The following is a 288358-nucleotide window of genomic DNA, read 5'->3' on the forward strand; positions in this document are numbered from 1 at the left end:
ATTTCACACTTACATAAGTATACAGACCCTTTACACACTACTTTTTTGAAGCACCTTTGGCAGCAATTACAGCCATGAGTCGTCTTGGGTATGAGGCTACAAGCTTGGCACACCTGTATTTGGGGAGTTTCTCCAATTCTTTTCTGCAGATCCTCTCAAGCTCTGTCAGGTTGTATGAGGAGCGTCGCTGTACAGCTATTTTCAGGTCTCTCCAGAGATGTTCAATCAGGTTCAAGTCCGGGCTCTGGCTGGGCCACTCAAGGACATTCAGAGACTTGTCCCAAAGCCACACACCTGCATTGTGTTGGCTGTGTGCTTAGGGTCGTTTTCCTATTGTTGTGAGAAGGTATGGGTGGTATAAAGAACAGAGCCCTATTTGGTAAAAGACCAAGTCCATATTATGGCAAGACCAGCTCAAATAAGCAAAGAGAAATGACAGTCCATCATCACTTTAAGACATGAAGGTCAGTCAATCCGGAAACATTTCAACAACTTTGAAAGTGTCTTCAAGTGCAGTCGCAAAAACCATCAAGAGCTATGATGAAACAGGCTCTCATGATGACCACCACAGGAAAGGAAGACCCAGAGTTACCTCTGCTGCAGAGGATAAGTTCATTAGAGTTACTTTAGAAATCAGCAATTACAGATGAAGTTGGAGTTTACATACACTTAGGTTGGAGTCATTAAAACTTGTTTTTCAAATTTCTTGTTAACAAACTATAGTTTTGGCAAGTCGTTTAGGACATCTACTTTGTGCATGACAAGTAATTTTTCCAACAATTGTTTACAGAGAGATTATTTCACTTATAATTCACTGTATCACAATTCCAGTGGGTCAGAAGTTTACATACACTAAGTTGACTGTGCCTTTAAACAGCTTGGAAAATTCCAGAAAATTATGTCATGGCTTTAGAAGCTTCTGATAAATGATGTAAATTAGCCTGAGTCAATTGGAGGTGTACCTGTGGATGTATTTCTAGGCCTACCTTCAAACTCAGTGCCTCTGCTTGACATCATGGGAAAATCAAAAGAAATCAGCCAAGACATCAGGAAAGAAATTGGAGACCTCCACAAGTCTCGTTCATCCTTGGGAGCAATTTCCAAACGCCTGAAGGTACCACGTTTATTTGTACAAACAATAGTTTGCAAGTATAAACACCATGGGACCACGCAGCCGTCATACCGCTCAGGAAGGAGACGCGTTCTGTCTCCTAGAGATGAAAGTATTTTGGTGTGAAAAGTGCAAATCAATCACAGAACAACAGCAAAGGACCTTGTGAAGATGCTGGAGGAAACAGGTACAAAAGTATCTAAATCCACAGTTAAACAAGTCCTATATCGACATAACCTGAAAGGCCACTCAGCAAGGAAGAAGCCACCGCTCCAAGACCGCCATAAAAAAGCCAGACTACGGTTTGCAACTGCACATGGGGACAAAGATTGTACTTTTTGGAGAAATGTTCTCTCGTCTGATGAAACAAAAATAGAACTGTTTGGCCATAATGACCATCGTTATGTTTGGAGGAAAAAGGGGGAGGCTTGCAAGCCGAAGAATACCATCCCAACCACGAAGCACGGGGACGGCAGCATCATGTTGTGGGGGTGCTTTGCTTCAGGAGGGACTGGAGCACTTCACAAAATAGATGGCGTCACGAGGAAAGAAAATTATGTGGATATATTGAAGCTACATTCCTCAAGACATCAGTCAGGAAGTTAAAGCTTGGTCACAAATGGGTATTCTAAATGGATAATGACTCCAAGCATACTTCCAAAGTTGTTGCAAAATGGCTTAAGGACAACAAAGTCAAGGTATTGGAGTGGCCATCACAAAGCCCTGACTCAATCCTATAGAAAATTTGTGGGCAGAACTGAAAAAGCGTGTGCGAGCAAGGAGGCCTACAAACCTGATTCAGTTACACCAGCTCTGTCAGGAGGAATGGGCCAAAATTCACCCAACTTATTGTGGGAAGATTGTGGAAGGCTACCCAAAATGTTTGACCCAAGTTAAACTATTTAATGGCATTGCTACCAAATACTAATTGAGTGTATGTAAACTTCTGACCCACTGGGAATGTGATGAAAGAAATAAAAGCTGAAATAAATGATTCTCTCTGCTATTATACTGACATTTCACATTCTTCAAATAAAGTGGTGATCCTAACTGACTTAAGACAGGGACTTTTTACTAGGATTAAATGTCAGGAATTGTGAAAAACTGAGTTTAAATGTATTTGGCTAAGGTGTATGTACACGTCTGACTTCACCTGTAACTGCACCTCACAGTGTTCAAGAAACAGACACATTCTCAACATCAACTGTTCAGAGGAGACTGCATGAATCAGGCCTTCATGGTCGAATTGCTGCAAAGAAACCACTACTAAAAGTACCCCAATAAAAAGAAGAGACTATTTGCTAAGAGAGTTTATCTATATTTTTCATAGCTGTCTTTTTACCACCACAAACTGATGCTGGCACTGTCCGCATTCAGCGAGCTGTATAGGCAAACAAGAAAATGCACATCCAGGGGTGGCACTCCTAGTGGCCAGTGATTTTAATGCAAGGAAACGGAAATCCGTCATTTTTACCAGCATGTCACCTGTGCAACTAGAGGGGAAAAAACTCAAGTTCCCCTTTATTCCACACACAGAAATGCATACAAAACTCTCCCTCACCCTCCATTTGGCAAATCTGACCATGACTATCCTACTGATTCCTGCTTACAAGCAAAAACTCAAACAGGAAGTACCAGTGATGCTCTCAATACGGAAGTGGTCTGATGAAGTGAATGCTAAGCTACAGGACTGTTTCGCTAGCACTGACTGTAATACTGTATATTCAGGGATTCATTCATCAGTCAAAATGTCAATACAGGACTAAGGTTGAATCCTACTACACTGGCTCTGATGCTTGTCGGATGTAGCTGGGCAGGAAAAATATCACAGATAACAAAGGGAAACCCAGACCCACCATGAGCTAAATTCTTTATATGCTTGCTTTGAGGCAAGCAGCACTGAACCATGCATGAGAATACCAACTGTTTTGAACGACTGTGTGATCTCGCTCTCCGTAGCTGATGTGAGTACGAAGTATGTGCCAAATAAAATGTGATATTGCAGAATGCATTGCATTACATGTCAAAGAAAATGAATTGAAGATGCAAGATAGGCCCTACAATTTTAAGAGGATGTGTGTAAAAATACACATAGCCTAATGCCACAATGTAAAATGGTGGAAAGGTATGCAAGCCCTTAATGGTTAACTTGGAATTAATCCATATTCAGAAGCCTACAATTCACATTAGAATTGTATGTAATAGTTACATATTTTTTGAAAATTATAAATATTTCTTCAAGTGTGCAATAATTGACATGGTTCTTCTGATATTTGTTTGAACACTTTTTAGGATCCTGTTGAATAAAGTGCACCTACATGAGGCATTTATTTTTCGAAGAGATCTTTTTGCTTATAGAGACAACCAGACTAATTGCTTTCGCTTCAACAAGTGTGAAGGGCCAAGCAATGTTATTTCATGCTATCAGAACCATCTGCTATTCCACGTGCACGGCGGACTGGCAGTGTGTGGCAATGTGTCTGAAGGCAGGCTGCTTTGTTGCCACGCGCCACACTGGTTATCACGTGGATCTGCTGATGGCCTCTCGGGGCCCCGCTGTGCGCTGAGGGCACATCCACCACACGGCTACTTTTTATACCTAATGTGCACCCGCCTGCTCCACACTCCTGTGACAGCTGTCTATTAAACAAGCTTATTTCATGGTAGCCTATACTGCCTTGGCTTGAAGAGGCCTAAATTGCTCACCAAACAAATTGATTTATCTGAAATAAAATGATATGCAACTTTGTATCCTTTATGGAAATCTAAGGGTTTAAATAATTCAATATTACCAACAACATGCACGTCACACCACAACACATAGAGACCTTGACAAAATATTTAACTATTTGGAATGCAGAAAACTAATATGGAAAGCCCCAAAGGATCTGAATAATTTAGACTGAATGAACCAATTATACACGGACATAACCAAATAAAGCTAATTTAATTATATTTCCCCTCTATCGGGATTTGATAGGGAAAAAACAACATAGTGACATTCATAGAGAAATAGCGCAACAGGTCAGAAGGACAAAATGCTGGTCAACCAAATCAGTAGATAAAGAGCAAGTACACCCCCTATCAACTAAGAATGCATTTTGTTACCAAAGATATTACCTTTAGTGATTCAAAGGTTTAGGATCATGAAAACAGGGTGGGTTGACAGAGTGCGTGTGTGTGTATGTGTTCCAGGGGGTATAGAGGTAAAAAAAAAAATGTGTCATGCCCATCAATTTGTTCAATGTTTTATAAGTTTATTTTCACAATGATTTCAAAGGAACTGCATTTGGCTATCCTCAACATTAGGGGCATGGATCTCTGGGGCATGACCAGAAATAAGTCCACACTTTAAATGTAATATTTTTACCCAATCTGAGGTGGGCAATTATAATGCACATGTTTTGGATTTGTGTATCAGTGAAATCTCTTTAGATTCATATTGTTTATATTTTAAATGTTGTTGCTGGTAAAACCCTACCTGTTTGCCTATCCCTCCTCCTATTGGGCTTTAGTCCTATAATTTCTTTAGCCTACCAAGAAAGGCAAATTGATATTGTAATTAGATTAATGTGAATTGGTAGCTTTTGAGATTGGAAAATAAACTTACATTTTCTCCAGACCTATGTACAAAATTTTATGCTACACATGCAACACAGCATTCCTAACCTAGCCCACAATGTCTGCTGTGTGGGTCGGTCGAGCAGTCAACAAGTCGAGCAGTCATTTGAAAGAACATTTCAGTGAGAAACTCAAAGGCGAAATCCATTAACGCCAAGAAAATGGTATTCATTGCCCTTGTCGATCAATCGTTCTCTGTTGTGGGTGATGTTGGCTTTCGCCGACTGGTACACACTACCAAGTACGCTATTTTTCAGATGTTACCCTGCCGGTGCCACTGCTATTAGCTCCACGACTGACATTTGGAAAAGCGATATCAGCCCCATGGCATGCGGAGTCTGACAGCACAGTGGGTCATTGAAGATTTCGTACTGAGGAAAGTCGTATTGCATGCTCATGAATGTGCTGGTTGTCATACAGCTGCTGCCATTTATTTTTTGAAAACTCTGTTTATTCAGTTAACCACACAAGACAACACACAACAATATAAATAATATACTCAACAAGAAAAAATACAAATAAAAAAAGAATAGCTTTAAAGATACCGTACTTTGGACAAGTTAAACACACCGGGCAGAAGGCTACCAAGGTTAAAGGGCAATCTGTAGTACAGGGACAGAGCAGACACCTCACCATTGTTCCTGTAAACAGACAAGGGATAGGGGTGGAAAAATGCAACCACTCACAGACAGTCATGGCCTCAGACCGACCATCCACTGGACCAAAAATAAAGTTTACAATGCTTTTTTTATTTTTTATTAAGCGTGAACAAAATTAGTTTTAGTCTCTGACATTTTAGTCTCTGATAAGGCACGTGGCAATGAGGTATCAGGGTTGGAGATAAATAAAAGGAGATAGTCAGCATATAGCGAGACTTTCTGCTCTAAGCCCGTCCTGATAATACCTTGAATGGCATCATTAGAGTGTAGTGCGATGGCGAAAGGCTCGATTGCCAAAGCAAACAACAAGGGGGAGGGTGGTCAACCCTGTCTGGATCCGCGGTGGAAGGGAAAATAGTCAGAGGACAAGTTGTTAGTCCATACTGAAGCCATGGGAGAAAAATAAATAATCTTTATCCACGCAATGAACTTGTGGCCAAAGCCAAATCTATAAAGTGCTGTTAGGTAGTCCCACTCAACCTGGTCAAAATCTTTTTCCGCATCGAGCGAGACCACCACCTCCAGGTCCCTCGACACTGGGAAATACAGTATATTCATAAGGAGTCTAATATTGAAAAACAAATATCTATTTCTCACAAAGCCAGTCAGGTCAGAGTGTATTACTTGGTGTAGCGAGCCTTCCATACGGATGGCTAGAAGCTTGGCTAGGATTTTGTAATCACAGTTTAAAAGCAAGATTGGGCAATAGGATCCACATTCCAGGGGGTCTTTGTTTTTCTTTAATAGTAATGAAATTGAAGCCTGATAAAGACTAGGGGATAGCATTGAGGTATTAAGGCACTCTGTAAATAATCCAGACTGGAATGGGCAAAGCAGACCAGAAAACATCCTGTAAAACTTTGTCGTAAAACCGTCCGGACCTGGTGATTTACCACTTTTCATTGCGGACACTGCTGTTGCAATCTCCTCAGGTGTAAATTCTTCTTCTTAACAGTCATGGGAATCTGTATCAATTGAATGCATATTCAGACCATTAAATAATGAATCAATCAGCAAAGGGTCTTGAGGAGATTCAGAGGTGTATAGTGCAGAGTAAAATTGTTTGAATTGATCATTGATCTCTTCATGTATAACTGTGGTGGCACCAGACAGGGTCCTTATTTGTGGGATTAAACGTGAGGCCTCAGATTTACGGATCTGATGTGCAAGGAGTTTACTGGCCTTGTCACCTTGTTCATACACTCTGTATCGAGTTCGCAAGAGTAAGTGTTCAGCTTTTCTGGTAGAAAGCTCATCAAATTCAGATTGGAGTAGTTGGAGTATCTTTATGTAGTTCAAATTCAGATTGGAGTATCTTAATGTAGATCAGAGGAAGGATCTGTAGCATATTTCTCATCCAATGTAGCTATGGCTTCGCTCAGGTCTCAAAGTCACTGAGAGCGAGCTTTGTTTTAGTTTGCTGTATAAGACATTATTTGGCCACGTAGGTATGCTTTGAGAGACTCCCATTTGAGAGACTCCCATATGGTAGAGCAGGACATACCTGACATTGAATTAGTTTCTAGGAATAAGGTGATTTCAGAAGAAATTAAATTGCCAAACTTCTTATCCGAGAGTAAAATGGGGTTAAGACGCCATTGATAACACCTAGGAGGTCGCTGGGGAAACTCTAGTTCAAGCACTAATGGTGAATGGTCAGAAATAACAATACTCTCACAAGTAGACCGTCAAAGGTTAGGCAGAAGTTTTAAATGGGCTGAGAAACAGGCCGAGAATCGCAGTCCATACTTCACACCTGGTTGGTTTCGTAGTAGTCATTTGGCCTGCCCGAAAGCTGCACGCTGCCTGGAAACAGTGGGGGAGTAGTCCTGGTAGATAGAGAAGCTCTGTCCTTGAAAGCTCAGAGTGGTATTGCGGGCTAGTCGGAGAATCTCCATCTTCTCATAGAAAAAGTGCACTCGAAGAATGATGTCACGGGGCCTCTCATCATCCCGGGGCTTGACCGGTGGGTACGATCAATCAGGGGCTTCTCATCCATGGCAAGAACATCCTTCAGCAGCCCAGCAACGGAATGCGTGGTGCGAGGCATTTCCACTAACTCTGGGACCAATACCAGTCTCAGGTTATAGTGGTGAGAGAATCCCGCTAAACTCACAACTCTCCTGCACCTTTTTCAGATCCGCAGCCAGGCGTTTTACGTCAGCCTCCAGGGAGGTAGTTCGGTCGGAGACATTGGTAGCAGAGGTCTCCAGTGCTGCAATCGTTGTAGTGTGCAACTCTGTTGTTGTTTTGAGTGGTGTGATTGCTGGCGCCATCTCGTTCCGCAGGATGGTTAGATCTGCTTTTAAAGTATCATAAACATCCTGTATTTCGGGCCTCAATCATAGCAACTACCTCCGTTTTCATTTCAACTATCTCAGAGCGTAGTAGTTTGATGGCCTCGAGAATGTTCATTTTATCGCCACCAGGTCAAGCCATTCCCCCTGGTAAAGTGTAAGTCCCCGGGCCCTCAGACTCAGGAGAGGGCGGTGATAAGAGTGGGTCTTGTAGGCCAGGTTCTCTCAAAGTCACGTCGACATGCTGACATTCGAAAGCAAAGTAGTCTTGGTTTTTACGGAAAGGGATCCCCAAATTAATATTGGAAAATAAATACGGTTCTGCTGCAAAATTCACATAAACTTTGAGAATATTGCGGGAGGAAACGGAAAACACGTCAGTCGCACATTGTAATCCTCCAGCGATGCAGGTGGATGGCACAATGGCTTCTGGCTCGGTACCCGTGTTGTCAGTGGTGAACTGGCAAGAGAGGGCATCAGGCTTGGTATTCTTCGAAACGGGGTGATAAGTGAGTGTAAAATTGAATCTACCAGAGAACAAGACCCACCTGGCTTGCCGAGAGTTCAGACGTTTGGCGGTTTGGATGTAGGACAGGTTTTTATGGTCTGTCCACACGATGAAGGGGCTTACAAAGCCCTCCAGCCAGTGACGCCATTCCTTCAGAGCCAGCTTAACTTCCAGGAGTCCCTGATTTCCAATGTCAAAATTCCTCTCTGCAGGTGAGAGCTTATGGGAAAGGAATACACATGGGTGGACCTTCTGATCAGAGGGGGAACGTTGAGACAGAACGGCACCTACCCTGGTGTCAGAGGCATCCACCTCCACGATGAACTGGAGTTCTGGGTTGGGCTGTGTAAGGACCGGAGCAGAGGTGAAGCTTCGCTTGAGTTCCAGGAATGCTGCCTCTGCCTCAGGAGTCCAGTGGAACGGAGTGGAGGTGGAGGTGAGAGTGGAGGTGTAAAAATGTGCAAATCCCATTTAACGCTGTAGCTGCTACAAGTTGGAGGGCGTAGTTCACTCTGACTGCCATGACCTTGGCATTGTCCATATGTAACTGTCCCTGTGCAATAATATAACCCAGGAAAGACACTGTGGCAGCATGGAATTCACATTTTTCAGCTTTAACGAAAAGCTTATTCTCCAAAAGACGTTGAAGAACGTGTTGCTGGTGAGCCTCAGGATCCTTGGAAAAAAATCAGGATGTCATCTAAATAGATAAAAACGAAGTGTCCAATTACATCATTGACTAGGTTCTGGAAAACAGCAGGGGCGTTTGTAAGTCCAAAAGGCATGACCAAATATTAAAAGTGACCAAGTGGTGTGTTGAGCGCAGTCTTCCACTCGCCCCCCCTCCCCCCTCTTATGCGGACAAGGTGGTAGGCATTCCGGAGGTCGAGTTTGGTAAACACCGTGGGGGGGAAATAGCAGAGCTGATGTGTGGCAAGGAGTACTTGTTCTTAACAGTGATATTATTCTGCCCACAGAAGTCTATGCACAGCCTCAGTGACACATCCTTCTCCTTCACAAAGAAAAACCCAGCACCCACCTGGGAGGAAGATGGCTTGATAAGTCCTGCAGCCAGAGAATCCTGGATGCACCTCTCCATAGACTCTTGCTCGGGACGTCTGGGGAAGATGGGCAGGCGATTTGGCTCAACAGTATATCCCCCACTACTGCCGAGCCCCCTCTTTTGCTGGACACAGGGAACAAGTGGAGACAAAGTGACCAACGTGGCCACATTATAGGCAGCTCCTAGAGCTAATTTGTCGTTGCCTCTCCTCTGGAGAGAGAAGGGCCCGGCCGAGCTGCGTGGGTTCAGGATCTGGACGAGCCTGGGGATGGGATGCAGTCAGAGGACAAGGTAATAAAGCAGATTTTTTATTTGATTTATTTCACCTTTATTTAACCAGGTAGGACAGTTGAGAACAAGTTCTCATTTGCAACTGCGACCTGGCCAAGATAAAGCAAACCAGTGCGACAAAAACAACAGAGTTACACATTAAAAAACATACGATCAATAACACAATGGGAAAATCTGTATGTGTAAATGTAGAAGAGTAGGGAGGTAGGCAATAAATAGGCCATTGAGGCTAAATAATTACAATTTAGCATTAACACTGGAGTGATAGAAGTGCAGATGATGATGTGCAAGTAGAGATACAGGGGTGAGAAAGAGCAAGAGGGTAAGTAATAATATGGGGATGAGGTAGTTGGGTGTGCTATTTACAGAATGGCTGTGTATAGGTACAGTGATCAGTAAGCTGCTCTGACAGCTAATGCTTAAAGTTAGAGAGGGAGATATAAGACTACAGCTTCTGTGATTTTTGCAATTTGTTCCAGTCATTGGCAGCAGAGAACTGGAAGAAAAGGCGGCCAAAGGAAGTGTTGGCTTTGGGGATGACCAGTGAAATATACCTGCTGGAGTGCGTGCTAAGGGTAGGTGTTGCTATGGTGACCAGTAAGCTGAGATAAGGCAGGCTTTACCAAGCAGAGACTTATAGATGACCTGGAGCCAGTGGGTTTGGCGACGAATATGTAGTGAGGGCCAGCCAACGAGAGCGTACAGGTCGCAGTGGTGGGTAGTATATGGGGCTTTGGTGACAAAACGGATGGCACTTTGATAGACTACATCCAGTTTAGTGAGTAGGGTGTTGGAGGCTATTTTGTAAATGACATCGCCGAAGTCAAGGATGGGTAGGATAGTCAGTTTTATGAGGGTATGTTTGGCAGCACGAGTGCAGGAGGCTTTGTTGCGAAATAGGAAGCCGATTCTAGGTTTAATTTTGGATTGGAGATGCTTGATGTGAGTCTGGAAGGAGAGGTTACAGTCTAGGCAGACACCTAGGTACTTGTATTTGTCCACATATTCTAGGTCAGAACCGTCCAGAGTAGTGATGCTAGTCGGACGGGTGGGTGCGGGCAGCAATTGGTTGAAGAGCATGCATTTAGTTTTACTAGCATTTAAAAGCAGTTGGAGGACACGGAAGGAGTGTTGTATGGCGTTGAAGCTCGTTTGGAGGTTTGTTAGCACAGTGTCCAAAAGCCAGATGTATACAGAATGGTGTCGTCTGCGTAGAGGTGGATCAGAGAATCACGAGCAGCAAGAGCGTCATCATTGATATATACAGAGAAAAGAGTCTGCCCAAGAATTGAACCCTGTGCCATAGAGACTGCCAGAGGTGCGGACAACAGGCCCTCTGATTTGACACACTGAACTCTATCTGAGAAGTAGTTGGTGAACCAGGCGAGGCAGTCATTTGACAAACCAAGGCTATTGAGCCAGCCGATAAGAATGCGGTGATTGACAGAGTCGAAAGCCAGTGCTGTCTTTTATTGATGGCGGTTATGATACTGTTTAGGACCTTGAGCATTGCTGAGGTGCACCCATGACCAGCTCGGAAACCAGATTGCATAGGGGAGAATGTGTGGTGGGATTCGAAATGGTCGGTGATCTGTTTGTTAACTTGGCTTTCGAAGATTTTAGAAAGGCAGGGTAGGATAGATATAGGTCTGTAACAGTTTGGGTCTAGAGTGTCTCCTTATTGAAGAGGGGGATGACCGCGGCAGATTTCCAATCTTCTTCAACCTCTTATGTATCATAAGAGGTTGAATAGGCTAGGAATAGGGGTTGCAACAATTTCGGCGGATCATTTTAGAAAGAGAGGGTTCCAGATTGTCTAGCCCGGCTGATTTGTAGGGGTCCAGATTTTACAGCTCTTTCAGAACATCAGCTATCTGGACTTGGGTGAAGGGGAAGCAGGGGGGGGGGGCTTGGGCAAGTTGCTGCGGGGGGTGCTGAGATGCTGGCTGTGGTATGGGTAGCCAGGTGAAAAACATGGCCAGCCGTAGAGAAATGCTTATTGAAATTCTCGATTATCGTGGATTTATCGGTGGTGACAGTGTTTCCTATCCTCAGTGCAGTGGGCAGCTGGGGGGAGGTGCTCTTGTTCTCCATGGACTTTACAGTGTCCTAAAACGTTTTGGAATTAGTGCTAAATAACTCCGCAGGATGTTTTTGTGCTGATCAAGGGCAATCAAGTCTGGGGTGAACCAAGGGCTATATCTGTTCTTAGTTCTACATTTTTTGAATGGGGATCCTGGTTGAAGACAGCAGAGGTGTATTTAGAGGGCAAGTTGGTCAGGATGATATCTAAGAGGGTGCCCATGATTACGGATATAGGGTTGTACCTGGTAGGTTCCTTTGTGTGAGATTGAGGGCATCTAGCTTAGATTGTAGGATGGCCAGGGTGTTAAGCATGTCCCAGTTTAGGTCACCTAACAGTACAAACTCTGAAGATAAATGGGGGGCGATCAATTCACATATGGTATCCAGGACACAGCTGGGGACTGAGGGGGGTCTATAGCAAGATGTTATGAAACCCTACCTACCCTCTCCCTCCAATGCTCATGGAGACGGTTGTCGATGCGGATAGCGAGAGAGATGAGTTCATCAAGTCCATCAGGCTCATCCCTGGACACCAACTCGTCCTTGAGGGTCTCAGTGAGCGAGTTCCGAAATGCTCCCTGAAGGGCCTCCTCATTCCAGCCGCAACGGTGCGAAACTCACATTCCATCTCAGCAACACTATGGGGGCCTTGACTGAGGGACAGTAGTCGTTTAGCGGCATACTTACCGCAGACCGGGTGGTCGAAGACATTCTTCATCTCTTCCATGAATCTGGAGTAGGAGAAGCAGATGGGGGACTGTCTCTCCCACACCGCCGTGGCCCAGGAAAGCGCTGCTCCATGGAGGCAGTCGATCAGAAAGGAAATCTTGGCCCGTTCGCTAACAAAAGAGTATAGTGAATATTGTATCAAAAAGGCTCTGCAAGCTCCGAGGTTGACATTGTAACGCTCGGGAGTTGGAACAAATGGCTCGCGGAGTGGAGGAGAAGGACTTGGAACTGGTTGTGAGCTCTGGGCGAAGGGTCGGCCCTGTAGGTCAGACAGGCTCTGTGAAAACTCCTTGATGTACTCCAGAAGGGTCTTCAGGGCCTAGTCATATTGCTCGAGCAGGGCGCCTTGGCCGGCGAGCGTTTGGTGGAGAGTAGCAGAGTCTGATGGGTTCATCTCTTTGGCCAGATCGTACTGTTATGCGGAGTGGAACAGGGGAACCCAAAGAGCAGACTCAGATGAGGAGACTGGGATGAAGTAATCAAGGTATTTATTGACACACAGGGGGAGATGGAGTGCAGGTCAGGGGAAGCTCGGGCGGGTTGCTAGAAATCAGGTGCGGAGGCTGAGGCTGGAGCAAGAGAGGTTAAGACAGGGTAAGCAGGTCCGGAGGGGAACCAAGGGAGTAGTAGAGTGGGGAATCCAAGACAGAGTAGCAGGATGATGAGATGTGGGACTGGAGACAGGGACCAGAGTCAGAGCGGGCAGAACTGTAGCAGAGAGGAAAACAGCGTCAGGCAAGGAAAACAGGCACAACAGGATCTGAACAGTAACGAACGGCTAGAAACGTAGACTGACTGAGCAGAGATTACGATCTGGCAGTGTGAAGTGGCAGGGCTGAGTTTTTGTAGAGGTCTTGATTATGGAACAGGTTGCAGCAGGTGGGGATCTGCTCTGACTCCAGCACACCTGTCTCCACCCACACAATCACAATCACACACACACACACACACACACACACACACACACACACACACACAGGGTACTGGGGGAGTGGCGGTAGGTCAAGGATACACAGGAGGAGCAGTGGAGGGCATTGCAGGAGCAGATGTGACAGACACAGACTGTGAACAAGCAATTCGGTGGCATTCTCTCTTTAATTTGTCGCCACCATGCTCGATGCTATATACCAGGACCGCTACTTCGATGCAGACAAGAAACAGGGTTTACGTGAAATGTTACATACACAGCTGGACAAGATGGAAACGGACACAGTGACAGTGTGCACAAAGGAAGAGCGGCCACGGACAGACAGAGCTGAAACTTCACTGCTTGACATGTATGATGAAATCCTGGTTGAGGATGAAATGAACAACGAAGCAGCACAGCAAGGAAATGTAGAAATAGGTTTTGATTATGTTTTACTGGTAATGGGGACGATACATAAATGCCAACAAAATAACATTTTGGTCAGTGTGGTGTGTGTAATCTTTATTTAACTAGGCAAGTCAGATAAAGAACAAATGATTTGCAATGACGGCCAACCCCGGCCAAACCCGGGCGGCGCTGGGCCAATTGTGTGCTGCCCTATGGGACTCCCAATCACGGTCCGATGTGATACAGCCTGGCTTAAAAGGCCGCAATTTTTTTTTTATATCGGTTATCGGTATCAGTTTTTTTGACAAGTTAAATATTGGATATTGGTATCGGCCAAAAATGTAATATCGGTGCATCACTATGTCAGTTAAAAACAAATTCTTATTTACAATGACGGCCTACCCCAGCCAATCCTGACGACGCTGTGCCAATCTTCATCAATTCTGCTATAATTTGCAAATAAATTCATTAAAAATCCTACAATGTGATTTTCTGGATTTGTTTTCTCATTTTGTCTGTCATAGTTGAAGTGTACCTATGATGAATTACAGGCCTCTCTCATCTTTTTAAGTGGGAGAACTTGCACAATTGGTGGCTGACTAAATACTTTTTTGCCCCACTGTACATACTGTTCCCCAACCAGAAGCCATGGATTACAGGCAACATCCACACTGAGCTACAGGTTAGAGCTGCTGCTTTCAAGAAGCAGGACACTAATCCGGATGCTTATAAGAAATCCCCTACAACCTCTTACGAGTATCATGGATTACAAAGGGAAATCCAGCCACATGCTGCCCAGTGGAGCGAGCCTACCAGACAAGTAAATGCCTTCTATGCTCGCTGCGAGACAAGCAACACTGAACCATGCATGAGAGCACCAGCTGTTCCGTATGACTGTGTGATCTCGCTCTCCATAGCTGAGGTGATTAAGAACTTTAAACAGGTTAACATTCACAAAGCCGCAGGGCCAGACGGAATACCAGGACACATACTCAGAGCGTTGGCTGACCAGCTGTCAAGCAAGTGTCTTCACTGACATTTTCAAGTAGACCACCATAGTCCCTATGCCCAAGAACGCCAAAGTAACCTACCTAAATGGCTATCGCCCCGTAACACCTTTATCTATAGCCATGAACTGTTTTAAAAGGCTGGTCATGGTTCACATCAACTCCATCATCCCAGACACCATGTACCCACTCCAATTCGCATACCGCCTCAACAGATCCACAGTTAACGTAATCTTTATTGTACTCCACACTGCCCTCCTGAACAAAAGGAATACCAGTGACTACAGCTCAGCATTCAACACCATATTCCCCTCCAAACTCATCACCAAGCTCAGGACCCTGGGACTGAATACCTCCCTCAGCAACTGGATCCTGGACTTCTTGACGGGCCCCCCCCAGGCAGTACTGGTAGGCAACAACACATCTGCCACGCTGACCATCAACACGGGGGCCTGTCAGCGGTGTGTGCTTAGTCCCCTCCTGCACTCCCTGTTCACCCACAACTGCGGCACTGCACACAACTCAAACACCATTATCAAGTTTGCTGAAGACACAATGGTGGTAGGACTAATCACCAACGATGATGAGGCAGCCTATAGGGAGGAGGTCAGGGACTTGGCAGGGTGGTGCCAGGACAACAACCCCTGCATCAATGTCAGCAAGACAAAGGAGCTGATTGTGGGCTGAGCTCCCTGCCATCTGTTGTTTACGAGGCATGTGACAAATAATGTTTTATTTGATCAGTTTCAATGTGTCATAAACCTAGCATGAAAGTTTAGCTGTGTGGGCTAATATAGTTGTCATGTTTGCCTTGGGGTAAGTCTACTCTAAACGGTGCCTGAGGAAGGCCTGGAGTATCAAGGACCCCACACACTGCAGCCACGAGCGATTCACTCCCTTACCGTAGGGCAGACGGTATCGGAGCATGAGGTCTGATACCAACAGGCTCAGAGACAATTTCTATCTACAAGCCATCAGACTGCTGAACACTTGAAATGGACTGACCACCTGCTCTGATTCTCTGCACTTTATTACACGACACACACACAGACAGACACACACAACAACTTCCGCTGCTAGACTCTTATGACTGCTAAATACCGCACAATTGAAACACTTGCTACCCAATCCCCCTTTCCCAAAACATGTATAAATATATTAATGTAGAAGTGTTTAGAAACACATTCTATTCTTATTTACAATAAAAGTGACTCCAAAATTACACAATACAGTCATTTTGTAAAAAAGTAAGTACACCCCCTGGAAAAGTAAGTACACCCCTGGAAAGGGGTCTTTTATTTTTTACTGATTTAGACACATGGATATTTGAGCTAAATTCCCACCACATTCATTGATAAAGGTAACCCAATTTAACAAATCACAAAAAAAACATACTTTGAAAATGTTATGCAATTAAAATGAACAAAAATGCCCTTTCTATCTGGAAAAAGCCCATCACATACAATTGCTAAAATTAGAATCAAGTGCACAAAAACAGGTGCAAATGATGAGAAAATCATTAGAGAGAAACTCAGAGAGTGTCCAGCCTTCCATGAAGATTAGAAACTGGTTTGGTCCTAACCATATGGGTGTGTGGTAACACATCATGCCAAGATCAAAAGACCTACCTGAGGCCCTCAGAATAAATATTATTGATGCCCATGAGTCTGGGAGGGGTTACAAATCCATTTCCAAGCAATTTGAAGTACATCATTCCACTGTCTGACGGCTCATCTACAAATGACCATTGGCAATCTACCTAGGACAGGTCATCCCATCAAATTCAGCCCAAGAGCTGACCAAAATATGCTCATAGAATTCTCTAAGAACCCCAGGGTAACATCAAGGGATCAAGCCTCTCTTGCCACAATCAATGTATAAGTGCATGAGTTAACTGTCAGAAAGAGACTGCACAAACGTGGCCTATTTGGGAGGTCAGGAAGGAAGAAGCCTTTGCTCTCAAAAAGTAATTTCAAGACACAACTGACGTTTGCCAGACAACACCTGGGTGAAGACCAAAACTACTGGAACAATGTGCTCTGGACAGATGAGTCAAAGGTGGAGTTGTTTGGCCACATTGCCAGATGCCATGTTTGGTGAAAATGGAACACTGCCTTTGAACAGAAGACCCTCATACCAACTGTAAAGCATGGAGGCGGTGGCATTATGGTTTGGGGCTGCTTTGCTGCCTCAGGGCCTGGCCAACTTGCCATCATTGACCATGAAATCTATATTGTACCAGATAATTATTGAGGAGAATGTGAGGTCATATGTCAAAATGCTACCGAACATGGATCTTGCAACAGGACAATGATCCAAAACACACAAGCAAAGCTACAACAGAATGGCTCAAAAATAAGAAATAGAGGGTTATGGAATAGCCGAGTAAAGCCCAGATCTCAATCCTGTCGAAATGCTGTGGGGGTCTTGAAGAGGGCTGTGCATGCAAGAAAGCCCTCAAACATGAACCAGTTGAAGCAGTACTGTAAAGAAGGGGGGGATTCCTCCCAGTCGATGTAAGAGTCTGATAGACAGTTACAAGAAATGGCTACATTAAGTTATTTAATCTAAAGGGGGTAATACAAGCTATTGACGCTAGAGATGTACTTATTTTTTCTGCACTATGAAATTGCATTTCTGTTGATTTTTGATTAATAAATGATTGCAAAGTATGATCTTTCAGTGTCATTTGTTAAATTAGGTTTCCTTTATCTGTCAATAGTGTTGAAGTGAAGATTACATATCCATCTGTCAACAACAACAAAAAGGCCACTTTCCAGGGTTTTTTCCACGACTGTACATTATTTACCATTCATTTCTATTGGGCATAAAACGCACAGAATAACCTGAAACACAACCAAAACAACAGAAAATGTGTAGAGTCACAAGCTTGATGTAATCATTGCGTGCTATGAATATGGGACCAAATAATTCACATTTTACTACATTTACTATTTGTCCCAATACTTTTGGTCTCTTAAAATGGGAGGATTATGTACAAAAAGTGCTGTAATTTCTAAATGGTTCACCCTATACGGATAAAAATGCCCTCTAATTAAACTTGATAGTCTGAACTTTAACCTAACCTTGTATCATTTCAAATCCAAAGTGCTTGAGTACAGAGCCAAAACAACAACACATTTGGAACTGTCCCAGTGCTTTTGAAGCTCACTGTAAATGCGTATTCATCTCTGTTTCAGCACCAACTGGTAGATTTAAAAATACTCTTGAGTTTGTAGATTATTTAGGTCGATTTAATTATTAGGTCATGCAATTAAAATTTGGAATAACGTCACAGATATTTATAGCCTACTTCACTGTGGAAAAGGGGTGGCAATAAATAAATACAGATTTTCAGTTTGCTTCCATGACTGGTTTCACATTAGTCTCCAGGGATCGTAAGGAAAAAATCACCTAAAACAATTGCTATGTGTATTTACAATACTATTCTTCAAATGGATTATACATTTACCTAGCTCTTATCAATACCTATTATCAATGTATAAATTACAGTGCATGGAGAATGCTCTTATGTCTATCAGAAAAATAGAAAATATATGCTTTTTCAACTTGGAACTGGCAGGTTCGCTCAACATTATTCATGATTCCCTCATGGGTAAAGGTGGTGGAATTAAGTAAATATCAGAATACACCTCCACCCTGAATGAATAGCGGCGGGTGAATAGCATGCTATTCTCGTGCTTAAATTCAAGGTCAGAATAGGAATAAAAAGGTCGGAATTCCTCCCTTAGGGCTCAATTCTGATTTAGGCCTTTCTTACACAGTAGTTGGTATTCAGATTCAGATTTACCTTTAAAAAGGTAGGTTGCAGGTGTGGTCCCTTGTGCGCACTGAATAAATGTAATTCAACAGCTGAAAACTGTTGCTGGAGAATGTATTTTCTTGTGGAGTTGTCATTCAAATGGGTTTTCAGTGCATTCATCTTAAACCATCCCTTTAGTGTACTTTCAATTAGAATTTTGTCAAAAGACTAGAATACATAAAGAGTACAGGTTCAGAAAATAGGGATCAATGAAAGAAAACCATCTAAATATATCCATATTCTTCTCTGTTTCAGCACCAACTGGTAGATTTAAAAATACTCTGATCTTGTAGATTATTAAGCCACATTTTAAGGTTATGAAAGTACATATTTATTTTTATTTAACCTTTATTTAACTAGGCAAGTCAGTTAAGAACAAATGCTTATTTAAAATGATGGCCTACATGTATAAATCATTAAAAAAAAGTTTGGAGAGCCTTTACGCATTAAATATATTGATTCATCAAAAATAGAGTAGTTTGAGTCATTCAGAAAGTTGCCACATTCAGTTCTTTAACCAATGGTAATGTTGGAAGATTAGTGTACATAGAATTATAATAGGGAGAATAGTATACAATAGTAGGCTTATACCTTTGTCCATTTCAACCACGGCCAAGTATTGCGCCATGAGTCAGGTTTGTTATTGTTTGGTTTGCGCTCTGCTCCATAACGATTTAATTAGCCTAAACCCTTTTTTTAAAATATATATACTGAACAAAAATAAATGCGACATGCAACAATTTCATTTTTTTTTTACTGAGTTACAGTTCATATAAGGAAATCAGTCAATTAAAATAAATATATTAGGCCCTAATCTATGGATTTCACATGACTGGGTATAGGCCCTCCCACTTGGGAGCCAGGCCCAACCACTGGGGAGCCAAGTCCAGCCAATCAGAATTTGTTTTTCCCCTCACAAAAGGGCTTTATTACAGACAAACACTCCTCAGTTCCATCAGCTTTCCAGGTGGCTGGTCTCAGATGTTCCCACAGGTGAAGAAGCCGGATGTCAAGGTCCTTGGCTGGCATGGTTACACATGGTCTGCGGTTGTGAGGCTGGTTTGATGTACTGACAAATTCCCTAAAACAACGTTGGAGGTGGCTTATGGTAGAGCAATTAACATTAAATGCTCTGGCAACAGCTCTGTTGGACATTCCTGCAGTCAACATGCCAATTGCACGCTCCCTCATAACTTGAGACATCTGTGGCATTGTGTTATGTGACAAAACTGCACATTTCAAAGTGGCCTTTAATTGTCCCCAGCACATGGAACACCTGTGTAATGATCATGATGTTTAAGACATTTGAGACTACCCATTCCTGCAAGTTAAAAGGCTGTACAATTTAAATTCCACATAATGGCACAGGATTTCATAAACTTTACTGTGGGATGGTTTTCTATGTTAATATGCTTCAGTTTGCTGCCATATGACTGGTTTCACATGTCTCCAGCGATTATGAAGGTAAAATATATCTAAAACAAGTGTCATTTATATTTACAAATCCCTTATCCAAGCAGACTACTCCTTCATCTAGCGGTTATCAATAGTTATTTCAAGTTGTAAATTACAGTGCATGGGGAATGGTGTTATTTCTATCTGGAAAAAAATTCAATAGATGCTTTTTTCACTTGGAACTGCTTATTCATGGTTTTCTCATGTGTGTAAAGACGGTAGCATTATTATGGCATTAAGTCAAGGTCAGAATATGGCATTTGTACCCACCTCTTCCCCACCTTAATTTATTCAATCTCCACCCAAAACGAATAGCAGGTGAATAGCACACTGTTATCATGCTTAAGTTCAAGGTCAGAATATACATTGAGAGCAAAGTGCATAAAAAGGGAATTATGTTACATTTATGCGCGCTTAACTTGGGTTGGAATCGGGGCCTTAGAGAATAGCAACTGGTAATGCTTTGGGGATGTTTGTCTGAATGGGGTAAGAGGACACCCACCTGACAACAGGTGCTGTGGTAACAGAACACTTACCTAATGACTGGTCCAGGTGCCATGGCGATGGCACGTACCTGACTGACCACAATAACTATGTTACCTTATAATGGGGACACCCATTAATACCCCTTTGAACTCTCTAGGTTATGTTCCATCCTGAGAAAAAGGAGATCCTCATGTTTCAAGCCTATTTTCCCTCATCTGTAACAATTTATTGCTTTTTTTATATATATATTTTTTCAATTGTTATAATGGGACTGTGTGAGAGCCTCGAGAGGAGATTACACACTGTCTTGTGGCATTCCCCTGCTTCCTGTATGTCAGACGACTCATTCAGCTCCAGCTGCAGTGGGCAGCATCCTGCATGAATGGCACTACTCTAGTCATAAGTGGAAAACCAGTCACGTGCATCACATGATACACATTTAACAGCATACATTATTCTGGCCCGTAGCCGTGGGTGACGCCTCATTAACTTCTAAATCTAATTATACAAGCTTCATCCTAATATATCTTTCATCTATTAAAAGCTGATGTGCTATAGTATGTAATTGAAAATGCTTATTGTAGTGGGGTTTTCCCATACATGTCATCTGACCAAGGCAAACTCTGGGACCTAGTTATAGGATATAGGGCCCAGAGTTTTCCCTGGTTAGATCAAGTGTTCAGGAAAAACTCCTGACCTATAAAGTAAAAAAAAAGTAAATGGACCATATTGATCCTTGGGGGACACCAATCATTAGATTCTGATATACTGATTCTGTGTATACCATATCACAAGTATTCTCTCTGTGGTGTTACAACCCATACAGATGGAAAAATCACCCCTGAACGTCTAACACATCTTTAATGAATAGACTTTTAAAGAATGGAATGTAAATTTCAGACAACATGTTTTATATAGTAGGTTTGAAAGAAACTTTGTTCAAACAGCACTCCAAATCTTTTATATTAGTACTCTGTGGATTTCTTTACATAAACACTGCAATCAAACCAGGACACCTCTCTTCACGGAAGGCCATTCACCAAACAAAGTGACAAGTAAACTTAATTAATTCATGTGCTACAAGCAATAATAACATAATAATCAGTGCTGAAAGATTAGATAGCAGAAATGGATGTAAATATAAGATTGTCAGAATGTAATTCAGAGCCAACATATCAAAACAAGGTTCTCACTTAGGTGTTTAGTGTGCTCCCAATGTATGACATAAGCAATACCAATGTGTTGACACCTTTAGTATGACTCCTTGTCTTTTCTCCTTCTACACCCTCCCTTATAATGCTCACAACAACCATCTACAGGGGACATACGCAGTACAAACAGGCAAATATGCTACAGGAACCTTGGGATATCATATGACATCACAAATATGACCTCAAACAGTAACCTTAGGTCCTCATCCTAAAAGCTTCCTGGGGATGATCAGATACCTTCAAATTAGAATATAAGAAAATAAACATATACAATGTCTTCGGAAAGTATTCAGACCCCTTGACTTTTTCCACATTGTTACATTACAGCCTTATACTAAAATGAATTCAATACAAAAATCCTCAAATCTATACACAATACGCCATAATGACAAAGTAAAAACGTATTTTATTTCGAATTTTAGCAAATGTATCAAACATAAAAAACAGAAATACCTTAATTAGATAAGTAATCAGCCTCTATGCTATGCTACTCGAAATTGAGCTCAGGTGCACCCTGTTTCCAATGATCATCCTTGAGATGTTTCTACAACTTGGAGTCCACCTGTGGTGGATTGATTGGACATGATTTGAAATGCACACACCTGTCTATATAAGGTCCCACAGTTGACAGTGCATGTCAGAGCAAAAACCAAGTCATGAGGTCGAAGGAACTATCCATAGAGCTCCGAGACAGGATTGTGTCGAGGCACAGATCTGGGGAAGGGTACGAAAAGATTTCTGCAGCATTGAAGGTCCCGAAGAATACAGTGGCCTCCATCATTCTTCAATGGAAGAAGGTTGGAACCACGAAGACTCTTCCTAGAGCTGTCCACCAGGCCAAACTGAGCAATTGGGGAGAAGCGCCTTGGTCAGATAGGTGACCAAGAACCCGATGGTCACTCTGACAGAGCTTTAGAGTTCCTCTGTGGAGATGGGAGAAACTTCCAGAAGGACAACCATCTATCTCTGCAGCAACTCACCAATCAGGTTTTATGGTAGAGTGGCCAGACGGAAGCCACTCCTCAGTAAAAGGCATATGACAGCCCGCTTGGAGTTTGCCGAAAGGCACCGAAAGACTCTCAGACCATGAGAAACAAGATTCTCTGGTCTGATGAAATCGAAATTGAACTATTTGGCTTGAATGCAAAGTGTCTGGAAGAAACCTGGCACCATCCCTACGGTGAAGCATGGTGGTGGCAGCATCATGCTGTGGGGATGTTTTTCAGCTGCAGGGACTGGGAGACTAGTCAGGATTGAAGCAAAGATTAATGGAGCAAAGTACAGAGAGAGATCCTTGATGAAAACCTGCTCCAGAGCGCTCAGGACCTCAGACTGGGGTTAAGGTTCACCTTCCAACAGGACAATGACCATAAGCACACAGCCAAGATAACGCAGGGGTGGCTTCAGAACAAGTCTCTGTGTGTCCTTGACTGGCGCAGCAAGAGCCCGGACTTGAACCCCATCGAACATCTGTGGAGAGACCCGAAAATAGCTGTGCAGCAATGCTACCCATCCAACCTGCCAGAGTTTGAGAGGATCTGCAGAGAAGAATGGAAGAAACTTTAGCCTAAACCCTTTTCCGAATGCACTGTATAGTACGGATAATATGCACACAAACTCATGTGTTTGAAAACCAACACTGCTGGCTTTAGCATGATACCCATGCTGTGCATATGGACTTTTGGGTTGAGTTTTCTTTTCACAAAAATACTGTATATATTGTCTCATTTGTAGATTATTGGTCAAAAAAATCTTGGAAGAAGTCTTAAAAGGTGGTCACAATTCTATTTGGCCATTGAAATACAGCGACTTAAGTTTTCAGACATCGACTTCTTCCCCATTTTGTTGTGTTACAGACGGAATTTAAAACGGATTAAATTGAGATGTTTTTGTCACTGGCCTACACACAATACCCCATAATATCAAAGGGGAATTATGTTTTCAATTATTTTTACAAATAGCTGAAATGTCTCGAGGCAAGCCTAAACTTCAGGAGTAAAAATGTGTTTAACAAGTTGCATGGACTCACTGAGTGCAATAATAGTGTTTAACATGATTTTTGAATGACTACCTCATCTCTGTACCCCACACATATAATTATGGTGAAGGTCCCTCTTTCAAGCAGTGAATTTCAAACACAGATTCAACCAATTTAGGCCAATGGTGACTTTAAAACAGTTACAGAGTTTAATGGCTGTGATAGGAGAAAACTGAGGATGGATCAACAAAGTGTAGTTACTCTACAATACCAACCTAATTGACACAGTGAAAATAAGGACACTTGTACAGAATATAAATATTCAAAAACATGCATCCTGTTTACAACAAGGCACTAAAGTAATACTGCAAAAAAACTGACAAAGCAATTCACTTTTTGTCCTGAATAAAGTTATGTTTGGGGAGAATCCAATACAACACATTTCTGAGTACCACTCCATATTTTCAAGCATAGTTGTGGCTGCATCACGTTATGGGTATGCTTGTAATCATTAAGGATTGGGGAGTTTTTCAGGATAAAAAAATGAATGGAATGGAGCTAAGCAAAGGCAAAATCCTAAAGGAAAACCTGGTTCAGTCTGCTTTCTACCAGACAAATCTACACTGGAGTTGCTTACCAAAAAGGCAAGACCTGAGCATGGTTGTCTAGCAATTATCAACAACCAATTTGATAGAGCTTGATATTTATTTTACAAGAATAACAGGCAAATGTTGCACAATCCAGGTGTGGATAGCTCTTAAGAGACTTACCCATAAAGACTTACTGCTGTAAGTGCTGCCAAAGGTGCTTCCACAAAGTATTGACTCAGGACTGTGAATACTTATGAGATATTTCTGTATTTCATTTTCAATAAATTTGCTAAAATGACAAAAATAATGTTCACTTTGTCATAATGGGATATTGTGTGCAGATGGGTAAGAAAAACAAAAACAATCCATTTAGAATTTAGTATTCATACCCCTTGACTTATTCCAAAATGTGGAATAAGTCAAGGGGTATGAATACTTTCTGAAGGTACTGTATATAAATAAAATAACAAAGCCATCTAAAAAAACCTCATACCATCTCCAACAGACATAATGTAAAGATTAAACATCTTTGTGGTTGCATATCGTAAAGTATTGGTATTGCACCTCGTACAAAAATAAGATATTAAATACTGTTTGCCAGGTTACAAATATATAAAAAAGAGGAAAGCGTCCTTCAACACGAGAGTGTTGTGTCTCAAGAGTCTTGTGTTGCAATTGGCTGAGCCTTCAAGTTCACCAAATACATCAAGACCAATGGGGGAGTAGAACCTTTGTCACCCATTCAAAGTGGTAAGGAAGATGGACAAGGCATTAAGGGTAGTAAGACAACCTAAGGCATTTTCACTTGAGTAATTTTTACAACCTAAACTTACATGACTGGTTCCTTCTTCTCAAGTCCAGGGGCACTTTTTGCACACTCTTTACATTCCTCACCCACCCACTCAAACTCATGTGCACAGTACATAGACACACTCACGTACACTACATGCATATGCCCCATCTCCTAATGTGCACTAGTTTCATAAACACTAAGTGTTCATTAAGGCATTCTACACACAAATTCCTTCATACTGTACATACTCACTCTCTAAAGCCCATGAGTCAGGCACACTACTACTGTACAAACACACTTTGGCATACTCCTGTACACTACATTGACTGTCAGAAGAAGGCACTGTAACGTCAGGATCTCCTTCATGTGAGTGGTCCTGGGTTAGGGTCCTGGGTAAGGGTCCTGGGTGGAGGAGGTGGTACCCACCCCACGGTTCTCCTCAGGCTGGCTGCTGGGGATTGACGTTCATGTGAGGGGGGTGGCCCAGGAGTCCAATCCTCTGCTTTTGTTTCCTCTGCTCTGTCATCTACCGAAAGGGGGAAGAGTGTTGATCTCAACCTCAAATAAACACAGTACTCACCCAATAACAAACACATGGAGAAGCGCACAAAAATCTGCACCCTTACTGATAAATGCACTGAGAGACACACCCACAGAAAGTTTCCTGTGGCAAGCTTTGACATAGACCATTGTTGATCCTTTGAACTCATGAACTGCCAGCCCCTTCCTCCACACACAGCCCAGCTGCCGCATATTTCTCAACAAATCTGTGAACCCACCCTGGGCCCACCCCACCCATCACAGCCAACCCCGCAAACATTTCTCCACAACCACTCAACAGCCCAGAGCAGTGAGGGAATCTGACATACCTTCTGCTCAATTCAAAATGACCCCTAGCTCCTACTCATAGGCACTTATTGTAAACATAAAAGGATTGGATCAGTTTAAAGGGTACGAAGAAAGAGTTTTTCTCTCCAAAATAACAAGAGTGTGGTCAAAGTCTTAGTAGCTTAGTTTTAGTCACGGTCTGGTTATCTACACCTCCAAAAAATATATATTTGTATTTTTTTTTTAAACATTTAGTCTAGAAAAAAATATATATCTTCGGGACAACCCACAATGAACAATTGTCAAAGTCGTATGGAGAACTTACAGAGTTCGTATGCTAACTCGAGCTGGCTAATGTTAGCCACTAGCCATGCTAGCATGTAATTACATTCCAGAACGAGTGTTGGCGGTGATGAGCTACAATCCATCAATCACCTCAGTTTCAGCACCGGCTGGCTCTTGTTGCCTTCTTGCATCGGGCTCAGTAAGCAAGAAAAATCGCTCCATCTTGCCTTCTAATAGGCTAGGTGGAATTTCTCCCATATTGCTTTTCACCAATCCAATCATCTCAGAACTACATGAGCACCTTGCCAATTAGCTGTTGGGAGCCAAGGTGTGATTTGACAGACATCTGTCTGTGTGTCTGTGCAGATGAGACTCACCTGCTCCTTGAGCTCCGTGAGCTGTCCAGACAGATTGCATACCAGCCTCATGGCTGACTCCAGCTTCTCTTGCAGATTTCTGATCTCGTTCTGTTCGCCTTCCGCGTCACTGCTCACCAGCGACATCGCACGCATCCGTGGGAACCAGTCCAGATTGTGCTCCTGTAAAATAAGATAAAATAAATGTATCTTAATTGACTTGCGTAGGTAAACAAAGGAAGAATAGATAGAAACATACAGACATCCAATGGCTTTGAGGAGGGGGTGATGGATATCAAAGAAAATGATCAGCAAAAAAGGAAGACTCAAAACACTGAAAGTGATTTATGCCCCTAAGTGTGTCTATTTGCATTGAAACATAAGAAAAAGGCCAGGGATTGTTAGCGTTGCAATCCTCCCTTGTATTTGTGTTACTAGGATACTGTAAGACTATTTCGAAGATAAATACACAACACAGAGGACGAGAGGTCAATAGAGGACTAAAAGTTAAACGATCAATGGAAAGTGTTTTTTCTGTAATAGGGGATTAATGATCAATGAGACATGGGAGGAATTTCAGTCTGGGACTCATAGCAACAAAGCAAGTTCTCATTGTTCCAAATTGTTTATACATTGAACCTGAAATAGGATACTTGTTATTTAGCTATTGGCCCAGTTTTATTGCAAGGAATTCCAATTGGTCAACCACAGGCTAGGGCTGGGTTATAAAACTATATCCTGTCCCTTTGTTCTGTGGAGAGAATCACTAAGGAGAGATTCACTGAGGACAGGGGAGAATGAACATCTACCGCTCAGCATAACATCTATGATTTGTCCTCTTTGAATAAACCTATTTTTCTCCCCCTGATTATTCTTTGGGGTCTGTGTTATTGAAGAGTAACATCAACTGCTAACACCACCAAACTGCACAGACCAGTATGATGACATGATTGCTACCAAAATAACAAGGCCGAACAGCAAAAATTAATACTCTTTAAGAGATGACTCTCCTGGCATCTCAGGTTTATCATTGTTGAATACAAAAATGAAACCCATTCCCTTTTCTAGTGCTATCATTGTGCCTCGTATCACAGCTTAATCTGTTTTAGGGTTAGACAACAGTTCATGTATAAGTCTTACCCCTCTGCCTTTCTGTTTGTCTCATCCAGTGAGATCACTGGGTGTGTGTGTCATCCAGTGCGTTTGTCATTCAGTTGGTCAGTGACATTCAGTGTGTACATGCTATCTCTGTCAGTTGAGGGTGGAAGGGCAAATAGCTACATTGGAGGTGTATGTGCCCGCGAGTGTCACATTCTCCTCTCTGACTCAATACACACAACGTACACACAGTTAGTAAAGGTCAGCAGCTAGTTAAGGGATTTACCAGAACACACAAACAGCAACTCTATGGCCCTACATGCACCCTACAAACATCAGTCTCCCCCCAGGACAGGATGTAGTGTACCCTATGCACTCATGTCAGTGGGTAATGGGGACGGCCTGGGCTTATGCTGTGTCACATTACATATTAGACATTGTGGTCTGACATGGGAAATGTTACCAGCTCAGGCCTGGTGTGTGTGTCACCTTGATCATCTCAGCGACGTAGCTCTCGGGGCCAGTGTACTCAGTGGAATCCTTCACTTTGACCAGCACTATGAAGAACAGGTAGTGCCACATGTTGTGCTCCTCCTTGATGTGCTCCTCAAACGTCACCGTCTTGTTGTCAAACTTGTCTCTCTCCAGACCTGTGAGGAAACACACACATGCACACACACACACTAGAGATCGTAAATCAAGCCGCTGTCGACCTAAGAAATGAGGAAAATGCGACTTCCTGACAGCAGAGGAGCACTTTTGACCCTGTGATATGGCGTGATGTTTAATGAAGCAGATTCCTGTAAAAAGTCCATCTTTCAGTCTAATGACTAAACAACATTAGTCTACATGGATAAACTGGCCAACTTCCTGGAATCTCCAAAATATGAGAATTGCCATGTGAATTTGGGAAATGTGGAGAAAGTGTGGGGATTTGGGATTTTATCTATCTAGGCAAGCGGTGTCAAATACATTTTGGCCCGCAGGTCGCGTTTGGTCTTCACTGAGGTGAAATATATTTCCCTGTAGGGATGGGCATTTGACATTTTTACTGTTCCAGTACTCGCATGATTTCTCCCCTGAAGTACAGATAAAAAAATCTATATATATTTTTTAGAACACTAAAAAAATGTGTGTGCATTTATCTATATGCCAACAGTGAGAAACAAGGCCCAATTTATCATAACCATTACAGATAACGAATCCTAATTGACCCATATATACTCAGCTAATAAAAAGAAAAAAAGCTCCATTTAAGACTAATTTATTAAAACTGTTTTATCAACTGGTTATGTTATACCGTGGAACACAATCTTCAAAAAGGTAGTAACCTTGCTTGTTGAAGTTTATGGCTGTGCAATGGGATAGGCTTTTTTGTTAATTTAACAGACAAGATGCTATTATTTCCTGAACCCTTATCACAGTCAAGACCAGTGGTATTCATGAATGCCAAGGGAAGCCAGGTATCCCCAAAAAATGTACCAAGAAAAAAACGAAATCATTTATCTTTCCTCTCTCTGTGTTTCATAATTTTCTTTATATTCGCAAGAGGCTGAATTTATTGCACCGGAGAAAGCATCCAAGCGAGAGAAACATCGCCCCGCTGTCTCTGTAGGTGTAAGGCCATTTATCTGATGCTGTCTGGTCCAAAAGAGTATAACATTGTTTCTGCCCCTAGCATTGAATGCAACGGAAGTCAGCGAGCATTTGGCCTTCCTTGATAAAAAAAATAAAAAAATAATAGCCAATCAGCATTGAGCTAAACTGAGTGAACTCAACTGTGAATGCCCCCCCCCCCAAAAAAAAAGAGTCAAGGGAAGCCAGTTTGGATTTGGCTCCATTCCGATCACATAGCATCGAGAGCATACCTCATTGACAGAAACTCGTTGAGCATCTTGTTGTGTTGTTGTCCTCCGGGGGCTAGCTAGCTAGCTATCTATCTAAAATTAGTAATTTCCTAAACTAGCCATGAATAGAGATTTGGACTTGTGGTTTTACTTAATTCTCCGTACTGGCCAATTATAACGGCGATTCTGATCCAACCATAAATTCATACAGTTTGCCCCTGGCCTGAGAAGATGGAAGTTCAATATGTAGCTAGATGTAGAAGGTAGAAGGCTAATGTTAACTAGCTATCGTTGCCCATGAAAGGAAGTTAGGTTAGCAAGCATGCATTTTAGCCAGGTAGAGTAGGACGACAAAAAATAAAAGCTTTTACTTGTATGACAGTCATATACCATTTCATCAACGTGAAAGAGAGGAGTATGGCATTGGCGTTTCTCTACAAGTAGGGTGAGTGAACGCACAGCTACTGGTCAAGACACCTATTTTATAGTAAAATAATGATGTAACATAACAGAATAAAAGAGAATAGTGTAAAGTGATGCGCATCTCGCATATGGAAGAGTTATTCTAAAAGTGTGATCATTTGAAACAGGGCTCAGTTTGGGTTACAAACCAGAATCTTTCTTTTTTATATACAGACGTTCGATTTAGTTTATTCTGCCTGTTCTTTGGAATGTTCTATATGGATTAACAATTCCACATTGAACACTGCATGGGGATGAATTACGGCCACAACATCTGCTTTGTGAGTAGGCCCAGACTTAATGATTCTGATGAAAATACGCTCCGTCTTTAGCAAACTAATGTTTTTGCATATTTTCAGTGTGGAACCTGTCTATGTTTAGCGGGGTTATTAGCCTAGACTAACCAATTCTAAATGACACTAGCAGTTCACAAAGTAGGATCGCCACTAGTTACCACAGCCACAAAGTATTAAACCCCACCTATTTCTACAAATTCTCTTATCTGATTTTAAACCGAATCCGTAACCCTAACCACAGTGCTAACCTTATTCCTAACCTTGAATTAAGAATTTATGATAAAACTGTCGTCATTTGGCAAGGAATTTAGCTTGTGTATCCCATCAGTTAGATATGTTGGATTAATGGATTAAATAAAACATTTCCTCATCAATCTACACATTAAACCCTATAATGACAAAGCAAAAACAGGTTCAGTAGTTGTTGCAAATATATTAAAAATAAAAAACAGAAATACCTTATTTACATAAGTATCCAGACAATCGATATTGAGTTCAGGTGTATCCTCTTTCCATTGATCATCCTTGAGATGTTTCTACAATTGGATTGGAGTCCACCTGTGGTAAATTCAATTGATTGGACATGATTTGGAAAGGCACACACCTTTCTAGATAAGGGCCCACAGTTGACAGTGTATGTCAGAGCAAAAACCAAGCCATGAGGTTAAAGGAATTGTCCGTAGAGCTCCGAGACAGAATTGTGTCGAGGCACAGATCTGGGGAAGGGTACCAAAAAATGTTTGCAGCATTGAAGGTCCCCAAGAACACAGTGACCTCCATCAATTCGTAAATTGAATAAGTATTCATTGCGAAAGGTGCTTCAACAAAGTACTGAGTAAAGGGTCTGAATACTTATGTAAATGTGATTTAAAAAAAAAAAAATTAAATAAATGTGCAAAAATGTCTAAAACCTGTTTTTGCCTTGTTATCAAATGTTATTGGTCATATACACGTGGTTAGCAGATGTTAATGCAAAATGCTTGTTGTAGCGAAATGCTTGTGCTTCTAGTTCCGACAGTGGCGTAATCTATATAGTGTATATAAACTACATCCGGCGCCGACAGAGCCTCGCTTCACGTTCTTAGGAAACTATGCAGTATTTTGTTTTTTATGTATTATTTCTTACACTGTTACCCCAGGAAATCTTAAGTCTCATTACATAGAGCCGGGAGGAACTATTGGATATAAGAGCAACGTCAACTTACCAACATTACGACCAGGAATACGACTTTCCCGAAGCGGATCCTCTGTTTGGTCCACCACCCAGGACAATGAATCGGATCCCAGCAGGTGACCCAAAACAACGGCGACACAGAAGGGCCTGACGGAGCGGTCTTCTGGTCAGGCTCCGTAGACGGGCACACCGCACACCGCTCCCGAGTATACTACTCGCCAACGTCTCTTGACAACAAGGTAGACAAAATCCGAGCAAGCGTTTTGTCTTCCAGAGAGACAGAGATTGTAACATTCTCTGTTTCACAGAAACATGACTCACTCGGGATACGCTATCAGAGTCAGTACAGCCACCTGGTTTCTTCACGTATTGCGCCGACAGAAACAAACATCTCTCTGGTAAGAAGAGGGGCGGGGGTGTATGCCTTATGATTAACGAGTCATGGTGTGATCATAACAACATACAGGAACTCAAGTCCTTTTGTTCACCTGAAATAGAATTCCTTACAATCAAATGCCGACTGCATTATCTACCAAGAGAATTTTCTTCGATTATAATCAAAGTCGTGTACATCCCCCCCCAAGCAGTCACCTCGACGGCCCTGAAAGAACTTCAATGGACTCTATGTAAACTGGAAAACACATTCTGAGGCTGCATTTATTGTAGCTTGGAAATTTAAAAAGGCTAATCTGAAAACAAGGCTCCCTAAATCTTATCAGCATATCGAATGCACGACCAGGGCTGGGAAAACCCTGGATCTTTGTTACTCTAACTTCCGCGACGCTTACAAAGCCTTCCCTCGCCCTCCTTTCGGCAAATCTGACCACGTCTCCAATTTGTTGCTCCCAGCCTATAGACAGAAACTAAAACAGGAAACGCCCATGCTCAGGTCTGTTCAACGCTGATTCCACGCTTCAAGATTGCTTCGATCACGTGGACTGGGATATGTTCCGGATAGCGTCGAACAAAAACATTGATGTATACGCTGATTCGGTGAGCGAGTTTATTAGCAAGTGCATCGGTGATGTTGTATCAACAGTGACTATTAAAACCTTCCCCAACCAGAAACCGTGGATTGATGTCAGAGCATTCGCGCAAAACTGAAAGCGCGATCCACTGCTTTTAATCAGGGCAAGGCAACCAGAAACATGACCGAATACAAACAGTGTAGCTATTCCATTCGCAAGGCAATCAAACAAGCTACGCGTCAGTATAGAGACAAAGTACAGTCGCAATTCAACGGCTCAGACATGAGAGGAATGTGGCAGGGTCTATAGTCAATCACGGACTACAAAAAGAAAACCAGCCCCGTCGCAGACCCCGATGTCTTGCTCCCAGACAAACTAAACAACTTCTTTGCTCGCTTTTAGGACAATACAGTGCCACTGACACAGCCCGCTACCAAAACCTGCAGTCTCCTTCACCGCAGTCAACGTGAGTAAAACATTTAAACGTGTTAACCCTTGCAGGGCTGCAGGCCCAGAAGGCATCCCTAGCTGCGCCCTCAGAGCATATTGAATCAATTGGACATATTGAATCAATCCCTATCCCAGTCTACTGTTCCCACATGCTTCAAGAGGGCCACCATTGTTCCTGTCCCCAAGAAAGCTAAGGTAACTGAGCTAAACGACTATCGCCCTGTAGAACTTACTGCCGTCATCATGAAGTGCTTTGAGAGACTAGTCAAGGATCATATCACCTCCACTCTACCTGACACCCTTGACCCACTCCAATTTGCTTACCGCCGCAATAGGTCCACAGACAACGCAATCGCAATCACACTGCACTAACCCATCTGGACAAGAAGAATACCTATGAAAGAATCCTGTTCATCGACTACAGCTCAGCATTTAACACCATAGTGCCCTCCAAACCTGTCATTAAGCTTGAGACCCTGGGCCTGATCCTGAACACTGGGGCCCCACAAGGGTGCGTTCTCAGCCCTGTACTCCCTGTTCACCCATGACTGCGTGGCCATGCACGCCTCCAACTCAATCATCAAGTTTGCAGACGACACTACAGTGGTAGGCTTGATTACCAACAATGACGAGACGGCCTACAGGGAGGAGTTGAGGGCCCTCGGAGTGTGGTGTCAGGAAAGCAACATCACACTCAATGTCAACAAAACAAAGAAGATGATCGTGGACTTCAGGAAACAGCAGAGGGAGCACCCCCTATCCACATCGATAGGACAGTAGTGGAGAAGGTGGAAAGTTCCTGGGCGTACACATCACAAACAAACTGAAATGGTCCACCCACACAGACAGCGTGGTGAAGAAGGCGCAACAGTGCCTCTTCAACATCAGGAGGCTGAAGAAATTTGGCTTGTCACAGATGCACAATCGAGAGCATCCTGTCGGGCTGTATCGGGCTGTATCACCGCCTGGTACAGCAACTGCTCCGCCCACAACCACAAGGCTCTCCAGAGGGTAGTGAGGTCTGCACAACGCATCACCGGGGGCAAACTACCTGCCCTGACACCTACACCACCCGATGTCACAGGAAGGCCAAAACGATCACCAAGGACAACAACCACCCGAGCCACTGTCTTCACCCCGCTATCATCCAGAAGGCGAGGTCAGTACAGGTGCATCGAAGCTGGGACCGAGAGACTGAAAAACAGCTTCTATCTCCAGGCCATCAGACTGTTGAACAGCCATCACTAACATTGAGTGGCTGCTGCCAACATACTGACTCAAATCTCAAGCCACATGAATAATAAAAAATTGGATATAATAAATGTATCACTAGTCACTTTAAATAATGTTTACATACCCTACATTACTAATCTCATATGTATATACTGTACTCTATACCATCTACTGCATCCTGCCTATGCCGTTCGGCCATCGCTCATCCATATATTTATATGTACATATTCTTATTCATTCCTTCACACTTGTGTGTATAGGGTAGTTGTTGTGGAATTGTTAGATTACTTGTTAGATATTACTGCATGGTCGGAACTAGAAGCACAAGCATTTCGCTACACTCGCATTAACATCTGCTAACCATGTGTATGTGACCAATACAATTTGATTTGATTTAAAAAGTAATCTAACAATTCCACAACTACCTTATACACACTCACATCAACACCATTATCCCAGAAACAGGCAGGTTGAGAGCTTCAAGTTCCTTGGTGTCCACATCCCCAATAAACTAACATGGTCCAAGCACACCAAGACAGTCGTGAAGAGGGCACGACAAAACCTATTCCCCCTCAGGAGACTGAAAAGATTTGGCATAGGTCCTCAGATCCTCAAAAGGTTCTATAGCTGCAACATTGAGAGCATCACTGACTGGTATGGCCTCCAACCACAAGGCACTACAGAGGGTAGTGTGAACGGCCCAGTACATCACTGGGGCCAAGCTTCCTTCCATCCAGGCGGAGTCAGTGGAAGGCTATAAAAATGGTCAAAGACTCCAGCCACCCTAGTCATAGACTGTTCTCTCTACTACCGCACGGCAAGCGGTACCTGAGTGCCAAGTCTAGGTCCAAGAGGATTCTAAACAGCTTCTACCCCCAAGCCATAAGACTCCGGAACACCTAATCAAATGGCTACCCGGACTATTTGCATTTCACCCCCCCCCCTCCTCTTTTACACCGCTGGTACTCTGTTATCATCTATGCACAGTCACTTTAATAACTCTACCTACATGTACATATTACCTCAACTTACCGGGTGCCCCCGCACATTGTACCTGTGCCCCCTCTGTATATAGTCTCACTATTGTTATTTTGCTGCTGCTCCTTTAATTACTTTTTACTTTATTTCTTTTGTCATTTTTTAAAAACTGCATTGTTGGTTAGGGGCTCGTAAGTAAGCATTTCACTGTAAGGTCTACACGTGTTGTTTCAGTGCATGTGACTAATACCATTTGATTTGAAATGTAAAGGGATGGAATAAGAATATTTACATATAAATATATGGATGAGCGATGGCAAGATGCAATAGGCAAGATGCAATAGATGGTATAAAACACAGTATATACATATGAGATGAGTAATGTAAGATATGTAAACATTATTAAAGTGCCATTATTTAAAGTGACTAATGATCAATTTATTGAAGTAGCTAATGATTTGAGTCTGTATGTAGGCAGCAGCCTCTGTGTTAGTGATGGCTGTTTAACAGTCTGATGGCCTTGAGACAGAAGCTGTTTTTCAGTCTCTCGGTCCCAGCTTTAATGCACCTGTACTTGACCTCGCCTTCTGGATGGTAGCGGGGTTAACAGGCCGTGGCTCGGTTGGTTGTTGTCCTTGAGGATTTTTTTGGCCTTCTTGTGACATCGGCTGCTGTAGGTGTTCTGGAGAGCAGGTAGTTTGCTCCCGGTGATGCGTTGTGCAGACCGCACTACCCCCTGGAGAACCTTGCAGTGCAGTTGCCGCATCAGGTGGTGATACAGTCTGACAGGATGCTCTCAATTGTGCATCTGTAAAATTATAAGGGTTTTGGTGACAAGCCAAATTTCTTCAGCCTCCACTACTGTGGGTGGACCATTTCAGGTTGTCCGTGATGTGTACGCCCAGGAACTTTAAACTTTCCACCTTCTCCACTGCTGTCCCGTCGATGTGGATAGGGGGGTGCTCCCTCTGCTGTTCCCTGAAGTCCACGATCATCTCCCTCTCAAGTGAGAGGTTGTTTTCCTGACACCACACTTCGAGGGCCCTCACCTCCTCCCTGTAGGCTCGTTGTTGTTGGTAATCAAGCCCACTACGGTTGCATCGTCTGCAAACTTGATGATTGAGTTGGAGGCGTGCATGGCCACCAGTCATGAGTGAACAGGGAGTACAGGAGGGGGCTGAACACACAACCTTGTGGGGCACCAGTGTTGAGGACCAGGCAAGTGGAGATGCTGTTTCCTACCTTCACCACCTGGGAGCGGCCCATCAGAAAGTCCAGGATCCAGTTGCACAGGGTGAGGGTGAGACCCAGGCCTTAAGCTTAAAGATGCGCTTGGAGGGTACTATGGTGTTGAATGCTGAGCTGTAGTCAATGAAAAGCATTCTAACATAGGTATTCCTCTTGTCCAGATGGGATAGGGCAGTGTGCAGTGTGATGGCATTTGCATCGTCTGTGGACCTGTTGGAGCAGTAATCAAACTGAAGTGGGTCTAGGGTGGCAGGTAAGGTGGAGGTGATATGGTCCTTGACTAGTCTGTCAAAGCACTTCATGATGACAGAAGTGAGTGCTACAGGGCAATAGTAATTTAGTTCAGTTATCTTTACCTTCTTTGGTACAGGAACAATGGTGGCCGTCTTGAAGCATGTGGGGACAGCAGACTGGGATAGGGAGTGATTGAATATGTCTGTAAACACACCAGCCAGCTGGTCTGCGCATGCTCTGAGGACGCGGCTAGGGATGCCGTCTGGGCCAGCAGCCTTGCAAGGGTTAACAAGTTTATTTTTGTAGTCCGTAATTGCCTGTAGACCCTGCCACATACGTCTCGTGTCTGAGCCGTTGAAAAGTCGACTTCACTTTGTCCCTATACCGACATTTTACTTATTTGATTGCCTTGCAGAGAGAATATCTACACTGTTTATTTTTGGCCATATTCCCCTGACATCTTTCCATGGTTGAATGCGGTGGTTCGCGCTTTCAGTTTTGTGCGAATGCCGCCATCTATCCACGGTTTCTGGTTAGGGTAGGTTTTCATAGTCAGTCACAGTGGGTACAACATCTCCAAGGCACTTCCTTATAAACTCACTCATCGAATCAGCGTATAAATGTGGGAAGGTGAACGGAAAGGCTCTGGAGCAACGAACCGCCCTTGCTGTCTCTGCCTGGCCGGTTCCTCTCTTTCCACTGGGATTCTCTGCCTCTAACCCTATTACAGGGGCTGAGTCACTGGCTTTACTAGGGATCTTTCATACCGTCCCTGGGAGGGGTGCGTCACTTGAGTGGGTTGAGTCACTGATGTGATCTTCCTGTCTGGGTTGGCGCCCCCCCTTGGGTTGTGCCGTGGCGGAGATCTTTGTGGGCTATACTCGGCCTTGTCTCAGGATGGTAAGTTGGTGGTTGAAGATATCCCTCTAGTGGTGTGGGGGCTGTGCTTTGGCAAAGTGGGTGGGGTTATATCCTTCCTGTTTGGCCCTGTCCGGGGGTGTCCTCGGATGGGGCCACAGTGTTTCCTGACCCCTCCTGTCTCAGCCTCCAGTATTTATGCTGCAGTAGTTTGTGTCGGGGGGCTAGGGTCAGTTTGTTATATCTGGAGTACTTCTCCTGTCCTATCCGTTGTCCTGTGTGAATTTAAGTATGCCCTCTCTAATTCTCTCTCTTTCTTTCTCTCTCTCGGAGGACCCTAGGACCATGCCTCAGGACTACCTGATGACTCCTTGCTGTCCCCAGTCCACCTGGCCGTGCTGCTGCTCCAGTTTCAACTGTTCTGCCTGTAATTATTATTATTTGACCATGCTGGTCATTTATGAACATTTGAACATCTTGGCCATGTTCTGTTATAAGCTCCACCCGGCACAGCCAGAAGAGGACTGGCCACCCCACATAGCCTGGTTCCTCTCTAGGTTTCTTCCTAGGTTTTGGCCTTTCTAGGGAGTTTTTCCTAGCCACCGTGCTTCTACACCTGCATTGCTTGCTGTTTGGGGTTTTAGGCTGGGTTTCTGTACAGCACTTTGAGATATCAGCTGATGTACGAAGGGCTATATAAATAAATTTGATTTGATTTTGATAAATCAATGTTATTTTCTGAGCCTTCCCGGAACATTTCCCAGTCCACGTGATCAAAACAATCCTGAAGCGTGGATTCCGATTGGTCAGACCAGCATTGAATGGTTTTTAGTTATGGGTACATCCTGTTTGAGTTTCTGCCTATGGGACGGTAGGAGCAAGATAGAGTTGTGGTCGGATTTGCCGAAGGGAGGGCCTTGTATGCATCGCGGAAGCTAGAGTAGCAGTGGTCCAGTGTATAGCCCGCGTGGGTGCTACAGTCAATGTGCTGGTAGAATATAGGTGGCCTTGTTCTGAAATTAACTTTGTTAAAAATCCCCAGCTACACAATGAATGCAGCCTCGGGATATATGGTTTCCAGTTTACATAGAGTCCAGTGAAGTTCCTTGAGGGCCATCAAGGTATGTGCATGGGGGGATATACAGACGTGGCCAAAATTTGGCCCAAAAAATTACACAAATATTAATTTCCAAAGTCTGCTGCCTCAGTTTGTATGATGGCAATTTGCATATACTCCAGAATGTTATGAAGAGTGATCAGATGAATTGCAATTAATTGCAAAATACCGCTTTGTCATGCAAATGAACTGAATCCCCCAAAAACATTTCTACTGCATTTCAGCCCTGACACAAAAGGACCAGCTGACATCATGTCAGTGATTCTCTCGTTAACACAGGTGTGAGTGTTGACGAGGACAAGGCTGGAGATCACTCTGTCATGCTGATTGAGTTCGAATAACAGACAAAGCTTCAAAAGGAGTGTAGTGCTTGGAATCATTGTTCTTCCTCTGTCAAACATGGTTACCTGCAAGGAAACACATGCCGTCATCATTGCTTTGCACAAAAAGGACTCCACAGGCAAGGATATTGCTGCCAGTAAGATTGCACCTAAATCAACCATTTATCGGATCATCAAGAACTTCAAAGAGCGCAGTTCAATTGTTGTGAAGAAGGCTTCATGGCGCCCAAGAAAGTCCAGCAAGCACCAGGACCGTCTCCGGGATCGGGGCACCACCAGTACAGAGCTTGCTCAGGAATGGCAGCAGGCAGGTGTGAGAGAATCTGCACGCACAGTGAGGCAAAGACTTTTGGAGGATGGCCTGGTGTCAAGAAGGGCAGCAAAGATGCCACATCTCTCCAGGAAAAAACATCAGGGACAAACTGATATTCTGCAAAAGGTACAGGGATTGGACTGCGGTAAAGTCATTTTCTCTGATGAATCCTCTTTCCGATTGTTTGGGGCATCCAAAAAAAAGCTTGTCCGGACAAGGTGAGCGCTACCATCAGTCCTGTGTCATGCCAACAGTAAAGCATCCTGAGACCATTCATGTGTGGGGTTGCTTCTCAGCCAAGGGAGTGGGCTCACTCACAATTTTGCCAAAACACAGCCATGAATAAAGAATGGTACCAACACATCTCCCGAGAGCAACTTCTCCCACCCATCCAGGAACAGTTTGGTGACGAACAATGCCTTTTCCAGCATGATGGAGCACCTTGCCATAAGGCAAAAGTGATAACTAAGTGGCTTGGGGAACAACACATCAATATTTTGGGTCCATGGCCAGGAAACTCCCCAGACCTTAATCCCATTGAGAACTTGTGGTCAACCCTCAAGAGGCGGGTGGACAAACAAAAACCCACAAATTCTGACAAACTCCAAGCATTGATTATGCAAGAATGGACTGCATCAGTCAGGATCTGTCTCAGAAGTTAATTGACAGCATGCCAGGGTAGATTGCAGAGGTCTTGGAAAAGAAGGGTCAACACTGCTTTTCGACTCTTTGCATCAACTTCATGTAATTGTCAATAAAAGCCTTTGACACTTGTAATTATACTTCAGTATTCCATTGTAACATTTGACAAAAATATCTAAAATACACTGAAGCAGCAAACTTTGTGGAAATTAAAACTTTTGGCCACAACTGTACACGGCTGTGACTATAATCAAAGAGGATTCTCTTGGGAGATAATGTGGTCAGCTTTAGATTGTATATAATTCTAGGTCAGGTGAACAAAATGACTTGAGTTCCTCCTTTATGTTGTTATGATTACGCAATGAGCTGTTAATCATGAAGCATACACCCCTGCCCGCCTTCTTACCAGAGAGATGTTTGTTTCTGTCGGCATGATGCATGAATCAACCAGGTGACTGTACCGACTCCGACAACATATCCAGAGTGAGCCATGTTTCGGTGAAACAGAGAATGTTACAATCTCTGATGTCTCTCTGGAAGGCAACCCTTGCCCTAATTTCGTTCACCTTGTTGTCTAGAGACTGGACATTGACGAGTAATATGCTCGGAAGCGGTGGGTGGTGTGCACGCCTTCGAAGTCTGACCAGGAGGCCGCTGTCTACCTCTCCTACGGCGACGTTGTTGTGTCGGCCTCTGGGATTAGATCCAATATCCTGGGTGGTGGTCCGAAAAAAGGATCTGCTTCGGGAAAGTCGTATTCCTGGTCGTAATGTTGATAAGTTGACGTCACACTCATATCCAGTAGTTCTTCCTGGGTGTATGTAATAACACTTAACATATTCTGGGCTAACTATGTAAGAAATAATACATAAAAAAACGAACAGGAACTGATAAAAAAAACATTAAGTGTTGTATGTAGGCATTGTGTCTAGATTGATGAGGAAAAACAAATGTTATACATTTTAGAATAAGGCTGTAACATAACTAAATGAGGAAAAAGTCTAGGGGTCTGAATACTTTCTGATTGCACTGGAAGAGGCACAAAGGCAATACTTTAACTGTAGGAGGGGCTGAGAGGAGACAAAGTCAGTGGCTTGAAGAACCATCTCTTTCTCTGTGATGGGAGACAATCCCTCTAATCTCGCTCCCATCTCCTCTTTGCTTCAGTTCCCACATGAAACCATGACGACGGGGCCGTGCCCCCCCCCGATCAGGCTTTATGTAACGTGTGTGAGTCATAGACCACCTCCACAGACATACAGCCTAACCCGACAACAGACCAGGGCCTTGTTCAAAAAAGTATAATGGTAGGAGTGATAATCTAGGACCCCCCCACCCCACCTCTTATTCAATATGATTTAAAAGGGAAAACTGATCCTACTATGTGAGTACAGGTCCTGGACTAATACTAATATATCTGCTGCCCACTGGGGCCCACAACCTGACTGGCTGAGAGAGAAGAAAGGAGTGCTGGGCAGGCAGGAAGCCTCCATGACTCAGTCTTCTAGAGAAAAGGGGAGGAAAGAGAGATACTGTACAGGGAGAAAAGAGGGAAGGACAGCAGTAAACTAACATACATTGAAGAAGGTCAAGCTAAGGACTTGTGCTTACTCATGAGGGTGTGTGTGCACTACCTGCATACTCCTGTCATACTCAGGACTTGCGCTTACTCATGAGGTGACACCCATCCAGATGAAATACCATGTAACCATATCTTGTAAAATACAACAAACCTACATTGATATGCCAGTTTTCTACTAAGCAACTGAAAACAAACGATTCAGAATACATGGCTACCCCAGTTGTGACTAGTAGTTCTGTTCTTTTCAGGCTAGAGACAGGGCAGCTATGTCTTCTCACCGCATATGAAGCAGGTGGTCTTCAGGACCTCTTCCTTCTTCTGTTTCTCACTCCTCAGGTCTGCAAAGGTGTCGATAATGACTCCGAAGATAAGGTTGAGGACGATGATGATGACCATGAAGAAGAAGAGCAAGTCGTAGATCACCCTGGCCGCAAACAGAGGCTCCTACAAAGAGAGAAAGGGGGATTGGAGGGAGAGGAGTGGTTATAACACATTATAAAGCATTATAAACTCCAGGTAACAACATATACAGTACTGTACCACACTATAGCTATTATTGTTGGTACTTTGAGTAGAAATTGACAAAGTGTGGGGTGTACAGACTAAACCAGAGATGACCAACAGATTTTTGGTCCAACCCACCACTAACAGCTCAACCTATAAACTTATTTAACCAATCAAATAAATGAAATCAATGTAAAGCAGTATTAGTTGATTTAGTGGACTGGACACACTGTGACCCTTCAGGATGGAGTTGCCCACCTGTGGATTAAACACATAACATTTAAAACAATAACATACAGCACATGTAACACAAAGAAATAACACACAGAACATATAACACACACTGACAATAAGGTCAGAAAAAAGCCAAATGTTAGACAGTGAAAGTGGGGCCCAGTATCATACTGGGCTGACATATGATGACGTGACCTGGGTCAGAGAGATAGCGTGGCCTGTTTATTTGGGTACACAACTGAAAATGTTTTGCAATGAAAGGTGGAAATGACTGTCTCTTATTGGACAGGTCCAGGTAGTCCCTCCCTGTTCCTTCCATTTGGTGACTATATTGAACACGGCCCTGGTTTTTACATAAAGGCAGAACAGGGGCCATTGGTTATGAGCAGGGACTTAGCCTAATCGGCCCTGAATCATGTGTGTTGATTTGAAACATAAGAACACAGGTGCAAGCGGCCAGATGTCACACAGTTACGACCACAAGAAACAGTTACGCAAACAGGCTGAAATGTCAGGCACCGTATACAGGCTCTTCTCTCGTCAAGCACCTCTTTTTAACCTTAACAAGCATTTTACAGCTTTGTGGGCAAAGATTAAAAAGCTTTGCACTGAAAATATTTAGCTCTCTGTCCTTGTACTCTTAGATTTAAGTGCTGCATTCGACACGGTTGACCATGATGTCCTTCTGGACAGACTGGAGAAGTGGGTTGGTCTCTCCGGTCCAGTTCTAAATTGGTTTAGGACCTATTTAACCGGTCAAGAGTGTCATAAACTGAACAGTACCGGACCCAAAATCAAACCTTTGAGAAAATACATATCACGTGGCATTCCACAAATTTTTGATTTTGGGTCCGGAACTGTTCAGTTTATATACAGTATGCTACCCCTTGGGAGGGTTATCAGAACGCACAGCATTGATTTTCACTGCTACAAACACGATACGCAACTTTACATTTTTGTGTCACCAGAGGATTTTAGCTCCACGGATAAATTATTAGACTGCATTAGTGATTTAAATACTTGGATGGCTCACAACTTCCTCCAGCTAAATCAAGAGTATTTATTGTTGGGGCCAAAGCAGAGAGAATCTAGCCGCACATTTTAATTCACAAGCAATACAGCAGGTAAAAAACCTAGGTGTTATTTTAGATTATGAACAACATTTTGAATCACACAATGTGACCAAAACTGCTTTTTTGACCACATTTGGAACATTGCCAAGGTGCGACCGTTTCTCTCTCAGGCTGATACAGAGAGATTCATCTATGCTTGTATTACAAGCAGGCTTGACTACTGTAATGCTCTCCTGTCTGGTCTACACAAGAAAGCCATTGGTCAACTGCAAAACATACAGAATGCTGCAGCACGGGTACTGACCAAGACCAGAGAGCACACATTACACCGGTGTTAATGTCTCTGCATTGGCTGCCTGTGAGTTTTAGAATTCATTCTAAGATGATTCTATTGGTTTTTAAATCAATCCACGATTGTGCACCCCAATACATGTCAGACATGCTTTTAAGTTATGTATCCAGTAGATCCCTCAGGTCCTCTAGCACTGACCTTTTAACTATCTAAGACCAAGAGGTATGGAGAGAGAGGCAGCCTTTAGTTATTATGCCCCCTGCCAGAGAACCTGAGGGGGGCGAACACTGTGGACATATTTAAAATAGATTATTTTTAGCTTTGCTTTTCCTTTTTAGTTCTTTAGTTTGTGTCATTCTTTAGTTTTTTTTATGTTATGTTTGTTGTGTAGTACATTTTTCTATTTTTATAGTTTTTTATTTGTTTTTTCCATGTAAAGCACATTGAGTTGCATTCCATGCCTGAAATGTGCTGTATAAATAAAGATTGATATTTAAAAGTTTCTAGTTAAAGTTATTATTTTTTTTAAGTAAAAAAAATAATTAACTGCCATTATTATCAAATGTAGGCTACAGGTCAAATGACCTTCTTAGGAGGTACACAGTTTGTGTACCAGTTCAAGACATGAGTAGACATTTCTCTATGAGGCTCTATGAGTTCGGAGGAAACCTACACTACATGACCAAAAGTATGTGGACACGTGCTCGTCGAACATCTCATTCCAAAATCATGGGCATTAATATGAAGTTGGTGCCGGCTTTGCTGCTATAACAGCCTCAACTCTTCTGGGAAGGATTTTCACTAAATGATGGAGCATTGGTGTGGAGACTTGCTTCCAGTCAGCCACAAGAGCTTTAGTGAGGTCAGGCAGTGATGTTTGACGATTAGGCCTGGCTCGGAGTCGGCGTTCCAATTTATCTCAAAAGTGTTCGATGGAGTTGAGGTCAGTCAAGTTCTTCCACACTGATCTCGACAAACCATTTCTGTATGGACCTCGCTTTGTGCATGGGGGCATTGTTATGCTGAAACAAGAAAATGGCCTTCCTCAAACTGTTGCCACAAAGTTGGAAGCACAGAATCGTCTAGAATGTCATTGTATGCTGTAGCGTTAAGATTTACTTTAATTATTTTATTTTTTGACCTTTATTTAACTAGGCAAGTCAGTTAAGAACAAATTCTTATTATCAATGATGGTCTAGGAACTGTGGGTTAACTGTCTTGTTCAGGGGCAGAACCACAGATTTTTACTTTGTCAGCTCTGGGATTCGATCTTGGAACCTTTCCAAGTCCAACGCTCTAACCACTAGGCTACCTGCCGCCTCACTGGAACTAAGGGGCCTAGCCCGGACCATGAAAAACAGCCCCAGACTGTTATTCCTCATCCACCAAACTTTAGTTGGCACTTTGCATTAGAACAGGTAGCTTTCTCCTGGAATCCGCTAAACCCAGATTCGCCCGTCGAACTGCCAGATGGTGAAGCGTGATTCATCACTCCAGAGAACACGTTTACACTGCTCCAGAGTCCAATTGCGACGAGCTTAACGCCACTCCAGCCAACGCTTGGCATTGGGCATGGTCATCTTAGTCTTGTGTGCGTCTGCTCAGCCATAGAAACCCGCATCCAATGAACAGTTATTGTGCTGACGTTGCTTCCAGAGGCAGTTTGGAACTCGGTAGTGAGTGTTGAAACCGAGGACAGACACGCTTCATCACTCGGCGCTCCCGTTCTGTGAGCTTGTGTGGCCTACCACTTAGCGGCTGAGCCGTTGTCACTCCTAGATCTTTACACTTCACAATAACAGCACTTACAGTTGACCGGGGCAGCTCTAGCAGGGCAAACATTTGAGGAACTGACTTGTTGGAAAGGTGGCATCCTATGACGGTGCCACATTGAAAGTCACTGAGCTCTTCAGTAAGGCCATTCTACTGCCAATGTTTGTCCATGGAGATTGCATGGCTGTGTGCTCGATTTATCCACCTGTCAACAACAGGTGTAGAGGACAAATCCACTAATTTGAAGGGGTGTCCACATACTCATATATATATATATATATATATATATATATATATATATACACAGTGCCTTGCGAAAGTATTCGCCCCCCTTGAACTTTGCAACCTTTTGCCACATTTCAGGCTTCAAACATATGAAACTGTATTTTTTTGTGAAGAATCAACAACAAGTGGGACACAATCATGAAGTGGAACGACATTTATTGGATATTTCAAACTTTTTTAACAAATCAAAAACTGAAAAATTGGGCGTGCAAAATTATTCAGCCCCTTTACTTTCAGTGCAGCAAACTCTCTCCAGAAGTTCAGTGAGGATCTCTGAATGATCCAATGTTGACCTAAATGACTAATGATGATAAATACAATCCATCTGTGTGTAATCAAGTCTCCGTATAAATGCACCTGCACTGTGATAGTCTCAGAGGTCCGTTAAAAGCTCAGAGAGCATCATGAAGAACAAGGAACACACCGGGCAGGTCCGAGATACTGTTGTGAAGAAGTTTAAAGCCGGATTTGGATACAAAAATATTTCCCAAGCTTTAAACATCCCAAGGAGCACTGTGCAAGCGATAATATTGAAATGGAAGGAGTATCAGACCACTGCAAATCTACCAAGACCTGGCCGTCCCTCTAAACTTTCAGCTCATACAAGGAGAAGACTGATCAGAGATGCAGCCAAGAGGCCCATGATCACTCTGGATGAACTGCAGAGATCTACAGCTGAGGTGGGAGACTCTGTCCATAGGACAACAATCAGTCGTATATTGCACACATCTGGCCTTTATGGAAGAGTGGCAAGAAGAAAGCCATTTCTTAAAGATATCCATAAAAAGTGTCGGTTAAAGTTTGCCACAAGCCACCTGGGAGACACACCAAACATGTGGAAGAAGGTGCTCTGGTCAGATGAAACCAAAATTGAACTTTTTGGCAACAATGCAAAACGTTATGTTTGGCGTAAAAGCAACACAGCTGAACACACCATCCCCACTGTCAAACATGGTGGTGGCAGCATCATGGTTTGGGCCTGCTTTTCTTCAGCAGGGACAGGGAAGATGGTTAAAATTGATGGGAAGATGGATGGAGCCAAATACAGGACCATTCTGGAAGAAAATCTGATGGAGTCTGCAAAAGACCTGAGACTGGGACGGAGATTTGTCTTCCAACAAGACAATGATCCAAAACATAAAGCAAAATCTACAATGGAATGGTTCAAAAATAAACATATCCAGGTGTTAGAATGGCCAAGTCAAAGTCCAGACCTGAATCCAATCGAGAATCTGTGGAAAGAAATGAAAACTGCTGTTCACAAATGCTCTCCATCCAACCTCACTGAGCTCGAGCTGTTTTGCAAGGAGGAATGGGAAAAAATGTCAGTCTCTCGATGTGCAAAACTGATAGAGACATACCCCAAGTGACTTGCAGCTGTAAACGCAGCAAAAGGTGGCGCTACAAAGTATTAACTTAAGGGGGCTGAATAATTTTGCACGCCCAATTTTTCAGTTTTTGATTTGTTAAAAAAGTTTGAAATATCCAATAAATTTCGTTCCACTTCATGATTGTGTCCCACTTGTTGTTGATTCTTCACAAAAAAATACTGTTTTATATCTTTATGTTTGAAGCCTGAAATGTGGCAAAAGGTCGCAAAGTTCAAGGGGGCCGAATACTTTCGCAAGGCAATGTATATAGTGTATTTCCAGACCGTACCAAGTTCCACACAGGGAGGAGGCCAAACAGCAGGAATGGTTCTGAGGAAAATATCTATTGCTATCAACAAAATCTCAACTCTACAGATGATACTGAACTCTATATTAGAACTGGGTCTGGATCGGTATTCAGAAAATCTCAAAGTATGTGTTGGTCTCGGATCAGGTCCTTCTTCTTCATGATTTAAAAAGCTGAACTGTCGCTAGATCAGCAGTCTTACGCTGAGACACTTTGTGTTCTCTCCAGAGTGTGCTGGGTGGGGGTCTGGTCTGTGTGCTTACCTCTTTGGAGGGCTTTCTCAGGACGTCTCCCACCCCCCCTCCACTCCTCAGGCCGTGGCTCAGCACAGTGACGATACACATGAGCAGAGAGTCACATGTACGCTCCTTGCCATCCTCCATGTCATCCAACAAGTCTGAGGGAGAGGGACAGGTAGGAGGGTTAAGCACACACACATTTTAAATAATTCATTTGAATCCACAAATCACATTACACAAAGGATACAAACGTTTCAAAGGTCTTGGTTACACTTAAGGAAACAAAACGCCACTTCTCCACACAGAGAGGCTGCTGATAAAGGCAGAAACAGAGCAGTACCTCACCGGTTGCTTTGCTTTAGTCTTAGACAAGCCAGCAATCTGAAGGCCACATACAGTAAGCCTATGTACGTGGACAAGAATGCCAAATATCAGTGCCAACAACTTGCACATATATCCAAGGCTCTCCAAAACATGATACGAGGGGCTGGTATTTAAGAAACTTGTCAGTAAAGCCTGCTTCCTATAACAATCAAATGAGAAACCCACTTCCAAAATGAAAACCTCCCCCACACCGACAATATCTGGCAGATTCGGTACACAGGAAAACACATCAACTTCCTTTTACACAGGAGTGTTTACGGATGTGTGCTTTCCCACCTCACTGGCTATCAGGTGAATGAGGCGGTCATGTCTAGTATGTAAATGTGCAACAGTCCCTATTACATTTGACGCAGTGTGTAACATTCAAAACAGGTCATGGTTTGCCGGGCAGGTACCAGTCCTAGATTATATTTTGTTGGAAGAACCGGCAACCGAGCCTTAACAATAAAGGTGAGAATGTCCTTGCCAATGGCAGCATTGTGACACATGGAATGATAGACAGAATGGTCAGCATGTTTCCCCTGCAGCCTCAGGCCAGTCCAGTGCTGCAGTAGATCTGCCTGGATACCCATCCACATCGCTCCGGCCAACTGACGTTTCTTCTTCATGATGAGTCTGGATTTGCACCCCTCCCCTATGATTTCTAGAATGAACACATTCTGACTGTTCTGATTGGTCCCAGAAACCAATGGGTTGGGCCAGAGCCGGCCTACATGATGACGCTATCAACGTTGATTGGATCGTCTCTAACGAATCTAACCTATCGCTAATGAATTTGTTTTGTACAACGCCTTTCATTTTGAAGTCACACTAAGGACTTCTAGGATGGCAGTTTCAGACTGAATGTATGTAGCGAGAACAGCGGAATTAAATTCAAGGTGAGCATCGGACAAGCTGTAGCTGCCTTTGTCTGATACCGAGGAGGGTTGTCCTCGATGCAGGATATTATGTTTCATCATGGGTTACAAGCCTCCATGACAACACAGGAGTCCGCCACAACTGCATCAGAGCCAATCATTGCTTTAGTTTGTCTCTCACACACACACACACACACACACACACACACACACACACACACGATAATGATCACATGCTGTAATCTGATAAAAGGCCTTTGAGAAATGATTTTGGTTGACAGAAACTTTTGCAGTAGGCCATATATTATTATATAGTTTGCTGGAGTATTGTACTGTACCATCCACTTGAAGCTCTGTGGTGCAGTTGTTCTCTCCACTCTCAGACTGACACATCCCATCAGACACCAGCTTATTGGGCATACTGACCCCGTTCTCTACAAGGGACATCAGGTTAGTTAGCAACATGTGCTAATGACAACCGGAAGAACAACACCTCCACATAACAATATTGTATTGTGTTTCCTGTACTATATATTATAGCAGGCCGGGGTGTGAGGGATGTTGGTTATTGTGTGACTGTGTAACTCAGTAAGCCGTGAAAAAAAGATCATTAACATCTAGCCTGGCCCAAGTGCTGTTTTACCAACTCTGTTGGAGTTGAGGAATTAGCAAGTTGGCAAAAACAGATCTGGGACCAGCCTAATAAACATCACTGGTCTCCATAGAATTAACGGGCATCCCAATTCTCATCAATTACGCCATATTGAGTTCCCTCACAGCAGTAAAGCAGGAAGTAATATTTCTATGGTCTCCTACTCACCCAGAGTGGTGTTGGGGATGCGGTCCACCTCCAGGATGAAGTCATCCTTGAAGAAGATGTACCCCACGATGGAGAACAGGTAGACCAGGATGAGGGCCAGCACTGCTGTCAGCACGATGGAGCGACCGTTACGGGTCACACTCTTTATCACGTTCAGTAGAGTCTCCTCCCTGTACACCAGGTCAAAGAGCTGCACGAGAGACAACACAGAGTTATAGCTAGACCTAATATAGAAACAGAATGGAAGACAGAAAATGATTTTCTTGGATTTTCTTGTTTTTTCTGTTTGGAATGATTACTTTTTTCTGACCTTTGTAGAGGTATTATTGTCTAGTTTGGAAATACAAGGTTTGTGTGTGTGTGTGGGGGGATTGATATATTTGTCCAAAAAGAGAATGTGTGTGTGTGTGTCTGCCTGTGTCTGTGTGTATGTTTGTGTGTGTCTGCCTGTGTCTCTGTGTGTGTGTCTGTGCATGTCTGCCTGTGTCTCTGTGTGTGTGTCTGTGCATGTCTGTGTGTGTGTCTGTCTGTGTGTGTCTGCCTGCGTGCGTCTGCGTGCGTCTGCGTGTGTTTCTGCGTGCGTCTGTGCGCCTCCGTCTGCCTGTCTGTGCGCCTCCGTCTGCCTGTCTGTGCGCCTCCGTCTGTCTGTCTGTGCGCCTCCGTCTGCCCGTCTGTGCGCCTCCGTCTGCCCGTCTGTGCGCCTCCGTCTGCCCGTGTGTGCGCCTCCGTCTGTCTGTGTGTGCGCCTCCGTCTGTCTGTGTGTGCGCCTCCGTCTGTCTGTGTGTGCGCCGCCGTCTGTCTGTGTGTGCGCCTCCGTCTGTCTGTGTGTGCGCCTCCGTCTGTCTGTGTGTGCGCCTCCGTCTGTCTGTCTGTGCGCCGCCGTCTGTCTGTGCGCCGCCGTCTGTCTGTCTGTGTGTGCGCCGCCGTCTGTCTGTGTGTGCGCCTCCGTCTGTCTGCGTGTGCGCCTCCGTCTGTCTGTGTGTGCGCCTCCGTCTGTCTGTGTGTGCGCCTCCGTCTGTCTGTCTGTGCGCCGCCGTCTGTCTGTGCGCCGCCGTCTGTCTGTGCGCCGCCGTCTGTCTGTGTGTCACCGTCTGTCTGTGCGCCGCCGTCTGTCTGTGCGCCGCCGTCTGTCTGTGCGTCGCCGTCTGTCTGTGCGCCGCCATCTGTCTGTGCGCCGCCGTCTGTCTGTGCGTCGCCGTCTGTCTGTGCGTCGCCGTCTGTCTGTGCGCCGCCGTCTGTTTGTGCGCCGCCATCTGTCTGTGCGCCTCCGTCTGTCTGTGCGCCGCCGTCTGTCTGTGCGTCGCCGTCTGTCTGTGCGCCGCCATCTGTCTGTGCGCCGCCGTCTGTCTGTGCGTCGCCGTCTGTCTGTGCGCCGCCGTCTGTTTGTGCGCCGCCGTCTGTCTGTGTCTGTCTGTCTGCGTCTGTCTGTCTTAAATATGCCCTGTTTGTGCTCGGAGCCACACCAAAGGCTTTTGAACCAGAGTTTGGCCATTGAGGTTTCTACCAACATTAGCTTATACTGCTAGACAGCTTCCTATTAAGTATGACTGTGTGTTCACCAGCAGCAATATATATTAACATACAGAATATATATGTAAATATACCAGTAGGCTGTAGAAGAAGACATGAACGAAGACCCCCAGGCTACAGATGATGAGGTACATGAGGTGGTAGAGGAACTCAACGTCCAGGATCATGGCCTTGTAGCCCCGTGTGAACGTCCCTTTGTTCCCCACAAAACTCATCAAGAAGATGATCTTATTACAGACCTGCAGGGACAGAAGACATTCATATTTATTACCATTATTATTTGATCTAACCTTTATTTAACCAGGAAGTTCCATTGAGGTCAGAAGACCTCTTTCACAAGGGAGACCTGACCAATAAAGGATTGTGAGGTAATGCTTAACTTAAAGTATCCAGCCATAATGCTGTATAACTTGTTAAAGACAGAAAAACGCTAATTTGTGCTTATAACAAGGCCTATAATATGTTGTCTTTCTATGCATAAAATGTGAACATTTTCATAGGACATTCACTACATGACATTCCATGATGACAATCAGACACAACGTGATCCTACAGGACAGGCATTTCTTGGACTAGCAGTGGATTGTTCTTGGCAGTATATTAGGAGTTGTAGTAGTTCTGCGGTTCAGTAGATGGATGTGGGATCGCTATCTATCCCCCAGCCACAGGGAGGGAGGGGAGACCGAAGGAGGAGAGGAATGCAGAAGGGGCCAGTTGAGGACATAGGGGGAAAGGGCAGCGGGCCGTGTATAAGGGGCAGTTCCAGGGAATTTTGGGCAGCTGCAAGGGTGGTGTCAGCCTCTAGCGTCTAGTGACGCATTTCACAGCCGACCGACCACACACTCAGGCCGTGCCAGGCCAGCCAGGGAGTCAGGCCAGGGGGTTACGCCATAGGCAGAGCGGGCACTGGAGTGGGTATGGGCTGGGGCGTGAGGGAGGTCTACATGGGGACAGGGTGTGTGGGTAGTGGGTACGTAAAGGGGTGGGCATGTGCAGATGAATGTGATGTGAGGAGGGCATGAGGAGAGAGGGGGGCTACTGAGAGCTAGCAAGGCCATCTGGATTGACATTGGAGAACATGGAAATTAAGATTTAGTGTCGGATAACAATATAGTCAAACACACACGTTTCCCAAAGAAGACATACGTTAAAGGCTCCAAGCAAGAAGAGGGTGGGCTCCAGGCCCACAGAGAAGATGAGACGGAGGATGGTGGCAATGATGAGGGTGCGAACCCCAAGGTGCTGGGGCATGGCCACCACGATAGCCAACGATGCCAACATACCCAACCAGAGCAGGGCAGACAGCTGGGGCTCCAGGGTACCTAGGGAGAATACACACAATGTCAGCCTACACACCCCTCCATGTAAGCCTGCAGAGCCTACACACCCCACCATGTCAACCTACACACCCCTCCATGTCAGCCTGCACAGCCTACACACCCCACCATGTCAGCCTGCACAGCCTACACACCCCGCCATGTCAGCCTACAAACCCCAGCATGTCAGCCTACACACCCCACCATGTCAGCCTACACACCCCACCATGTCAGCCTACACACCCCATCATGTCTGCCTACACACCCCACCATGTCAGCCTACACACCCCACCATGTCAGCCTACACTCCCCACCATGTCAGCCTACACACCCCACCATGTCAGCCTACACACCCCACCATGTCAGCCTGCACAGCCTACACACCCCACCATGTCAGCCTGCACAGCCTACACACCCCACCATGTCAGCCTACACAGCCCACCATGTCAGCCTACACAACCCACCATGTCAGCCTACACACCCCACCATGTCAGCCTACACATCCCACCATGTCAGCCTACACACCCCACCATGTCAGCCTACACACCCCTCCATGTCAGCCTACACACCCCTCCATGTCAGCCTACACACCCCTCCATGTCAGCCTACACAACCCTCCATGTCAGCCTACACACCCCACCATGTCAGCCTACACACCCCACCATGTCAGCCTACACACCCCACCATGTCAGCCTACACACCCCACCATGTCAGCCTACAAACCCCACCATGTCAGCCTACAAACCCCACCATGTCAGCCTACACACCCCACCATGTCAGCCTGCACACCCCACCATGTCAGCCTACACACCCCTCCATGTCAGCCTACACACCCCATCATGTCAGCCTACACACCCCATCATGTCAGCCTACACACCCCACCATGTCAGCCTACACACCCCTCCATGTCAGCCTACACACCCCTCCATGTCAGCCTACACACCATACCATGTCACCTGCACAGCCTACACAGCCCACCATGTCAGCCTACACACCCCACCATGTCAGTCTACACACCCCACCATGTCAGCCTACACACCCCACCATGTCAGCCTACACACCCCACCATGTCAGCCTACACACCCCTCCATGTCAGCCCACACACCCCATCATGTCAGCCTACACACCCCACCATGTCAGCCTACACACCCCACCATATGTCAGCCTGCACACACCACCATGTCAGCCTACACACCCCACCATGTCAGCCTACACACCCCACCATATGTCAGCCTGCACACCCCACCATATGTCAGCCTGCACACCCCACCATGTCAGTCTACACACCCCACTTCCACATAAGAATAATGCAATAAATGACAACTTGCTTCTGTAACAGACATCAGTCACTAAACCAGGGGCTTACTGCATGCAGGCATGTGCTAGGGGGGGGGGGGGGGGGGGGGGGGGCAGGAAGAAATGGGAGGCGGGGGGTAGAACTAGGGAAGAAACAAAGAGAGAGAAAGCGAGAGAGAGAGAGGACAGTAATCCCCCCTTATTTCTGGTCCCTGTAGAGGTCACATGACAGGTGACACTTGCATAACTACTGCCGTCTTTAAAAATACTCTGCTGAAAGATTCATGAGGAATGGCCTGACTGTCTGGGGTCTGCATGCACTGCTGGTGGTGTGTGTGTTTTGGGGGGCGGACAGAGAAATACCGGCATGATGTGAAAGTTTGTGTGTGCATGTACTGAATGTGTGATAAGAGATATAGTGTCTGCAGGCGAATGTACTGTATGTGTTGTGTCAGGCTAGGTGTGTGGGGTCCTGAGTGACATAAGCTCCTACTTGTCAACAGGCAGGCAGCGGCACACACTGATCTAGTTTGAGCACTCTTATCTAATTTCTATCCCTCATTCCAGAGCGGGCGGGGGGGGTGGGGGGTGGAGGCCCTGAGTAATAAAGCAATAAACAGAATTGCTGAACCAGGCCAAAGGTATGTGGGGCCTCACGTGATCATCTCACTCCCCCTTCACACAGCTCTAATGTCCTGTTGGGCGGGAAACACACACACACACTGGGCTGAACTGTACAGTGCTATATTACTGGTGTAGTCTACAGAAGAGGCCTCATCCACTGCTCCACTCAGTTACAGTAGTTAGTGTGACTGTGTATAATAGCATTCATGTACATTGAAATGGGGTTGATGAGGATTACTTTTCCACATGATAACGTCTCTAGTTTTTGAGAGAGAGAGAGAGAGAGAGAGAGAAAGAAAGAAAACCAGAGACAGAGGAGAGATTTTTAGCCTATGATCCTGATCCCAGTCAGGTGACCTGAGATCAGAGGTCAATAGGTCAGAGGAAGAAGTGAAAGACAGAGCTCACTGGGTCAGTAGGAGTTTGGGAAGGGAAGGCCAAGCAAAGGATTTTGTTTCACTTCCCAGAGCCCAAAATGTCTCAAAGGGAATATTTGACCTTCTAAAACACAGAGATGGGTATGCCCGGTACCTATACTTACTGCTGCACTGTTTGGAAATATCTACACTTGTGAAGAGGTAATGAAGTTAGCATATGGCAAAATTGTATATGTATAGCGTCAATCCCTCACATTGAAATATTCATTGCTAATAATATTATTGTCCTGTGTTTACACAGATACAATTTCCCCCCATACGAAATGATACAATACATTTAACTTGAGTGTGAGTACCATTTGTGTTGCATAATTAAGGAAATACTGTGTTACCTAAATAAGCCTCTATAAACAGAACTGTGTAGAACACAGTGTAATATAAACACATCAGTCCATCGTCAATTATTTTAACAAAATGCTCCACAGTTATTGTGCACTCATAATGTTCCATAATGCAAAAGTAGAGGAACACCTATAAAACGCACAAAAGAGAGAAAAATATTGCAGCCATCCAGTTGCACTGAGATACATGTACAAGTCTTTGTGATACAGTGCAACTGGCCCGGATCACATCACGGAGACTTGAGCCGTCCTCTGTTCTTCCTGTTTTCAGCCCTCGGTGTTGTGTGTGCGACTCACGCAACCATCCTCTGACCCGATGCTCTACACCAGCACTTCAAAGGGATATACAAACATGCTTGATGGCTCTGAAGGGAACAGAGCCGGGCCGGTGTGCCCACATAAACATACCATTTCATCAACACACATGAAAGAATCCAGAATGGAAACAGCGAAAACCTGAAATCTCTTAAAACTCCTTCATATACAGGGAAGAGTCTGAGCATTGATATGACGTCCCTAGTGACCAGATACATGTAGACAACGGTTTTCTGAAACAAACACTACCTGCATAGACATAATGAATGAATAGCACAATCAGATTGAAAAGGACATAGCTACAGCTTGAACCCAAGTTCTAACTTTCAAAATGAATGAAATACCCTGATGTCCAGGGTTAGTTTTGACTGTGGCTTGACAATCAAGGGGTCAAAGATTTGGGAGGGGTCAAGGCTTTGGGAGGGGTTAAAGGTGAAAGCTTGAAGGTTGCTGGCCCGTGACTGACCTTCACGCAACCCTTCCAGGGGATAGAAGAAGGCCACCATCAGGTTCATGAGGACGGCCAGGTTGAAGGAGATGTTACTCCAGAATGACATGTTTCTGGAACACCAGTACAACACAGGCTGGGCTAGAGGAGAGAGAGGGAAGGGGTAGGGAGAGGGGAGAGAGAGAGGGAAGGGGTAGGGAGAGAGGGGAGAGCGAGAGAGAGAGAGAGAGAGAGAGAGAGAGAGAGGGAAGGGGTAGGGAGAGAGGGGGGAGAGAGAGAGAGAGAGAGAGGGAAGGAAGGGGTATGGAGAGCGGAGAGAGAGAGAGGGAGGGAAGGGGTAGGGAGAGGGGGGGAGTGAGGGAAGGGGTAGCGAGAGGGGGAGAGAGAGAGGGAGGGAGGGAAGGGGTAGGGAGAGGGGGAAGAGAGAGAGAGAGGGAAGGAAGGGGTAGGGAGAGGGGGGAGAGAGGGGGGAGGGAGGGAAGGGGTAGCGAGAGGGGGAGAGAGAGAGAGGGAGAGGGAAGGAAGGGGTATGGAGAGGGGAGAGAGAGAGAGAGAGGGAAGGGGTAGGGAGAGAGAGGGAGGGAAGGGAGAGGGGAGAGAGAGAGGGAGGGAAGGGGTAGGGAGAGGGGGGAGTGAGGGAAGGGGTAATGAGAGGGGGAGAGAGAGAGGGAGGGAGGGAAGGGGTAGGGAGAGCGGGAAGAGAGAGAGAGAGGGAAGGGGTAGGGAGAGGGGGGAGAGAGGGGGGAGGGAGGGAAGGGGTAGCGAGAGAGGGAGAGAGAGAGAGAGAGAGAGAGAGAGAGAGAGGGAGGGAGGGGGGGAGAGAGAGAGAGAGGGATGGAAGGGGTAGGGAGAGGGGGGAGAGAGAGAGGGAAGGGGTAGGGAGAGGGGGGAGAGAGAGGGAAGGGGTAGGGAGAGGGGGGAGAGAGAGAGGGAGGGAAGGGGTAGGGGGAGAGAGAGAGAGAGAGGGAAACGGTAGGGAGAGGAGGGAGAGAGAGAGAGAGAGGGGGGAAGGGGTAGGGAGAGGGGGGAGAGAGAGAGGGGGGAGGGGTAGGGAGAGGGGGGAGAGAGAGAGAGAGGGGGAAGGGGTAGAGAGAGGGGGGAGAGAGAGAGAGAGGGGGAAGGGGTAGGGAGAGGGGGGAGAGAGAGAGGGGGGGTAGGGAGAGGGGGGGTAGGGAGAGGGGGGAAAGAGAGAGGGAAGGGGTAGGTGGGAGAGAGAGAGGGAAGGGGTAGGGGGGAGAGAGAGAGGGAAGGGGTAGGGGGGAAAGAGAGAGAGGGGGGAAGGGGTAGGGAGAGGGGGTAGGGGGGAAAGAGAGAGAGGGGGGAAGGGGTAGGGAGAGAGGGTAGAGAGAGAGAGAGAGGGGGGAGGGGTAGGGAGAGGGGGAGAGAGAGAGAGAGGTGGAAGGGGTAGGGAGAGGGGGAAGGGGTAGGGAGAGGAGGGAGAGAGAGAGAGAGGGGGGAAGGGGTAGGGAGAGGGGGGAGAGAGAGAGAGGGGGGAGGGGTAGGGAGAGGGGGGAGAGAGAGAGAGGGGGAAGGGGTAGGGAGAGGGGGGAGAGAGAGAGAGGGGGAAGGGGTAGGGGGGAGAGAGAGAGGGAAGGGGTAGGGGGGAGAGAGAGAGGGAAGGGGTAGGGGGGAGAGAGAGAGGGAAGGGGTAGGGGGGAGAGAGAGAGGGACGGGGTAGGGAGAGGGGGGAGAGAGAGAGAGGGAAGGGGTAGGGAGAGGGGGGAGAGAGAGAGAGAGGGAAGGGGTAAGGAGAGGGGGGAGAGAGAGAGGGAAGGGGTAGGGAGAGGGGGGAGAGAGAGAGGGAGGGAGGAAAGGGAGAGGGGGAGAGAGGGGGGAGGGAGGGAAGGGGTAGCGAGAGGGGGAGAGAGAGAGAGAGAGAGAGAGAGAGAGAGAGAGAGAGGGAGGGAGGGGGAGAGAGAGAGAGAGAGAGGGATGGAAGGGGTAGGGAGAGGGGGGAGAGAGAGAGGGAAGGGGTAGGGAGAGGGGGGAGAGAGGGGGAAGGGGTAGGGAGAGGGGGGAGAGAGAGAGGGAGGGAAGGGGTAGGGGGGAGAGAGAGAGGGAGGGAAGGGGTAGGGGGGAGAGAGAGAGAGAGGGAAGGGGTAGGGAGAGAGAGAGAGAGAGAGGGGGAAGGGGTAGGGAGAGGGGGGAGAGAGAGAGAGAGGGGGAGGGGTAGGGAGAGGGGGGAGAGAGAGAGAGAGAGGGAAGGGGTAGGGAGAGGGGGGAGAGAGAGAAGGGGTAGGGAGAGGGGGGAGAGAGAGAGAGAGGGAGGGAGGGAAGGGGTAGGGAGAGGGGGGAGAGAGAGAGGGAGGGAGGGAAGGGTTAGGGAGAGGGGGGAGAGAGAGAGGGAGGGAGGGAAGGGGGGAGAGAGAGAGAGGGAAGAGGTAGGGAGAGGGGGGAGAGAGAGAGAGAGGGAGGGAGGGAAGGGTTAGGGAGAGGGGGGAGAGAGAGAGGGAGGGGTAGGGAGAGGGGGGAGAGAGGGAAGGGGTAGGGAGAGGGGGAGAGAGGGAAGGGGTTAGGGCGAGGGGAGAGAGAGGGAAGGGGTAGGGAGAGGGGAGAGAGGGGGAAGGGGTAGGGAGAGGGGAGAGAGAGGGAAGGGGTAGGGAGAGGGGAGAGAGAAAGAGAACAAACATTTTAAAAGAGAATGGGAAATAAACTTGACATTACACATTTTACCAATAACAGCAAATCTATTGGACATTTCCTTATTTGGTATGATACTTCACAGCAGGCTCAGTATATCCTGCAGTACTCATAGCTGGAGGGCAGTGGTGTGTGAAGCTGTGTGATACAGAGTATCAGTACCTCGTACTGAAAGTGTGCAATAATAGAAAGGCTCTGTATTAAAGCACATAACTTTATTCTATTATAAAAATATTTCAATGGACGAATATTACACTTTTAACAGGTAACATTTATAGAATTGAGTGAAGAAAAAGTAGTCTATGTGTTGTTATTAGAAGTTTAAGCTGGGAGGAAAGAACCACAAAGGCAGCGGGAGTTGAATGTCTCTGCTGTTCATGTTGGTTAAGGACTAGACACCCATGAGGAAAGCGACCTTTAGACAACTCACTGTAACCTTTCCTCTATTGAAGCTGGCTGTCTTCTCCCCTCCCCACAGCTGACAGCCAATCTGGCATGCTGGCACTGTTTATATACGCTATTCTGTGTCGCTTTTTAGATTGGTTTAATTGGAAAGGGACTTTTCTCTTTATCTCTGTCTGACAGTGACAGAGAAGTGTGTGGGCATGTGTCTCTGTGGATGCACAATGGGTGTGTGCGTGTGTGTGTAGTGTGTGTGTGAGACTGTAAATGTCTTGTCTCTGTGCGCTGTGCTCTCAGTTGTGATTCATACTGTTTCACGGCTCAGATGTAGTGGAAAGCCCCTACAGCCCACTGACAGACTGACAATGGAAAGAAGAGGTGTAATAACGAAACACTAACCTCTGCCAAAACACACAGAGTTAGGATGATACTGGCTCTATTAACACTAGCCCTGCGACAGCAACATTAAAACCCTTTCTCAGCTCCTCTGGGTCAAGTCATTAGATCACAAGGAAGTTTTGGCATAACACACACCTTTTATATTTGTTATTTACACTGCATCAAGTTAATGCAGTAACATTTCAGAGGAAGTAGATGAATATCAATTTGTAAAACCCTCCTGAGAGGCCATTTTGAAGAGCTACTGTAGCTACCTCGTAGTTTCTTCTGCCAGTTCATCTCATTGAAGAGGTTCTCAGCGCTGAGGAAGAAGTCGTTGATCTTGCTGCCCTGCTCGTCCCTCTCTGTGGTGTAATACACCCTCAGTTTGGACTCACAGGTCAGGAACTCACAGATGTTGGGCACAGGAAACACTATCTCCTCCATGGTGCGGTCATGACGCACGATCTGAGAGGAGGACACACACAGGAACACACTCAGTCACTTTCAGCTCCATAGGTATAGAGTGTACCAGCCACTTAGGCCCCAGGTTGGGGAGCACGAAGGTGCCTGGACAGTGTCATTTAGCCCCAGGCTTGGAGCATTCCATTATGCCTCAGATTTAGAAGAACTGAAATCGCTCTATGGCAGTGTTTAAGCTTTTATAATAACATTTATAAATGTTATAAAACATTTAGGTTTTTATAATAACACACACATATAACAACACACATCGACCTATCTACAGTTGAAGTCTGAACACTTAGGTTGGAGTCATTAAAACTAATTTTTTAACCAATACACACATTTCTTGTTAACAAACTATAGTTTTGGTAAGTCGGTTAGTATATCTACTTTGTGCATGACACAAGTCATTTTTCCAACAATTGTTTACAGAGAGATTATTTCACTTATAATTCACTGTATCACAATTCCAGTGGATCAGAAGTTCACATACACTAAGTTGACTGTGCCTTTAAAACTTCTTAAGGCTAGGGGGCACCATTTTCACATCCGGATGAAAGGTGTTTGAATGATGTATGTAACAGAACTTATTTGCCAGGCGAAACCCCGAGGACAAACTATCCAGGAAACATTTTTTTGAGGTCACTCTCTTTTCAATGGGAATCTAGAATTCTATCGCAGTTGCTTGCAGTTCCTATCGCTTCCACTAGATGTCAACAGTATTTAGAAATTGGTTGATGTTTTTCCTTTGAGAAATGAAGAAATAGCCCTGTTCAGAACGAGTGTCGAGTGAAGTGTACTTTTGTGGTTGGGGCGCGTGACCTGAAAGCTCACTCCACTTTGTTTTCCTCCGGTATTGAACACAGTTTATTCCGTCTTAAATTTGATAGATTATTTATGTTTAAAAATACCTAAAGTTGTATTAGGAAAGTTGTTTGAAATGTTTGGATCAAGTTTACAGGCAACTAATTAGATCATGTGTAGTCATGTTGCGCGAGTTGGAACCGGTGTATTTTCTGAATCATACGCACCAAATAAATTGACATTTTGGATATATAACGACAGAATTTATCGAACAAAAGGACCATTTGTGATGTTTAATGGACATATTGGAGTGCCAACAGAAAAAGATCTTCAAAGGTAAGGCATGCATTATATGTTTTTTCCGACTTTTGTGTTGTGCCTGGCGGGTTGAATTATGATTTTCATGTGTATGTTTGATGGGGTGCTGTCCTCAGATAATAACATGATTTGCTTTCGCCGTAAAGCCTTTTTGAAATCTGACACTGTCGCTGGATTAACAAGAAGTTCATCTTTAAACCCATGTATCACACTTGTATGATTATGAATTATAATGAGTATTTCTGTTTTTGAATTTGGCGCGCTGCTATTTCACTGGGTGTTGTCAAATCAATCCCATTTACGGGATTGGTGAGTGAAAGGACCACTAAGAAGTTAAACAGCTTGGAAAATTCCAGAAAATTATGTCATGGCTTTGAAGCTTCTGACAGGCTAATTGATATCATTGAGTCAGTTGGAGGTGTACCTGTGGATTATTTCAAGGCCCACCTTCAAACTCAGTGCCTCTTTGCTTGACATCATCGGAAAATCAAAAGAAATCAGCCAAGACCTCAGAAAAAAAATTGTAGACCTCCACAAGTCTGGTTCATCCTTTAGAGCAATTTCCAAACGCCTGAAGGTACCACGTTCATCTGTACAAACAACAGTACGCAAGTATAAACACCATGGGACCACGCAGCCGTCATACCACTCTGGAAGGAGACGCGTTCTGTCTCCTAGAGATGAACGTACTTTGGTGTGAAAAGTGCAAATCAATTCCAGAACAATAGCAAAGGACCTTGTGAAGATGCTGGAGCAAACGGGTACATATTTATTTATATCCACAGTAAAATGAGTCCTATCTTAACATAACCTGAAAGACCGCTCAGCAAGGAAGAATCCACTGCTCCAAAACCACCATAAAAAGCCGGACTACGGTTTGCAACTGCACATGGGGAAGATCATACTTTTTGGAGAAATGTTATCTGGTCTGATGAAACGAAAATAGAACTGTTTGATCATAATGACCATCGTTATGTTTGGAGGAAAAATGGGGAGGCTTGCAAGCCGAAGAACACCATCCCAACCGTGAAGCACGGGGTGGCAGCCTCATGTTGTGGGTGTGCTTTGCTGCAGGAGAGACTGGTGCACTTCACAAAATAGATGGCATCATGAGGAAGAAAATTACGTGGATATATTGAAGCAACATCTCAAGACAGCAGTCAGGAAGTTAAAGCTTGGTCGCAAATGGGTCTTCCAAATGGACAATTACCCCAAGCATACTTCCAAAGTTGTGGCAAAATGGCTTAAGGACAACAAAGTCTAGGTATTGGAGTGGCCATCACAAAGCCCTGATCTCAATCCCATAGAACATTTGTGGGCAGAACTGAAAAAACATGTGTGAGCAAGGAGGCCTACAAACCTGACTCAGTTACACCTGCTCTGTCAGGAGGAATGGGCCAAAATTCACCAAACTTGTTGTGGAAGACTACCTGAAACATTTGACCCAAGTTAAACAATTTAAAGGCAATGCTACCAAATACTAATTGAGTGTATGGAAACTTCTGACCCACTGGGAATGTGAAGAAAGAAATAAAAGCTGACATATCACATTCTTAAAATAAAGTGGCAATCCTAACTGACCTAAAACAGGGATTTTTACTAGGATTAAATGTCAGGAATTGTGAAAAACTGAGTTTAAATGTATTTGGCTAAGGTGTATGTAAACTTCCGACTCCAAACGGTATATACATACAGTGGGGAGAACAAGTCTTTGATACACTGCCGATTTTGCAGGTTTTCCTACTTACAAAGCATGTAGAGGTCTGTAATTTTTATCATAGGTACACTTCAACAGTGAGAGACGGAATCTAAAACAAAAATCCAGAAAATCACATTGTCTGATTTTTAAGTAATTAATTTGCATTTTATTGCATGACATAAGTATTTGATCACCTACCAACCAGTAAGAATTCCGGCTCTCCCAGACCTGTTAGTTTTTCTTTAAGAAGCCCACCTGTTCTCCACTCGTGTATTAACTGCACCTGTTTGAACTCGTTACCTGTATAAAAGACTCCTGTCCACACACTCAATCAAACAGACTCCAACCTCTCCACAATGGCCAAGACCAGAGAGCTGTTTAAGGACACCAGGGATAAAATTGTAGACCTGCACAAGGCTGGGATGGGCTACAGGACAATAGGCAAGCAGCTTGGTGAGAAGACAACAATTGTTGGCGCAATTATTAGAAAATGGAAGAAGTTCAAGATAACGGTCAATCACCCTCGGTCTGGGGCTCCATGCAAGATCTCACCTCGTGGGGCATCAATGATCATGAGGAAGGGGTCAGCCCAGAACTACACGGCAGGACCTGGTCAATGACCTGAAGAGAGCTGGGACCACAGTCTCAAAGAAAAACATTAGTAACACACTACACCGTCATGGATTAAAATCCTGCAGCGCATGCAAGGTCCCCCTGCTCAAACCAGCGCATGTCCAGGCCCATCTGAAGTTTGCCAATGACCATCTAGATGATCCAGAGAAGGAATGGGAGAAGGTAATGTGGTCTGATGAGACAAAAATAGAGCTTTTTGGTCTAAACTCCACTCGCCGTGTTTGGAGGAAGAAGAAGGATGAGTACAACCCCAAGACACCATCCCAACCGTGAAGAATGGAGGTGGAAACATCATTCTTTGGGGATGCTTTTCTGCAAAGGGGACAGGACGACTGCACCGTATTGAGGGGAGGATGGATGGGGCCGCGAGATCTTGGCCAACAACCTCCTTCCCTCAGTAAGCGCATTGAAGATGGGTCGTGGCTGGGTCTTCCAGCATGACAACGACCCGAAACACACAGCCAGGGCAACTAAGGAGTGGCTCCATAAGAAGCATCTCAAGGTCCTGGAGTGGCCTAGCCAGTCTCCAGACCTGAACCCAATAGAAAATCTTTGGAGGGAACTGAAAGTCTGTATTGCCCAGTGACAGCCCCGTAACCTGAAGGATCTGGAGAAGGTCTGTATGGAGGAGTGAGCCAAAATCCCTGCTGCAGTGTGTGCAAACCTGGTCAAGAACTACAGGAAACTTATGATCTCTGTAATTGCAAACAACGGTATTAAGTTCTGCTTTTCTGATAATATTAAGTTCTGCTTTTCTGATGTATCAAATACTTATGTCATGCAATAAAATGCTAATTAATTACTTAAAAATCATACAATGTGATTTTCTGGATTTTTGTTTTAGATTCTGTCTCTCACAGTTGAAGTGTACCTATGATAAAAATTACAGACCTCTACATGCTTTGTAAGTAGGAAAACCTGCAAAATCGACAGTGTATCAAATACTTGTTCTCCCCACTATACATATTAACAAACACACATACACACATTTTTGATGCACAAAACAATTTAGGCAACAGGGATCTTGATTCAAGAGGGGATTGAATGTCTCTGCTGTAACTAAAAAGCTTGATCTTGACATCTATTCTCTTAGCTAACAAGTTAGCAAACCAAATGCATAGCTTGAGCCCTGAGAAGGATATAATTTATGACACATCTTAGATTTCTTATAGTTATACTTAACTGGGCGTGCGTGGCGTTACACGCACTCCCTTGAGGCTGGTATTGAAAATCGGAAACGGTAAGGAAAATCATACTGATGATATTTCAAAATACCCCGGGATACAGTATATTGCCCAAGACTAATGTGCACCCCTTTTGGTCCCCAGGACCAGGATTGGGAAACACTGCTCTACTGACAATTAAAGATATCCAGTTAGTAAACTGTGTGAGTGTATGTGTGTGATGTCACTGACCTCTATCTGAGCAGTGTGTTTGGCGTAGAACTCCAGAGCCTCGTCTCCCTCTCCGTTGGTCCCGCCTGGCTTCAGCATCACCTGCAGCTCCTTGTTGTGGCGCGCCAACTACAGGGTTCAAAGGTCAAATAAGGGGTGAAAAATCGCTTGTGAGGAGTATGGCAGGTAAGACAGGAGACTGCATCTGACTCTGCTGAGAGTACGTGTATACCTCAAATGGTTGTATCCAGTGGTTGGTTATCCAAAAAAAACATGTGTATCTAAATGTGTCATTGGGGTCAACTAGGCCCTGAACACTACCTGGTGGGCCAAGATGTAGATGTTGTGGCCTACGTTCCTGGGGGATGCAGCATCATGCTCCTCTTCCTCCCCACTATCGTCCTCCTCTTCGGGATCCTCAAACTCCACCTCTCCCTGCAGGTAGGCCTTCTTGATCACCTCCACCTGAGGATCACACCACCCACAGAACCATTACCTGCTTTATACCTGACCAGAAACACTGACTTTCTCAGGAGGATAGAACTACACTACACAAAAATATCAATGCAACTTGTAAGATTTTACTGTGTTACAGTTCATATAAGGAAATCCGTGAATTAAAATATATTCATTAGGCTCTAATCCATGGATTTCACATGACTGGGAATACAGATATGCATCTGTCACAGATACCTAAAAAAAAAAAGCATAGGGGCGTGGATCAGAAAACCAGTCAGTATCTGGTGTGACCTCCATTTGCCTCATGCAGCGTGACATCTCCTTTTGCATAGAGTTGATCAGGCTTTTGATTGTGGCCTGTGGAATGTTGTCCCAATCCACTTCAATGGCTGTTCGAAGTTGCTGGATATTGGTGATATTGTCATACAAGTCGATCCAGAGCATCCCAAACATGCTCAATGGGTGACATGTCTGGTGAGTATGCAGGCCATGGAAGAACTGGGACATTTTCAGCTTCCAGGAATTGTGTACAGATCATTGCAACATGGGGCCGTGCATTATCACGCTGAAACGGATGAATGGCAAAACAATGGGCCCTTGGGATCCAGACACGGTATCTCTGTGCATTGCCATCGATAAAATGCAATTGTGTTCGTTGTCCGTAGCTTTTGCCTGCCAATACCATTACCCCACCGCCCTTATTGGGCACTCTGTACACACCGTTGTCATCAGCAAACCGCTTGCCCACACGACACCATACACGCTGTCTACCATCTGCCTGGTACAGTTGAAACTGGGATTCAACTGTGAAGAGCACACATCTCCAACATCCCAGTGGCCATCGAAGGTGAGCAATTGCCCACTGAAGTGGGTAACGACACCAAACTGCAGTCAGGTCAAGTCCATGGTGAGGACGACGAGCACACAGATGAGACGGTTTCTGACAGTTTGTTCAGAACTTCCTCGTTGTGTAAACCCACAGTTTAATCTGCTGTCCGGGTGGCTGGTCTCAGACAATCCCGGAGGTGAAGTAGCCGGATGTCCTGGGCTGGCGGGGTTACACGTGGTCTGCGGTTGTGAGGACGGTTGGACGTACCGTCAAAATCTCTAAAATGACAGAGGTGGCTTATGGTAACATTAAATTATCTGGCAACAGCTCTGGTGGGCATTCCTGCAGTCAGCATTCCATTTGCACGCTCCCTCAAAACTTGAGACATCTGTGGCATTGTGTTTAGAGACAAAACTGCACATTGCAAAGAGACCTTTAATTGTCCCCACCACAAAGTGAACCTGTGTAATGGCCATGCTGTTTAATCTTGATATGCCACACCTGTCAGGTGGATGGATAATCTTGGAAAAGGAGAAATGCTCACTAAGAGGGATGTAAACAAATTTGTGCGTTTGAAAAATGGGATTTTCTATTATTATTTTACCCCCCTTTTCTCTCCAATTTCAATCTTGTCTCATCGCTGTAACTCCCCAATGGGCTCAGGAGGCAAAGGTCAAGTTATGCGTCCCCGCTTGCTTAACCCGGAAGCCAGCTGCACCAATGTGTCTGAGGAAACACAGTTCAACTGACAACCGAATTCAGTTTGCATGCGTCCAGCCTGCCACAAGGAGTCTCTAGAGCGTGATGTAGTAAAGTAAAGCCCCCCTGGCCAAAACCCCCTAACCCAGATGACGCAGGGTCAATTGTGCACCAGGGTCTGTAGTGACGCCTCAAGCACTGCGGTGCAGTGCCTTAGACCACTGCTCCACTCGGGAGGCCCTATGTATAGGATTTTATATTGCAGCTCATGAAACATGGAACCAACACTTTACATGTTGTGTTTATATTTTTGTTCAGTGGGGGGGATGAATGATTACTTTTTCAGATGAATGGGGATGTCTGGGAATAAAAGGGGATTTGTGGGGACTAATGGGGACTAGTATGGACACGTTGAGTTTTGTAGGGACACGAGGCTCACCAGCTCCTTCGGCCTCATGTTGTACAGGATTCTCTCAGCGTTCTCACTGTCATGGCGACTCTCCATGATAGCCAGCAACAGCTTGGAGGCATTGTTCTGAGAGAAAGGGAGAAATACGTTTCCATGATATTAAACCATTATGCCCTTGTAATGAGATATGTCTAAAGTTAAAGATCAAATCCTTTGAGATGTTTCTGTTCCTCCTTCCAAATAAAACAGACAGAATCCAAAAAGGCTTAGGGGGGAAATGCACTCTGCAGATATTTGCTTTGGCACCTAAGGTGCTAGTTTAGGAGAGATTAATGAGTTGTCCAGATTTCAAAAGCAGCAGCACACTGTTTTTAAGTTCCACCCGGGGTTTAGTAGTTATTAGAGTACAGGGTAAAGTTGCTTTACTACTAGTACAGTAGGCCTAGTGTGGAGACCCAGGCTGCTTCCGAAATGGCACCCTATTCCCTATATTGTACACTAATCTGGTCAAAAGTACAGCTCTACATAGAGAATAAGATTCCATTTCAGACGCAGACCTAATAAGAAGGAGGCCTCACCTTGAGTTCCAGCACCAGGTCCATCCTCTTCTTCCCCAGCGGGTTGATGTCATTCAGGATCAGAGCGATGATGATGTCAATGCCGTTGGACTCATGGGTGGCTATGCAGTTCTGCAAGGAAACAAGAACTTGGGTCAATTTTCTAAAGACACTGAGGAGGACAACACTAGATCAAGAACTACGCATGTCAGGACCCTCTCAATCCACCCAATGACAGTAGAAGTAGTATGGATGGAAATGGACCCAGGACAGGAGTCCATAACTGGTTCCTATGGTATGCACATGTGCTTGTAGCTAGTTCTTATGGCAGGGTTCTCCAACTGGCGGCCCGTGGGCCGAAGGTGGTTTTATTTCACCCCCAAGTTTTCTGAGCAAAATATTTTTTATTGTTGGACAGAAAAAAAACTAAGAACACCAGGAAATCAACTCCAAGTGATTTTATTTGGGGAAATCTGTTCCCAAGAATTTCCAAGCATAATAGACAAGTGATCATATACAAATGTAAGCAACGTTTGAACTTATGATGTTTAGTCAAATATTATATATTTTTGCGCTTCTTGCGGTCAATTTACAGTCTACAAATCATTTGAAATTATGTTCCGTCCCCCGAACCATCCACTCAAGAAAAAGATCGGCCCGCGGCTGAATCTAGTTGATGATCCCTGTCTTATGGGATGGACCCACACTATCTGCTTGTAGTTCTAATGAGAACATGACAAAGGCCCATAGCTAATTAGTTCAAATGACAAGGGCAGTTAGCTAGTAGTAGTTCTAAAGGCAAAGACACATCTCAGTACCTGGTTCTCATGGCAGGGTCCCTGGCAGTACTCTGTCAGGCTCTCTACTGTCTGGTTGATGAGAGCCACGTTCTTCTCATTGATGTAGAGTCCTAGTAGCCCCAGGCCTCCTGTGGTGCTGCCACAGATACAGTCCAGGAACTGCAGCGTCTCACACACCAGGTTATAGTTGTTCTTGTTGTTCTGACACCGAAGGAAGTTCTGGAGAGGAACGAGGCAAGTGTGAGGGAATGGAAAGGGCAGGAAACAAGAGAATGCAAAGTCAATATATTTTATACACACTATGTTTTACTTCACAGGAAAACAATCCCACTTGACATTGTGTATTGAATTTTTCATTTTTATTTATTTAACCTTTATGTAACTAGGCAAGTCAGTTAAGAACAAATTCTCATTTACAATGACGGCCTACCCCGGCCAAACCCGGACGACGCTGGGTCCAATTTTACGCCGCCCTATGGGACTCCAAATCACGGCCCAATCCAAAAGTGATGCAGCCTGGATTCAAACCAGGGACTGCAGTGATGCCTCTTGCACTGAGATGCAGTGCCTTAGACCGCTGCGCCACTCAGGAGCCGAAAGGCAAATATTGAAAGGGAAATATGCATTGAAAGTGTGACTCTGAACAGAAAAGGGTTTCAGGTAACATGAAAATGAGGACAGGGTGACCCTGACTCCTTAGAGTCCACAGAGAACATCTGTGCATGAGTCACTGGGTAATCAGGACCATTGTGTTGAGTTAACTGTTAGATCAGAGACGTGATAGCCAGGCCTTCACTGAATATAACCATCTATCTCATTACTCCTGATGATCCTCCCACCACCTTTGGCCCATGGGAGACGACGCATATCAGTTCAGACAGTGAATACACAGCAGCAGCCCACACAGACTTAGAGGTCGACCGATTATGATTTTTCAACGCTGATACAAATACCGATTATTGGAGGACCAAAAAAAGACGATACCGATTAAATCGGTTGATTTTTATATATATACCCGTATTTGTATTAATGACAATTACAACAATACTGAATAAACACTTATTTTAACTTAATATAATACATAAATAAAATCAATTTAGTCTCAAATAAATAATGAAACATGTTCAATTCTGTTTAAATAATGTAAAAACAAAGTGTTGGAGAATAAAGTAAAAGTGCAATATGTGCCATGTAAAAAAGCAAACGTTTAAGTTTCTTGCTCAGAACATGAGAAATAATATGAAAGCTGGTGGTACCTTTTAACATGAGTCTTCAATATTCCTAGTTAAGAAGTTTTAGGATGGAGTAATTATAGGACGATTTCTCTCTATACCATTTGTATTTAATTTTCCTTTGACTATTGGATGTTCTTATAGGCACTATAGTATTACCAGCCTAATCCCGGGAGTTGATAGGCTTGAAGTCAGAAACAGCGCTGTGCTTCAAGCATTGCGAAGAGCTGCTGGCAAACGCAGGAAAGTGCTGTTTGAATGAATGCTTACGAGCCTGCTGCTGCCTACCACTGCTCAGTCAGACTGCTCTATCAAATATCAAATCATAGACTTAATTATAATAAACACACAGAAATACGAGCCTTAGGTCATTAATATGGTCAAATCCGGAAACTATAATTTCGAAAACAAAATGTTTATTCTTTCAGTAAAATATCGAACCGTTCCGTATTTTATCGACGGGTGGCATCCCTAAGTCTAAATATTTCTGTTACATTGCACAACCTTCAATGTTATGTCATAATTATGTGAAATTCTGGCAAATTAATTATGGTCTTTGTTAGGAAGAAATGGTCTTCACACAGTTCGCAACAAGCCAGGCGGCCCAAACGGTTGCATATCCCCTGCTTGCACAGAACGCAAGAGCAGTGACACAATTTCCCTAGTTAATATTGCCTGCTAACATGAATTTATTTTAACTAAATATGCAGGTTTAAAAAAATATACTTGTGTACTGATTTTAAGAAAAGCATTGATGTTTATGGTTAGGTACATCGCAATTGCGCTTGTTAAATCATCACCTGTTTGGCGAAGAAGGCTGTGATTCAATGATAAATTAACAGGCACCGCATTGATTATATGCAACGCAGGACAAGCTAGTTAAACTAGTAATATCATCAAACATGTGTAGTTAACTTCTCTAGGGTAGGCGGCAGCATTTGACATTTTGGATGAAAAGCCTGCCCAAATTAAACTTTCTTCTACTCAGGCCCAGAAGATAGGATATGCATATAATAATTTGATAATAATTAGATTTGGATAGAAAACACTCTAAAGTTTCCAAAATTGTTTAAATAATGTCTGTGAGTATAACAGAACTGATTTGGCAGGCAAAAACCTGAAAAAATTCAATCAGGAAGTAGGATTATTTTGGTTGGTAGTTTTCTATTCAATGCCATTACAGTATCCATTGACTTAGGACTCAAATTGCAGTTCCTATGCCTTCCACTAGATGTCAACAGTCTTTAGAAATTGTTTCAGGCTTGTATTCTGAAAAATTAGGGAGTAAGAGCAGTCTGAATGAGTGGACCCTGCCGTGTCACAGAGCTTTTTCATGCGCACGACCAGAGAGATTGCCTTTCTTGTTTACCTTTTATATTGACGACGTTATTGTCCAATTGAAATATTATCGATGATTTAGGCTAAAAACAACCTGATGATTGAATATAAAAATTGTTTGACATGTTTCTATGAACTTTATGGATACAATTTGGATTTTTTGTCTGCCTGTTGTGACTGCGTTTGAGCCTGTGGATTACTGAAGAAAACGTGCGAAAAAAACAGAGGTTTTCGGATTTAAAGAGAGACTTTATTGAATAAAAGGAACATTTATTGAATAAATGAATGTCTTCTGAGTGCAAACATATGAAGATCATCAAAGGTAAGTGATTCATTTTATCTCTTTCTGACTTGTGTAAATATTCTACTTGGCTGGTTACTGTTTGTAATGATTTGTCTGCAGGGCTATGTTCTCAAATAATTGTAAGGTATGCTTTCGCCGTAAAGCATTTTTAAAATCATACACCGTGGTTGGATTCACAAGAAGTTCATCTTTAAACCTATGTTTAATAATTGTATCTTTTCTGAATTTTTATAATGAGTATTTCTGTATTTGAATTTGGCGCTCTGCAATCTCACTGGATGTTGGCCAGGTGGGCTAGCATCCCACATACCCTAGAGAGGTTAACTAGTGATTATGTTAAGATTCATTGTTTTTTATAAGATAAGTTTAATGCTAGCTAGCAACTTACTGCTCCTTGCTGCACTCGCGTAACAGGTGGTCAGCCTGCCACGCAGTCTCCTCGTGGAGTGCAATGTAATCGGCCATAATCGGCTTCCAAAAATGCTGATTACCGATTTTAATGAAAACTTGAAATTGGCCCTAATTAACACAGACCACACACAGGAGCAGGAGACCAGCAAATAACCTGAAGACTGAGCTGTAGTGATTTTCAACAGGGCCAATTACCTGCTCAATGGAGGATACATCCAGCTATTGACTAACCAGCCTACGTAGTAGGAAATTCTAAGCAAACAAAGTAATGATTAACACAAAACTATCCATAAAAAAAGGTAAGTAAAGTAGGAACCGGCAAGATGCATGCCCTCCTCAGCATCTCCATCTTACCTCACGTAAGGTATAAATAAGACTAAAGAGGCAGTATCTGAGGGCTGGCTTCCCCTGGTGTTGGGCTGGCTGACTGACCTGCAGGTCTCGGTTGTGGTTCTCACAGAGCAGCTGGAGGAAGCGCAGGATAGGCTGCATGATGACAATGATAAAGCTCATCTCTCCATCGTCCTGGCCCTTGTCCCCGGTGCTGGGTGTGCCATCAGCCGTAGAGAAGTGGTCATCGGGGTCGGCCTCACGGCGGTATGAGTTGAAGGCTTTTTTAGTGGCCGACGAGGCCTCCAGCAGCTGCTCTCTCGCCTCATCTGTCACCAGTACCGCTGAGTCTTTGGCTGCAGAGACACAGGGAGGGGAGGGGAGGTCAACAGAACCAGCCCACAAAGTCTATAAATCAATTTTTTTATTGCTAACGTGTTCAGAGAGAAATTGACCTTAGATAAGTGTCTATGTGTAACTTCCTACTCCAATACAAAACCCATTAACAGCTGATATGAGACAGCCATTTTGATTTTGGTTGACCTCTGACCTTTCTTGCGGACGGGCACATCCTTGTCGGGGGCGTCGTCGTCTCTCTTCCTGTTGCCGAGGTCACTGGTGTTGACCGTCACCGTGGCTTTAATCTCCAGCTGGGCAAGCTTCATCCGGTCATAGAACACACGGAAAAACTTCTCGGACTTCTTGTCCTCCGTCAGACGGCAGATGAAGGAACGCTAGCACAAAAGGAAAACAAAAAGGTATAGGGAAGTAACGTTAATTACAATTAAAGATTAGGAATGTTATTTCACGCCACATGCTTGTGTATTCTTGTGTGTAGCCTACTTTACCAAATTAATTACAACAGACATGGTTGAAGTCTCAGTTGGTTATGTGGAGGAAAGTGCTCACAACACCACAGTTGTGGGTTTCATTCCCGGATAGTAGAAATAAATGTGATAACTGTAAGACAGCTTTGGATAAAAGCATCTGCTAAATGACCATTGGTCAAAACACAGAGGTTCAGGTAATTGATCGAATGGATCAAAATAAGACAGGCCTGCTCTGTTGTGTTTACAGTAGCACTAAGTACATATCATCAACACATACACACTCTGCAGCACATACTCCAGAAAAGGGAAATTTAAGTCATGTACATAGGTACTTTAACACTGAATACTACCATTGAGATGGTAATGGACCTAAAACCACCTACGTAGTCACCTGTTTTTTTTCTCCACACGCCATTTAAAGTCATGAGAAGACTGGTCGAAAACGCATCGTTTTTTAATATTCTACTGTGCAAACAGTCAATGACAACACACGGGATTCAAGACCGGAATTCTTTATTTCTCTCTCTTTATTGCTGTGTGCCCCATGCATGCAGAAAATCATTAGACCACAACCATAGTCAGCCTCAGCCTGTTATTTGGTCAGTCTACTGGGAGGGAGAGGAGACTCCAAACCAATGGCAGAACAGGCCAGGTCACACTGCTTAGGGTGAAAAACGACACGAGTGGGTGAAGCCTGCCCTACTTACACAGATAGAGAGAGGGGGGAGAGGGTGGAGGGAGAGAGGAAGGGAAGGAGGGAGGGAGACAGAAACACAGGGAGAGGAAAAAGGGTGCAAGGAAGAAAATAAGAAAAAAGGTGACACTTTACTTGATACCCAGCGACATGTTACAACAGTCATACATGTCATAATAAGGCATAACAGCTGAGATAACCCATTATAATATGGTCCTAACACTGTCATGACATATTTAGACCTGTTGTGACAAATATTGTGTTACATTATTGCTGGTTATGACACCTACAGTGGGGCAAAAAAGTATTTAGTCAGCCACCAATTGTGCAAGTTCTCCCACTTAAAAAGATGAGAGAGGCCTGTAATTGTCATCATAGGTACACTTCAACTATGACAGACAAAATGAGAAGAAAAAAAATCCAGAAAATCACATTGTAGGATTTTTAATGAATTTATTTGCAAATTATGGTGGAAAATAAGTATTTGGTCAATAACAAAAGTCTATCTCAATACTTTGTTATATACCCTTTGTTGGCAATGACAGAGGTCAAACGTTTTCTGTAAGTCTTCACAAAGTTTTCACACACTGTTGCTGGTATTTTGGCCCATTCCTCCATGCAGATCTCCTCTAGAGCAGTGATGTTTTGGGGCTGTTGCTGGGCAACACAGACTTTCAACTCCCTCCAAAGATTTTCTATGGGGTTGCGATCTGGAGACTGGCTAGGCCACTCCAGGACCTTGAAATGCTTCTTACGAAGCCACTCCTTCGTTGCCCGGGTGGTGTGTTTGGGATCATTGTCATGCTGAAAGACCCAGACACGTTTCATCTTCAATGCCCTTGCTGATGGAAGGAGGTTTTCATTCAAAATCTCACGATACATGGCCCCATTCATTCTTCACTTTACACGGATCCGTCGTCCTGGTCCCTTTGCAGAAAAACAGCCCCAAAGCATGATGTTTCCACCCCCATGCTTCACAGTAGATATGGTGTTCTTTGGATGCAACTCAGCATTCTTTGTCCTCCAAACACGACGAGTTGAGTTTTTACCAAAAAGTTATATTTTGGTTTCATCTGACCATATGACATTCTCCGAATCTTCTTCTGGATTATCCAAATGCTCTCTAGCAAACTTCAGACGGGCCTGGACATGTACTGGCTTAAGCAGGAGGACACGTCTGGCACTGCAGGATTTGAGTCCCTGGCGGCGTAGTGTGTTACTGATGGTAGGCTTTGTTACTTTGGTCCCAGCTCTCTGCAGGTCATTCACTAGGTCCCCCCGTGTGGTTCTGGGATTTTTGCTCACTGTTCTTGTGATCATTTTGACCCCACGGGGGGAGATCTTGCGTGGAGCCCCAGATCGAGGGAGATTATCAGTGGTCTTGTATGTCTTCCATTTCCTAATAATTGCTCCCACAGTTGATTTCTTCAAACCAAGGTGCTTACCTATTGCAGATTCAGTCTTCCCAGCCTAGTGCAGGTCTACAATTTTGTTTCTGGTGTCCTTTGACAGCTCTTTGGTCTTGGCCATAGTGGAGTTTGAGGTGTGACTGAGGTTGTGGACAGGTGTCTTTTATACTGATAACAAGTTCAAACAGGTGCCATTAATACAGGTAACGAGTGAAGGACAGAGGAGCTTCTTAAAGAAGAAGTTACAGGTCTGTGAGAGCCAGAAATCTTGCTTGTTTGTAGGTGACCAAATACTTATTTTCCACCACAATTTGCAAATAAATTCATAAAAAAATCCTACAATGTGATTTTCTGGAATCTTTCTGGAATTATCCTAATTTTGTCTGTCATAGTTGAAGTGTACCTATGATGGAAATTACAGGCCTCTCTCATCTTTTTAAGTGGGAGAACTTGCACAATTGGTGGCTGACTAAATACTTTTTTTGCCCCACTGTACATAAGTGTCAAACCCAAAGAACCTACCACATTCCATGATACCATAGCCTACATGTCAACAGTGTGTTTATGATTAAAAAACAACAACAATTGGATAATGTTCAATTGTCATTGTAATTGCACACACATTGATGTCAGACATGCACCTACCCCAATGCTCTGTTGCTGATGACTGGGGTGAATGTAGGAGCAGATTTCAAGAGCAGGACAAGACACCCTCTTTTTGACAGATGACTGATCTGAGGGCATGAATGTGATAGACCTATCTAGCTTATATGATTACGATGGTGATAATGATTCTTGACAGTGTCATAGTGTTATTTCAAATGATGATGATGAAATGATGAAAATAAAATATTACTAAAGATTTCATTACTACATCAAAGGATTTAAGAAGCAAACTTTGAAACGAAAGGAAACTTCTAGGCAGGGAATAAAATAGTTTGAATAATAATGTGGGTTTTGACACTTATGTAGGCGTCATAACCAGACATAAAATAACGCAATATATGTGTCGCAATAGGTGTAAATATTTGGGTCAGTGTTATAACCATATTATGACAGGTTATGTCAGCTGTTATGACATTGTCATAACGTGTTATGACACAGTGTCAAAAGTAAAGTGTTACAAGAAAAAACATGAGAAATGGAAAAAGGAGTAAAAAAGGTAGGGAGAGATGGAGAGAGAAAGTGAGGGGGAGAAAATGTTATCAGCTGGTATCTAGGCCAGTTCTGAAAGCTTGTTGCATAACTAGACTTATTTCCAGGTTAGGTGTAAACTTTGATAAACTGGGGTAGTGTGTGTGTGCTTAAGGGCCAGTTTAAACCTCTTAAGGATCTCTACAGATCATTGTCCCACCCTCGGGGCGGGTGAGCTAATTTGCGCTAATGCGATTAGCATGAGGTTGTAAGTAACAAGAACATTTCCCAGAACATAGGCATATCTGATATGGGCAGAAAGATTACATTCTTGTTAATCTAACTGCACTGTCCAATTTACAGTAGCTATTACAGTGAAAGAATACCATGCTATTGTTTGAGGAGAGTGCACAGTTATGAACTTGAAAAGTTATTAATAACTAATTAGGCACATTTGGGCAGTGTTGATACAGCATTTTTAACAGAAATGCAATGGTTCATTGGATCAGTCTCAAACTTTGCACATACACTGCTGCCATCTAGTGGCCCAAATCTAAATTGCGCCTGGGCTGGAATAATACATTATGGACATTCTCTAGCATTTACAAAAATACAAAAAACATTTGGTTGTTTCTTTGTATTATCTTTTACCAGATCTAATGTGTTATATTTTCATACATTAATTTCACATTTCCACAAACTTCAAAGTGTTTATTTTCAAATGGTATAATGAATATGCATATCATTGCTTCTGGTCCTGAGCTACAGGCAGTTAGATTTTGGCATGTCATTTTAGGCAAAAATTGAAAAAAAGGGGCAGATCCTTACAGTGTGTGTGTGTGTGTGTGTGTGTGTGTGTGTGTGTGTGTGTGTGTGTGTGCATGGAGAAGCAGGATTGTAAAACAAATAGTTTTAAATCAGTTTGAATAAAGTATAAAAGAAAATGGACAAACTCCATTTTACAATGTTATTTGAAAAAAGAGATGTGGTATAGAAGGCTTGTTGGCAGGAGGACATTCACTACTTTACCAGTACAATGTTAGAAATGTGAAATGAATGAAACATGCCAATCCTCCTCGGTAAACAGCCCTGGGTCTGCTGACAACACAATTGTGGAGTACTATGTAGTCTGCAGTAATCATTTTCAAATCTGTGGCAAAAAATGTTAGTTAAATACATTGTCATAATGTAGATGATAATGAAGATGCAATAGGAATATCACGTTGGCAGTGTTTTCACATATTATTTGTAGCTCACAATGAATCAATGTGATTGAAAATATAGCATTTTCAGAGTTTCCAAGCCAACATTAAATAGTACATTGCTGACTTGCTAGCAAAACAACATCAAATCAAATTTATTTATATAGCCCTTCGTATATCAGCTGATGTCTCAAAGTGCTGTACTGAAACCCAGCCTAAAACCCCAAACAGCAAGCAAGCAGGTGTTGAAGAACGTTGGCTAAGAAAAACTCCCTAGAAAGGCCAAAACCTAGGAAGAAACCTAGAGAGGAACCAGGCTATGAAGGGTGGCCAGTCCTCTTCTGGCTGTGCCGGGTGGAGATTATAACAGAACATGGCCAAGATGTTCAAATGTTCATAAATGACCAGCATGGTCAAATAATAGGTCTGGGACAGGTAGCACGTCCTATAGCACTTTCAGAAAGTATAAACACCCCACACATACAGATAATTGTACCTCAGTCGATTAGTGAATTTCAAGCACAGATTCAACCACAGACCAGGGAGTTTTTCAATGCCACGCAAAAAAACTAAACAAATAGACACTGAATATCACTTTGAGCAGGGTGAAGTTATTAATTACGCTCTGGATGGTGTATTAATACGCCCAGTCACTACAAAGATACAGGCGTCTTTCCTAACTCAGTTGCTGGAGTGGAAGGAAACCGCTCAGGGATTTCACCATGAAGCAAATGGTGACTTTAAAACAGTTACAGAGTTGAATGGCTGAGATTGGAGAAAACTGAGGACGAATCAATAACATTGTAGTTACTCCACAATACTAACCTAAATGACAGAGTGAAAAGAAGGAAGACTGTGTAGAATAAAAATATTGAGTGGCCTAGTTACAGTTTTGACTTAAATCGGCTTAAAATCTAATGTCAAGACTTGAAAATGGCTGTCTAGCAATGATCAACAACCAACTTGACAGAGCTTGAAGAGTTTAAAAAGAATAATGGAACAAATATTGTACTAAAATCGTACCCAAAAAGACTATGCATCTAATCTGTATCTAATCGCTGCCAAAGGTGATTGAATACTTATCTAATCAAGATTAGTGTTACATTTGAAATTCATCTTTAAAAAATTATTATTTTTCTTCCACTTTGAGATTAGAGTATTTTGTGTAGACCCCCCCCCCATTTTTTTTTTATATGTATAATCCATTTTAATCATAATTTGTAACAAAATGTGGAAAAAGTCAAGGGATGCAAATACTTTCTGAAGGCACTGTATAGCTTCACTTATTGTGAAAGTGATAACTCACTAGATTCTCACCAGCATCTTTCCTTAGTATCAAAATATCACGCAGTTTGAACAAAGCAGTATTATGTTGTGTCATGATTAGAGACCTGCCCATCTTGTGATGAGTGACTTCTCCTTCTACCACCATCTATCTATTCCAGATAAACAATGTTATCGTTGTGAATTTATGACCCTGGGCAACAGACTCCAAAGCCCCCAGCCTCACTCACCCCAACCCCCACCACTGTGCACTAGACCACTCGCAAATGTGGTGTGGAATGGGTTAGTATTCGTGCTATCCAGCAAGACCCAGTGCAATAGATAACTTGATGAGAGTGGATAGTGCAGAGAGGTAGTGATTAACTGAACCTCACAACCTGGAAACCAACACAACACAGGGAGGGTGGGAGGGAGGGATGGGAGGGATGGGGGGCTGAAGTGTTCATGTCCGTCTTTCTCTCCCTCTCCCTCCATATCTCCTTCTCTCAGTAATAACGCATCTTCTCATCTCTCTTTCTTCCCCTCTCTCCCCATCTCCCTCTTTGCTCACATCACTCTTGTCCTCTGTTATTTGACAGCACGGGCGTGGGTGGGACCTTGGAGCCTGGGTGAAGGAGGAAGGGGCGGGAGAGGCTGCACCGCAGGGCTCTGACCGGAGACAACAGCTCGTCACAGCCCCCCCCTCCTCCCTCTACCCCTGGAGTGCTGAAGGAATTACCTAACACACAGACAAGGAACATACAGCCACACAAACAGGCATGCTTTGCGTGGCTACATCAAAACAGACCAGCTTTGGCAGACAGTGTGACATTTTCCATGTTACGGGCACACAGACACTTCTCTCACAAACTCTCAGAAATGTAATTGGTCACATACACATATTTAGCAGATGTTATTGCGGATGTAGCGAAATGGTTCCTAGCTCCAACAGTGCAGTAGTATCCTCTGTTCCTCTGGTGATGTAGAGGTTAATCCAGGTCCTGCAGTGCCTAGCTCCACTCCCACTCCCCAGGTGCTCTCATTTGTTGACTTCTGTAACCCTCGATACCATATGTGAATTGACTGCCCCCCATCTATCTTCTGAGCTCGTGCTTCTAGGTGACCTAAACTGGGACATGCTTAACACCCCGGCCATCCTACAATCCAAGCTTGATGCCCTCAATCTCACACAAATGATTAATGAACCTACCAGGTACAACACCACATCTGTAAACACGGGCACCCTCATAAATGTCATCCTAACTAACTCAACCTCCAAATACACCTCTGCTGTTTTCAATCAAGATCTCAGCGATCACTGCCTCATTGCCTGCATCCGTAATGTGTCTGCGACCAAACGACCACTCCTCATCACTGTCAAACGCTCCCTGAAACACTTCTGCGAGCAGGCCTTTCTAATTGACCTGGCCAGGGTATCCTGGAATGACATTGGCCTCATCCCATCAGTAGATGATGCCTGGCTATTCTTTAAAAGTGCCTTCCTCAACATCTTAAATAAGCGTGCCCTATTCAAAAAATGTAGAACTAGGAATATATATAGTCCTTGGTTCACTCCAGACCTGTCTGCCCTTGACCAGCACAAAAACATCCTGTGGAGTTCTGCATTAGCATCGAATAGCCCCCGTGATATGCAACTTTTCAGGGAAGTTAGGAACAAATATACACAGGCAGTTAGGAAAGCTAAGGCTAGCATTTTCAAACAGAAATTTGCATCCTGTAGTACTAACTCAAAAAAGTTCTGGGACACTGTAAAGTCCATGGAGAATAAGAACACCTCCTTCCAGCTGCCCGCTGCTCTGAGGCTAGGAAACACTGTCACCACCAATAAACCCACTATAATTGAGAATTTCAATAAGCATCTCTCAAAACTGGCCATGCTTTCCACCTGGCTATCCCTACCCCGGTCAACTGCCCGGCACCCAACAACCTGCCAAAGCCCCCACCATTTCTCCTTTACCCAAGTCCAGATAGCTGATGTTCTGAAAGAGCTGCAAAATCTGGACCCCTACAAATCAGCCGGGCTAGACAATCTGGACCCTCTCTTTCTAAAATGATCTGCCAAAATTGTTGCAACCCCTATTACTAGACTGTTCAACCTCTCTTTCGTATCGTCTGAGACTCCCAAAGATTGGAAAGCTGCCGCGGTCATCCCCCTCTTCAAAGGGGGTGACACTCTAGACCCAAACTGCTACAGACCTATATTTATCCTACCCTGTCTTTCTAAGGTCTTCGAAAGCCAAGTTAACAAACAAGTGTCAAATCGGAGGGCCTGTTGTCCGGACCTCTGGCAGTCTCTATGGGGGTGCCACAGGGTTCAATCCTCGGGTCGACTCTCTTCTCTGTATACATCAATGATGTTGCTCTTGCTGTTGGTGAATCTCTGGTACACCTCTACGCAGACGACACCATTCTGTATACTTCTGGCCCCTCTTTGGACACTGTGTTAACTAACCTCCAGGCGAGCTTCAATAACATACAACTCTCCTTCCGTGGCCTACAACTGCTCTTAAAATGCAGGAAAAACTAAATGCATGCTATTCAACCGATCACTGCTCGCACCTGCTCGCCTGTCCAGCATCACTACTCTGGACGGCTCTGGCTTAGAATATGTGGACAACTACAAATACCTAGGTGTCTGGTTAGACTGTAAACTCTCCTTCCAGACTCACATTAAGCATCTCCAATCCAAAATTAAATCTAGAATTGGCTTCCTATATCGCAACAAAGCCTCCTTCAAACAAAGCCTCCTGCCAAACATACCCTCGTAAAACTGACTATCCTACACATCTTCGACTTCGGTGATGTCATCTATAAAGTAGCCTCCAACACTCTACTCAACAAACTGGATGCAGTCTATCACAGTGCCATCTGTTTTGTCACCAAAGCCCCATACACTACCCACCATTGCGACCTGTACGCTCTCGTTGGTTGGCCCTCGCTTCATACTCGTCCCCAAACTCACTGGCTACAGGTTATCTACAAGTCTCTGCTAGGTAAAGCCCCGCCTTATCTCAGCTCACTGGTCACCATAGCAGCACCCACTCGTAGCACACGCTCCAGCAGGTATATCTCACTGGTCACCCTCAAAGCAATTCCTCCTTTGTTCGTCTTTCCTTCCAGTTCTCTGCTGCCAATGACTGGAACGAACTGCAAAAATCTCTGAAGTTGGAGACTCATATCTCCCTAGATTTAAGCACCAGCTGTCAGAGCAGCTCACAGATAACTGCACCTGTACATAGCCCATCTGTAAACAGCCCATCTATCTACCGACCTCATCCCCATACAGTATTTATTTATTTATCTTGCTCCTTTGCACCCCAGTATTTCTACTTGCACATCTACCATTCCAGTCTTTAATTGCAATATTGTAATTACTTTGCCACCATGGCCTATTTATTGCCTTAACTCCCTTATCTTACCTCATTTGCACTCACTGTATATAGACTTTTTGTTTTATTTTCTTCTACTGTATCATTGACTATGTTTTGTTTATTCCATGTGTAAGTCTGTGTTGTTGTATGTGTCGAATTGCTATGCTTTATCTTGGCCAGGTCGCAGTTGCAAATGAGAACTTGTTCTCAACTAGCCTACCTGGTTAAATAAAGGTGACATTTTTAAAAAAAAAATCTAACAATTCACAAAAATACACACAAATCAAAAAGTAAAATAATGGAATTAAGAACATTATTAATTACAACATTATTTAAAACATTATTAAAGTGACTAGTGTCCCATTATTAAAGTGGCCAGTAATCCCAAGTCTATGTATATAGGGCAGTAGCCTCTAATGTGCAGGGTTGCGTAGCCTGGTGGAAGCCGGCTACCGATGGCTATTTAACAGTCTGATGGCCTTGAGCTAGAAGCTGTTTTTCAGTCTCTCGGACCCAGCTTTGATGCATCTGCCTGACAATGGCCTTCTGGATGATAGCAGGGTGAACAGGACGTGGCTCGGTGGTTGATGTCCTTGATGATATTTTTGGCCTTCCTGTTACATCGGGTGCCATTTCAGAGCGTCAGTGATGTGTACGTCGAGGAACTTTCCACGTCCACTGCGCTGCCGTGCTCCTTCTGCTGTTTCCTGAAGTCCATGATCAGCTCCTTAGTTTTGTTGACGTTGAGTGTGAGGTTATTTTCCTGACACCACACTCCGAGGGCCCTCACCTCCTCCCTGTAGGCCGTCTCGTCGTTGTTGGTAATCAAGCCTACCACTGTTGTGTCGTCCGCAAACTTGATGATTGAGTTGGAGGCGTGCGTGGCCACGCAGTCGTGGGTGAACAGGGAGTACAGGAGAGGGCCTAGGACACACCCCTGTGGGGCCCCAGTGTTGAGGATCAGCGGGGTGGAGATGTTGTTACCTACCCTCACCACCTGGGCTCGGCCGTCAGGAAGTCCAGTACCCAGTTTCACAGGGCGGGTGGCCCTCTTGAAGCATGTGGGAACAGCAGACTGGGATAAGGATTGATTGAATATGTCCGTAAACACACCAGCCAGCTGGTCTGCGCATGCTCTGAGGGCGCGGCTGGGGATGCCGTCTGGGCCTGCAGCCTTGCGAGGGTTAACACGTTTAAATGTTTTACTCACCTCAGCTGCAGTGAAGGAGAGTCCGCATGTTTTGGTTGCGGGCCATGTCAGTGGCACTGTATTGTCCTCAAAGCGGGCAAAAAAGTCATTTCGTCTGCCTGGGAGCAAGACATCCTGGTCCGTGACTGGGCTGTTTTTCTTTTTGTAATCCGTGATTGACTGTAGACCCTGCCACATAGCTCTTGTGTCTGAGCCGTTGAATTGCGATTCTACTTTGTCTCTATACTGATGCTTAGCTTGTTTGATTGCCTTGCGGAGGGAATAGCTACACTGTTTGTATTCGGTCATGTTTCCGGTCACCTTGCCCTGATTAAAAGCAGTGGTTTGCGCTTTCAGTTTCACGCGAATGCTGCCATCAATCCACGGTTTCTGGTTTGGGAATGTTTTAATCGTTGCTATGGGAACGACATCTTCAACGCACGTTGTAATGAACTCGCTCACCGAATCAGCGTATTCGTCAATGTTGTTGTTTGACGCAATACGAAACATATCCCAGTCCACGTGATGGAAGCAGTCTTGGAGCGTGGAATCAGATTGGTCGGACCAGCGTTGAACAGACCTCAGCGCGGGAGCTTCTTGTTTTAGCTTCTGTCTGAAGGCAGGGAGCAACAAAATGGAGTCGTGGTCAGCTTTTCCGAAAGGAGGGCGGGGGAGGGCCTTATATGCGTCGCGGGAGTTAGAATAGCAATGATCCAAGGTTTTACCAGCCCAGGTTGCGCAATCGATATGCTGATACAATTTAGGGAGTCTTGTTTTCAGATTAGCATTGTTAAAATCCCCAGCTACAATGAATGCAGCCTCAGGATATGTGGATTCCAGTTTGCAAAGAGTCAAATTAAGTTCGTTCAGAGCCATCGATGTGTCTGCTTGGGGGGGGAATATATACGGCTGTGATTATAATCGAAGAAAATTCCCTTGGTAGATAATGCGGTCGACATTTGATTGTGAGGAATTCTAAATCAGGTGAACAGAAGGACTTGAGTTCCTGTATGTTGTTGTGACCACACCACATCTCGTTAACCATAAGGCATACACCCCCGCCCTTCTTCTTACCAGAAAGATGTTTGTTTCTGTCGGCGCGATGAGCGGAGAAACCAGCTGGCTGCACCGACTCCGATAGCGTCTCTCGAGTGAGCCATGTTTCCGTGAAGCAAAGAACGTTACAGTCTCTGATGTCCCTCTGGAATGCTACCCTTGCTCGGATTTCATCAATCTTGTTGTCAAGAGACTGAACATTGGCGAGAAGTATGCTAGGGAGTGGTGCGCGATGTGCCCGTCTCCGGAGTCTGACCAGAAGACCGATTCGTTTCCCTCTTTTACGAAGTCGTTGTTTTGGGTCGCAGGCTGGGATCCATTCCGTTGTCCTGGGTGAAAGGCAGAACACAGGATCCGCTTTGCGAAAGTCATATTCTTGGTCATACTGATGGTGAGTTGACGTTGCTCTTATATTCAGTAGTTCTTCCCGACTGTATGTAATGAAACCTAAGATGACCTGGGGTACTAATGTAAGAAATAACACATGAAAAAAACAAAACACTGCATAGTTTCCTAAGAACGCGAAGCGAGGCGGCCATCTCTCTCGGCGCCGGAGAGCGTGATTCAGAAATTAGGGAGAGATTATTCGAGAAAAATTGATAAACTTCTTCAATGCTAGTAACTGATACTATAATTATCACATTTCACATTGGATTTATTAACTACAAAAAGGTGAGATGTGTTTTTAATTCTGGTGCCGCACTGCACACACAAGCTTGTTAGCTAGCTAGCTCTGGTCCATCTATCGAGAGTTGAAAGTTCCTCCATAGAAGCCGCTCCTCCGTAGGTATAATTCTCTGGGCCTAATTCAGATAATGCACGTCATAACAAGGTGCCAAACGTTCCTCCACCCTCTCTCACTTTCTCCCCACCTGCCAAATTTCAGTCGCCTCTCGTGCCATACACTTGTCTGTCCATCGCACAAGTGAACAAGTATAGCCTAGGCAGCCGATAGCACCCATAAACTATTGGTTCCCTAGGCTAAAACAACTATAGTCTAGGCAGCCGATAGCACCCATAAACTATTGGTTCCCTAGGCTAAAACAACTATAGCCTAGGCAGCCGATAGCACCCATAAACTATTGGTTCCCTAGGCTAAAACAACTATAGCCTAGGCAGCCGATAGCACCCATAAACTATTGGTTCCCTAGGCTAAAACAACTATAGCCTAGGCAGCCGATAGCACCCATAAACTATTGGTTCCCTAGGCTAAAACAACTATAGTCTAGGCAGCCGATAGCACCCATAAACTATTGGTTGCCTAGGCTAATACAACTATAGCCTAGGCAGCCGATAGCACCCATAAACTATTGGTTCCCTAGGCTAAAACAACTATAGTCTAGGCAGCCGATAGCACCCATAAACTATTGGTTCCCTAGGCTAAAACAACTATAGCCTAGGCAGCCGATAGCACCCATAAACTATTGGTTCCCTAGGCTAAAACAACTATAGCCTAGGCAGCCGATAGCACCCATAAACTATTGGTTCCCTAGGCTAAAACAACTATAGCCTAGGCAGCCGATAGCACCCATAAACTATTGGTTCCCTAGGCTAAAACAACTATAGTCTAGGCAGCCGATAGCACCCATAAACTATTGGTTCCCTAGGCTAAAACAACTATAGCCTAGGCAGCCGATAGCACCCATAAACTATTGGTTCCCTAGGCTAAAACAACTATAGCCTAGGCAGCCGATAGCACCCATAAACTATTGGTTCCCTAGGCTAAAACAACTATAGCCTAGGCAGCCGATAGCACCCATAAACTATTGGTTCCCTAGGCTAAAACAACTATAGCCTAGGCAGCCGATAGCACCCATAAACTATTGGTTCCCTAGGCTAAAACAACTATAGCCTAGGCAGCCGATAGCACCCATAAACTATTGGTTCCCTAGGCTAAAACAACTATAGCCTAGGCAGCCGATAGCACCCATAAACTATTGGTTCCCTAGGCTAAAACAACTATAGCCTAGGCAGCCGATAGCACCCATAAACTATTGGTTCCCTAGGCTAAAACAACTATAGCCTAGGCAGCCGATAGCACCCATAAACTATTGGTTGCCTAGGCTAAAACAACTATAGTCTAGGCAGCCGATAGCACCCATAAACTATTGGTTGCCTAGGCTAAAACAACTATAGCTTGCTCGCTCCATAGAAAGCTGTTCTATCAGAAAATAACGATATAAGGTGTTCCTTTTTGTCCCGAACTTGTTCAGAACTTTATTGTGCAGGACGGAACAGTGGAACGGAACTAAAAAAATTATGTCACTGTTCAGAAATGAAAAAAATTACAATATAATTTAGGTTCCAACCCGATTTTCAGATTTTGTTATTGATAAATGCTGTGAAAGTACAGAAAATATCAAATGCAAATAAAATCAAAAGTGTAATGTTTGGATTCAGTCTTGTGACAGGTGAACTGTTGTATCCTCACCTTTGGTCTGATAATTTCCTCATATTCTCCAAAGTGTTCTCTTTCAATTGCTACCATGGTCATACATATTCCTTTTATGTTTCTTCTGTTAGAAACACTTCAATTGGGCCCTATCCATATAGGTTAATTTCCACAAGTGTAAGGGGTAAAAAAAAGAAGCCATCTGTGTTTAGATGGGATTTAGAAAACGAGTGCTGGAACAGAGACAACACTCGACAGATTGATGATGAGTATGTTAAGTAAGACATGGTGGTGAGGAGTAGAGAATAGAGAGAAGCAAGGGATGGGGAGTTTCAGGAGTCCCCTGGAGTGTTGGGTAAACAGAGAGCCTGTCTGTAACCATGGAGATGAACCCTGAGCAGAATAAGAGTTGGGAGCGAGGCAGGGCGAGGAGAGGTGGGGGAGGGTGGCTCTGAAAAACAAGGTCACAGCGCTTTCCCTTCACTCCTTAGTTCTGCCACTTGGCATCAACAAAGGGATGTTATATAACAGCTATTTATATCCTCACTCCCTCTTTCTCTCCCTCTCTCTCTTTCTCCCTCACACACATCAGGCAGCACCACACAGACTACCTGGAATTGCAGCTCTCCTACTCTCCTCTTTCCACTGAATTCTATTTTTTTCCCGCTGACACCTTTGTCCTCTCTTACCCTGAACTAGCCTCTTGTTTCAATCTTCCTCCTATCCTTCAGCCAGAACTCTTGTCTCTTCCTCTTCCCTGTTCCTTCATCTCCTACTCTTCTTCCTATTCTCTCTGCCCTGACATGGGAAGGCATAACTTGTGGTTTTACGGCAGGTGCCGACTACTGCTGAAATGTTACAAGTCACCACTTGTGTGTGTGTGCCACAACCCAATTACCACTCACACAACCATTATCTCACTCTCTTCTCTCTTCCAGCAGTAGCTGTCACAGGAAGAAGTGTGGCATGCAGGAACAATCTAACATTTCCTGCAACAAAGTGACTGACGTTGATTGTTAAAAGAAAATAAATTACGTTTGCCGGAGTGAAGATTGAGATTATGACATACGTCACATGATCTAAAGTCTTGCTTGATTATGTATGTCCAGATATTGATTAAAACCCGTTGATTATGTATGTCCAGATATTGATTAAAACCCGTTGATTATGTATGTCCAGATATTGATTAAAACCCGTTGATTATGTATGTCCAGATATTGATTAAAACCCGTTGATTATGTATGTCCAGATATTGATTAAAACCCGTTGATTATGTATGTCCAGATATTGATTAAAACCCATTGATTATGAGATCACATTTATTGATGTGTGGATATTTATCATGTGAATGTATTACTTGAATGTGTTTGTATGCCATTTTTCATACCTTTATTTACCTTTATTTGATTGTCAATTAGGTAATTGGTATGTTTTGTGATGCATTCTGGGTAATGGGTGTTGCTACAAGAAGCATTTAATTGCTTTGTTTGCGAGACAGACAGGTAACAGGTCGGCATGTTGCCGGGTTCACAGGCATGATTGAAGCCTGGGTTTTCGTTTGTTAGAACTCTGTTATTCATGTCAGTTTACCTTTCTATTCCTCGTCCTGTTTATTTGATTGTGTAAATAATTGTACAGGTCGCCGGATCTTTATCCTCATATTGACAAGAAAAATCACATCTTCCTTGTATGCCTCTTCACTGTTAAAATCCTACCGCACGGTCAACCTCACAGCCGGGACCAAAGTCAATTTCTCAGTCATTAATGGCCTGCCCAGTGGCTGACAGAGTGAGAGAAAGGTGGGAGTGATTGAGCGGGTGAGTGAGTACATGGTCAGGTTTATTTCTGTGTGATATGTAGGTCAGGATGTAATGGTTAACAATGTTACGTGAGTGAACACAATCCCAGGCTTCTACCCTGAACAGGTGTCTAGGCTAGAGACACATCAACACAGATTAAAGAACTCAAGAGTAGATCCCTTGTTCAAAAGGGACAGAATAGACTGATCTCTATCTATCCATCCTCTGTTTATCATCTGTGAAAAAGGCAGAGGCTAGAAAAGTGGTCTGAATCTGAGCGAATAGTACAAAAACATTAGTGGACATTTAGACAAATAGCAAATTAATGTTAAAAGTCTAAAAGGTTATCGAGTTAAATATGTCTGAGAAATCATTAGTAATGCTAACCCTATTTCTTCAAAAGTTGAAACTTTTGTCCAGCTAATCAGTCTAAAAAAGGTCAACCTGGAGGTTTCTAAGAAACACGTTTTCTAGTGTGACCTCAGGTTTCTCACTCTACAGGACAGTCCAGACACCACTGCGTGGAGGTTACAGCGAGTGAGCATATGCAGAAGTATCCGGGTCAGAAAGCAAATATCTAGCCTACCAAACTGGTTTGCATTCATGAACTGCTACAGTATGTTATGTCAAAGTACTTTAGAGAACATGTATACCCTCGTTAGCATTAATACTTCAGTATTTACCCCTCTAAATTTCCACTCAATGTTTCAGTACAAAACAACTGTTAGAAGAGAAGCTCCAGTCCTCCCTACTGCCCTACTTCAGAGACCCAAAATGACCCAGTTTGGGCTGAGAGAGCTGGAATGTTTTGAAGCCTGAGACATTGTTCATTCACACAGGCCTTATGTAACATTGGTCACCTGATAATCTCTGCAACAGGCAGGGAGGGAGACAGGCTGCAGCCGTGGGAAGCCAGGACATTATCTCTGCTAGAGTGGCTTCCTCACCCCTAATCTGATTACGCAAGCACAGGCAATCAGACTGACGAAGGAGCAGACAGTCAGAGGAGCAGGCAGACAGAGACAAGATAAATGCAGCGGGCTTGTTCACACATGCACACACACTTGAATCTGCTCTTTGTAATTTCTCTTCTGTATGCAGAGAGGTAGGTAGGCAACGCGTTGCCAAAACAACCATTAGTGAGGTTGGCTGCATAAATAGATGGATGCAGAAAAGCGTGGAGGGGTGCAGGGTGGTAGTGATTGATCTATGAAATGATGATTCCACCCACAACAAGATATGCCTTCCTCTCTATGAGCCCATTATGAAGGGAAGGGTTATTCCACAAGGGGCTCAGCGGTACAGGGGCTGATCTACAGTGTACAAACAAATATACCTCCACAGTCTACAATATACACTACCGGTGAAAAGTTTTAGAACGCCTACTCATTCAAGGGCTTTTCTTCATTTTTACTACATTGTAGAATAATAGTGAAGACATCTAAACTATGAAATTATGTAGTAACCAAAAAAGTGTTATATAAAATGTATTTTGATTTGTTTTTGAGAATCAATTTCTGAGGCTGGTAACTCTAATGAACTTATCCTCTATAGCAGAGGTAACTTTGGGTCTTCCTTTCCTGTGGCGGTCCTTATGAGAGCCAGTTTCATGATAGTGCTTGATGGTTTTTGCGACTGCACTTGAAGAAACTTTCAAAGTTCTTGAAATTTTCCAGATGGACTGTCCTTTCTATCTATTTATTTGAGCTTTTATTTCCAATACTATGGACTTGGTCTTTTACCAACTAGGCCTATTTTCTATATACCACCCCTACCTTGTTACAACACAACTGACTGGCTCAAATGCATTAAGGAGGAAAGAAATTCCACAAATTAACTTTTAACAAGGCACACCTGTTCATTGAAATGCATTCCAGGTGACTACCTTATGAAGCTGGTTGAGAGAACGCCTAGTCTGTGCAAAGCTGTCATGAAGGCAAAGGGTGGCTACAGTGAAGAATCTAAAATATAAACTATATTTTGATTTGTTTCACACTTTTTTTTGCTTACTACATGATTCAATGTGTTATTTCACAGTTTTGATGTCTTCACTATTATTCTACAATGTATAAAATAGTAAAAATAAAGAAAAACCCTTGAACATGTAGATGTTCTAAAACGTCTGACCAGTAGTGTACCTTCACAGTCTGTTCAACATCAGGGGGAAATTATAGTACATTCAAACACAAACTCAGCAAAAAAAGAAATTTCATTTTTTCAGGATCCTGTCTTTCAAAGATAATTAGTAAACATCCAAATAACTTCACAGATTTTCATTGTAAAGGGTTTAAACACCGTTTCCCACAACAATTAATGAACATGCACCTGTGGAACGGTCGTTAAAACTTCTTCAGGCTAGGGTCCTTTCTTCTCAATTTCCGCCTGACTGACATGCCTGTAGCTCAGGCCCTGAACCCCGGATATGCTTATAATTGGTACCATTGGAAAGAAGACACTTTGGCGTTTGTAGAAATGTTAAAATGATGTAGGAGACTATAACCCAATAGATATGCTAGGAAAATATCCAAACAAAAACCAACCGGAATTGTTTTCATTGTTGTTGAGAGCCCATGCTCCTACAATGGAAAGTATAGGGAAATAATTAAATCTAGCTCCCAGTATGCAATTCATATGGCTTCCACTGGATGTCAGCACTCAATGTTCAAGGTTTCAGGCTTGTTTCTTCCAAAACGAGTAAGAATAATGAGTTTTAGTACAGGGACACAGTCTTGGAAATGCGTGTGCGTGCACCATGAAGACAACGCGCACCTGCTAATATTGGTTTCCTATTGAACATACTTCTTTCTGTATGAAATATTATAGTTTGATTACATTTTAGGGTATCTGAGGATTAAATAGAAATGTATTTTGACTTGTTGAAACAAAGTGTAGGGGTAGATTTTCAGATTCCTATCTTGGCATGTTGAACGAGTGGATTACTCAAATCGATGGTGCCAACTAAACTGACTTTTCGGGATATAAAGAATGATTTTATCTAACAAAAAAAACGACACTACATGTTAAAGTTGATTTCCTGCAAGACAGAAATGTTAGTGTTCAGCCATGGCCAGCGAAGAGCCCGGATCTCAATCCCATTGAGCACGTCTGGGACCTGTTGGATCAGAGAGTGAGGGCCAGGGCCATTCCCCCCAGAAATGTCTGGGAACTTGCAGGTGCCTTGGTGGAAGAGTGGGGTAACATCTCACAGCAAGAACTGGCAAATCTGGTGCAGTCCATGAGGAGGAGATGCACTGCTGTACTTAATGCAGATGGTGGCCACACCAGATACTGACTGTTACTTTTTATTTTGATCCCCCCCTATTCCATTTCTGTTAGTCACATGTCTGTGGAACTTGTTCAGTTTATGTCTCAGTTGGTGAATATTGTTATGATCATACAAATATTTACACATGTTAAGTTTGCTGAAAATAAATGCAGTTGACAGTGAGAGGACGTTTCTTTTTTTGCTGAGTTTAGTTACATATACAGTACAAACATATGCGTCTCTAAAATGTCTCCCTTGTAAATAATCCAGAGCAGCGGTCATGTGCCTCAGTTTCAGTTCAATCATTCCCCATGGCCTCATAGGATTGTTTGACGTTGCCAGTAAACTCTACAGTGGCTCAGTTCTATCAGGAAAAGTATAGAAGTGTTGTGTGGCATGGTGAGCCATCCTCTAAGGGAGCAGGGAGGGAGGGAGGGGTGTGGACTAACGTAAAATGGCTGCCTTATACAGGATCAGAGCATGCCAGTACATGATAGACCAATGCAGTGGAAGGTCTACAATAGGCCTGGTACTGTTCCTATCCAAGGACTTACAGTGCCTCAAGAAAGTATTCATACCCCTTGACATTTTGTTGTGTTACAAAGCGGGATAAAATGGATTTGTCATTTTTTTGTTAAGGATCAACACAATATATTCTATAATGTCAAAGGGGAAGAACAATTCAAACATTTGTAAAAAATGTATAAAAAAGAAACAGTATTCAACCCTCTGAGTCAATACATGTTAGAATCACATTTGGCAGCGATTACAGCTGGAAGTATTTCTGGGTGAGTCTAACAGCTTTCCACACCTAGATTGTGCAACATTTACCAATTAAAAAAAATAATTATTCAAGCTCTGTCAAATTAGTTGTTGATCATTGCTAGGCAACCATTTGCAGGTCTTGCCAAGTCAAGGGGTGTGAATACTTTCTGAAGGTACTGTATCTTTCTCTTTACTTTTTTCTCATCTGTGAAGTGTGTTTGGACCAATGATGCATCTTTATGCTAGTGAAATGCACTTTAAAAAATGTTTGTTTGGATTTATCATTCAGGTATGTATTGGGCTTCAGAATCTCCTGACACACCCACATCCTTTTGATTGACAAGTGGCTCTGAGACTCACTTGGATGGTGGTGTTCCCGCCCTCCAGCAGGGCGATGGCCAATAGGATGCTTTCCTGGAAGACGCGGTCACTGGTGGTGTTCATGATGAGGTCTATGACGAGGTCGGAGGCTCCCTCCTTGTCCAGGTGACACTGTACCTCTGACAGGCTCATCTCGCCTCGACTCAGGGCCCCCATACCACCGAGACCTGGAGGGAGGGACAGGGGTCAGTGGTGAAGGGTCAGTAGTGGGATTCTCCCTGTTCTCCTGACTCATAGTGATAAGGAGAGGTTTCAAATCTTTATATCTAAAATCTTACTTCCAAACTACTCAATCACATGGAACCTCTGGCGAAATAGGAAAGTGCCATCTTCCAGGCAGTTGTCTACATGTGTATTTCATTGTCGAACCATTACATATTAATTTACAATGTACTTGCATATAGAATTAGAAAGTGAATGCACGTTTGCCACATTTCAAATATATACTTTTATTTGATAAGAAAACATCAAGAGGGGCTTTCCTGTGAGAATGTAAAATAGGGCCTATTCTGCTTATTTCACACGTTAAAACAAGTATTATTGATAACGCCCTTGGCAGCCTTTACCAGCGGCAGGCACGCAGGCAGGCACGCACATACACACACACGTACACACAGTGCTAAGAAGTCCGGACTCTCGTTTCTGCAACAGGTGCAACCAGGAGGCCGTTTTCACAGGAAGTAGTAGTCTGTCGCCTACCAACAGCCAAAACTGGATCAAATAAGGGAGGGGTGGGTTGACTTGCTATGGTCTGGAGGGTTGCCAGGCAGTGTCTTGGTTCACATGGGAGACATGGTGAACCAGGAACTAGGCTTATTTCTCAACCCATTCCCATAAGAGGCACAGGGGGTCTAACAGTACTAGTACTTTGTTTGACATGAACATGGCTGGGCAATTAGATATGCTATAACTGGGTAATATGATGTCACGCTATATCAATAAACAGTACAGCTGACACCATGTTAAATGTAATAATACTACATCTACATTCACAGCTATATAGAAATACATGACAACACTTAATCTCCATCCTGGTGACTGACTCATAGGCCTATATGTTGACAACACTACATAGAAAACTCAATATTTTGACTTGAAATAGTGAGGTCAGATCATAACGCAGTGCTTATTATGAGGAGATTACAGTGTTGTGCTTGGTGTGCTCACAGTCACAGGGCCGGACGAGACCTAGACCTCTGTGTGTGTGTGTGTAGATAGGCCTATTGGTTATATAATAGAGAGATAATGAGAAGACCTGTTTGGGAAACAATATCAATATCCCTATCCACCACCATCCATCACACACAGACTTTCACCTCTCAAAGTTGCATTATCACATGATGGTATGTGGGTGTGTGGGAATGTTTATGTGTGTGTGTCAATATAGAGGAGTCTTTTCTTTGGCAGGTGGCAGAAGTCCAGAGTTCAGAATGAGGTCAGAAGAATATGCAACGTTGTCATGTTTGGTTCCTGTGTGCACTAGAAAGAAACTCATGCTTTTTTGACAGTTTAGTTTCACTCATTTTGTTCATCTGTATCTGGCAAATTACTTCTACAACAGTTTGTGACAACTTACATAAAAGGTACAAAACAAACAGATTCGATTGTACGCGGGATCAGAATTACCTGAGTTAACCTTTTCATCCAAAACCATGGACAGACAGGGAGAGAGATGGAGAAGAGAACAGACAGAGACAAGAGGAGACAGACAGACACAGAGAAGATGACAGAGAGACAAAGAGAGCAGACAAAACAAAGGAGATGACAGATCAATAAATACTATATATAGATACCATACCAAGCGACAGAGAGGTGCTCTCACCTGATTGGCTCTTGCCGGGTCCTACTGGAACCAGGGTTGCGTTGCTGAAGGCCGTTAGGCTGTCCCTCCGCCCAGCACTCCTACTATGGAAGTTACCATAGTAACGGTTGACCAGAATCTGCCTCAGCGCCTCACCCTTCAGAGAGAGGGAAATGGTGGAGTATTAGTGTGATGATGTAAGAGACTTGAGAGGGAGTGTATCATACAGTGTACATTATGTGCACCATATCTCCATCATCATGTCAATGAGGCCCACTTGAACTGATTAAAGGAGTTTGAAGAGAGAAGGGATGTGAGGTAGACTGCCAGGGCCAATCCAAATAAACATTGTGTGCATGAACTGCACTTAAGTAGTATAGTTTCGCAAAGATGAAGACTAGAGTTGAGTTCCGATGCCTAGTTTGGTTTGGTTGGCGTAGGGTTCTGAAAACACCAGGGTTATGGGTTTGATACCTGCATGGGCCACCTATGTTTCTGTGGATAAAGCATCTGTTAAATGTCTATAGTGTTATTACTCTCCCGACATTCTCATTCACGTATTGAATAAACAACCAATAACACAGGTAAAGATCAGTCATCAAGCTTGTTATATCTGGTAGAAGTACGACGGGAATTTGGGTCCTAGCTGTTTTCAGACAGGCCAGCAGGGGGGCCATCCCTCCCACACCATCGCCATGACTAATCCAGAAACCTGTCGGCATCAGCACCATAGAGAATAGAACCTTACTGTCACTTGCAGGAGGCAGACGAATGGGCATTGTGTGAAATGAGCTACACAATCATACGCTGAGAGCCAATCATCCAATCACATTCCACAAACATGAGCTCACATCCTTTACCTCCACTCCTAGGTTCCTTGGAGACAAGTGTGTGGAGGTGGGAAGGTAACATATGTTGTTTAGGTTGGTTTGGCTGTGCTAGGTAGCATTACCCAGTCAGTATTGTAGACTGTTATGATAAAGTCACTGAAATACAAGCTGATCTATTCGACACATTAAGTCAACAATGATTATACTGTATGATGTGCACCAAGTCAGCTAACCACAACTGTAGGGAAAGGGCTGCAGTGGGGTTAGTAAAAACAATCTGTAGAGTTCAGTGACAGGTTGAGGGTTCAGGCTAGGGTGAAAGCCTAACAATCTCAGGGGTCAGTCTTCATCATAGAATGAGTGTTGGGGTTTCTGTTAGGGTTAGGTTCAGAATTACCTGTCCTCCTCTGAAACTATGTTTAGGCTTATGGTTATGTTCATGTTAGGGTCCTCCAGTTGTTTAGGTTTTAGTTGGGGTTCAGGATTTATGGTTTATGGTTTATGGTTGTGTTCATGTTACGGTCAGGGTTAGTACCTACCCTCCTCTGGTCGTCCAGTATTTTCTGTGGCTGGTTGAGATCCAGCTGCTGGTGCAGTGAGGTGGGTTAGTACAGCACAGCGGGCCAACAGAAACAAATGCAGGGTTAGTCCTCATGCAGCATTTGTATGGCCAACATACAGAGACACATAGTTAACAACTTATTAATAATTTCATTCATTATGGACGTTAAGGTGTAGGGTTGTGCTGTGCCATGCCATTAACAGTGGGTTAGAGCAGGGTGGTGTGAAAGTTAGTGAGGGGTCAAAGCAAAGGGAGGGGTCAGCAGCGGTGAGGATGACTATTAATCAGGAAGTGAAAAGTGAAGGAGAAAATCAACAGTTCACTATACTTAACAACTTACCCAATTTCAATCTGCAAAGTATGCCATAGTACTACTGTCCAATATAGATATGCACAAATAAAAGTGATCTATGGTTCTCATCGCTCTTAAATGGACCCTTGCCCTTTTGGAGAGATGAGCAAACAAACACTGGGCTACACTTGAGGTTTTGCTTTGATAGGATCCCAGGTCACTTCTGCTATGTGCTTCACATAGGGTTGCAAAGAGTTGGAAACTTTCTTGTAAATTTCCAGAATTTTCCCAGAAATTTTCCATGGGAAGTTAAGCCCTGGAATTTGGGGAATTTTGATTAAATTCATCAAAAAGTTAGCTTATAACTGTGAACCTTTTTTTGTGGGATCCACAAGGCAATTCTAGGTCTTGTGGCATATTTTGGTTAAACTATCCCCAATTCAATGGAATTGCAACCCTCTGCATGCACAGTGCATTCTTCCATCACATGTTCAGCTGATTCTCAAGATCTTGCACACTAATGAGATGCTATTGAGCCCACACTACTACACTGTCTGAGCCAAGGACTACATGCTTTCTGGTAAGTTTTGATTACAATACTGGGTGGGGTGAAAATATTTTATATGACATACATGATTTTTTGTTAAATAATAAATAGTAGCCTACAGCAAAGTGTGTTTAAATCCTTTCTACCTTTAAAACAATTTCTGCAAGTTAGTTATTGCTACCATGTGGGTTTTAGCTTGCTTGAGCCTGCTAACTGAGGAGTGTTAATTCACCTGTTTCCATACATGTTTCATTTAAAAAAAAAATTATCTTACAAATGAGTTATCTTACAAAGGAACTGCTTAACTATTTAGCTGTACATGGAATTGTATTCGGGGTTTTTTCTAATTTTTTTCTAATCTTTACAGGAAAATGCCACGGGCACTATCTGATGTGTGGAGACATTTCACTGTAGCTAATGTAAAAGGAAAAGCGGTGTACATTTGCAAATACTGTGCCAAATCATATGTGAAGAATGCAGAATAATCTGGCCAAGTGCATGAAGTTCCCTCACCGCCCACAACAAGCAACCTTTGACAAAAGTCCCTCTACTTCTTTTCGAGGTGAAAATGATGAATCAGACACCTTATCGATAGCAACAACTTATGGTCCTCCTGGAATCAGAAGTTTTTTTGACTCAATGGAGGAACGTAGTCAGAGAAATGCGCCCAGCATACACCCCTTCAACCAGACATCCTTTATCTACTTATTTGCTGGGTGCAGAGTTCAACAGAGTTCAAGTGAAGGTCAAGCAAATCATAGAGAAAGCAGACTATATTGCAATCATCTCTGAAGGGTGGTTGAATGTTCGTGGGCAATAATTAACTACATCACCTCCACCCCTCAACCAGTATTCTACAAGGGACAACAGACACACCGGTCTCTACATTGCAGATGAGATGAAGGCAGTCATCAATGACCTTGGACCACAGAAGGTACTTGCACTGGTGACAGACAATGCTGCGAACATGAAGGCTGCTTGGTCTCAAGTGGAGGAGTCCTACCCTCACATCACACCCATTGGCTGTGCTGCTCATGCATTGAATCTGCACCTTGAGGACATCATGGCACTGAAAACAATAGATACACTACAAAAGAGCCAAGGAAATGGTTAGGTATGTGACGGGTCATCAAGTAGCAGCTCTTGGCAGTCTGGCGATGTACACTTCCAAGCAAGGGCTTTGGGATGGAGATGCAATATGGCAGTCATGCCAAATATCTCATCAGCCATCTGGTGGAAGGGACTTTGTGGATCTGAGGCTCTTTCCCCTGTTGCTTCCATCATCCTCCAAATCCCACCAACATCCCACCACCCACCTCAGAGTGCAACTGGTCCTTGTTTGGGAACACACACACCAAAGCATGCAACAGGCTGACCAATACAAGTGTTAAAAAATTGGTGGCCATCCGGGCAAATCTGAGGCTTTTTGAGCCTGACAATGAGCCTTCCTCAACAAGGTTGGAAAGTGACAGTGCCAATGAGTTCTCAGAGTCTGATGATCAAGAGGTGGACATTGAGGAGGTCCAGGGAGAAGACATGGAAGCCTGAGTGGAAGACAACCAAAGCTTTAGTTTCTAGACTATAATTTTACAGATGTATTTTGAGAAAGGTTTTGGGATCATTGGGGATCATTCAATGTTGCCTTTCTTTTGTTGTTCAGTGAAATCATCCCATGTGAAGAGTCAACTCATTTAATTAAAATTCAATTCGTAACTAAATCGTGTTTTTTTCTTCTATTGGAAGGATTTAATAATTTGCAATTATGCCTACTTATGATAAGGTAAAAGGTTTATGTTTCAGTCTCCATATGACATGGTAAATATATCCAATGTAACAAACATCTAGATTTAATTGTCATTAATATTAATTTGCATTATATCCATTAATTCCCATATATTCCCGTTAATTCCCACGGATAACATAATGTTGCTCAGGAGGGAACCAGGACACTGAACTAGTGACACACGGGAGCTTAGAGAGCCCATATGTCACCAAAACAACACAGAGAATAAAACAACAAAACACAACACTGGGCCACTGCCAGCACAACCATGGGTCCCCCTGAAACATAATCAGACAGCTCTGCCAGCACAACCATGGGTCCCCCTGAAACAAGGTCAGACAGCTCTGCCAGCACAACCATGGGTCCCCCTGAAACATAATCAGACAGCTCTGCCAGCACAACCATGGGTCCCCCTGAAACAAGGTCAGACAGCTCTGCCAGCACAACCATGGGTCCCCCTGAAACAAGGTCAGACAGCTCTGCCAGCACAACCATGGGTCCCCCTGAAACAAGGTCAGACAGCTCTGCCAGCACAACCATGGGTCCCCCTGAAACAAGGTCAGACAGGACAACACAGGGGCTCTGCCATAACCAGAGGGCTGTAGGTGTAGGAGGGGTTGTTCTATCCTTGGGGGTAATGAAAATCCCCCAAAGTCTCCACAAGGATAGTAAATCAAGAAAAAAGTATCCCTCGTGGGGACATTTCTCACATCCCCATGAGGAAAAAGGCTATTTTAAGCGTAGGGGTTAGGTTTATGGTTACAATTCGGGTTAGGGTTTCTGTTAGTGTCCCAGTAGAGAAGCAGAGGCAGGGTTGTCCTACTGCAGCTCAGTCAGACAGTCAGAAGTGGCTACACCATCCTCCCCCACCGTGACCACATCAAAGCCAGACAGCCACCGACACGCAGATCTGCTCCCTCTCCACACCGCCCACGGGCCGACCACAGTGACCGCACAGCAACTCCTCATGCTCACCACATCCTCTTCAAAAACCGTTCCACCGAGTTGGAATCTCCCCGCGGCAAGCCTCTGCTGTCGGTCTCTGAAATCTCCAGCTTCCCCATTAGAGGAAACACACACGTACAGTTTTACGTGTACACACACACACGCGCGCAAGCTTATGAACGGTGGGGGGGGGGGGGGGGGGGGGTGTACACGTCCATGTGTTTGTGCTTTAGCAGGCGGAGGGAGACGGAGTCATGTTTAGTTTCGTTGTGACCGAAATGGATCCTGGGGTTTACCACTTGGCTGCTCACTGTGTCCAAACACCATAAGGACATCAAGGGAACCTAATTAAAATAGTATGTTGCTCTGTCATTTTCACTGCAACTGACCTGCTTTCCTCAAACATGTACCACCCAAGATCTAGAGCCAAGGTGAGTTCCAGCCTAGTGAGTGTCAACTTTTGGTAACAATTGGCTGGTCTGGAACTACCTTCGTACTTGGTTAACCATATGGGGACCTATTTAGTAAGGTAAAATAATAATTCAGAACGTGGCAGATGGATATGTGATGTATAGAGCTGATACAATTCTCTATTCTACATGAGTATCAGATCTGCTGTACAACATTTGTATCGGACTGCCCTGTGATGTTAGACTCTTCAGGTCTCTCTAACTGATTTGCCTTCCTCTTTAAATCCTGGGCCCAGGTGTTAAGGGAAGACTTTAAAACCTGGCAATCTGCAGTGGAGCCAACTCCACTACCTTACATAACAAGCTGAGTGAGGCAACCCAGGCCCCAGCTCAGGCGGAGGACGATGTGAATGTGCGTGTACTCTGCAGTCACGACCTCACCTATCAGTTGCCAAGCTAAGGTTGGTCCATACGGTACATTATGAAATACCTCATTCAACCGTCAATCACTGAAGTGTACACGCGTGGTTTCCTATCCTGGTTCAGGGGAACCCAGTCAACCCACAGGGTTCTAGCCTAACACTGACAAACATTCGTCTTCACCTAACCAACATCAATCAATATTGAAGCCCTTGATGTGTTGAATCGAGATACAGGTAACTGCCAAAATAAAGGAAACCCCAACATAAAGTGTCTTAATAGGGCGTTGGGCACCATGAGACGCCAGCAGAGCTTCAATGCACCTTGACATAGATTCTACAAGTGTCTGGAACTCTATTGGAGGGATACAACACCATTCTTCCACAAGAAATCCCATAAATTGGTGTTTTTTTGATGGTGGTAGAAAACACTGTCTCAGGCACCGCTCCAGAATCTCCCATTAGCATTCCATTGGGTTGAGATCTGGTAACAGACACACAGACACCCTTTTAACCCTCTTTCAAATTCACTGAGATCTCTTCTTCTAGCCATGGTAGCCAAAATAATGGGCAACTGGGCATCTTTAGACATGACAATAAGCATGATAGGATGGTAATTGCTCAGGTACTCAGGAAACACACCTGTGTGGAAGCACCTGCTTCAATATACTTTTATCCCTCATTTACTCAAGTGTTTTCATTATTTTATCAGTTGTCTGTAGTTAGTGCTGGGCTGAAACAAAACTGATCACCCCTGTTAGTTGGAACAGAATTGAGGAGTACTACAAACATATTTGAGCGCAGCGCATAAAGTAACAAACAGTACATGTTTCACATTCTCCTGCTCTGCCTCAGTGGTGCCGAGGAGATCCACTTTCACAGGAGTAGAGGGTGAAAGGAGAGGAGCCACAAGCACTTTTTTCTATTGTAATTGACTGTACGCTTGTTTATTCCATGTGTAACTCTGTGTCGTTTGTGTCGCACTGCTTTGCTTTATCTTGGCCAGGTCGCAGTTGTAAATGAGAACTTGTTCTCAGCTAGCTTACCTGGTTAAATAAAGGTGAAATAAAATACATTTTAAAGAATCCCAGCCGGTGTGAGGATCACCTCCAACACACTACAACGCCACAGAAAAAAACTCTAACTCCACGTAGGCTACAGACACAGTGTGAGTGTGCAGGACTTTATGTTTGAGAGAGGAAAGGAGAAAAGAGGAAAGGAGAAAAGAGGAAAGGAGAAAAGGGGAAAGAGAAAATGGAAAGAGAGAAAGGTGGGATGTTGTGAATGACATTTGAAAGAAGCTAAGAGATGGAAGGGGAAAAGGAAGGAGAGAGAGGAGGAATCAGGGAGAAAGAGGGAGAAACGTTGGCTAGAGAAGGTAGAGTGTGCGAGGTTGTCTGGCTTGCTTTCCTCAATACTGCCTTGTTATTACATCAGAGCTGGCGGCAAGAAGGGAGGGAGGGGCACTTAACAGGTGTGGATAGGGAAGGCTGTAGATAGCTGTACTGTATACACCCCACCCCGACCCTGTACCCCCCATACCCTCTGACCTTGTAACCGCTTAGCTTCCGACCCTGCACCTCCTATAGCCTCCGACCCTGTACGCCCTATAGCCCCCGACCCTGTACGCCCTATAGCCTCCGACCCTGTACGCCCTATAGCCCCCGACCCTGTACGCCCTATAGCCCCCGACCCTGTACTCCCTATAGCCCCCGACCCTGTACCCCCCTATACCCTCTGACCTTGTAACCGCTTAGCCTCCGACCCTGCACCTCCTATAGCCTCCGACCCTGTACGCCCTATAGCCCCCGACCCTGTACGCCCTATAGCCTCCGACCCTGTACGCCCTATAGCCCCCGACCCTGTACGCCCTATAGCCCCCGACCCTGTACCCCCTATAGCCCCGACCCTGTACCCCCTATAGCCCCGACCCTGTACGCCCTATAGCCCCCGACCCTGTACCCCCTATAGCCCCGACCCTGTACCCCCTATAGCCCCCGACCCTGTACGCCCTATATCCCCGACCCTGTACGCCCTATATCCCCGACCCTGTACGCCCTATATCCCTGACCATGTACGCCCTATATCCCCGACCATGTACGCCCTATATCCCCGACCCTGTACCACAGACCCTGTACGCCCTATAGCTCAGAACCTGTACGCCCTATATCCCCGACCATGTACGCCCTATATCCCCGACCATGTACGCCCTATATCCCCGACCCTGTACGCCCTATATCCCCGACCATGTACGCCCTATATCCCCGACCCTGTACGCCCTATATACACCAACCCTGTACGCCCTATATCCCCGACCCTGTACCCCTGACCCTGTACGCCCTATAGCCCAGAACCTGTACACCCTATAGCCCCCGACCCTGTACGCCCTATATATCCGACCATGTACGCCCTATATCCCCGACCCTGTACGCCCTATATCCCCGACCCTGTACGCCCTATATCCCGACCCTGTATCCCCGACCCTGTACGCCCTATAGCTCAGAACCTGTGCACCCTATAGCCCCAGGCCCTGTACCATCCGACCCTGTACCCCCTATAGCCCCCTCCTGCAAAGGCAAAGCCAGTGTCTCTGGGACAACAGCTCCTCCGCACTTTTATTGGCTATTACTTCTGAAGGTCACACATCAGTGGAGGGGAGAGAGGTAGAGAGAGAGAGATGCAGGCTGGGTTCCAGGGAGAGAGAGGCAGGGAGAGAGATGCAGGCTGGGTTCCAGGGAGAGGGAGAGAGCGGCAGGGCGAGAGGTTTAGAGAGGCAGGGAGAGATATAGAGAGAGATGCAGGCTGGGTTCCAGGTAGAGGGAGAGAGAGGCAGGCTGAGTTCCAGGAAAAATAAAAAAAGCCAGCCCGGTCGTTATGTAACCATCGCCCCAGAGCTGGCAGCGGCCCAGGAATCGTGCAACTTGCAGGCAGGGAAAACTAGGACACAGCCGCACACCTTCCTAGTCCTAGATATACCGTCACAGTGCCCCCTACTGACATCCTGCAGAAAGCCCAGACCTCACGTAGAATGAGGAAGACACTGAAAAGGTAGATAATGGAGATTAAGGAAAACTTAAAATCAGGAAATTGCGAAAAGAAGAGAAGGTAAATAAATGGCACACACATGAGAAGCCAACATTACTGGTCCAAAATTCCTGTTATAGGTCAAACAGACAGTATCAGAAGTTATACTAAACTCTCCTCTTATGACAGCAGGTAGCCTAGCGGTTAGAGCGTTGGGCCAGTACCTGAAAGGTTGCTGGTTCAAATACCCGAGTAGTCAAGGTGAAAGATCTGTTGATTTGTGTCCTTGAACAAGGCACTTAACTCTAATTTGCTCCAGGAGAGCCGTACTACTATGCTGATCCTGTAAAACAACATTTCCCTGCAGTTCTTCCCTAGGAAATACTCCTGGTCCTGCTGCAGTATCATTGACTAAAGCTCCTCCTGAAAGCTCCCTTCATCCTTCTGGGGAAATAGGGAGGGACGTTCCTAAATGAACCATGTACACACATTCCACAGCCCTTTTGAAGGCCCTATAAAAAAATACATTAAAACAACTCAACCTACTGTGGTGAGTTAGAATAGTAGAACACACAAGGTGCACCAACAGTTTTTCTATTATATCAGCCCATGTCAGCAAAACATTTACCTAAAATTAGTATTCATGGTTGAATTAAAAGGGCGGGGGGGGGGGGAATTAAAAGGGCCCCTCCGTTGGTTTTGTTAGTCAGTCTCACTCAGATATCACATTAAAAACTGCAAACATTTCTCTCTACCCTATGGCAAAATGTGTAGAATTGCAGGAAATTAGTATAAATGCATAAAATGTATTATAATATTGCAAAATATTCTCTCTGCCCCATGGAAAAATGTGTAGAATTGCCGCAAACTTGCTTTAAAACTGCAACGTGTTCTCTAAAATGTGTATAATTGCACAAATTGCATGTGGGTACACAAACTTGTGAACAACTGAGGACCCTCATGATAAGTTCAGATTTCTTGTGGCCTCCACCGCCATCAAAGGGGCCTTAGAGAGACTGGGTATGTCCAAACACACTGACAGCCTGCCCTACCAGCATGGGACACTGGAACAGCATAACACTATTGGGTAATGCACACACACACACTTAGCTTTACTTACTGAATGGGAGGGTGAGAGGGAAAGCAAACCAGAACTACCACTACAAGCCCAGACGTACTACCTACAGACACGTATCACCACCACATACAGACACAACCACAGACCACAGGAACATTGACAGAACAAGTGAAAGAGGGAGCAAGAAGTAGAAGAAAAAGAGGAACAACCTCTGGCATATCCATCTCATCATTAAAGGATCTGAGCTGAAAGAGAAGAGAGGAGGGTTAGATTGGTTAGCATAGGGAGGATAAGCGGACATATGGAATTGTTTCAAGATGGTCATACTATGGATGATTTTTTGGACCTCTTTAGGTATAAAATAAATGTTTTGATAAAATATTGATTTTGATTTTGTCCGTTACTACTAAAGCCCATAGCGTGTAGCATTGAATAACAGTCATAAAAGGCAAAAAGGAGAGTCAAAAAATGTATCACAAAAAACGTTTTAAAGTGTCCTAAATCTAGGAATTATACTCAGGAAAAAAATAAATAAATAAATAAATTATATATACATATATATATATATATATATATATATATATATATATATATATATATATATATATATATATATATATATATATATATATATATATATATATATATAGACAGTACCAGTCAAAAGTTTGGACACACCTACTCATTCAAGGGTTTATCTTTATTTTCACTATTTTCTACATTGTAGAATAATAGTGAAGACATCACAACTATGAAATAATACACATGGAATCATGTAGTAACCAAAAAAGTGTTTAACAAATCAAAATATATTTTAGATTCTTCAAAGTAGCCACCCTTTGCCTTGATGACAGCTCTGCACACTCTTGGCATTCCCTCAACCAGCTTCATCTGGAATGCTTTTCCAACAGTTCCTACATATGCTGAGCACTTGTTGGCAGCTTTGTCTTCACTCTGTGGTCCAACTCATCCCAAACCATCTCAATTGGGTTGAGGTCGGGTGATTGTGGAGGCCAGGTCATCTGACGCAGCACTCCATCACTCTCCTTGGTCAAATAGCCTTTACACAGTCTGGAGGTGTGTTGGGTCATTGTCCTGTTGAAAAACAAATGATAGTGGGACTAAGCGCAAACCAGATGGGATATCACTGCAGAATGCTGTGGTAGCCATGCTGGTTAAGTGTGCCTTGAATTCTAAATAAATCACTGACATTATCACCAGCAAGGCACCCCCACACCATCACACCTCCTCCTCCATGCTTCACGGTGGGAACCACACATGTGGAGATAATACGTTCACCTAATCTGCGTCTCACAGATTTCAACCGGTCTAATGTCCATTGCTCGTATTTCTTGGCCCAAGCAAGTCTCCTCTTCTTATTGGTGTCCTTTAGTAGTGGTTTATTTGTAGCAATTCGAACATGAAGGCCTTATTCACGCAATCTCCTGTGAACAGTTGATGTTGAGATGTGTCTGTTACTTTTTATTTGGGCTGCAATCGGAGGTGCAGTTAACTCTAATGAACTTATTCTCTGCAGCAGAGGTAACTCTGGGTCTTCCTTTCTTGTGGCGGTCCTCATGAGAGCCAGTTTCATCATAGCGCTTGATGATTTTTGCAACTGCACTTGAAGAAACTTTCAAAGTTCTTGAAATTTTCCGGATTGACTAACCTTCATGTCTTAAAGTAATGATTCTCTGTTTATTTGAGCTGTTCTTGACATAATATGGACTTGGTCTTTAACCAAATAGGGCCATCTTCTGTATAACACCCCTACTTTGTTACAACACAACTGATTGGCTCAAACGCATTAACCTTTTTGGGATAGGGGGCAGCATTTTCACTTTTGGATGAATAGCGTGCCCAGAGTGAACTGCCTCCTAGTCTGTTCCAGATGCTAATATATGCATATTATTTATAGTATTGAATAGAAAACACTGAAGTTTATACATCTATTTGAATGATGTCTGTGAGATTAACAGAACTCATATGGCAGGCAAAAACCTGAGAAAAAATCCAACTAGGAAGTAGGAAATCTGAGGTTTGTAGTTTTTCAACTCAGCCCCCATTGAAGATACAGGGTGATATTAGTTATGTTTCATTTTCCAAGGCTTCCACTAGATGTCAACAGTATTTAGAACCTGTTTTGAGGATTCTACTCTAAAGGAGGGGCTCATAATGGCTCTTTGAGTGAGTGGTCTGGCAGAGTGCCACAGCCTCGGTCTGGCGCACTCACGTGAAAGGTAGCTACGCTCCACTTCATTTGTACAGACAAAGGAATTGTCCGGTTGGAACATTAATGAAGTTTTATGTTAAAAACATCCTAAAGACTTACTCCATACTTAGTTTGGCATGTTTCTACGGGCTGTAACGGAACTTTTTGAACTTTTCGTCCAAAGTTCGGCGCGACCTGAACGCGCTTATGGATTTGTTTACCAAACGCCCTAACAAAAGAAGATAGTTGGACATAACTGATGGACATTATCGAACAAATCAAACATTTATGGTGGAACTGGGATTCCTGGGAGTGCATTCTGATGAAGATCATCAAAGGTAAATTAATTTTTTAAATGCTATTTCTGAGTAATGTTGACTACCCAATATGGTGGGTATCTTTTTGGCTGCTTTGTTGTCTAAAGGCTGTACTCAGATTATTGCATGGTTTGCTTTCTTCATAAAGTTTTTTAAAAATCTGACACAGCGGTTGCATTAAGGAGAAGTTTATCTAAAGTTCCATGTATAACAGGTGTATCTTTCCGCTAGTGGGAACCCCAGTCCTAGAAAGGTTAAGGAAAGAAATTTCACTATTTAACTTTTAACAAGCCACACCTGTTAATTGAAATGCATTCCAGGTGGCTACCTCATGAAGCTGGTTGAGAGAATGCCAAGAGTGTGCAAAGCTGTCATCAAGGCAAAGGGTGGCTACAGTGAAGAATCTGAAATATAAAATATATTTTGATTTGCTTAACACTTTTTGGGTTACTACATGATTCTATATGTGTTATTTCATAGTGTTGATGTCTTCACTATTATTCTACAACGTAAAAAACAGTAAAGATAAAACCCTTGAATGATTAGGTGTCCAAACTTTTGACTGGTTCAGTATATATTTTTTTTATACATATTTAACCCCTTTTTTGGGGTAGGCACAAAACTACCTTCATTACTTCAATTTATTTTTATACCAGTACCGGGTACCTTCAGACGAATCCCGTGACACTTGTGGGGGTCGTATAGCAAAATGGAGAACACCATCATGAGAAACTCCCGTTTCCACAGCGGGGTCCCATTAGTTTGTAGCCCAAACGGTTCGGACACAACTAAACAGAAATTGGCACATCGACTGTGCTGACTTCAGACGAGTCTCCTGACACTTGTATGGGTCAAAGAGAAAAACGGACAACACCATCGTGTTCAGTCAAACCGTTCGGACGCTACAGACCGAAAACCTATTTTCGGGATGTCTAATGGTCTGACAAACACCGCTCTAGCTCTGCCACCTTTCACTGCAGATGCGGAAGTGCCACACCGGCGGATGTTATTTTAAAATTATTTTGTTATGCAACTTAGACTTACACATCGGTGTGTCTAACGACTCTAGGGAGATTGAAAGGGATGTACAAATAGCTAGCGAGCTAGTTATTTTCATGAACTGAAATTTGATTTCAATAGGAACACAAGTGGCTGCCTAGCTATTATTGAAAATAACTGCAGTTTCTGCTGGTCATTGTTTTCAAGCTTTTTCAGGCATTGGTGCTAACTAGGTAATCCAGCTTAAGTTAGCTAGCTACCCCAGAAGTTGCTAATAACATCTGCATCTAACATTTTTGATCCTGCTCATTTGATCCTCACACAGACGTTTTCCATTCGGTCAAAGAAATAATGCCTTAATACCAAAGCAGTATTGTAAACACATTTTTTACAGCAGCTTTGACAGTGCTACTGATCATAGTGGTGGCGCTTGGCTTGCACAGCCTACAGTGCCTTGCGAAAGTATTCGGCCCCCTTGAACTTTGCGACCTTTTGCCACATTTCAGGCTTCAAACATAAAGATATAAAACTGTATTTTTTTGTGAAGAATCAACAACAAGTGGGACACAATCATGAAGTGGAACGATATTTATTGGATATTTCAAACTTTTTTAACAAATCAAAAACTGAAAAATTGGGCGTGCAAAATTATTCAGCCCCTTTGAGTTAATACTTTGTAGCGCCACCTTTTGCTGCGATTACAGCTGTAAGTCGCTTGGAGTATGTCTCTATCAGTTTTGCACATCGAGAGACTGAATTTTTTTCCCATTCCTCCTTGCAAAACAGCTCGAGCTCAGTGAGGTTGGATGGAGAGCATTTGTGAACAGCAGTTTTCAGTTCTTTCCACAGATTCTCGATTGGATTCAGGTCTGGACTTTGACTTGGCCATTCTTACACCTGGATATGTTTATTTTTGAACCATTCCATTGTAGATTTTGCTTTATGTTTTGGATCATTGTCTTGTTGGAAGACAAATCTCCGTCCCAGTCTCAGGTCTTTTGCAGACTCCATCAGGTTTTCTTCCAGAATGGTCCTGTATTTGGCTCCATCCATCTTCCCATCAATTTTAACCATCTTCCCTGTCCCTGCTGAAGAAAAGCAGGCCCAAACCATGATGCTGCCAACACCATGTTTGACAGTGGGGATGGTGTGTTCAGCTGTGTTGCTTTTACGCCAAACATAACGTTTTGCATTGTTGCCAAAAAGTTCAATTTTGGTTTAATCTGACCAGAGCACCTTCTTCCACGTTTGGTGTGTCTCCCAGGTGTCTCCCAATGTTTCAGTTTTTGATTTGTTAAAAAAGTTTGAAATATCCAATAAATGTCGTTCCACTTCATGATTGTGTCCCACTTGTTGTTGATTCTTCACAAAAAAATACAGTTTTATATCTTTATGTTTGAAGCCTGAAATGTGGCAAAAGGTCGCAAAGTTCAAGGGGGGCGAATACTTTCGCAAGGCACTATATATCAATTAGTGATAGCATTCTAGCCAACAGCCACTGCTGCATCCAAAATATTTATTTTACATAACGCAATATAATCTTAGCGACTATTCAAGCAAGAATCAAAACAAACATAATTGTAAGCGTATGAGAAACCAAAAAAGTTATTTTGTTTAGAAGTAATACAAATTTCAATCTAGGCTGTTGATTGGGCGTATGCATGAGGTCAGTCTAGCTTGGCCAAGCTGTGTGTGTGTGTATTCATTACATCGACACATATAATTCCATATCACATCAGAATAAATATAACACACCCAGACATCGGTTGATGAGTATTACAATGTAAGCAATCCTAAAAAGAGGTTAGACACTAGACAGAACTGTTCATCGATCCAACTGTGATTGAAAGAAAGAGATGTTCTTAGATGTTCAGGGCTGCAGCTGGATGTAAGGTGTGATGTGGCTCGTGGTTTACCTTCTCTCCGTATCCTCGGTCTTTGGTCATCATCTCTCGGAGGGTCTGCAGGACTTTGATACACAGCCTTTCCTCATTCTCCTCCAGCAGCTGCTTGGTGTGTTTGATCAGCCTGGGGAGAGACAGGGTCAAAGGTCACCATGGGGTCACTAATCATGGGGGCATCATGGGGTTGAGGTCACAAGAGGATTGACTGGATGGGTGGGTTTGGGGGACACCATGCTGGAGTGGTGGTGTTGTACAGACATTCACATTCATATTTTTGTTATTTAGCAGACACTCCTAACCAGAGTGACTTAACAGTCATTCAAATAAGTTTAGTATGAAAATTGACAGCTTAATTAAAAACTACCTGCGAAACTCCCGTCTCAACGTCAACAGTGAAGTGGTCGACTCGGGGATGCTGGCCTTCTAGGCAGAGTTGCAAAGAAAAAGCCATATCTCAGACTGGCCAATAAAAATAAAAGATTATAAGATGGGCAAAAGAACACAGACACTGGACAGAGGAGTCCCGGAGTCACCTCTTCACTGTTGATGTTGAGACTGGTGTTTTGCGGGTACTATTTAATGAATCTGCCAGTTGAGGACTTGAGTCATCTGTTTCTCTAGACAACTAATGTACTTGTCCTCTTGCTCAGTTGTGCACCGGGGCCTCTCACTCATTTTTCTATTCTGGTTAGGGCCAGTTTGTGCTGTTCTGTGAAGGGAGTAGTACACAGCATTGTATGAGATCTTCAGTTTCTTAGCAATTTCTGACATGGAATAGCCTTCATTTCCCAGAACAATAATAGACTAATGAGTTTCAGAAGAAAGGTCGTTGTTTCTGGCCATTTTGAGCCTGTAATCGAACCCACAAATGCTGATGCTCCAGATCCTTAACTAGTCTAAAGAAGGCCACTTTTATTGCTTCTTTAATCAGAACAACAGTTTTCAGCTGTGCTAACAATTGCAAAAGCGTTTTCTAATGATCAATTAGCCTTTTAAAATTATCCATTTGGATTAGCTAACACAACGTGCCATTGGAACACATTGCTGATAATGGGCCTCTGTACGCCTATGTCGATATTTCATGAAAATAAATCTGCCGTTTCCAGCAACAATAGGCATTTTCAACATTAACAATGTCTACACTGTACTTCTGATCAATTTGATGTTACTTTAAATGAACAAAAAACTATGATTTTCTTTCAAAAACAAGGACATTTCTAAGTGACCCCAAACTTTTGAATGGTACTGTATATTCGAGGGTTTTTCATTATTGTACTGTTTTCTAAATTGTAGAATAATAGTGAAGACATCAAAACTGTGAAATAACACATATGGAATCATGTAGTAACCAACAAAGTGTTAAATCAAAATATATTTTATATATTGAGTTCTTCAAAGTAGCCACCCTTTGCCTTGATGACAGCTTTGCAAACTCTTGGCATTCTCTCAACCAGCTCCATGAGGTAGTCACCTGGAATGCATTTCAATTAACAGGTGTGCCTTGTTAAAAATGTATTTGTGGAATTTCTTAGAACAGCTCAAATAAGCAAAGAGAAATGAGAGTCCATCATTACTTTACTTCAATGCGGAAAAGTTCAAAAACTTTGAATGTTTCTTCAAGTGCAGTCGCAAAAACCATCAAGCGATATGATGAAACTGGCTCTCATGAGGACCGCCACAGGAAAGGAAGAACCAGAGTTACCTCTGCTACAGAGGATAAGTTCATTAGAGTTACCAGCCTCAGAAATTGCAGCCCAAATAAATGCTTCAGAGTTCAAGTAAAAGACACATCAACATCAACTGTTCAGAGGAGACTGTGTGAATCAGGCCTTCATTGTCCAATTGCTGCAAAGAAACCACTATTAAAGGACACCAATAATAAGAAGAGACTTGCTTGGGCCAAGAAACATGAGCAATGGACATTAGACTGGTGGAATCTGTCCTTTGGTCTGATGAGTCCAATTTGGAGATGTTTGTTCCAACCGCCGTCTCTTTGTGAAACGCAGAGTAGGTGAATGGATGATCTCCGCAGGTGTGGTTCTCACCGTGAAGCATGAAGTGTCATTTACTGATGACACTGTCTGTGATTTATTTAGAATTCAAGGCACACTTAACTAGCATGGCTGCCACAGCAAACCATCTGGTTTGCACTTTGTGTAACTACCATTTGTTTTTCAACGGGACAATGACCCAACACAGCACCAGGATGTATAAGGGCTATCTGATCAAGAACAATGTTACCATGCATGAAAAATGTGTGTAGAATGTACATGTAAAAATATAAAACTTATTTTTGTCCGCCCAAGAGTTGAATGGGCCAAAAACAAATTTAAAATAAAAAGTTGTATAGGAAAAAACAATCACATATCACAGTCATTGCAAGTAGAAGCTTATTAATTTGGTTAATATTCACTTTTGATTGGACCTTTCTATTCAGGTGATGTCAGGTGAAAAAAATTATTCAGGCAGACACATGATAACAGGTTCACTCTTCCCACGACCAATAATCTTATCCACAAATGTTCTCTTTGTGAAGGCCTTAGCCTCACACAACTGTGTCACCAAATATAGGCAATACCTGATCGTACGTAATGACTGAGGTACTGTATAAAAATGACCCCCAGACAGTGTTATCAGAATGAGGGCTTCTATAGTTCTACTGGTGTTGCTGCTGACAGTGATTAAACAATAATGACCAAACGGAATGAATGCAATCTCTCTTCTTCGATGATGCATTCGCAGACAGACCATAGGTGGTGTGACACTACATTGATCTACCCCAAAGTCATCACAAACGTCAGCAAGGCTTAGAACCAAGTTACAGGTACAATGTACTATGCATGTATTTCAACCATTGGATGACAAATAAATGTAAAAAAAATTACACGTAACATACTGTATGTTTTTTCCTGATAGAGGTCTCTTTACAGCACTAGTGAGAGGCGTCTACTACTTCAGATACATGGTCTGTGGTCAACTGAATTCCACAGGTTTGGGTGTAGGCTTGTTTAAGAATGGCCAGTGAGCTGTATTTAGTCGTGGCCAAAAGTTTTGAGAATGACACAAATATTAATTTCCAAAAAGTTTGCTGCTTCAGTGTCTTTGGATATTTTTGTCAGATGTTACTATGGAATACTGAAGTATAATTCCAAGCATTTCATAAGTGTCAAAGGCTTTTATTGATAATTACATGAAGTTGATGCAAAGAGTCAATATTTGCAGTGTTGACCCTTCTTTTTCAATACCTCTGCAATCCGCCCTGGCATGCTGTCAATTAACTTCTGGGCCCCATCCTGACTGATGGCAGTGGAGTTGGAGTTGGAGTTTGTTAGAATTTGTGGGGTTTTGTTTGTCTACCCACCTCTTGAGGGTTGACCACAAATTCTCAATGGGATTAAGGTCTGGGGAGTTTCCTGGCCATGGACCCAAAATATCGATGTTTTGTTCCCCGAGCCACTTAGTTATCACTTTTGCCTTATGGCAAGGTGCTCCATCATGCTGGAAAAGGCATTGTTCGTCACCATACTGTTCCTGGATGGGTGGGAGAAGTTGCTCTCGGGAAAGATGTGTTGGTACCATTCTTTATTCATGGCTGTGTTCTTAGGCAAAATTGGGAGTGAGCCCACTCCCTTGGCTGAGAAGCGACCTCACACATGAATGGTCTCAGGATGCTTTACTGTTGGCATGACACAGGACTGATGGTAGCGCTCACCTCGTCTTCTCCGGACAAGCTTTTTTCTGGATGCCCCAAACAATCGGAAAGGGGATTCATCAGAGAAAATGACTTTACCCCAGTCCTCAGCAGTCCAATCCCTGTACCTTTTGCAGAATATCAGTCTGTCCCTGATGTTTTTCCTGGAGAGAAGTAGCTTCTTTGCTGCGCTTCTTGACACCAGGCCACTCTCCAAAAGTCTTCACCTCACTGTGCGTGCAGATGCACTCACACCTGCCTGCTGCCATTCCTGAGAAAGCTCTGTACTGGTGGTGCCCCGATCCCGCAGCTGAATCAACTTTAGGAGACGGTCCTGGCGCTTGCTGGACTTTCTTGGGCGCCCTGAAGCCTTCTTCACAACAATTGAACCGCTCTCCTTGAAGTTCTTGATGATCCGATAAATGGTTGATTTAGGTGCAATCTTACTGGCAGCAATATCCTTGCCTGTGAAGCCCTTTTTTTGCAAAGCAATGATGACGGCACGTGTTTCCTTGCAGGTAACCATGGTTGACAGAGGAAGAACAATGATTCCAAGCACCACACTCCTTTTGAAGCTTCCAGTCTGTTATTCGAACTCAATCAGCATGACAGAGTGATCTCCAGCCTCGTCCTCGTCAACACTAACACCTGTGTTAACGAGAGAATCATTGACATGATGTCAGCTGGTCCTTTCGTGGCAGGGCTGAAATGCAGTGGAAATGTTTTTGGGGGATTCAGTTCATTTGCATGGCAAAGAGGGACTTTGCAATTAATTGCAATTCATCTGATCACTCTTCATAACATTCTGGAGTATATGCAAATTGCCATCATACAAACTGAGGCAGCACACTGTGAAAGTTAATATTTGTGTCATTCAAAACTTTTGGCAATGACTGCACACTGCTGAAGTTAATACTGATGGAGAGTCAGAATGTAATGCAGCAATCCTCCTGGAGTTAGAGTAAGGAGATATAGGTATACATCCCGCTTCCATCAATCTACCAGATCTATCTATTCATATGGTCATAACACCTTCAATGGCTTCCTGCTCTTCACCATGCAAGTTATGTTATCATGTTGAACAGAGCTGAAGGAAGTGCTTGGATGAATTCCTCCAACCAATAAATACATTCATCAAGAATTGGCAATGTGCCAATTTGGTTTTCAATATTATTATTATTTTTTTTAACCATATGTCCATATAATATCCCAGACACTGTACACTTTGTATAGGGTTGGGGTGGGATTGTTAGCGTAAACACACGTACTTGCAGATGAATCCGCCACTCTCACACTTCCTGCGGGAGTCTGTGTTCTCCGGAAAGAGCAGCTCTGGCCGATGCAGCACATCCACTAGAACAGACAGCTCAGCCTGGACCAACGGACGCAGACGGTCCTCTAGAGCTGACACTATGTCCTACGGAGGGGGAGTGAGGAACGGAGGGAGATAGGGAGGGGGAGGGTTAAGACAGAGACACGTTTAAAAGGACAGACGGACTCACAAACACAGTGTACCCACCTGCAGTCTCTCAATGATGTTCCTGTAGTCTCGTGAAGCGGTCAGTACAGAGTCTCTGCGGGCAGCATTGCGGGCAGACATTCTCCAGGACATTGCTGTCTTCTGGACGATGTTGTTGGACTTCACAAACAGGTTGTTCACCTGGCTGTCCAGATCCACTGGGATGGCGATGGCTCGCCCTTTAGCTGTCACACACCAAGAAAGACAAATAATGTGTGTGTAGAGGTCTTACAGGCAGTATGATACAACACTCATCTTTAGAGTACATCCCAATCATAATACCACTGCCTCATCAGGGGATTTGACTAACAAAAGAACAACAAATTACTAACATCAAGTTGGATTTCTTTGAAAACATACATAAAGTGTTATATATATATATATATATATATATATATATATATACACATGTTAAATCTATACATACTGTACACCAGAGTAGTTCATAGAACTACTTATTATTTTGAGTTGTCTTTGTTAGTTGATGATAAAATCAGTGTTGGGGGTTAGTGTTAGGAATGTGTTGTCCTCCTTACCCACGTCAGACAGCACCTTGATACAGCTCTCCACTGATCCCTTCTGAACTGGGACCAGCCAGTTACAGTGATACACTCTGAACACTGCCTGTAACTGCTGAACAAACACAGGCTGTCTGGTCTGAGGACAGGGAGAAGGTAGAGGGAGAATAATAATAATATTAAGTTATAACACAGATCAACTACACTGAACAAAAATATAAAACGCAAGTGTAAAGTGTTGGTCCCATGTATCATGAGCTGAAGTAAAACATCACTGAAATTTTCGATAAGCAAAAAAAGCTTACTTTTCTCAAGTTTTATGCACAAATTTGTTTACATCCCTGTTAATGAGCATTTCTCCTTAGCCAAGATAATCCATCCACCTGACAGGGGTGGCATATCAAGAAGATGATTAAACAGCATGATCATTACACATGTGCTGGAGACAATAAAAGGCCACTAAAATGTGCAGTTTTGTCACACAAATCCATGCCACAGATGTCTCAAGTTGAGGGAGCGTGCAATTGGCATGCTGACTGCAGGAATGTCCACCAGAGCTGTTGCCAGAGAACTGAATGTAAATTCTTCTACCATAAGCCGCCTCTAAAGTCGTTTTAGAGAATTTGTCAGTACTTCCAACCGGTCTCACAACCGCAGACCATCTGTGACCACGCCCAGGACCTCCACATCCGGGCTTCTTCACCTGCGGGATCGTCTAAGACCAGCCACCCGTATAGCTGATGAACCTGTGGGTTTGCACAACCAAAGAATTTCTGCAAACTGTTAGAAACCATCCCAGGGAAGGTCATCTGCTTGCTCGTCGTCCTCACCAGGGTCTGACGTTGTAACTGACTGCAGTGGGAAAATGCTCACCTTCGATGGCCACTGGCACACTGGAGAAGTGTGCTCTTCATGGATGAATACCGGATTCAAATGTACCGGGCAGATGGCAGACAGCGTGTATGGTGACGTGTGGGCGATATGCTGATGTCAACGTTGTGAACAGAGTGCCCCATCGTGGTGGTAGAGTTATGGTATGGGCAAGCATATGCTACAGACAATTAACAAAATAGAATTTTAATCAATGGCAATTTGAATGCACAGAGATACCATGATCCTGAGGCCCATTGCTGTGCCATTAATTTGCCGCCATCACCTCATGTTTTAGCATGATAATGCATACCATCATGTCGCAAGATCTATACACAATTCCTGGAAGCTGAAAATGTCCCAGTTCTTCCATGGCCTGCATACTCAGACAGATCACCCATTGAGCATGTTCAGGATGCTCAGGATCAATGTGTACGACAGGGTGTTCCAGTTCCCGCCAATATCCAGCAACTTCGCACAGCCATTGAAGTGGAGTGGGACAATATTCCACAGGCCACAATCAAAAGCCTGATCAACTCTATGCAAAAGGTGATGTCACGCTGCATGAGGCAAATGGAGGTCACACCAGATACTGTACTGGTTTTCTGATCCACGCTCCTACCTTTACATTTTTTAAATGTTTTAATCTGTGACCAACAGATGCATATCTGTATTCCCAGTAATGTGAAATCCATAGATTTGGGCCAAATTGATTTATTTCAATTGACTTATTTCCTTATATCAACAGTAACTCAGTAAAATATTTGAAATTGTTACATGTTGCATTTACATTTTTGTTCAGTGTAGATAATACTATAAGGTCTATAGAACTATGCTATTGTATACCTAACAGGAATGTTTCCAACTCACACTTAATATCAAGTCTCCACCATTACAAATCAAATGTACACCTAACTAGAGGTCGACCGATTAATCGGAATGGCCGATTAATTAGGGCCGATTTCAAGTTTTCATAACAATCGGAAATCTGTATTTTTGGGTGACGATTTGCTGATTTTAAATTTGTATTAATTTTTAAATTATTTTTTCACACATTTATTTAATCTTTATTTAACTAAGTCAGTTAAGTACACATTCTTATTTTCAATGACGGCCTAGGAACGGTGGGTTAACTGACTCTTTCAGGGGCAAAGACAGATTTTCACCTTGTCAGCTCGGGGGATCCAATCTTGCAATCTTACAGTTAAATAGTTCAACGCAATAACGACCTGCCTCTCTCTTGTTGCACTCCACTCCACAAGGAGACTGCCTGTTACGCAAATGCAGTAAGCCAAGGTAAGTTGCTATCTAGCATTAAACTTATCTTATAAAAAACAATCAATCATAATCACTAGTTAACTACACATGGTTGATGATATTACTAGATATTATCTAGCGTGTCCTGTGTTGCATATAATCTGACTGAGCATACAAGTATCTAAGTATCTGACTGAGCGGTGGTAGGCAGAAGCAGGCGAGTAAACATTCATTCAAACAGCACTTTAGTGCGTTTTGCCGGGAGGTCTTCGTTGTGCGTCAAGCATTGCGCTATTTATGACTTCAAACCTATCAACTCCCGAAATGAGGCTGGTGTGACCGAAGTGAAATGGCTGGCTAGTTAGCGCGCGCTAATAGCGTTTCAAACTTCACTCACTCTGAGCCTTGGGGTGGTTGTTTCCCTTGCTCTGCATGGGTAACACTGCTTCGATGTGGTGGCTGTTGTCGTTGTGTTGCTGGTTCGAGCCCAGGGAGGAGTGAGGAGAGGGACGGAAGCTATACTGTTACACGGGCAATACTAAAGTGCCTATAAGAACATCCAATATTCAAAGGTTAATGAAATACAAATGGTAATACAAATGGTATAATAGTCCTATAATAACTACAACCTAAAACTTCTTACCTGGGAATATTGAAGACTCATGTTAAAAGGAACCACCAGCTTTCATATGTTCTCATGTTCTGAGCAAGGAACTGAAACGTTAGCTTTCTTACATAGCACATATTGCACTTTTACGTTCTTCTCCAACACTTTGTTTTTGCATTATTTAAACCAAATTGAACATGTTTCATTATCTACTTGAGGCTAAATAGATTTTATTGATGTATTATATTAAGTTAAAATAAGTGTTAAATCAGTATTGTTGTAATTGTCATTATTACAAATACATATTTATTTATTTTTAATATCGGCCGATTAATCGGTATCGGCTTTTTTTGGTCCTCCAATAATCGGTATCGGTGTTGAAAAATCATAATCGGTCGACCTCTACACCTAACCCTCTGAAACAACATGATGGCACAATGGGAAATCTGCCTCAGATTCTGCTGCATAATCACAACCTGTTACCTTACACCACAAACCCCTCCCCCTTCTGACTGTGTTAGGGTAGAGGAGGGAGGGGTGATAACACCTGTAACCAGGCCAGCAGGGTGGAGGTGAAGAATCAAACTGCTGGGTTTAGCGGCAGTTAGCTTTCCCATGTGAAACACCAAGCACCAACATCACACCGTCATATTGGCCCAGCCCACCCAAACCCCTGTGTGACACCACAGTGACAACACCCTGTCAGACCAACTGAACATGACTAAACAAAAATAGTTTGTATTCAGACAAAAATTGGAGAGGAAACATTGCATTTGTGCTAAGGTTGTCTAACCCTACCAACACCAGCTGAGGTAATGGGATGGAAAAGCACATGCACACTCACGCACGAAACATTAGCACCCAGATGTGTGTGGTCCCCATTCCAATAAATGTAAATAAAATACCTCTATCCTTTTCCCCAAAAGTGAGGCCTGCAGCAGAGGATGAAAGCAGTCAGAAAATAAAATAATTGTCAGTGACAATATTCAGGATAAGCCACTTGATAACCTGGTATCTCACCTCTCTTACAGTCTCTACGCCAGGGATTATCAAGTAGATTAAGACGCGGGATGATTTTTTTCTTGAACGGATGGTCAAGGGGCCGGAACATAATCACATAAATATTTTGTTGACTGCAAATTGACCGTAAAAACCCCAAACAGATATAATATTAGACTAAAACATAATCACATGACATTTGTATATGATCACATTGTGCGTGGGAATACTTTGGAACAGATGATCAAAATCACTTGCAGCTGATTTTGCTGGTGTCTTTACAGTATTCTGTCCAACAATAATACATTTAATTAAATAATTGTTCAGAAAACTTGGGGGGCCAAATAAAATCACCCGTGGGCCAAATTTGGCCAGGAGGCAACCAGTTGGGGAACCTTGCTCTACACACTGGTGCAGATGCCCATTATAATCAACTCATACCCTACGGGGTCCGGAGCCTGCTGCTACATGACAATTAATTGCACCCACCTGGTGTCACAGGTCTAAATCAGTGCATGATTGGAAGGGAACAATGGAAAAAAATGCAATGGAACTGCCTTCATGGCCCAGAGTTCAGTTTGAGGGGTCTAGAAGGTCTAATGTCTTCTATTCTAGGAATTGAAGAGCGAGCCGTTTACCAAGAAGTACAAGAATGGACATTGAACACAATGATCAACAATTACTGCATGTTGTCTACCAAGGATATGACTGTACAACAGGAAAACGGCATGATAATCATTACAGACGGTCACAGCAAGAGGCTACAGCTCTCTAAGGCTAGGATGATGACTAACTCCATGTTCCAGGATGAAAGACAGAAATGGCAAATGAGGTTGAAGGAACTGAGGGAAGGAGGCGTGAACTGGCGTTCTCTGACAGTACGTCACTCTATGTTCAGAGAAGGGGTGCATTTTAAAACCGTATTGCTCGGAGACACACACACACACACACACACACACACACACACACACACACACACACACCTTGTGAGTGTTCTGTGATTCACCATCTACATTTTCAGAAATTGGTAGGAATCACTTAAGAGCCTATAGCTTAAACATTTGAATTCAATCACTTTTTGACAGCATCCCTTTTTTGATTTACACAAAACTTTCTATACATGTTTGCCCACAGAAAATGTTTATTTTTAGACCTGAATTCAGGATGCATCCGGCCGTGATTGGGAGTCCCCTGCATCACATCCAGCCGTGATAGTAGTCCGGGTTTGGCCGGGGTAGGCCGTCATTGTAAATAAGAATTTGTTCTTAACTGACTTGCCTAGTGATATATATATATATATATATATATATATATATATATATATATATATATATATATATATATATATATATATATATATAAAAAGCTGATATAATATATATATATATATATATATATATATATATTATATATTATATCTCTATCTATCTATCTATATCTATATCTATCTATATCTCTCTATCTCTATCTATATACACAAAAAAATATATATTCAAAAAATATTAATATATATAAAAATAAAAGTGATCAAAGTTGACCCATTATGCATACCACGAGACATTCATGTCTTCATCACTGGAAAAGATACACCATTGAGTGTGATATCATTTAAAAGCTTACAGTGTTGTACTTGAAAATAATATTTTGTAATATGTATTTATTTTTAAACCTTTAATGTCAATTATCTAAAAATGCATAAACTCAGATGTCATTTTTTTTAAAATCATATTTGCATATATTGAAGCTTAGACCCTATTTCACTACATCTGAGGTTTTTGTGTTGTGCCCGCCAACACTTGAGATACAACATGCTCTTAAATACAGGGTGGGTGTCATTTCTATCATAGAAATAGAATTCATAGAATGGACCTATCCCTTCATACTCCTGCAATTTAGCTGGTACACCATTGATATGTACAGTAAATTCAGAAAGTATTCAGACCCACTGACTTATTTCTCATCAATATATACACAATAGCCCATAATCACAAATTGAAAACAAGTTTTTAGACATTTTTGCAAATGTATTAAAAATAAAAAACAGAAATACATTTACATACGTATTCAGACCCTTTGCTATGAGACTTGGAATTGAACTCCGGTGTATCTGGTTTCCATTGATCATTCTTGAGATGTTTCTACAACTTGATTGGAGTCCACCTGTGGTAAATTCAATTGACTGGACTAGATTTGGAAAGGAACACACCTGTCTATATAAGGTCCCACAGTTGACAGTGCGTGTCAGAGCAAAAACCAAGCCATGAGGTCAAAAGAACTGTCCGTAGAGCTACAAAACAGGATTGTGTAGAGGCACAGATCTGGGGAAGGGTACCAAAGCATTTCTGCAATATTGAAGGTCCCCTAGAACACAGTGGCCTCTATCATTCTTAAATGGAAGTCTGGAACCACCAAGACTCTTCCAAGAGCTGGCCGCCCGACCAAACTAAGTAATCGGGGGAGAAGGGCATTGTTCAGGGAGGTGACCAAGAACCTGATGGTCACGCTGACAGAGCTCCAGAGTTCCTCTGTGGAGATGGGAGAACCTTCTAGAAGGACAACCATCTCTGCAGCACTCTACCAATCAGGCCTTTATGGTAGAGTGGCCAGAGAGAAGACACTACTCTGTAAAAGGTACATGACATCCCACTTGGAGTTTGCCAAAAGTCACCTAAAGGTCTCTGGGACCATAAGAAATAACATTCTTATGGTCTAATGAAACCAAGACTGAACTCTTTGGCCTGAATGCCAAGCGTCACGTCTGGAGAAAACCTGGCACCATCCCTATGGCGAGGCATGGTGGTGGCAGTATCATGCTGCAGGGATGTTTTTCAGCAGCAGGGACTGGGAGACTGGTCAGGATCGAGGGAAAGATGAACGTAGCAAAGTACAGAGATCCTTGATGAAAACCTGCTCAGGACCTCAGACTGGGGCAAAGGTTCACCTTCCAACAGGATAACTACCCTAAGGACACAGCGAAGACAACGCAGGAGTGGCTTAGGGACAAGTCTCTGAATGTTCTTGAGTGGCCCAGCCAGAGCCCAGACATGAACCCGACCGAACATCTCTGGAGAGATCTGAGAATAGCTGTGAAGCGATGCTCCCCATCCAACCTGACATAGCTTGAGAGGATCTGCAGAGAAGAATGAGAGAAACTCCCAAAATACAGGTGTGCCAAGCTTGTAGAGTCATACCCAAGAAGACTCGAGGCTGTAATCACTGCTAAATGTGCTTCAACAAAGTACTGAGTAAAGGGTCTGAATACTTATGTAAATGTGATATTTAAGTAATTTGTTTTGCTAAAATTAATATTTTAATTATTTTTTTTACACTAAATTTAATTTACAGTTTTACCTCCATAAAGATGACCACCGGTCCATCCACCATCAAATGTCAACTTGAATGGTCATGTCTATTCTATGATCTATATTTCAATAGGTTTTCTATAGAGGATTAACAGTATAATTTAAAACCGATAATCTCATTCAATCAAATCAAATCTAATTTGTCACATGTGTAGTAGACCTTAGAGTGAAATGCTTACTTACAAGCCCTTAACTAACAATATTTTAAGAAGTTACGAAAAAAACAGGCCAAGATCCCCGTAATTTGCAAGAAGAAAAGAGGCAGGAAAAGGGGCCGCAGATCGGGCTGCCTTCTGAGAATCCGTAGGCGAGCGAGTAAACTCCAACCGCCATCCGTTCTTCTTGCTAACGTGCAATCATTGGAAAATAAAATTGATAACCTAAAATTAAGATTATCCTACCAACGGGACATAAAAAATCGCAATATCTTATGTTTCACCGAAACGTGGCTGGTGGCGGGATTTTCCATGCACCGGCAGAACAGAGAAGCTATATCTGGTAAGACGAGGGGTGGGGGTGTGTGTCTATTTGTCAATAACAGCTGGTGCGCAATGTCTAATATTAAAGAAATCTCGAGGTATTGCTCACCTGAAGTAGAGTACCTTATGATAAGCTGTAGACCACACTATCTACCAAGAGATCATCGACATTATTCGTAGCCGTCTATTTACCTCCACAGAACGAAGCTGTCAATAAGACCGCTCTCAACCAAAAGCCATAAGCAAAGAAACAAATGCTCACCCAGAAGCGTCGCTCTTAGTGGCCAGGGACTTTAATGCAGGCAAACTTAAATCAATTTTACCAAATTTTTACCAGCATGTCACGTGCAACAAGAGGAAAGAAAAATTCTAGACCACCTTAAGTCCACACAAAGAGATGCATACAAAGCTCTCCCCCGCCCTCCATTTGGCAAATCTGACCATAATTCATCCCTCCTGATTCCTGCTTACAAGCAAATAACGCTCTCGGTAGCCGATGTGAACAAAACCTTTAAACAGGTCAACATTCACAAAGCCACTGGGCCAGACAGATTACCAGGACGTGTATTTAAAGCATGGGTGGACCCAACTGTCAAGTGTCTCAATGACATTTTCAACCTCTCCCTGACCGTGTCTGTAATATCTACGTTTCAAGCAGACCACCATAGTCCCTGTGACCAAGGAAGCGAAGGTAACCTGCCTAAATGATTACCGCCCCGTAGCACTCACGTCGGTAGCCATGAAGTGTTTTGAAAGGCAGGTCATGGCTCACATCAACAGCCTCCCCCCGGACACCTTAGACCCATTCTAATTCGCATAACGCCCCAACAGATCCACAGATGACTCAATCGCACTCCTCACTGCACTTTCCCACCTGGACAAAAGGAACACCTATGTGAAAATGCTGTTCATTGACTAGAGCTCAGTGTTCAACACCATAGTGCCCACGGAGCTCATCACTAAGCTAAGGACTTGGGGACTAAACACCTCCCTCTGGAACTGGATCCAGGACTTCCTGACGGGCCGCCCCCAGGTGGTAAGAGTAGGCAACAACACGTCTGCCATGCTGATCCTTAACACTGGGGGCCCTCAGTGGTGTGTACTTAGTCCCCTCCTATACTCCTTGTTTACCCACGACTGCATGGCCAAACATGATTCCAACACTATCATTAAGTTTGCTGACGACACAACAGTGGTAGGACTGATCACCGACAATGATGAGAGGTCAGGAAACTGGCAGTGTGGTGCCAGGACAACAACCTCTCCCTCAATGTGAGCAAGACAAAGGAGCGGATCGTGGACTACAGGAAAGGGAGGGCTGAACAGGCCTCCATTAACATCGACAGGGCTCTGTGTGTGGAGTAAAGGTGGTCTAGAGTTTTTTCCCCCCCTCGGGTTGCACATTTAGCATGCTGGTAAAGATTAGGTAGTATGGATATGAGTTTCCCTGCATTAAAGTCCCCACCCAATAGGAGAGCCACCTCTGGATGAACGTTTTCCTGTTTGCTTATGGCCGTATACAGCTCATTGAGTGCGGTCTTAGTGCCAGCATCAGTCTGTGGTGGTATATAGACGGCTACAAAAAATATAGATGTAAACTCTCTTGGTAAATAGTGTGGTCTACAGCTTATCATGAGATGCTCTACTTCAGGGCGAGCAAAACAGACTTCCTTAGATTTCGTGCACCAGCTGTTGTTTACAAATATACATAGACCGCCGACCCTTGTCTTACCAGAAGCTGCTGTTCTATCCTGCCGAAAAAGCTTAAAACCCGCCAGGTGTATTTTAATCATGTTCAGCCATGACTCGGTGAAACATAAGATATTACAGTTTTAATGTCCTGTTGGTAGGATATACATGCTCGTAGTTCGTCTATTTTATTATCGATTGATTGTACGTTGACTAATAGGACCGATGGTAAAGGTAGATTACCCTCTTGGCGACGGATCCTTACAAGGCACCCGGACTGTCGTCCACGATATCTACGGCTTTTCCTCCTGCGAATGACGGGGATGAGGGCCCTGTTGGGCTTCCCGAAGTAAATCCTTCCTGTCCGACTCATTGAACAATTCTTCCAGTATGGGGTGAGTAATCGCTGCTCTGATGTCAAGAAGCTCTTTTCGGTCATAAGACACGGTGGCAGAAACATTATGTACAAAATAACGCGAAAAGCATGCACAATAGCACAATTGGATACAGGATCGTAAAACGGCAGCCATCTCCTTCAGCGCCATTATTATTGCCATTATCATCGCCATTTTTATCGCCATTTTTCAAGTCAACATTCTCTGGTGTGTTATTCCCATGTTAGTACATTTATCAGCCAAAACATGACACCCACCCTGTATTCAAGAGCATGTTGTGTCTCAACAACATATGTGTATATAAAAATAAAATAAAAATCAGAGTTAACGCTTTTAGATAATTGATGTTAAAGGTTAAAAAGTCAATTATCTATTAAAAAACATGTTTTTCAAGAAATATCCATCCCAACTGTTGATCTTTTCCAGTGAAGAACACATGCTTGTCTCATGGTATGGTGGGGTATGCAAAATGTGTCAACTTTGAGCACCTTTATCTATTGAATGTTTTGGCATTAAGGTTAAAAAATACACTTTCTGAGCACTTCTACAATGGTCAAATATGTATGGATGGTTATGTTCAAATCAAAGGAGGTGCTGTCAAAAAGTGATTGAATTGAAATGGATTCACCATATAGGTTGGTAGGTGGAGAAGGGAGTGGGATGAAACCATTAGGTTATGTCAATGGAGGGAGGGGACATACTGTATGCATATGTGGTTAAAATGTAGATTTGGTGACTATTAGTATATCTATCCATATTTACAAACATGGTCCTGGTCACCTACACTATACAATAAAGTGATGAAAGAGAGGGAGGGGGCTGGGGGTTAAAGGTAACAATAGCTAGTTGTGGGAGGGGCTATGTTAGGAGAGAGACAGGTGCCTCTTGGGAGCTGGGAGCTATCTATCTACAGAGACATTTTTGGTAATTATTAAACCTTCAACCATGACATTAGCACTGTCTTACTCCGAGGCGAGCCAAACCAAGCTTTACTGAGCCGGCCTGGTTACACATCCACCACTGTCCGTTTCAAGACGGTTTCAACAATGTGAAAAGAAAATATCTGATCCAACACAGTTTGGTTTCGGTCGACACAATCATGTAAAATGGATAACAGTGGTTAGTTGTTGGTTGCCAGTGGTTACCTGCAGGCTGGTGGACTGGTCGGAGAAGGGTGAGCTGAAGAAGGTGGTCACGATTCCCATGACTATCTCGGTCACGTAGCTCTCCAGGACTGTGTCGGCGTGTTTGCGGTCACTCGTGTTGTTGCACACCTGCAGAAGACACAAGGTCAAGAAGGTGACCACAACTCATTCCTGTTTCACCTGTAGTTGTACTGCCCTTATAACATTTATATAGTCTGAATACGGAAATGAATGCAGGGATACGTACAGTATAGGAGGATAAACTGTGTTGTGCTAATAATTATACTATTGTGCTCCAATGATGCCTTGTAAATGAGTTTAATTGAAACCCTGACCCACACTCATCAGTCATTCAGACATAGAACTATTGTGCAAGTGTTGTCCCTCACCCTGCAGATGTCCACCAGGAAGTTCTCAAAGAGCTTCCACATGTGGTTGCTGGTGTAGATCTCCTTCATCTCCACCTCTGTGTCCACATAGCAGTGGTTCAGGAAGTTGATGTAGGCTATCTTCACCTGGAAAGGACAGGATTAAATACCATCATTACACCCTGTCTATGCCCCTAGGAGTTGTTTTACAATGATGATGAATGCATCTTGATTGTAGCTTTGGCCTGGGCTGGAGTACAGTAGCATGATGTTAGTTGACATGGTTATACTGGGTTTGTTCCCATAGAGTGAGGCTCAAAACTGTCTAACACAGAGAAGATGACAGCTAGTGGACAATTAGTTGTCCACAAGAGTGAAACGGGGACGAGGGCATACAGGCCTTTGTGGGGACGGTTAGTTGATAATTGGTACTGTTGGCTTGTGATGTCTTGGAGACCCATAGCCCCCTGCTCTAAACCTTCAAGTATAACCCTAATCCCCACCCTTCTCTCTCTGCATCTTCCAACCTGTATCTCCTCAACTCACCTCAGGAATACAGTCCTCGTGGGTGACTACCCTCACTATGTCATCCAGAGGCAGCAGAGAGTTACATTTGATCTCAGTGTAGACGTTCTTTCCCTCAGTGCAGACAGCCAGCAGCTCTACCAGGTGAATGTGGTACATCAGAGGACTGTTCTGATCCATCCGGTCCCGCTCTGACCGCATCATCGTCACCAGGGTCTGGAAGGATGCACGGTCGTTGTAGAACACCAGCACATCCTCACCAGCATTCACCAGCTATGGAGAAGAGAGGGACAGAAAATAAAGGTACAGGGTAGGTTGGAAAGGGATGGTCAAATATGTCCGAAAAGGATTTGTTGGGGATGGACTTGAGTTGCATATAATTTGGTATTAAGGTATCAAGTTGTAGAAATAGACAACTCTTTTAGAATGACAAATTAACTGTCTTGAAAAGAGTCAACTAGACTGAAACGTTGACAAATACACATGCTGAGGTTATTACTGAAAAAAGACCTCAGCCATGACGATGTCTTGACACTTCTTAATGAACTTGCTCTCGGCCTTGACGATGGTCTGCAGGAACTTGAGGTACTGGACGTTGCGGCCATGCGTCTCGATGCAGTGGACAAAGTGCTGCACCACTCGCTCATTGATCTCACTGCACAGCTGGAAGTTATTCATGAAGATATGCTGCATGGTGACTGCCTCGAGGATCTAAAGGTTGGAAGAGAGAGAAGAGGGAAAGAGAGAGAAGAGGGGGAGGGAGAGAGAGCGAAAGAGGGATGGAGACAGAAGAGACAGAGAAAGAGAGAGAAAGAGTAGAAGAGATGGTTAGAGTAAGACAGTGTTAATGTCATGGTAAGAGTAAGAACAGTGGTGAGGTCATGGTGGGTCAGTGTAGTCTGTCTCACCCCAGGGTTGAGGAACAGGTTGATGTGTTTGTGAAGCAGGGCCTGGTTCTGCTGGTTCCCTGCACAGAAGTTCTGCAGGAACTGGTGGGCCAGTTTCATGATCTCCTGCATACGCACATCCTCCCCCTGGAGACAACACCGACGATGAAAGGATGGAGAGCACAAAAACACACCTCTACAAACACGCCCACACAAACACAGTACCTTCTCATAGGGGATCTGCAGTAACTCCAGCACCACGGTGTGGGCCCCCATGTTCCTGAGGAGTCTCTGCTGCTGCTTCTTACTCTTCCTGCCGGACAGACTCTCCTGAACACACAACCTGCTGAGACGCAGCAGAATCTACACACACACACAACACGTGTAGACAAAGGGGTTCACTATGTTGCCCATAGCTCTATCTGTCCCAGATACCTATATGATAATACAGTATAATGAAAAGTTAAAAAGACTGTTTAGACTTCACCTCCTTCACCACTCTGTAGTTGTAGCTGCTGGTGCTCTCTGGTTTCTTTGGTTTGTCTGAGCCACTTGAGTTGGATTCACCCTAAAGAACAAGACCAACGCTAACACCAACGCTCTATTGCCATAGTTTAACACACAGAGCTAAGCACTAGGTGGCTAACTCCTGTTCTGTGGATGCATACTACCGTACCTTCTTGGACTGCAACCGTACCTTCTTGGACTGCAACCGTACCTTCTTGGACTGCAACCGTACCTTCTTGGACTGCAACCGTACCTTCTTGGACTGCAACCGTACCTTCTTGGACTGCAACCGTACCTTCTTGGACTGCAACCGTACCTTCTTGGACTGCAACCATACCTTCTTGGACTGCAACCGTACCTTCTTGGACTGCAACCGTACCTTCTTGGACTACTACCGTGCCTTCTTGGACTACTACCGTACCTTCTTGGACTGCAACCGTACCGTCTTGGACTACTACTGTACCGTCTTGGACTACTACCGTACCTTCTTGGACTGCAACCGTACCTTCTTGGACTGCAACCGTACCTTCTTGGACTGCAACCGTACCTTCTTGGACTGCAACCATACCTTCTTGGACTGCAACCGTACCTTCTTGGACTGCAACCGTACCTTCTTGGACTACTACCGTGCCTTCTTGGACTACTACCGTACCTTCTTGGACTGCAACCGTACCGTCTTGGACTACTACTGTACCGTCTTGGACTACTACCGTACCGTCTTGGACTACTACCGTACCTTCTTGGACTACTACCGTACCTTCTTGGACTACTACCGTACCTTCTTGGACTACTACTGTACCGTCTTGGACTACTACCGTACCGTCTTGGACAGCTACCGTACCTTCTTGGACTGCAACCGTACCTTCTTGGACTACTACTGTACCGTCTTGGACTACTACCGTACCGTCTTGGACAGCTACCGTACCGTCTTGGACAGCTACCGTACCTTCTTGGACTACTACCGTACCTTCTTGGACTACTACCGTACCTTATTGAACTATTAGAGTCCTGCATGTTGCTCAAAGCCAAAGATTTTCACTGTACCCTGCAATCACACCTACAACACTGTACATGTGCCTATCAAACACTCTGAATCTGAATCGACTACTGTACCTTCTCGGACTACTACCGTACCTTCTTGTGTTGAGAATCGGCAGAGTGTTCCCCAGTGTCCATGCCCTCGTCTGGCCCCAGTCTCTTGTAGACCCACAGCTCAGACTTCTCCACAATGGAGCGTAGCTGGTCCAGGTCTGACTTGATCTGTTTGTAGTTCTCCACATCCTGACTGGTCACCAGCAACTGGACCTGGAGGCATGGGCAACCCACCGGTAGGACACCAGTATGGAGGACACCAGATTTTGGATGGTTGCATGGTGTTTATGATTAGAGACGAACAAGAGTTTTACCTGGTCATGTGACTGGACTAGGATCAACTCTGGGCCCTAGTTGGAGTGTAAATCTACAGGTTTTCCCTGGTCAGGTCATGAAGTAATTTACTGGTCAAGCATGGCTAAAGCCCTACCGGGTACTTATGGTCTGTTAGGATAATTGGAATTACTCTAAGAATATTAGGTGAGTAATGGGGTCATTGGTAGGCTACAGTGTAATGGTATGACTATTCTGTATGTATGACAGTATGACTAATAGGACTACATTTAACATTTTAGTCATTTAGCAGACATTCATATTCAGAAAAACACACAATAAGTGCATAACAATATGTCCAAATAAGCAGAGGTGTGGACTTGAGTCACATGACTTGGACTCGAGTCCCAAATATGATGACTTGCAACTCGACTTTAACACCAATGACTCATGACTTAACTTGGACTTGAGCCTTTTGACTCGAACTGACTTGATACCTTCCCCAAGCCCAAATATTAAAAATGATGCTATTAAAATTGATGCAGCGCATCAACTCTTCATTTAAGGGATTACAGTTTGAATCGGACAGCAACCAATTAAATTGTGCCAGCTGAGAAAAAGTTTCACATGGAAGTGCAGAGGAACATCGGCAGGTGAATTCAGATGGAGCCCTTGGAAAGATGATACCCAAAATTATTATTTTCGGAAATAAAGAAAAACAAAAAATTGATTGCAACTTTCAAAACATGCAGGAAGAAAATGACAGACGAAGGTGCAACAACTTCCAACTTTGTTCGACATTTGAAGCTGCACAAAGAACAGTAAGTTGTGGCTAATATAGCCGACAGCTTTATATAACTTTGCTAGTGTAGCATGTAGGCTAACGTAACGTTAAATCAATGAGCTTCCACACAGTCAGTCAGTGCGGGAACGTGATCATTGCACCCAAGATTGAGCTACAACTAGCTAGGCAGTTGGTAGCCTAAATCCTGCCTGATGTTACTGCTGTTCCTGAAACCATTAACATACGTTAGCCTACTGTAACCACACACAGAGAGTGTGTGTGTGTGTGTGTGTGTGTGTGTGTGTGTTAAGGTTGGGTGATTGTGTACAAGCCTACATTGCACGATTGTGCCCCCGATTGCGCCCCGATCCTCGGTTGTCGCGGGTCTTTCTCATGGCTACCCATGTATTTCCATGGAAATATAAAGTTTATTTGGAAAGTAATAAATATATACATTTTTAAAAGCATTCATGATTTGCGTACATTTATTATACAAACTATTACTCTTATGAAATGGTATTACATTTGGTGAAGAGCACATTATGACTTGTTTAGGACCGCTTGTCGGTCTTGACTTGAGACTTGAGTGCTAAGACTTGAGACTTACTTGTGACTTACTTATGACTTGTAAAACAATGACTGTGTCCCACCTCTGCAAATTAGTATAGCTAATGGGTATGCTTTTGTGATTCATGAATCAGCTCAAAACCCTGGTCTTTCTGTTTATACAATCTACTCATGCATTTAGAATTGGCTACTTTAAATGGGATGTGGGTCATCGTTTCTATTATATTGCATTAGGCGGCTGAAGGTCAGTAATTTTTTTTACTGCAGGTCAGATGCGTATCCAAAAGATCCCTGGCCCATGCATCATTAGTATATACAGTATACTAGTTGTATGGTGGGTGGATAGCAGTATAGTACCTGTTTGAAGGCCTGTAGAACCTCCTGTCTCTGGCTGAAGTGTCTAAAGAGCAGGTGGAGGGCTCGAGACACCAGGGGAGGGTAGTCATGCATGGTCAGGTGGAGCAGGACCCTCAGGAAGGTCCTACCACCATCGTCATCTAGGTCCAACGGGGTGTTCTCCTCACTGGGTGTGGGCACACAAGCACACATATTTGAACACATTCACAAACGACAAACTGAATTGGCCATGCCAAGTATGAAAAATTAACTGAAATGAGCCAGACTAATTGTTGCAGGTTTAGCGTATCACAACAGTTACCTTCCACCAAATATCCCCTCTGCCTGCTCCTCTATGTTCTCAAAGTCCAGAGCTCCTGAGAAAACAATTCAGTGACCTTAGTAACACACAAAGAGGTGTCACGCCAAGTGATGGCTGCCATAAGATGATTTCTTCTCCCACCTGGCATGTTGTTTGGTCCCTCGTGGGTTCCTGCTATAGACAGATCAGATTGGGAGTTGCTCTCATCAAACTCCCTCTTAAAGATACACAGCAGACAGGAGATCCGGTAGTCCAGTCGCACATTCAGAATGAACTGCATTGAGACGGGAGGAACATGACACATACTAAATTAGTAAGACTATTGTATAGTAGAGGGATTATATTAGGATAAGCAATGGGGGTTATGAATGAGTGGTTGGGGTTAAGGAGGGGAACCAAGTTTGGGGGAGGGACATTTGCAAAGGAGTGTATACAGTATGTCCACTGCATGTATGCATCGATAGTGATAGTGATAGTGTGTGTGTGCCTTTCTACCTGTAGTATCTCTATGATCTTGAGCTTGGTGTCCATGACAAGGATGTCCTGTTTCTCCGGCTCTGTTTGTGTCTTGACCTGGTCCCCGTTGGGGGGGTTGATGGGGTTGGTGGGCAGGAAACCCCCTCCTCTCAGGACCACCTGGGTCATCAGCTCCCCCACTCCATGGATGGAGCGCATCACGTTACTGCCTGGAAATGCACGCAGGCACACATGATTGGGCCAACCATTGTGTGTAACAGTGATAACACCAAGTAAAACTGAAATGATAACTTAAAACACAAAATATAAATATTCATTAACAAACGTCTTATAGCTTATTAGACACATTTCCACTTCCTGAACACATACTACTTAAATAAAAAAAGCATACAGCCTTTTCTTAGTAAAATAAAATAAATCAATAAATACAGTAGTCTTTCCATTAGAGAGCACAATTGTTCGGTCCTTTGTTGGCCATGGGGTGAATAATGCTCAAGCGCAGGGTAGCAAAATCCCAGAATCTCTGAGAAAAACCTGGGAACTTTAGGAATGTTTCTGGAAATTTGCAAATCTATTCAAGCCCCACTGATGTTTGATATTTCACCCCTCTAGGGGGCAGTGTGTTACTGTGTCCTACCTTTAGTCTCGTCTCCCTTCTCCAGCTTGTTGATGGGGAAGATGGTGCTGACGTGGACACAGTCCAGGATGGCCAGTAGGATCTTGGTTAGCCTCAGCAGGTCACTGAAGTTGTAGAAGCCAAAGTAGATGAGGTTCCTGGATAGATTCACTACCTGGGAACAGACCAAAAGAGATGGGAAGCGAGAACAAAGCTAGTGCAAATCCATGTCCTACTGAGACTCATTCTGCTATGACCAATTACCTCGAAGGTGAGTTTGTTCTTCTCCTTGTCGGAGAATGGGAAGCTCTGACACACCACGTCTCTTAGGTAGTTCTCGACAAACTCCATGGTCAGGGCAAAACGCTCCTTGATCTCATCCTTGGATGTACCGTCGTTGTCATAGCTGGGACCAAGGGATACAGGTAGGGGACAGGTGACAACTTATGACTCTGTAACTCTTACAATGTTAATGCTACTCTCACACTACACAAGACTGATAAGACTATGACATTGTATTCACTCCTTCACTCCACTTACTCCATTCCTGATGGCCAATGGACATGCTAGTCATTCCTTTCCTCAACCCTGATAGGCCATTGTCCCAGCTACTAAATCCTTTCCCCAACCCTGATAGGCTGTCGGCCCTGCCACTCACTCGTCAATGGCGATTTCAGAGGGGATCTCAGACCAGAGGCGGGCATACTTTACAGGCGTGACCTGTTCCTGGGGGTCGCGGTCCACATGCATGTGCAGCATCATTCGGCAGAAGGAAGCGCGCAGGTCGTAAGGCAGGTCCTCATCAGACATGCAGCGCAGGATCAAGTCCACGTCCAGCTGGCCAGAGATCTTATTGATGGCCAAATACTGACGATCCAGACACATCCGCGCAAACAGGTTCAGCTGGTACCTGGGAGAAAGAGGAGTAGGGACAGGGGCATCACTGCTTAGACATTTAGAGACACAGAGGCAAGGAGGGAGACAACAAACAGAAAGGTTAATGGTGCATGCTGGTTCTCTACTTCCTGGTACTTTAATAATCAATTAATGTCATTAGTTTCAGAATAAAAGTGGATTATGAATGATTTCATTTATATTGGACCTTTTCCAAGTACTCATAGGAACTTGAGGGGGTGGGTACTTACCTCATCCACTCCCAATGTACAGGACCCCATTTACAAAAGCAAGGATGAAACCCACATATACACACATACTAGCATCTCGACCAACACAGAAGTTATTCATCGTCTACAGTCACAGACAGTAAAGAGGAGAAAAGGCCCGGTGTTGTTTCTAACCTGTAGTAGCTGACCACCTCTTGGTCCTCCTTGGCGCCCTCCTTGGCATCCTGGGCAAGTTCTCTGATGCTCTTACTTCTGATCTCCTTACTGCTGTCCTTCCAGAATAGCCACACCTCCTCCTCGTCCTCCTCAGACTCCACTGAGTTCTCTCCGATGGACGCTTCCTCAATCTCAAACCTTGACAGCACCAATCTGGGGAGGGGAGAAGAAGTAATCCCTATAAGAACAGATCTAGGATCAGATTACCATATCAGCAATAATTATCAGGGGGGAAACAACATTTGGCCAGCAGTCCAAACACTTAAAAGACGCACCCTATCCCCTCAGCCCTAAAATTAAGTGGACACTTCTGATGACGTATCATGAAGTGTGGCGAGTATACACTTGCAGGGCAAGGGGCGAGGGAGGAAGGAATGATTTTTAAATGGACCACCCTTACCCGGAAATTCGGCACTCGTTCATCCCACGGTGATTGCGTTTTCAGCCACAGGTAGCTTGTGGGTGCTTTATATGCGCTACAGTCAATTATGATTGCATGTCCACTTATATTAACTATATAATTATTAATATATGCCTACTGTATGATAGCTAGCAAATGAATTAGCTAACTAGCATTAGCCTGCCTAGCTGGAACTTCTGAAGAAGGACATTTTTTTATTTCTACAATTTCCAAAAGCTAACCAAACAAAAACATAATTACTTTAACGATACGTGTTTGTGCCATTGTGTGCATTAGTAGCACAATTTCTAACCTTTTTACTTACACTTGTATGTTGACTTGACTCCATTGATGTTGTTTTTAAGTTTGGCAGACTTTTCTTAGCGGATGTACAATCGTCGCGAATTGAATTATGGGGAGTTTCAGGCCCCGGAGTGAACATAATTGTACACTCGCAAACTCAACTAAAAACGAGGACTGAGGGGCTTACGTTACAAACTTCCCTTGCTTGGCTAATCATTTGGACCACCCTCAAAGATGGTGACGGGGATTCCCCCAAAGGCGTAAGGCGAGGGGGTCTTTTATGAGTTTGAATCGCAGCCCTGATTTCAAAACTTAGACAGCACCAGGAGAGGAATAGTGCTAAGCCGTCTAGCCACAGATCTAGGTTCAGATTACCCAATCACCAATCACAACCATGACTATTCAGGGAGTGGAAACAGTATTTGATCTCAAACCTGGACAGCACCAGTCTTGTACCAGCCCTGCTCAGAAACACTGGTAAAGTAAATGTGGTCTAAATTGAAGACCAAACGCGGATTAGCTGAATCAGGTGTGTTGGAGCTGGGCTAGAACAAAAGCCTGCACACACAGCCAGTTGACCATCCTTGAGGTACATACAAACATGCTGGCGTGACGATACACACTACTAACACATTTAGGGGAAAGGGGGGACACCTAGCTAGTCAGTTGCACAACTGAATACATTCAATTGAAATGTGTCTTCCTCATTCAACTCAACCACTCTGAATCAGAGAGGTGCGGGGGGCTGCCTTAATCCCCGTCATCGGCCTCTTATAGCTCAGGAATACACTTTGGTTGAACCAAAAAGCTTCACATGGAGTTCTGAGAGGGGTAAACCTGCCTCTTCATTTGTGTAGCACTGAGAACAGAACACATAGGTACAAATGAATGCAGCCATGGCACACATGGAGATATTAAGTGCTTTGCAATCGTCAAGCATTTTGTCTGAAAGAACAGACGTTTACTGAATGGTTACATGTTGTTCTCTACTACAGTGCCTTCAGAAAGTATTCATGCCCCTTGACTTATTCCACATTGTGTTGAGTTACAGCTCAAATTCAAAGTATCTACACACAATACCCTATAATGACACAGTGAAAACATGATTTTAGAAATGATTGAAAATCTATTGAAAATGAAATAGAGATATCTAATTAATAAAAGTTCACACACCTGAGTCAATACTTCGTAGAGCCACATTTGGCATCTTTCTGAGCAAGTCTAAAAACTTTCCATACCTGGATTGTGCAACAGTTTCCCATTATTCTTCTCAAAATTCTTCAAGCTCTATCAAATTGGTTGTTGATCATTGCTAGACAACCATTTTCAGGACTTGACATAGATTTTCAAGCAGATTTAAGTCAAAACTTTAACTCTGCCAGTCAGGAACATTCACCGTCTTCTTGGTAAGCAACTCCCGTGTAGATTTGGCCTTGTGTTGTAGGTTATTGTCCCGCTGAAAGGTGAATTCCTCTCACAGCGTCTGGTGTAAAGCAGACTGATACAGGTTTTCCTCTAGGATTTTGTCTGTGCTTAGCTCCATTCTGTTCATTTTTTATCCTGAAAATCTCCACAGTCCTTAACTATTACAAGCATACCCACAGGATGATGTAGCCACCACTATGACTGAAAATATGGAGTGGTACTCAGTAATGTGCTGTATATGATTTGCCCCAAACATAACACTTTGTATTCAGGAGATTGCTTTACCAATTTTTACCAATTTTTTTTGCAATATTACCTTAGTGCCTTGTTGTAAACAGGAATCATGTTTTAGAATATGTTTTATTCTATACAGGCTTCCTTATTTTCACTCTGTCAATTAGGATAGTAATGTGGAGTAACTATAACGTTGATCCATCCTCACTTTTCTCCTATCACAGCCAATAAACTCTATAATTATTTTAAAGTCACCACTGGCCTCATGGTGAAATCCCTGAGTTGTTTCCTTCCTCTCCGGCAACTGAGTTAGGAAGGACTGGGTGTATTGATCTTTGTAGTGACTGGGTCTATTGATAAACAATCCAAGGTGTATTTAATAACTTCACCATGCTCAAAGGGATATTCAATGTCTGCTTTTTTATTTTTACCCATCTACCAATAGGTGACCTTCTTTGTTAGGCATTGGAAACCCTCCCTGGTCTTTGTGGTTGAATTTCACTGCTCGACTGAGGGACATTACAGATAATTGTGTGTGGGATATTACAGATAATTGTGTGTGGGATACAGAGCTGAGGTAGTCATTCAAAAATCATGTGAGTCAATTTAATTTGTTATGTGACTTGTTAAGCATATTTTTACTCTTGAACTTATTTAGGCTTGCCATAACAAAGGGGTTGAATACTTATTGACTCAAGACATTTCAGCTGTTTTAATGAATTTGTAAACATTTTGAAAAACATTCCACTTTGACATTATGGGGTATTGTGTGTAGGCCAGCGACAAAAAAAAATCTAAATTTAATTCATTTTAAATTCAGGCCGTAACACATCAAAATGTGCCTTTTCTGAAGGCACTGTATATTGCTAAATGACCATACCATATATTATTAACCATAAACCTGGTTGTGTGTGCAGGCTGGACCACCCTGTGCTGCATGTGTCATGGTAATGTGGAAAAAGTCAAGGGGTGTGAATACTTTCTGAAGGCACTGTAGTTAGGCAGGTCCATTAGGACAACCATGAGGACTCATTGTTCTGTAGAGCTCAAGGTCACCGTGTGGGTGCTCCAGGAGCAAACACTCCATCATATTGTCACGTTGAGCAACTTGATCTGTACAACTGAAAGAGATCCAACTGAACACACTTCACTAAAGAGAGTAGTACTACACTGAATGTCGAGCTCTTTATCTGCCATACTAGAACAACCTGTGATTGACTAGAGAACAACAACCACTGGATATTGTTAAATGTTTAGAAAATATGTTTCTATAAGGTATTGATTGATTCCTCAAAGGAAAAGAGGAGAGGAATGGAGAGGCGAGGAGGCGTACTTAGTCTCTATGAGGATGTCTCCGTTGGTGGGGTCCAGGACTGCGTTACAGATGAGCTCCTGGGTTACAGGGATAGACTTGTTCATAGACACACACAAGTCAGACAGGTAGTCCAGGAACCTGGAAGACACACACAGATCATTCAATGGACAAAGACAGTCACATGTACACAAAAACACGTTTCTATAGACCTATGATTAGTCTCAAATAAAAAATTCCTCAAAAGCTTAACTTGACCACAATTAGATGACACAGGAAAACATACCATCTGACCTTAAGCAGCTTAAAATACACTCCAGTGTTTTACTACCTTGATGTCTTCGATTCAATTACATAGAACACATGAATATATCTGGCTATAAAGAGCATACAGACCGATATCAAGACATGCAAATTAACACCTTAAAATCTGTACCAAAAACATGTACTGCACACACAAACATGTGAGCATGCACAGTGATCACATATAATACCGGTCAAATGGGTTTCTTTATTTCTACATTGTAGAATAACAGTGAAGACATCAAAACTATGAAATAACACATATGGAATCATGTAGTAAGCAAAAAAATAAGAGGTAAATATTTGATATTTGAGATTCTGCCTTGATGACAGCTTAGGACACTCTTGGCATTCTTTCAACCAGCTTCACCTGTAATGTTTTTCTGACAGTCTTGAAGGAGTTCCCACATATGCTGAGCACTTGTTGGCTGCTTTTCATTCACTCTGCAAGAGTCCAACTCATCCCAAACCACCACAATTGGGTTGAGGTCGGGTGATTGTGAAGGCCAGGTCATCTGATGTAACACTCTCCTTCAAATCAAATTTTATTTGTCACATACACATGGTTAGCAGATGTTAATGCGAGTGTAGCGAAATGCTTGTAGTTCCGACCATGCAGTAATATCTAACAAGTAATCTAACCTAACAATTTCACAACTACCTTATACACACACAAGTGTAAAGGAATGAACAATAATATGTACATAAAAATATATGAATGAGTGATGGCTGAACGGCATAGGCAAGATGCAGTAGATGGTATAGAGTACAGTATATACACATATGAGATGAGTAATGTACGGTATGTAAACATTATATAAAGTGGCATTGTTTAAAGTGGCTAGTGATACATTTATTACATCAAGATGGCAAGATATAGTAGATTGTATAGAGTACAGTATATACATATGAGACGAGAAATGTAGGGTATGTAAACATTACATAAAGTGGCTTTGTTTAAAGTGGCTAGTGATACATTTATTACATACATTTTTCCATTATGAAAATGGCTAGAGTTGAGTCAGTATGTTGGCAGCAGCCACTCAATATTAGTGATGGCTGTTCAACAGTCTGATGGCATTGAGATAGAGACTGAAAAACAGCTTTTGTCCCAGCTTTGATGCACCTGTACTGAACTTGCCTTCTGGATGATAGTGTAATGAACAGGCAGTGGCTTGGGTGGTTGTTGTCCTTGATGATCTTTTTGGCCTTCCTGTGACATCGGTTGGTGTAGGTGTCCTGGAGGGCAGGTAGTTTGCACCCGGTGATGCGGTGTGCAGACCTCACTACCCTCTAGAGAGCCTTACGGTTGTGGGCGGAGCAGTTGCCGTACCAGGCGGTGATACAGCCAGACAGGATGCTCTCGATTGTGCATCTGTAAAAGTTTGTGAGTGATTTTGATGACAAGCCGACATTGAGTGTGAGGTTATTTTCCTGACACCACACTCCGAGGGCCCTCACCTCCTCCATGTAGGCCGTCTCATTGTTGTTGGTAATCAAGCCTTCCTACAACTGTAGTGTCGTCTGCAAACTTGATGATTGAGTTGGAGACGTGCATGGCCACGCAGTCATTGGTGAACAGGGAGTACAGGAGAGGGCTGAGAACGCACCATTGTGGGGCCCCAGCGTTGAGGATCAGCGGAGTAGAGATGTTGTTACCTACCCTCACCACCTGGGGGCTGCCCGTCAGGAAGTCCAGGACCCAGTTGCACAGGGCGGGGTCGTGTCCCAGGGTCCAGAGCTTAATGACGAGTTGAGGGTACTATGGTGGTAAATGCTGAGCTGTAGTCGATGAACAGCATTCTCACATAGGTATTCCTCTTGTCCAGATGGGTTAAGGCAGTGTGCAGTGTGATGACGATTGCGTCGTCTGTGGACCTATTGGGGCGGTAAGCAAATTGGAGTGGGTCTAGGGTGTCAGGTAGGGTGGAGGTGATATGGTCCTTGACTAGTCTCTCAAAGCACTTCATGATGACGGAAGTGAGTCATTTAGCTCAGTTACCTTAGCTTTCTTGGGAACAGGAACAATGGTGGCCCTCTTGAAGCATGTGGGAACAGCAGACAGGGATAAGGATTGATTGAATATGTCCGTAAACACACCAGCCAGCTGGTCTGCGCATGCTCTGAGGATGCGGCTGGGGATGCCGTCTGGTCCTGCAGCCTTGCGAGGGTTAACATGTTTCAATGTTTTACTCACGTTGGCTGCAGTGAAGGAGAGACCGCAGGTTTTGGTAGCGGGCCGTGTCAGTGGCACTGTATTGTCTTCAAAGAGAGCAAAGAAGTTGTTTAGTTTGTCTGGGAGCAAGACATCGTGGTCCGCGACGAGGCTGGTTTTTCTTTTGTAGTCCGTGATTGACTGTAGACCCTGCCACATCTCACGTGTCTGAGCCATTGAATTGCGACTCCACTTTGTCTCTATACTGACGCTTAGCTTGTTTGATTGCCTTGCGGAGGGAATAGCTACACTGTTTGTATTCGGTCATGCTTCCGGTCACCTTGCCCTGATTAAAAGCAGTGGTTCACGCTTTCAGTTTTGCGCGAATGCTGCCATCAATCCACGGTTGCTGGTTGGGGAATATTTTAAAAGACGCTGTGGGTACAACATCACCGATGCACTTGCTAATAACTCGCTCACCGAATCAGCGTATTCATCATTGTTGTTGTTGTTCGACGCTATGAGGAACATATCCCATAGTTCGTTCAGGGCCGTCCATGTGTCTGCTTGGGGGGGATGTACACGACTGTGATTATGATCGAAGAGAATTCTCTTGGTAGATAAAACAGTCGGAATTTGATTGTGAGGAATTCTAAGGTGAACAAAAGGACTTGAGTTCCTGTATGTTGCTATGATCACACCACGTCTCGTTAATCATAAGGCATACACCCCCGCCCTTCTTCTTACCAGAGAGATGGTTGTTTCTGTCGGCGTGATGCGTGAAGAAACCAGCTGGCTGTACCGACTCTGATAGCGTGTCTTGAGTGAGCCATGTTTCCGTGAAACAGAGAATGTTACAGTCTCTGACGTCTCTCTGGAAGGCAACCCTTGCTCGGATTTCATCTACTGTACCTTGTTGTCAAGAGACTGGACATTGGCGAGTAGTATACTCGGGAGCGGTGCGCGATGTGCCCATCTACAGAGCCTGACCAGAAGACCGCTCCGTCTATGGCACCGTTGTTTTGGGTCGGCGGCTGGGATCCGATCCATTGTCCTGTGTGGTGGGCCAAACAGAGGATCCGCTTCGGGAAAGTCGTATTCCTGGTTGTAATGTTGGTGAGTTGATGTTGCTCTTATATCCAATAGTTCCTCCCGACTGTATGTAATAAAACCTAAGATTTCCTGTGGTACCAATGTAAGAAATAATGTAAAAAAATACTGCATAGTTTCCTAGGAACGCGAAGCGAGGTGGCCATCTCTGTCGGCGCCGGATGTTAGCCCTTACACAGCCTGGAGGTGTGTTAGGTCATTTTCCTGTTGAAAAACGAACGATAGTCCCACTATGGGCAAACCAGATGTGATGGTGTTACGCTGCAGAATGCTGTGGTAGCCATGTTGCTTAAGTGTGCCTTGAATTCACAAAGACACGGCGATTGGAACCAAGAATCTCAAATTTGGTCTCATCACACTAAAGCACTTGATGGTTTTTGTGACTGCACTTGAAGAAACTTTCAAAGTTCTTGAAACTTTCCTCATTGACTGACCTTCATGTCTTAAAGTAATGATGAACTGCCGTTTCTCTTTGCTTATTTGAGCTGTTCTTGCTTTGATATGGGTCTTGGTATTTTACCAAATACGGCTATCTTCTGTAGACTACCACTACCTTGTCACAACACAACTGATTGGCTCAAATGCAATAAGAAATAAATAAATTCCACAAAATAACTTTTAACAAGGCACACCTGTTAATTGAATGCATTCCAGGTGACTACCTCATGAAGCTGGTTGAGAGAATGCTTGTGTTGTTTACTACATGATTCCATATGTGTTATTTCATAGTGTTGTCTTCATGTCTTCACTATTATTCTACAATGTAGAAAATAGTAAAAATAAAGAAAAACCCTTGAATGAATAGGTGTGTCCAAACTATTGACCGGTACTGTACATACATACACATACACACACACACACACCTGGGCTCCCGGTTCTTCCTGACGAGGCTGACGAAGGTGTCTATCTCTGCAGCAGTGATGTGCTTCTCCAGCAGCTTGCGGTTGTTGTGGAGCAGGGCTGTGATAGTGTCTTCAGCTAGAACATCATAACCGATCTGCTTCTGCATGAAGCGAAACTGCTTGGCTATGTACTCCTATTGGACAAACACAGCCCCTGATCTTAGTAAAACATTATCCCAACATTGGGATTGTGGTCCTGTGTGGTTCAGTTAGTAAGCGCATGGCACAAGCACCGCTAGGGGTTGAGGGTCAGATTTCTGCTGGGTCCAAACATACGAAAATCTATGCACTCATTGGATAAAAGTGTCTACTAAATAGCAAATGTTACATTGATGCCATGCTATTGAATGAGGTCAGATAAAAAATTGTGAATCAGGTCAATCAAATAATGTAAACTCTGTTGAATGGTTAGCCACTTTGATTTATAGTTTTAATGACAATGTGTTCATAGTGTGATCCAGCTTGCTACTAGTTCACTACGACTATGCGGCAGGTAGCCTAGTGATTAGAGCGTTGGGCCAGGATCGGATCCCCGAGCTGACAAGGTAAAAATCTGTCGTTCTTCCCCTGAGCAAGGCACTGTTCCCCGGGTGCCGAAGACGTGGATGTTGATTCAGAGGGGTTGGGTTAAATGAGGGGTTGGGTTAAATGTGGAAGACACATGTCAGTTGAATGCATTCAGTTGTACAACTGACACGATATCCCCTTTTCACATTGTTGTCTCAGTATTCCTGACCTAACTTTCCCACTCATTACTTCAACAATTAATTTAATGTAGAAAGAAAAGTCATTTCTTAGTATTCATTGTAAGATCAAATCTAAGAATCCCCACGTAAATTCCACAGATTACCTTACAATTCTCCCATGGGTAATTTCCCAATTTTCCTGGAATTGTTCAACTGGACTGACCAGTGTAACGTCATTAGACTACAGAGAGAATGACGGTCCCTGCTAATGGAGACAGTATGAGTGCGGCAGTATCAAAGGCCTCCAGCATTCATCTGAGACAGAGAACAGAGCCTTTCCACATACATCAGGCAGCCTTCCTCCAGCTGAATTCAGCCACCATTCCAAAAAATTACACAGTATGTGAAAGTGGGAGCAGCGAGACATCCTTCTGTGTCTGTCTGAGTGTATATGGACAGTTATTTCTCTAGGAGTGTGATCGTGTGTGTGTGTCTGAGAGCGGGGGTGTGTGTCTTGCACCCTGGGAGGGAGGGCTGGGGTAGTTGAAAGTTTGATGAAGGCAGAATGTGAGTATAGTTGACACACTGACTGAACACCACATTCAATTACAGCTCTCTTTGAATGGCATGGTCTTTACATTAAAGGGAGAGTTGAAGTCAGAAGTTTACATACACTTAGGTTGGGAGTCATTACAACTCGTTTTTCAACCACTCCACAAATTTCTTGTTAACAATTCTATAGTTTTGGCAAGTCGGTTAGGACATCGACTTTGTGCATGAAACAAATCATTTTTCCAACAATTGTTTGCAGACAGATTATTTCACTTATAATTCACTATATCACAATTCCAGTGGTTCAGAAGTATACATTTGGGCAAAAAAGTATTTAGTCAGCCACCAATTGTGCAAGTTCTCCCACTTAAAAAGATGAGAGGCCGGTAATTTTCATCATAGGTACACTTCAACTATGACAGACAAAATGAGGAAAACAATTCCAGAAAATCACATTGTAGGATTTTTAATGAATTTATTTGCAAATTATGGTGGAAAATGAGTATTTGGTCAATAACAAAAGTCTATCTCAATACTTTGTTATATACCCTTTGTTGGCAATGACAGAGGTCAAACGTTTTCTGTAAGTCTTCACAAGGTTTTCACACACTGTTGCTCCATGCAGATCTCCTCTAGAGCAGTGATGTTTTGGGGCTTTTGCTGGGCAACACGGACTTTCAACTCCCTCCAAAGATTTTCTATGGGGTTGAGATTTGGAGATTGGCTAGGCCACTCCAGGACCTTGAAATGCTTCTTACGAAGCCACTCCTTCGTTGTGTTTGGGATCATTGTCATACTGAAAGTCCCAGCCATGTTTCATCTTCAATGCCCTTGCTGATGGAAGGAGGTTTTCACTCAAAATCTCACGATACATGGCCCCATTCATTCTTCCCTTTACACGGATCAGTCGTCCTGGTCCCTTTGCAGAAAAACAGCCCCAAAGCATGATGTTTCCACCCCCATGCTTCACAGTAGGTATGGTGTTCTTTGGATGCAACTCAGCATTCTTTGTCCTCCAAACACAACGAGTTGACTTTTTACCAAAAAGTTATATTTTGGTTTCATCTGACCATATGACATTCTCCCAATCTTCTTCTGGATCATCCAAATGCTCTCTAGCAAACTTCAGACGGGCCTGGACATGTACTGGCTTAAGCAGGGGGACACGTCTGGCACTGCAGGATTTGAGTCCCTGGCGGCATAGTGTGTTACTGATGATAGGCTTTGTAACTTCTCCCAGCTCTCTGCAGGTCATTCACTAGGTCCCCCCGTGGGGTTCTGGGATTTTTGCTCACCGTTCTTGTGATCATTTTGACCCCACGTGGAGCCCCAGATCGAGGGAGATTATCAGTGGTCTTGTATGTCTTCCATTTCCTAATAATTGCTCCCACAGTTGATTTCTTCAAACCAAGCTGCTTACCTATTGCAGATTCAGTCTTCCCAGCCTGGTACAGGTCTACAATTTTGTTTCTGGTGTCCTTTGACAGCTCTTTGGTCTTGGCCATAGTGGAGTTTGAGGTGTGACTGTTTGAGGTTGTGGACAGGTGTCTTTTATACTGATAACAAGTTCAAAGAGGTGCCATTAATACAGGTAACGAGTGGAGGACAGAGGAGCCTCTTAAAAAAGAAGTTACAGGTCTGTGAGAGCCAGAAATCTTGCTTGTTTGTAGGTGACCAAATACTTATTTTCCACCATAATTTGCAAATAAATTCATAAAAAATCCTACAATGTGATTTTCTGGATTTTTTTCCCTCATTTTGTCTGTCATAGTTGAAGTGTACCTATGATGAAAATTACAGGCCTCTCATCTTTTTAAGTGGGAGAACTTGCACAATTGGTGGCTGACTAAATACCTTTTTGCCCCACTGTACATACACTAAGTTGACTGTGCCTTTAAACAGCTTGGAAAATTCCAGAAAATAATGTCATGACTTTAGAAGCTTCTGATAGGCTAATTGACATCAGTTGAGTCAATTGGAGGTGTACCCGTGGATGTATTTCAAGGCCTACCTTTAAACTCAGTGCCTCTTTGCTTGACATCATGGGAAAATCAAAAGAAATCAGCCAAGACCTCAGGAAAAAAATGGTAGATCTACACAAGTCTGGTTCATCTTTGGGATCAATTTCCAAACGCCTGAAGGTACCACGTTCATCTGTACAAACAATAGTACACAAGTATAAACACCATGGGACCACGCAGCCATCATACCGCTCAGGAAGGAGACGCGTTCTGTCTCCTAGAGATTAACATACTTTGGTGCGAAAAGTCAATCAATCCCAGAACAACAGCAAAGGACCTTGTGAAGATGCTGGAGGAAACAGGTACAAAATTATCTATATCCACAGTAAAACGAGTCCTGTATCGATATAACCTGAACGGCCGCTCAGCAAGGAATAAGCCACTGCTCCAAAACCACCATAAAAAAAGCCAGACTATGCTTTGCAACTGCACATGTGGACAAATATTGTACTTTTTGGAGAAATGTCCTCTGGTCTGATGAAACAAAAATATAACTGTTTGGCCATAATGACCATAGTTATGTTAGGAGGAAAAAGGCTTGCAAGCCAAAGAACACCATCCCAACTGTAAAGCACAGGGTTGGCAGCATCATGTTGTGGGCGTGCTTTGCTGCAGGAGGGACTGGTGCACTTCACAAAATAGATGGCATCATGAGGTAGGAAAATAATGCGGATATATTGAAGCAACATCTCAAGACATCAGTCAGGAAGTTAAAGCTTGGTCGCAAATGCGTCTTCCAAATGGACAATGACCCAAAGTATACTTCAAAAGCTGTGGCAAAATGGCTTAAGGACAACAAAGTCAAGGTATTGGAGTAGCCATCACAAAGCCCTGACCTCAATCCAATAGAACATTTTTGGGCATAACTGATAAAGCGTGTGGGAGCAAAAAGGCCTACAAACATAACTCAGTTACACCAGCTCTGTCAGAAGAAATGAGCCAAAATTCACCCAACTTATTGTGAAAAGCTTGTGGAAGTTTACCCGAAACGTTTGACCCGGAATTGTTACTAGGATTAAATGTCAGGAATTGTGAAAAACTGAGTTTAAATGTATTTGGCTAAGGTGTATGTAAACTTCCGACTTCAACTGTACTTCCCAGAGTCCGATTAACTTGTGGACACAGTCTTTATGTCTCTGCGTGCAGTTTGAAGGAAGTTGCTAACTAGTGTTAGTGTAATTGTAAAACTAGGGTTTGCACATCGACTGGAAGTCTATGGTGACTGCTTGCAGGACACCCCTTCAAATGAGTGGATTCGGCTATTTCAGCCACACCCGTTGCTGACAGGTGTATAAAATAGAGTACACAGCCATGCAATCTCCTTAGACAAACATTGCCAGTAGATTAGTCTTACTGAAGAGCTCAGTGACTTTCAACGTCGCCCTGTCATAGGATGCCCCCATTCCAACAAGTCAGTTTGTCAAATTTCTGCCCTACTAGAGCTGCCCCGGGCAAATGTAAGTGCTGCTATTGTGAAACCGCACACAAGCCTAAGATCACCATGTGCAATGCCAAGCATTGTCTGGAATGGTGTAAAGCTTGCCAACATTGGCCTCTGAAGCAGTGGAAACACATTCTCTGGATTGATGAATCACACTTAACCATTGGGCAGTCCGACGGACGAATCTGAGTTTGGCGAATGGGAGGACAACGCTACCTTCCCCAATGCATAGTGCCAACTGTAAAAGTTTGGTGGAGGAGGAATAATGGTCTGGGGCTGTTTTCATGATTTTGCCTAGGCCCCTTAGTTCCAGTGAAGGGAAATCTTAATGCTACAGCGTACAGTGACATTGTAGTCCATTCTGTGCTTCCAACTTTGCGGCAACAGTTTGGGGGACGTCACTTTCCTGTTTAAGCATGACAATGCCCATACAGAAATGGTTTGTCGAGATTGGTGTGGAAGAACTTGGCTGGCCTGCAGAGAGCCCTGACATCAACCCCATCGAACACCTTTGGGATGAATTGGAACGCCGACTGCAAGCCAGGCCTAATTGCCAAACATCAGTGCCCAACCTCACTAATGCTCGTGGCTGAATGGAAGCAAGTCCCCGCAGCAATGTTTCAACATCTAGCCTAACCAGAAGAGTGGAGGCTGTTATAGCAGCAAAGGGGGACCACCTCCATATTAATTCCCATGATTTTGGAATGAGATGTTGGAATGAGGTGTCCACATACTTTTGGTAATGTAGTGTAGCATAGAATTCCAGTCATTGTGCTAATGCTAGTTTGCATCGGCTCATGAAACTACCTCTAACTTCTTTCATACTGGATGCAGAGACATAAAACTGTTATCCATGAGTTGATCTTACTCTTTTGCCAAACTCCCAAAGTATTCCTTTAAGTGCCATCAGACAGTATTTAGGCTAATTGCATAAGTGCTGTGACTTGATCTATAGGCTATGGGTTAAGACTTGGTCTGCTGGTACACTGTCCAGAACAGCATGAGAAAACAACCCCTATTCCATTCCTTTACTGGAGCCTGTTAGGGTCTGCAGGCCTAAAGGAACCAGATACTGTAGGTGTATAGAAGCCAAATGGTGATGACTCCACCTAGACCTCCAATGAACTAAGGGGAACTTCAATCATATTCCTTAACCTTATCTAGTATCTTCAGATCAGCAAACATTGAAAGGGTTGGGGTTTGGTTAAGGGGCTAGGGATAAGGTTGGGGTAGTGGTTGATTTGTGACCAGACCAGTCATGTGCCTTGTCTGGCTTTGGAAGGATCAGACCAGTAGGCCTTGACCGTTACCACGTTGCTATACCTGGTTCTTGCGGTAGTCCTGTTGAGAGTGGCGTAACACGCGGTAACACAGGCGACAGATGTGTCTGAAGGGTGTGTGGCGCTGGTCAGCCAGCTCCTCCAATCGCAGCATGGGCCCATCCCCGCTGTCTGTGAATGGAGCCTGCAGTAACTTGAAGATCTGAACACAAAATTCCATCAGTTGGATGATGTTCCATCAGGTTAACAAAATGTATTTGTTGAAAAAATGTTTGTTGAAGGATGACAAAGTTCGTTATCTAGGTTAATAGTAGACAAAGGGGCTTGCTCCAAAATGTATCCACATTAAAAAGGAATCAAGTAACCGTCCTGAGCCTTTATTCACCCCTTCAGTCTGTGGAAGTTCTGGTTGTCCCTTATGAATGACATGGTCCTCTACCTGTTTGAGGATGTTCTGTTCCCTCATGAGTTTCTGTCTCTCTCTGTTGGGCTTGTTGACCATGATCTCCAGAACATCCTGGCCATTGTTGGGGATGTCCACCACAAAGAACACCAGGTCCTCCAGAAGCTTGGTCACCGCCCTGGACGACACACAGGAACAGCAAGTCATACACAGGAAGAGGCACAACCATAAATATCCAGAGTACAGCTAATTTTATTTGAGATTTAGAAACCTTAATGTTGATGCCAAGAGTTCCAAGGACATTACATTCTGGTAAGGGTTTGGTGCCAACATTGAAGAGGTAAAGAATGCAGAGAGCACCAAAATTACTGCTATGTACCTTCTCTCGTTCTGAGTGATGGTGCCCTTCTCCAGTTTGCCTGCGATGGAGGCCAACACTTTACTGGCATCGTTGGCAAAGTCCAGGTCTCTGACTTCGGCGGGCGAAACAGGTACGATGGCAAAAGCCTCTTTGTCTTCTTTCAGTGCAGACGTGCCAATCTTAAAATAACAACAGTGACGCGTGAATTTGGATGGTAAAATTTAATTATTTCTCATAAGTAAACTCACAAATAGAATAGTATTCAATAGTGCACCTGGTCATCAGATAAATTGTCTATCTGGGTTGGACTGATTATCTGGGACAGACCAATCATAACGTACAGGAGTTAAAGATTGGGATAGACAGACTATTGATAAGGTCTCACAAACTGACTAGTCTTAATGGCTGGCTGAGCGGTCACTCACGCGTAGCATGACAGGTTTCTCCTCCTCCTTGTCGATGGGGTGGTTGGTGCTGTGGACCCATGTGTTGGTGCATAGGTGTCTGAGCCTCACGTACGAGTTCCTGAGCGCGCGCACGCACACACACACACACACACACACACACACACACACACACACACACACACACACACACACACACACACACACACACACACACACACACACACACACACACACACACACACACACACACACACAATATTGTGAATCCAGAATGAATAATAAAGTATTTATTGGGCAAGGCCCACACTAGAACACACCAAGCAGTGCCATACCAAACAGTAGAATGGAAGTGTGCCTCAGATTAAATAATGAAATACATCTCATCTGATGCATTCCAGTACAGGGAGGGAGATCATAATAATAGTGATTACTGTAATCCGAAAACAACATCTTATAGTATCTCACATGTATAAAACTCAACCACACACTTGAGTAGGTACTGTAGCCTATATAGTAAGTAAGGAACAGGCCTAGGGCCTGCAGTACGTCAGTCTAGAGTGGGGTTGCACATTCTGGGGAATATTTAGAGGTGGAAATTAACGGGAATATATGGGAATTAACGGGAATATACGCAAATTAATATTAATACCATTTAAATGTAGATGTTTTTTGCACTGGATATATTTACCATATCATATGGAGACAGAAACATAAACCTTTTACATTATCATAAGTAGACATAATTGAAAATGATTAAATCCTTCCAATAGAAAAAAAAAAGATTTAGTTACGAATATAACTTTAATTAAATGAGTTGACTCTTCACATGGGATGATTTCACTGAACAACAAAAGAAAGGGAATATTGAATGATCCCCACTCATCCATCGCATCTCCCAAAAACCTTTTCAAAATACTGTAACATGATAGTCCAGAAACGAAAACGTTGGTTGTCTTCCTCTCAGGCTTCCATGTCTTCTCCCTGGACCTCCAATCTCTTGAACATCAGACTGAGGCCTCATCTTCACTGTCACTTTCCAACCCTGTTGAGGGTGACTTGTTGTCAGGCTCAAAAAGACTCACATTTACCCGGATGGCAACCAACCTTTCAACCCTTGTATCAGTCAGCCTGTTGCATGCTTTGGTGTGTGTTCCCAAACAAAGACCAGTTGTGTTCTGAGACGGCTGATGTTGGTGGGATTTGGAGGAGGATGGAGGCAACAGGGGAAAGAGCCTCAGATCCACAAAGTCTCCTCCACCAAGTGGCTAATGAGATAGGTTGTCACGACTGCCATATTGCATCTCCATCCCAAAACCCTTGCTTGGAAGTGTATTTCACCAGACTGCCAAGAACCTTGCCATCATCCAGGCCAAGATGGCAAGACACAGTAGTGATGACACCATAGGCCTTGTTGATCTCTGCACCAGACAGGATGCTCTTGCCAGCATACTTGGGGTCCAGCATCTGGCTTCTGGCAGAAGTCTTCACGCTTTTTTATGTATTTTAGTACTGCAGTTTCCTCTGCTTGGAGCAATAGTGAAGTGGGCAGGGCAGTACAGATTCCTTCTCTTCCATCTGCAAGCAGAGTCTGAAAATCAGACAGGATGGCATCGTCTCCCTCAATCCATGCAATGGCTACTGCTATAGGTTTCAGGAGTTTCAGGCTGCTTACCACTCTCTCCCAAAATACTTCATCCAGGAGGATCCTCTTGATGGGGCTGTCCATATTGACAGACTGCGATATGGCCATTTCTTGGAAAGACTCCTTTCCCTCCAGGAGACTGTCAAACATGATGACAACACAACCCCATCGGGTGTTGCTGGGCAGCTTCAATGTGGTGCCCTTACTCTTCTCACTTTGCTTTGTGAGGTAGATTGCTGGTATAACTTGAAGACCCTTCACATACCTAACTATTTCCTTGGCTCTCTTGTAGAGTGTATCTATTGTTTTCCGTGCCATGATGCCCTTGAGGAGCAGATTCAATGCATGAGCAGCACAGCCAATGGGTGTGATGTGAGGGTATAACTCCTCCACTTGAGACCAAGCAACCTTCATGTTCGCAGCATTGTCTGTCACTAGTGCAAATATCTTCTGTGGTCCAAGGTCATTGATGACTGCCTTCAGCTCATCTGCAATGTAGAGACTTGTATGTCTGTTGTCCCTTGTGTCTTGGCTCTTGTAGAATACTGGTTGAGTGGTGGAGATGATGTAGTTAATTATTCCTTGCCCATGAACATTCGACCACCCTTCAGAGATGATTGCAATACAGTCTTTTTTCTCTATGATTTGCTTGACCTTCACTTGAACTCTGTTGAACTCTGCATCCAGCAAATGAGTAGATAAAGGATGTCTGGTTGAAGGGGTGTATGCTGGGTGAAGAACATTCAGAAATCTCTTCCAATACACATTGCCTGTGAGCGTCTGAGGTGAACCAGTTGCTTACACAGCTGGAGCAAGACATCATCAGCATTTCTCTGACTACGTTCCTCCTTTGTGTCAAACAAACTTGGATGAGCTGTTGCCATCGATAAGGTCTCTGATTCATCATTTTCACCTCGAAAAGAAGTAGAGGGACTTTGTCAGAGGTTGCTTGTTGTGAGCGATGAGGGAACTTGATTCTGCATCTTTGTTGCATTCTTCACATTCTTCATGATTTGGCACAGTATTTTCAAATGTACGCAGCTTTTCCTTCTACATTAGCTGCAGTGAAATGTCTCCACCCATCAGATAGTGCCTGTGGCATTTTCCTGTAAAGATTAGAAAAAAAATGAGTTAAAAAAAACAAACAATACAATTCCATGTACAGATAAATAGTTAAGCAGTTAGATTAAACAACTCCTTTGTAAGATAAATGTTTTAAAATGAAACATGTATGGAAACAGGTGAATTAACACTCCTCAGTTAGCAGCAAGCTAAAACCCACATGGTAGCTAAATCTAACTAGCAGAAATTGTTAAGTTAGAAAGGATTTAAACACATTTTGCTGTAGGCTACTATTTACTAGTTAACAAAAAAGCATGTATGTCATATAAAATATGTTCACCCCACCCAGTATTGTAATCAAAACTTACCAGAACGCATGTAGTCCTTGGCTCAGACAGTGTAGTAGTGTGGGCTCAATAGCATCTCATTAGTGTGCAAGATCTTGAGAATCAAATCAAAATCAAATCAAATCAAATTTTATTTGTCACATACACATGGTTAGCAGATGTTAATGCGAGTGTAGCGAAATGCTTGTGCTTCTAGTTCCGACAATGCAGTAATAACCAACAAGTAATCTAACTAAAAAATACCAAAACTACTGTCTTATACACAGTGTAAGGGGATAAAGAATATGTACATAAGGATATATGAATGAGTGATGGTACAGAGCAGCATAGGCAGGATACAGTAGATGGTATCGAGTACAGTATATACATGAGGTGAGTATGTAAACAAAGTGGCATAATTAAAGTGGCTAGTGATACATGTATTACATAAGGATGCAGTCGATGATATAGAGTACAGTATATACGTATGCATATGAGATGAATAATGTAGGGTAAGTAACATTATATAAGGTAGCATTGTTTAAAGTGGCTAGTGATATATTTACATCATTTCCCATCAATTCCCATTATTAAAGTGGCTGGAGTTGAGTCAGTGTCAGTGTCAGTGTGTTGGCAGAAGCCACTCAATGTTAGTGATGGCTGTTTAACAGTCTGATGGCCTTGAAATAGAAGCTGTTTTTCAGTCTCTCGGTCCCAGCTTTGATGCACCTGTACTGACCTCGCCTTCTGGATGATAGCGGGGTGAACAGGCAGTGGCTCGGGTGGTTGATGTCCTTGATGATCTTTATGGCCTTCCTGTACCATCGGGTGGTGTAGATGTCCTGGAGGGCAGGTAGTTTGCCCCCGGTGATGCGTTGTGCAGACCTCACTACCCTCTGGAGAGCCTTACGGTTGTGGGCGGAGCAGTTGCCGTACCAGGCGGTGATACAGCCCGCCAGGATGCTCTCGATTGTGCATCTGTAGAAGTTTGTGAGTGCTTTTGGTGACAAACCGAATTTCTTCAGCCTCCTGAGGTTGAAGAGGCGCTGCTGCGCCTTCTTCACGAGGCTGTCTGTGTGAGTGGACCAATTCATACATGTCTGTGATGTGTATGCCGAGGAACTTAAAACTTGCTACCCTCTCCACTACTGTTCCATCGATGTGAATAGGGGGGTGTTCCCTCTGCTGTTTCCTGAAGTCCACAATCATCTCCTTAGTTTTGTTGACGTTGAGTGTGAGGTTATTTTCCTGACACCACACTCCGAGGGCCCTCACCTCCTCCCTGTAGGCCGTCTCGTCGTTGTTGGTAATCAAGCCTACCACTGTTGTGTCATCCGCAAACTTGATGATTGAGTTGGAGGCGTGCGTGGCCAGGCAGTCGTGGGTGAACAGGGAGTACAGGAGAGGGCTCAGAACGCACCCTTGTGGGGCCCCAGTGTTGAGGATCAACGGGGTGGAGATGTTGTTGCCTACCCTCACCACCTGGGGGCGGCCCGTCAGGAAGTCCAGTACCCAGTTGCACAGGGCGGGGTCGAGACCCAGGGTCTCGAGCTTGATGACGAGCTTGGAGGGTACTATGGTGTTGAATGCCGAGCTGTAGTCGATGAACAGCATTCTCACATAGGTATTCCTCTTGTCCAGATGGGTTAGGGCAGTGTGCAGTGTGGTTGAGATTGCATCGTCTGTGGACCTATTTGGGCGGTAAGCAAATTGGAGTGGGTCTAGGGTGTTGGGTAGGGTGGAGGTGATATGGTCCTTGACTAGTCTCTCAAAGCACTTCATGATGACGGAAGTGAGTGCTACGGGGCGGTAGTCGTTTAGCTCAGTTACCTTAGCTTTCTTGGGAACAGGAACAATGGTGGCCCTCTTGAAGCATGTGGGAACAGCAGACTGGTATAGGGATTGATTGAATATGTCCGTAAACACACCGGCCAGCTGGTCTGCGCATGCTTTGAGGGCGCGGCTGGGGATGCCGTCTGGGCATTGCGAGGGTTAACACGTTTAAATGTCTTACTCACCTCGGCTGCAGTGAAGGAGAGTCCGCATGTTTTCGTTGCAGGCCGTGTCAGTGGCACTGTATTGTCCTCAAAGCAGGCAAAAAGTTATTTAGTCTGCCTGGGAGCAGGACATCCTGGTCCGTGACTGGGCTGGATTTCTTCTTGTAGTCCGTGATTAACTGTAGACCCTGCCACATGCCTCTTGTGTCTGAGCCGTTGAATTGAGATTCTACTTTGTCTCTGTACTGACGCTTAGCTTGTTTGATAGACTTGCGGAGGGAATAGCTGCACTGTTTGTATTCGGTCATGTTACCAGTCACCTTGCCCTGATTAAAAGCAGTGGTTCGCGCTTAAAGTTTCACGCGAATGCTGCCATCAATCCACGGTTTCTGGTTAGGGAATGTTTTAATCGTTGCTATGGGAACGACATCTTCAACGCACGTTCTAATGAACTCGCACACCGAATCAGCGTATTGGTCAATATTGTTATCTGACGCAATACGAAACATGTCCCAGTCCACGTGATGGAAGCAGTCTTGGAGTGTGGAGTCAGCTTGGTCGGACCAGCGTTGGACAGACCTCAGTGTGGGAGCCTCTTGTTTTAGTTTCTGTCTGTAGGCAGGGATCAACAAAATGGAGTCGTGGTCAGCTTTTCCGAAAGGAGGGCGGGGCAGGGCCTTATATGCGTCGCGGAAGTTAGAGTAACAATGATCCAAGGTTTTCCACCCCTGGTTGCGCAATCGATATGCTGATAAAATTTAGGGAGTCTTGTTTTCAGATTAGCCTTGTTAAAATCCCCAGCTACAATGAATGCAGCCTCCGGATAAATGGATTCCAGTTTGCCAAGAGTCAAATAAAGTTTGTTCAGAGCCATCGATGTGTCTGCTTGGGGGGGGATATATACGGCTGTGATTATAATCGAAGAGAATTCTCTTGGTAGATAATGCGGTCTACATTTGATTGTGAGGAATTCTAAATCAGGTGAACAGAAGGATTTGAGTTCCTGTATGTTTCTTTCATCACACCATGTCTTGTTAGCCATAAGGCATACGCCCCCGCCCCTCTTCTTACCAGAAAGATGTTTGTTTCTGTCGGCGCGATGCGTGGAGAAACCCGCTGGCTACACCGCCTCGGATAGCGTCTCTCCAGTGAGCCATGTTTCCGTGAAGCAAAGAACGTTACAGTCTCTGATGTCCCTCTGGAATGCTACCCTTGCTCGGATTTCATCAACCTTGTTGTCAAGAGACTGGACATTGGCGAGAAGAATGCTAGGGAGTGGTGCACGATGTGCACGATGTGCCCGTCTCCGTAGTCTGACCAGAAGACCGCCTCGTTTCCCTCTTTTTCGGAGTCGTTTTTTTGGGTCGGGTGAAAGGCAGAACACAGGATCCGCGTCGCGAAAAACATATTCTTGGTCGTACTGATGGTGAGTTGATGCTGATCTTATATTCAGTAGTTCTTCTCGACTGTATGTAATGAAACCTAAGATGACCTGGGGTACTAATGTAAGAAATAACACGTAAAAAAACAAAACACTGCATAGTTTCCTAGGAACGCGAAGCGAGGCGGCCATCTCTGTCGGCGCCGGAAGTAGGACCAGTCAGCTGAACATGTGATGGAAGAGTGCACTGTGCATGCAGAGGGTTGCAATTCCATTGAATTGGGGATAGTTTAACCAAAATATGCCACAAGACCTAGGATTGCCTTCTGTGTATCCCACAAAAAAGGTTCACTGTTATAAGCTAACGTTTTTGATGAATTTAAGCAAAATTCCCTAAATTCCCAGGCTCAACTTTCCACGGAACATTTCTGGAAAAATTCCAGACATTTTCTGACCCTTTGCAACACTAGTCTAGAGTCAGTCTAGTCTGTGGGAATTTTCATTTTGTCCTCCATCACAGTCAACAGATTATATCCTTCCACCCTCAAAACCAGCATGCCAGTTACTCTGGTTACTGGAAGTCAAAGCTTCCCTACTGTACATTCAGCCATGGAGAAAAAAAATGACAGACCGACTCACACGTACACACTATTGCTCACACATGTCCTATGTCAATTTATACTGAAGCCAGCGTGACCATAACCCTGTCCACTTACCCTTTACACTGAAATTACAGGTGTCTTAACAAAAGGCTAAGTTGTGTTCCAATATATTTCACTTGTGATTTTCATGAATAGGAAGATTTTCTAGGAAGATTTATGTCCGTTACGTTATGCTAATTAGTGTCAGATGATGACAACGGTCCCCTTCACGGGATGGAGTGTCACTAGAGTTAATAGGTGAAATTTCACTTGAATTCAACTAAATGTGGCTGATGACAAACAAATACCACACATAAGTAATCTAAAGATTATTAGTGTGTGTATGTGTGTCTCTCCATTTCCAGTGGGAGGAACATGACCGGTTACATTTCATATTGCAACATGTTCCTTAGAATCTGATCTGCGTCAACAGTGGGATACCTACTGTAGTCACTACGTCTTCTGGGGGACTTTCCAGAGATACAGTCATCTTTACAGACATCCAGACTTTATAGCTACTCTATCTCAATAGACAACCACGTATACCAGGGTGGGGGTCAATTACGATTTAAGTCAGACAATTCAGGAAGTGATTTAAATTTAAAATAAAAACTAATTGAAAAACGTTGGAAATAATAGTTTCTTCTTTGCAGTTTATTGAGAAGTCATTGAAAATAAAAGCTTTTTATTTTTTCAATTATTGAATTTTAGTTTACTTTCTGAATTGACTGACTTCAATTCAAATTGACCCCAACCCTGACATATTCTGGTCACTCACCACTCACCCTGCACATGACCAGTTCCATCACACAACAATACAGGATGACATCTAAAGATGCATTTTAAATTGACACATTCTCATGGATGTAATAAAAAGTTACTTTCTAGAAAAATTGCAAATTCCTATAGAAGTATTATGAGTAATGGAGTCTTTTTGCACAATGCAGTGGCCCTAGTCCTATCTGGGCACCAGTGAGTCCCCCCCCTCTCACAGTGGTAAGGTCCAGCTCAAAGTCCTACCTGGGTACTAGGGAGTCACCCCCTCTCAGAGTGGTTGGGTCCAGCTCAAAAATGGAGGAGATGTCATTGCCATCAGGGACAGACACCAGGGTGTACATGACCTTCTCCTGGGGGTTCCTGAGGCGGGCGCGGAGGTCCACCTGCTCAGAGTCCAGCTGGAGACACAACATGACAACAAAACAGTTTCATCAGATCACTACAGAAACATCAAAAGAGTCTCATCAGATCACTAGAGACAACATGACAACAAAACAGTCTCATCAGATCATTGCACAACCACATGGACATGGGGCACAGGAGACCAGGATCAATGATTATAAAGAGGAAAATGATTGATAAAAACTCACGGCAGTTTCCTGTAAAATTCCTGGACAATGACCCAAAGAGCATATCGTGTGCATACTGAAGAAGATAGACTCACAACTCAAAAATATCTCTTCTTTCACCACAATGAGAGCATCAATTTGATAAATAAATAAAAAATGTAGGCTTAATTATATACTACACTAGACCTCATGACCTACTAATGGTATGAAGTTCTAAATGCTAAATGAGACGTTTCCTCTGTTATCACAGTGTATTGTGAAGTATCAATCACAGCGTTATTATACATAAATAGAATCAAATATGTATACATGTTAATATTTCAGTGTTTAGGGTAATTAGTTAGAGTAAGTACAGAGTTAACCTGTTTGGGATAGGGGGCAGCATTTTCACATTTGGATGAAAAGCGTGCCCAGAGTAAACTGCCTGCTAGATTTCGATAGAGAACACTCTGAAGTTTCTAAAACTGTTTGAATGATATCTGTGAGTATAACAGAACTCATATTGCAGGCAAAAACCTGAGAAAAATCCAACCAGGAAGTGAGGAATCTGAGGTTTGTAGTTTTTCAAAGCTTGGCCTATCGAAAACAGTGTCTATGGGGTCAAATTGCACTTCCTAAGGCTTTCACTAGATGTCAACTGTAATGGAACTTTTGGACTTTTCGTCTGGACCTAGTGCTCGCGCCTCATGAAGATGGTTTACTGGGCTGAACGCGCTAACAACAAGGAAGAATTTGGACATAAATTATGAACTTTATCGAACAAATCAAACATTTATTGTGGAACTGGGATTCCTGGGAGTGCATTCTGATGAAGATCATCAAAGGTAAGTGAATATTTATAATGCTATTTCTGACTTCTGTTGACTCCAAAACATGGCGGATATTTCTTTGGCTGGTTTGGTCTCTGAGCGCCGTACTCAGATTATTGCATGGTTTGCTTTTTCCGTAAAGTGTTTTTTAAATCTGACACAGCGGTTGCATTAAGGAGAAGTCTCTTTAATTCTGTGAATAACACTTGCATCTTTTATCAATGAGTATTTCTGTAAATTCATGGGGCTCTCTGCAAAATCACTGGATATTTTGGAAGCAAAACATTACCGAACGTAACGCGCCAATGTAAACTGAGATTGTTATATAAATATGCACTTAATCGAACAAAACATACATGTATTGTGTAACATGATGTCCTATGAGTGTCATCTGATGAAGATCATCAAAGGATAGTGATTAATTTTATCTATATTTCTGCTTTTTGTGACTCTTTTGCTGGAAAAATGGCTGTGTGTGTTTTTGTGACTTGGCTCTGACCTAACAATCATATGTTGTGCTTTTGCTGTAAAGCCTTTTTGAAATCAGTCACGATGGGTAGATTAACAAGAAGTTTATCTTTCATTTGGTGTATTGCACTTGTTAACATGTAAAAGTTACATACAGTGCCTTGCGAAAGCATTTGGCCCCCTTGAACTTTGCGACCTTTTGCCACATTTCAGGATTCAAACATAAAGATATAAAACTGTATTTTTTGTGAAGAATCAACAACAAGTGGGACACAATCATGAAGTGGAACGACATTTATTGGATATTTCAAAGTTTTTTTACAAATCAAAAACTGAAAAATTGGGCGTGCAAAATTATTCAGCCCCTTTACTTTCAGTGCAGCAAACTCTCTCCAGAAGTTCAGTGAGGATCTCTGAATGATCCAATGTTGACCTAAATGACTAATGATGATAAATACAATCCACCTGTGTGTAATCAAGTCTCCGTATAAATGCACCTGCACTGTGATAGTCTCAGAGGTCCGTTAAAAGCGCAGAGAGCATCATGAAGAACAAGGAACACACCAGGCAGGTCCGAGATACTGTTGTGAAGAAGTTTAAAGCCGGATTTGGATACAAAAAGATTTCCCAAGCTTTAAACATCCCAAGGAGCACTGTGCAAGCGATAATATTGAAATGGAAGGAGTATCAGACCACTGCAAATCTACCAAGACCTGGCCGTCCCTCTAAACTTTCAGCTCATACAAGGAGAAGACTGATCAGAGATGCAGCCAAGAGGCCCATGATCACTCTGGATGAACTGCAGAGATCTACAGCTGAGGTGGGAGACTCTGTCCATAGGACAACAATCAGTCGTATATTGCACAAATCTGGCCTTTATGGAAGAGTGGCAAGAAGAAAGCCATTTCTTAAAGATATCCATAAAAAAGTGTCGTTTCAAGTTTGCCACAAGCTACCTGGGAGACACACCAAACATGTGGAAGAAGGTGCTCTGGTCAGATGAAACCAAAATTGAACTTTTTGGCAACAATGCAAAATGTTATGTTTGGCGTAAAAGCAACACAGCTCATCACCCTGAACACACCATCCCCACTGTCAAACATGGTGGTGGCAGCATCATGGTTTGGGCCTGCTTTTCTTCGTCAGGGACAGGGAAGATGGTTAAAATTGATGGGAAGATGGATGGAGCCAAATACAGGACCATTCTGGAAGAAAACCTGATGGAGTCTGCAAAAGACCTGAGACTGGGACGGAGATTTGTCTTCCAACAAGACAATGATCCAAAACATAAAGCAAAATCTACAATGGAATGGTTCAAAAATAAACATATCCAGGTGTTAGAATGGCCAAGTCAAAGTCCAGACCTGAATCCAATCGAGAATCTGTGGAAAGAACTGAAAACTGCTGTTCACAAATGCTCTCCATCCAACCTCACTGAGCTCGAGCTGTTTTGCAAGGAGGAATGGGAAAAAAATTCAGTCTCTCGATGTGCAAAACTGATAGAGACATACCCCAAGCGACTTACAGCTGTAATCGCAGCAAAAGGTGGCGCTACAAAGTATTAACTTAAGGGGGCTGAATAATTTTGCACGCCCAATTTTTCAGTTTTTGATTTGTTAAAAAAGTTTGAAATATCCAATAAATGTCGTTTCACTTCATGATTGTGTCCCACTTGTTGTTGATTCTTTACAAAAAAAAATACAGTTTTATATCTTTATGTTTGAAGCCTGAAATGTGGCAAAAGGTCGCAAAGTTCAAGGGGGCCGAATACTTTCGCAAGGCACTGTATTTAAAAAATATATTTTTGAATTTCGCGTGCTGCCTTTTCAGCGGAATGTTGTCGAGGGGTGCTGCTAGCGGAACACCTAGCCATAAGAAGTTTTAAACTGCAGCTGTCATTATAGTTTGGGTCTTCTGCTGTGTTCACATGGTCACTATAGTGAATGATTGTTTAATACTGTATAACCCTTTTCACTCTATGGTGCTGACCAGCAACTACAATATGGTGGATGCATAACCAGAACAGCCAGCTCATTACAACTTGGCTCGGTTTGACTTCATGTGAAAAGGGAACATGTTCATTCTCAGAGTCCTGCTCTGTTAGTTATGTGTTGACTACTGAGAGTAGTATGTGTCAGTGCTACAAAAGTCAGGGTCTTGTAGAGTGAATTGTGTGACTATGAGATCCATTCCTAGTAGTAGACTGCAACCAGCTAGCTAAAGGCAGACCATGCAATATTAGTACCATCACACTTCTCTATGCAGACACTGCCATCTAATGGTGGCATCGGGAAAGTGCTCTTTACTGTGACAGGTTCAAGCTGAGATAAACAAGTAAGAAGAGCTACAATAATCACTGTGTCCTGGGACACACCAGTGGGATGTGACTGATTAATTTCACATTGTGTCAACAGACTGGGTTGTGATTGGTTCATTCAATGGTTCACAGGAAAACTCTACGGCAGGTAGCCTAGTGGTTAGAGCATCGGACCAGTAACGAAAAGTTGCTAGATCGTATCCCTAAGCTGACAACGTAACAATCTGTTGTTCTGTCCCTGAACAAAGCAGTTAACCCACTGTTTCTAGGCAGTCATTAAGTCATTAACTGACTTGCCTGGTTAAATTAAATAAAACAAATATATTAAAAATCTGGGAAAGACTGGTTCAGGCCATTGCTACCAGAACTGGAGAAGGTGACTCACAGAGGAGCGGAACTCCAGGCGCTCTTCCTCATAGTCGGGGTTCATCTGGAAAACACACAACAGTACACACATACAATGAACAAGCTAGGGCTCTCTTCACAATCAGAGGTCTCAATGTGACTTCCTGGCAACAATATATATTTTTTGTGTGCGTGTGGTAAAAGCAGTGTTACTGACCTCTGCAGCCAGGTAGTGTCCAGTGGCCAGGTGTTTGAACCTAAACAGACTGTTCCAATAGCCAGCTCCACCTCGACATGGATCATGCTGCACCACCTGGCAAGAGGAGAAACACAGCGATCAGTCACATGTCATATCTTACTCTGAAGTTGTGTACATGCACATATTAGCAACTTGTAAGCCCATATACACAAACTAAAACTGAACTTTTAGTCAGAATACATTTGCAGTTGTGAGGGAGAAGTAAAATTGCCATGATCTGAGGAGCTTTCTCCGCTTCTACAATTTCTATTTCTATGCACTTCCTCCTCACCTCCACCTCCCATAAGGCTTTGCTGCTAGTTGCCGAGGTAGCAGACTGGCGTCCAGTGGTGCGCAGGAAGACATATTGTTTTTTCCGGTGGTCGTCACAGGTGAGGAACTTCTCCTGCTCTGCATGGAACAGGCGCACCACGTCACCCTGCCAACAAACAGACAGGAAGGTTGTTACCACAGAGACTGCTAGGGTGTCACTGCCTTGGGATATATTTTTAAGCTACCTATAACATTTAACAGCGTTGTGTCTTCAACTGGGATACCGGGTTCGTCGACCCATTATTTTCTGATTCATACTCAAGGCAATGTGAACTGTGAAAATCAGGCCTGATTGGTTGAAATTTGTGATAAAACCAACCCCTTTTAGAATGATCTCCTGATTGTCACCCCATTTCATGAACAGCACGATCTTCCAGCTGGTGTTACAGTTGACCGAGTTCACCTGAAACACCAAGCATACAAAAAGAGTTACCAGTTTAATCCCTTAACAGCAACACATGCAACAATCATCACTGAGGGAATTTGATTATCTGGTCCGATTACCCCGGTGGATGGAGTTTGCACAGGGTGAAAAGTGATTGCATTAGTTTTGGAACCGGGCTGCCTCCCAGCGTGTGCCAGGTGCCCAGTTTAAAGCCCCCGGAGAAGTCGGCTCAAAACAAAAGTGACATAGCCTAGGCTAGATTAAGCATGTGGAGTAATGAATAGGATTCTTAGTTTTCACATGCAAAAGTCTTTGCTCTGCCTTCCCAATGAAAACTAGTCTGAAAATTCAAACATATATTTTATGGAAAGAGCTGTACGTTTCTGGACGATGCCCCATGCTGTCGACAACATGACCGAGCGGCACAGATTACTGTTCCATTTGAGAAGGGCACAATGCTGTAATGTTTGAAATGATAGGAGGGGGCCAGTAACACTACACATTCCTATAAATACTGTACATACAGTATTTGTATAAACCCATAGGAGAGGACCTGGAGACAGCGTGAGGGTCTAACCTCGTTACATCCTGGGTTGTCCACTAGTTGATGGGTGCTGGCATGAAGGGGCTGGCCAGCATTCACAGGGTTCAGGACCACCTTGTCCCCTATCACCACCTGGAATGAAAACACACATTACAATTTAGTATGCATGCATTACACATGTGCACGTCAGCTGCTAGGGGCTATGAAACATGAACAAAACTCATTTGCATGTGTCTGTCTGCAGTCAAATACAGGACAGTATGTGAAGCTCTGAATCTCAAACTCAAATCACTCATCCATATTAGGAAATGCGACAGAACGAGATTTGGGTCTTGGAGACTTGCTTTGATGTGGGTGTCACTTGTGTGTGTGTGTGTGTGTGTGTGTGTGTGTGTGTGTGTGTGTGTGTGTGTGTGTGTGTGTGTGTGTGTGTGTGTGTGTGTGGGAAGCATTTGTACTTTATCTGTCAAAACTGTACACAGTCACTCCCCCTTTTAGATAACTTGAAAAAGTCTAACCAGGTCTAGCCAAATTGTTTTGCCAATTATATTCAGCTGGCGGGTGTGCGACAGTGGCAAAGTTGGTTTGACTTTGGATAGACCATAAGTGGAGCTAGTTAGGAACCTTCAATAAATTACAGAATGTAAATGGGACAAAATGTTGATATTGCACATGTTTTACTTGTCTCATTAAATGCTTTCAATATTTGTACATGAATTTCTATAATTTACAGTTGTTAAGGTTTTTAAGTCATTGAAATTCGGAGCTATTGACATTTTAAAATATTGTCCCATATACATTGTGTAATTCACTGATGGTCCCATGGACATCAGGATCGGGTCGTCTGAAGCTGCACGCCGAATTGATGATTACACCTTTTTTGTTGTTGACTGATACCAATGAGACATGCTGTTTTCTACCAGAGAAGTTGTTTATTGCCTTCAGTTGCTCTTTAAAGTACAAGGCTCCAGCATGGTGCCACTTATACGCCCAGTCAGTCCAAAGCTAGTGCTGATCTGGCCCTCATCAAATAGGATTAGAGTGGAAAGCCGGCACAAAACACCTGACCTGGGCCTGACCCATTTTCCTGTCCCAGCCTAAACACTGACTCGGCCTGAGGTGATACAGCCATTTGTGTTGTTGTGGCTGTAGAATGACTCCTGGCCTCTACTGCTTTAATCCACAAAGAGACTACTATGCTGCACACATGGCTAGCACAACTGACAGGAACACCCCTGATTGATTGATGTGCGAGCTGGCTGCTACTTAAAGTTGATTTCGGAAGTTTACATACACCTTAGCCAAATACATTTAAACTCAGTTTTTCACAATTCCTGATATTTAATCCCAGTAAAAAAAATCCATGTCTTAGGTCAGTTAGGATCACCGCTTTATTTTAAGAATGTGAAAATGTCAGAATAGTAGAGAGAATTATTTATTTCAGCTTGTATTTCTTTCATCACATTCCCAGTGGGTCAGAAGTTTACATACACTCAATTACTATTTGGTAGCATTGCCTTAAAATTGTTTAACTTCGGTGAAAAGTTTCGGGTAGCCTTCCATAAGCTTCCCACAATAAATTGGGTGAATGTTGGCCCATTCTTCCTGACAGAGCTGGTGTAACTGAGTCAGGTTTGCAGGCCTCCTTGCAACACACACTTTTTCAGTTCTGCCACATAGGATTGGGGGTCAGAGCTTGTGATGGCCTCTCCAATACCTTGACCTTGTTGTTCTTAAGCCATTTTGCCACAACTTTGGAAGTATGCTTGCGGTCATAGTCCATTTGAAAGACCCATTTGCGACCAAGCTTTAACTTCCTGACTGATGTCTTGAGGTGTTGCTTCAATATATTAATGTAATTTTCCATCCTCATGATGCCATGCCAAACATAACGATGGTCATTATGGCCAAACAGTTCTCTTTTTGTTTCATCAGACCAGAGGACATTTTTCCAAAAAGTACAATCTTTGTCCCCATGTGCAGTGGCAAACTGTAGTCCGGCTTTTTTATGGCGGTTTTGGAGCAGTGGCTTCTGCCTTGCTGAGCGGCCGTTCAGGTTATGTCAATATAGGACTCGTTTTACTGTGGATATAGATACTTTTGTACCGGTTCCCTCCAGCTTCTTCGCAAGGTCCTTTGCTGTTGTTCTGGGATTGATTTGCACTTTTCGCACCAAAGTACGTTGATCTCTAGGAGACAGAACGCGTCTCCTTCCTGAGCGGTATGACGGCTGCGTGGCCCCATGGTGTTTATACTTGCATACTATTTTTTGTACAGATGAATGTGGTACCTTCTGGCATTTGGAAATTGCTCTCAAGGATAAACCAGACTTGTGGAGGTCTACCATTTTTTTTCTGAGTTTTAGCATATGTTTTACTTATTTTTTGAAGTCTAGGAAGGTATATCTGTGACCATATTGCCTTACACATTTGATTCACTCAGTCTGACAGATTGTTCATGTTTCCAGAAGCTGTGATTCAGGCGATCCTATACAGTATGTGTGATCATTGCCATAGGTGTAACTCACACTGTCTCCTGTGAAGCACAGCTGGTAGAAGGAATGATGTATAAAATCATAAAGATAGAACTCACACTTTCTCCTATGTAGAACCATGATATAGACACAGTGGAATTCACAAGGTCTCCAGCACATGCGGTAAAGAAGTCAATCGAACTCGACCAAAACATTGGAAATGCCATGGAGGAAAGATCCTGAATCTCCTCATTGCTGGGGGGCAATGTATCTAGTATTTATGTGTATTTCACACTAAATCCGAGTATAATGCTTGTTTTGATGTCAACCCCAATACATGTTCATGTCATCATCACCAATCATCTGCATTCCAGTTCAAAATGACTGACTACCTCCACCGATTTCTGTACGCTAGCTATTCTATCAGCTTATAAGAACGGGACTTAGCAGTCACTTCTAAACCTGAAAAGGGGAAACTTCTAAATGTTATGCAGCAAAAACAGAAATAAATCCAAAAAGGACTTTATTAACTACATTTTGGGCCTGTTACAATACATCAATCATTTGACGAATATCCTATTTGTTAGATCAGATTTGTTGAATGTTCCCCAATCCGGTATCCACCTTCTATCCCCACTTCTGCGTTCCATTGACCTCTTTACAGCATCTATGCTGAAGCTTGGAGAACCATATAGATAGAACTCACACTGTCTCCTATGGAGCGCAACTTGTAGAAGGGTTGAATGTAGAACCAGGAGCCTTCGTTCCCGGCTGTGTCCAGCATCACTCTCATGGCATTCTTCTCCAGCAGGGCAGGCAGACGCTTGTTCACTGTCAGGTACTTGTTACTCTTCAGATGGAGGAGCTGGGGGAATACAGCAAACATATTGGGGATAGAATATGTTGCGATACAATATTATAAGATACGATACAATAACCCAGCAGTCTGTCATTGTGTGATACAAACATACTGACAAGTTTTGCTTGTGCACGTCATCTTCTTCATAGGGTTTATTTCTGCGTTGTATGAGCTTTCTCTGCCCTTATAGGTATGCAGTACATTTTAGTCTCTCCACATAAACAGAGCAGACTATAACTGAAAGGTTTTGACTGAGAAAAGAATATGCTCAATTCTGAAGCTAGAAAAACACCATCTAGATCCTCCCACATCACTGTTCTATTTATAAACAAACAGAAACCGCATGGATGCCTCCAGGGTTCTCCAAGTTTGGAACCAGCAAAATATCTTTTTATTTTTTATTTTTATTTTACCTTTATTTAACCAGGCAAGTCAGTTAAGAACAAATTCTTATTTTCAATGACGGCCTGGGAACAGTGGGTTAACTGCCTGTTCAGGGGCAGAACGACAGATTTGTACCTTGTCAGCTCGGGGGTTTGAACTCGCAACCTTCCGGTTACTAGTCCAACGCTCTAACCACTAGGCTACCCTGCCGCCCCCATCTTGGATGGGAAACCTCGTAAACTGTGTCACGCTAAAACCCAATAGAAATATGTGGGGTATGAGATTCATTATAGCGTAGATTGGCTTCATTGACATGACTTTTAGCTGTGGATACAAGTCAATCACTGTTCTTCCAGACAATGAATATGTATACACACACACCTGAATGACGTTCCCATACTGAATCACCGTTCCAAGCAACTTTTTATTTTCTGAATCGTTTTGCTTCTTTTCCAAATCTGCTGCATGCTACACAAGTGATGGAAAAAGGAGTTAGAGACCATTACTATTGCTAGTAGTAACATTGCTACAGCTTTTGCACAAATGTATCCACATGGACTTGAGTAAGAAGGACTCATTTCAATGACAGAAATCTAAAGAATGTAGCAATGGCAAGTGCAGTTAACAGCAACACTCCTGCAAGCTTCCACTGAAGGGCTAGAACCTAAGACTCTGGCCTCACATCACCATGGTAACACAGGAGAGATCTGAATCTATAATTGTATGACTCCGTAGTCAGATACCAGAAGGCTTTAAGTGGTATTGTATCAGAACAGGGAGGAAGGGAGAAAGAGCTGAGAGAGAGAGAGAGAGAGAGAGAAGAAAGGTGGGACGGTGGTAGGAATGAAACTACAGCTTCAGAAATGTCTATAAAAGGATCTGAACATTACCTCTACCTCAGCAAATATATAATCCCCCTAAGAACACCATCACACCAGTGTGGGGACAGAAAACCTAAACCCTTTAAGAGAGCTCCTCAAACCATTCATTTTGTTAAAGGGAATTGCAGGATGTAGTATTTCACACTTGAATGAGAGATTACCACAGTCAAGGAAAATAACATGAGTGTAAGTGCTTTACTAATGTAGTTGTATTGGATTTTAGAAGTAGTGCTAGTTTAGATTAGTTTAGTTATCTAAGAGGGCTCATCTATTGTATCTCTTCAGATGTGGATGAGCTCATACCTCGAATGACATTTGGAGTCATTATACCACTGATTAATTTATCTAATAAATCATATAATACAGTAATATCATGGTAAGACAGTTGAGATGGGTGAGGGTTGGGGGAGTGACTCACGTGTAGTTTGTTGAGGAGGACCGTGTCTGTGGTGCTGTTTCCTCCGGGCTTCGCTGCCTTCCAGAACTGTTTCTGAGCAGAGTACCGGTTCATAGGACACAACCTGAACAGACAATCTGGACAGAGAGACACTAAGACGATGAATAACAGTTTCAGAGGTGAAGGATGGTTAAGATTGAGTTGTTGTCAATGCAGCTACAGTTGAAGTCAGAAGTTTATATACACTTAGGTTGGAGTCAATAAAACTTGTTTTCAACCACTACACAAATTTCTTGTTAACAAACTATAGTTTTGGCAAGTCGCTTAGTACATCTACTTTGTGCATGACACAGGTCATTTTTCCAACAATTGTTTACAGCCAGATTATTTCATTGCATCACAATTCCAGTGGGTCAGAAGTAAATAAATTCACAGTGCTCAGTGACACACACACACACACACATACTTGCATCATCCTTCTCACAGGGGTACATGCTAAAACACACATGAGCACACGCACGCACACACTTACAGATGGCTTGCATCAGGTTCCTATCCAGATAAGTCTCATGAGCTCAGATGAAAGATTGGGGAGGACGTGACATGAGACAGGCCACTGGGGGAACATTAGAGAGGGGGAAAGGGGATAGGGAACTCAGCATGTAACAGAGTGTCTGTCCGTGAGACCATTTCCACTGAAACGTCTGGGGTATGATTGTATACAGTGGGTACAGTACAGTACTGCAGCACTGTAAAAAAATGTTGATTCAACATACAATTGTAAGGCAACCAGTTTCAACAGTTGTGAGTTTCCTCAGCAAACTCACCACAAAAAGTTAGTGTTAGAATGTTGTTTAGCAAACTCACAATCCTATTGCATCTTTTTTCATTTGATTTCTTTCTGAGTATGTTGAGATATGACAGTCACTGTACATAACGCCAAACAACTGGCCAGTCCTGAAAGTATTGTGATTGTACCTGTCATTTCCATAGCCACAATAGGAAGCAGACAGAGAAACAGCTCCTCAGATTTGCATGTGTTCTCAGATAAACCAACCAAGCAGTTTCACTTCTGGCATATCTAACGTACAAGTTGTTCACACATACTGTACTGTTGCAGTGACTAAAGGCTCCACTGACCAACACACACAAGTACTTAGTATGTCAATAATTTTGGCTAGAGAGGGGTATCATAACCAGCCCATTAAAATGCCTTGCATACTGGAGATGGTCAGCTCCAAAATCACACTTCATATGTGTATATAGAATGATAACCCTAAACACCTTCATTAAATTGATCTAGCAACTGAATAGTTTATATGGAGACTACATAAGTGTTGCAAAGTAGAGGATACCCACAACCCCCCTTCTCTCAGGCCTGGGTTGTCTCTCTGACCTCAGATCAGATCTCTCTCTTAGGGAAAAGAAGAGAAAATAACAATCTGTCCATCCCCCCCTTTCTCTCTCTCCAGTCATAGCAGCAGCAAAGTGACCAAATAAGGCTAGCCAGAGCAGGGGAGTGGGAAGAGAAAGAGAGGAGTGGACTCCAACTCCCCTCTCAATCATCCCGCCATCGCTCCCTCCAAGCTCTCCTCAAGCTAATAGCTGTTAATACCCCCTCTACTTCTCTAGGATATGATTTACACCATGCATTCCAAAACAAACAAACAAATAAGAGAAAGTGGTGTCAAGAGAGAAAGAAAAAGGAAAGTGAAAATGGAGGGAGGAGCTCTGATCTATTCCCTCAGAGCGCAATGCTCTGGACAGAGCGGCCCTTTGTAGTGTGTGTAGCTTGTGTGCGCGCACACACACTGTGTGTGTCAAAAACAGATATTCGGTCTCTAGCAATGGGGCTGATAAAACACGTCCACCAGAATCACATCAAAAAAGGTGTCCAAATGGAGCGAAACGGCAGAAGAATGCAGGATACCACAGGGCAGTCGGACCGACTGAGAAACACATCTCTACCACAAAACAAGTACCTAATTCTCTCACTCCTCCTCCCCTGTCAGTCAGCTGTGGGAGATATCAGGGAATTATGTGGACGCTCCTTCTCAGAATTCCCATTCGGACTCCGGGAAAAGGGGCAGTGAGATCGCTCTGAGGGAGACCTGGTAAACTGGGGCAGTTAATGACTCAAAACTTTGTTGACATTCCTGGTTTTAGCTGGCTGGTATTAGCAGAATATACTGTCTACCAATCACAGAACAGGACTATGACCCACTGATTGTCAACTCATGAGCTCACAGTCATGGAATCCTAATAGAGACCAAAGTGGAGAAAGCTAGGCCACAAGACAATATGGTAAGCAAGCACAGCCCCTGAGAGTACAAAATAATTCAGAGATTGGATGCTAGAGTGGACGAGCCCACTAAGTAGCCTAGTATTTCCCCTAGACCCCCCCCCCCATTCAGGGCAGGAAACATCAAAGCATTCAAATGAAAACAATAAAAGGCCACAAAACAACAGAGCTCAGATGTGTTGCCTGTGTCTTGAAAGTTGAAAGGGAAAAAAACAGCGACACACACACACACACGGTGTCCTCAGAACATGGTCTTACACAAACAGAGACAGAGACCCAGAGAGAGAGAGCGACAGAGAGAGTGACAGAGTGTGACAGAGAGAGAGAGAGAGAGAGAGAGATCTATCAAAGGCCTGCAGCCAGGAATAGGGATGCATGTCTGGCCTGGTGGAGAGACTCACTAGCCAGGACCAGAACAAATCCAGACAACTTCACAGGTCTGAGTCTATCCTCTGTTCTTATCCTGTTTTACAGTTTGTAAAGGAAGCAACCTCTCAGCTTTATTGCATGGCCCAGACAATGGCGCAGTCTCAATGCTCTTCAACAGCTTCCTTCCCTTGCCTAACCTCACTGACAGGTTAGTTCAATATGCTGAAGACATATCCTTATTCTAAACGTCTGGGTTGAGCCTGAAGCATAGAACTGTTTAATGACCCAGTACACATCCATGTAAACAGTTTTAGCTGTGATGAGGAAGGAAGGAAGCATGAAGGGAGGATGAAGGGAGGATGAAGGGAGGAGTGCAAAACAAACAGACAAAACCAGCCTCTGTCCAGCAGGAGAGATCCCTCTAATGTCTTCCACATGCTCTCACATTGTTATTCACCAACAAAACAGCATTTAGAAAAAACACACAAAGAGAAGGTTCTGTCCCTTCTCAGGTATTTCAGGTGGAACAAAGACATTCCAATCTTGTTCACTGTCGATGATGTTAGAAACAGAATTTGTACCGACTTCTTCAAGGACATGTTACTCCTGAGGAGACGATAATGAGAAGGTTTTGAGAGAGATCATTGTGGAACGGAGCTAGCTTTATATACTGCAACAAAGGTGGACATTATAACTGTATTCATGAGAGGAATGGTCACCTCAAGCAACAACTACAACTTTTCAGAACATTCTGAACTGCTACAAAGATCTGCACAGCATTCACTGAGCAGAGGTCCTATGTTAATGAAGGGAAAACTGAACACAATGAGATGAAAACAATTGGTCACTAGGTGTCATATGATGGAATGTAGATTGGTCTGCTACTTAAAACATAATAAAGATGTGTTTCAGCACCAGAATGTGTATGGTCGGATGACGGAGGTGGTAACGTTGACATGAGCCTTTGTTTATGTGAACCCCGACCTTGGCTGAGCTGTAGCGACATGAACAGATGTGCAGTGCCTTCAGAAAGTATTCACGCACCTGGACTTTTTCAATACTTTGTTGTGTTACAAAGTGTGATTAAAATAGATGTTATTTTTTGTCAACAATCTACACAAAGTACTCTTGATTGTCAAAGTGAAAGAAAAAATGTAAAATAAACTTTCTTAATTGAAAATAAAACAAATGTATTTTGATAAGGTAAGTTTCGATTACAGCTGTGAGTATTTTTGTGTAAGTCTCTCCAGAGCTTTCCAAACCTGGATTGCACAATATCTGCCCATTATTCTTTTTAAAATTCTTCAAGCTCCGTCAAGTTGGTTGTTGGTCATTGCTAGACAGACATTTTCATGTCTTGCCATAGATTTTCAAGCCAATTTAAGTCAAAACTGTAACTAGGCCACTCAGGACATTCAATGTCATCTCCAGTTACCTTGAATTTTAGGTTATTTTATTCTGTACAGTCTTCCTCCTTTTCTCTCTGTCCTTTAGGTTAGAATTGTGGAGTAACTACAATGTTGTTTATCTATCCTCAGTTCTCCTATCGCAGCCATTTAACTCTGTAACTTGTTTAAAATGACCATTGGCCTCATTGAAATCCCTGAGCGGTTTCCTTCCTCTCTGGTAACGGAGTTAGGACGCCTGAATCTTTGTAGTGACTGAGTGTAATACACCATCCAAGGTGTAATTAATAACTTCACCATGCTCGATGGGATATTCAACGTCAGCTTTTTTTATGTGTACCCATCTACCAACAGGTGTTCTTCTTTGTGAGGCATTGGAAAACCTCCCTGGTTTATTGTTGAATGCGTTTTAAATTCACTGAGGGACCTTACAGATAATTGTATGTGTGGGGTACAGAGATTAGGTACTCATTCAACAATCATGTTAAACACCATTATTGCACACAGAGTGAGTCCCTGCAATTTATTATCTGACTTGTTAAGCACATTTTTACTCCGGAAGTTATTTAGGCTTGCCATAACAAAGGGGTTGAATACTTATTGACTCAAGACATTTCAGCTTTACATTATTTATTAATTAGAAACATTTCTAAAAACATAATTCCACATTAACATTATAAGGTATTGTGTGCAGATCAGTGACACAAAATAGAAATGTAATCCATTTTAAATTCGGGCTGTAACACAACAAAATGTGGAAATTGCAGAGCAAAGAAGTTCAGGGACCGGAGAAAAAATGTGATAACAAAAAAAGAAAACAGGAATGATTTTCAGTGCAAAATGTCCAAATTACATCAGCTTGACTGGTTGTAAGGATATATACTGGAAAAAATAAAACATATAAAGTGTAGGTTCCATGAGCTAAAATAAATTACATTTTCCATACGCACAAAAAGCTTATTTCTCTAACATTTTGTGCACAAATTTGTTGACGTCGCTGTGAGCACTTCTCCTTCGCCAAGATAATCCATCCACCTGACAGTTGTGGCATATCAAGAAGCTGATTAAACAGCTTCCTCACATTGTTTCTGTCGGCATCGCGCCGACAGAAACAAACATCTTTCTGGTAAGAAGAGGGGCGGGGGCGTATGCCTTATGGCTAACGAGACATGGTGTGATGAAAGAAACATACAGGAACTCAAATCCTTCTGTTCACCAGATTTAGAATTCCTCACAATCAAATGTAGACCGCATTATCTACCAAGAGAATTCTCTTCGATTATAATCACAGCCGTATATATCTCCCCCCAAGCAGACACATCGATGGCTCTGAAAAAACTTTATTTGACTCTTTGCAAACTGGAATCCATTTATCCGGAGGCTGCATTCATTGTAGCTGGGGATTTTAACAAAGCTAATCTGAAAACAAGACTCCCTAAATGTTATCAGCATATCGATTGCGCAACCAGGGGTGGAAAAACCTTGGATCATTGTTACTCTAACTTCCGCGACGCATATAAGGCCCTGCCCCGCCCTCCTTTCGGAAAAGCTGACCACGACTCCATTTTGTTGATCCCTGCCTACAGACAGAAACTAAAACAAGAGGCTCCCACGCTGAGGTCTGTCCAACGCTGGTCCGACCAAGCTGACTCCACACTCCAAGACTGCTTCCATCACGTGGACTGGGACATGTTTCGTATTGCGTCAGATAACAATATTGACCAATACGCTGATTCGGTGTGCGAGTTCATTAGAACGTGCGTTGAAAATGTCGTTCCCATAGCAACGATTAAAACATTCCCTAACCAGAAACCGTGGATTGATGGCAGCATTCGCGTGAAACTGAAAGCGCGAACCACTGCTTTTAATCAGGGCAAGGTGACTGGTAACATGACCGAATGCAAACAGTGCAGCTATTCCCTCCGCAAGGCTATCAAACAAGCTAAGCGTCAGTACAGAGACAAAGTAGAATCTCAATTCAACGGCTCAGACACAAGAGGCATGTGGCAGGGTCTACAGTCAATCACGGACTACAAGAAGAAATCCAGCCCAGTCACGGACCAGGATGTCCTGCTCCCAGGCAGATTAAATAACTTTTTTGCCCGCTTTGAGGACAATACAGTGCCACTGACACGGCCTGCAACGAAAACATGCAGACTCTCCTTCACTGCAGCCGAGGTGAGTAAGACATTTAAACGTGTTAACCCTCGCAAGGCTGCAGGCCCAGACGGCATCCCCAGCCGCGCCCTCAGAGCATGCGCAGACCAGCTGGCCGGTGTGTTTACGGACATATTCAATCAATCCCTATACCAGTCTGCTGTTCCCACATGCTTCAAGAGGGCCACCATTGTTCCTGTTCCCAAGAAAGCTAAGGTAACTGAGCTAAACGACTAGCACCCGTAGCACTCACTTCCGTCATCATGAAGTGCTTTGAGAGACTAGTCAAGGACCATATCACCTCCACCCTACCCGACACCCTAGACCCACTCCAATTTGCTTACCGCCCAAATAGGTCCACAGACGATGCAATCTCAACCACACTGCACACTGCCCTAACCCATCTGGACAAGAGGAATACCTATGTGAGAATGCTGTTCATCGACTACAGCTCGGCATTCAACACCATAGTACCCTCCAAGCTCGTCATCAAGCTCGAGACCCTGGGTCTCGACCCCGCCCTGTGCAACTGGGTACTGGATGGTGAGGGTAGGTGGTGAGGGTAGGCAACAACATCTCCACCCCGCTGATCCTCAACACTGGGGCCCCACAAGGGTGCGTTCTGAGCCCTCTCCTGTACTCCCTGTTCACCCACGACTGCGTGGCCACGCACGTCTCCAACTCAATCATCAAGTTTGCGGATGACACAACAGTGGTAGGCTTGATTACCAACAACGACGAGACGGCCTACAGGGAGGAGGTGAGGGCCCTCGGAGTGTGGTGTCAGGAAAATAACCTCACACTCAACGTCAACAAAACTAAGGAGATGATTGTGGACTTCAGGAAACAGCAGAGGGAACACCCCCCTATTCACATCGATGGAACAGTAGTGGAGAGGGTAGCAAGTTTTAAGTTCCTCGGCATACACATCACAGACAAACTGAATTGGTCCACTCACACAGACAGCATCGTGAAGAAGGCGCAGCAGCGCCTCTTCAACCTCAGGAGGCTGAAGAAATTTGGTTTGTCACCAAATGCACTCACAAACTTCTACAGATGCACAATCGAGAGCATCCTGGCGGGCTGTATCACCGCCTGGTACGGCAACTGCTCCGCCCACAACCGTAAGGCTCTCCAGAGGGTAGTGAGGTCTGCACAACGCATCACCGGGGGCAAACTACCTGCCCTCCAGGACACCTACACCACCCAATGTTACAGGAAGGCCATAAAGATCATCAAGGACATCAACCACCCGAGCCACTGCCTGTTCACCCCGCTATCATCCAGAAGGCGAGGTCAGTACAGGCGCATCAAAGCTGGGACCGAGAGACTGAAAAACAGCTTCTATCTCAAGGCCATCAGACTGTTAAACAGCCAACACTAACATTGAGTGGCTGCTGCCAACACACTGACACTGACACTGACTCAACTCCAGCCACTTTAATAATGGGAATTGATGGGAAATGATGTAAATATATCACTAGCCACTTTAAACAATGCTACCTTATATAATGTTACTTACCCTACATTATTCATCTCATATGCATACGTATATACTGTACTCTATCATCGACTGCATCCTTATGTAATACATGTATCACTAGCCACTTTAACTATGCCACTTTGTTTACATACTCACCTCATGTATATACTGTACTCGATACCATCTACTGTATCCTGCCTATGCTGCTCTGTACCATCACTCATTCATATATCCTTATGTACATATTCTTTATCCCCTTACACTGTGTATAAGACAGTAGTTTTGGAATTGTTAGTTAGATTACTTGTTGGTTATTACTGCATTGTCGGAACTAGAAGCACAAGCATTTCGCTACACTCGCATTAACATCTGCTAACCATGTGTATGTGACAAATAAAAATTGATTTGATATTTGGGAGTGAATGGAAACGCCAAACAGGAAACTTTACATTTAAAAATTCTGTGAAATTTCTGGCTCATTGTTCTAGGCGGCCACAAAATAAAGAAATGATTAAACTGATGTTACACAATCAAATTCGATATGTAATTAAACAAAGTTCATTAAGGCTGGTTGATTGAGTGAATGCTTATTTTACAATGCTCCTGTGAAACGAGGCCCGCGCCATGCATTAATGAAAGCACTTGTTTCCAAAACTCAAATTATATCAGACTCTTTTTACAGTTCTAATGGATGATGTTAATAAATGTAATGTTTATTGTAATATGAACTATCGTGGGGTCGTGACTCGTCTCATGTGTGATATACAGTTGAAGTCGGAAGTTAATATACACTAACACTAAATATTGCATCTAACTAGCTAGCTAGTACAGTTGTTGCTGATATGAAATAATTGCTGCGGAGTATTGGTTTTATCTTTGGGTGTTTAAAATAAGCTTTGTGAGCTAGCTAGCTTCAGCGAAACTATTTTCCACTGTGCTTTTCTGGTGAGTTCTCCCGCACTGCATCTCGCTTCTTTTTGGTGATACAGTTGAAGTTGGAAGTTTACATACACTTAGGTTGGAGTAATTAAAACTCATTTTTCAACCACTCCACAAATTTCTTGTTAACAAACTATAGTTTTGGCAAGTCGGTCAGGACATCTACTTTGTGCATGAAACAAATCATTTTTCCAACAATTGTTTACGGACAGATTATTTCACTTTCACTGTATCCCAATTCCAGTGGGTCAGAAGAATACATGCACTAAGTTGACTGTGCCTTTAAACAGCTTGGAAAATTCCAGAAAATGGTGTCATGGCTTTAGAAGCTTCTGATAGGCTAATTGACATCATTCAAGTCAATTGGAGGTGTACCTGTGGATGTATTTCAAGGCCTACCTTCAAACTCAGTGCCTCTTTGCTTGACATTATGGTGAAAATAGAAAGAAATCAGCCAAGACCTCAGAAAAAAAATTGTAGACCTCCACAAGTCTGGTTCATCCTTGGGAGCAACTTCCAAACACCTGAAGGTACCACGTTCATCTGTACAAACAATAGTACGCAAGTATAAACACCATGGGACCACGCAGCTGTCATACCGCTCAGGAAGGAGACTCGTTCTGTCTCCTATAGATGAACGTACTTTGGTGTACGAAAAGCATGATTTTTCCACCCCATGGGGGTGGAAGGTACAGTAGGTATGGTGTTCTTTGGATGCAACTCAGCATTCTTTGTCCTCCAAACACGCCGAGTTGAGTTTTTACCAAAAAAGTTATATTTTTGTTTCATCTGACCATATGACATTCTCCCAATCTTCTTCTGGATCATCCAAATGCTCTCTAGCAAACTTCAGACACGTCTGGCACTGCAGGATTTGAGTCCCTGGCGGCATAGTGTGTTACTGATGATAGGCTTTGTTACTTGTCCCAGTTCTCTGCAGGTCATTCACTAGGTCCCCCCGTGTGGTTCTGGGATTTTTGCTCACCGTTCTTGTGATCATTTTGACCCCACGGGGTGAGATCTTGCGTGGAGCCCCAGATCGAGGGAGATTATCAGTAGTCTTGTATGTCTTCCATTTCCTAATAATTGCTCCCACAGTTGATTTCTTCAAACCAAGCTGCTTACCTATTGCAGATTCAGTCTTCCCAGCCTGGTGCAGGTCTACAATTGTGTTTCTGGTTTCCTTTGACAGCTCTTTGGTCTTGGCCATAGTGGAGTTTGGAGTGTGACTGTTTGAGGTTGTGGACAGGTGTCTTTTATACTGATAACAAGTTCAAACAGGTGCCATTAGTACAGGTAACGAGTGGAGAACAGAGGAGACTCTTAAAGAAGAAGTTACAGGTCTGTGAGAGCCAGAAATCTTGCTTGTTTGTAGATGACCAAATACTTATTATCCACCATAATTTGCAAATAAATTCATTACAAATCCTACAATGTGATTTTTAATTTTTTTTTTCTAATTTTGTCTGTCATAGTTGAAGTTGAAGTGTACCTATGATGAAAATTACAGGCCTCTCATCTTTTTAAGTAGGAGAACTTGCACAATTGGTGGCTGACTAAATACTTTTTTGCCCCACTGTATCTTGCCTAGGGAGGCAGCAGAACTGATAGGATCGGGCCAGACAAACAAGAATTTGCCTCCTCGTTACTTTGTCCTCAAGGCTGTCTTTACTCTGTTTTGGGGAAAGAACACCCTCTCAGTGGGCACACTGGAAACAGGGATAATCAACACAATCTTTGCCAATTTTGCCCAGTCGGAGTACAACCTTGCGTCGTTTGACTGAGTAAAAATAGAAAAACACATGCATCGACGCTTCCGAGCAGCTTGATGATTTATTAGCCTATGAAGTATATTTGCCTTTGAAGTTGGAGCCCATCTACTGGTATTTCCATCAATTAATAAAAAGCATTATTTTGCAATGGATGTTAGTGTTTTGTGGATAATTTGGCCAGCCACTATTTTATTAGCTTTTGATAACGGAAACCTTGCTGTCTGCCGGTGTCGCCACCATCTACCACGTGCACAACCGGTGGGAGCTGCTACTCCAGTACACAACCGGCGGGAGCTGCTACTCCGGTACACAACAGGCGTTGTACTGGAGTTATAGATTAAAAAAGGGAATGCCCACATGCAGGAATGTCCTGAATTGCAGGCAGCAGTTGCACCCTTCACTTTTTCTGCCCGTTTCCAAAAGCACTTCGTGTGTAGGCTATCTGGCGCACATTTAATTAGGCCCTAAAGATTATAGGCTTACGAACTAATGTCAGATGGTCCCAAATAATGAAAGAAAAACCTCAATGGTGCCTATAGATATAACATGCACAAGAATTATACATTTGTGCATTTTTTAAGGTAATGTTCTCTTTATTCAAACCCGCCCGCCACCCATCGTTCCTTCATCCACACAATTTTTCATGACCCTGAACCCACCCTACTAGGGTGACCACATGTCCTGGATTGTGCGGGATTTTGACCCTTTGTCCCTCATTTAAATCAACAAATTCAAACACAACTAATAAAAAATAAAAATAAATGATTTGTCAATTATTTCAGTCAGACATTCAGACTGGTCCCTTGCAGTCACGTGACACATATATATATATATATATTACAAATATTTAAAAAATATATATATATAAGGGTGTGGTGGCCTACTAGTGATGTTAAACACTCTCAATCATTGTTGTCTGATCTGATATTCTGCACAGCGCAAGACGAGAAGTAGGCCAATGTCATAGGCCCATTGTCAAACAATCAGATTTCTCAAATCCTTTCGGGGTAAATTCCAGCTAAACTTGGCGAGGACAGCCTAACTACATACTTTTCTAGGTCTTCATTAGAAGCATACTTTTTGTAAGTAAATCGCCATATTAGACAAAGATATATAAGGCAATTTTGTCAAACTTGTGAGGCTCTCCATGCTCATTAGTTGCTCATACAACAAAAACACCCTAAAATCTCATAAGAAATTAGGTGATGGTTATAGTTGAATAGCTCATTTTCACAAGTTTGACAAAATTGCCTTGTGTGTGTATATTATATATATATATATATATATCTCTCTTTGTCTAATATGGCCAAAACTGAACAGCTTGAGCCACTAGGTAGAATGTGTTTAGATTGAAACTAAATACAAGAAGGCTAGGCTATATAGTCTGCTCTAAATTGCTCACGAACCAGTAACTCAATAAGATCTAAATGCATATTCTCATGAAACTGATTGAGATCAAATGATTGGCATGTAGATTCAGTTTGGACATTCCACTGGTAAAACGTGAAGAAACATAATTCACAATTGACAGTGATGATGCCATGGCCTATTCTGAAATGAGGTATGCCTAACTTGGTGTTAGAGGGAATTAAAAATATTACATGTTCTAGAGACAGTATGTGTGGGCATAGGCAGACATTGCAATTGGAGGATGCATTTTATGCATATTCTATAATGATATTAAATATAATAATATCAAAGTCGGTATAAACTTATGTAATTTACATTTGTATTGCTCTCCAACACCTAAAAACTACACCATAAGTGGGAAGGGGATTGTGTGTGTGTGTGTGTGTGTGTGTGTGTGTGTTTGTGTGGGGTACAAATGTTTTTATCATGTAGTGTCATGTATTGTCATGTGTCCTGTTCCTGTTCTTTCTCTTCACCCTGTCTCCCTCTGCTGGTCGTATTAGGTTACCTTTTCTTCCCCTCTTTCCCCCAGCTGTTCCTTGTCCTCTCTAACTACCTCGTTCACCCCTTTTCCCACCTGTTCCCTTTTTCCCTCTGATTAGGTCTCTATATCTCTCTCTGTTTCTGCTTCTGTCTTTGTCGGATTCTCGTTTGTGTTACTCATGCCTGAACCAGACTATCGTCGTGTTTGCTGCAACCTTGTCCTGTCGGAATCTGCCTGTTCATCTAACCTTGTCCTGTCCTGTCGGAATCTGCCTGTCCATCTGAGCCTACGTGTGTTTCGTCATTAAAGAAACTCTGTTTTGTCAATTCGCTTTTGGGTCCTCATTCATGCACCTGACAGAAGAATCCGACCAAGAATGGACCCAGCGACTTCGGATCCTCTCCACTCAGCCGTCGAGATCCAGGGAGCGATGCTAGGCAGACACGAGCAGGAATTGTCTGCTGCTCGACATGCCGTTGAGACCCTGGCCACCCAAGTCTCCAACCTCACAGAACAGGTTCACCATCTCCGCCTCGATCCACCGGCCACTTCCAGGGCTTTCGAATCTCCGGAGCCCAGAATCAATAACCCGCCGTGTTACTCTGGGGAGCCCACTGAATGCCGCTCATTCCTCACCCAGTGTGATATTGTGTTTTCTCTCCAGCCCAACACTTACTCCAGGAGCACTGCTCGTATCGCCTACGTCATATCTCTCCTTACTGGACGGGCTCGTGAGTGGGGCACGGCAATCTGGGAGGCAAGGGCTGAGTGTACTAACCAGTATCAGGACTTTAAGGAGGAGATGATACGGGTTTTTGATCGATCTGTTTTTGGGGAGGAGGCTTCCAGGGTCCTGTCTTCCCTATGTCAAGGTAATTGATCCATAACAGACTACTCTATTGAGTTTCGCACTCTTGCTGCCTCCAGTGGCTGGAACGAGCCGGCTTTGCTCGCTCGTTTTCTGGAGGGTCTCCGCGCAGAGGTAAAGGATGAGATTCTCTCCCGGGAGGTTCCTTCCAGCGTGGATTCCTTGATTGAACTCGCTATTCGCATTGAGCGACGGGTTGATCTTCGTCACCGAGCTCGTGGAAAGGAGCTCGCGTTCTCCGTTGCCCCCCTCTCCGCATCACTACCATCTTCCTCTGCCGGCTCGGGTGCTGAGCCTATGCAGCTGGGAGGTATCCGCATCTCGACTAAAGAGAGGGAACGGAGAATCACCAACCGCCTCTGTCTCTATTGCGGTTCCGCTGGTCATTTTGTCACTTCATGTCCAGTAAAAGCCAGAGCTCATCAGTAAGCGGAGGGCTACTGGTGAGCGCTACTACTCCTGTCTCTCCTTCAAGATCCTGCACTACCTTGTCGGTCCATCTATGCTGGACCGGTTCGTCAGCTTCCTGCAGTGCCTTGATAGACTCTGGGGCGGAGGGCTGTTTTATGGACGAGACCTGGGCTCGGGAACATGACATTCCTCTCAGACAGTTAAGGGAGCCCACGGCCTTGTTCGCCATGGATGGTAGTCCTCTCCCCAGGATTCAGCGTGAGACGCTACCTTTAACCCTCACTGTCTCTGGTAATCATAGCGAAACCATTTCTTTTTTAATTTTTCGTTCACCTTTTACACCTGTTGTTTTGGGCCATCCCTGGCTAGTTTGTCATAATCCTTCTATTAATTGGTCTAGTAATTCTATCCTCTCCTGGAACGTCTCTTGTCATGTGAAATGTTTAATGTCTGCTATCCCTCCTGTTTCCTCTGTCTCTTCTTCACAGGAGGAGCCTGGTGATTTGACAGGGGTGCCGGAGGAATATCACGATCTGCGCACGGTGTTCAGTCGGTCCAGGGCCACCTCTCTTCCTCCACACCGGTCGTATGATTGTAGTATTGATCTCCTGCCGGGAACCACTCCCCCCCGGGGTAGACTATACTCTCTGTCGGCTCCCGAACGTAAGGCTCTCGAAGATTATTTGTCTGTAGCTCTTGCCGCCGGTACCATAGTCCCCTCCTCCTCTCCCGCTGGAGCGGGGTTTTTTTTTGTTAAGAAGAAGGACGGGTCCCTGCGCCCCTGCATAGATTATCGAGGGCTGAATGATATAACAGTGAAGAATCGTTATCCGCTTCCTCTTATGTCTTCAGCCTTCGAGATCCTGCAGGGAGCCAGGTTTTTCACTAAGTTGGACCTTCGTAACGCTTACCATCTCGTGCGCATCAGGGAGGGGGACGAGTGGAAGACGGCGTTTAACACTCCGTTAGGGCACTTTGAATACCGGGTTCTTCCTTTCGGCCTCGCTAACACTCCAGCTGTCTTTCAGGCATTAGTCAATGATGTCCTGAGAGACATGCTGAACATCTTTGTTTTCGTTTACCTTGACGATATCCTGATTTTTTTCACCGTCACTCCAGATTCATGTTCAGCACGTTCGACGTGTCCTCCAGCGCCTTTTAGAGAATTGTCTTTTTGTGAAGGCTGAGAAGTGCACGTTTCATGCCTCCTCCGTCACATTTCTCGGTTCTGTTATTTCCGCTGACGGCATTAAGATGGATCCCGCTAAGGTCCAAGCTGTCATTGATTGGCCCGTCCCTAAGTCACGCGTCGAGCTGCAGCGCTTTCTCGGCTTCGCGAACTTCTATCGTCGTTTCATACGTAATTTCGGTCAGGTGGCAGCTCCTCTCACAGCCCTTACTTCTGTCAAGACGTGCTTTAAGTGGTCCGTTTCCGCCCAGGGAGCTTTTGATCTCCTCAAGAATCGTTTTACATCCGCACCTATCCTTGTTACACCTGACGTCTCTAGACAGTTCGTTGTCGAGGTTGACGCGTCAGAGGTGGGCGTGGGAGCCATTCTTTCTCAGCGCTCCCTCTCTGACGACAAGGTCCACCCTTGCGCATATTTTTCTCATCGCCTGTCGCCGTCGGAACGTAACTATGATGTGGGAAACCGCAAACTGCTCGCCATCCGCTTAGCCCTAGGCGAATGGCGACAGTGGTTGGAGGGGGCGACCGTTCCTTTTGTCGTTTGGACTGACCATAGGAACCTTGAGTACATCCGTTCTGCCAAACGACTTAATGCGCGTCAGGCGCGCTGGGCGCTGTTTTTCGCTCGTTTCGAGTTTGTGATTTCTTATCGTCCGGGCTCTAAGAACACCAAGCCTGATGCTTTATCTCGTCTCTTCAGTTCTTCAGTAGCCTCCACTGACCCCGAGGGGATTCTCCCTGAGGGGCGTGTTGTCGGGTTGACTGTCTGGGGAATTGAGAGGCAGGTAAAGCAAGCACTCACTCACACTCCGTCGCCGCGCGCTTGTCCTAGGAACCTTCTTTTCGTTCCCGTTCCTACTCGTCTGGCCGTTCTTCAGTGGGCTCACTCTGCCAAGTTAGCCGGCCACCCTGGCGTTCGGGGTACGCTTGCTTCCATTCGCCAGCGTTTTTGGTGGCCCACCCGGGAGCATGACACGCGTCGTTTTGTGGCTGCTTGTTCGGTCTGCGCGCAGACTAAGTCCGGTAACTCCCCTCCTGCCGGCCGTCTCAGGCCGCTTCCCATTCCCTCTCGACCGTGGTCTCACATCGCCTTAGATTTTGTCACCGGACTGCCTTCGTCAGCGGGGAAGACTGTTATTCTTACGGTTGTCGATAGGTTCTCTAAGGCGGCTCATTTTATTCCCCTTGCTAAGCTTCGTTCTGCTAAAGAGACGGCACAAATCATCATCGAGAATGTTTTCAGAATTCATGGCCTTCCGTCAGACGTCGTTTCGGACAGAGGTCCGCAATTCACGTCTCAATTTTGGAGGGAGTTTTGCCGTTTGATTGGGGCTTCCGTCAGTCTCTCTTCCGGCTTTCACCCCCAGTCTAACGGTCAAGCAGAACGGGCCAATCAGACTATTGGTCGCATCTTACGCAGTCTTTCTTTTCGCAACCCTGCGTCTTGGTCAGAACAGCTCCCCTGGGCAGAATACGCCCACAACTCGCTTCCTTCGTCTGCGACCGGGCTATCTCCTTTTCAGAGTAGCCTCGGGTACCAGCCTCCGCTGTTCTCATCTCAGTTTGCCGAGTCCAGCGTCCCCTCCGCTCAGGCTTTTGTCCAACGTTGCGAGCGCACCTGGAAGAGGGTCAGGTCTGCACTTTGCCGTTATAGGGCGCAGACTGTGAGAGCTGCTAATAAGCGTAGAACTAAGAGTCCTAGATATTGTCGCGGTCAGAGAGTTTGGCTCTCCACTCAGAACCTTCCCCTTAAGACAGCTTCTCGCAAGTTGACCCCGCGGTTCATTGGTCCGTTCCGTATTTCTCAGATCATTAATCCTGTCGCAGTGCGACTTCTTCTTCCGCGATATCTTCGTCGCGTCCACCCGGTCTTCCATGTCTCCTGTGTTAAGCCCGTTCTTCGCGCCCCCGCTCGTCTCCCCCCCCCCCCCCCCCATCCTTGTCGAGGGCGCACCTATCTACAGGGTCCGTAAGATTTTGGACATGCGTCCTCGGGGCCGTGGTCACCAGTACCTAGTGGATTGGGAGGGGTACGGTCCTGAGGAAAGGAGTTGGGTTCCCTCTCGGGACGTGCTGGACCGTTCGCTGATCGATGATTTCCTCCGTTGCCGCCAGGTTTCCTCCTCGAGTGCGCCAGGAGGCGCTGTCATGTATTGTCATGTTGTGTCCTGTTCTTTCTCTTCACCCTGTCTCCCTCTGCTGGTCGTATTAGGTTACCTTTTCTTCCCCTCTTTCCCCCAGCTGTTCCTTGTCCTCTCTAACTACCTCGTTCACCCCTTTTCCCACCTGTTCCCTTTTTCCCTCTGATTAGGTCTCTATATCTCTCTCTGTTTCTGCTTCTGTCTTTGTCGGATTCTCGTTTGTGTTACTCATGCCTGAACCAGACTATCGTCGTGTTTGCTGCAACCTTGTCCTGTCCTGTCGGAATCTGCCTGTTCATCTAACCTTGTCCTGTCCTGTCGGAATCTGCCTGTCCATCTGAGCCTACGTGTGTTTCATCATTAAAGAAACTCTGTTTTGTCAATTCGCTTTTGGGTCCTCATTCACGCACCTGACATGTAGGCTACACTGTCCCGTGAATGTCAGCAAAATCATCCTGTTGTCCCACATTTGTGTATTTTAAATGTGGTCACCCTACACCCTACCTGCGGATATAACCACAGGGACTGCAATTTCTGAGTCAACCCGCACATCACTAGCCTGTGTATGTATGTGTTTAAAGGGATACTTTGGGATTTTGGCAATGAGGCCCTTTATCTACCTAGCACTAGCAGATGACTGGAAGACTATGGGTGTCTGCTAGCCATATGGCTGGAAGACTATGGGTGTATGCTAGCCATATGGCTGGAAGACTATGGGTGTCTGCTAGCCATTTGGCTGGAAGACTATGGGTGTCTGCTAGCCATATGGCTGGAAGACTATGGGTGTCTGCTAGCCATATGGCTGGAAGACTATGGGTGTCTGCTAGCCATATGGCTGGAAGACTATGGGTGTCTGCTAGCCATATGGCTGGAAGACTATGGGTGTCTGCTAGCCATATGGCTGGAAGACTATGGGTGTCTGCTAGCCATATGGCTGGAAGACTATGGGTGTCTGCTAGCCATATGGCTGGAAGACTATGGGTGTCTGCTAGCCATATGGCTGGAAGACTATGGGTGTCTGCTAGAATGCTAGTTAGCATTGGCTCGTGAAACTACCTCTAACTTCTTTCATACTGGACACAGAGACATAAAAATGTTGTTTGCCTGTGCATGTGTGCGTGCCTGTAAAGTGGGGTGCGTCTGCTTACATTGGGAGGAAATGGTATGCATACCTCAGTAGTGAGGCCTGGTGGCCAGGGTTAGTCTGGCCCACAGCCAGCAGCATGCTAAAGTAAGGAGGGTTATCTCCACCATCTTTCAGAGCAGCTACACAGAAATTCTGCATCCCCCCAACACACTATTTACTCTGAGGAGTAACTCTCCAAAATGGACGGCACACAGGGGGACTGTACTCCAGGCAGATGACCCTCCCCAGATCATAACCATCAGCGGGGGGGTTTGGTTTAACGTCTGGAAAAAACATCCCAGAAATAAAAAGGCCATGCCAAGCTACAGAGAGAATCCAAATGAGTCACGTTTTGGTATAAAACAATTTTTTGAGCAGTTGAGGTCACAGTAGTGTTAGCCAAGTAGGCTACATCTCACCCTATACTATCATCTATAACTACCAACAACAATGTTCTTACTGTTAGAATACAGGCGACTTCAGGTCAAAGCCCTGGTTAAAGCCTTACAGGACACTGAACATATACACACAGACAGAGATAACTTGACTGAACATACACACACACACACACACCGTTACTGCACAGAAAGATAGACTGACAGAGATGGACGGACAGAGAGAGAGTAGCCTCCTGATGTTGGTAACAGTCTTCAAGGAGGAAATAAACTCAGAATTTCCATCGGACATCAACGCTCTAAGGAAAACAAAGCTTTAACGCTTAGAAATACAGTACAATCTCCCTGCTTCGCTCTATCAGACTGCAGCTAACGGGCACAATGTATGCTAGACAGAGCCCCACTCGCCTTCAGCCACATCATGTAATGCGGAAACTAACATAACTCCGAGTATGAGTGGAATGCTTGTTAGTCTCAACTCCTTCCAGCATTGCTGAAACATGCTCATTTGTTCCTCTTAGGGCGACACTTAGACCTACCATGGATCCATATTACACTCCTTCCATTACTGAAAAGTACACCATCACAAAACACCATGCTTTTCTCACCTCTTCAGCGATTATTACACACACTAACACAGACAATTGCTAAAACCCCACAGAAATTGTGCATGGAACATCCACACATATTGAAATGGTGAACATACTGCAGTGCCGGGAAAAAGTGCTGATACTGAATGTTTTCCAATCTTTAACCAAAACCTAATATTAAATAAAGGGAACCTGAGTTAACAAATAACAAAAACTATTTATACTTATACTATTTATACTCTGAGAAAGTAACTGCCCCCTTACACTCAATAACTGGTTGTGCCACCTTTAGCTGCAATGACTGCAACCAAACACTTCCTGTAGTTGTTGATCAGTCTGTCACATTGCGGTGGAGGAATTTTGGACCACTCTTACATGCGGAACTTAACTAAGCAACATTTGTGGGTTTTCAAGTATGAACTGCTCGTTTCAAGTCCTGCCACAACATCTCAATTGGGATTAGGTCTGGACTTTGACTAGGCCATTCCAAAACTTCAAATGTGTAGCTTTTTAACCATTTTCATGTAGACTTGATTGTGTGTTTGGGATCATTGTCTTGATGCACGACCCAGCTGCGCTCCAGCTTCAGCTCACAGGCGGATGGCCTGACATTCTCCTGTAGAATTCTCTGATATACTGCAGAATTCATGGTTCCTTCTATTAAGGCAAGTCATCCATGTCCTGAGGCAGCAAAGCATCCCCAAACCATCACACTACCACCACCATGTTTGACCGTTGGTATGAGGTTCTTACTGTGGAATGCAGTGTTTGGTTTTTCTCATCCAAAAAGTTTGCCAAAAAGTACCTGGAAGCACCTAGATGATCATCAAGACTCTTGGAAGAATGGTCTATGGACAGATGAGTCAAAAGTAAAACTTTTTGGAAAACATGGGTCCCATTATGCCTGGTCAAAAACCAAACATTCCATAAGGACCTCATACCAACAGTGAAGCGTGGTGGTGGTAGTGTGATGATTCCACAGTAAGGACCTCATCCCAACGGTGAAGCGTGGTGGTGGTAGTGTGATGATTCCACAGTAAGGACCTCATCCCAACGGTGAAGCGTGGTGGTGGTAGTGTGATGATTCCACAGTAAGGACCTCATCCCAACGGTGAAGCGTGGTGGTGGTAGTGTGATGATTCCACAGTAAGGACCTCATCCCAACGGTGAAGCGTGGTGGTGGTAGTGTGATGATTCCACAGTAAGGACCTCATCCCAACGGTGAAGCGTGGTGGTGGTAGTGTGATGGTTTGGGGATGCTTTGCTGTATGGAAGTTCTGAATGAATCAAGCCTGAAAAAACAAAAACTCAACACAAATTATGATTGTGCCCTGCCTCCTATCTACATACTGGAGTTATAGCCAATACATAGCCTACCACATATTACACATAGCAGAAAAACATAAACCAAAACTGATTTAAGAGGTCTTCGGTACATAATTGGTCTAGCCTATACTCCAAAATTAAACAATTTGAGTAAACGCCTTTTGAGTGTGGACTGTATTATTATGCATACTGGATGGACTGGTTACCTTATGCTACACTCTAAAACTGCTATCTATGAGTCTGGGAGAGAACGAGTCTAGGCGATGCTGTTGGTTCATTAATTGTGCAGTGCGGCTTACAGTTAGCCTACAATTAGTGAATTTGTATTTGGTTTGTTTGGTTTGAATAGCTTAATAGGGAATTTTTATATTTTCATAATTAATTGGGTGACACATTACCTTTAGCTATACAGAATATCTCACCACCATGCATTTCCAAATCAAATGTTATTGGTCACATACACGTGATTAGCGGATGTTATTGCGGGTGTAGTGAAATGCTCCTCTCTCCTTTATTCCTTTCTCCAGCATGCTGACGGGCTGTCAATTTAGTGAAATATGTTTCAATGTGAAAACATGTTACTATCAATGTTCACAAACAGATTTCAATTGGTTTCCTAAATTTAGTACTGGGTAGCTGCAGGAACAAGGTTGGAGAGCACATGGCAGAATATCACCTGTTGGGGCAGTGAGAGCATGCTCCTCAAACAGGAATATCACCTGTTGAGACAGTGACGGCATACTCCTCAAACAGGAATATCACCTGTTGAGACAGTGAGAGAATGCTCCTCAAACAGGATTATCACCTGTTGAGACAGTGACGGCATACTCCTCAAACAGGAATATCACCTGTTGAGACAGTGAGAGAATGCTCCTCAAACAGGAATATCACCTGTTGGGGCAGTGAGAGCATGCTCCTCAAACAGTGGTTGATGCGTGGAGTGAAATAAGTGTTGTATTCATTTCTCAGCTGCTACAAAACAGAGAAAGCGCACGGCCTCCACTTGTTATTCGAGTGCCAACAGGTGATTTGTCTTTTTTCCCTGCCCCTGTTCACGCCCGTTTGATAATGGGCCGTTCTTAACCTAAACTAATTTCAAAATATGATCAATTGATGAGAGAACAGCTGTCCACCCTGAGGCAAGAAACGGAGTGCAAGCTTTTTTTTGTGCCACTTTTTCAAATCATCAGTAACGTGTAGTCATACGATGTAGCCCCTATGTTTTGATTTCTTAGACATTCTAAGGTTTGTATCCTTCACAACTAAAGTTGCCAAATAACTCTTAATGTAGCGTATAGGACCTGTTTTAAATGATCACTTTATTACGCTCAACATTTCCATTTCATATGTGCAGTCACTGTAATGGGAAAAATATCCTTTCTATTTTATTCAGCTAAGTTCAATTGTATTGTTCTTACTATAAAATCATATCAAATAAAATAATGGCACAGGACTTAGGCATATCTTGTCAGCTAAATTAACTAGCCTGCAGCCTATGGCATATCCATAGCCAGACAACATAGTTGGCCAACTCCTATTCTGTTCTTACGAAATACATGTTCTTCATATCATAATGTTTCTTTAGACCTGTCTAAAAGAAATAATGGATTTATTGTATGTTAAATTGACTTATTATACTTTTTTAAATGTAGATGCTCCAAATGCCCTCATCCACGGCTTGTTCGTGTGGAGGCCTGGAGATGCTAAACGAGTATGTTAATTAACGGTCAATTACCGTGAGAACGTGAGTCTTTTGCATGACAACAACTGGCTGACAACATTTCATGAGCGCCACAGCCTTTGTCGCAAGTTCAGTTGTACTTCCTGTGACAGAGCTATATATAGCCCAACTGCAAAACCCAGAGAAACATCTTCCTTCATGGGCCTCAATATGTTCACAGCCTCACAACATAGAAAAGATGATACACAAACATACACTGATAAAAAAAACAGATACAAGCATCACACACACACAGACAGATACAAGCATCACACACACACGGACAGATACAAGCATCACACACACACACAGACAGATACAAGCATCACACACACACAGACAGATACAAGCATCACACACACACACACACACACACATCAAAGCGAGCTGTGCTTTTTGAAGTCCATGTGGACAGGAGTGATACTGGCGATAGCACCATAGAATCGCAGTGTTAACACAATAAGAAACATCTTCAGTGGAACACACTGTGTAAACAGGCAGGATTTACTGAGGTGATGTGATGCTGCGTGAGCTGCTATAGTAGAATGAGATGGGAGTATACCATTCTCTTACCTCTGAACTTTTTGGGGGGGTTGTTCAGGTCCCCTGTGTCGGGCTGTACCACACAGCGGTCATCTACCAGCCTGTGGAGGGAAGAGACAATGACACGTCAAGTCAGAAACACACAGGTAGTCGACCACACACCCTTCACATGCAAATAAACTTGAACAGTTTCAACATTATAAATGTGCACCACACATACAAATCTGCAAGCACATAGCTTTCTTTATTTTTCATATATAAGCCCCAGGCTCCAAACAAATGTGTACCCCTAGGTTAGGGTATATCTGGAAGAAACCAGCATATTTTCAAATCGAAGGCTTTTATTTCATTGTTTCACAATAAAACCTTCCATTACATCCAAGCCCATTGTCCGCCTGAGATCTTGTAATAAAGCACCACGTACACCCATAAAAAGTACACTGTTTTTTCATAACACTTAACCACAGAGCTCTGTTTATTTTGACTCCCTCAGTCACTATATTTAGACCAATCACATACTTGTGGTTACACCACAAGGTTTCTTGTATCGCCGTGGCTCTTCTACAGTCCACCAATTATGAGGAAGAAATGAGAGGATTAGCTGGCCACAGCTAGTGGGCGAACTGACTAGCATTCCTGCCGCTGACAAATTTAGTTTTCTACTGGCTCATAATAACGGCTGCCTGGACCCCAGCCAGATACCACATCCATCCCAGTCATGTTCCTGTGGAGTTTAAACACACACAGTCAGTCGTACTACACATGGACCTGTCTGCACCAGAGATACACCGCTCTGAAAATGACATAACACACTGAGGCTCCAGTCTACAGTGTCTACCTCCGGAGAGCATTATACAGCATTGCTATACTGAGCATCTGATTCATATTATAGTAAGTTGTCAGAAAAGAGAACCTATGACTAGGGCTGTGGCGGTCATGACATTTTGTCAGCCGGTGATTGTCATTCAAATAACTCTGTCTGTCTGGTCTCTGTCTGGTGGATGGTTAGTAATGTCTGATCTCTGTCTGGTGGATGGTTAGTAATGTCTGGTCTCTGTCTGTCCATGTCTGGTCTCTGTCTGGTCTGTCTGTCCATGTCTTGTCTGTCTGCTGGTCTGTTAGTCTGGTCTGTCTGTCTGTCTGGTGGATGGTTAGTAATGCCTGGTCTCTGTCTGTCTGGGTCTGGTCTCTGTCCGTGTCTGGTCTCTGTCTCGGTCTCTGTCTCTGTCTCTGTCTGACAGCCTGTCTCCGCGTCCGGTCTCCGTCCGTCCGTCCGTGTCCGGTCTCACCGCCCGTCCGTCCGTCCGTGTCCGGTCTCACCGCCCGTCCGTGTCCGGTCTCACCGCCCGTCCGTGTCCGGTCTCACCGCCCGTCCGTGTCCGGTCTCTCCGCCCGTCCGTGTCCGGTCTCTCCGCCCGTCCGTGTCCGGTCTCTCCGCCCGTCCGTGTCCGGTCTCTCCGCCCGTCCGTGTCCGGTCTCTCCGCCCGTCCGTGTCCGGTCTCTCCATGTCCGGTCTCTCCGCGTCCGGTCTCTCCGCGTTCGGTCTCTCCGTCCGTCCGTGTCCGGTCTCTCTGTGTCCGGTCTCTCCGTCCATCCGTGTCCGGTCTCTCCGTGTCCGGTCTCTCCGTGTCCGGTCTCTCCGCCCGTCCGTGTCCGGTCTCTCCGCCCGTCCGTGTCCGGTCTCTCCGCGTCCGGTCTCTCCGCCCCCGGTCTCTCCGCCCCCGGTCTCTCCGCCCCCGGTCTCTCCGCCCGTCCGTGTCCGGTCTCTCCGCCCGTCCGTGTCCGGTCTCTCCGTGTCCGGTCTCTCCGTGTCCGGTCTCTCCGCCCGTCCGTGTCCGGTCTCTCCGCCCGTCCGTGTCTGGTCTCTCCGCCCGTCCGTGTCTGGTTTCTCCATGTCCGGTCTCTCCGCCCGTCCGTGTCCGGTCTCTCCGTGTCCGGTCTCTCCGTGTCCGGTCTCTCCACCCGTCCGTGTCCGGTCTCTCCGCCCGTCCGTGTCCGGTCTCTCCGCCCGTCCGTGTCCGGTCTCTCCGTGTCCGGTCTCTCCGCCCGTCCATGTCCGGTCTCTCCGTGTCCGGTCTCTCCGCCGGTCCGGTCTCTCCGTGTCCGGTCTCTCCGCCCGTCCGTGTCCGGTCTCTCCGCCCGTCCGTGTCCGGTCTCTCCGCCCGTCTGTGTCCGGTCTCTCCGTGTCCGGTCTCTCCGCCCGTCCGTGTCCGGTCTCTCCGTGTCCGGTCTCTCCGTGTCCGGTCTCTCCGTGTCCGGTCTCTCCGTCCGTCCGGGTCCCCGTCCGTCGTGGTCCGGTCTCCGTCCGTCGTGGTCCGTCGTGGTCCGGTCTCCGTCCGTCGTGGTCCGGTCTCCGTCCGTCGTGGTCCGGTCTCCGTCCGTCGTGGTCCGGTCTCCGTCCGTCGTGGTCCGGTCTCCGTCCGTCGTGGTCCGGTCTCCGTCCGTCCGTCCGTCCGTCGTGGTCCGGTCTCCGTCCGTCCGTCCGTCCGTCGTGGTCCGGTCTCCGTCCGTCCGTCCGTCGTGGTCCGGTCTCCGTCCGTCCGTCCGTCGTGGTCCGGTCTCCGTCCGTCCGTCTGTCGTGGTCCGGTCTCCGTCCGTCCATCTGTCGTGGTCCGGTCTCCGTCCGTCCGTCTGTCGTGGTCCGGTCTCCGTCCGTCGGGGTCTGGTCTCTGTAACTCAGTGGAGGCAGTGAGGTCCCTTTCTGCTGTCTCAGCCTGATCCAATTTTCATGAGCAGCAAGAGGGGGGTGTCCAGGGATCCTGAGCCTCTAGCCAGCATTAGCATTACTAACCATCCCCCTTGTAAATCACATGTAAACAGAATCAAACCAGCAGTTGATGGCTCGTCTTCGCAAACTGGAATAAATACTCTTCAAATACATCGTCTGCGCAGCAGAGAGCATGCAATATAATCAATGTATAGACAAAGCCTTTCCATTTACAATGACAGCCGGCCTAACCCATCCCCTAACCCATCCCCTAACCCGGACGATGCTGGGCGAATTGTGCGCCGCCCTATGGAACTCTCGATTACAACCGTTGTGATACAGGCCAGGATCGAACCAGGGTCTGTAGTGACGCCTCTAGCACTGAGATGCAGTGCCTTAGACCACTGCACCACTCGGGAGCCCAAAAGTGTTAATAATGTTATGGCATGTCTTAGTCACTGTGCGGAGTACAGTGCACACTATGCACACAGTGAGAAGTAGCACAGATGCACACAGTGAGAAGTAGCACAGATGCACACAGTGAGAAGTAGCACAGATGCACACAGTGAGAAGTAGCACAGATCTGGATAAAATGTACGAATACAAGAGTCATACACTATGACATTCCCCTACATGTTATCTTGACCCAGAACAATAACCAAACCTGCATTGAATCCATTATAACTGAAGTCAGGTGAGATTGATGGAGAATACAATGGACTGTACAGTCGTGGCCATAAGTTTTGAGAATGACACAAATATTAATTTCCACAAAGGTTTGCTGCTTCAGTGTCTTTAGATATTTTTGTCAGATGTAATTATACTTCAGTATTCCATAGTAACAAGTCCCTGATTTTTTTCCTGGAGAGAAGTGGCATCTTTGCTGCCCTTCTTGACACCAGGCCATCCTCCAAAAGTCTTCACCTCACTGTGTGTGCAGATTACAGGTCGACCGATTATGATTTTTCAACACCGATACCGATTAATGGAGGGCCAAAAAAGCTGATACCGATTAAATCGGCCAATTTTTTATTTGTAATAATGACAATTACAACAACACTGAATTAACACTTATTTTAACTTAATATAAAACATCAAAATCAATTTAGCCTCAAATAAATAATGAAACATGTTCAATTTGGTTTAAATAATGCAAAAACAAAGTGTTGGAGAAGAAAGTAATATGTGCCATGTAAAAAAGCGAACGTTTAAGTTCCTTGCTCAGAACATGAGAACATATGAATGTTGGTGGTTCCTTTTAACATGGAATATTGAAGTCTCAAGGTAAGAGGTTTTATGTTGTAGTTAATATAGTATTTATAGGACTATTTCTCTCTATACCATTTGTATTTCATATACCTTTGACTATTGGATGTTCTTATAGGCACTATAGTATTGCCAGTGTAACAGTATAGCTTCCGTCCCCCTCCTCGCCCCTACCTGGGCTCGAACCAGGAACACATCGACAACAGCCACACTCGAAGCATCGTTATCCATTGCTCCACAAAAGCCGCGGCCCTTGCAGCGCAAGGGGAATAACTACTCCAAATCTAAAAGCGAGTGATGTTTGAAACAGTATTAGCGCACACCCAGCTAACCATTTCACATTGGTAACACCAGCCATTAGGCTGATAGGCTTGAAGTCATAAACAGGGATGTGTTTGCGAAGAGCTGCTGGCAAAACACACGAAAATGATATTTGAATCAGACTTAATTATAACATAATAACACACAGAGATACGAGCCTTTGGTCATTAATATGATCGAATCCGGAAACTATCATTTCGAAAACAAGACATTTATTCTTTCAGTGAAATACGGAACCGTTCAATATTTTATCTAACGGGTGGCACCCCCAAGTCTAAATATTATTGTTACATTGCACAGCGACAGCCCCGAAACCTGAAGGATCTGGAGAAGGTCTGTATGGAGGAGTGGGCCACAATCCCTGCTGCAGTGTGTGCAAACCTGGTCAGGAACTACAGGAAACGTATGATCTCTGTAATTGCAAACAAAGGTCTCTGTACCAAATATTAAGTTCTGCTTTTCTGATGTATCAAATACTTATGTCCTGCAATAAAATGCAAATGAATTACTTAAAAATCATACGTGATTTTCTGGATTTTTGTTTTAGATTCCGTCTCTCACAGTTGAAGTGTACCTATGATAAAAAATGACAGACCTCTACATGCTTTGTAAGTAGGAAAACCTGCAAAATCGGCAGTGTATCAAATACTTGTTCTCCCCACTGTATCTGTAGTAACTGTGGGAATATTTGCTGGTGTTTTTATAGTCTAATGTCCAATTTGTATTTTTATTTAATCAGAAAAGCAGGCTGCTAGTTGGGGAACCCTGTAGTAGGAGAATTCCTGTGGAGTGTGTTTATGCGTTCTCACTGGTATTATGACCCTATATAAATGTTTTCTCTTGCTCATACACAAACAGAACTAATCATTGTGTGTCCAATATTGTCTATGGATCACCAACAGTCTACACATACCATACACAGGCATCCTCCCTACCTTTCTCCATCTGGGTTAAATCCTTTCTCCCTCCCTCCCAGTTAATTAGTTCCCGCCTATTTCCCATTCTTCCCAGTCTACATACCATCATGGTCATGGAGATACCCAGGACCAGACTCCCACTTCAAAGGGCTTAGTTTGACCAGCTCTGTTCTTTGAGAAAGGTGGAAATGTCATTTACCCTTCCAAACCACTCTGTATCAGTGGCCCACAGATGGCAGAGGGGCCCCTGAGCAGCACACACACAGCTCTGTGTGCCAGTACCTCCCTGCCATGATAACACTAACTTTCAGACTCACAGGCCACACCACCTCTCCTGTGATTCATCTCCACAGCATTCCTCTCTCAAACCCACACTCATCTTACGATTGGGGACTCACACCACCACTACAGACTAAAGTCCTTTATATATGCACTGCAGAGCTTTGAAGGCAGTACCTTAATGACCTTCTCACGTGTACATTAAGCTATGAATTTACCCTTAAAGGGATAGCTCCCTCCACAATTAAAGTTTGTCATGCATGTGCAGACCTCAAAAGTGCCCTAATGTCCAGGTGAGTACATGTCCCATGGCATCTGCTGAGTAGATGCAGCTATAGTCCTCCATTCCAAATGATTGGGAAATATATAGGCACCATCTAAAATGATTACATTAGACCAGGGCAGTTCAATGTCTGGGGTCAGTCTGGGGAGGGCCAAAACACTTGGTTTAGGGACTGATTAATTAACACCAGGTAGAAACAAAAAAACAAGTGTTTCTGCACTCCAGGACCGGAATTGACCAGCCCTGCATTAGAAGACCTATGTTACCACCATTGCCATTCATTGCCAGTGAGTGATAATTGCTAAAGGAGGGATGGGATAGGTGAACTTAACTCACCCCAGAGTGCTGATGAAACCGTTGGTGGAGCCCTCTGCATACAGGGAGCAGATGTCCCCGATGTGCAGAAAACTGGACATCTTATCTGACATGTCTCACACACACACTGGTCCACACCTGGAGGAGAGTAGAGGCAGGAATTTTACAATCATATAAAGAGAATCACAACACACACTAACAAATGACTATAGGGCCTGAGTTTTCCCAGACCTGGGCAGGTCACACAGTCAGGAATAACCATAAGAGTGACATTTTGTGCATCTTCACTTTGTCAGGTCATCCTCCTAACCCTGTAAACTGTAAAGACATTACAATCCTGCATATATAAATGACTGTTTATTTGCATTACAAATTAACAGGGAATCAATTCAAACTGGGGTAAAATTGTAACATGTATCTTGGAAACACAAGTCCTTGCCATCAGTAGATTTCAGATTCCAACATCCACCTTGGATTTCCTTACATTACATTATTCTAATGGAGCAGAACGTTGGTTTCCCAGTTCTAGTGAGGTGATTTGGAACAGAGGAAACCCTGAGAGAAAGGGAGCAGGAGGTTTTGCATGGGGCCAGGAACTATCTGATGCTCCAGCCTGATGTAGCTGGGTGAGGGGTAAACAGTTAATGATTAGGAGAGGCAGAGAGAAACAGGAAGAACATGCAGCTGTATATAGTAAACCTGCTCTGGGCTATAGGGTGGAAGGAGTGTTAGACCAGTCAGTTCACAGTGTTTTATTGTAACACTGATCCAGGCTGGGTTACAATCCGGGTTGGATTCTACCCCCTTTCAATTCAGGGAATGAAAATTGCCCTTACTTTGTATTGGACTTGAACTGAATTATAAAAGGACTGACCCCAACCCTGATTAGAATACAATGAATGAGGCCACGACAATTGGGGTGAAACATGGTCTAGTGCATGGTTACTGTACTACAGGTGTTATAGTGCATAGTGAGTAAAGCAGTGTCCTGTGCTGTGTTGTTTAGAGCCTAGAGCCCAGTCGATTTCCTGATCACTTAGTCTCGTGTTACCATACTCCCCATGTCACGCTCACCACGAACAGCGAGGACGCCTGGAAACTGAGGCTACAGACCACTTGACTTGTCCAGGAAAAACTCCAGACCCTAATTGTAGGCTGTCATTGGGGCTTAGAGCTTTTCCTGTTCATGTGGCTAGTAAAGAAAAACTCCTGGAACATATTGTACCTCCTGAGTCTTGACTCACATTGGTGACATTTGTGTCTTTCAGAACTCAATGACAGGCTACTAAACTTGCACAGAAGGAGCTCTATCTACACATTTGCATTATTTGCCTACACTGCGACATCATCCATTAGAGTACATCGAGGTTGATCTTAACATATTTTCAGACCTATGTGGTTTTGAACATACTTCTAAACATACTCAAGGAAAATAAACATGGAGATCAATTCACCCCATCATACCACCTCAAAACCACATAGCCAAACAATTAGTAGGCAACAGTAACTCATGACATAGGCTCCTGTAATTTATGTCCATCAACATGATGCCCAAGTCAATGGGTAAATTGTCAGCATCAAATCCATGACCATGTTTAGCCCATTTTAGGTAGCCTACAAATCCCTTCCAATTTCACTGAACTTCAACACATCCCGAGACGAGTTGCCTAATAAATCAGGCTCTGATACCAGTTTACTAGTCTCATAGCCTTTCGAATCCGAGTGTGGAAGTATGTCTCTCATCTCGGGAAAAAAATGTGTCAGTGGAAAAAAATCATGACTGCCCGTTCATGATGACAGATACATTTCTGCGCTTCTTCCCACGCCACAAGTAATACATATTTAACAGGCGGGGATGCTACCCAAAACTGTACAGAGTTGTGCTAAACTTTACCTTCGCTGTGGTAAGTGTTTGGGAACGACGCGCACGGCTGGGTCAACGGGACAGCATTACAGCGATATACCGCTTTCAGCTCATCTATAGCACCAGATCCCGTTAGCGAGTTGAGTCCGATTTCTTTTTTTTCTTTTTTTTTTTTTCTTTTTTACCGCTAATCACCCTGCCATCCGTTCGTTTACTACGTGAGCGTTCGTCTCAGCTCGAAGCTCTGTTGCCTCTCAGAAAACACTGGTCTCTGGGAAATGATGTTTATGGAATGGTTCTTTCAGATAAGTAACAAGGCCTAAAGCACATTTATGACTACAACTCCCACAGTGTGTTGGAGCGTTGCACGGAAACTTCTCCATCCAAACTTTAGACAAATTGCTGGAGGAAGTGACATTGAATTTTCGATCAAGAAATGCACTCACACATGCTTTTATGCCACACATTGATCAGGTTTGACCTTTGTTGATGGCAACACAACCAATAATACATTATATACAAGTAGCTATGAACTAAATGGGTTATGAGTATCTGCTGCCTTGTACGGTTCGTTTACTCTACCCGGCATGTACACAACCAAGCGGAAAATTGCCGCGTGCCGCTTAGTCCGCCCAGTGCTTGGCAGCATAAGTTCGAGTGTGCGTCAAGAATTCAGCATAGCAAGTTTGTAAGAAGGTTTGGTTATTAATAAGTGGGTAAATAGTTCAATAGCAATATGCTTTAAAACGCTCTGGTGACAAACAAACTTTGCTGCCCTGTTTACAATTGTCCACATGGCTGGAAGAAGCTATTCAAGTAAGTATATACATTTTGAAAATGGTCAAATAAACTGTATTATTAGCTAACTAGCTAGCAGGCTAACTCAAATGAGTTGCTAAATGAGCTTTCTAGCTATCTAGCCAACTTTACATACTGTATAGATAGCTAGCTAAGTAAAATAAACATCACCAGCCACTAAACTTCATATTAGCTATCTATCTTGATATATTGATCACTGTAAAAAACAAACTCCAAATGCATTTGTAGGTAACTAGTTAACATCCATGGAGGAGGGTGAAAGCATAGTAGCCCCAACTGTCAAAGTGAGTAGGCTATTCTGGATAGGGCAGGTACTTCTGTGTAGTTCCAGTCCCTAGGAGTGAGGACAGAGATAATAGTAACATAATATTCAGTGCTGTGTAATTAGATTACAATGAAGTCTGTTTCTTGTGGGGTTCTGTCCTCAGATAAAGAGGGCTATGAAAGCCTGTCCCAATGAAGAGCAGTGGTTCTCAGTCCTGGTGACTCAAATAGGTGTACATTTTTGTTTTTGCCTTAGCACTGCACAGCTGATTCAATTAATCAACTCCTCAAGCTTCAAGTGGTGTTTATGTATTCATTTGTGATGCTATCCTTGATATGATCTTATTGTGTGTGTGCACATGCATCTATCAATCGAATGTTATGTTGATTTGTTATAAGGGATATTATACTTCAGTAATCCAGTTACCTGGGGAAAGATTATTGGAATCTGTATGGGTAGCTGGACAGGTAGGATGACTGACAATAGTGAAGGCGAACAGGTGGTCACAGGTCAGGTGACAGGAATGGATGAGACTGAGGCAGGAATTTCTTTAACCACAGTGGTATATTTACTGGGTAGGTTGTCTGTGCTGCATAACAATGGAAACAGAATAACATAATCAAATTCAAATCAGAAAGTCAAATCATTCTCATTATTAACAGAATGAGGTAATTCCGCAATAAGGTTCTGTAGGAATTGAATATGAAGCAGAATGAGTCATTTAGGATCATAACCATTCATCATAGTCATGAGAAGAATAATACATATAAATTGATCAGTTATCAGTTATTCAATCTATAATCTCCCATCAGTTTGATATCAGAATTGATCAGTTCAGCAAACAGTTACGTTTCATATTTCATCCTTTCAGGTTTGTCTTCATATGTACATGTAATTTCATTACATATTAACCATATATTAATGGCATAACTGGCCTGAGAGGATCTGTAGGGCTGTGATCAATGTCCATTTACATAACACAATAGGTTTGAAGCGTGCACTCCAAGCCGCTCTCTGCGGTAATAACTCTAATCAATAACTGATGGCCCGGTCTCCCGATCGCAACAGATAGTTCAGATGAAAGGTAACCGATTCGGTGGACTTACGTTGATTCATGGACGCACAGACTGTCTGGATTAGACAGGGTTGAGAAAGCAGCGAGGTCGGGCGGTGGCGATTTCCTTCTTTAATGAGTTGATCCGTCGGACATTTCCACCTGACCTAATTAAAGCACCCCTGGCCCAGCTGAGCAAGTGGCCATGAATTAAAGGACGATTCCACCAACTCCATGGGCCTTTTTACACCTGCTGATGTAAAAGTCTAATAATGACAATATCGTACATATTCCTACAGATACCTTGCAACTGGAGATTCTTTCAAAAAGATTGCCTACATTTACTGTGTAGGGCACTACAAGGTAAGGTGACCAGGGCCATCTGGGGCTGCCTCCTGGAGGAATTCAGGCGTGTGAAGGCTGTCCTGCAAAACTTCATGAGGATGGACATAAGGACCAGGAGGGGATCTGCAGCTCGCCACTGTGTGCCAGAGAAGAAGTCTGGCGCTCTCAGGACGTTTCAAGGATTGGGTCCAACAACGCAGCAAGAGAGGCAATCCATGTGCGGACATCTTCACCTCCTACTTCTTTGAAGAGGGTGCTGTTCCCTGGCAACACCATAACTACACTATGCACAACCAAAGGCTCTTAAGAGCCATCCACATTGCAATAAGAGTATTCTTCCATTTACTTAGCTATGTCAACTGCAGTTATTCCATTCTGTTTCTCTCCCTTTGATTTATACTTCTCAGGCGAGAGTGCTGTTTAGGTAAGGGTGTGATGTCTGTACAAAAACTAATTTAGAACAATTAGACACCCTATAACCCACACACACACTCATGTATCAATCTGATTGATGGATTGTGTTGTGCGCTAAGCAGGCTCAGGTGTATAACTGTGGCTCCTTCCACCTTCAAATGATAGGCAAGAGGGCCAACTATGGAGAGTAGTAAGACACTTTCTATAACTACGCTATATTGTTTGTCCTCGTGTGTCCGTTCATGTTTATCAGTATAAAGTACTTTGCGGCCACTTAGTGTGGACACCAGGTGAGGCCACACACACAGCGTCCTGTTGAACACTGTCTCTTTAACCACCTTATTTTCTCAATAAGTCTCTCTCCTTCACTTCATCCCTCTCTCCCCTTCTCCCTAAATCCTCTAGGTTATATCAGCTGTGTCGGTAAACACCTCCCGCATCTGAACTGGCTACATAGAGGGCACAGCATGATCAGAGGTGAGAGGTCACTTGGTCCGGTCAACAGGAAGTATTATTAAAGGGATGCTTTACATTGAAATACAGATAGAGATTTAGTAGTCCCAGAGTTAATGATCCAAGGTCAGTTTTGCATTTCACCACCTGATGATTATGATGACTGACAGTGTTAGAATAAAAAAAGAGGCTTAAACATGCTCGCTCTCATCTGCCGGTATGTTTTGATGTGAGAGAGGATGCCAACCCCCAGTCCCGTCATCGCCACCTCACCCGCTCTTAAGATAACCTTCGGGCCAACTGGGAGCCCAAGGCTGTTAGGAGACACCACTAGACACTATTATTTAATTGTGATGAACTGAGAATATTAGGCACTGTGATTCTTTAATCATATGTGGAATTCCCTGCTCCTATGTTCTTCTTTCCCTTTCTGTCTTTTACGCCATCTCTCGCCACCTCTTTCTAACTCTGTTTTTATAATGCACAGCAGATGTGCATGGCAGTACAGATTGAACATGTATTTCTAATATTTATAATGCATTTATTTATAACACTTGGATAATTAACTTTTTTCAATAAAGCGTTTCACATTCTCTATTGGTTGAAATTTTGTCTCATTTAATAATACTACACCTATCATGTTTCAGATCAATGCAGATGAAGGAAATTAGATATTGATATTAACTGGTTTGAGTATTTACATGATGTAGTGTACTGTTTTTTTATTTATTATATTTCTGTATATATGAATTACAAATCAGCCTTTAACCAGTTAAATCATATTTCTAGTCTATTGCATAGGTAAACACTTGATGTGTATAATTGTAATACATACAAGCTGACACAGCATCATTCAAAGACTGGAATTTGATACTCCTGGAATTGGATATGACTGAAAAATAATCTCAGACATTCGTACCTGAACTGCACCTTTTATTTGCCAAGGTAGAGTACATGATCAGTGAATATATTACATGTACAGGCTGCAATGTGGGGATCTCATGCATGGTAATAACTACATGTATATTAAACTCAGCAAAAATAGTAACTTCCCTTTTTCAGGGCCCTGTCTTTCAAAGATAATTCGTAAAAATCCAAATGACTTCACAGCTCTTCATTGTAACAGGGTTTAAACACTGTTTCACATGCTTGTTCAATGAACCATAAATAATTAATGAACTTTCACCTGTGGAACGGTTGTTAAGACACTAACAGCTTACAGACGGTAGGCAATTAAGGGAACGGTTATGAAAACTTAGGACACTAAAGAGGCCTTTACTGACTGAAAAAACACCAAAAGAAAGATGCCCAGGGTTCCTGCTCATCTGCGTGAACGTGCCTTAGGCATGCTGCAAGGAGGCATGAGGACTGCAGATGTGCTCAGGGCAATAAATTGCAATGTCCGTACTGTGAGACGCCTAAGACAGCGCTACAGGGAGACAGGACGGACAACTGATCGTCCTCGTAGTGGCAGACCACGTGTAACAATACATGCACAGGATCGGTACATCCAAACATCACCTGCGGGACAGGTACAGGATGGCAACAACTGCCCGAGTTACACCAAAAATGCACAATCCCTCCATTTTTTTATTTTACCTTTATTTAACCAGGTGGCTAGTTGAGAACAAGTTCTCTTTTGCAACTGCAACCTGGCCAAGATAAAGCAAAGCAGTGTGACACAGACAACACAGAGTTACACATGGAGTAAACAATAAACAAGCCAATGACACAATAAACAAGTCAATGACACAGTAGAAAAAAGAAAGTTTATATACAGTGTGTGCAAAAGGCATGAGGAGGTAGGCAATAAATAGGCCATAGGAGTGAATAATTACAATTTAGCAGTTGGTGAGGGAAATAAAAGTCTCCAACTTCAGCGATTTTTGCAATTCGTTCCAGTCACTGGCAGCAGAGAACTGGAAGGAAAGGCGGCCAAATGAGGTGTTGGCTTTGGGGATGATCAGTGAGATATAACTGCTGGAACGTGTGCTACGGGTGGGTGCTGTTATCGTGACCAGTGAACTGAGATAAGGCGGAGCTTTACCTAGCATAGACTTATAGATGACCTGGAGCCAGTGGGTCTGACGACGAATATGTAGCGAGTGCAAACCGACTAGATCATACAGGTCGCATTGGTGGGTGGTATAAGGTGATTTGGTAACAAAACGGATGGCACTGTGATAGACTGCATCCAGTTTGCTGAGTAGAGTATTGGAAGCTATTTTGTAGATGACATCGTCGAGGATCGGTAGGATAGTCAGTTTTACTAGGGTAAGTTTGGCGACGTGAGTGAAGGAGGCTTTGTTGCGAAATAGAAAGCCTATTCTAGATTTTATTTTATTGGAGATGTTTAATATGAGTCTGGAAGGAGAGTTTACAGTCTAGGCAGACACCGAGGTATTTGTAGTTGTCCACATATTCTAGGTCGGAACCGTCCAGGGTGGTGATGCTAGTCGGGCGGGTGCAGGCAGCGAACGGTTGAAAAGCATGCATTTGGTTTTACTAGCGTTTAAGCACAGTTGGAGGCCACAGAAGGAGTGTTGTATGGCATTGAAGCTCGTTTGGAGGTTAGCACAGTGTCCAAGGAAGGGCCAGAAGTATACAGAATGGTGTCGGCTGCATAGAGGTGGATCAGGGAATTGTCCGAAGCAAGAGCGTCATCATTGATATACAGTGCCTTGCGAAAGTATTCGGCCCCCTTGAACTTTGCGACCTTTTGCCACATTCCAGGCTTCAAACATAAAGATATAAAACTGTATTTTTTTTGTGAAGAATCAACAACAAGTGGGACACAATCATGATGTGGAACAACATTTATTGGATATTTCAAACTTTTTTAACAAATCAAAAACTGAAAAATTGGGCGTGCAAAATTATTCAGCCCCCTTAAGTTAATACTTTGTAGCGCCACCTTTTGCTGCGATTACAGCTGTAAGTCGCTTGGGGTATGTCTCTATCAGTTTTGCACATCGAGAGACTGACATTTTTTCCCATTCCTCCTTGCAAAACAGCTCGAGCTCAGTGAGGTTGGATGGAGAGCATTTGTGAACAGCAGTTTTCAGTTCTTTCCACAGATTCTCGATTGGATTCAGGTCTGGACTTTGACTTGGCCATTCTGGATATGTTTATTTTTGAACCATTCCATTGTAGATTTTGCTTTATGTTTTGGATCATTGTCTTGTTGGAAGACAAATCTCCGTCCCAGTCTCAGGTCTTTTGCAGACTCCATCAGGTTTTCTTCCAGAATGGTCCATCTTCCCATTTCTTCCATCCATCCATCTTCCCATCAATTTTAACCATCTTCCCTGTCCCTGCTGAAGAAAAGGAGGCCCAAACCATGATGCTGCCACCACCATGTTTGACAGTGGGGATGGTGTGTTCAGCTGTGTTGCTTTTACGCCAAACATAACGTTTTGCATTATTGCCAAAAAGTTCAATTTTGGTTTCATCTGACCAGAGCACCTTCTTCCACATGTTTGGTGTGTCTCCCAGGTGGCTTGTGGCAAACTTTAAACAACATTTTTTATGGATATCTTTAAGAAATGGCTTTCTTCTTGCCACTCTTCCATAAAGGCCAGATTTGTGCAATATACGACTGATTGTTGTCCTATGGACAGAGTCTCCCACCTCAGCTGTAGATCTCTGCAGTTCATCCAGAGTGATCATGGGCCTCTTGGCTGCATCTCTGATCAGTCTTCTCCTTGTATGAGCTGAAAGTTTAGAGGGACGGCCAGGTCTTGGTAGATTTGCAGTGGTCTGATACCCCTTCCATTTCAATATTATCGCTTGCACAGTGCTCCTTGGGATGTTTAAAGCTTTGGAAATCTTTTTGTATCCAAATCCGGCTTTAAACTTCTTCACAACAGTATCTCGGACCTGCCTGGTGTGTTCCTTGTTCTTCATGATGCTCTCTGCGCTTTTAACGGACCTCTGAGACTATCACAGTGCAGGTGCATTTATACGGAGACTTGATTACACACAGGTGGATTGTATTTATCATCATTAGTCATTTAGGTCAACATTGGATCATTCAGAGATCCTCACTGAACTTCTGGAGAGAGTTTGCTGCACTGAAAATAAAGGGGCTGAATAATTTTGCACGCCCAATTTTTCAGTTTTTGATTTGTTAAAAAAGTTTGAAATATCCAATAAATGTTGTTCCACTTCATGATTGTGTCCCACTTGTTGTTGATTCTTCACAAAAAAATACAGTTTTATATATTTATGTTTGAAGCCTGAAATGTGGCAAAAGGTCGCAAAGTTCAATGGGGCCGAATACTTTCGCAAGGCACTGTATACAGAGAAAAGAGTCGGCCCGTGAATTGAACCCTGTGGTACCCCCATAGAGACTGCCAGAGGTCCGGACAACATGCCCTCCGATTTGACACACTGAACTCTGTCTGCAAAGTAGTTGGTGAACCAGGCGATGCAGTCATTAGAAAAACCAAGGGTATTGAGTCTGCCAATAAGAATACAGTGATTGACAGAGTCGAAAGCCTTGGCCAGGTCGATGAAGACGGCTGCACAGTACTGTCTTTTATCGATGGTGGTTATGATATAGTTTAGTACCTTGAGCGTGGCTGAGGTGCACCAGTGATCTGTTTATTAACTTGGCTTTTGAAGACTTTAGATAGGCAGGGCAGGGTGGATATAGGTCTGTAACAGTTTGGGTCTAGGGTGTCACCCCCTTTGAAGAGGGGGGTGACTGCGGCAGCTTTCTTTAGGGATCTCGGACGATACGAAAGAGAGGTTGAACAGGCTGGTAATCTCAGCCTCCAGTATTTATGCTGCAGTAGTTTATGAATTGAATTGCTAAAGGACCGTATGTTGTTATTATTAACCATAAACCTGGTTGTGTGTTCAGGCTGGACCATCCTGTGCTGCATGTGTCATGGGGGGATGGTCTGGCCTACTGCTCCTGGACCCACAAGAGACTGAGTGGGAGTACGCCTGCAGATGTGGCCTACAGAACAGTAGTGTTGTGGTGTGTGTATGTTTAATGCAACCGCTGTGTCAGATTTCAAAATGGCTTTATGGCGAAAGCACACCTTATGATTATGTTAGGTCAGCGCTAGTCACAGAAAAACATCCAGCCATTTTCCAAAGAAGGAGAGGTGTCAGAAATAGCGTTATAAATATTCACTTCCCTTTGATGATCTTGATCGGAATGCACTCCCAGGAATCGCAGTTCCACAATAAATGTTTGTTTTGTTCAATAAAGTCCATAATTTATGTCCAAATACCTCCTTTTTGTTTGCGCGTTTAGCCCAGTAATCCAAATGCATAATGCGCGATCACTTGTTCAGACGAAATGTCAAAAAAGTTATATTACAGTTTGTAAAAACATGTCAAACGATGTATAGAATCAATCTTTAGGATGTTTTTAACATAAATCTTCAATAATGTTCCAACCGGAGAGTTCCTGGAACACAGCTACCTCTCACGGTGGCACACGTGATCAGCTCATGGCACTCTGCCAGACACCTGGTTGAAACAGCTCTCTTTCTCTTCCCCTTCACAGTAGAAGCCTCAAACAGGGTTCTAAAGACTGTTGACATCTAGTGGAAGCCTATAGGAAGTGCAATATGACCCCATAGACACTGTATATTCGATAGGCAACTACAAACCTCAGGTTTCCCACTTCCTGGTTAGATTTTTTCTCAGGTTTTTACCTGCCATATGAGTTCTGTTATACTCACAGACATCATTCAAACAGTTTTAGAAACTTCAGAGTGTTTTCTATCCAAATCTACGAATTATATGCATATTCTAGCTTTTGGGCCTGAGTAGCAGGCAGTTTACTCTGGGCACCTTTTTATCCAAGCTTCTCAATACTGCCCCCCAGCCCCAAATAAGTTTTTAAGGAAACCACTCACATTAATATGGCATTTAAGGGGAATTACTGCTTCAACAAAGACCGTATCTATTGTTAGGGAATATGCCACTACTGATATTATATTTTCTATATTTCAAAATATATATATATATATATATTTAACCTTTATTTAACTAGGCAAGTCAGTTCAGAACAAATTCTTATTTACAATGACGGCCTACCGGGAACAGTGGGTTAACTGCCTTGTTCAGGGGCAGAAGGACAGATTTTTACCTTGTCAGCTATGGGATTGGGTTACTGGCCCAACGCTCTAACCACTAGGCAACCTGCCGCCCCATATATGTGTACAAAGCATTAGGATCACCTTCCTGAGTTGAGTTGCACCCCCCTTTGCAATCAGAACATCATCAATTCATCGAGGCATGGACTCTACAAGGTGTCGACTCTACATGTTGACTCCAATGCTTCCTACAGTTGTGTCCTTTGTGTGGTGGAGCATTCTTGATACACACAGGAAACTGTTGAGCGTTGTTATTTTTCCAAGTTAATAAATACATCTTCAAAAAGAACATGTATAGGGTGATATTGTTTTGTCATAAAGACATGGCACTCATTGATTTGGCAGAATTTATCTAACTTTAGTCCCCTGTTATTGCTATGAAGGAAAGACAAATAAAAACTCCTTATGCTCTGATATATAAGTGAACAGAAGGTCTGCCGTAGACTAGTGAGAAATTGGTACAATTCTAAAGAATACTAAACAAATCTATATGCCCATAACGTTATTCCTAAAAATTCCCAATATTCCTAATATTACCTAGAAATTACCATCACTTATTGTGAAAATACATTGTTGTTTTCCATTCCATTACCTAGTCACATTATTCGAGACAGTAGAAGGTTTCCACTATTTAGTTCTCAATTGTTGATGTAGTCTATGTGTCTGTGCCTTTTGGTAAACCTATGCAGCCCAAAGATATTTATAACTAATCCAAGATAGTTAATCTAGTTGTCATTTCCACAACATTGTGTAGAATTTCCACGACACCACCTTTTCATGTTGTTTATTAAAATACTTTTAATTAAAATCATATGGTTTGGTTTCAGTAGGCTACTTCAAAACCAAATGGTAATTCCAGGTGGTCACAAAAATTGATGAGTGTTGGTTTTATGGGGATTTGAATGAATGGAGCGAATTTGGAGGCAGTTTCTTTTCCCCTGTGAGCAAGAAGCAGTTTTTGGAGGAGCAGTTGGAAAGGATGTGGAGCCCCAGTGGGATTTCTGACTGCTCATCTCCACTCCACTCACATACTCTGGTCTGTAGGCAGCCGATATGGGTTGCTAGATCTGAATCTAGATCTGCACTATCATCTAGGAATGATGTTAGAGAGGAAGAGACGAAGCGAGAGGCCCAACTGCCAAAAATCAGTCTTCTCCAGCAGGTGGCGATGTTTTGTTTTAAGAGTTTTTGTATGGAGGTCAATAGAGTACCACAATATGAATCATAATTCCCTGGCGTGACCTTTTGATAAACGTGTAAGTCTCTCTAGGACAAGGTAGCTTATCAATATATTCGCCTGAATTTACCCCCCAAAATGAAATGCTAGTCATAAAGACCCACAAATGCCATGATGATCTGGACGAGACTGCCGAATCGAGGCAAAGGTAAGATTCTCTGGATTAACTATCTAATGTTAGTTACATGTAGTAATGAATTGTCTGTTACTATTGACGAAGAGATGTGGGAGGACATTTGGAGATATGCAAAATCAATATCTATATGTAATCGTACTGGAGCAATCCAATTAAGAATAATACACAGATTGCATATATCCCCAAATTGCAGACATGCTTTTAGCCCCACTTCCTCTTCTCCTCAGTGTCTTAAACGCAAAACGGATACAGACACCCTAACACATTGTTTATGGTCATGTAACAAAATACAAAGATACTGGTCTGGTGTTCTGCAAGAAATTGAAAAGATCCTAGGGGTTGATCTAGAATTGGACCCAGTTTCTTTACTGTTAGGTCTCCCTAGTAGGCATGTTACTTCTGTGGGTAAGTGGAGGCTTTACAACATCCTCACCTTCGCAGCGAGGAAAAACATCATTTTACAGTGGATTAGTGATAAGGTTCCTTCTATTAAAGATTGGCATAAGATACTATTTGAATGGGTGCCTCTGGAATATCTGACATGTACATTGCATTCTAAAACAGACCAGTTCTACAAAGTATGAGAACCTTGTCTAAATTACCTAGAAGCTGAGGTATCAGCTATTATGCTGCAAGGATTCTCTTAGAATGGTGGGGATTTATGTCTTTCAGAACTACACTGTACGTTCCATGTGTGGAACCTAACTTCTTGGTTTAAACTCAGCTTTTTTTGTTTAATTTCTGTTTGTAAGTTTGTTTAAAATGTATGTATTGAGAGACACAATGATGGGGATGGGGTGAGAGAAGCACCGAGCGGGAAGAGGAAAATGGTGTACGTATGTATGGGTGTGTCTGTGTGTGTGTGTGTGTGTGTGTCTGTGTGTGTGTGTGTGTGTATATGTGTATATGCATATATATATATATATATATATATATATATATATATATATATATATATATATATATATATATATATATGCAGGTATGTGTAAGTGAGTTATTTTTTCTTTTCTTTTTGCTTTATCTGTTGTTGTATCTCTTAATATGGGTGAAAATTGTGAAATTCCAATAAAAATACTGTTACAAAAAAAATGTAGTAATGAATACATTTGCAACATTTATTTAAATGTACAATTCTCTGAAGTGTCTTGCACAAGTTTTAAATGGACACAATACCTGTTAGCAAAGGTGTCAGTTAGAGATAACATGCAGGGATTTGTAGTCTTGTGTGATGTCTACTTTGATGCTGATTAGCATTAGGAAAAAATTACTCTCCAGGAAGAAGAAAGGTGGAGGTGTATATTTCATGATTAACTACTCATGGTGTGATTGTGATAACATACAGAAACTCAAGTTATTTTGTTCACACAACCTAGAATCCCTCACAATCAAATGCTGACCTTATTACCTCCCAAGAGAATGCTCTTCGGTTATAGTCATAGCCGTGTATATACCCCCTTAAGCCGGCCCATGACGGCCCTCAAAGAACTACACTGGACTTTATGCAAACTGGAAACCACATATACAGAAGCCGCATTTATTGTAGCTGGGGATTTTAACAAAGCAAATTTGAGGAAAACTCTACCGAAGTTCTACCAACACATTGACTGTAGTACTCACTCAAAACATTGGCCACTGCTACTCAACTTTTCGAAATGCCTACAAGGCCCTCCCCCACCCTCCCATCTGCAAATCTGATCAGGACTCCGTTTAGCTCCTCCCTTCCTATAGGCAGAAACTCAAAAAGGAAGTACCCGTGCTAAGGTCTATTCAACTCTGGTCTGACCAATCGTAATCCATGCTTCAAGATTGTTTTGATCATGCGGACTGGGATATGTTCTTGGTAGCCTCTAAAAATAACATTGACAAATACACGGATACGGTGACTCAGGAAGTGTATGGAAGATGTTGTACCAACTGTGACTATTAAAACATACCCAAACCAGAAACTGTGGATAGATGGCAGCATTCGCGCAAAACTGAAAGAGTAAACCACCACATTTACAGTGCCTTGCGAAAGTATTCGGCCCCCTTGAACTTTGCGACCTTTTGCCACATTTCAGGCTTCAAACATAAAGATATAAAACTGTATTTTTTTGTGAAGAATCAACAACAAGTGGGACACAATCATGAAGTGGAACGACATTTATTGGATATTTCAAACTTTTTTAACAAAGCAAAAACTGAAAAATTGGGCGTGCAAAATTATTCAGCCCCCTTAAGTTAATACTTTGTAGCGCCACCTTTTGCTGCGATTACAGCTGTAAGTCGCTTGGGGTATGTCTCTATCAGTTTTGCACATCGAGAGACTGAAAATGTTTCCCATTCCTCCTTGCAAAACAGCTCGAGCTCAGTGAGGTTGGATGGAGAGCATTTGTGAACAGCAGTTTTCAGTTCTTTCCACAGGTTCTCGATTGGATTCAGGTCTGGACTTTGACTTGGCCATTCTAACACCTGGATATGTTTATTTTTGAACCATTCCATTGTAGATTTTGATTTATGTTTTGGATCATTGTCTTGTTGGAAGACAAATCTCCGTCCCAGTCTCAGGTCTTTTGCAGACTCCATCAGGTTTTCTTCCAGAATGGTCCTGTATTTGGCTCCATCCATCTTCCCATCAATTTTAACCATCTTCCCTGTCCCTGCTGAAGAAAAGGAGGCCCAAACCATGATGCTGCCACCACCATGTTTGACAGTGGGGATGGTGTGTTCAGCTGTGTTGCTTTTACGCCAAACATAACATTTTGCATTATTGCCAAAAAGTTCAATTTTGGTTTCATCTGACCAGAGCACCTTCTTCCACATGTTTGGTGTGTGTCCCAGGTGGCTTGTGGCAAACTTTAAACGACACTTTTTATGGATATCTTTAAGAAATGGCTTTCTTCTGGCCACTCTTCCATAAAGGCCAGATTTGTGCAATATACAACTGATTGTTGTCCTATGGACAGAGTCTCCCACCTCAGCTGTAGATCTCTGCAGTTCATCCAGAGTGATCATGGGCCTCTTGGCTGCATCTCTGATCAGTCTTCTCCTTGTATGAGCTGAAAGTTTAGAGGGACGGCCAGGTCTTGGTAGATTTGCAGTGGTCTGATACTCCTTCCATTTCAATATTATCGCTTGCACAGTGCTCCTTGGGATGTTTAAAGCTTGGGAAATCTTTTTGTATCCAAATCCGGCTTTAAACTTCTTCACAACAGTATCTCGGACCTGCCTGGTGTGTTCCTTGTTCTTCATGATGCTCTCTGCGCTTTTAACGGACCTCTGAGACTATCACAGTGCAGGTGCATTTATACGGAGACTTGATTACACACAGGTGGATTGTATTTATCATCATTAGTCATTTAGGTCAACATTGGATCATTCAGAGATCCTCACTGAACTTCTGGAGAGAGTTTGCTGCACTGAAAGTAAAGGGGCTGAATAATTTTGCACGCCCAATTTTTCAGTTTTTGATTTGTTAAAAAAGTTTGAAATATTCAATAAATGTCGTTCCACTTCATGATTGTGTCCCACTTGTTGTTGATTCTTCACAAAAAAATACAGTTTTATATCTTTATGTTTGAAGCCTGAAATGTGGCAAAAGGTCGCAAAGTTCAAGGGGGCCGAATACTTTCGCAAGGCACTGTAACCATGGCAAGGTGACTGGGAATATGGCCGAATACAGACAGTGTAGTTATTCCCTCCGTAAGGCAATCAAACAGGCAAAACGTCAGTACAGAGACAAAGTGGAGTCGCAATTCAACAGCTCAGACGAGACGTATGTGGCAGGGTCTACAGTCAATCAAGGACTACAAAGGGACAACCAGCCACGTCGCAGACATCGACATCTAGCTTCTGGACAAGCTAAACACCTTCTTCACCCGCTTTGAGGACCCTCGCAAGGCTGCCGGCCTAGATGCATCCCTAGCCGCGTCCTCATAGCATGCGCAGACCAGCTTGCTGGAGTGTTTACGGACCGATTGAATCTCTCCCTATCCCAGTCTGCTTCAAGATGTTCACCATTGTTCCTGTTTGAGAAACAGACACGTCACAAATCCTCAACTGGCAGCTTTATTAAATAGTACCCGCAAATCACCAGTCTCAACGACAACAGTGAAGTGGCGACTCCGGGATGCTGGCCTTCTAGGCAGAGTCCCTCTGTCCAGTGTCTGTGTTCTTTTGCCCATCTTAATCTTTTCTTTTTATTGGCCAGTCTGAGATATGGCTTTTTCTTTGCAACTCTGCCTAGAAGGCCAGCATCCTGGAGTCACCTCTTAACTGTTTTGTTTTTTTTATAAAAAAATGTTGTTGAATTTTTACCCCCTTTTTTCTCCCCAATTTCGTGATATCCAATTGTTAGTAGCTACTATCTTGTCTCATCGCTACAACTCCCGTACGGGCTCGGGAGAGACGAAGGTTGAAAGTCATGCGTCCTCCAATACACAACCCTACCAAGCCGCACTGCTTCTTAACACAGCTCGCATGTCTACACTGTATTTCTGATCAATGTGATGTTATTTTAATGTTTACAAAACGCGCTATTCTTTCAAAAACAAGAACATTTCTAAATGACCCCAAACTTTTGAACGGTAGTGTAAGAATGCTGTTCATTGACTATAGCTCAGCATTCAACACCATAGTACCCTCTAAGCTCATCATTAAGCTCGGGGCCCTGGGTCTGAACCCCACCCTGTGCAACTGGGTCCTAGACTTCCCGACGGGCCGCCCGCAGGTGGTGAAGGTAGGAAACAACAGATGAGACCGCAGTGGAGAAGGTGGAAAGCTTCAAGTTGTCGGTGTACACATCACTGATGATCTGAAATGGTCCACCCACAAAGACAGTGTGATGAAGAAGGCGACCTCAGGAGGCTGAAGAAATTTGGCTTGGCACCTAAAACCCTCGCAAACTTTTACAGATGCACAATTGAAAGCATCCTGTCGGGCTGTATCACCGCCTGGTACGGCAACTGCTCCGCCCACAAACGCAGGGCTCTCCAGAGGGTGGTGCGGTCTGCCCAACGCATCACCGGTGGCAAACTATCTTCCCTCCAGGACACCTACAGCACCCGTGGTCACAGGAAGGCTAAAAAGATCATCAAGGACAACAATCACCTGAGCCACGGCCTGTTCACCCTGCTATCATCCAGAAGGCGAGGTCAGTACAGGTGCATCAAAGCTGGGACCGAGAGACTGAAAAACAGCTTCTATCAAGGCCATCAGAGTGTAAAATCACTAGGTGGCGTCCACCAGGGTTACTGTCATGGAAATTCTAATCAAGTAAGAGAGACTTTGTCATTTCTTCAAACAATCAACCTTTATTTGATATTGATACATTTTTTCAATAATGGAGCTGGTCAACAAACCACCCGTAGGTGATTCGTTGAAAGCCCAACATTACAGGAAATTACTCCTCTCTGTTCAAGCCAGTCTCTGTTCACCTCTTAACTCCACACAGCTGTACCCTTGAAAGGTATGAGAAGAACAGGATGGACAGGATGAGACACTTTGTTCACTCTCAGAGGCTCTTTGTCTTATGCCGTGTGACCAAGTTGAACAGAGGCAGAGTGGAAAAATACCTGCTTTTTCTTACAAGACCTTTAAACAGACAGTGGAAATGTACAGGTTTAAGGCTCATACAGCACATGTGCATAACAAAGTTTAGCATTAAGAACTAATGAAGTAATTCTACTTCATTACAGGCTGTACGAGCTTATAGAGCTTATACAGGATTTTCCCCCTTACATTACGCAACCCTGCACCATAGAGGTTGCTGCCCTATATACATACTCTAGACTTACTCTAGCCACTTTAATAATTGAACAATAGTCACTTTAATAATGTTTACATATTTTTGCTTTACTCATCTCATATGTATACGGTATTCTATTCTACTGTATTTTAGTTTGTCACTCTGACATTGCTAGTCCTAATTTTTATATATTTCTTAATTACATTATTTTACTTTTAGATGTGTGTATTGTGGTGAATTGTTAGATATTACTGCACTGATGGAGCTAGAAAAACACCAAAGGCGGACATTGTGCAATCAGTCAGTGGTAACCTGGTAACGCACGTCATGATTGGTGTCGTGGAAATATTCGGTCAATTCTATTTCACAAATATATATATATTTTTTACCTTTATTTAACTAGGCAAGTCTGTCAAGAACAAATTCTTATTTTCAATGACAGCCTAGGAACAGTGGGTTTAACTGCCTTGTTCAGGGGCAGAACGACAGATTTGTACCTTGTCAGCTGGGGGTTTCGAACTTGCAACCTTTCGGTTACTAGCCCAATGCTCTAACAACTAGGCTACCCTGCCACCCTGGAGCCCGTGAGTTCAAACCATTTTTATACATTATTCCTCCTTACATCACACTCATAGTAACTCCTGTTAATTACTCGTCTCCTCTGGCATTTAGCCACCGTTACCTTATTGCCTTGCACTAAGTTTAGTTTGGTTTCATATTAGGGCATGGAACCCGTAAAGCCACAGAAATAGTTAATATATGACGACATTCAGTGCCTTTACGGAAATAGTGGATGGACTGTTGATTTGTTTACACGTTTGTGAACTCTATAATCTATTTTCTCGGGCTGAAAATAGGAGGAGCAGTTGTCAATGCCAAGTGTGTCCGTGCGCCCATTTGATCTTTATGTTAGGCCTATATAATGGGAGTATTATTATTCTGTGGAAGGCTACAAGTACAACAGAGAAATCAACAATGTCTACTCTGAATAATAAATGCATGTATTTGTGTAACTACATTCCTGGAGTGAAGGCAGAGTGAGGGCGGGGATCAGCCGTTTCACTTTGGGTAACTTAAAGCAGGCGTAGGGTGTCCTGTTGCAACATGGTGGACTATAGAAACTGTTCTCAAATTGTGAAAGATCATTATTGGGTAACAAACATCAACCAAGAACATGCTTGTGTTTCTCAATTAATTGAGACATTTTTACAAACAACTGCATTTTGCATATCTTGAGATGAATTACACCATACAGATATTTGAATTGAAGTCAAATGTCATCCCCTGATGATCTTCATTCGGCCTATTGACCGCTAATATTCAGTACAATTCATCCTCTCAGGGTAGGACAATGAAATGTAGTAATGCCAGAGGGTTAGACGATACCTATTTTGGGGGAGCACAAAATACCCTAGTCACAATGAGAGAGACAGATGCAAAGAGACAGCTCACCATGATAAATAAGTTAGGACCTTCAAAAGACAGATAAACAGCAACCACTCGCGGCTGTTCAGGATACTTATTATCCTGATCTTCATTCAGTTCAAGAAATGAAACTAGATTTCCTATGTAGGGTGTGGCTTATAGCTTTGTTTACACACACCCCAATTCTAATAAATGCTGTCACTTTCAGATCAGCTCTGAAAAACATCTGATGTGAAAAGGTCTGACATTATTCTTGTGCAGGTCCACATGAGCATCTTTCCACCTTAATAAAAACATAAATGTAGCATCTTATTTTACAGTACTGTTTCCACTGTTACCTGTGGATACTTTCTGGTACTTACTTCAAATAATTCATACCCATTTGGTAAACATTTGCTGCTTATTTCAATATATCCAATGGAAACAACATTCATTTACCATTTTACTATGAAATGTCTCAGTAAGTACCTGATAATTACATATTGTAAAGTGCTGATAATTACATATTGTAAAGTGCTATCTACAAAGAGACAGCTCACCGTGGTAAACAAGTTAGGCTGTTCAGGCTACTTATTAACCTGATAGTCATTCAGTTCTCAAGAAATGAAACTAGATTTCCTACGTAGGGTGTGGCTAAAGACTTCAGTTACAAAAAGGCTTTGTTTACACAGACAGCCTAATTCTGATATTTTTGACCAATCAGATCAGCTCTGAAAAAGATCTGATGTGAAAAGGTCTGACGTTATTGGTCAGAAGACCAACTAGTGGAAAAAAGATCAGAAACGGGCTGCAAGTCTAAACACAGCCTTAAGGATCAGAGTCAGTATATATAGATACAAACATACGATTGGGACATTTCAGCTGCCATACAGTGGGGAGACATCAACTGAAGGCCGCCAATCTGAAACTCTACTCTACAATCAAGCGGCAAGTCTCCAAACAAAGTAAGTTATTGTAGGTTATGTTAAAGAAACAATGACATTTCATGAGACAAAAATGTGATTTAATTACACATACTTACAGTACATCATTTCATGAAGTAATCACATATTTGGTGGCTATTTGTACATATGTAAATTATAATTAGCTTATGTCATGAAATGTGGTATGAGTCTGTAACTTTAGTATAATAATATCATATGTACTGTACACGTTTGAAACAGTCAAAATTACCTTTATAGTTAAACCAATATCCATATTATAGTTCATCCAACTTAAAAAGGGTAGTTCAGATGATGATATCAATCTGTAAGTAAGGGGGACTTGACATTTATTTGATTTTTTTTCAAGTCAGGGATGTATGTTAATAAAACCATCCTAACAACTTTTTTAAAAAGAAGGCTAATTGGTTCCAGTTAATTGGGAGAGCCATTTTAACATTACTCTTGGATACAAACTGTTGTTCAAATGCTTTTATTGAATGTCTGATTGAACTACTGTACAGGTTATTCACTCATTGTGGATTGACAAGAGCTATCTACATCTATCAGACCGCAGATCTTCCATCAAGCAGCTATGTCCAAACTTGGGGGAAAAAGGTAGATTGTATCACGGTAACAATTCAAATCTAGTGTGTGTGTGCAAAGAAATATACATTATTTGTAGCCTACTAAATAGGTGCGGAGAGCAGAATTGCATGTCTGTTCAACCAACATTTTAAATGTTTTATTTTTATCTTAGGGAAATGAAGGTGCGTTATAATGACAGAGGTGTAAAGGAGAACTTTTCCAGTGGAGAGCATAAGAATATCGCCACATTAAAACAAGAGAAGACCCTTTTAAACGAGGCAGGAATAGCTAGATACCTATCAAAAGACATAGCACCATACCCAGAAGGACCAGAGTTCCATCTGTCCAAAGTTGCCCATGTCACTACAAAAAGAGGCCTTGATGGAATCTTGAAATCAGGTGGATTTAAGGGGGGTGAGAAGAGTTTCCTGTGGTGCAATCTTCCTGTGGATGATGACGATATCATTGCAGCAGAACGCCGTTACCTGGAGAAGATCTTCCCTGACAGAACACCTGAGCAGAGGCAGATACAGCAACCCTTCCTCAGCAAGTTCACCACCTCACCTGCCTTCAGGAAGGCATCACGCTTTGGGAACTTCAGGTTCACTTTCAGTCTGTCTAATTTCCTGATGATGTACAGTCAGCAGATCTGTGGTGGAAAACAGCCTGTCCTGAGAGTGTATGAGACTGTAGTCTACAAACAAGAGATCATGTACACAGTGCTTGTTCACAGTCCAGATGATAAGGAATTTGAGAAGTACCCTGTTCTTGGTGATGGTAGTGATGATGCTCTCTGTGCTTACATGAGTGGCAACATTGTCTGGCGTGCACAAGCCATGTCTGAAACCCATGCCTTTGGGTTAGCCATAGATGAAGTTAACCAAAATGTAGGAACAGAAGGCGGGGGGAATGCATGGTACATGTGGGACCATGTGACCCTGGCATTCCACCTGCCTGAAGGTCAGGCCCTACATTTTGACATGGAGATTGTGATCAAAAGCCTTACTACTTGTGATGCCGATAAAATGTTTATTGGAGTGAAATGTCGCAGAAAAGGGCACGAGTGTGTGGGTACATGTCCATGTGGAAAATGTCTCGTACCCCTCGCCACAGCTGATGAAATAGTTGAGGGCATATCATGTGATTACAAAACCAACTGTTGAAGTTTGTCTTTTTCCCTCCAGTAGCTTATTAGAAAAGTTTATGATGAGGGAAATTCATTCAATCAACAGGTGTGGTGTTTTAACTTAATGCTGTCACATTTTTTCAGTCATCTTTTGTCATATAAGATTTATACCAATAATGTAGTTAACCAACAGTTTCAACAAATTGTGCATCATTATGAAATGGTGTTGTGCCATAGTTCTGTAGTCTTTTTCCATAGCACTCGAGTGTCCCTAGTGATTATGTTAATGTAGGCTCTAGTACCTTTTTTAAAAATGTTTCATATTTTTTTCTAAACATTGTTGTAATTTCCTTTCCAACCTATCCCTGGATAAAGTGATGATGGATCTAAAAAAAAAGACTTTGTCTGCTTTGGAAATAAATTCCAAGAATGACGACACAACCGTTGCCTGGTTTTATTGTGACCTGCTACAAGAGATTTAATTTAAACGGCCTGCTTCAATTTCCATCATCCCAACAAATGATCATGATAATGCCTACAAACATTTCTCTAAAGGGTTTAGTATTTGAAGATAGTGTGGTTTAATATGTCAGCAATGACAACTACTTTTTAACAACCAACAAATGTTTTCTTTTCTTGTTGCTTATTTCAGCTTTGCATTCAGAAAATGTTACCCTAAAATGTATGAGCTCACCTCTGTTCAGAATATTATAATTTATCATATACAGTACACGAAGGTATGGGAGTCCTCAAACAGCAATCCCTAGAACCCACATAAACAGATGACTGTAACAATCACTGGACAGGTACCACTCCCACTGAATTTTTTCTTGTTCAAATATTTTTTATTGAACACACACAAGAATGGTGTATAGGTATAAAAGACAAGTATGCAATTCTTATCTAAACATAAAAGAGCAGACAGGAACAACAAGACCCAGAGTTCTGGTTGCAGAACAAATAATACAAAACACGACATACAAAACAAGGACAAGGACATGCTGCCCAAAGGTAGATTAAAATATTACATTTGAGAGTGCGTTAAAATGTACAAGTTCTCAGCGCCGACTGGTCCAAGCAAGAGAGGAAAGGCTTCCAGATTTGATCAATTGTTGATAATCTATTGTTCAGAATTTATCTAATTCTTTCTAAGTGTGCAGTGTTTGCCAATTCGCTGAGCCATAATTTGGTAGAGGGAGCTTCCCTATTTTTCCAAAACAACAAGATACATTTTTTTTTGCCGAAATGAGACTGTAAGAGATGAGTTGTTTTTGGGGGTTGGATAATCCGTTTAGGTAATCAGACACTCCCAGGATTATCAGAAGCGAGTCTGGGTCTTTTGAAGTCTCCAGAACTTCAGAGAGGATCCTAAAAATCCCACACCAATAACCATACAAGTTAGAGCATAGGGCAAAGCAGTGGAGTAGTGTACCCTGCACAGCCTGACATTTACCACACGTAGGGGATGTATCAGGAAATATCCTATGCAGTTTAGTTTTGGAATAGTGTAATCTGTGTAATACCTTGAATTGTATGAGACGATGTCTGAAATTAATGGAGCATGTGTGGATATACTCCAAGCTCTCTTCCCAGTCTGCCACCGAGATGTCAGTCCCTAGTTCTTCCTCCCATTTTGCCTTAATGGCATCTGTAGAAGGTGTGCTAACAGATTGAAAAGCATCATATAGACAAGATATCAGTTTGTCTGAGGTGGGGCATATTTTTATGCATCTATCAAACATGGAAGGTTTAGCATTCCCAAATGTTGGGAGGTGTTTTCTAACACAGTCTCTAATTTGTACTTTTCTGAAAGAGTTACTTCTGGGAAGATTATAAGTTTCCCTCAGCAACTCAAAGGAGGCAAAGGTCCCTTCTATATATAGATCCCCTATGGTATTTCTCCCTAGCTCTCCCCATCGCTCAAAGGTGTTATCAAGGTTAGAGGGGCAAAGGAGGGATTCCTGGCAATAGGATCATGAATGATATTGGTCTAAGATCAGAGTGGACTTTGATTTGCTTCCAGATTCGGACTGTGCTATGTATAATAGGATTGTTACGATAATAGTGACATCTCCAGATTAACAGGCGACAAAATCACTGCGCCAATAGAGAAGGGGTGACACTCCTCACGCTTCATACTAAACCAGCTGGATGACGGAAGTGCGCCAGCCAAAACGTAACAGTGAGGAGGTTAGCGGCCCACTAATAAAATATACAATTTGGGAGAGACAATCCTCCTTCCATCTTGGATTTACAGGTGTTTTTTACCTATCCTGTGTGTTTTATAATCCCAGATGAAAGGATTGGTAATTGAGTCCAGTTGTTTATGAAAGAACTTAGGTATGAATACTGGGATGTTCTGGTATACTGTAGGTAAAGCAGTTGTGGGAGGAAGACCAATTTTAATGGCATTAATTCTTTCGAGCAGAGAAATTTGAGAAGAGAAGCAGAGAAGTTTGCCTTGAGTTTTTGCATCAGAGAGGGGAAATTATCTTTAAATAGTGAGGAGTATTGTTTGGTAACTACAATTCCTAGGTAGGTACATTTTTCTGAAGATAACTTAACTGGAAGATGTTCTAGCCAGGAGGTGTTTTGCAACCGTATGGGCATTAATTCACTCTTGTTCCAATTTATTCTGTATCCCGAGAAGGTACCAAACAAATGAATCACATCAATAATAGCTGGGATACTAGCTTGGGGTTCTGTTACATAGAGGAGAATGTCATTTGCGTATAGGGAAATCTTATTTAGAGTATAGCCGTGTATTGCTGCATGAGATCTGATCTTCTGAGCGAGAGGTTCAACAATTAGAGCGAAGAGCATAGGCGACAGCGATTGGTCAGTGAGTATTCTTGCTCAAGGGTTCCTATATAAAAGCTGGATCAAATTTGTGAACCCATCTCCAATATAACATTTCTGTAGGACCTTGAATAGATAGGACTACTCAACTTGATCAAGGGCCTTTTCGGCGTCTAGAGATATAACGGCAAGGTCCACGTTAGGTAACCTCTGAGAATACATCATGTTGAAGAGGCGCCTGAGATTGAAGAATGAGTTTCTGTTAGGGATAAAACCAGTCTGGTCCGAATGGACCAATTTGCCAATTAAAGTGCTAAGCCTGTTAGCCAGAGTTTTTGCTAAAATCTTTTGGTCTGTATTAAGGAAAGATATTGGTCTGTATGACCCTACCTCTTCCGGATCTTTACCCTTCTTATGTATGACTGTAATGAACGCTTCATCCAAAGTAGGTGGGAGAGCTCCATCCTCATTGGCCTGAACCAACATTTTGTGCAGGTAGGGAGAGAGCATGTTGCTAAATGTTTTATAAGGTATCCATCTGGGCCTGGGGTCTTGACACTCCTTAGAAATATATTGTCGAGATTTGTCCTACTTGTTTTTGATTTTAAAAATTCTCATTCCCAGGGACGGGGAGGCCTTTTGCCTTTTGGTAGGCCGTCATTGTAAATGAGAATTTATTCTTAATTGACTTGTCTAGTTAAATAAAGGTTAAATAAAAAAGTGGTCTAGAGTGCAAACTCTGCCTACTTAGCCCGCCAAGCGAGACAAATCAAGTGCACCTCTTCACAAGGCCGGTGATGTTGTTCATGAAATGCAAGATTACCCCATGACGTGGATATTTTATGATTTTTTAAAAGTTATTTTTCCAAGTTAATAAATACATCTTCAAAAAGAACATGTATAGGGTGACATTGTTTTGGCATAAAGAAATGGCACTCATTGATTTGGCAGAATTTATCTAACTTTAGTCCCCTGTTATTGCTATGAAGGAAAGACAAATAAAAACTCCTTATGCTCCTATATATAAGTGAACAGAAGGTCTGCCGTAGACTAGTGAGAAATTGGTACAATTCTAAAGAATACTAAACAAATCTATATGCCCATAACGTTATTCCTAAAAATTCCCAATATTCCTAATATTACCTAGAAATTACCATTACTTATTGTGAAAATAGTGCTTTGAGAGACTTGTCAAGGACCATATCACCTCCACCCTACCTGACACCCTATACCCACTCCAATTTGCTTACCGCCCAAATAGGTCCACAGACGATGCAATCTCAACCACACTGCAAACTGCCCTAACCCATCTGGACAAGAGGAATACCTATGTGAGAATGCTGTTCATCGACTACAGCTCAGCATTTAACACCATAGTACCCTCCAAACTCGTCATCAAGCTCGAGACCCTGGGTCTCGACCCTGCCCTGTGCAACTGGGTACTGGACTTCCTGACGCCCGCCCCCAGGTGGTGAGGGTAGGTAACAACATCTCCACCCCGCTGATCCTCAACACTGGGGCCCCACAAGGGTGCGTTCTGAGCCCTCTCCTGTACTCCCTGTTCACCCACGACTGCGTGGCCACGCACGCCTCCAACTCAATCATCAAGTTTGCGGACGACACAACAGTGGCAGGCTTGATTACCAACAACGACGAGACAGCCTACAGGGAGGAGGTGAGGGCCCTCGGAGTGTGGTGTCAGGAAAATAACCTCACACTCAACGTCAACAAAACTAAGGAGATGATTGTGGACTTCAGGAAACAGCAGAGGGAACACCCCCCTATCCACATCGATGGAACAGTAGTGGAGAGGGTAGTAAGTTTTAAGTTCCTCGGCGTAAACATCACAGACAAACTGAATTGGTCCACCCACACAGACAGCATTGTGAAGAAGGCGCAGCAGCGCCTCTTCAACCTCAGGAGGCTGAAGAAATTCGGCTTGTCACCTAAAACACTCACAAACTTCGACAGATGCACAATCGATAGCATCCTGTCGGGCTATATCACCGCCTGGTACGGCAACTGCTCCACCCACAACCGTAAGGCTCTCCAGAGGGTAGTGAGGTCTGCACAACGCATCACCGGGGGCAAACGACCTGCCCTCCAGGACACCTACACCACCCGATGTCACAGGAAGGCCATAAAGATCATCAAGGACAACAACCACCTGAGCCACTGCCTGTTCACCCCGCTATCATCCAGAAGGCGAGGTCAGTACAGGTGCATCAAACCTGTGACCGAGAGACTGAAAAACAGCTTCTATCTCAAGGCCATCAGACTGTTAAACAGCCACCACTAACATTGAGTGGCTGCTGCCAACACACTGACTCAACTCTAGCCACTTTAATAATGGGAATTGATGTAAAATATATCACTAGCCACTTTAAGCAATGCTACTTAATATAATGTTTACATACCCTACATTATTTCTCTCATATGTATACATATATATATACACTGTACTCTATATCATCTACTGCATCCTTATGTAATACATGTATCACTAGCCACTTTAAACTATGCCACTTTGTTTACATACACATCTCATATGTATATACTGTACTCGATACCATCTACTGCATCTTGCCTATGCCGCTCTGTATCATCACTCATTCATATATCTTTATGTACATATTCTTTATCCCTTTACACTTGTGTGTATAAGGTAGTAGTTTTGGAATTGTTAGTTAGATTACTCATTGGTTATTACTGCATTGTCGGAACTAGAAGTACAAGCATTTCGCTACACTCGCATTAACATCTGCTAACCATGTGTACAGTGCCTTGCGAAAGTATTCGGCCCCCTTGAACTTTTCGACCATTTGCCACATTTCAGGCTTCAAACATAAAGATATAAAACTGTATTTTTTTGTGAAGAATCAACAACAAGTGGGACACAATCATGAAGTGGAACGACATTCATTGGATATTTCAAACTTTTTTAACAAATCAAAAACTGAAAAATTGGGCGTGCAAAATTATTCAGCCCCTTTACTTTCAGTGCAGCAAACTCTCTCCAGAAGTTCAGTGAGGATCTCTGAATGATCCAATGTTGACCTAAATGACTAATGATGATAAATACAATCCACCTGTGTGTAATCAAGTCTCCGTATAAATGCACCTGCACTGTGATAATCTCAGAGGTCCGTTAAAAGCGCAGAGAGCATCATGAAGAACAAGGAACACACCAGGCAGGTGTAATAACATATTAAAACATGTAATGACCCATTCACTGACTGTTGTCTGCCTGGGTTTAACCATGCAATTTTGGCTTGTACTCTGTGTTATACCTTCCCCATCTCTCTGTTTCTCAATATACTAACTGCACGGGAAACCCCCACCAGGGTGGCGGAATAAGATAAACACACTGAAAACTCATAAATATACACACGCTCAAAACCCTTTGGGATGGGCTCCAAAGACAAAGAACTCTGTCGAGAACCAATGGGATACTGACACCAGGCTGGAGAGGACTGTCTATCACCTACGAACAACCTACCAGGAGCCAGGACTACCAGAATCTACCTACGTCATTTCAATGTATAAAGAACTGCACAAATATGTTGTAGCCTCTTCTTCTTCCGATATCTCCCTAAGAGGTGGACGAATAGGAGCCGTGCAGCACGTTTTGCCAGATATTATTACGCTTGAATAAACGGCCTTTAATATACCGTATCCGCCTTGTCCAGAGTCTCATCTTGGTCTTGTTTCTCCAATAACTAATCATTAACACAGGTCCGAGATACTGTTGTGAAGAAGTTTAAAGCCGGATTTGGATATAAAAAGATTTCCCAAGCTTTAAACATCCCAAGGAGCACTGTGCAAGTGATAATATTGAAATGGAAGGAGTAGTAGACCACTGCAAATCTACCAAGACCTGGCCGTCCCTCTAAACTTTCAGCTCATACAAGGAGAAGACTGATCAGAGATGCAGCCAAGAGGCCCATGATCACTGTGGATGAACTGCAGAGATCTACAGCTGAGGTGGGAGACTCTGTCCATAGGACAACAATCAGTCGTATATTGCACAAATCTGGCCTTTATGGAAGAGTGGCAAGAAGAAAGCCATTTCTTAAAGATATCCATAAAAAGTGTCGGTTAAAGTTTGCCACAAGCCACTTGGGAGACACACCAAACATGTGGAAGAAGGTGCTCTGGTCAGATGAAACCAAAATTGAACTTTTTGGCAACAATGCAAAACGTTATGTTTGGCGTAAAAGCAACACAGCTCATCACCCTGAACACACCATACCCACTGTCAAACATAGTGGTGGCAGCATCATGGTTTGGGCCTGCTTTTCTTCAGCAGGGACAGGGAAGATGGTTAAAATTGATGGGAAGATGGATGGAGCCAAATACAGGATCATTCTGGAAGAAAACCTGATGGAGTCTGCAAAAGGCCTGAGACTGGGACGGAGATTTGTCTTCCAACAAGACAATGATCCAAAACATAAAGCAAAATCTACAATGGAATGGTTCAAAAATAAACATATCCAGGTGTTAGAATGGCCAAGTCAAAGTCCAGACCTGAATCCAATCGAGAATCTGTGGAAAGAACTGAAAACTGCTGTTCACAAATGCTCTCCATCCAACCTCACAGAGCTCGAGCTGTTTTGCAAGGAGGAATGGGAAAAAATGTCATTCTCTCGATGTGCAAAACTGATAGAGACATACCCCAAGCGACTTACAGCTGTAATCGCAGCAAAAGTGACCTTTTGATAAACGTGTAAGTCTCTCTAGGACAAGGTAACTTGTCAATATATTCGCCTGCATTTACCCCCCAAAATGAAATGCTAGTCATAAAGAACCACAAATACCATGATGATCTGGACGAGACTGCCGAATCGAGGCAAAGGTAAGAATCTCTGGATTAACTATCTAATGTTAGTTACATGTAGTATGAATACATTTGCAATATTTATTTAAATGTACAATTCTCTGAAGTGTCTTGGGCAAGTTTTAAATGGACACAATACCTGTTAGCAAAGGTGTCAGTTAGAGATAACGTGCAGGAGCTTGCAGGTATTTGTAGTCTTGCGTGATGTCTACTTTGATGCTAATATGCATTTTAAAATCTGAGAGTAAATAGAGAATATATTGATAAAAGTCACATTGTCCAAGAGTAAGTAAGATGGTGCAGCTGTGGCAGCTCTGCTTCTAGCTCCTAAGCAACTTTACAGTATTTAGTTTTTTTGTGTGTTATTTCTTGCATCATTAGCCCATCATTTATTTTGTGCTATTACATACAGCCGGAAATAACTTTTGGATATCAGATAGGCGGTAACAGCGTTATGAATAGGAATACGACTTTCCAGAATTGGATCCTTTGTTCGTACCCCCCCAAGTCAATTGAACTGATTCCAGAGACAGATCCGAAACACCGCTGGCAGAGAAGAGGTATTCAGAGTGGACTTCCGTCTCAGAAGGCGCACACACCATCCACCGCTTCTGAGTATATTACTCGCTAATGTTCAGTCTCTGGATAATAAAGTAGACGAGCTTAGGGCGAGGATCTCCTTCCAGAGACACATAAGGAATTGTAACATACTCTGTTTCAAGGAAATATGTGTCACGGTTTTCCTCCTCTTCATCTGAAGAGGAGAGGCGAGAAGGATCGGAGGACCAATATGCGGCGTGGTAAGTGTCCATGGTTCTTTTAATAAGAATATCTCAACATGAACACAACTACAAAACAAGAAACGTGAAAACCCAAAACAGTCCCATGTGGCACAAACACTGACACAGGAAACAATCACCCACAAAATACCCAAAGAATATGGCTGCCTAAATATGGTTCCCAATCAGAGACAACGATAAACACCTGCCTCTGATTGAGAACCACTCTAGGCATCCATAGACTTACCTAGACAACTAAACTGAACACAACCCCATTAATCTAATAAAACCCCTAGACAAGACGAAACACAATAAATCACCCATGTCACACCCTGGCCTAACCAAAATAATAAAGAAAACAAAGATAACTAAGGCCAGGGCATGACAATATGGCTCTCTCGGGATATACTGTCTCCGTCCATACAGCCAGCTGGGTTCTCAGTACATTGCACAGACAGGAATAAAGAACTCTCCGGAAAGAAGAAAGGTGGGGTTGTATGTTTTGTGATTAAAGACCTAGTTATATTTTACATCAATAGCAGTCAATATTTAATCGTCAACTTACTTAGTCTCATCTGAAAGTGGTAAATTCTTGGTTATCTTCACGAACCCTGGCTAACAAGTTGAATCAGCAATAGAACATTTTGTTTAATTATTTATTTACTAAATACCTAACTAATCACACAGAATTACATATACACAGAATGGATCATACATTGATTACAAATTATGTCATAAAGAAAACGTCCCTGGTGGACGGAGCCGACATGACGGCTGGTTACACAAAGGAAAGGGGGTTGGGTTTGAGTCAAAGAGCGGGAAGATTGAGTAACAAAGGGAGAAGCTATGCTATCGTAAATACAGTTTCTTATGCATTCTAAATTAACGGCCATTTGAAAAAGGAGAATGCAATAAATATTTACTCTGAGCTGCGCTTCGGTAGATTGGTCGTAGATCGTAGGCCGGTTGTCAAGCATGGATCTCTGGTCCTCTGAAGACTGTCTGGTGGTGAACTGGAGCGTGGTAGAATGGATACTGTGTCCGTCCTCTCCTAGCCCACATTTAGCGGGCGGAGGGGGTAGCACTTCTTTAGTGAATAGGAGTTCAAAGTTCATACCAAGTTGCCATGCTATATGCTCATTCTATATTCTGGCTGGTATAGTTGAAATTCATCCTAGGTCGTCACCTTCACATTGAAATTAAATGCTAATTTTGTTGGCTTAGTTCTGTAGGTGGTCTTTGTCCTTTCAACGTGGGGACCTCAAATCCACACGTCCTTGGAACAGCTTATTATCTGAGCCCTTTTAACGTAGGACTGTCGCCCTAACATCCTCGGAACAGAAAGTTACATTTTCGTCAAGGGCTTTATATAGGAGGGGAGAGAAGAGCGTGTTACATAGTTTATAACCAATGTCGGTTCACATGGGCAGGGCCACTGAGTTGTGCATAGTTTACTCATGAAAACCCAATTCTCTCATTTGGAAGCTAAAATTACATTTAATCTTTTCACAAATAGTTTCATATTTAAACATTTAAATTGCACAGAAATTCCATGTGAATCTGATAACTAGAATGTGCAGACTTTCCAAGATGCAGTTTATGTCGTCCTATCGTCAGTAATCATGTCCCAGACGCCAACTGAACTGACCTCATATTCATTAAGTCCACACACATATTTTCAACTGGTTGGATCACCATCTTTTGATGTCACCCGCCTCTCTTTGTTTAACAAAGGCTTTTCAAGAGTCCTTCTGTAGAGTCAAGAGAGAGGAAAGGGAGAAAGGTATTTATGGGAGGGTCATAAACCTCACCCACAGGCCAACGTAATGACAGCGTATAGAGGGCCATTATCCGCAACCATCACTCCTGTGTACCAATGGCACGTTGTTAGCTGATCCAAGTTTAACATTTTAAAAGGCTAATTGATCATTAGAAAACTGTTTTGCAATTATGTCAGCACAGCAATAAAACTGGCCTTCTTTATACTAGTTGAGTATCTGGGGCATCAGCATTTGTGGGTTCGATTGCAGGCTCAAAATTAAATGGAGTGGTTCACTCTTTCAGTTTTGCGCGAATGCTGCAATCTATCCACGGTTTCTGGTTTGGGTAGGTTTTAATAATCACAGTTGGTACAACATCTTCTATACCCGAGTCACCTTATCCGTGTATTCGTCAATGATATTTTCAGAGGCCCTCCCAGAACATATCCCAGTCCGCGTGATCAAAACAATCTTGAAGCATGTGTCATGACGTTGGCCTGTGGGTAAGGTTTATGACTCCCCCATAAATACCTTTCTCCATTCTCTATCTTGACTCTACTGAAGGACTCTTGAATAGCCTTTGTTAACCTCTCTGGGATATTCGGGACGGTAGCGTCCCACCCCGCCAACAGCCAGTGAAAGTGCAGGGCGCCAAATTCAAAACAACAAAAATCTCATAATTAAAATTCCTCAAGCATACAAGTATTTTACATAATTTTAAAGATACAATTCTCGTTAATCTAGCCACAGTGTCTGATTTCAAAAAGGCTTTACAGCGAAAGCACCACAAACGATTATGTTAGGTCACCACCAAGTCACAGAAAAACACAGCCATTTTTCCAGCCAAAGAGAGGCGTCACAAAAAGCAGAAACATAGATAAAAGTAATCACTAACCTTTGATGATCTTCATCAGATGACACTCATTGGACTTCATTTTACACAATACATGTATGTTTTGTTCGATAAAGTACATATTTATATCCAAAAATCTCATTGTACTTTGGAGTGTTATGTTCAGTAGTTCCAAAACATGCAGTAATTTTGCAGAGAGCCACATAAATTTACAGAAATAAAAGATACAACTATTATACATGGAACTTTAGATAAACTTCTCCTTAACTACTCATGGTGTTATTGTGATAACATACAGAAACTCAAGTCCTTTTGTTCACACAACCTAGAAGCCCTCACAATCAAATGGTGACCGTATTACCTCCCAAGAGAATTCTCTTTGATTATAGTCACAGCCGTGTATATTCCCCCTCAAGCCGATACCATGATGGCCCTCAAAGAACTACACTGGACTTTATACAAACTGGAAACCATATATCCAGAGGCCGCATTTATTGTAGCTGGGGATTTTAACAAAGCAAATTTGAGGAAAACGCTACTGAAGTTCTTCAGACACATTGACTGTAGTTCTCACTCTGAGAAAACATTGGACAACTGCTACTCAACTTTTCTAAATGCCTACAAGGCCCTCCCCCACCCTCCCTTCAGCAAATCTGATCAGGACTCCGTTTTGCTCCTCCCTTCCTAGAGGCAGAAACTCAAACCGGAAGTACCCGTACTATGGTCTATTCAACACTGGTCTGACCAATCATAATCCATGTGTCGTGTCTTTGGCTATTCCGGATTAAGTAAATAAATAATTATTTATTTACATTCTATTCTATAAAATCCTTTCTCTGTAATTAATAATACCTGATTAAGCCTATCAGGTAGATAATTAACTAGAAAGTCGAGGCACCACGAAAGAGTGTTTATAGAGCATCCCTCATTCTTAAATGGAAGAAGTTTGGAACCACCAAGACCTTCCTGGAGCTGGCTGCCGGCCACCTAAAACGATTCTCTGGTCTGATGAAACCAAGATTGAACTATTTGGCCTGAATGCCAAGCGTCACATCTGGTGGAAACCTGGCACCATCCCTATAGTGAAACATGGTGGTGGCAGCATCATGCTGTGGGGATGTTTTTCAGCGGCAGGGACTGGGAGACAAGTCAGGATCGAGGGAAAGATGTACAGAGAGAAGTACAGAGAGATCCTGGATGAAAACCTACTCAGAGCGCTTTGGACCTCAGACTGGGGTGAAGGTTCACCTTCCAGCAGGACAACCACCCTAAGCACACAGCCAAGACAACGTAGAGTGGCTTCGGGACAAGTTTCTGAATGTCCTTGAGTGGCCCAGCCAGAGCCCGGACTTGAACCAGATCTAACGTCTCTGGAGAGACCTGAAAATAGCTGTGCAGTGACACTCCCCATCCAACCTGACAGAGCTTGAGAGGATCTGCAGAGAAGAATGGGAGAAACTCCCCAGATACAGGTGTGCCAAGCTTGTAGCGTCATACCCAAGAAGACTCGAGGCTGTAAACGCTGCCAAAGGTGCTTCAATAAAGTTCTGAATAAAGGTCTGAATACTTATGTAAATGTGATATTTCAGTTTTTTATTTTGTATAAATTCCAAACATTACTAAAAAACTGTTTTTTCTTTGTCATTATGGGGTATTGTGTGTAGATTGATGAGAGAATCTTTTAAAAAGTACATTTTAGAATAAGACTGTACCCTGACACAATTTTGAAAAGTTCAGGGGTCTAAATACGTACTTTCCGAATGCACTGTATATGCACATATCTAAAGTTGGGCTACGGTTATTGAGGCGATGATGTGGTTTCTCATTCTATCATCTGATGGCGTTCCCATAGACCACCATTTTAACAGTCTCCTTTGAAACTGTCACGTTCTGACCTCTATTTCCGTTGTTTTTGTATTTATTTAGTATGGTCAGGGCGTGAGTTGGGTGGGTAGTCTATGTTTGTTTTTCTATGTTTTGGGGCAGTTCTATGTTTTCGGCCTATTATGGTTCTCAATCGGAGGCAGGTGTCATTAGTTGTCTCTGATTGAGAATCATACTTAGGTAGCCTGGGTTTCACTGTGTGTTTGTGGGTGATTGTTCCTGTCACTGTGTTTGTTGTCACAGGATAGGACTGTTTTGCGTTTTCACATTTCTTGTTTTTGTTAGTTTGTTCATGTGTAGTGATTTATTAAAACATGAATAACCACCACGCTGCGCTTTGGTCCGCTTCTCTTCCTCCTACAGACGAACGCCCTTACAGAATCACCCACCGCAACAGGACCAAGCGGCGTGGTAACGGGCAACAGCGTCACAAGGAGGAATGGACTTGGGATGATGTGTTGGACGGCAAGGGTTGCTACACATGGGAGGAGATCTTGGCGGGAAAGGATCGCCTTCCATGGGAACAGGTGGAGGCAGCGAGGAGAGCAGAGGCAGCCGGAGAGAGGAGCCGGCGATATGAGGGAACACGGTTGGCAAGGAAGCCCGGGAGTCAGCCCCAAAAATTTCTTGGGGGGGGCTAACAGGGAGTATGGCTACGCCAGGTAGGAGACCTGAGCCAACTTCCTGTGGTTACCGGGGGGCTAGAGAGACCGGGCAGGCACCGTGTTATGCTGTGGAGCGCACGGTGTCCCCAGTGCGGGTGCACAGCCCGGTGCGGTACATTCCAGCTCCGCGTATCGGCCGGGCTAGAGTGGGCATCGAGCCAAGTGCCATGAAGCCGGCTCTACGCATCTGGTCTCCAGTGCGTCTCCTTGGGCCGGCTTACATGGCACCAGCCTTGCGCACGGTGTCCCCGGTTCGCCTGCATAGCCCAGTGCGGGCTATTCCACCTCGCCGCACTGGCAGGGCGACCGGGACCATTCAACCAGGTAAGGTTGGGCAGGCTCGGTGCTCAAGAGCTCCAGTGCGCCTGCACGGCCCGGTCTATCCGTCACCACCTCCACGCATCAGCCCTCCGGTGGCAGCCCCCCGTACCAGGCTGTCTCTCCGGCCCATCCTTACAGGGGCTTCCTCCTCTCCAGCGCTGCCGGAGCCTCCTGCCTGTCCGGCGCCTCTGCCGGAGCCTCCCGCCTGTCCGGCGCCTCTGCCGGAGCCTCCCGCCTGTCCGGCGCCTCTGCCGGAGCCTCCCGCCTGTCCGGCGCCTCTGCCGGAGCCTCCCGCCTGTCCGGCGCCTCTGCCGGAGCCTCCCGCCTGTCCGGCGCCGCTGCCGGAGCCTCCCGCCTGTCCGGCGCCGCTGCCGGAGCCTCCCGCCTGTCCGGCGCCTCTGCCGGAGCCTCCCGCCTGTCCGGCGCCTCTGCCGGAGCCTCCCGCCTGTCCGGCGCCTCTGCCGGAGCCTCCCGCCTGTCCGGCGCCTCTGCCGGAGCCTCCCGCCTGTCCGGCGCCGCTGCCGGAGCCTCCCGCCTGTCCGGCGCCGCTGCCGGAGCCTCCCGCCTGTCCGGCGCCTCTGCCGGAGCCTCCCGCCTGTCCGGCGCCGCTGCCGGAGCCTCCCGCCTGCCCGGCGCCTCTGCCGGAGCCCCTCTGCCCCGAGCAGCTGCCCCTCTGTCCCGAGCAGCTGCCCCTCTGTCCCGAGCAGCTGCCCCTCTGTCCCGAGCAGCTGCCCCTCTGTCCCGAGCAGCTGTCCCTCTGTCCCGAGCAGCTGCCCCTCTGTCCCAAGCAGCCCCTCTGTCCAGTGGGGTCATTGAGAGGGGTGGGCAGGGTGAGTAAGCCACGGAGGCGGACAATAAGGCGGACTAGGACAATGGCGAAGTGGGGTCCGCGTCCCGCGCCAGAGCCGCCACCGCGGACAGACGCCCACCCAGACCCTCCCCTATAGGTCAAGGTTTTGCGGCCGGAGTCCGCACCTTTGGGGGGGGGGTACTGTCACGTTCTGACCTCTATTTCCGTTGTTTTTGTATTTATTTAGTATGGTCAGGGCGTGAGTTGGGTGGGTAGTCTATGTTTGTTTTTCTATGTTTTGGGGCAGTTCTATGTTTTCGGCCTAGTATGGTTCTCAATCAGAGGCAGGTGTCATTAGTTGTCTCTGATTGAGAATCATACTTAGGTAGCCTGGGTTTCACTGTGTGTTTGTGGGTGATTGTTCCTGTCTTTGTGTAGTGTTCACCAGATAGGCTGTATTAGGTTTCACGTTCCGTTTGTTGTTTTCGTATTCATTTAGTTATTTCATGTATCGTCAATTATTGATTAAAGAACATGAGTAATCACCACGCTGCATTTCGGTCCTCTCTTTCAACAAACGAAGAACGCCGTTACAGAAACTGCTTTGAAGCCTGTACAGATAGGTGACTGCCCCAGAGTTAAATCATTGAGCAGTGTTGACACCACTCTACAGCAGACAGCCAAGCCATTCTCCCTGCAGTAGTCCAGGTCATTTAGGCTTTGTGGTGGAACACTCAAGATGGAGTACACAAGAGGGAATCAGTATGATAAAGGTTCACACACACACACACATACAGTACCAGTCAAAAGTTTGGACACGCCTACTCATTCAAGGATTTTTCTTTATTTTTACTATTTTCTATATTTCAGAATAATAATGAATATATTAAAAAATGAAATAACATGTATGGAATCACGTAGTAACCAAAAAAGTGTTAAACAAATCAAAATACATTTGAAATTCTTCAAAGTAGCCACCCTTTAACTTCACCTGGAATGCTTTTCCAACAGTCTTGAAGGAGTTCCCACATATGCTGAGCACTTGTTGGCTGCTTTTCCTTCACTCTGCGGTCCAACTCATCCCAAACCATCTCAATAGGGCTGAGGTCAGCTGATAGTGGAGGCCAGGTCATCTGATGCAGCACACCATCACTCTCCTTCTTGGTCAAATAGCCCTTACACAGCCTGGAGGTGTGTTGGGTCATTGTCCTGTTGAAAAACAAATGATCGTCTCATTAAGCGAAAACCTGATGGGATGGCGAATCGTTGCAGTATGCTGTGGTAGCCATGCTGATTAAATGTGCCTTGAATTCTAAATATTGCCTTGAATTCTAAATAAACAGTGTAACCAGCAAAGCACCATCACACCTCCTCCTCCATGTTTCACTGTGGGAACCACACATGCAGAGATCATCCGTTCAACCAACTCTGCGTCTCACAAAGACACGGCGGTTGGAACCAAAAATCTCAAATTTGGACTCATCAGACAAAATGACAGATTTCCACTGGTCTAATGTCCATTGCTCGTGTTTCTTGGCCCAAACAAGTATCTTATTCTTATTGGTGTCGTTTAATAGTGGTTTCTTTGCAGCAATTTGACCATGAAGGCCCTGATTCACGCAGTCTCCTCTGAACAGTTGATGTTGAGATGTGTCTGTTACTTGAACTCTGTGAAGCATTTATTTGGGCTGCAATATCCTCTGCAGCAGAGGTAACTCTGGGTCTTCCTTTCCTGTGGCGGTCCTCATGAAAGCCAGTTTCATCATAGCGTTTGATGGTTTTTACAACTGCACTTGAAGAAAGTTCTTGAAATGTTCCAGATTGACTGACCTTCATGTCTTAAAGTAAGGATGTCTTGTTTCTCTTTGCTTATTTGAGCTGTTCTTGATGTAATATGGACATAATATGTACATCTCTACAAATGTATTTTGTAGTCATTTAGCACTTCTTTCTATTTCTCTATGAACTAGTTCAGCAGGAACTAGAACTCTCTACCACTCCAGTCCTACTGTTACAGGTACAGGTGTGCAGCACATAGTCAGAACACCCCTGACAGCTCTGCCTCTAACCTAGGGCACTGTGTCTCCCGGGAGCCACCTAGCTAGAAATCGTAACATACATTTTTACAAATTCGTAACGTATGTTTTTCAAATTTGTAACAGAATTCGGGGCTGTAGTGGAGCTGGCCGAGAGTTTCTAGTTTCTTGGTATTCACATCACCAACAACCTATCATGGTCCAAACACACCAGGACAGTTGGGAAGAGGGCACGACAACACATTTTCCAGGTTAAAGAAAGATTATTAAGCTTTGAGACAATTGAGACATGGATTGTGTATATGTGCCATTCAGAATGATTTGGCAAGACAAAAGATTGATGTGAATTCGAATAGGGTATGGCAGTAGGTGCCATGGGCACTGGTTTGTGTGTAACGGGATTCCTCCTGGGAAGGAGAGGCGGACCAAAATGCAGCGTGGTTATAATTCATGGTTCTTTAATAATGAAACTATATATGAATAAACTACAAAACAAGAAACGTGAAGACCCGAAACAGTCCCGTGTGGTACAAACACTGACACAGGAGACAACCACCCACAAAACCCAACACAAAACAGGCTACCTAAATATGGCTCCCAATCAGAGACAATGACTAACACCTGCCTCTGATTGAGAACCATATCAGGCCCAAACACAGAAACAGACAAACAAGACATCCAACATAGAATGCCCACTCAGATCACACCCTGACCAAACAAAACATAGAAACATACAAAGCAAACTATGGTCACGGTGTGACATTGTGTCAAGAATTGCAACTTTGCTGGGTTTTTCCCGCTCAACAGTTTCCTGTGTGTATCAAGAATGGTCCAATACCCAAACAAAGGGCATCCAGCCAACTTGACACAACTGTGGGAAGAATTGAAGTGAACCCCTTTTTGGTGTAGATTATGAAAGTATCTATTTCATAGCTCTCTGTTTCCTGCAGGTGATGTCATTTCCTGCTAATGGCTATGGCATGTACAACATGGTGGGGAAGGCATGGGAGTGGACATCTGACTGGTGGACTGTTCACCACACTAAGGACGATAATACACAAACACATTTATTTTATGTGGCACTTATATCTGTGAGGATTTCCTCTTCTTCATATTCTGATATTTTCTCTCCTCTCTTTTACAGACAGGACCACCATCAGGCAGAGACCAAGTGAAGAAAGGAGGCTCCTACATGTCTCATAAGGTAACCAAGACAACCATTAACTAAAGGGTTATAACTATACCACGGCCAATACTGATACAGATGTGTAGTGTCAGAATAGCAGCGAACACCAAGGAAAGGCAGTGCTTTAGCTTAGTGCAGTGTAGACCAGTACAGTAGACCTTTCTGTATGGAGGGGCCTGTTGTCTCTGTGTGGGTGATTCAGAGACCGGCTAGGCTCTGGTGTGTATTTGACTTCTATGCCCATGTAGACTAGCCTGACTCAGCTACCAAAGCTAGAGGGAGAGTCTTTCATCTTGACTAACACAATGTATTGTTGTAATTGGTAATGCAAGGGAGCTGCAAAAACACTCAAACTGGACAGTTTTATCTCCATCTGTACATTCAAAGACTCAATCATGGACACTCTTACTGAAACTCGTGACTGCTTCGTGTGATGTTTTGTTGTCTCTACTTCTTAGCCCTTCATGCTGTTGTCTGTGCCTAACAATGTTTGTCCTGTGTTGTCCTGCTGCCATGCTGTGTTGCTACCATGTGATTTGTTGTTGTGTTCTCTTATGTCTCTCTTTATGGAGTGTTGTGTTGTCTCTCTTGTCGTGATGTGTGTTTTGTCCTACTTGTTTTTTACATTTATTTTTATCCCAGCCCCCATCCCCACAGGATGCCTTTTGCCTCTTGTTATGCCATCATTGTAAATAAGAATTTGTTATTAATTGACTTGCCTAGTTAAATAAAAAGTTGCTAGGCTATCTTCCACAGTATACTGAGCTGTTAGCCCCGTCTCCTCGGAGAAGCAACTGTTGACACAACCAGTCTGCCCACGAGCTCTGGTTGCCAATTCCAGGTCTGTGCTCAGGACTCGTTTTGCATGCTGTCCATCGCATCAATGGACAGCATGCAAAACGAGTCCTGAGCACAGAGCTGGAATTGTTTCATCTGAAGGAGTCTTGTGAAAGAGGAAAGGAATTCATTTAAATAGCCTTTATGAATCTAAAACACACGTTGGCCTTGTTTGAATTCTTACTTACTTTCAATACTTATACTTGAGTAATAAAGCAATTATACGAGAGGGCGTGGTTTACGTTTATTAATTTTTTTCAGGGCTGTGCTGCAGTTGTAGATATGAGGCATATCTGATCTATCCAGTTGTTGGATCAGTGAGTAGTACTTCCAGGGAGCATGGAACTAAGGGTGCATTTAGAAAAACATTTTAAACAGGGCCTTAGATTAAATCGCTGTAACTTACATGCAAATGTCTGCTTTTCTTTTTCTCTCTCTACCACTCCAGTCCTACTGTTACAGGTACAGGTGTGCAGCACGTAGTCAGAACACCCCTGACAGCTCTGCCTCTAACCTAGGGTTCCACTGTGTCTCCCGGGAGCCACCTAGCTAGAAATCGTAACATACATTTTTACAAATTCGTAACGTATGTTTTTCAAATTTGTAACAGAATTCGGGGCTGTAGTGGAGCTGGCCGAGAGTTTCTAGTTTCTTGGTATTCACATCACCAACAACCTATCATGGTCCAAACACACCAGGACAGTTGGGAAGAGGGCATGTCTGTGCCTAACAATGTTTGTCCTGTGTTGTGCTGCTGCCATGCTGTGTTGCTACCATGGTTGTGTTGTTGTGTTCTCTTATGTCTCTCTTTATGGAGTGTTGTGGTGTCTCTCTTGTCGTGATGTGTGTTTTGTCCTACTTGTTTTTTACATTTATTTTTTACACACATTTTCCAGGTTAAAGAAGGATTATTAAGCTTTGAGACAATTGAGACATGGATTATGTATATGTGCCATTCAGAATGATTTGGCAAGACAAAAGATTGATGTGAATTCAAATAGGGTATGGCAGTAGGTGCCATGGGCACTGGTTTGTGTGTAACGGGATTCCTCCTGGGAAGGAGAGGCGGACCAAAATGCAGCGTGGTTATAATTCATGGTTCTTTAATAATGAAACTATATATGAATAAACTACAAAACAAGAAACGTGAAGACCCGAAACAGTCCCGTGTGGTACAAACACTGACACAGGAGACAACCACCCACAAAACCCAACACAAAACAGGCTACCTAAATATGGCTCCCAATCAGAGACAATGACTAATACCTGCCTCTGATTGAGAACCATATCAGGCCCAAACACAGAAACAGACAAACAAGACATCCAACATAGAATGCCCACTCAGATCACACCCTGACCAAACAAAACATAGAAACATACAAAGCAAACTATGGTCAGGGTGAGACATTGTGTCAAGAATTGCAACTTTGCTGGGTTTTTCCTGCTCAACAGTTTCCTGTGTGTATCAAGAATGGTCCAATACCCAAACAAAGGGCATCCAGCCAACTTGACACAACTGTGGGAAGAATTGAAGTGAACCCCTTTTTGGTGCAGATTATGAAAGTATCTATTTCATAGCTCTCTGTTTCCTGCAGGTGATGTCATTTCCTGCTAATGGCTATGGCATGTACAACATGGTGGGGAAGGCATGGGAGTGGACATCTGACTGGTGGACTGTTCACCACAATAAGGACGATAATACACAAACACATTTATTTTATGTGGCACTTATATCTGTGAGGATTTCCTCTTCTTCATGTTCTGATATTTTCTCTCCTCTCTTTTACAGACAGGACCACCATCAGGCAGAGACCAAGTGAAGAAAGGAGGCTCCTACATGTCTCATAAGGTAACCAAGACAACCATTAACTAAAGGGTTATAACTATACCACGGCCAATACTGATACAGATGTGTAGTGTCAGAATAGCAGCGAACACCAAGGAAAGGCAGTGCTTTAGCTTAGTGCAGTGTAGACCAGTACAGTAGACCTTTCTGTATGGAGGGGCCTGTTGTCTCTGTGTGGGTGGTTCAGAGACCGGCTAGGCTCTGGTGTGTATTTGACTTCTATGCCCATGTAGACTAGCCTGACTCAGCTACCAAAGCTAGAGGGAGAGTCTTTCATCTTGACTAACACAATGTATTGTTGTAATTGGTAATGCAAGGGAGCTGCAAAAACACTCAAACTGGACAGTTTTATCTCCATCTGTACATTCAAAAACTCAATCATGGACACTCTTACTGAAACTCGTGACTGCTTCGTGTGATGTTTTGTTGTCTCTACTTCTTAGCCCTTCATGCTGTTGTCTGTGCCTAACAATGTTTGTCCTGTGTTGTGCTGCTGCCATGCTGTGTTGCTACCATGGTTGTGTTGTTGTTGTGTTCTCTTATGTCTCTCTTTATGGAGTGTTGTGGTGTCTCTCTTGTCGTGATGTGTGTTTTGTCCTACTTGTTTTTTACATTTATTTTTAGGCTATCTTCCACAGTATACTGAGCTGTTAGCTCTTAGCCCCATCCCCACAGGAGGCCTTTTGCCTCTTGTTATGCCATCGTTGTAAATAACAATTTGTTCTTAATTGACTTGCCTAGTTAAATAAAAAAGTTGCTAGGCTATCTTCCACAGTATACTGAGCTGTTAGCCCCGCCTCCTCGGAGAAGCAACTGGTGACACAACCAGTCTGCCCACGAGCTCTGGTTGCCTTGGTGATGCAATGGACAGCATGCAAAACGAGTCCTGAGCACAGAGCTGGAATTGTTTCATCTGAAGGAGTCTTGTGAAGAAGGAAAGGAATTCATTTAAATAGCCTTTATGAATCTAAAACACACGTCGGCCTTGTTTGAAATCTTACTTACTTTCAATACTTATACTTGAGTAATAAAGCAATTATACGAGAGGGCGTGGTTTACGTTTATTCATTTTTTTCAGGGCTGTGCTGCAGTTGTAGATACGAGGCATATCTGATCTATCCAGTTGTTGGATCAGTGAGTAGTACTTCCAGGGAGCATGGAACTAAGGGTGCATTTAGAAAAACATTTTAAACAGGGCCTTAGATTAAATCGCTGTAATTTACATGCAAATGTCTGCTTTTCTTTTTCTCTCTCTACCACTCCAGTCCTACTGTTACAGGTACAGGTGTGCAGCACGTAGTCAGAACACCCCTGACAGCTCTGCCTCTAACCTAGGGTTCCACTGTGTCTCCCGGGAGCCACCTAGCTAGAAATTGTAACATATGTTTGCAAATTCGTAACATATTGTATGTTTTTCAAATTTGTAACAGAATTCGGGGCTGTAGTGGAGCGGGCCAAGAGTTTCAAGTTTCTTGGTATTCACATCACCAACAAACTGTCATGGTCCAAACACACCAAGACAGTCGTGAAGAGGGCACGACAACACCTATTCCCCCTCAGGAGACTGAAAAGATTTGGTATGGGTCCTCAGAACCCCATAAAGTTCTACAGCTGCACCATCGAGAGCATCCTGACCGGTTGCATCACCGCCTGGTATGGCAACTGCTCGGCATCCGACCGTACGGCGCTACAGAGTGTAGTGCGTACCCAGTACATCTCTAAGCTTCCTGCAATTCAGGATCTTTATAATAGGCTGTGTCAGAGGAAAGCCCCAAAAATTGTCAAAGACTACAGTCACCCAAGTCATAGACTGTTCTCTCTGCTACCGCACGGCAAGCGGACCAAACGGCTCCTTAACAGCTTCTACCCCCAAGCCATAAGACTGCTGAACAATTCATATTTATATTGACCTCCCCCATTTGTTTTGCACACTTCTGTTATGTGCTATTTATTATTTATGCATAGTCACTTCACCCCTACCTACATGTACAAATGACCTCAACTAACCTGTACCCCCTATATATAGCCTCGTTATTTTAATTTTATTGTGTTACTTTAGTTTATTTGGTAAATACTTTAACTATTTCTGAACTGCACTGTTGGTTAAGGGCTTGTAAGCATTTCACGGTAATGTCTACACTTGTTGTATTTGGCGCATTTGACAAATAAAGTTTGATTTGAACTAATGAATCCTTGTGGAATCTGAAAATACATATCCCGAAAGCATAATTGTGTACTATGTGCACATGCTAACAAAAAGGAACGAAGTGGCTAGCTAGCTAAGTGTGTCGTTGTTTCGTTCTATTGTCCGTGCAATAGGCCATCATTGATTTTGGCCCAATAGGCCTGACATGACCTCTTTCAAGGAGCTTTCCGTGTTTATATGGTTATTTTGCCTAAAAACCTTTAGGCCTACCTATGGAAAAACAAAAAACAACTCTGCATCCCTGCCAATGTAAGGGGTGCGTACTGGCGGCAGAGAAGTCAGACGCAGGAGAGCAAAAACTGTTTCCAAACGGCGCAGTTTAATAACAAAAAAAAACAGGAAAACAGAACAATCAAATAATGGGTACATAAACCGACGCACACCAGGACAGACGTGCACAAGCACTTACAATAAACAATCACCGACAAGGACTTGAGCGGGAACAGACATGTAATTGATGGGATTGGAACCAGGTGTGATGGAAGACCAGACAAAACCAAAGGAAAATGAAAAGAGGATCAGCGATGACCGCTGAACGCCGCCCGAACTTGGAAAGGGACCAACTTCATCCTATATGCGCAATTTGTAGACTATAATGATTTAATAGAACAAAATGTTGTTTAAATACTGAGCGCTTAATGTTCCTGCCAGCCTATTGTGTTGCAATCGCAAATGCTTCAAAATGTATTTCTTTGTAGGCTAATATACAGTGCCTTGCAAAAGTATTCACCCCCCATTGGCATTTTACCTATTTTGTTGCGTTACAACCTGTAATTTAAATATTTGGATTTCATGTAATGGACATAAACAAAATAGTCCAAATTGGTGAAGTGAAATTTTAAAAAATTACTTGTTTAAAAAAATTATAAAAAATATCTAAACGGAAAAGTGGTGTGTGCATATGTATTCACGCCTTTTGCTATGAAGCCCCTAAATAAGATCTGGTGCAACCAATTACCTTCAGAAGTCACATAATTAATTAAATAAAGTCCATCTGTGTGCAATCTGTGTCACGTGACCTGTCACATGATCTCATATACAGTGGGGAGAACAAGTATTTGATACACTGACGATTTTGCAGGTTTTCCTACTTACAAAGCATGTCTGTAATTTTTTTTATCATAGGTACACTTCAACTGTGAGAGACGGAATCTAAAACAAAAATCCAGAAAATCACATTGTATGATTTTTAAGTAATTGATTTGCATTTTATCGCATGACATAAGTATTTGATACATCAGAAAAGCAGAACTTAATATTTGGTACAGAAACCTTTGTTTAAAATGACAGAGATCATACGTTTCCTGTAGTTCTTGACCAGGTTTGCACACACTGCAGCAGGGATTTTGGCACACTCCTCCATACAGACCTTCTCCAGATCCTTCAGGTTTCGGGGCTGTCACTGGGCAATACAGACTTTCAGCTCCCTAAAAAGATTTTCTATTGGGTTCAGGTCTGGAGACTGGCTAGGCCACTCCAGGACCTTGAGATGCTTCTTACGGAGCCACTCCTTAGTTGCCCTGGCTGTGTGTTTCGGGTCATTGTCATGCTGGAAGACCTAGCCACGACCCATCTTAAATGCTCTTACTGAGGGAAGGAGGTTGTTGGCCAAGATCTCGCGATACATGGCCCCATCCATCCTCCCCTCAATACGGTGCAGTTGTCCTGTCCCCTTTGCAGAAAATCATCCCCAAGAATGATGTTTCCACCTCCATGCTTCACGGTTGGGATGGTGTTCTTGGGGTTGCACTCATCCTTCTTCCTCCAAACACGACGAGTGGAGTTTAGACCAAAAAGCTATATTTTTGTCTCATCAGACCACATGACCTTCTCCCATTCCTCCTCTGGATCATCCAGATGGTCATTGGCAAACTTCAGACGTGCCTGGACATTCGCTGGCTTGAGCAGGCGGACCTTGCGTGCGCTGCAGGATTTTAATCCATGATGGCGTAGTGTATTAGTAATGGTTTTCTTTGAGACAGTGGTCGCAGCTCTCTTCAGGTCATTGACCAGGTCCTGCCATGTAGTTCTGGGCTGATCCCTCACCTCCCTCATGATAATTGATGCCCCACGAGGTGAGATCTTGCATGGAGCCCCAGACCGAGGGTGATTGACCATCATCTTGAACGTCTTCCATTTTCTAATAATTGCACCAACAGTTGTTGCCTTCTCACCAAGCTGCTTGCCTATTGTCCTGTAGCCCATCCCAGCCTTGTGCAGGTCTACAATTTTGTCCCTGATGTTCTTACACAGCTGGAGAGGTTGGTGTCTGTTTGATTGAATATGTGTACAGGTGTCTTTCATACAGGTAATGAGTTCAAACAGGTTCAGTTAATACAGGTAATGAGTGGAGAACAGGAGGGCTTCTTAAAGAAAAACTAACAGGTCTGTGAGAGACAGAATTCTTACTGGTTGGTAGGTGATCAAATACTTATGTCATGCAATAAAATGCTAATTAATTATTTAAAAATCATACAATGGGATTTTCTGGATTTTTGTTTTAGATTCCGTGTACCTATGATAAAAATGACAGACCTCTACATACTTTGTAAGTAGGAAAACCTGCAAAATTGGCATTGTATCAAATACTTGTTCTCCCCACTGTATATACACCTGTTCTGAAAGACCCCAGAGTCTGCAACACCACTAAGCAAGGGGCACCACCAAGCAAGCGGCATCATGAAGACCAAGAAGCTCTCTAAACAGGTCAGGGACAAAGTTGTGGAGAAGTACAGATCAGGGTTGGTTTATAAAAAAAGCAGAAACTTTGAACATCCCACTGAGCACCATTAAGTCCATTATTAAAAAATGGAAAGAATATGACACCACAACCAACCTGCCAAGAGAGGATCGCCCACCAAAACTCACAGACCAGGCAATGAGGGCATTAATCAGAGAGGCAACAAAGAGACCAAAGATAACCCTGAAGGAGCTGCAAAGCTCCACAGAGGAGTCTGGAGTATCTGTCCATAGGACCACTTTAAGCCGTTCACTCCACAGAGCTGGGCTTTACGGAAGAGTGGTCAGAAAAAAAGCCATTGCTTATAGAAAGAAATAAGCGAACATGTTTGGTGTTCGCCAAAAGGCACGTGGGAGACTTCCCAAACATATGGAAGAAGGTACTCTGGTCAGATAAGACAAACAATGAGCTTTTTGGCCATCAAGGAAAACGCTATGTCTGATGCAAACTCAACACCTCTCATCACCCTGAGAACATCAGATGTTGTTCATCTGCAGGGGCTGGGAAACTGGTCAGAATTGAAGGAATGATGGGTGGTGCTAAATACAGGGAAATTCTTCAGGGAAACCTGTTTCAGTCTTCCAGAGATTTGAGACTGAGACGGAGGTTCACCTTCCAGCAGGACAATGACCCTAAGCATACTGCTAAAGCAACACTCGAGCGGTTTAAGGGGAAACATTTAAATGTCTTGGAATGGCCTCGTCAAAGCCCAGACCTCAATCCAATTGAGAATCTGTGGTATGACTTAAAGATTGCTGTACACCAGCGGAACCCATCCAAGTTGAAGGAGCTGGAGCAGTTTTGCCTTGAAGAATGGGAAGAAATCCATGTGGCTAGATGTGCCAAGCTTATAGAGACATACCCCAAGAGACTTGCAGCTGTAATTGCTGAAAAAGGTGGTTCTACAAAGTATTGACTTGGGGGGGTGAATAGTTATGCACGCTATGCAAGTTTTCTGTTTTTTTTTTGTCTTATTTCTTGTTTGTTTCACAATAAAAAATATGTTGCATCTTCAAAGTGGTAGGCATGTTGTGTAAATCAAATGATACAACCCCCCACAAAAAAATATATTTTAATTCCTGGTTGTAAGGCAACAAAATAGGAAAAATGCCAAGGGGGTGAATACTTTCGCAAGCCACTATAAATGTAAAACATACAGGGTCTGTATAGGTTCAGAACTTTTGTGAAATAGCAGCTACAAATATATGGCAAATAGATATACATATAGAGTAGGGCAAAAAAGTATTTAGTCAGCCACCAATTGTGCAAGTTCTCCCACTTAAAAATATGAGAGGTCTGTAATTTTCATCATAGGTACACTTCAACTATGACAGCCAAAATTAGAAAAAAAATCCAGAAAATCACATTGTAGGATTTTTTATGAATTTATTTGCAAATTGTGGTGGAAAATAAGTATTTGGTCACTTACAAACAAGCAAGATTTCTGGCTCTCACAGACCTGTAACAACTTCTTTAAGAGGCTCCTCTGTCCTCCACTCATTACCTGTATTAATGGCACTTGTTTGAACTTGTTATCAGTACAAAAGACACCTGTCCACAACCTCAAACAGTCACACTCCAAACTCCACTATGGCCAAGACCAAAGAGCTGTCAAAGGACACCAGAAACAAAATTGTAGACCTGCACCAGGCTGGGAAGACTGAATATGCAATAGGTAAGCAGCTTGGTTTGAAGAAATCAACTGTGGGAGCAATTATTAGGACATGGAAGACATACAAGACCACTGATAATCTCCCTCGATCTGGGGCTCCACGCAAGATCTCACCCCGTGGGGTCAAAATGATCACAAGAACGGTGAGCAAAAATCCCAGAACCACACGGGGGGACCTAGTGAATGACCTGCAGAGAGTTGGGACCAAAGTAACAAAGCCTACCATCAGTAACACACTACGCCGCCAGGGACTCAAATCCTGCAGTGCCAGACGTGTCCCCCTGCTTAAGCCAGTACATGTCCAGGCCCGGCTGAAGTTTGCTAGAGAACAATTGGATGATCCAGAAGAAGATTGGGAGAATGTCATATGGTCAGATGAAACCAAAATATAACTTTTTGGTAAAAACCTCAACTCGTTGTGTTTGGAGGACAAAGAATGCTGAGTTGCATCCAAAGAACACCATACCTACTGTGAATCATGGGGTTGGAAACATCATGCTTTGGGCCTGTTTTTCTGCAAAGGGACCAGGACGACTGATCTGTGTAAAGAAAGAATGAATGGGGCCATGTATCGTGAGATTTTGAGTGAAAACCTCCTTCCATCAGCAAGGGCATTGAAGATGAAACGTGGCTGGGTCTTTCAGCATGACAATGATCCCAAACACACCACACGGGCAACGAAGGAGTGGCTTCGTAAGAAGCATTTCAAGGTCCTGGAGTGGCCTAGCCAGTCTCCAGATCTCAACCCCATATGAAATCTTTGGAGGGAGTTGAAAGTCCGTGTTGCTCAGCAACAGCCCCAAAACATCACTGCTCTAGAGGAGATCTGCATGGAGGAATGGTGTCACGGCTTTCTTCCTGGGAAGGAGAGGCGGACCAAAACGAAGCGTTGTTATAGTTCATGGTTCTTTAATAAGAAAACTCAAACATGAACAAACTACAAAACAATAAACGTGAAAACCGTAACAGTCCTAACTGGTGCATAAAACACAAAGACAGGAAACAATCACCCACAAAATACCCAAAGAATATGGCTGCCTAAATATGGTTCCCAATCAGAGACAACAATAAACACCTGCCTCTGATTGAGAACCAATCTAGGCAACCATAGACTTACCTAGACACCTAAACTGAACACAACCCAATAAATCTACAAAAACCCCTAGACAAGACAAAACACATAAATCACCCATATCACACCCTGGCCTAACCAAAATAATAAAGAAAACATAGATAACTAAGGTCAGGGAGTTACAGTAACCCCCCCCCCCCCCCCCCCCCCCCCAAAGGTGCGGAGTCCCGGCCTGGCTGGCGGCTCTGGCGGATCCTGGCTGACTGGCGGCTCTGGCGGATCCTGGTTGAATGGCGGCTCTGGCGGATCCTGGCTGAATGGCGGCTCTGGCGGATTCTGGCTGAATGGCTGCTCTGGCGGATCATGGCTGAATGGCGGCACTGGCGGATCCTGACAGACGGGAGACTCTGGCGGCTCATGACAGACGGGAGACTCTGGCGGCTCATGACAGACGGGAGACTCTGGCGGCTCCTGACAGACGGGAGACTTTGGCGGCTCATGACAGACGGGAGACTCTGGCGGCTCATGACACACGGGAGAGTCTGGCGGCTCATGACAGACGGGAGAGTCTGGCGGCTCATGACAGACGGGAGACTCTGGCGGCTCATGACAGACGGGAGACTCTGGCGGCTCATGACAGACGGGAGACTAGCAACTCTGGACAGACGGGAGACTCTAGCGGCTCTGGGCAGGCGGGAGACTCTAGCGGCTCTGGACAGGAGGGAGACTCTAGCGGCTCTGGACAGGCGGGAGACTCTAGCGGCTCTGGACAGGCGGGAGACTCTAGCGGCTCTGGACAGGCGGGAGACTCTAGCGGCTCTGGACAGGCGGGGGACTCTAGCGGCTCTGGACAGGCGGGGGACTCTAGCGGCTCTGGACAGGCGGGAGACTCTAGCGGCTCTGGACAGGCGGGAGACTCTAGCGGCTCTGGACAGGCGGGAGACTCTAGCAGCTCTGGACAGACGGGCAGCTCAGGTGGCGCTGGGCAGATGGGCAGCTCAGGTGGCGCTGGGCAGACGGGCAGCTCAGGCAGCGCCGGACAGACGGGAGACTCCGGCTGCGCTGGAGAGGAGGAAGGTTCTGGCAGCGCTGGACAGGCGAGGCGCACTGTAGGCCTGGTGCGTGGTGCCGGCACTGGTGGTACTAGGCCGAGGACACGCACCTCAGGGCGCCCCAGATGCGTAGAGCCGGCTTCATGACACCTGGCTCGATGCCCACTCTAGCCCGGCCGATACGAGGAGCTGGTATGTACCGCACCGGGCTATGCACCCGCACTAGGGACACCGTGCGCTCCACAGCATAACATGGTGCCTGCCCGGTCTCTCTCGCCCTCCAGTAAGCACAGGAAGTTGGCGCAGGTCTCCTACCTGGCTTCGCCATACTCCCTGTGTGCCACCCCCCAATACATTTTTGGGGCTGACTCTCGGGCATCCTTGCCAGCCGTGTTCCCTCGTATCGCTGGCTCCTCTCTCCGGCTGCCTCTGCTCTCCTAGCTGCCTCCACCTGTTCCCATGGGAGGCGATCCTATCCCGCCTGGATCTCCTCCCATGTGTAGCAACCCTTGCCGTCCAACACATCATCCCATGTCCATTCCCTCTTGTGCTGCTCCTGCTGCCGCTGCCTGTCACCACGCAGCTTGGTCCTGTTGTGGTGGGTAATTCTGTCACAGCTTTTTTCCTGGGAAGGAGAGGCGGACCAAAACGAAGCGTGGTTATAGTTCATGGTTCTTTAATAAGAAAACTCAAACATGAACAAACTACAAAACAATGAACGTGAAAACCGCAACAGTCCTAACTGGTGCATAAAACACAAAGACAGGAAACAATCACCCACAAAATACCCAAAGAATATGGCTGCCTAAATATGGTTCCCAATCAGAGACAACAATAAACACCTGCCTCTGATTGAGAACCAATCTAGGCAACCATAGACTTACCTAGACACCTAAACTGAACACAACCCCATAAATCTGCAAAAACCCCTAGACAAGATAAACACATAAATCACCCATATCACACCCTGGCCTAACCAAAATAATAAAGAAAACAAAGATAACTAAGGCCAGGGCGTGACAAATGGGCCAAAATACCAGGAACAGTGTGTGAAAACCTTGTGAAGACTTACAGAAAACATTTGACCTCTGTCATTGCCAACAAAGGGTATATAACAAAGTATTGAGATAAACTTTTGTTATTGACCAAATACTTATTTTTCACCATAATTTGCAATAAATTCATAAAAAATCCTACAATGTGATTTTCTGGATTTTTTTTCTCATTTTGTCTGTCATAGTTGAAGTGCACCTATGATGAAAATGACAGGCCTCTCTCATCTTTTTAAGTGGGAGAACTTGCACAATTGGTGGCTGACTAAATACTTTTTTGCCCCACTGTATATACACATACTTTTTTAAGAATATACTGTACCTTCCTTTATTATTCCCTGCTAACCCTACCACCGCTCCCCCAATTGGAGTAAACTAATAAACTATAACACTTAGGCTTCTACTTCAGCTTATACATACTATACACATTTTACAGACACAATCTATTTTTACAATAGTCATATTTTGTTTATTTTTAGTCCTGGACTTCCTCTACATCTATATCCGCACTACTCCTCTCCATCCTCAAAGTGATGGCCTTGTGGAGCGCTTCAACAGAACGCTTGGACAGCAGCTGGTCATCGTCTCTGCCAAACACCAGCGTGACTGGGACAAGCACCTGCCTATGGTCCTCATGGCATGCCGCTCCGCTGTCCAAGACTCCACCTCCTGCACGCCTGCCCTCCTCATGCTGGTGAGAGAGATCCGATCCCAGAGATGGCGTGGAGATTGGTCGGCCCCTGGATAGCCCTCCTGTTTTCCCGGGGCCGGAGTATGCCCAGAGACTCCAGGACCACCTGGAAACAGCCCACACCTACACCAGAGAGCAGCTGGTAAATGCAGGTGTGCATTTAGAGGAACTATGACGTGCACACCCGGGGAAGGCACTTTGTGGCTGGGGAGCTGGTCTGCGTCTACAGCCCCCTGATGAAAGAAAAGCAGATGGGTGGGGCCCTGCAGCCACTGGGTGTGGCCCTGCAGTGTCCTGGAGAGGGTACGGGAGGTTGTGTCCTGCGTGCAGCTTTCTCCCGGGGGAGAAAGGTGGCACTGCACTGGCCAGGTTAGCCCCATACAGAAGGGCCTATTCTCCCCAAACCCCAGGGACCCCCACAATTCCTCACTCTGGCAATGACATTCCCCAAGCACCCACCCCCAAGCGCAGCAGACAAGGATCCAGACAGCTCACTCAACCAGGCCCCTCCCCCTGTCACCTCGTGGTTCCCCAGAGCCACGGACCCTATTCCCTGTTCCCTCATCCTTGTCCCACATGTCCCTGCCCTCATCCTCTGGGCCCCAGAGGGGCAACACCCTGCCACGGACTGAGCCCACTGTTTCACATCTGGACATTCTACAACCATCACGACCACGCAGGCAAAGGAGACCTCCGGGTCACTTCAGAGACTTTGTTTGTTCCCTCGGGGACAAGGTACTTTGTGGTGGGGGGGGGGCTGTGTAGCGGCCCGCACAGACAGCTGTGTGTTATGTGTTATGCTGTCCGTTGGTTGGGATACCACTGAGACTGATTGCACAATGTCCACCAAAGGTAAGCTGTTAGCTGGGCCAAATATATTTTCCCCTTATGTCTGTGCATGGGCTTCTTTGGTGGACATTGCCGCAATCAGTCAGTGGTAACCAGGTAAGGCACGTCATGATTGGCAGGTGGTTGCGCCAGACAACACGGCCCATCTGAGCCCATTTGAGCTGTAACCAACCAACCAGTGTATGCTGGTCTATGAAAACATAATCTGAATGGTTAGAATAAAGAGGTCCCACCTACCAGAGCTCCTACTACAAAGCTGTTTTTTTTTTCATGTTCACAACTGATTTCAACTGTAGTTTACAACTACAGATGATTTTTTCATGTTCACGGTTACACACTTGCAAATTGTGTTTACAACTACAAATCTATTCTACACGCTCAAATCATTATGGCAATGATTTAACTTCATAACAAATCTTGTAAAATTATGCCTTTGTTGCATGAATAGAGGATGCTTTATGTATGAGCCGGACCACGAGTGATAGGAGTGTGTTACCGGGATTGTACATCAATCCTAGAAGATAGTGGCCTCTAGATCTGCACTATCAGCTGCCTGATCAATGGAAAATAACCACCACCACTTTAATTGTTTATTTTTATTTCACAATGAAATGCGGTTAATAACTTATGTTTAATTCCTTTGATATGTACACGCAGAATTGACGAACATAACTCGGAACCGCGTGCGCTATCGTGCGCTATCGTGCATACATTTATTTTGTCCCCCTACACCAAATCTCTCCTCCTTCCAGGCTTTTTCATCGTTTAATTTATATGGTGATCGCATCTAAACGTTCATTGTATTACCACGACTACTGCAAAACAGTTATGTCTTTCAATCACCCATGTGGGTATAACCAATGAGGAGATGGGAGAGGCAGGACTTGCAACGGGATCTGCGTCAGAAATAGAAATGAGGTCTACTTTAGCCCTTGGCGTCGCAGACGCTCGTTTGCGCGCGCGAGCAGTGGGTGTTTGAATGTTAAATGACGAGACAGAGGCATTGATGCGAGTAACCAGTCTTGTTCAGTACATGACAACACATCCGGGTATCTCAAGCACCCCGGTAAAACACAAGAGTTGCAGTAATGAACATTTACCAACAGGTGGCATCACTGTGCCATCTTACACCCATAACAGTGGGTGCAATAATTGAATAACATGGATTTCTAAATGTATTTTGCGACGCTCGCGCACGCGACGTGTCCGGTCTGGTCAGCATGTAAGCATTAACGTTGAGTTTCACCAAAGATGATCTAGCCTTTTCTCTTCCACTCCCATGACGACAGTCAGTGACTGGTAAGGAAATAGTGGATGGACTGTTGTTGATTTATTTACACTTATGTAAACTCTAGTATCAGAATCCCAGATCGGTAACATTGTGGGAGGCAACCCGTATATCTAGACTAGAGAGACGAATGTGAACCCATCGTCGGCGGGTTCTTGAGGAACGCAAATTACATATAACACTGGCTAATACAGTACCAGTTTCTCCGATGTAAAATAAGAGGAGCCGTTGTCAATCCAAAGGTTGTTCGTGCGCCCATTTGCTCTTCAAGTTAGTTCTCTATAACGTGAGTATTCTCATTCTGTGGAAAGTTACAAGTACAACCTCGTAATCAATAGAATGTCTACTCGTAATCATAAATACATGTGTTTGTTTAAACTACATTCCTGGAGTGAGAGCAGAGTCCTTTGACTTTGGGTAATTTAAACTAGTGTAGGGTGTTCTGTTGCAACATGGTGGAATATAGAAATGTATATCAAATTGTGAAACATCATTATTCGATAACAACACCGACCAAGAACGTGCTTGTATTTCCAATTAATTGATTTACTACTACTAAGTGCATTTAGCATATCTTGAGATTAATTACATCATACAAATAGTTGAATTGAAGTCAATTGAATTTAAACGCCTAATATTCAGTACAATTCATCCTCTCAGGGTAGGAGAATGAAGCGTATAAATGCCAGAGGGATAGAGGAGACCTATTTTTGGGGAACACAAAAGACTCTAAACACACTGAGAGACATGGAAGGCCTCTCTTGTTACAAGAATGTTCAGAAAGACATCCCACAGCTCACTGATATTGAGTTTCACATATCCAGTGTGACCCATGTCACCACAAAGTCTGGTCTTGATGGAATCTTGGATTCAGGTGGATTTAAGGGTGGGGAGAAGAGTCTCCTGTGGTGGGGTCTAGCGATAGACCATGATGATATCAGAGCAGCAGAAGACCGTTACCTGGAGAAGATCTTCCCAGACAGAACACCTGAACAAAGACAGATGCAGCAACCCATCCTCAGCAAGTTCACCACCTCACCTGCCTTCAGGAAGGCATCACGTTATGGGAACTTCAGGTTCACTTTCAGTCTGTCTGATCTCCTGATGATGTACAGTCAGCAGATCTGTGGTGGAGATGAGCCTGTCCTGAGAGTGTATGGAACTACTGTCTACAAACAAGAGATTATGTACACAATGCTTGTTCACAGTCCAGGTGTACAGGAATTGGAGAAGTACCCAGCTCTTAATAATGGTGGAGAAGATGTTTTTATATACCAAGAAGGGTCCATGGTCTGGCATGCACAAGCAGTGTCTGAAACCCATGAGTTTCAGCCGGTAATTCATAGGCCACAGGTGGTTGAAGTGGAACCTTTTGATTGTTTGTATGAATATGACAAGTGGTATGTTTGGGACCATGTGACCCTGGCATTCCACCTGCCAGAAGGTCAGACCCTACAAGTTGATAGAGAAGAACTGATCGAAAACCTCACTGCTTGTGAGGCTGTTGATCCATTTCTTGGGGTAAGGTGTGTCTCCAACAGCTACAACTGTGCATGTAATTGTTGTCGTCTAAACCGCTCTGAAGCTGAATACATTGTGAAGCAGAAAAGAAGAGACAAGCAATCAGACAGCACCAACAGTACCTCGTAGCTTTTGGAAGCTACAGGAAATATTTATGCATATTTATAACTCAATTATGAACCCAGAATAACCAAACCAACTATAACACATTCTTGTGTGGTTTCCTTTCTCATTTCATGACAGAGAGCTGAATTCATTCAGAACATCATCATATGATAAGGATTAAATCATGTCACGTGAGGTGTTTATAATTGATGCTATTAAGTATGTATTACCACTAGACTGTTTTTTCATATTTGATGTAGTTATATATGAGGTTAGAACCCATTTAATATATTATATTTTTCAATTAAATTAAAATATTTATGCCTATATGTCAAAGTAAACAATGACTGTCAATTGGGTGGAGCTCTTTTTCCCCACTCTCATTATTTATACCCCACATAAATGTTTATTGGTTAACACATACAGTATTTTGTATTCTTGCTTTTACTAAGATAGGTTACATTTGATAAGGAGTCATTGAAATCGGCTAGAAGAGTGCCCCTCTGTTATTGATCCATTACCAGGGAGCATCTTATTACATTCACATTATCTGGTTTCACTGAACTTCTTGTGCAGGTCCATCTTTCCACCTTAATAAAAACATAAATGTAACACCTTATTTTACAGTACTGTTTCCACTGTTTTTATCTGGGGATACTTTCTGGTACTTATTTCAAAGAATTCATACCCAATTTGTAAACATCTGCTACTTATTTCAATAGATCCAATGGCCAGTAGCATACCACCCTGCATACCACTGCTGGCTTGCTTCTGAAGCTAAGCAGGGTTGGTCCTGGTCAGTCCCTGGATGGGAGACCAGATGCTGCTGGAAGTGGTGTTTGAGGCACTCTTTCCTCTGGTCTAAAAAATAATATATATATATATATCCCAATGCCCCAGGGCAGTGATTGGGGACACTGCCCTGTGTAGGGTGCTGTCTTTCGGATGGGACGTTAAATGGGTGTCCTGACTCTCTGAGGTCATTAAAGATCCCATGGCACTTATCGTAAGAGTAGGGGTGTTAACCCTGGTGTCCTGTCTAAATTCCCAATCTGGCCCTCAAACCATCATGGTCACCTAATAATCCCCAGTTTACAATTGGCTCATTCATCCCCCTCTACTCCCCTATAACTATTCCCCAGGTTGTTGCTGTAAATGAGAATGTGTTCTCAGTCAACTTACCTGGATAAAATAGAAACAAGGTCCATTTACTATGAAATGTCTCAGTAAGAACCTGATAATTACATATTGTAAAGTGCTATCTACAAAGAGACAGCTCACCGTGGTAAACAAGTTAGGACCTTCAAAACACAGGCAAACAGCAACCACTAGCGGCTGTTCAGGCTACTTATTAACCTGATAGTCATTCAGTTCTCAAGAAATGAAACTAGATTTCCTACGTAGGGTGTGGCTAAAGACTTCAGTTACAAAAGGCTTTGTTTACACAGACAGCCTAATTCTGATATTTTTCACTTATTGGTCTTTTGACCAATCAGATCAGCTCTGAAAAAGATCTGATGTGAAAAGGTCTGACGTTATTGGTCAGAAGACCAACTAGTGGAAAAAAGATCAGAAACGGGCTGCAAGTCTAAACACAGCCTTAAGGATCAGAGTCAGTATGTATAGATACAAACATACGATTGGGACATTTCAGCTGCCATACAGTGGGGAGACATCAACTGAAGGCCGCCAATCTGAAACTCTACAATCAAGCAGCAAGTCTCCAAACAAAGTAAGTTATTGTAGGTTATGTTAAAGAAACAATGCATTTCATGACAATTTGAATAAATTACACATACTTACAGTACATAATTTCATGAAATAACCACATATAAAGCACTAAATAAACAGTGCTAAACACTGCTAGAATCTTGACTAGAACCTAAAAAAGGTATCATATTACTCCAGTGCTAGCCTCTACACTGGCTTCCTGTTAAGGCAAGGTTTTACTGCTAACCTACAAAGCATTACATGGGCTTGCTCCTACCTATCTTTCTGATTTGGTCCTGCCGTACATACCTACACGTACGCTACGGTCACAAGACGCAGGCCTCCTAACTGTCCCTAGAATTTCTAAGCAAACAGCTGGAGGCAGGGATTTCTCCTATATAGCTCCATTTTTATTGAATGGTCTGCCTACCTATGTGAGAGATGCAGACTCGGTCTTGACCTTTAAGTCTTTATTGAAGACTCATCTCTTCAGTAGATCCTATGATTGAGTGTAGTCTGGCCCAGGAGTGTGAAGGTGAACGGAAAGGCACTGGAGCAATGAACCGCCCTTGCTGTCTGCCTGTCCGATTCCCCTCTTTCCACTGGGATTCTCTGCCTCTAACCCTATTACAGGGGCTGAGTCACTGGCTTCCTGAAGCTCTTCCATGCCGTCCCTAGGAGCGGTCCATCACTTGAGTGGGTTTAGTCACTAACTTGATCTTCCTGTCCGGGTTGGCGCCCCCCCTTGGGTTGTGCAGTGGGGGAGATCTTTGTGGGCTATACTCAGCCTTGTCTCAGGATGGTAAGTTGGTGGTTGAAGATATCCCTCTAGTGGTTTGGGGGCTGTGCTTTGGCAAAGTGGGTGGGGTTATATCCTGCCTGTTTGGCCCTGTCCGGGGGTATCGTCGGACCTGGCCACAGTGTCTCCCGACCCCTCCTGTCTCAGCCTCCAGTATTTATGCGGCAGTAGTTTATGTGTCGGGGGGGCTAGGGTCAGTCTGTTACATCTGGAGTATTTCTCTTGTCTTATCCGGTGTCCTGTGTGAATTTAAGTATGCTCTCTCTAATTCTCTCTCTCTTTTTCTCTCTTTCTCTCGGAGGACCTGAGCCCTAGGACCATGCCTCGGGACTACCTAGTCTGATGACCCCTTTCTGTCCCCAGTCCACCTGGTCGTGCTGCTGCTCCAGTTTCAACTGTTCTCCTTGCGGCTATGGAACCCTGACCTGTTCACCGAATGTGCTACCTGTCCCAGACCTGCTGTTTTGGACACTCTCTCTACCGCACCTGCTGTCTCTAACTCTGAATGATCGGCTATGAAAAGCCAACTGACATTTACTCCTGAGGTGCTGACCTCGATCCAACTCAAGAGACATGGATTGTGTATGTGTGCCATTCAGAGAGTGAATGGGCAAGGCAAAATATTCAAGTTCCTTCAAACGGGGTATGGTATTAGGTGCCATGGGCACTGGTTTGTGTCAAGAACTGCAACGCTGCTGTTTTTTTCACTCAACAGTTTATCAAGAATGGTCCACCACCCGAACAAAGGGCATCCAGCCAACTTGACACAACTGTGGGAAGCATTGGAGGGAACATGGACCAGCATCCCTGTGAAATGCTTGACACCTTGTGGAGTCCATGGTCCAATGAGTTGAGACTGTTCTGAGGGCAAAAGGGGGCACTACTCAACATTAGGAAGGTGTTCTTAATGTTTTGTACACTCAGTATCCATTGTTTCCATGAACAGCTATTTCTACATTTAAAAAAAAATAATGTTACATATATTTTCTCATATTTAGGTACAGTATTTTTCATACAAAGAAGCACATTACTTCTCATATTCAGTGCTTAGTGCTCACAAGGGCTTTATTGTAATACCCACTAGAGGGCAGCACAGACTCACAAATCCATTTGATACATGAAAAATATTACCAAAACGAGCTGCACTGGTCTTTCTCATTTCGATCTTTTACAGCTCAGTATTGACTATTATTCTCACACAGTAAAGTCATAACCTCTTGGTTAACACAGTCCCCTAATCTACTGCCTTTATACAGTTCACAGAGCAATAAGACACCTTTCTAAACAGATAGAAGGGATTGATGGCACTCCGCTAGTGCTGAAGACATGCACTCAGCAGCAACCCACCACATCCACAACCTCCTACTACCCTCCATCTGGTCATATCCATCTTCAGACCCCTCACCCCAGGTATATTACTATTCTCTCAGAGATCCTGTTCCTCTGCACCGCTCTCCCCTGGCAGATTCATAGCAGTTTCTCTCAGCATGTTTGTAATGTGAGCGTTGTGAGAGGAATTATTTGGTCGGATCAGGAGGGAACAGTATATACACCATATATTGTCTCATGTTAACCATATTTCCCTGTGTCATGTGGCGTGAAGGTGGCATGTTGTACGATATTACCCCAGTTCCTTCACTGATTCCTGAAGCACTGATTGATGAGCTGGTAATATGGTGGAATAAAGTTATTATTCTCTCGCACTCTGATATAACGTGCACACACAAACACAGAGACACATGCAGAACAGAGCAGACAGCGGGGGGTTAAGCCGACAGGATCTGTGCTCTCTGCATGGCTGATTAGACTCCGAGGAGTGGGCTCTGCCGCACAGTGTGAGTCTGAGCCGTGGAGCTCCATGCTGAGATACTGCTTATGGGCTGCTGCAGCACATTGGAGGTGAAGTGGTACCGGGTCCGCATGGAAAAATAACCAGAGCCAAGAGATCAGAGGTCAAACAGAGGTAAAAGGTCATGGTGCCTCACAATATGATTCATAGCGATTGAAGGACTAATTAAGCAAACTGGTGAAATAAATGTACAACAACTGATTTAGAGACAATATTTATATAAAAAGATCAACATTTTATTTATTTCAACTTCTTCCTCATATACAACATTTTGTGTGATGAAATCACAACAAAAGTAAGTGGTCAGCGATTCTAGCAGATAAGAAATAATTCAGAGTAAATAAAGCTACTACTGTACCTAGTAACTGCATGTTATCAAACATTCACATTTCTCGTGCTTTACAGAACATTTATCAGCAAACTATTTTCTACTTTTTTCCCAATTAAAATTGAAAAAGAGTTTCAAATGATAGTTGATACAACATTACCGTACAATCGCTAACGTTATTCAGTAGACAGTATAACAAGTCTAATCCCCTTAGTCAGCTTTTAAATGAAGTCCATACAAACTCCTTTACATTTCAGTGCACAACAGATTACCTGTTTTACAAAAAGAGAGAAAAAAACTATGTGATCTCAACCAACACTGCCAGAGGAACCTTTAACTAGACTAGTAGTCCCTGTTGCTGCGTTATCGACACTAAGAAAGTGGGTCCATGGCAACAAGCCAAAAGGCTGCGCTATCAAAAACGCACCATAAAGCAGCTCAACTGAGACAACCTAGAAGCTAGACACAGCTGCCATCTTGGAATAGTCCAAACTATAAAAGAGAAATAGAGTCAAAACAAAGGCGATACGCTATACTAATACAAATCCTGTCCTTATCACTCTGCTACTTATTAGCAAAGCTAAAAATAAAAACATTTGCAACTATCTGATTTTTGCCCCCAACATTGCAAGTGGGTCTGTGTGTGCTGGAGGAGGGGCGACCCCCTCAACACATGTAGTAGCTGCGTGTGGTGTCCACGGGGGAGGGCTTGCTCTCTGCCCCGCCCTCCTTGTCCTTCTCACTGTCCACCTCCCACAGGTTGATGAGGGGCGGGTAGAGCTCATTGAGGGGGATGGAGGACGTCTTCTGCATGTACTTCTTCAGGGAGTGGTGGTAGTTCTTCCTCTTCCAGCGCCGTGCCACGTACACCCCCACCGTAGCCAGGCTGAGGAAGGCCAGCATGGTGGCCATGACGACTAGCAGGGCGGCGCTAGGCCTCTGGTCCGACACGTCCAGGGCGAAGGTGTTGCTGCGCGTGGTCACATTGACACACGACTTGTGGGTCTGCAGGTGGATGTTGGAGACGGTGAGGCACACCTCATACTCAGTGCCCGGCTGCAGGTGGGTCAGGTTGTACTCGTGCACGTCGACGGGCACGCGTGCAGTGTAGGTGATGTGGGGATTGTCAATCTTCATGGTGGCCGAGGCCCATTTAAGGTTGGAGGTCATGACGTTGGAGTTAATCTTCCAGGAGACCAGAATGGAGTGGGACTCGGTCTGCTTGACGTAGATCTTCATCACCTCGACACTGTCCAGCAGGGTGCCGTTGACCCGGATGGTGGTGACGCGTGTGTCGGCCCCCTCTGTGTTCTGAGCCACGCAGGTGTAGCGGCCTGAGTCCTCCACCTGGACTTGGGACAGCCGCAGGGTGCCCTCACTGCTCAGGTGGTACCGCTCTGACACCATGTCTACCGTGATCTTGCTCCCCATAGGAGACACCCAGTAGATTTCGGGCTCGGGCTCGGCCATGGCCCGGCAGTCCAAGCTGACACTCATGCCCAGCTCAAGGCTCAGGTGGCTGGGGAAGGTGTTGTGGGAGATGAGGGGCAGGCACTGCTCTGGGGAGTCCTGTAGCCTCACCTCCCTGACCTGCTGGCCCCGGAGCTCAGGCGGTGAGCTACACAGCATGGCCCGCGGCTCCATGAATCGCACACTGGTCCTGTTTGAGCTCATCCACTGGATGACGCAGTCACAGCGCAGCGGGTTGCTGTGCAGGCTGATCTCGCGCAGATTGGGCAGCGCCTCCACGGTGCGCTGGTAGATGGCATTGAGGGCGTTGTTGTTGAGCATCAGGCTCTCCAATGAGGATACGTCCCTGAAGGCTGTCCGGTGGACAAAGGACAGCTTGGGGTTGTTGGTGCCCTCCAGCTTGGTCAGCTCAGGCAGGTTGTCCAGGGCGTAGCGGTCGATGGACACCAGCTCAGCCATGTTGTTGATGCCAAGCTCCTTCAGATGCAGCATGTTCCTGAAGTCCCCCTCCTGGATCTTGTGCACCGGGTTCTTGTTCAGGTCCAGGAACTTCAGGTTCTGCACTTTCTGCAGGGCCAGCTGGGGAACTCGGACCAGCTTGTTGTCGTAGAAGGACAGGCTTTCCAGGTTATCCAGACCCACCAGAGCACTCCCGGGAACGTCGGTGAGATCCATGCCGGCCAGAACCAGGCTCCTCAGACTCCCCAGGGGCTTGAAGTTCATGTCCAGGATACCAATGACGGGGTTATCGCCGATCATCAGGATCTCCAGGTTGGGCGTGGCCTCGAACCAGCGGCTGTCGATGACCTGGAGCCTGTTGGAGTTGAGGTGGAGGCGCAGCAGGCTGCGCAGGCCAGAGAAGGCCCCTGGGGCAATGGTGCTGATCTGGTTGTGGTTGATATAGAGCTCCTGCAGGTTGCTCAGGTCCTGCAGGCAGTGGTCGGGCAGCTGGCTGATCTGGTTCTCCTCCAGGTGCAGGGTGGTGAGCTGGTTCATGTTGGCCAGGCCCACGGCTTCCACACTGCTGAAGTTATTCTGGGATAGGTCCAGCTCCGTCAGATTGAACAGGGCCTCTAGCTCCCCGCTGGTGTGGGCGATGGAGTTGCTCTGGAGCAGCAGCACCTGGGTGTCAGAGGATAGGTTGGAGGGGATGCGTGTCAGCCGCAGGTCGTTGCAGTCCACTGTGGCCGCCTCCCTGTAGGTGGACTGGGGGGTGAACCAGGGGCGCACCTCACACACGCACAGCCGCGGGCACTCCCCGCCCCGCACCAGGGGCAGCAGGGGCAACAGCAGCCCTACACACAGCCATGCCAGTGGGGGCCAAGGGAGGGGGCTTAGAGTCATGCTGTCTGCTCTCTCTGTCTGGTCACACTGCTCTTAGAGGAGAGGCCGGGTTCCTGAGGAGGGCCTGGAGGGTAGGTGTGGGATGTGACATCAACAACCAATGGTCATCAGTGTCCTCTCTGTACAGGCTGGTAGTGGCTGGTAGAGCTGCGTTCCACAGTGCGGGTGAATGTGTGTGAGTGTGTTTCAGAATGGGGCCAGGGGATGGTCAGGGTTATCCTCTTCCTCCACTCATGTGTTTTTCTCTCTCTTAACTTCAGAATTCAGCAGAATAAGCCTGAAATACACAGAAACCAGGTCAGGTATTAGAGCTCTGCATTACATCGTTCCATTATCATCCCACAAACAGATGGTGATTTAGATAAAGAAGAAAGAGATATAGAGAGGGATACAGAAACAGGAAGAAGGAGAGAGAGAACGGGGCTAGAGAGAGAAAGGTGTGTGAGAGGGATTGAGAGTTCCCGGTGAGAGATAAAAGCCATAAAACCTGTCAGACAGTGAATTGCATTTCATAAAAAAATAGCTGATATTGACAAGACTTTTAACCTAAATATGGGCATGAATTACAAGTCCATATCTGCTACATATCGACAAGACAACATTTGTGTGAAACAGAGAGTAATACATTTACAGTAGTTAGCTGCTGACCTGGCTTCAAATACAATTTGAAATCATTTAGAATACTTTAACTGTTTGTTTGACCTTGCCTGTTATAATGGAAACTCCCAAAAAGCTCAAACTCTGCCCCCCTGGCACTCCAGTCTGGCTAAAGGTCTGGTTCTGTGGTTGGACAGAGATCTGACATCCTTTATAGTTTCACAGCAGAGGGTTAGAGTGCAGACAGCACCCAGCCTACACAGCACCAGTCTGCAGACTTCTTGGGGACTCATTTGACATGCCTAACAGGGCATAATAAATCAGTGAAATTCTTTTTTTTGCTGTGCTATTGTACAGAGGTTAATTTCTGTCTTTAATGAGCTGTTACTCAGCCAGAGACTATTCAAAAACAGGTGAAAAAAAGCAAACTCTGAGCATTCAAGTTTAATTGAATCAGTCAGAGTGTCTTGGTAGTACAGGCTAAACCAGTCAACCCCAATGCCAGCAGTCAGACTGCTCTGGCCTGTTAGTAGCAGGTCACCTCTGTAAAAATTAAAGGTTTTAGTGAAATAATTTATCATATTGGTGTCCTAATTCTCCTTTTTAAATAAAATATGGATCATACTAAATGTTTATATACATTAACTGAGACAGACAGTCCTGCTGTTTTAACATCTATTCCTGCTGTTTTAACATCTATTCCTGCTGTTTTAACATCTATTCCTGCTGTTTTAACATGTTTTAACATCTATTCCTGCTGTTTTAACATCTATTCCTGCTGTTTTAACATGTTTTAACATCTATTCCTGCTGTTTTAACATCTATTGCTGCTGTTTTAACATCTATTGCTGCTGTTTTAACATTTATTGCTGCTGTTTTAACATCTATTGCTGCTGTTTTAACATCTATTGCTGCTGTTTTAACATCTATTGCTGCTGTTTTAACATCTATTCCTGCTGTTTTAACATGTTTTAACATCTATTCCTGCTGTTTTAACATGTTTTAACATCTATTCCTGCTGTTTTAACATGTTTTAACATCTATTCCTGCTGTTTTAACATCTATTGCTGCTGTTTTAACATGTTTTAACATCTATTCCTGCTGTTTTAACATCTATTCCTGCTGTTTTAACATCTATTCCTGCTGTTTTAACATGTTTTAACATCTATTCCTGCTGTTTTAACATCTATTGCTGCTGTTTTAACATCTATTCCTGCTGTTTTAACATGTTTTAACATCTATTCCTGCTGTTTTAACATGTTTTAACATCTATTCCTGCTGTTTTAACATGTTTTAACATCTATTCCTGCTGTTTTAACATCTATTGCTGCTGTTTTAACATGTCTTAACATCTATTCCTGCTGTTTTAACATGTTTTAACATCTATTCCTGCTGTTTTAACATCTATTCCTGCTGTTTTAACATGTTTTAACATCTATTCCTGCTGTTTTAACATGTTTTAACATCTATTCCTGCTGTTTTAACATCTATTCCTGCTGTTTTAACATGTTTTAACATCTATTCCTGCTGTTTTAACATCTATTGCTGCTGTTTTAACATCTATTGCTGCTGTTTTAACATCTATTGCTGCTGTTTTAACATCTATTGCTGCTGTTTTAACATCTATTCCTGCTGTTTTAACATCTATTGCTGCTGTTTTAACATCTATTGCTGCTGTTTTAACATCTATTGCTGCTGTTTTAACATCTATTCCTGCTGTTTTAACATGTTTTAACATCTATTCCTGCTGTTTTAACATCTATTGCTGCTGTTTTAACATGTTTTAACATCTATTCCTGCTGTTTTAACATCTATTGCTGCTGTTTTAACATGTTTTAACATCTATTCCTGCTGTTTTAACATCTATTCCTGCTGTTTTAACATGTTTTAACATCTATTCCTGCTGTTTTAACATCTATTGCTGCTGTTTTAACATGTTTTAACATCTATTCCTGCTGTTTTAACATCTATTCCTGCTGTTTTAACATGTTTTAACATCTATTCCTGCTGTTTTAACATCTATTGCTGCTGTTTTAACATGTTTTAACATCTATTCCTGCTGTTTTAACATCTATTGCTGCTGTTTTAACATCTATTGCTGCTGTTTTAACATCTATTGCTGCTGTTTTAACATCTATTCCTGCTGTTTTAACATCTATTCCTGCTGTTTTAACATGTTTTAACATCTATTCCTGCTGTTTTAACATCTATTGCTGCTGTTTTAACATCTATTCCTGCTGTTTTAACATCTATTCCTGCTGTTTTAACATGTTTTAACATCTATTCCTGCTGTTTTAACATGTTTTAACATCTATTCCTGCTGTTTTAACATCTATTGCTGCTGTTTTAACATCTATTGCTGCTGTTTTAACATGTTTTAACATCTATTCCTGCTGTTTTAACATGTTTTAACATCTATTCCTGCTGTTTTAACATCTATTCCTGCTGTTTTAACATCTATTGCTGCTGTTTTAACATCTATTCCTGCTGTTTTAACATCTATTGCTGCTGTTTTAACATGTTTTAACATCTATTGCTGCTGTTTTAACATCTATTGCTGCTGTTTTAACATCTATTGCTGCTGTTTTAACATCTATTGCTGCTGTTTTAACATCTATTCCTGCTGTTTTAACATCTATTGCTGCTGTTTTAACATCTATTGCTGCTGTTTTAACATCTATTCCTGCTGTTTTAACATCTATTGCTGCTGTTTTAACATCTATTGCTGCTGTTTTAACATCTATTGTTGCTGTTTTAACATCTATTGCTGCTGTTTTAACATGTTTTAACATCTATTCCTGCTGTTTTAACATCTATTGCTGCTGTTTTAACATGTTTTAACATCTATTCCTGCTGTTTTAACATGTTTTAACATCTATTCCTGCTGTTTTAACATCTATTGCTGCTGTTTTAACATGTTTTAACATCTATTCCTGCTGTTTTAACATGTTTTAACATCTATTCCTGCTGTTTTAACATGTTTTAACATCTATTGCTGCTGTTTTAACATGTTTTAACATCTATTGCTGCTGTTTTAACATCTATTGCTGCTGTTTTAACATGTTTTAACATCTATTCCTGCTGTTTTAACATCTATTGCTGCTGTTTTAACATGTTTTAACATCTATTCCTGCTGTTTTAACATGTTTTAACATCTATTCCTGCTGTTTTAACATGTTTTAACATCTATTGCTGCTGTTTTAACATCTATTGCTGCTGTTTTAACATCTATTGCTGCTGTTTTAACATCTATTGCTGCTGTTTTAACATCTATTGCTGCTGTTTTAACATGTTTTAACATCTATTCCTGCTGTTTTAACATCTATTGCTGCTGTTTTAACATCTATTGCTGCTGTTTTAACATGTTTTAACATCTATTGCTGCTTTTTTAACATCTATTCCTGCTGTTTTAACAGCTGGGTGAGTGAAGGGTAAACACACGAGTAGGTTGTAAACCATAATGTACTCCCAACAACAAGCCTATAACATCTGAGTACACATTGTTTGCATATGGCTCACTATATTTGTGTATGCAGAAGTGCTGTCCTTTGTTCAGATAATTTATAAGATTATGGTCCAGAATTTTAAGGTATGGGCAATTCCACGGTAACGGAGTGACACAGACTGATTTTTCACTTTAAAATGTATGTCGCAAAAACGAATGATTGCAAAGTGAAACTGTACAACTATATATACACAAGGACTACTTTTAACAATTTCCACTGAAAATGTACTTGAAGAACAGTGCAGATGCAAAGTTTGGTAACAGAATGACAGCACCAATAGCACAAACTGTCATTCTGTAACCAAACTTTGCATCTGTATTGATCATCAAGTAAATGTGTTTCTGTAAAAGTTTCAGTGGAAATTGTTAAAAAGTAGCCCTTGTGCATGTAGTTGTGGTTATGGTTATGTAGTTATGGTTTGTTTAAAAATCTGAGTCTCAGTGTCACTCTTACCATGGAATGCCCGTATATGACAATGTATATTAGTAGAGATTGGTAGGCTAAATGTTTGATGCATATTTGATATGTATATGTGTCCCTATCTGAGGTCGATTGTGGATATGAACTCAGCTACTCTAATGTATTCTGTGTTCTGTCTTTTCAGAGATTACCCACGTTTCTCTCTCCCAGGGGATTATCTGCGTATGCTACTGGCACAGTGACAGAGAGATACTTTTGGTGTGGTAGCAGCCAGCCAGAGTTCTCTGCTTTGACTATGAGCACATTACACAACATACCTAATCTACCAGGGCGGGCAGAAAAAGAAAAGCGTGCATTATCGTTAATGGTAGCTCTTGATTATGAGACACGTCTCTGGAAAGCAATGGCAACACAGGCGGATAAGAAATTAGTATTTTAATGAGCCTGAAGAAATCAATTAGAGGCCTGTAGCCTCTGTGCTGGGACGGTGTCAGCTCCGGGCGTTGGGTTGGATGTGGGGGAATGGGCAGGGTGAGGCTGGGGCCAGGGTGGGGGCAGGGCAGGGGCCAGGGTGGATATGGGGGAATAGGCAGGGTGAGGCTGGGGCCAGGGTGGGGGCAGGGCAGGGGCCAGGGTGGATATGGGGGAATAGGCAGGGTAGGGAGGGGGCCAGGGTGGGGCAGGGCAGGGGCCAGGGTGGACATGGGGGAATAGGCAGGGTAGGGCTGGGGCCAGGGTGGGGGCAGGGCAGGGGCCAGGGTGGATATGGGGGAATAGGCAGGGTAGGGCTGGGGTCAGGGTAGTGGGTGGATGTGGGGGAATAGGCAGGGTAGGGCTGGGGCCAGGGTGGGGGCAGGGGCCAGGGTGGACATGGGGGAATAGGCAGGGTAGGGCTGGGGCCAGGGTGGGGGCAGGGGCCAGGGTGGACATGGGGGAATAGGCAGGGTAGGGCTGGGGTCAGGGTAGTGGGTGGATGTGGGGGAATAGGCAGGGTAGGGCTGGGGTCAGGGTGGGGCAGGGCAGGGGCCAGGGTGGACGTGGGGGAATAGGCAGGGTAGGGCTGGGGCCAGGGTGGGGGCAGGGCAGGGGCCAGGGTGGATATGGGGGAATAGGCAGGGTAGGGCTGGGGTCAGGGTAGTGGGTGGATGTGGGGGAATAGGCAGGGTAGGGCTGGGGCCAGGGTGGGGGGGTGGATGTGGGGAATGGGAATGGCAAGGCTGGGGCCAGGGTGGGGTTGGATGTGGATGTGGGAGAATGGATAGGGCTGGTGGGTCTAGCTCCAGAGGACAGGTAACATTCATCAATTTCTGATGGGTCCCTGGCACCGCAGCATCCTCCCCTTTCCCCAACACATTTATGAGGCCCAATTATGGAAATCCAACACAGCAGTTTATTCTTCCTCTCCGTTTAAACTGCCAATACTGGATCTATAAGGCCTGTCAGGGGAAAATATGTTTTTTCTATATCTTGGTGCTGTCAGTGATAAGGGTATTTCCACTGTAGCGGTGATATCCTCTGTGCCAAGAGTGTAGTGTTCTCTAAACAGGTATGATGTATGATGTATGATGTAGAACTACCATGTATGATCTGCACATAATCAATGACTATGCCTTTCCTCTGCCCTGCCTGGAGATATTCAAATCAGTGACAGGAGAAAATAACATTGCATTATCATAAACAGATAGGACAGTGATGAGGACAGTGATGAGCACATGGCCCAGTGACTCCAATCCGTTTCAGCAAATCAAAGATTTGTTTTTTTTGCGAGAAAATGTATCTCCATCCATGCCAATTAGTTTTCAATACTAGAGAAAAGGATGATTAAATCTCAGCATTTTAGGCAGTGTGAAAAGTGAAACACTTTGTATCTGTTCAGGCAGGATTCCAGTGGGTGGGTGTGTGTGTATATATACACACTACAGCTGAGGACGGCAATTTCTCTTCAACCTGGAGGAATGGAATCAGCCTTCCATAACTGTCCCAGTGAGTGTGTACGGCAGGCCCTGCCGCTCTCACACTGACAATAAACACCACCATTCCTGCGCCTCCAGTCAGATACTAATAACACATTTATCCCCATAAACACACTCAGTGCAGCCTGAAGACAGAGACGTGTGCGTGGGGATGTGTTTTGTTTCACATCAAAACCTGACAACCATGTCTCTGGGTTTCTACTTTAGAGACAATAGTAACATAGAACAGGTTTAGTTAGATTTTTCTCCTTTTCTTCATGTGTGATTTCTCATCGACATTCAGTGCAAGCCTGGCAGAAACACCGAACACGGGGATGTGTGACTGACACAAACTCGGCTTTGATTCATATTGCAGGTGTGGTATTTATAGTGTCTCTAAAAATACTTAGTTATTTAGGAAAAAAAACAGCATGTCAGTCACTGTGTTTCATGTCTGCATATTTTAATCATGAACCAATGTATGATCAAAAGCCTATCTGCCATTACAACTTCTCAATTAGTTAACTTAGTTGCTCCCATACTGACTAGGTACTGGATACAATATAATGTGAGTATCCGGTTGGTATGTCTGTTACTGTAAGAAAATCCCCTACCTCTAAGATACTGTTCTAATAGCCATGATGATATATATAGTATCCAAAACTAATGGCATCCTCTCTGCAATGCCCCGGCCAATCAGAGCGCCATCTCAGTGATTTGTACACTGTGACTGAACTGTAACATCAAGGCTTTATATTTCCTCCTATTCCTCTTCTCAGGGCCTGGGAATGGACAATAAGAGATCTGACTGTCATCTCTCCCTCTCTATCCATCAACCTGCCTATCTATCAATCTGTTGGTCTGTCTGGCTATACACTGTATCTTTATATCCAGCCATCTATCAGGTCATATATGATCTCTCTCTCTCCCCCCCCCCCCCCCCCCCCCCTTCCTTCTCTTCTCTAAAATCGGAGGAGACAGGCGAGGTAATCGCTGTTTTCACACTGAGGCTATAAAAATCACACCTGGCACCAGGCTCCTGGAGTGCTGACAGCTCTGTGGGGGCTCGTATCCGGTTTGACCAACCGCTACCTCAGTGTGTGTGTGTGTGCGTGCGCACGTGTGTGTGTGCATGCGCACGCATGTGCTTGCATGTGTGTGTGTGATGGGGGAAAACGATTATGACAGGGGACACTTCCAATGGAAATTGTGAACAAACAAGGCCAGAGGTGCCTTCCCTCAGCATCAAAGCCCAGAGAGACTACCAGGCTGTCCATCGTGGCCTGAAGGCCTGACAACAGAACACTCTGACTGTCAGTGATGAGTGTAATGAAAGTTGTCACACTACACAAAATGACGTTTCCCTCAGCCCACAGAGTGGTCTAAATGAAGGGAAACAGATGTTGCTATTTCATCCTCTCACTGACACAGCAGCCCCAGGCACTGTTGACTTACACAGGGCCCCTTCCTATTAGCACTGCTGTTGATAGATACGGTGGCTAAAAGCTGTTTATTCTTTTTTTTTTTTATTGCTCCAAATCCTACAAACTATCCATATCCTGATGGCAATCCTTCAGTCATTCCAAAAGCGTCGTCTGTCGTAGCCTTACCCCCTATAAAGTGAATGGGGAAAAATATATATTTTCTACTCCCTTGGTTTGAGTGAAACTCAAGTAACCAATAGACTGATGTTTCTATTCCTGTGAAAGTGACCATACTGCTTAAAGAGTAGAACAGTTATGGGGGATTAAGGCTATAGTCTGCAATAACATCCTATACTATATACAGTATATCCTGTTTATACTCATCTACAGGATGTACATAACAATGCCTCAGGAGCAGACATAATAAGCATTGTTTTGGGCTTCCTGGCTTGTGACCCCTAGTCAGGTGCAACACTTGTCTGAAGAGGCCAAACTGCTTAACTCAGATACACAGAGATTCAGTGTTCACACATTGTTTGCACTTAACCCAGAACTACAACAAAGAGAAACACAGGTAGAGAAGAGGGATAAAGGAGAGAGTGTAGAGATATGTCTGCTTTTACACTCACCTATCATATCTCACCACACAGACGAATGCCTGTGTTACAGAAGGAGACCCAAAGCCCTGCATGAAGCCTAGTTTTATAGTGAGTGTGTTTGGTGGGCCCTGGCCCTTTGTGCGATAGCATGAGAGGTTTTGGTGGATCGGAGTTTCATTCCCTCCCTGACAAAGGCGATTTACATTTTTGTCATTATCCAATGTGACTTACAGGAGCAATTAGGGTTAAGTGATTTGCTCAAGGGCACATCAACAGATGTCTTCACCTAGTTGGCTCAGGGATTGAACCAGATAACTTTTGGTTCCTGGCCCAACCCTATGAAACGCTGGGCTACCCTACCTCTTCATTCTGTCACATCCTTCATGTGCTTGAGTTTCTTAAAACACACAAGCATGCATGCACACGCACAGTATAGAAAAACATACACAAACACTCCGGCACCCAGACACTCATGCACACCAAAAAACACACACACACAAAAAAAACACACACACACGGTGTGGTGAATGTTCAGCTTAGTGCCTGCCCTTTGATAAAAACAGCCCTGGGGTTCAAAGGATAACACATGCAAGTAGAGCAAGATGTCATTTAGATATATCATCAGCCCTGTCTTTTAATGCCAAAGCCTCATAAATACATGCATTACTCTATGTTCCCAGATAGCACAGGGACTAATGAAGCAGTAGGGTTCTCTGTCTGGGGCCACATAGAGCGCACTGATTTTGGAGAGGAGACTGAGAGACACCCTGTTTGGATGTCTGAACGGAGGTCTGGAAGTCTTAGACCCTTCATGAATGCTCTGTTTCCTGTCCTGCTGAGCTTTTCCTAACAGCATTAGGTTTCCTTGGGCTGAGTCCACTCTGCCAACGTATGCACTCACTGTTCTACAAAGACTTCAATAGCTAAAACCTTCTCAATTTTCAAATCGGGACACCAAAGTACACAAAGGCAACCACATGAATAAAAAACAAATGGCCAAATAGCTGTTTTCCATTGGAGTATGAATGAGTGTCTGTCTTCAGTATCCATTTTGCTCAGTGACTTAACCCTCGCTTTCCAGATGCTCTAACCAAGTCCCACTGGATGCTTCTGCCAAGAGGAAACTGGGTCTAAAGACAACATAATAGCACCTTTTACGGGGAAGAATAATGTCTCCACATTCATTTGTCCCTTTTCTCTGGGCGTAAAATGTGAGCAGTGTTTCTCAAACAGCAGCCGCACTACCACTACAGGCTCCCTCATAATCTTGCCGTCACCATGGTGTCTGTTTCATACCCAAATGAGGAGACAGCTGTGTGTGCTATTAGGCCACCGTAGAGCGAAGAGCGACAAGAACCACCGCTAGCACGAGACCACAACCACAAACATCCATATGACCAGATTAAACAACTGACACCGTCAAACGAAAAGGCTGATAATTGCAATACCAGCAGACAATGGCTCCACTGTAGCGCAGCTGTGATCAGTCTACAGCTGCCAAAACAAGCAAAAAAGAGACTGCTGTTGCCTAGTAGAGTCTACTGACTAGAGCTACGAATGCACAACAGCATGTATCTTTCCCAAACAACATATATTACCGCTGCATCACAGTATATCACAATACAGCAACCACAGCCAAATATAACATTCCATCACTATTATTAGTCTAGACGCAATGCTTCTAAATTACAGTTCCATTCTGGAGCCCCCAGCCCACCATGTGCTGCTGACCACCAGCCTCCCAGTCATGTGTGTACCTGATGGGCACGCCATGTCCTTGCTGCACTGGCCTGCCTGAGAGGCACTCTGTTCCTGCTGCTTTGACCTGCTTGAGGCACCCTGTTTTGGCTGCTTTGGCCTGTTTGAGAGGCACTCTGTTCCTGCTGCTTTGGCCTGTTTGAGAGGCACTCTGTTCCTGCTGCTTTGACCTGCTTGAGGCACCCTGTTTTGGCTGCTTTGGCCTGTTTGAGAGGCACTCTGTTTCTGCTGCATTGGCCTGCCTGAGAGGCACCCTGTTTTGGCTGCTTTGGCCTGTTTGAGAGGCACTCTGTTCCTGCTGCATTGGCCTGCCTGAGATGCACTCTGTTCCTGCTGCATTGGCCTGTTTGAGAGGCACTCTGTTCCTGCTGCATTGGCCTGTTTGAGAGGCACTCTGTTCCTGCTGCATTGGCCTGCCTGAGAGGCACTCTGTTCCTGCTGCATTGGCCTGTTTGAGAGGCACTCTGTTCCTGCTGCATTGGCCTGCCTGAGAGGCACTCTGTTCTTGCTGCATTGGCCTGTTTGAGAGGCACTCTGTTCCTGCTGCATTGGCCTGCCTGAGAGGCACTCTGTTCCTGCTGCATTGGCCTGTTTGAGAGGCACTCTGTTCCTGCTGCATTGGCCTGTTTGAGAGGCACTGTGTTCCTGCTGCATTGGCCTGTTTGAGAGGCACTCTGTTCCTGCTGCATTGGCCTACCTGAGAGGCACTCTGTTCCTGCTGAATTGGCCTGCCTGAGAGGCACCCTGTTTTGGCTGCTTTGGCCTGTTTGAGAGGCACTCTGTTTAGGCTACTTTAACCTGCTTAAGAGGCAACATGTTCGGGCTCCATTAGTATGCAGGCGTCTCGCTCCACATCACACAGGGCTTTGGTGCTAGAGGCAGAATAGAGGCGTGGAGCTGAGCAGAGGAGGGGGAAATGTTTCTGTTCAGCCAGAGAAGAAGAAGCGGGAGAGGACAATCTTGTATGTTTCAGTAGCTGAAGCCAATTCCTAACGGAACAGAGATGGTGCTGACATTAACTATTTCTCTCTCTCACGCACATGCACACACACACTTTGGCAAAGTCCTTTAACACTGCAGCAATATAGAGACTCAAGTCCAATAACTCAAGGGATTCCCCACGTGGGACAAAGCATAAACATCTCTCAGAATAATGCCCATTCATTCATTCCCTACCCAGAAATTAGATGGGTAGAGTTAGACACACAGCTACCTCAATCAGAAACGTCTTTACAAAAACCTCACAATGGGGGATGTGTTTCCCTTACCCCTCAGCTCGCAGTCACAATGAGAGAGGGTCGAGCTGGAGCACCCAAGTCCCCGACAGCCGTCCCCCTCAAACACCCCACTGACCTCCAAAACTAGAGTGCACAGTGCAGTCAGTCCCAGGCTCTCTTAATGGATCTTGGTGACTTGTGAACACACACATGCGCGTGCACGCACACACACACACACACACACACACACACACACACACACACCGTGTTAAACACATCTTTGTGTTGGCTGTTTCTCATGACTCCTGAACTGCTGGCGGAGGACACTGCTTTGTGTGTGGGGGTTGGTATGGGGGAACTCACTGCCTGTGCCATGCCTTCCTAAAGCGGGTTATACAGTGGGGCAAAAAAAGTATTTAGTCAGCCACCAATTGTGCAAGTTCTCCCACTTAAAAAGATGAGAGAGGCCTGTAATTTTCATCATATGGACACTTCACTTCAGACAAAATGAGAAAAAAAATCCAGAAAATCACATTGTAGGATTTTTAATGAATTTGTTGGCAAATTATGGTGGAAAATAAGTATATGGTCAATAACAAAGGTTTATCTCAATACTTTGTTATATACCCTTTGTTGGCAATGACAGAGGTCAAACGTTTTCTGTAAGTCTTCAAGGTTTTCACACACTGTTGCTGGTATTTTGGCCCATTCCTCCATGCAGATCTCCTCTAGAACAGTGATGTTTTGGGGCTGTTGCTGGGCAACACGGACTTTCAACTCCCTCCAATGATTTTCTATGGGGTTGAGATCTGGAGACTGGCTAGGCCACTCCAGGACCTTGAAATGCTTCTTACGAAGCCACTCCTTCGTTGCCCGGGCGGTGTGTTTGGGATCATTGTCATGCTGAAAGACCCAGCCACGTTTCATCTTCAATGCCCTTGCTGATGGAAGGAGGTTTTCACTCAAAATCTCACGATACATGGCCCCATTCATTCTTTGGTTTACACGGATCAGTCGTCCTGGTCCCTTTGCAGAAAAACAGCCCCAAAGCATGATGTTTCCACCCCCGTGCTTCACAGTAGGTATGGTGTTCTTTGGATGGACCTCAGCATTCTTTGTCCTCCAAACACGACGAGTTGAGTTTTTACCAAAAAGTTATATTTTGGTTTCATCTGACCATATGACATTCTCCCTATTCTTCTGGATCATCAAAAGGCTCTCTAGCAAACTTCAGACGGGCCTGGACATGTACTGGCTTAAGCAGGGGGACACGTCTGGCACTGCAGGATTTGCGTCCCTGGCGGCGTAGTGTGTTACTGATGGTAGGCTTTATTACTTTGGTCCCAGCTCTCTGCAGGTCATTCACTAGGTTCCCCCGTGTGGTTCTGGGATTTTTGCTCACCGTTCTTGTGATCATTCTGACCCCACGGGGTGAGATCTTGCGTGGAGCCCCAGATCGAGGGAGATTATCAGTGGTCTTGTATGTCTTCCATTTCCTAATAATTGCTCCCACAGTTGATTTCTTCAAACCAAGCTGCTTACCTATTGCAGATTCAGTCTTCCCAGCCTGGTGCAGGTCTACAATTGTGTTTCTGGTGTCCTTTGACAGCTCTTTGGTCTTGACCATAGTGGAGTTTGGAGTGTGACTGTTTGAGGTTGTGGACAGGTGTCTTTTGTACTGAAAACAAGTTCAAACAGGTGCCATTAATACAGGTAACCAGTGGAGAACAGAGGAGCCTCTTAAAGAATAAGTTACAGGTCTGTGAGAGCCAGAAATCTTGCTTGTTTGTAGGTGACCAAATACTTATTTTCCACCATAATTTGCAAATAAATTCATAAAAAATCCTACAATGTGATTTTCTGGATTTGTTTTCTCGTTTTGTCTGTCATAGTTGAAGTGTACCTATGATGACAATTTCAGGCCTCTCTCATATTTTTAAGTGGGAGAACTTGCACAATTGGTGGCTGACTAAATACTTTTTTGCCCCACTGTACCTAACCTCTTCCCCCCTCCTCCCTCACTACTCTGGCTAGAGTACATCCATCTATGTCCGCGTTTGTAGAGTTTTCCCAAGACAAGGCTCCGGTTTAGTTGGCAAGCCCAAAGAGCACAGTAGTGAATAACAGGATTATTTAAATCAACTGTGTCTCGGCCAGTGAAATTTGCACATTTCCATATCAGGCTAAATGTTTATCAAATTACAGAAAATGCAATTCCTTGAAAACAAAAAGCCTTAACAACTGAAACACAAAACCCTGCTCAACTTTTATGTTGATTGCCTCTGTAGGACTATTCATCATGAAAACACTACACAAACATTATAACTCTCAAGTTCAAACCAAGTATGAGCCAGTGCTCAAACAAATCCTCCACATTACCAAGACTTGACTTGTGTAGGTTTGATTGAATGAGACACTCAAAGCATCTTGGATCTGTGGCTTCAGCTTCCGAGAGCGCAGTAACAGGTGCCACTGTCGCGCAACAGCTACAACAACAAAGCCGACAATGATGAGGAGCCAACTTTTACAAAGGTGACCCAAAACAATGTAGAGTCACCGCCCCTACCAGCTCTCACACCCAACTTATCTTGAACAACCCATTGTCTTTTTGTTTTCCTCCTAAGACTTCTTGTCGAATTCCTCCACAGAGCAGTCGAGACATCTGCCAACATCATTCCCTTACCAAGACAAATGAATATGATGGGGCACTAGAGACCTTAGCTGTCAGTCAGCTGTTTTAGCTGCTCTCCCTGTGCACATGTCCTGTGTGATGTTGCAGTTTGGGATTGTTACATTGTAGACTCATCCTCAAGCACATGAGGATGACAGAATGAGGGAATAAAGACACATCTGGGATACACAAAGGAATTCAGTGCTCCTTTCACTTCAGAATAGTGAGATCATTTCAGGACAGGTGCAGCTTACTTTGAATCATTTAGAAATAACACACTAATTCTAGAATGACACTCTTTGGTCCAAAGTACAGTGTGTCAGGAATATGGGTGATATCATGGCAAATGTTTTTTTTTTTTTAATGTTTTTCTGCTGTTGTTTATAAAGCGATTTTATTGGTATATTGCAGCCTACTGTGTGAGTGCACGTTTGTCAGTGTGTCATCCCTCTCAGACAAAATCCATATGAATTCGCATTCTCAATCGATAGAAATGAATTATAGGCACACATACTGTATATCAGACTACAGGCTCCGGATTATTGGCCACATGTGGGCTACTGAATGCGGATCACAGTGCCCTTGCAAATCCAATGGTTGCACTGATGCTGTAGCTACCCTACCCTTGGAGCAACGACATGAAATTCATCCAGCTTCAAAAATAGAAATATGTACGGCCACGGTTCTGTTGAGTTAAATAAACAGCTAAATAAATAGCTTAGACTACACATTTTATTTAAAATATATACCAATTGTGCTGCCACCACCCCAAATTGTCTATCTCAGCCAATTAAGTTTATATCTGTTTATATTCAAAAGCTAAGAACGCAATTCTTAATAATTGACTTGTTTCTGAATATTTAAATTGGAGCATATTATAAATGAAAATGAGTTAACGTTATTGGTCTCACCTTAGCGTTTTAGCATCCAGCGGAATGCCTCTCCACACACACAGACTCCGATGCTCCAGGAAAAAATAGGAAATTTGAGCGCTATGTCTTGAAAGATAATATTAAGCCTGCTATATCTATGGAAAATAAATAATATAACATTTAACTTACAAAGCGACGTCTATATTCAGAGAGGACACGTTTTATTCTCTCCAGGAGCCGTTTTTTTCTGTCCTCTGTGCTTCTGCGCTGCTGACTGTAGAACACTAAGAACCTCGCCACTGGTAACCCGCACAAAGAGCCTGCCTTGAGCTCGCGATTCTCTTGCCCTCCTCCAACTCAACATGCAGGGATCACCTGGCGCTGACCAGCGCAGCAGGGCTAGTCAGCTGATTTCAAACGCGCGATTGTGCGTGTGGCAGTCCTTGTCACTGGTGCTCAACTGGTCCACCTCACCATCTGCTCGAGTTCTGCTGTGATGCCAACAAAAGCCGCGTCGGCCAGAAGCTCGCCGTGGGAAAAACGAAGCGTGGATGAGGTTGGCAGGCCAATGAATAAAAGGGTTTCCTGAGTGTCCAATGGAAATGTTCAACGCTCCCCTCGTGTCATTGTTTGGACGTTCCAGAGTGGTCTTTGTCTTAAAGTTTCCAATGTTAGGTGACGTGGGTCCATGTCCATGAACCCTCAAGTCAACTAATCGAATCCAAAAACACCCTACACACTCAACATTTACATAATGACCGTGTGAAAGGTTTGGTGGCATAGTACTGGGTTTTTGGATTTGACAGGGGTGAAAATCTAGGATGTGGCACTATTTGTATTTCACACACACACAATCGAATAACAATTTCAAATTTTAGTTGTTGCTTACATATATTTTGCAGATGTTATCACAGGTGCAACGAAATACTTATGTTTCTAACTCAAACAATGCAGTAATACCTAACAATGCAAAATAATACACACAAATCCCCAAAATCCCCAGTTCAGAGGAGACTGCGTGAATCAGGCCTTTATGGTCGAATTGCTGAAAAGAAACCACTACTAAATGACACCAACAAGAAGAAGAGACTTGCTTGGGACAAGAAATACAAGCAATGGACATTAGACTGGTGGACATCTGTCCTTTGGTCTAATGAGTCCAAATTTGAGATTTTTGGTTCCAACCGCCGTCTCTTTGTAAGAAGCAGAGTAGGTGAAATCAAATCAAATTTTATTTGTCACATACACATGGTTAGCAGATGTTAATGCGAGTGTAGCGAAATGCTTGTGCTTCTAGTTCCGACAATGCAGTAATAACCAACAAGTAATCTAGCTAACCATTCCAAAACTACTACCTTATAGACACAAGTGTAAGGGGATAAAGAATATGTACATAAAGATATATTAATGAGTGATGGTACAGAGCGGCATAGGCAAGATACAGTAGATGGTATTGAGTACAGTATATACATATGAGATGAGTATGTAAACAGTGGCATAGTTAAAGTGGCTAGTGATACATGTATTACATAAAGATGCAGTAGATGATATAGAGTACAGTATATACGTATACATATAAGATGAATAATGTAGGGTATGTAAACATTATATTAGGTAGCATTGTTTAAAGTGGCTAGTGATATATTTTAAATAATTTTCCATCAATTCCCATTATTAAAGTGGCTGGAGTTGAGTCAGTGTGTTGGCAGCAGCCACTCAATGTTAGTGGTGGCTGTTTAACAGTCTGATGGCCTTGAGATAGAAGCTGTTTTTCAGTCTCTCGGTCCCAGCTTTGATGCACCTGTACTGACCTCGCCTTCTGGATGATAGCGGGGTGAACAGGCAGTGGCTCGGGTGGTTGTTGAACGGATGATCTCTGCGTGTGTAGTTCCCACCGTGAAGCATGGAGGTGGTGGTGTGATGGTGTGGAATGCTTTGCTAGTGACAGTCAGTGATTTATTTAGAATTCAAGGCACACTTAAACAGCATGGCTATCACAGCATTCTGCAGTGAGACGCCATCCCATCTGTTTGGCACTTAGTGAGACTATCACTTGTTTTTCAACAGGACAATGACCCAACACACCTCCAGGCTGACCAAGAAGTAGAGTGATGGAGTGCTGCATCAGATGACCTGGCCTCCACAATCACAATGGTTTGGGATGAGTTGGACTGCAGAGTGAAAGAAAAGCAGCCAACTAGTGCTCAGCATATGTGGGAACTCCTTCAAGACTGTTATAAAAGCATTCCAGGTGAAGCTGTGCAAAGCTGTCATCAAGGCAAAGGGAGGCTACTTTGAAGAATCTAAAATATATTTTGATTTGTTTAACACTTTTTTGGTTACTAAATGATCCCATGTGTCATTTCATAGTTTTGATGTCTTCACTATTATTCTACAATGCAGAAAATAGTAAAAATAAAGAAAAACCCTTGAACGTGCAGGTGCCCAAACTTTTGACTGGTACTGTATATGGTAGGATATTTAGACAGTATGGGCAGTAGGCTACATTAATAGAAAATGTGTGTACAGCAGCTGCTATGTAAATTTATCCTTGACTAGAATGGAGTATATAAAAAAAACACATATGAAGTGGGTAAAACCATATGTAAACATTATTAAAGTGACCAGTCTTCAATGACTATATAAGAGCACAAGGCGAGACCCAAAATACAGACACAGGAGGCAGATGGTTGAGCGCCGATATTTATTATAACAAAGGGAGTAGGCAAAGGCAGGTCGGGGACAGGCGAGAGTTCATAAACCAGGTCAGAGTCCAAACAGTACCAGGCAATCTCGAGGTCAGGCCAGGCAGGGGTCAGAAACCAGATCCAAGTCCAAAACAGTACAAGGGGATAGGAAGGCTAGTTCAGAGTTAAAACAGGCAAGGGTCAAAACCAGGAGGATTAGGAACAAACAGAGACTGGTAAAAATAGGAGCAAGGAAACAGCTGATTGACTTGGCAAACAAGACGAATTGGCAGAGCGAGGCAGAAAACATGAATAAATACACCAGGGATAATAAGCGACACCTGGAGGGGGTGGAGACAATCACAAGGACAGGTGAACCAGATCAGGATGTGACAGACTCTGTACATAGGGCAGCAGACTCTAAGGTGCTGGGTTGAGTACCAGGGGGCGTGGGTTGTGGATTTCCTTTCTAAATGTAAACCGTTAGCTAGTAGTTACCTGTCCAAAATTGTAATCAGTAATGTATCTTTTGGATTAGCCAAACTATGTAACATAATCTGATTCCTTTCCCCTTAAGAGGCACTGGCACAGACCATCATAAAATCAGATTTTAACCCTAACCACACTGCTAACCCTAATGCCTAACCTGAACCTTAAATTAAGACCAAAAAGCACTTTTGTTTGACTTTGCAGCTGGCTCATCTAACATAATATTTTTTGATGCATGCCAGCAAAGCCAGTACACAATACAATAATAAACAATACATTAATTGTACTATAACGGTGAAACACGTTGCCCACAAACTGTTAAATAACTGTTAGAGCTTTCTTTTCAGCACCATGGAGTGAATCCTTACCACTGACCACTTGGCTATCAGCGGAGCCTTGACTTGCAGTGAAACAGTTCATTCAGCCTCATTTCTGCATTTTTTTTAAACATAGCTTATATGGCTGACTTGGTTAAACAAATGTGGTTTCTACTGACAATTGAGATGTACAAACTATGGCATAAGGGGACAATCCATAATTTTGATTAAGATATTCATGAGCGAGCTAGGACGGACATAGGCAATATAACTATTTGTTCAGCACATTTGAAATGTACAGCTACAGTATTCTCCCTGTACACCAAGTCAGAACTGGGGGGGAATATAAGCAGACAATGAAAGCTCTTACAGTATTCAATGATTACATTTCTCTAAAACAGGCTATAGGTTAAATATGCACATGGCCTACTAACAGGAAGCCTACTAACAACACACCACACTTAGTATTACTTTCTTAGCTACAGTATACATTTCTCCCTGGCAAATTACATCATTTATACAGCAGCATACAATACATTTTTGGACTCACCTTGTGCTGTGCTCACTTGAACAGGAAGGTGGTGCAGCGGTCATTGATCCAAATTCCTTGAGCCCTTTTACTATCTTTTATTCACATTGAACGTCATCTTGGATCAATTTATGAGTGACAAACAGATCCATACGAAACCTTAGAAAGGAAGAGCAACAGCAGTGGTTTTCACATCCCAATTTAAAGCTGTCACCTGATACCCAGTGGAGTCCAATGTGTAAATTATTTACAATACAGTGGTAAGAAAAAGTATGTGAACCCTTTGTAAATATCTGGATTTCTGCACAAATTGGTCATAAAATGTGAGCTGATCTTCATCTAGGTCACAACAATAGGCAAACAGTCTGTTAAGACTAATAACACAAACAATGATATGTTTTGATGTCGTTATTGAACACACAGTGTAAACATTCACAATGCAGGGTGGAAAAAGTATGTCAACCCTTGGATTTAAAAACTGGTTGATCCTCCTTTCGCAAAAATAACCTCAACCAAACGTTTTCTGTAGTTGCGGATCAGACCTGCACAACGGTCAGGAGGAATTTTGGATCATTCCTCTTTACAAAACTGTTTCAGTTCAGGAATATTCTTGGGCTGTCTGGTGTGAACTGCTCTCGAGGTCATGCCACAGCATCTCAATCGGGTTGAGGTCAACTCTGACTGGGACACTCCAGAAGGCCTATTTTCTTCTGTTGTTGATTTACGCCTGTGTTTTGGGTCGCTGTCCTATTGCATCACCCAACTTCTGTTTAGCGTCAATTGGCAGACAGCCTAACATTCTCCTGCAAAATGTCTTGATAAACTTGGGAATTCATTTTTCCGTTGATGATAGCAAGCTGTCCAGGCCCTGAGGCAGCAAAGCATCCCCAAACCATGATGCTCTCTCCACCATACTTTACAGTTAGGATGAGGTTTTGATGTTGGTGTGCTGTGCCTTTTTTTCTCTCCACACAGTGTTGTGTGTTCCTTCCAAACAACTCAACTGTAGTTTCATCTATACACAAAATATTTTGCCAGTAGCGCTGTGGAACATCCAGGTGCACTTTTGCTAACTTCAGCAGTGGCTTCTTCCATGGTGTCCTCCCACGAACACCCTTCTTGTTTAGTGTGTTAAGTATTCTAGACTCGTCAGAGATGTTGGCATATTCCAGAGATTTCTGTAGGTCTTTAGCTGACACTCTAGGATTCTTATTGAGCATTCTGCGCTTTGAGCACTCTGCACTGTGTTCTTGCAGTCATATTTGCAAGATGGCCACTTCTAGGGAGAGTAGCAACAGTGCTGAACTTTCTCCATTTATAGACAATTTGTCTTACCGTGGACTGATGAACATCAGGGATTTTAGAGATACTTTTGTAAGCCTTTCCAGCTTTATGCATGTCAACAAATCTTAATCTTAGGTCTTCTGAGATCTCTTTTGTTCGAGGCATGGTTCACATCAGGTAATGCTTCTTGTGAATAGCAAACTCAAAATTTGTGTTTTTTATAGGGCAAGGCAGCTCTAACCAACATCTCCAATCTGATCTCATTGATTGGACTCCAGGTTAGTTGACTCCTGACACCAATTAGCTTTTGGAGAAGTCATTAGCCTAGGGGTTCACATACTTTTTCCAACCTACACTGTGAATGTTTAAATGATGTATTCAATATAGACTAGAAAAATACAATAGTTTGTGTGTTATTAGTTTAAGTACACTGTGTTTGTCTAATGTTGTGACTTAGATGAAGATCTGATCAAATTTGATGACCAATTTATGCAGAAATCCAGGTAATTCCAAAGGGTTCACATACATTTTCTTGCCACTGTACATTTTGTGGGTACAATTTCTAAGATGCAAAGTGTTAAATCGTTTTTTTACTAACCAATTCAAATAACTCTGATGTCTTTCTTGAATTTATTATAGCAATGTTGTTGTTATGATGGAGTCCGTAGAATTGACCACATATTGTGCTGGCCCTAGTTGACTAATGCACGCCCGATGAAGGACATATTGACTGAAATCTAAACATACCATTCACTCCCAGTCTTTCCATTTGGCAGATTAAATCTATTTCTCTTAGTTTGGTAAACATCAAGAGTGTTCTGAGTGGATTCAATGGTCATTCTGTGATTGCTGACCTCTCCACCCATTAACCTGCGCTGTGTGTGTATGTGTGTGTTATAGTAGCCATGGCAACAGCACTCTCCGAGAGAAAGGCTTTGTGGCGTTTCCTGTGGTTATTAGATCTCAGAGCTGCAGGCTCCGCATGTCCCTCTAGGAACACCATGCACAGATAAACATGTCCACCTGGGAACACCATGCACAGATAAACATGTCCACCTGGGAACACCATGCACAGATAAACATGTCCACCTGGGAACACCATGCACAGATAAACATGTCCACCTGGGAACACCATGCACAGATAAACATGTCCACCTGGGAACACCATGCACAGATAAACATGTCCCTCTGGGAACACCATGCACAGATAAACATGTCCCTCTGGGAACACCATGCACAGATAAACATGTCCCTCTGGGAACACCATGCACAGATAAACATGTCCCTCTGGGAACACCATGCACAGATAAACATGTCCCTCTGGGAACACCATGCACAGATAAACATGTCCCTCTGGGAACACCATGCACAGATAAACATGTCCATCTGGGAACACCATGCACAGAAACATGTCCCTCTAGGATCACCATGCACAGATAAACATGTCCCTCTAGGATCAGCATGCACAGATAAACATGTCCCTCTAGGATCACCATGCACAGATAAACATGTCTATCTGGGAACACCATGCACAGATAAACATGTCCATCTGGGAACACCATGCACAGATAAACATGTGCCCCTCATTCTCCTCTTTTCCCTCTTTAACCATTTCTCCATCTCAATTAATTCTGTTGAAGGGAGAGACAGCATGTAATTAGCAGAGAGTCAGTGGCGCCTGTTTTCAGTGGAGGATGAACAAAAGATGAAAAAGGGATAATTAGATGACTGTTTAAATGAATGAAGAAGGTCCAGAAAGACGCCAGGAAGCAGACTGCCAAATCAAGCTTTATTTATACAGCACATTCAGTGGCAGAGTCCGACCTGTTTTGAGCCCCACATGTTTAGATTTTTTTTTTAAATGCATTATATTTTTGCAATAATAAATGTTACATATCAGTTTGCAAACAATGTTAAAATATAAATAAATCACTGAGTTAATAAAGCTGCATACAAACATGGTCTCTTTTTCGTTTTCTTGAGTAAGGTAGATCCAAAATGCAGGTGTTTCAGCCTAGCTCAGTGCTTTCTGTGGTGGTGGGACAAGCCAGCAGAAAATATGGAGAGTTGTGCCGTGATTGCCTCAGTGTTCTGTCACTCATGCGGACACTACGTCACCACCAAGTCTAAGGGTAGAGCTAGAAAATTCAAGCCCCTTGGGTGCTGCCAGAGTTACATTAGAAATGACCATCAAGAAGGCTCAAGGTCATTGGCCACTGATAAAATGTTGTCAAATCACATATCTACAGGAGCTTTGATTGGACTGATCATGTCAACGTCATACTTTCAAAATCTTAGCTAGCAGTCATCATCACGAATCAGTCAACAATCTACTGGTAAATCCTTTTTAATCCTTGTGATATTAACCTTTTCACACGTACCAAAACACGCGTGTGATTATTCTATTATTATTATTGGTCCCTGTAGCTACGATCAAACCGGTGTGATTAGAACCTTATTTCGAACGCTTTTTTTGAACACTTATCTAGAACGGACCATTTCGAATGACGCAACAATCAGCATTTGAGCTTGCCAGTTTTTTCAAAAACCTTTTGCACGAACACAGTCCTTACAAAGTTATGTCCAGAATGTGAGTACTTTATTTTTGGATGCAATGTTCAGACATTCAAGTATCTACAGCATAATGCAATCATCCAAACCCCCCAAAAATGTAGACTACATTTGTCCTAGAGCTAACTGAGGAAAGATTGACGTAACACAAGCGGTCATATTTTTATAACTCTCGGCTGACATAAACTACAATATGAATTAGCTAATAGCAATTACTATTATAATTAATCACATCACGGGGAACTCACCATTGATAGAAATAATCCGACGATGGGTAGTTTCTGCAAGCTGCCACGCTTTTGTTTCTCACAGAAACCAAAGATAAAAAGAGAAGACAAGATGAGTTTGGTCTATTTATAGTATGCATGTTGAAGGGGGTGTGTTGTCTACCATCGTTCACATCCCACCATTCACTTCCGGGAGTTCTCATTTTTTATAACATCTTTGGTTCGACAGACGATTACGTGACACCCAGAATGCATTGTATGTCAACAAACATGGCTCCACACATAGCTGGAATTAGCTTAGCTCATCATAATCAGTACAATCTTCAAAAAAGTATTTTACACACATAATATGTGCCCATTACAATCTATGCAAGAATGCATAATTTGTCAAGAGTACTTGAAAACATGTGAATAAAACAGTAAATATATAAATAATTACCACACAAAACATTTTCTGGAAGTGATTTATTGATACAAGTGGCGCGTGCCGGCAGTCAATCACGTAACCTCTCACTCCCACTTCAAGCCATTCAGTGTTGTTGTTTATGTATGTAGCTAGTGAGCTACGCTGTAGCATTAGCAATGTCTTTCAAAAGGAGACAACTCACAAATGTGGAAATTCTGAGTCTGAGTATGAAAGTCAGTATGAAAGTCAGGAATAAGATTCTGACCGTGACAGTGAGGAGCTGGCCCCCAACCTTGTAGCCATTGAGAACCCTGAATCCTCAAATCAAATCCTTGTCCACTGACGAAGTCCCAGGTCCCTTTGAAGATGCTGGTGGTGATGGAGGCAGACTGACAGTGGATGAAGTACAGGAGTTCTGTGGTAGCTGGAAGGCGCCAGCCATTTCACCCCTCCTGGCCCTGCTGTTTGCTTTGTTGAGTCCCAGTCTGGAGTGCAACGCCCCTTGTCATTTCCATCTGAGGGAGAGTGCTTCAAGTTGTTTCTGACAGAGGAGCTGCTGGTGGGAGACATAGTAGAGGAGACCAATCGCCAGGAGTGAGGGGGAAACTCACTAAATGGGTGACAACCACAATTAGTGAAATGTATACCTTCCTGGTGACAGTCCTTCTCATGGGGATAGTAAAGAAGAACTCCCTAAGAGAATACTGGAGCACAGATCCTATGTTTGCAACTCCCTTCTTTGGCACCCTCTTTTCACACAAAAATTATCAATGGAAATCAAATTTATCAACCCATGGAGGTCTGGATTTGGAGTCACACTCAAAATTAAAGTGGAAAACCACACCACAGGCTGATCCAACTTTGATGTAATGTCCTTAAAACAAGTCAAAATGAGGCTCAGTAGTGTGTGTGGCCTCCACGTGCCTGTATGACCTCCCTACAATGCCTGGGCATGCACCTGATGAGGTGGCGGATGGTCTCCTGAGGGATCTCCTCCCAGACCTGGACTAAAGCATCCGCCAACTCCTGGACAGTCTGTGGTGCAATGTGGCGTTGGTGGATGGAGCGAGACATGATGTCCCAGATGTGCTCAATTGGATTCAGGTCTGGGGAACGAGCGGGCCAGTCCATAGCATCAATGCCTTCATCTTGCAGGAACTGCTGACACACTCCAGCCACATGAGGTCTAGCATTGTCTTGCATTAGGAGGAACCCAGGACCAACCGCACCAGCATATGGTTTCACAAGGGGTCTGAGGATCTCATCTCGGTACCTAATGGCAGTCAGCCTACGTCTGGCGAGCAAATGGAGGGCTGTGCGGCTCCCCAAAGAAATGCCACCCCACACCATGACTGACCCACCGCCAAACCGGTCATGCTGGAGGATGTTGCAGGCAGCAGAACGTTCTCCACGGCGTCTCCAGACTCTGTCACGTCTGTCTCATGTGCTCAGTGTGAACCTGCTTTCATCTGTGAAGAGCACAGGGCGCCAGTGGCGAATTTGCCAATCTTGGTGTTCTCTGGCAAATGCCAAACGTCCTGCACGGTGTTGGGCTGTAAGCACAACCCCCACCTGTGGACGTCGGGCCCTCATACCACCCTCATGGAGTCTGTTTTTTTAGCAGACACATGCACATTTGTGGCCTGCTGGAGGTCATTTTGCAGGGCTCTGGCAGTGCTCTTCCTGCTCCTCCTTGCACAAAGGCGGAGGTAGCGGTCCTGCTGCTGGGTTGTTGCCCTCCTACGGCCTCCTCCACGTCTCCTGATGTACTGGCCTGTCTCCTGGTCTCCATGCTCTGGACACTACGCTGACAGACACAGCAAACCTTCTTGCCACAGCTCGCATTGATGTGCCATCCTGGATAAGCTGCACTACCTGAGCCACTTGTGTGGGTTGTAGACTCCGTCTCATGCTACCACTAGAGTGAATGCACCGCCAGCATTCAAAAGTGACCAAAACATCAGCCAGGAAGCATAGGAACTGAGAAGTGGTCTGTGGTCACCACCTACAGAACCACTCCTTTATTGGGGGTGTCTTGCTAATTGCCTATAATTTCCACCTGTTGTCTATTCCATTTGCACAACAGCATGTGAAATTTATTGTCAATCAGTGTTGCTTCCTAAGTGGACAGTTTGATTACACAGAAGTGTGATTGACTTGGAGTTACATTGTGTTATTTAAGTGTTCCCTTTATTTTTTTTGAGCAGTGTGTATTACGGATGTACAGTGCCTTGCGAAAGTATTCGGCCCCCTTGAACTTTGCGACCTTTTGCCACATTTCAGGCTTCAAACATAAAGATATAAAACTGTATTTTTTTGTGAAGAATCAACAACAAGTGGGACACAATCATGAAGTGGAACGACATTTATTGGATATTTCAAAGTTTTTTAACAAATCAAAAACTGAAAAATTGGGCGTGCAAAATTATTCAGCCCCCTTAAGTTAATACTGTGTAGCGCCACCTTTTGCTGCGATTACAGCTGTAAGTCGCTTGGGGTATGTCTCTATCAGTTTTGCACATCGAGAGACTGACATTTTTTCCCATTCCTCCTTGCAAAACAGCTCGAGCTCAGTGAGGTTGGATGGAGAGCATTTGTGAACAGCAGTTTTCAGTTCTTTCCACAGATTCTCGATTGGATTCAGGTCTGGACTTTGACTTGACCATTCTAACACCTGGAAATGTTTATTTTTGAACCATTCCATTGTAGATTTTGCTTTATGTTTTGGATCATTGTCTTGTTGGAAGACAAATCTCCGT

At 43.8% G+C, this 288358-nt stretch overlaps 4 protein-coding genes and 2 long non-coding RNA genes across 15 annotated transcripts; 4 read left to right on the plus strand and 2 right to left on the minus strand.

Moving 5' to 3' along the window:
* Window positions 1-23825: 23825 nt before the first annotated feature.
* On the minus strand, window positions 23826-199269 carry LOC110528182 (inositol 1,4,5-trisphosphate receptor type 1). Of its 9 annotated transcripts, none has more exons than XM_036983724.1 (61): window positions 199134-199269; window positions 197261-197377; window positions 191182-191252; window positions 168542-168657; window positions 167624-167710; window positions 166706-166864; window positions 163560-163658; window positions 162917-163000; window positions 162557-162703; window positions 162244-162339; window positions 162067-162111; window positions 157762-157916; window positions 149711-149810; window positions 149304-149464; window positions 148961-149102; window positions 148565-148723; window positions 142503-142675; window positions 138093-138212; window positions 134356-134550; window positions 133716-133967; window positions 133322-133463; window positions 133079-133232; window positions 132460-132650; window positions 132106-132238; window positions 131965-132019; window positions 131664-131829; window positions 129725-129895; window positions 128571-128651; window positions 128309-128446; window positions 128105-128230; window positions 127707-127907; window positions 127218-127469; window positions 126693-126818; window positions 126304-126432; window positions 119140-119166; window positions 115519-115639; window positions 114983-115167; window positions 114732-114880; window positions 109785-109896; window positions 104550-104585; window positions 95820-95867; window positions 94472-94607; window positions 92629-92816; window positions 72429-72612; window positions 71981-72234; window positions 68282-68482; window positions 67485-67595; window positions 66937-67032; window positions 64832-64975; window positions 64532-64639; window positions 59473-59665; window positions 55796-55918; window positions 52147-52322; window positions 51075-51239; window positions 49471-49660; window positions 48989-49084; window positions 47434-47567; window positions 41611-41776; window positions 28079-28272; window positions 26513-26674; window positions 23826-25548 (listed from the first exon to the last, which is right to left on the minus strand). In XM_036983724.1, the coding sequence occupies exons 2-61, from the start codon at window positions 197350-197352 to the stop codon at window positions 25462-25464; spliced, it is 8304 nt and encodes a 2767-aa protein (XP_036839619.1). In that variant the 5' UTR covers window positions 197353-197377; window positions 199134-199269; the 3' UTR covers window positions 23826-25461. The 9 variants fall into 9 exon arrangements, with proteins under 9 accessions (XP_036839619.1, XP_021465713.2, XP_036839620.1 ...); XM_036983725.1 differs by having other exon boundaries at window positions 25010-25548; window positions 95820-95864; XM_036983727.1 differs by having other exon boundaries at window positions 25010-25548; window positions 28079-28239.
* An 18489-nt stretch (window positions 199270-217758) lies between these two features.
* Window positions 217759-220173, plus strand: LOC110528183. Its single transcript, XM_021610041.2, has 3 exons — window positions 217759-218042; window positions 218543-218636; window positions 218779-220173. Exons 2-3 carry the CDS (start codon window positions 218614-218616, stop codon window positions 219767-219769), a joined length of 1014 nt encoding a protein of 337 aa, XP_021465716.2. The 5' UTR covers window positions 217759-218042; window positions 218543-218613; the 3' UTR covers window positions 219770-220173.
* Window positions 220174-237392: 17219 nt separating this feature from the next.
* LOC110528184 lies at window positions 237393-241814 on the plus strand. Its single transcript, XR_005052713.1, has 3 exons — window positions 237393-237660; window positions 240075-240328; window positions 241756-241814. It is a non-coding gene; the product is annotated as an uncharacterized LOC110528184 (long non-coding RNA).
* Window positions 241815-252867: 11053 nt separating this feature from the next.
* On the plus strand, window positions 252868-255192 carry LOC110528186. Its single transcript, XM_021610042.2, has 2 exons — window positions 252868-253233; window positions 253608-255192. Exon 2 carries the CDS (start codon window positions 253617-253619, stop codon window positions 254595-254597), a length of 981 nt encoding a protein of 326 aa, XP_021465717.2. The 5' UTR covers window positions 252868-253233; window positions 253608-253616; the 3' UTR covers window positions 254598-255192.
* A 786-nt stretch (window positions 255193-255978) lies between these two features.
* Window positions 255979-258785, plus strand: LOC118965310. The gene is made up of 2 exons (XR_005052629.1): window positions 255979-256305; window positions 257384-258785. It is a non-coding gene; the product is annotated as an uncharacterized LOC118965310 (long non-coding RNA).
* Window positions 258786-259129: 344 nt separating this feature from the next.
* LOC110528187 (leucine-rich repeat neuronal protein 1) lies at window positions 259130-277774 on the minus strand. Of its 2 annotated transcripts, XM_036983732.1 has the most exons (3): window positions 277279-277774; window positions 277129-277181; window positions 259130-262350 (listed from the first exon to the last, which is right to left on the minus strand). In XM_036983732.1, the coding sequence occupies exon 3, from the start codon at window positions 262071-262073 to the stop codon at window positions 259926-259928; it is 2148 nt and encodes a 715-aa protein (XP_036839627.1). In that variant the 5' UTR covers window positions 262074-262350; window positions 277129-277181; window positions 277279-277774; the 3' UTR covers window positions 259130-259925. The 2 variants fall into 2 exon arrangements, with proteins under 2 accessions (XP_036839627.1, XP_021465719.1); XM_021610044.2 differs by lacking the exon at window positions 277129-277181.
* Between the last annotated feature and the right edge of the window lie 10584 nt (window positions 277775-288358).

The sequence above is a fragment of the Oncorhynchus mykiss genome, chromosome 7, assembly GCF_013265735.2.
Source record: "Oncorhynchus mykiss isolate Arlee chromosome 7, USDA_OmykA_1.1, whole genome shotgun sequence".
NCBI lineage: Eukaryota > Metazoa > Chordata > Actinopteri > Salmoniformes > Salmonidae > Oncorhynchus > Oncorhynchus mykiss.

Bases quoted from the DNA above. Each gene is read 5' to 3' on its own strand.
- LOC110528182 (XM_036983724.1), bottom strand. From the start codon at position 197,352: ATGTCAGATAAGATGTCCAGTTTTCTGCACATCGGGGACATCTGCTCC. The intron at 128,231-128,308 runs GTACTGTGTTTG...TGTTGTCTCCAG, and splicing joins TGCAGATCCCCTATGAGAAG to GGGGAGGATGTGCGTATGCA. The intron at 67,033-67,484 runs GTGAGGCCTCCT...CCTTTCTCTCAG, and splicing joins ACCTGGTGCTGGAACTCAAG to AACAATGCCTCCAAGCTGTT.
- LOC110528183 (XM_021610041.2), top strand. From the start codon at position 218,614: ATGTCCAAACTTGGGGGAAAAAG. The intron at 218,637-218,778 runs GTAGATTGTATC...TTTTTATCTTAG, and splicing joins TCCAAACTTGGGGGAAAAAG to GGAAATGAAGGTGCGTTATA.
- LOC110528186 (XM_021610042.2), top strand. From the start codon at position 253,617: ATGAAGCGTATAAATGCCAGAGGGATAGAGGAGACCTATTTTTGGGGA.
- LOC110528187 (XM_021610044.2), bottom strand. From the start codon at position 262,073: ATGACTCTAAGCCCCCTCCCTTGGCCCCCACTGGCATGGCTGTGTGTA.